The sequence below is a fragment of the Ranitomeya variabilis genome, chromosome 1 (genome assembly GCF_051348905.1).
Source record: "Ranitomeya variabilis isolate aRanVar5 chromosome 1, aRanVar5.hap1, whole genome shotgun sequence".
Classification (NCBI taxonomy): Eukaryota; Metazoa; Chordata; class Amphibia; order Anura; family Dendrobatidae; genus Ranitomeya; species Ranitomeya variabilis.
In genome coordinates, this window is record NC_135232.1 from 953,960,147 (window position 1) to 954,248,504 (window position 288,358).

The 288,358-nt window shown below is 41.2% G+C and overlaps 1 protein-coding gene across 1 annotated transcript; it reads left to right on the forward strand.

Moving 5' to 3' along the window:
* The first annotated feature begins 50,012 nt into the window (after positions 1-50,012).
* HHIP (hedgehog interacting protein) lies at positions 50,013-233,745 on the forward strand. The gene is made up of 13 exons (XM_077279270.1): positions 50,013-50,437; positions 74,116-74,311; positions 86,960-87,116; positions 90,777-90,978; positions 155,034-155,185; positions 159,243-159,416; positions 163,103-163,246; positions 165,282-165,403; positions 169,637-169,760; positions 170,667-170,797; positions 171,623-171,704; positions 221,579-221,727; positions 233,043-233,745. Exons 1-13 carry the CDS (start codon positions 50,180-50,182, stop codon positions 233,234-233,236), a joined length of 2,085 nt encoding a protein of 694 aa, XP_077135385.1. The 5' UTR covers positions 50,013-50,179; the 3' UTR covers positions 233,237-233,745.
* The last annotated feature ends 54,613 nt before the right edge of the window (positions 233,746-288,358 follow it).

Genomic DNA, 288,358 nt, shown 5'->3' on the forward strand with positions numbered 1-288,358 from the left:
CCCCCCCAAAAAAAGGCCCAGTATTACACACTGGTTTTCGGTGGCACACAATGAGAGGCAGATGCCACACACAGCAATGGCACAGAGGCAGACTTGCCAATCTTTATCTCCCACTATTTATTTATTTTTTTACAGGGAGAATTTACCCCCCCCAAAAAAAAGCCCCAGTATTACACACTGGTTTTCGGTGGCACACAATGAGAGACAGATGCCACACACAGCAATGGCACAGAGGCAGACTTGCCAATCTTTATCTCCCACTATTAATTTATTTTTTTACAGTGAGAATTTACCCCCCAAAAAAAGGCCCAGTATTACACACTGGTTTTCGGTGGCACACAATGAGAGACAGATGCCACACACAGCACTGGCACAGAGGCAGACTTGCCAATCTTTATCTCCCACTATTTATTTATTTTTTTACAGGGAGAATTTACCCCCCCCACAAAAAAGGCCCAGTATTAAACACTGGTTTTCGGTGGCACACAATGAGAGACAGATGCCACACACAGCAATGGCACAGAGGCAGACTTGCCAATCTTTATCTCCCACTATTAATTTTTTTTTTTACAGAGAGAATTTACCCCCCCCCCCAAAAAAAGGCCCAGTATTACACACTGGTTTTTGGTGGCACACAATGAGAGACAGATGCCACACACAGCACTGGCACAGAGGCAGACTTGCCAATCTTTATCTCCCACTATTATTTTTTTTTTTTACAGAAAGAATTTACCCCCCCAAAAAAAAGGCCCAGTATTACACACTGGTTTTCGGTGGCACACAATGAGAGACAGATGCCACACACAGCAATGGCACAGAGGCAGACTTGCCAATCTTTATCTCCCACTATTTATTTATTTTTTTACGGGGAGAATTTACCCCCCCCCCAAAAAAAGGCCCAGTATTAAACACTGGTTTTCGGTGGCACACAATGAGAGGCAGATGCCACACACAGCAATGGCACAGAGGCAGACTTGCCAATCTTTATCTCCCACTATTTATTTATTTTTTTACAGGGAGAATTTACCCCCCCCCCCCAAAAAAAAGGCCCAGTATTACACACTGGTTTTCGGTGGCAAACAATGAGAGAAAGATGCCACACACAGCAATGGCACAGAGGCAGACTTGCCAATCTTTATCTCACACTATTAATTTATTTTTTTACAGGGAGAATTTACCCCCCCCAAAAAAATGGCCCAGTATTACACAATGGAATTCGGTGGCACACAATGAGAGACAGATGCCACACACAGCACTGGCACAGAGGCAGACTTGCCAATCTTTATCTCCCACTATTTGTTTTTTTTTTTACAGGGAGAATTTAAAAAAAAAAAATGGCCCAGTATTACACACTGGTTTTCGGTGGCACACAATGAGAGACAGATGCCACACACAGCAATGGCACAGAGGCAGACTTGCCAATCTTTATCTCCCACTATTTATTTATTTTTTTTCAGGGAGAATTAAAAAAAAATAAATTATGGCCCAGTATTACACACTGGTTTTCGGTGGCACACAATGAGAGACAGATGCCACACACAGCAATGGCACAGAGGCAGACTTGCCAATCTTTATCTCCCACTATTTAATTTTTTTTTATAGAGAGAATTTACCCCCCCCAAAAAAAAGGCCCAGTATTACACACTGGTTTTCGGTGGCACACAATGAGAGACAGATGCCACACAGCAATGGCACAGAGGTAGACTTGCCAATCTTTATCTCCCACTATTAATTTTTTTTTACAGAGAGAATTTACCCCCCCAAAAAAAGGCCCAGTATTACACACTGGTTTTCGGTGGCACACAATGAGAGACAGATGCCACACACAGCACTGGCACAGAGGCAGACTTGCCAATCTTTATCTCCCACTATTTATTTATTTTTTTACAGAGAGAATTTACCCCCCCCCAAAAAAAGGCCCAGTATTACACACTGGTTTTCTGTGGCACACAATGAGAGACAGATGCCACACACAGCAATGGCACAGAGGCAGACTTGCCAATCTTTATCTCCCACTATTAATTTTTTTTTTTACAGAGAGAATTTACCCCCCCCCAAAAAAAAGGCCCAGTATTACACACTGGTTTTCGGTGGCACACAATGAGAGACAGATGCCACACACAGCAATGGCACAGAGGCAGACTTGCCAATCTTTATCTCCCACTATTAATTTATTTTTTTACAGTGAGAATTTACCCCCAACAAAAAAATGGCCCAGTATTACACACTGGTTTTCGGTGGCACACAATGAGAGACAGATGCCACACACAGCACTGGCACAGAGGCAGACTTGCCAATCTTTATCTCCCACTATTTATTTATTTTTTTACAGGGAGAATTAAAAAAAAAAAATGGCCCAGTATTACACACTGGTTTCCGGTGGCACACAGTGAGAGACAGATGCCACACACAGCAATGGCACAGAGGCAGACTTGCCAATCTTTATCTCCCACTATTTAGTTATTTTTTTTTAAGGAACAATAAGAAAAAAAAAAAAAATGGCCCAGTATTACACACTGGTTTTCGGTGGCACACAATAAGAGACAGATGCCACACACAGCAATGGCACAGAGGCAGACTTGCCAATCTTTGTCTCCCACTATTAATTTTTTTTTTTACAGAGAGAATTTACCCCCCCAAAAAAAGGCCCAGTATTACACACTGGTTTTCGGTGGCACACAATGAGAGACAGATGCCACACAGCACTGGCACAGAGGCAGACTTGCCAATCTTTATCTCCCACTACTTATTTATTTTTTTACAGAGATAATTTACCCCCCCCAAAAAAGGCCCAGTATTACACACTGGTTTTCTGTGGCACACAATGAGAGACAGATGCCACACACAGCAATGGCACAGAGGCAGACTTGCCAATCTTTATCTCCCACTATTTATTTATTTTTTACAGGGAGAATTTACCCCCCAAAAAAAGGCCCACTATTAAACACTGGTTTTCAGTGGCACACAATGAGAGACAGATGCCACACACAGCAATGGCACAGAGGCAGACTTGCCAATCTTTATCTCCCACCATTAATTTTTTTTTTTACAGAGAGAATTTACCCAAAAAAAAAAAAAAGGCCCAGTATTACACACTGGTTTTTGGTGGCACACAATGAGAGACAGATGCCACACACAGCACTGGCACAGAGGCAGACTTGCCAATCTTTATCTCCCACTATTATTTTATTTTTTTACAGAGAGAATTTACCCCCCCAAAAAAAGGCCCAGTATTACACACTGGTTTTCGGTGGCACACAATGAGAGACAGATGCCACACACAGCAATGGCACAGAGGCAGACTTGCCAATCTTTATCTCCCACTATTAACTTTTTTTTTACAGAGAGAATTTACCCCCAAAAAAAGGCCCAGTATTACACACTGGTTTTCGGTGGCACACAATGAGAGACAGATGCCACACACAGCACTGGCACAGAGGCAGACTTGCCAATCTTTATCTCCCACTATTTAATTTATTTTTTTTCAGGAACAATAAAAAAAAAAAAAAAAAATGGCCCAGTATTACACACTGGTTTTCGGTGGCACACAATAAGAGACAGATGCCACACACAGCAATGGCACAGAGGCAGACTTGCCAATCTTTATCTCCCACTATTATTTTTTTTTTTTACAGAGAGAATTTCCCCCCCCAAAAAAAGGCCCAGTATTACACACTGGTTTTCGGTTGCACACAATGAGAGACAGATGCCACACAGCAATGGCACAGAGGCAGACTTGCCAATCTTTATCTCCCACTATCATTTTTTTTTTTACAGAGAGAATTTTCCCCCCCAAAAAAAGGCCCAGTATTACACACTGGTTTTCGGTGGCACACAATGAGAGACAGATGCCACACACAGCACTGGCACAGAGGCAGACTTGCCAATCTTTATCTCCCACTATTTATTTATTTTTTTACAGAAAGAATTTACCCCCCCCCAAAAAAAGGCCCAGTATTACACACTGGTTTTCGGTGGCACACAATGAGAGGCAGATGCCACACACAGCAATGGCACAGAGGCAGACTTGCCAATCTTTATCTCCCACTATTTATTTATTTTTTTACAGGGAGAATTTACCCCCCCCCAAAAAAAGCCCCAGTATTACACACTGGTTTTCGGTGGCACACAATGAGAAACAGATGCCACACACAGCAATGGCACAGAGGCAGACTTGCCAATCTTTATCTCCCACTAATAATTTATTTTTTTACAGTGAGAATTTACCCCCCAAAAAAAGGCCCAGTATTACACACTGGTTTTCGGTGGCACACAATGAGAGACAGATGCCACACACAGCACTGGCACAGAGGCAGACTTGCCAATCTTTATCTCCCACTATTTATTTATTTTTTTACAGGGAGAATTTACCCCCCCCACAAAAAAGGCCCAGTATTAAACACTGGTTTTTGGTGGCACACAATGAGAGACAGATGCCACACACAGCAATGGCACAGAGGCAGACTTGCCAATCTTTATCTCCCACTATTAATTTTTTTTTTTACAGAGAGAATTTACCCCCCCCAAAAAAAGGCCCAGTATTACACACTGGTTTTTGGTGGCACACAATGAGAGACAGATGCCACACACAGCACTGGCACAGAGGCAGACTTGCCAATCTTTATCTCCCACTATTATTTTTTTTTTTTACAGAAAGAATTTACCCCCCCCCAAAAAAAGGCCCAGTATTACACACTGGTTTTCGGTGGCACACAATGAGAGACAGATGCCACACACAGCAATGGCACAGAGGCAGACTTGCCAATCTTTATCTCCCACTATTTATTTATTTTTTTACAGGGAGAATTTACCCCCCCAAAAAAAAAGGCCCAGTATTACACACTGGTTTTCGGTGGCACACAATGAGAGGCAGATGCCACACACAGCAATGGCACAGAGGCAGACTTGCCAATCTTTATCTCCCACTATTTATTTATTTTTTTACAGGGAGAATTTACCCCCCCCCAAAAAAATGGCCCAGTATTACACAATGGAATTCGGTGGCACACAATGAGAGACAGATGCCACACACAGCACTGGCACAGAGGCAGACTTGCCAATCTTTATCTCCCACTATTTATTTATTTTTTTACAGGGAGAATTTAAAAAAGAAAAAAATGGCCCAGTATTAGTGTTGAGCGATACCGTCCGATACTTGAAAGTATCGGTATCGGAAAGTATCGGCCGATACCGGCAAAATATCGGATCCAATCCGATACCGATACCCGATACCAATACAAGTCAATGGGACTCATGTATCGGACGGTATTCCTGATGGTTCCCAGGGTCTGAAGGAGAGGAAACTCTCCTTCAGGCCCTGGGAACCATATAAATGTGTAAAAGAAAGAATTAAAATAAAAAATATCGCTATACTCACCTGTCCGACGCAGCCGGGACTTCAGCGAGGGAACCGGCAGCGTTGTTTGTTTAAAATTCGCGCTATTACTTGGTTACGTGAATTCCCGGCTTGTGATTGGTCAGGTCGGCCATGTTGCCGGGACGCGGACCAATCACAGCAAGCCGTGACGAAATTACGTCACGGCTTGCTGTGATTGGTCCGCGTCCCGGCAATATGGCCGCCCTGACCAATCACAAGCCGTGACGTCACGGGAGGCTGGACACGCGCTCATTTTAAAATGGGCGCGTGTCCAGCCTCCCGTGACGTCACGGCTTGTGATTGGTTGCGCCGCGGTCAACCAATCACAAGCCGGGAGGCTGGACGCGCTCATTTTAAAATGGGCGCGTGTCCAGCCTCCCGTGACGTCACGGCTTGTGATTGGTTGACCGCGGCGCAACCAATCACAAGCCGGGAGGCTGGACGCGCTCATTTTAAAATGGGCGCGTGTCCAGCCTCCCGTGACGTCACGGCTTGTGATTGGTTGCGCCGCGGTCAACCAATCACAAGCCGGGAGGCTGGACGCGCTCATTTTAAAATGGGCGCGTGTCCAGCCTCCCGTGACGTCACGGCTTGTGATTGGTTGCGCCGCGGTCAACCAATCACAAGCCGGGAGGCTGGACGCGCTCATTTTAAAATGGGCGCGTGTCCAGCCTCCCGTGACGTCACGGCTTGTGATTGGTCAGGGCGGCCATATTGCCGGGACGCGGACCAATCACAGCAAGCCGTGACGTAATTTCGTCACGGCTTGCTGTGATTGGTCCGCGTCCCGGCAACGTGGCCGACCTGACCAATCACAAGCCGGGAATTCACGTAACCAAGTAATAGCGCAAATTTTAAACAAACAACGCTGCCGGTTCCCTCGCTGAAGTCCCGGCTGCGTCGGAGAGGTGAGTATAGCGATATTTTTTATTTTAATTCTCTCTTTTACACATTTTAACATTAATGTTGTTGCGATACCCGATACCCGATACCACAAGAGTATCGGAATCCCGGTATCGGAATTCCGATACAGCAAGTATCGGCCGATACCCGATACTTGCAGCATCGGAATGCTCAACACTACCCAGTATTACACACTGGTTTTCGGTGGCACACAATGAGAGAGAGATGCCACACACAGCAATGGCACAGAGGCAGACTTGCCAATCTTTATCTCCCACTATTTATTTATTTTTTTTCAGGGAGAATTAAAAAAAAAATATTATGGCCCAGTATTACACACTGGTTTTCGGTGGCACACAATGAGAGACAGATGCCACACACAGCAATGGCACAGAGGCAGACTTGCCAATCTTTATCTCCCACTATTTAATTTTTTTTTTTATAGAGAGAATTTACCCCCCCCCAAAAAAAAGGCCCAGTATTAAACACTGGTTTTCGGTGGCACACAATGAGAGACAGATGCCACACAGCAATGGCACAGAGGCAGACTTGCCAATCTTTATCTCCCACTATTAATTTTTTTTTTTACAGAGAGAATTTACCCCCCCCAAAAAAGGCCCAGTATTACACACTGGTTTTCGGTGGCACACAATGAGAGACAGATGCCACACACAGCACTGGCACAGAGGCAGACTTGCCAATCTTTATCTCCCACTATTTATTTATTTTTTTACAGAGAGAATTTACCCCCCCAAAAAAAGGCCCAGTATTACACACTGGTTTTCTGTGGCACACAATGAGAGACAGATGCCACACACAGCAATGGCACAGAGGCAGACTTGCCAATCTTTATCTCCCACTATTAATTTTTTTTTTACAGAGAGAATTTACCCCCCCCCCAAAAAAAAGGCCCAGTATTACACACTGGTTTTCGGTGGCACACAATGAGAGACAGATGCCACACACAGCAATGGCACAGAGGCAGACTTGCCAATCTTTATCTCCCACTATTAATTTTTTTTTTACAGAGAGAATTTACCCAAAAAAAAAAAAAAAAGGCCCAGTATTACACACTGGTTTTCGGTGGCACACAATGAGAGACAGATGCCACACACAGCACTGGCACAGAGGCAGACTTGCCAATCTTTATCTCCCACTATTAATTTTTTTTTACAGAGAGAATTTACCCCCCAAAAAAAGGCCCAGTATTACACACTGGTTTTCGGTGGCACACAATGAGAGACAGAGGCCACACACAGCACTGGCACAGAGGCAGATTTGCCAATCTTTATCTCCCACTATTTATTTTTTTTTTACAGAGAGAATTTACCCCCCCCAAAAAAAGGCCCAGTATTACACACTGGTTTTTGGTGGCACACAATGAGAGACAGATGCCACACACAGCACTGGCACAGAGGCAGACTTGCCAATCTTTATCTCCCACTATTATTTTTTTTTTTAACAGAAAGAATTTACCCCCCCAAAAAAAGGCCCAGTATTACACACTGGTTTTCGGTGGCACACAATGAGAGACAGATGCCACACACAGCACTGGCACAGAGGCAGACTTGCCAATCTTTATCTCCCACTATTTATTTATTTTTTTACAGGGAGAATTTACCCCCCCCCCAAAAAAAAAGGCCTAGTATTACACACTGGTTTTTGATGGCAAACAATGAGAGAAAGATGCCACACACAGCAATGGCACAGAGGCAGACTTGCCAATCTTTATCTCCCACTATTAATTTATTTTTTTACAGGGAGAATTTACCCCCCCCAAAAAAAAATGGCCCAGTATTACACACTGGTTTTCGGTGGCACACAATGGGAGACAGATGCCACACACAGCACTTGCACAGAGGCAGACTTGCCAATCTTTATCTCCCACTATTTATTTTTTTTTTTACAGGGAGAATTTAAAAAAAAAAAAATGGCCCAGTATTACACACTGGTTTTCGGTGGCACACAATGAGAGACAGATGCCACACACAGCAATGGCACAGAGGCAGACTTGCCAATCTTTATCTCCCACTATTTAATTTTTTTTTTTTTTAAGGAACAATAAAAAAAAAAAAAAACGGCCCAGTATTACACACTGGTTTTCGGTGGCACACAATGAGAGACAGATGCCACACACAGCACTGGCACAGAGGCAGACTTGCCAATCTTTATCTCCCTGCAGTAATCTCAGAAAAGTATGGCAGGCAGCTATAAAAAGGACTGCTGCACACAAAAGTGTGGACAAACAAACAAGATAGCTGTGCAGAAAGGAAGGAACAAGAGGATTTGTGCTTTGAAAAAAGCAGTTGGTTTGCACAGCGGCGTACACACACAACAACGCAGCTATCAGGGAGCCTTCTAGGGCAGCCCAATGAGCTACAGCGCTGAGGAAAAAAAAATGTAGCTTCCACTGTCCCTGCAAACAAAAGGTGGTGTTGGACAGTGGAAATCGCTACAGCACAAGCGGTTTGGGGGTGAATGTACCCTGCAAAACACTATCCCTGCTTCTGACGAAGCGGCACCTCTCCCTACGCTCAGATCAGCAGCAGTAAGATGGCGGTCAGCGGGAACGCCCCTTTATAGCTCCTGTGACGCGGCAGAAAGCAAGCCAATCACTGCAATGCCCTTCTCTAAGATGGTGGGGACTGAGATCTATGTCATCACGCTGCCCACACTCTGCGTCCACCTTTATTGGCTGAGAAATGGCGCTTTTAGCGTCATTGAAATGCGACTTTGGCGCGAAAGTCGCGTACCGCATGGCCGACCCCACACAGGGATCAGGTCGGGTTTCATGAGACGCCGACTTTGCCAAAAGTCGGCGACTTATGAAAATGAATGATCCGTTTCGCTCAACCCTATTCAGAAGGTCTCTTTTTTGGGGTTTATTTTTTCTCCTTCGTCTATAGAAATGGATCCTGTTAAGGTCCAAGCCATTCATGACTGGATTCAACCCACATCTGTGAAGAGCCTTCAGAAATTTTTGGGCTTTGCTAATTTTTATCGCCGTTTCATTGCCAACTTCTCTAGTGTGGTTAAACCCCTGACCGATTTGACGAAGAAAGGCGCTGATGTGACTAATTGGACCTCTGAGGCTGTTGAGGCCTTTCAGGAGCTTAAACGCTGATTTACTTCTGCCCCTGTCTTGCGTCAGCCGGATGTTTCTCTTCCTTTTCAGGTTGAGGTTGACGCTTCTGAGATTGGGGCAGGGGCCGTTTTGTCACAGAGGAATTCTGATGGTTCCTTGATGAAGCCATGTGCCTTCTTTTCCCGAAAGTTTTCGCCTGCGGAACGCAATTATGATGTCGGCAATCGGGAGTTGTTGGCTATGAAGTGGGCATTTGAGGAATGGCGACATTGGCTTGAGGGAGCCAAGCACCGCATTGTGGTCTTGACTGATCATAAGAATCTGATTTACCTCGAGTCGGCCAAGCGGTTGAATCCTAGACAGGCTCGGTGGTCCCTGTTTTTCTCCCGTTTTGATTTTGTGGTCTCATATCTTCCAGGATCTAAAGGCCCCGTCTCACATAGCGAGATCGCTAGCGAGATCGCTGCTGACTCACAAGTTTTGTGACGCAACAGCGACCTCAGTAGCGATCTCGCTATGTTTGACACGTACCAGCGACCAGGCCCCTGCTGTGAGATTGCTGGTCGTGTCGGAATGGCCTGGACCTTTTTTTGGTCGTTGAGGTCCCGCTGACATCGCTGAATCGGTGTGTGTGACACGGATTCAGCGATGTCTTCACTGGTAACCAGGGTAAACATCGGGTTAGTAAGCGCAGGGCCGCGCTTAGTAACCCGATGTTTACCCTGGTTACCATCGTAAATGTAAAAAAAAACAAACACTACATACTCACATTCCGGTGTCCGTCAGGTCCCTTGCCGTCTGCTTCCCGCACTGACTGAGATCCGGCCGTATAATGAAAGTACAGCACAGCGGTGACGTCACCGCTCTGCTGTTAGGGCCGGCGCTCAGTCAGTACAGGAAGCGGACGCCGGGGGACGCGAAGGTGAGTATGTACTGTTTGTTATTTTTACTTTTACGCTGGTAACCAGGGTAAACATCGGGTTACTAAGCGCGGCCCTGCGCTTAGCAACCCGATGTTTACCCTGGTTACCCGGGGACCTCGGCATCGTTGGTCGCTGGAGAGCGGTCTGTGTGACAGCTCCACAGCGACCACACAGCGACTAAACAGCGACGCTGCAGCGATCAGCATCGTTGTCTGTATCGCTGCAGCGTCGCTGTGTGTGACGGGGCCTTTAGAATGTTAAGGCGGATGCCCTCTCTAGGAGTTTTTTGCCTGATTCTCCTGGAGTCCTTGAGCCGGTTGGCATTCTTAGGGAAGGGGTGATTCTGTCTGCCATCTCCCCTGATTTGCGGCGGGCGCTTCAGGAATTTCAGGCTGATAAACCTGACCGCTGTCCTGTGGGGAAGCTGTTTGTTCCTGATAGATGGACAAGTAAGGTAATTTCTGAGGTCCATTGTTCTGTGTTGGCCGGTCATCCTGGGATTTTTGGTACCAGAGATTTGGTTGCTAGGTCCTTTTGGTGGCCTTCCTTGTCGCGGGATGTGCGTTCTTTTGTGCAGTCCTGTGGGACTTGTGCCCGGGCTAAGCCTTGCTGTTCCCGCGCTAGTGGGTTGCTTTTGCCTTTGCCTGTCCCGGAGAGGCCTTGGACGCATATTTCCATGGATTTTATTTCAGATCTTCCTGTGTCTTAGAGGATGTCTGTTATCTGGGTGGTTTGTGACCGGTTCTCTAAAATGGTCCATTTGGTACCTTTGCCTAAATTGCCTTCCTCCTCTGATTTGGTTCCATTATTTTTTCAGCATGTGGTTCGTTTGCATGGCGTTCCAGAGAATATTGTGTCTGACAGAGGTTCCCAGTTTGTTTCCAGGTTTTGGCGGGCCTTTTGTGCTAAGATGGGCATTAATTTGTCTTTTTCTTCGGCGTTCCATCCTCAGACAAATGGCCAAACTGAGCGAACTAATCAAACCTTGGAAACCTATTTGAGATGCTTTGTGTCTGCTGATCAGGATGATTGGGTGGCTTTCTTGCCGTTGGCCGAGATTGCCCTTAATAATCGGGCCAGTTCGGCTACTTTGGTTTCGCCTTTCTTTTGTAATTTTGGTTTCCTTCCTCGTTTTTCTTCAGGGCAGGTTGAGCCTTCTGATTGTCCTGGTGTGGATTCTGTGATGGACAGGTTGCAGCAGATTTGGACTCATGTGGTAGACAATTTGACATTGTCCCAGGAAAAGGCTCAGCGTTTTGCTAACCGCCGTCGGTGTGTTGGTCCTCGGCTTCGTGTGGGGGATTTGGTCTGGTTATCCTCTTGTCATGTTCCTATGAAGGTTTCTTCCCCTAAGTTCAAGCCTCGGTTTATTGGTCCTTATAAGATTTCTGAGATTATCAATCCAGTGTCTTTTCGTTTGGCCCTTCCAGCCTCTTTTGCCATCCACAATGTTTTCCATAGATCTTTGTTGCGGAGATATGTGGTACCCGTTGTTCCATCTGTTGATCCTCCTGCCCCGGTGTTGGTTGAGGGGGAGTTGGAATATGTGGTTGAGAAAATTTTGGATTCTCGTTTTTCGAGGCGGAGGCTTCAGTATCTTGTCAAGTGGAAGGGTTATGGCTAGGAGGATAATTCTTGGGTGGTTGCCTCCGATGTCCATGCCGCCGATTTGGTTCGTGCTTTCCATTTGGCTCGTCCTGATCGGCCTGGGGGCTCTGTTGAGGGTTCGGTGACCACTCCTCAAGGGGGGGGTACTGTTGTGAATTCCGCTCTTGGGCTCCCTCCGGTGGTTATAAGTAGCATTTTTGTGAATTCTGCTCTTGGGCTCCCTCCTGTGGTTTTGAGTGGTATGGCTGCTTCTTGGATTTAGCAGCAGCTGTTCTCACTGATCGTCTTTCTGGCTCAGCTATATTAGTCTGGCCTTATCCCTAATTCAATGCCAGTTGTCAATTGTTGAGCTTGGAGTCATGGCTCTCTGAGGATTTCCCTGCCACTCTGACCATTTCAGCAAAGCTAAGTCCTTGCTTGTCTTTTTGCAGTTCACTTGTTGTGGACTTTGTTGTTTGGCATTTTCTATGTTTTGCTCATTTGTCCAGCTTATCAGTATGGATCTATTTAGCTAAGCTGGAAGCTCTAGGCAGCAGAGTTTGCCCTCCACACCTTTAGTCAGGTGTGGAGATTTTTGCATTTCTCTGCGGTGGACTTTTTCTAGTTTTTATTACTGACCGCACAGTTTTCTGTTCTGTACTAATTCTGTCTAGCTAGTAGTGGCCTCCTTTGCTAAATCTTGTTTCATACTACGTATGTCATTTCCTTCTCCTCTCACAGTCATTATTTGTGGGGGGCTGTCCTATCCTTTGGGGATTTTCTCTGAGGCAAGATAGCTTTCCTGTTTCTACCTTTAGGGGTAGCTAGTTCTCCGGCTGTGACGAGGTGTCCAGGGAGTGACAGGAACATCCCACGGCTACTGCTAGTGTCTGTGTTAAGATTAGGAACTGCGGTCAGTATAGTTACCACCTGCTCAGAGCTAGTCGCATGTCGCTCCTTAATCACCAGACCATAACAGATAGATAGGTCAGGCAGGGAAGATTTGTGGGATGGAGGAAAAATGATGAGTTCAGATTTGTCCACATTGAGTTTGAGGAAGCGAGAGGAGAAGAAGGAGGATATGGCTGATAGGCACTCTGGGATTCTGGGCAGCAGAGCAGTGACATCTGTGCCAGAGAGGTAGATCTGAGTGTCATCAGCATAGAGGTGGTACTGGAATCCATGGGACTTTATGAGTTGTCCCAAGCCAAGTGTATAGATTGTGCAGAGTTGGGGTCCTAGAACAGAGCCTTGGGGGACTCCAACAGAGAGAGGGTGGGATGAGGAGGTAGTGTGGGAGTGGGAGACGCTGAATGTGCGGTTGGAAAGCTACGAGGCGATCCAGGACAGGGCGAGGTCTTTGATGCCAAAAGAGGAGAGGATCTGTAGTAGGAGGCAGTGGTCAACTGTGTCGAAAGCAGAGGACAGGTCTAGAAGGAGGAGTACAGAGTATTGTCCAGTAGCTTTGGCGGTAAGTAGGTCGTTAGTGATTTTGGTCAGGGCAGTCTCAGTTGGGTGATGGGGCGGAAACCAGATTGTAGATTGTCGAACAACAAGTTTAGATGAGAAGTGGGAGGAGAGTTCAGCATGGACGTGATGCTCCAGGAGTTTGGAAGCGAATGGGAGCAGCAATATTGGGCGATAGCTGGACATAGCAGTTGGATCGAGGGTTGGCTTTTTAAGGAAAGGCGTGATTGTGGCATGTTTGATCGCAGAGGGGTAGGTGCCAGAAGTAAGTGATAGGTTGAAGAGGGGGGTTTGGGTTGGGATAAGTGTGGTGGTGAGGTTGGGGAGGAGGTGGGATGGGATGCGGTCGAGCGCACAGGTGGTGAGGTGCGATTTGGAGAGGAGACAATTAAGCCCCCCTTCAGTGATGTTGGATAGGGAGGTTATGGGGTTTGGGCATTGGTCTGGTATACAAAGGGGTTGTGGTGGTTGAACAATAAAGACTTGCCTTGTCTGGTCGATCTTATTTTGAAAGTGTGTGGCAAAGTCCTCAGCAGAGATGAGGGAGGTTGGAGGGGGCAGTGGGGGGCGGAGGAGGGAGTTAAAGGTTTTGAATAACTGTTTGGGGTTGTAGGATAGGGAAGATACGAGGGTTGTGAAGTAGGTCTGTTTAGCAGAGGTGAGAGCAGATTTAAAAGCGAGTGTTGCCTGTTTGAATGCAGTGAAATCGTCTTGGAAGTGTGTTTTCTTCCAACGCCGCTCCGCAACCCTGGACACTTGCCGGAGCTTTTTGGTGGTGTTATTGTGGCAAGGTTGTCTATTGATACGTCGCACTCTGCCATGGACGAGAGGGGCAACCGTGTCAATAACTGATGTGAGAGTGGCATTGTAGAAAGCAGTGGCAGTGTCTGTGTCGTGGAGTGAGGATATAGATGCCAGTGGTAGGATGGAGTCAGAGAGTGTGTGGGTGTCTAGGTGTGCAAGGTTTCTGTGTGGGTGCGCATGTTGCTGGACATGGATGACCGGTGAGGAGGACAGGGATGAGAAGGTGAGCAGATGGTGGTTGGATAGAGGGAGAGGGGAGGTGGTGAAGTTAGATAGAGAGCAGAGACGGGTGAATACCAGGTCAAAGGCACTGACCCTGGCCATAACCATATGCTCTAACACCTTGACCACAATACTATCTCCTGTGACCCTAGCATAGATGTACAGCAGTAAGTAATACAGTGCAACAAATGAATTTAGCAAAAATTCAACAGGCACATTAAAGGCAAGGTTGCAGGATGATAGGCAGCAGATAGCAGCAAGCAGTAGAGATGTTTGTACCTGCATATACTATGCTAACCTATCTTAACGCAACTCACCACGATGGGGCAGGCTCTGTGACCGGATGCTGGCGATACGCTCACTGGACCTGTACTGCAGATCCGCCAGCTTCTTCCGGATCTGGGTACTGGAGCGCTGCACCCCAAATCTCTGGGCTAGGCCCCGACTGATCCTCCGCAGCACAGCCTGCTTGTGGAGGACTGGATGTACAGAGTGCTCATGACACCCATAATCCCTTGCATCCACCTCTGCAACTAAGTAGCGCACTTCTGCGTCGCCCCATGGTGTTGCTCGTCTCCTGGCCGCCATTTTGCCGCCTCTTGTAACAAGCTAGGCCGCATCAACGTCATAAACCCCGCCCACGACGCATCAACACCATAAACCACGCCTACGACACATCAACGTCTCCAGCAGGTTTATTACAGGACGCTACTGCATGCGCGAAGGAAGCGGGCTGAATTCTAAACATCTCCAGGTCAGACCGAAGACGCTGCTGCGTTCGAAAAGTGACGCATTATCAATACAGCATCTCCGGTTGCACAGGAAGACTGGAGTGTTGGTGGTTTTATGTATGGATATAGATTTATTTTTAGATAGGTATTTATATTTGTATGTCTGTGAGTATGTATGTGTATATGTAGGTATCTGTATATCTGTGTAGATTTCTATGTATGTGTATATGGATATATCTGTCTACATATGAGTACACGTATGTATATACGGGCCCTTACTACTGAAAGAATGAGAAGCAAAGCTTTTGCAAAGTAAAACACAAAGTTTATTAGACAAATCATTACAATAATTAAAATAGTGTATAAATGTCAGTAGTAGCCCACTATAAGTTCTGATGCTGCCAAGTAACAGCACCAGGACCGTTAAAATATTGGCAGTAGTTGTCTCGGCAGGTCTTCGCATCGTGGGTGTTTCTGCCAGGTCCCAATGGTTGAAGGCCTGCAATTGCGGGATCATTTGCGCGCCATTCACCGAGCTGCACTTCCCCATTTTCTAGGCACACAGAGTCCATGAAGCCAGGTGGACTGTACGCCAATGCATCGCGACGGCGAAGGAAGTTGTGAAGCACGCAACAAGCCAAAACAACGGAGTCTATCGATTCAAGCTTCATGTTAATAGGCGTGTGGAAAACTCTGAAGCGATTGGCCATGATACCGAAGGCATTTTCTACAACCCGACGTGCCCTTGACAAGCGGTAATTGAAAATTCTTCTTTCCTCTGTTAGACTTTTTGGGGGGAACGGTTTGATAAGATTGGGATGAAGCGGGAAGGCCTCATCACCGACAAAAACAAAATTAAGGTTGCCTCTAGTCTCAAAGTTGGGAGGCAAGTGAAGGTCACAGTTGTTCAAACGCTCTCCAAAGAGTGTGTGCTCTAAAACACCACCATCGGAAACCCTTCCGTTCATGCCAACATCTACATTCATAAATACGTAATTCGCGTTAACAAGTGCCATCAGGATGATGCTGAAATAGCCCTTATAATTAAAGAAATAGGATCCGCTGTTCGGTGGTTGAGTGATCCGGACATGTTTCCCGTCCAAAGCCCCACCACAGTTAGGGAACTGCCAAAGCTGCTCAAAATCGGAGGCAATCTTTTTCCATTCCTCCTCCGTGTTGGGAAACTGCATGTAGCTACGTAGACTCAGGAAAATCACATTACATGTCTCTGGAATTAGAACGCTGAGTAGGGGCCTTGAAATGGCTGAAGAAAAATGCAAGTCTTGCAGCGAGCGCCCGGTGGCCAGGAATCGCAGCGTGACTGCCAATCTTTCATCTGCCGGGATGGCAGCACGCATCGCTGTATCCTTCAGTTGAATCAGTGGAGTAATTCTTTCCAGTAAATGTTTGAAGGATTCCTCGGACATCCGCAGATAGTTGTGGAAATCATGAGGATTCTTCTCCTGAAGCTCTCTTACAAGTTGCATGTGGGACAAATCAGACCTCTTCTGCAGCCACTCTCTGGTCCACATGCGATGCTTTCGTTTGGAACGCCTCTCTAGCATCCGTGCCTCATCTTGACGCCGAGCTTCCTCAACCAGCAATGCAGCAAACACAACAGCACACTGCGCATTGTTCATGATGCTGCAAACTGAAACAAATAAAATAAAAAGATGAGAAAGTTATTAAAAAAAAAAATTATAAATAAATGCACTCCATTCCGTTACCGTGCATGACAGAAAATATGCTGTATGGGTGTGCACGCACAAGACCCCCTAAAATGGCAGCCCGTGCAAAAGTATATGTACACAGATAGCAGCCAAGCCCTCCCTCCCTCCAGAGCAATGATAGCAGATAATTAGTAGGTGCCCTATAAATTAAGGAAAAATGATAACGCATTTGAGACCCCAAACGATACCTACCGTGCACAAAATATAGGTGTCAGAAGAACCGTTGAAGAATAGATAAATCGAAGAGGAGTCGCAGGCCGGAGAACTCTACAACGATCTGCAAACCACCACGCGGTCAGGAACAAAGGATGGAAGCGCTACTATGTCGCCTTCTGTTGAAGGCATGATCGCCAATCAGAACGCAGTAGCGACCAACAATCGGAGCGGAGGGGTGCGGAAAAGGCAACGCAAATGCACGCCTATGTGTCGGTGTCTGAGTCGTCAACAAGGTCGTTGGTAAGGTGTCAAACACAGCGATGTGTGCTGCCCAGCGGGACCTCAACGATCAAAAAAAGGTCCAGGCCATTCCGACACGACCAGCGATCTCACAGCAGGGGCCTGGTCGCTGCTACATGTCAAACATAGCGAGATCGCTACTGAGGTCGCTGTTGCGTCACAAAACTTGTGACTCAGCAGTGATCTCGCTAGCGACCTCGCTTAGTGTGACGGGGGCTTTAGTCCTACTGTTAAGCCTAGTCTTTGGCTAGGTTTCATAAGAGAATGTTATTTCCTTTATAGTAGTATTGCAAAATGTACAGTATATTACTGTTATTATATTATATATTTGGTATAAAGAAATGGGGTATGTAAACTTTTGATCAGGGTCATTTGGAGGTTTTGGGATCTCATTATGATTTAAAAAGAGAAAACACAGTAATTTGACAATAAATGGCTTCATACAACCACTATCCATGAGTGGATTAAAAGTTTCGGTGTTATCATTCATATTTTCATATTCTCTGAAACAAGGCCAAGAAAGCAAAAATTCTGGGTATGTAAACTTTTGAGCACAACTATATATCAAGAGGTCAAACTATCGCAGGTTCTGATTGCCTAAGAACACTAAAAGATTAATCAATCTGCATACTAAGCGACGTAAAAAGAAAAATATCGAAAACACCACATGTTTTTTGGTTGCTGCACCTCCCAACCAAAAATGCAATAATGCAAAAATAAAACTTCACACAGCGCTATCAATGGAAGAATAGAAAAGTTATGTGTCTCAGAAAATGGTGACACAAACCAATTTTTTATTTTATTACAAATATCCCAATTTTGTCCCCGAGACATTTTTGTGCAATTGCAATTTTTTCCACCATTTCACCGCACTTGGAATTTTTTTCCCTTTCCTAATATATTTATATGGTAAAATAAATGGTATTATACAAAACTACAACCCTTCCTACAAAAAAATAAGCCCTAATACAGCTATGTGAATGCTAAAATAAAAAAAAATGCAACTCTGGGAGGAAGTGGAGGAAAAAAACGATGTGCAAAAATGAAAATTGGCCACAGTGGGAAGGAATTAAATGGTTAAAGGAATTTATGGACCTTCTCTAAACAGGAAAGTTGTGGATTGTTTAGATTGCAGAGAACCATAATGTTTCTAGATTTCTCAATTATAACAAATTCAAATTTACAGGTAATGTATATTAAATGTAAATTGTGGGCATGCTGTAAAAAACTGGAAGATGAAATATAATTAGTAAAATAAGCAGTAGTTTAGACATTATGTAAACTGTAATATAGTCTCTAGTTGTGTCTGGTATCCATGACTTAATATGATAAATACTATGAGAGCAATCTAAAGAGCAATGTGACAAATGTGCTGACAAGAAAATTACTTCTGCAACATAGGTGGCATGGGTATGATTTTATCATACTTCTGAATCCACTTTAACCACAGTTATACTAAAGGCTGCCAGAAAAAAAACAAAAATGTAGCACACGCTGGTCCTGATGTCATCATAAATTGGGCATGCTGACTTGACTACTTGTCCTTGATCTCAGCTTAAAGTTGTTTTTCATACAATCACGAGTTATCCCCTGCTGTGTAACTTAAAGCAACTCGATCCCATTGCAAAATCTACAACAGAACCTCCATCTCTCAAATGTCTTTAATAGTATTAGTCTTTTCATATGGGCCAGAGGTATCTTTTGAGCCCTCTAGGTTCCATGGCCATGGTACAACTGCAACCTCTGCACTCATTATGCAGTAGTTATGCCTTTGTTAATCCTCTATCCATCGAATAGGGGAGAACTTCCTGATCACTGGGGTCCAACCGCTGGGACCACCTGCGATGCACAGAATGGTTCTCTACAAACCCATATCCGAATAGAGCATAGGTAAATATGCTCTGCCTCCAGTCCATTCACATAATATGTGATTTATGGAGAAAGCAGAGCACAACACTTGGCTGTTTCCTGTAGTCCCAATGACAATGAATGGAGTGGAGGATGAGCATGCTTATCTCTGCTCAAGTCAAGCTGAGCCCTGTTATTGGGATGACTGGGGTCCCAGCTGTGAGACCCTCAGCAATCAGCAACTTACCTTGTATCGTATGGATAGGGCTTGTGATAACTTATGATTTTTGGAAATTGGAAAACATGATGCTGTAAATGCTGATACACAATCACACTGGATTAGCCACAGAAATACAGTATATTTGTATTGTATTTACATAGAGAAGTAACCAAGCCGATATCTATTTATGTATTTGTTGTTTTTTTTTTACTTGTAAAGTAATTGGAGATATTAATATAAATAGAAAGCTTTGATTATTATCCGTTATGATTTTTTTTTGGTATTCTGTAAAAAAAAATTGATTCATTAAGAAAGTAGTGCCATTAGGACACTCTTTGGACATTTGGAAATAAGAGAAGGAACCGTTCTATTAGCCAGAGCCTGACCAGCTATCTGAATGTATTTCCCTTGCAGAGCCAGGAAATGCATTGACCCAAGCTTTTCTATAACACATGATGACCCAAAGGTTTCAGCTGTGGGATTGTAGTGATCAACTACTTCCAGATAGGAGAATTATGTTTAGAACAGAGAGTATACATAGTGAACCTCAATCCTGGCTAATCTCTGTAAGATCAACATTACAGAAAGACAGGAAATGGATTATATAATGAAAGAAAAAAATATCTATACATTTAAGAATATTATTAAAGGCAACCTGACAGCTGATACATGCTGACTGATCTACGGGCAACATGGATCAGGCACTGGCTGTATTATCTGAGCCAATTATTTTTAACTCGGAAACACTGTGGTATTTCAGAAAAAAACACACTTAAAAGGACAGGCATATTCCTGTTGGCTTCACCGGTACCTGTACAAGCATGCAGGCCAGCGGGGAGAAGTCGCTGGGAGCCCATCTGTCTGATTAGTCTCCCATGCAGCATTTGAGAGTCAAACATACCTGGCTGAAATCATGCAGCCAGTGTCTGATACATGCTGCTCGTATCAGAGCAGGACATTAAAGACAGCCTGTCAGCATGATTTATCAAAGTAAAGGCATGGCCATAGCACCTTTCTTTTCAACTTTTAAGCCTTAGGCCTCTTTCACACTTACGTCTTTGAGCTCCCGTCGAAATCCGTTGATTTTTGAAAAAACAGGATCCAGCTAATTTTTCTGCTGGATCCTGTTTTTTCCCATAGACTGGTATTAGCGACGGATTGTGACGGATGGCCACACGTTTCATCTGTCGTGCACTGGATCCGTCGGAAAATTGCTGTCCATTGGGCGGGGACAATGCACAGAGGAACGTTTTTTCTGTACGTCGGAAAATCGCTCAGCGATGGATCCTGCGCTGCCTGTCGTTGGCTATAATGGAAGCCTAGATCCGTCGCTGACTGTCAAAAACAGGAATCCAGCGACGGGTTCCGTCTTTTGAAACTGTGCATGCGTGGAAGAATTTCCAGTCAGGGAAATTCTCCCTCACTCACTCTCTCTCTCTTTTACTATTGATGCTGCCTATGCAGCATCAATAGTAACAAGATATAATGTTAAAAATTTTACAAAAATCGCAATATTCTGATCTTATGGCATCCCGCGCAGCTTTACTGATGCTCGCGATGCTCCCGGCAGCTGGCGTTCCCAGTAATGCATTGCGAAATGACCCTATGAGGTTGCGGTCTCGCGAGACCACTACGTCATCAGAGGTCATTGCACGCAAGGCATAACTGGGAACACCAGCTGCCGGGAGCATCGCGAGCATCGGTAATGCTGCGCGGGACGCCGGAAGGTAAGAATATTTACATTTTTTTTATTTTTATTTTTAACCTGGGTTGTGTTGTGTATGTGTTTTCGCAATGCAAAACCACTGCGAAGACGCATACACAACAGATGCACATAGCCTCGACAAGTCCGTCAGAAAAATGGGCCCAGTGCACCCATTTTTTACAATCTGCATAGGATCCGTCTTTTCAACATTTTGACAGATCCCGTGCACATTGTAAAAACGGAAGTGTGAAATAGGCCTTAGTAATCATGAGGAAGCTGGACATACAGTGGCATGCAAAAGTTTGGGCATACCTGGTCAAAATTACTGTTATTGTGAACAGTTAAGCATATTGAAGATGAAATGATCTCTAAAAGGCCTTAAGTTAAAGATGACACATTTCCTTTGTATTTCAGGCGAACAAAAATATATATAGTCATCTTTTAAATTTTAAAAATTACAAAAACGAAAATAGGCCCATGTAAAAGTTTGGGGCACCTGCATGGTTAGTACCTAATAGTACCTCATTTTGAAAGCATCACAGATAGTGTTGAGCGATACCTTCCGATATTTGAAAGTATCGGTATCGGATTGTATCGGCCGATATCCAAAAAATATCGGATATCGACGATACCGATACCCGATACCAATACAAGTCAATGGGACACAAATATCGGAAGTGATCCTGGATGGTTCCCAGGGTCTGAAGGAGAGGAAACTCTCCTTCAGGCCCTGGGATCCATATTCATGTGTAAAATAAAGAATAAAAATAAAAAATAGGGATATACTCACCCTCGGACGCGCTCTGGTTGTAACCACTGCAACCGGCAGCCTCCGTTGCTAAGAATGCAGTGAGTGAAGGACCTTCGATGACGTCGCGGCTTGTGATTGGTCACGTGACCGCTCATGTGACCGCTCACGCGACCAATCACAAGCCGCGACGTCATCACAGGTCCTTCACTCGCTCATTCTTAGGAACGGAGGCTGCTGGTTGCAGCGGTTACAACCAGGGAGCGTCAGAGGGTGAGTATATCCCTATTTTTTATTTTTATTCTTTATTTTACACATGAATATGGATCCCAGGGCCTGAAGGAGAGTTTCCTCTCCTCCAGACCCTGGGAACCATACACTGGGAACTTCCAATTCCAATTTCCGATATCACAAAAATATCGGAACTCAGTATCAGAATTCCGATACCGCAAGTATCGGCCGATACCCGATACTTGCGGTATCGGAATGCTCAACACTAATCACAGATTGTAAATGCTTTTTGTAGCCAGACAAGAGTCTTTAAATTTTTGTTTGAGGGATTTTCTTCCATTCTTCCTTGGAAAATTCTTCCAGTTCTGTGAGATTTCTGGGTTGTCTTGCATGTACTGCTATTTTGAGGTCTTACCACAGATTTTCAATGATGTTCAGATCAAGGGACTGTGAGGGCCATTGTAAAACCATCACCTTGTGTCTTTTGAGGTAGTCTATTGTGAATTTTGACATGTGTTCAGGATCATTATTCATTTGCAGAAACCATCCTCTTTTCAACTTCAGCTCTTTTACAAATAAAGTTATGTTTGCATCAAGAATTTCTTGACATTTTATTGAGTCCATTCTTCCCTCTAACCGTGAAATGTTCCCCGAGCTATTGGCTGCAACAAAGTTACAAAGCATGATTGATCCACCCCATGCTTAATGTTTGGCAAGATGTTCATTTCCTGAAGTTCTGTGTCTTTTTTCTCCACACATACCTTTATGGCAAAAGAGTTCTATTTTAACTTCAGCACTTAGTTATTTCCAAAACACATCAGGCTTGTTTAGATGTTCTTTTGCATACTTCTGATTCCAAATTTTCTGGTGAGGACACCGGAGAGGTTTTCTTCTGATGACTCTTCTATAAAAGGCCATATTAGTGCAGGTGTCTCTGAATTGTAGAACAATGTACCACAACTCCAGAGTCTGCTAAATCTTTCTGAAGGTCTTTTGCAGGTAAGTGGGGGTCCTGATTTGCCTCATTAGCAACCCTACAAGCAGCTCACACTGAAATTTATATTGGTCTTCCAGACCTTATCTTGACTTCCACTGTTCCTCTTAACTGTCATTTCTTAAGGTACCTTCACACGAAACGACTTTGTAACGATATCGCTAGCGATCCGTGACGTTGCAGCGTCCTCGCTAGCGAAATCGTTTAGTTTGACACGCAGCAGCGATCAGGATCCTGCTGTGATGTCGCTGGTCGCTGAATAAAGTCCAGAACTTTATTTGGTCGTCCGATCGCAGTGTATCGTTGTGTTTGAAAGCAAAAGCAACGATACCAGCGATATTTTACACTGGTAACCAGGGTAAACATCGGGTTGCTAAGCGCAGGGCCGCGCTTAGTAACCCGATGTTTACCCTGGTTACCAGCGTAAAAGTAAAAAAAACAAACAGTACATACTCACCTGCGCGTCCCCCAGCGTCTGCTTCCTGACACTTACTGAGCGCCGGCCCTAAAGTGAAAGTGAAAGCACAGCGGTGACGTCACCGCTCTGCTGTTAGGGCCGGAGCTCAGTCAGTGTCAGGAAGCAGACGCTGGGGGACGCGCAGGTGAGCATGTACTGTTTGTTTTTTTTACTTTTACGCTGGTAACCAGGGTAAACATCAGGTTACTAAGCGCGGCCCTGCGCATCGTTGGTCGCTGGAGAGCGGTCTGTGTGACAGCTCTCCAGCGATCAAACAGCGACGCTGCAGCGATCGGCATCGTTGTCGCTATCGCTGCAGCGTCGCTTCGTGTGAAGGTACCTTTAATTACATTTCGAACTGAGGAAAGGGCGACTTGAAAATGCTTTGCTATCTTCTTATAGCCTTCTCCTGATTTCTGTGCATCCACCATTTTCATTATCAGAGTGCTAGGCAGCTGCTTAGAAGAACCCATGACTGCGGTCTTTTGGTGCAAGGTTAGAGGAGGCTGGAATTTTATAAAGCTGGGAAAATACCATCACCTGGCCTTTCCTAACGATGATAGTGAACAACCTATAACAGGCTAATTAAGGTCTGAACTGAAAAATTAAAAAGACAAAACATACTGTACATAATGTAAAAAGAATGGGAAAAGGGAAAAAAATGGGTGTGGGAAAAATTAAAATAGTGAAACTAGAAGGAGAGAAATGAGTGTTCACTTATTACAGAATATTATAGATGACAATACAATTAATCAGTACCTAGTAAATAACCACCAATATATAAAACTATTAATAAATACATTAGATTAATCAATAAATAAGATATAATAAAGTATGGTACTTGTGCTGGATTTGTAAACGATATGCTACAGTGCAATAAGTAATAGTCAAACCAACCCGAAAAAATATATGTAACACATACAATTCACAAATTACTCAAAAAAGTGCATAATACATAAAGATAATGAATATTGAACAAATTATATACCAATGTATATAACCATAGCCATAGTGTATAAGATAAATATCAGGCATGCATAATCCCAAATAAAGTAACCAGCCTGTGCATGTAAATTAATGCAAGGAGAATGCATGCCTAATGGATCAGGTAATCACTTGTTACATCATCAATTCATGGAAAAATAAATAAAAAATATAAACAAAGAGGTAGTGACTAGTGATGAGCGAATTGCATTGTTGCTCGGGTCTGCCCGAGCACGCTCGGGTGATCTTCGAGTATTTGTTAGTGCTCAAAGGTTTAGATTTTGTCAACGCAGCTGCATGATTTATGGCTGCTAGACAGCTTGAATACATGTGGGGATTCCCTAGCAACCAGGCAACCCCCACATGTACTCAGGCTGGCTAGCAGCCGTAAATCATGCAGCTGCGTGGATAAAAACAAAATCTTTGAGCACTGACAAATACTCGGAGATTACCCGAACGTGCTTGGGAAAACCTGAGCAACGAGTATACTCGCTCATCACTAGTACTGACCATAGGCACAACACAGCCCCCTCCACCTACTCCAAGGCACGTTTCGCTGCTGCTTTGTCCCTGTCATTATAAAAGGAGATGCTACTCAGAATGATCTGTAATAAAAGGAAACAAGGGAGACCAAAGGCCTATTGACTGATTACCATCAAGAATAGCTGGAAATGAGCATCAAGCAATTGAAAGAAGTCATGAAAAATAGGGAATCATGGCAAAAACAGGGCTACATAGTAATGCTGGACACGACGGAATAGATAGAATCAATCAGTTCCCTTACAAGTAATCGAGAAAAAAACGAGGAAGGAAAACAACTGAGAAAATAATTTTAGGGGAATCAGTCACCAAGATTGTGTTACCCCATGTGAGAGCAACAAAATATAGGGACAAAGACCATAAATCCAGTGGTGTGTTACTTGCTATACTGTTTGCTGTAGTTCTGATAAAATCCCCGTTTTATCTGCTGCAGATCTCTGAATGCTGAGCTCTGTATAACCCCGCCCTCACCACTGATTGGCAGCTTTCTGCATACACTGTGCATAGACGGAAAGCTGCCAATCAGTGGTGTGAGCAGAGTTATACACCATTCACAAATATGGAGGACTACTTTGTTGAAGGTATACTAGTACTCTATATCTACATCAAAACTACAGCAAGCAAGCAGCCCAGTAAGTGACACATCACTGGAATAAGGGTCTCTGTTACTTCATTATGCTGGTCTCATATGGAGCAGCAAAAAATGGTGACTGCAGTCTTCTTAATTAGAAAAAAATGAATGAGATCCATAACAGAAAACAAAGTCAATGTGTGGTTGTGGTAGAAGTTAGGGAAACAATTAGTACTTGACATGGAGGACTCCCTGATAGACAGGAATTTTAAATATCCAAACACAAAAGTAAAAAGAACTATGGTTTACAAGCTTGAAGGACCTTTCTTGCCAAAAAAAAAAATCTCACTATTAAAAGCATCTATAAATGTAAATCCTTATCCTTGAATAGTCTATTGTCTGAAGTCTTGTAAACCGAGGAAATAGCTGAACAAAATTTTTAATAACATCCCAAAACCTTTGTGCGATAATCCAATACATTCAACCTATAATTTCTCCACAATATAGAAACAAAAATATCGTCTTGTAGGCTGAATAGGATTAAGTAGACCTGTCATTACTAACTAAGGATGAGGAATATTATACCCCAATCTATACAAAAGTTATTTTCTTTGCGTCACTAATAAGTAACTGACCACAATTAGCTGAATTAACAATTTACTTTAATTTCACCTCATTACAGAAGAGGAAATTCCCTATTTGCAAGAATATTTTAGCAAAACATTATTCTTTTCAGGCCTTCATATGGTAAAGCAGAAGGAAATACCTAATTATGGTTCAGTGGCAAACACTCATGGGTCACTTACAGTCATAATTTTGCCTCCTTAACGTTCACTATGAAAGTAATGTCGTATTGTGAATAATGAAAATAAGAAAGGAACTAAGATGAGGTAGGAAGCAGCGATGGAGGTGAGTCACTGAACCTTAACTAACAGCAACTGTGAACCATTATTAAAACCAATGTTACCCCTTCCTCTTATTATCCCAGGCTTAACTGTTTTCCTTTGCATTAAGGGGAAGGTTAGCATATATGTTCATAGCAATGTGGGATTTCTTAAATTAAAACCGCTAGATTTGGTAAGCGGGGTTTAGGTGCATTGTGATGATATCGTAAAATCAGTGACTCATTTAAAACGTTCTGAAAACTTTTTCATTTGTTTGAGAATGGGAAAAATCAGTGTCAGCAAAAGGCAGTCTGGTGTATAGTCATGGAAAAGATACATTATATGCTATATATTGGAAGAATACCATGCACACATCCACTGTCCTATTACTTCCCAAGAGGTACCTCAATCTTCTCTATGGTCATTGGCCAAATATTGTGAGTGATAAGCAAACGTCACAGTAGATAACATTGAAACTTAGGGTACCGTCTCACAGTGGCACTTTGGTCGCTACGACGGCACGATCCGTGACGTTCCAGCAATATACTTACGATCTCGCTGTGTCTGACACGCTACTGCGATCAGGGACCCCGCTGAGAATCGTACGTCGTAGCAGATCGTTTGAAACTTTCTTTCGTCGCTGGATCACCCGCTGTCATCGCTGGATCGGTGTGTGTGACGCCGATCCAGCGATGTGTTCGCTTGTAACCAGGGTAAACATCGGGTTACTAAGCGCAGGGCCGCGCTTAGTAACCCGATGTTTACCCTGGTTAACATTGTAAATGTAAAAAAAATAAAAACACTACATACTCACATTCCGGTGTCTGTCACGTCCCTCGCCGTCAGCTTCCCGCACTGACTGTGAGCGCCGGCCGTAAAGTAAAAGCAGAGCACAGCGGTGACGTCACCGCTGTGCTGTGCTTTACGGCCGGCACTGACACAGTCAGTGCGGGAAGCTGACAGCGAGGGACGTGACAGACACCGGAATGTGAGTATGCAGTGTTTTTTTTTTTTACATTTACAATGGTAACCAGGGTAAACATTGGGTTACTAAGCGCGGCCCTGCGCTTAGTAACCCGATGTTTACCCTGGTTACCCGGGGATTTCGGCATCGTTGGTCGCTGTAGAGCTGTCTGTGTGACAGTTCTCCAGCGACCACACAACGACTTACCAACGATCACGGCCAGGTCGTATCGCTGGTCGTGATCGTTGGTAAATCGTTTAGTGTAACGGTACCCTAAAGAGAAGCTGTCACCAGCAGCAAAGGTCATGATTGCATTAAGTGATTAGACCTTTAGCCCTCCTATTATGATGATCTTGTAGGGATTAGGATTAAGATTTAGAACTTATTTCATTGTGAAATATGTTTGACCATTTTACTCAAGGTATGACTATCTTCCTTATACCCCCACATGCTCAATAGTACAGTTTAGACTAAAACGTGTAGGGTACCAGTAGTATTGTGTCTCTATGCATGTTTTTTGTGTATTTATACAATTATATTTATTTTATACTACATTTACATTATTTAGTACTACAGTCACAGATAGTTGTATAACCTTAAACACATAAATGGATACCTCCTAACCAGTCTATGGTTCATGGGAATCGACCAGTTAAACACACCATCCAGAGGTTTAAGTCATCCTCAAAAAAATAAGTTTGTGGGAAATTTTGTCAGTGTTTCTGGGTGGGTCATGGGTGAGGCTTAAAATGTCCCATGAATGGACATTAAACTGTTTGTAGGAATGTAGAGGTGGATTTATGCACTGTAAAGCCTCACACACAATGGCTGCAAGCAGTCACATGGACTGTCTTTTAGCATGGCTTATTTTAGTGCTGAATCAAAACCCATATTTTAGAACACTTAAAGGGTTCTCCGGCATCAGATATAAAGAAGCAAGATGTCATTATGAATACATTTTTTGAATACCTTTAACCCCTTTACCCCCAAGGGTGGTTTACACGTTAATGACCGTGCCAATTTTTACAATTCTGACCACTGTCCCTTTATGAGGTTATAACTCTGGAACGCTTCAACGGATCTTGGCGATTCTGACAATGTTTTCTCCTGACATGTTGTACTTCATGATAGTGGTAAAATTTCTTCGATATAACTTGCGTTTATTTATGAAAAAAATGGAAATTTGGCGAAAATGTAGAAAATTTCGCAATTTTCCAAATTTGAATTTTTATGCCCTTAAATCACAGAGATATGTCACGCAAAATACTTAATAAGTAACATTTCCCACATGTCTACTTTATATCAGCACCATTTAGGAACCAAAATTTTTTTTTCTTAGGGAGTTATAAGGGTTAAAAATTGACCAGCAATTTCTCATTTTTACAACACCATTTTTTTTTAGGGACCACATCTCATTTGAAGTCATTTTGAGGAGTCTATATGATATAAAATACCCAAGTGTGACACCATTCTAAAAACTGCACCCCTCAAGGTGCTCAAAACCACATTCAAGAAGTTTATTAACCCTTCAGGTGTTTCACAGGAATTTTTGGAATGTTTAAATAAAAATTAACATTTAACTTTTTTTTACACAAAATTTATTTCAGCTCCAATTTGTTTTATTTTACCAAGGGTAAGAGAAGAAATTGGACCCCAAATGTTGTTGAGCAATTTGCCCTGAGTACGCCAATACCCCATATGTGGGGGTAAAGCACTGTTTGGGCGCATAGCAGAGCTCGGAAGGGAAGGAGCGCCATTTGACTTTTCAATGCAAAATTGACTGGAATTAAGATGGGACGCCATGTTGTGTTTGGAGAGCCCCTGATGTGCCTAAACATTGAAACCCCCCACAAGTGACACCATTTTGGAAAGTAGACCCCTTAAGGAACTTTTCTAGATGTGTGATGAGCACTTTGACCCAACAAGTGCTTCACAGAAGTTTATAATGCAGAGCCATAAAAATAAAAAATCATATTTTTTCACAAAAATGATCTTTTCACCCCCAATTTTTTATTTTCCCAAGGGTAAGAGAAGAAATTGGACCCCAAAAGTTGTTGTCCAATTTGTCCTGAGTATGCTGATACCTCATATGTGGGAGGGAACCACTGTTTGGGCACATGGCAGAGCTCGGAAGGAAAGGAGCGCCATTTGGAATGCAGACTTAGATGGATTGGTCTGCAGGCATCACGTTGCATTTGCAGAGCCCCTGATGTACCTAAACAGTAGAAACCCCCAACAAGTGACCACATATTGGAAACTAGACCTCCCAAGGAACTTATCTAGATGTGTTGTGAGAATTTTGAACCCCCAAGTGTTTCACTACAGTTTATAACGCAGAGCCGTGAAATTAATTTTTTTTTTCCACAAAAATTATTTTTTAGCCCCCAGTTTTGTTTTTTCCTAAGGGTAACAGGAGAAATTGGACCCCAAAAGTTGCTGTCCAATTTGTCCTGAGTATGCTGATACCCCATATGTGGGGGGAACCACTGTTTGGGTGCATGGCAGAGCTCGGAAGGGAAGGAGCGCCATTTGCAATGCAGAAGATGGATTGGTCTGCAGGTGTCACGTTGCATTTGCAGAGCACCTGATGTACCCAAACAGTAGAAACCTCCAAAAGTGACCCCATATTGGAAACTAGACCTCCCAAGGAACTTATCTAGATGTGTTGTGAGAACTTTGAACCCCCAAGTGTTTCGCTACAGTTTACAACGCAGAGCCGTGAAAATAAAAAAATCCTTTTTTTTCCCACAAAAATGATTTTTAGCCCCCCAAATTTATATTTTCCCAAGGGTAACAAGAGAACTTGGACCCCAAACGTTGGTGTCCAATTTGTCCCGAGTACGCTGATGCCCCATATGTTGGGGTAATCCCCTGTTTGGGGGCACAGGAAAGCTTGGAAGGTAAGGAGTACTGTTTTACTTTTTCAATGCAGAATTGGCTGCAATTGAGATCGGACGCCATGTCGTGTTTGGAGAGCCCCTGATGTGCCTAAACAGTGAAACTCCCTAATTCTAACTGAAACCCTAATCCAAACACACCCCTAAACCTAATCCCAACAGTAACCCTAACCACACCCCTAACCCTGACACACCCTTAACTCTAATCCCAGCCCTAATCCCAACCGTAAATGTAATCCAAACCCTAACTTTAGCCCAACCCTAACCCTAACTTTAGCCCCAACCCTAACTTTAGCTCCAACCCTAGCCCCAACCCTAACCTTAACCCTAGCCCTAACCCTAGCCCTAACCCTAACCCTAGCCCTAACCCTAGCCCTAACCCTAACCCTAGCCCTAACCCTAGCCCTAACCCTAGCCCTAACCCTAAACCTAGCCCTAACCCTAGCCCTAACCCTAACCCTAATGGGAAAATGGAAATAAATACATTTTTTTAATTTTATTATTTTTCCCTAACTAAGGGGGTGATGAAGGGGGGTTTGATTTACTTTTATAGCATTTTTTATAGTGGATTTTTATGATTGGTAGCTGTCACACACTATAAGACACTTTTTATAGCAAAAAAGTTTTTGCGTCTCCACATTTTGAGACCTATAATTTTTCCATATTTTGGTCCACAGAGTCATGTGAGGTCTTGTTTTTTGCGGGACGAGTTGACGTTTTTATTGGTAACATTTTTGGACATGTGACAGTTTTTGATCGCTTTTTATTCCGATTTTTGTGAGACAGAATGACAAAAAACAGCTATTCATGAATTTCTTTTGGGGGGGGGTTATACTGTTCCACGTTTGGTAAAATTGATAAAGCATTTTTATTCTTCGGGTCAGTACGATTACAGCGATACCTCATTTATATCATTTTTTATGTTTTGGCGCTTTTATACGATAAAAACTATTTTATAGAATAAATAATTATTTTGGCATCGCTTTATTCTGAGGACTATAACTTTTTTATTTTTTCTTTGATGCTGTATGGCTGCTTGTTTTTGCGGGACAAGATGACGTTTTCAGCGGTACCATGGTTATTTATATCCGTCTTATTGATCGCGTGTTATTCCACTTTTTGTTAGGCGGTATGATAATAAAGCGTTGTTTTTTGCCTCGTGTTTTTTTTTCCTACGGTGTTCACTGAAGGGGTTAACTAGTGGGACAGTTTTATAGGTAGGGTCGTTACGGACGCGGTGATACTAAATATGTGTCCTTTTATTGTTTTTTTATTATTTAGATAAAGAAATGTATTTATGGGAATAATATTTTTTTTTTCTTTATTTAGGATTTTTTTTTTTTTAAACATGTGGAAATTTTTTTTTTTTACATTTTTACTTTGTCCCAGGGGGGGACATCACAGATCGCTGATCTGACAGTTTTCACAGCACTCTGTCAGATCGGCGATCTGATTTACAGTGCTGCAGGCTTACCAAGCGCCTGCTCTGAGCAGGCACTTGGTAAGCCACTCCCTGCAGGACCCGGATGCAGCCCCGCGGCCATTTTGGATCCGGGGACTGCAGGGAGAGGAGGTAAGAGACCCACGGAGCAATGCGATCACATCGCATTGCTCCGAGGGTCTCAGGGAAGCACGCAGGGAGCCCCCTCCCTGCGCGATGCTTCCCTGTACCGCCGGCACACCGCGATCATGTTTGATTGCGGTGTGCCAGGGGTTAATGTGCCGGGGGCGGTCCGTGACTGCTCCTGGCACATAGTGCCAGATGTCAGCTGCGATAGTCAGCTGACACCCGGCCGCGATCGGCCGCGCTCCCCCTGTGAGCGCGGCCGATCGTGCTGGACGTACTATCCCGTCGGTGGTCATACGGGCCCACCCCACCTCGACAGGATAGTACGTCCAATGTCAGAAAGGGGTTAATGAGTAAGGCAAATTAGTTTTATCTAGGTAGGTAATCACTATAGTACAAAATGACTGCCGTCTTGTTACACTGACAGAAACCTGTTCTAGAATGTTAACATGATAGGTGCCTGTGAGCAGAAGAAAGCTCAGCCCTTTACCTTTACGTGTAGGGAGGTGTGCTCCCACTGGATAGTTGGATCTAGTACCATAAATACCAGGGTTTCTGTGTTAGAAAGAAGCTGCTTACATTGCAGTCCACCCTGTCTGTCTGATCTAATGCTGGAGATAACAGGGAGGCCAAAGTAAGCAGAGGCTGCTCACACTGCTGTTCACAGTCTTTATGATCAAATATTGGTAATATCAGGAATTCTTAGGAAAGACGAGGCTGCTCAGACTGCTGTACATCCTTTCTAATACTGAAGGTACTAGGGGTGCTGAGGTGTGAAGAGGCTGCTCACACTGCTGTCCACCCTATGTTTCTGATCAAATACTGGAGATAAGGATGTTGAGGTATGAAGAAGTTGCTCATCTTACTGTCTAGCATGAGACCAAGGATACTGTATACTGTCCATACTGCTGTCCACCACTTTTCTAATCTAATGTTGATGATATTAGGAATTCTGAGGAAAAATGGGCTTCTGACACTTCTGTCCATCCTGTCATTCTGATCTTATACTGGAGATACCAGGGTTGCTGAGGTAGGAAGCGGCTGTTTATACTGCTTGCCACTCTGTTTCCTGATCTCCTGTTGGAGATACCAGGAGTGCTGAGGTAAGTAGAGGCTGCCCACACTACTGTATTTCATGCATTGGGTGCGGAAAGTATTCTGACCCCTTTACATTTTTCATACTTTGTTTCATTGCAGCCATTTAGTAAATTCAAAAAAGTTAATTTTTTTCATATTAGTGTACACTATACACCCCATCTTGACTAAAAAAAAACAAATGTGGAAATTTTTGCAAATTTAATAAAAAAGAAAAACTGAAATATCACATGATCATAAGTATTCAGACCCTTTGCTCAGACACTCATATTTAAGTCACATGCTGTCCATTTCTTTGTGATCCTCCTTGAGATGGTTCTACTCCTTCATTGGAGTCCAGCTGTGTTTAATTAAACTGATAGCACTTGATTTAGAAAGGCACTAACCCGTCTATATAAGACCTCACAGCTCACAGTGCATGTCAGACCAAATGAGAATCATGAGGTCAAAGGAACTGGCCAAGGAGCTCAGAGACAGAATTGTGGCAAGGCACAGATCTGGCCAAGGTTACAACAGAATTTCTGCAGTACTCAAGGTTCCTAGGAGCACAGTGGCGTCCATAATCCTTAAATGGAAGAAGTTTGTGACCACCAGACATTACAGAATAATAATGATCACATAAACAACAGATACCAAGAGGAATGAGGGTCCTGCTTGCAAGCTTACAATCTATAAGGAAATAGGGGAGACACGAAAGGTGGATGTGTTAGAATCTATTTTGTTTCATTTCCATCTTGTTGTGGTTTTCAGGCTGCTGGTCTTTTTCCCCTGGTGCTGGGTTTGTCCTAGGTCAGGTGATTGTATCACTCTTTATTATCCAGCACCTGCCTCCCAGTCCTTGCTGGACAACAGTGTTAATCCACTAGTGTTCTGGCTTGGTGCCTTGTTAGCTTTCTGTGTATTGTATTGTGCAGCTCTGGGATCTCTAGTTCTGCCAGTTTAGTTTTTGTTTTTCCATTCGTTTCTGCAGCTTCCTCTCTTTTCCCACTAGGAGGTTAGCTGTTTTTGTTTCCAGTCCCTAGATCATTCAGGGATACCCTTCCCCCCTACCTGTAGGTCTTCGTTTGAGTTTAGCCTAGCAAACGTCAGTGGGTCTATTCACAAGGAATAGGTCACCCACTCCATAGTAGGGTTTCAGCCTAGTCATAGTTCAGGGTCAGTTTTTCCCCCTTCTACCCTTCCTGAGTTGCAGATCCGTAACAGGATGTCAACAATTGCTTTCATTGCTCTGACCAGCCACAATGTAAGAAATCGATTGTTCATATAATGCTGCATGAACCGGTTGCCAACCAGTATGTGTAAAAGTACAGACCCAGTGGGCTATTAAATGCATAAAGCGTGTTAGAATAAGATACAAGGATCCTGGTTATGAAGAAAATTTTGAATGGGCAACACAGGGATAGTTAGATAAATGTATAGAGGCGGTAGGCAGTTTATATGTTGGAAAGGCTCAGTGAGCAGCAGAGAGCAGTGTCTGAATTCCAGCTTCTGAATGCTTGTCAGAGTAACACTCAGCCCCCTACACATAACAACTGTTGAGTGGGTGTGGATCAATGACATGTCTGAGGTTCTTGAAAACTGTGAGTACTGCACCAAGATGGTGAACGCTGATGACGCTATTGTCAGCGTAACCATCTCGCTGCTATTAAAACGTTTACTGCAGAATCTCAAAGAGGAAAATTTTGAATGATGAGCAGGTGGCTATGGGGAAAGATTTGACAGTGGCTTATACCACACATCCCAGCCTCACACAATATTCTCAAGCTACATTGGATGATGACGAGGAAAAGGAGGAGGATGAGGTGAAACAGGAGTTTTTGGTCTGCGCTACAGAGGGAACTCCCAATCCCAGCTTCATGCTTGTCCAGCATGGATGGCCTGAAGAGAAGGAGGAGGAGGCTATGCGTCGTGAGGAGAAGAGGATGGTTAGTGTTCTTTTTGGTGAGGATACTGAACGTTTGCCTCTTTGTAGTGTGCCACACATGGCAGAGTTCATGTCCAGATGCCTTTCCCAACAAGACCCTTGCGTGAAACTAATTTTGTCCAACATGAAATACTGGCTGTGCACCTTTACTCACGGTACAAGGAGAAATTTGCTTCTCATGTCGGAGGCAGACGTGCCATTTTCAGTGCATGTACACCAGAGTTCCGTTGTGGAAGACTTGCTAAAAGATTACCCTCAGTCAATGCTGCTGGCAGAGGTACCAGCTCTTTTCACCTACAAGGTTTACAGGGGAGGGCCACGCACACCAGGTTCAACTCACGGGAGGGAAATGTCCACCAACTGACACATTTTCAAGAGACCGTCACATCAGCAAGGGCCATCTGTGGGTGTAACTATGATGAGGAGGGAGAAGTTGACCAAGATGATGAAGGACTACTTAAGTGACCATACCAGTGTCCTTCCTTATTCTTCAGTGCCCTTTACTATTGGTTGTTCAAGCTCAACATTTGGCCCGACCTCTCCTTCTGCAACTTTGAGGTGCTGCCATGCCCTGCTGAAAGTGTGTTGTCTAAGCGGGTTTTTAGTTTGGCTGGTACAATCATAACGGATGAGCACATATGCCTGTCAACGGAAAATGCAGACAGGCTGACTCTTCTAAAATTGTATAAGGGCTGGATTTCCGGCGACTTTGCAAGCCCTACGGATGACAGCAACGTAATGTTAAAGCAGCCCAAATGCTTTGTTTGGGAAGTTATCTTAACATCCATCCATTACCATCCAAAGCCATTTTGTTCATGAAATCACCTCCTCCTCCTTCTGCAACAAGTACTTAGTGGTCATGTATGTATACCCCACGTGGCTAATGTTTTGTACTTTGTGAAAACTTGGCACATTGAACAATAGTGAAACTTGTACTCCCTATCGATTCCTTGCTGACACACTCCAAATGCGGAGTAATAAGGATAATTGCCCTTGCTAAATTGTAATGTAAGATTATCTGTACCCGGATTGCGCCAGTCGCACAACTGATAAAGATACGCTATTTTTTAAACCAATAGAAAATTATGATTTTTTTGCAGTCGGCTTGATGACACACTCCAAATGCGGAGTAATGGCAAGCCAGCCCAGCATGTCCATTGACTGCAAATAAAGAGCCAAACATGCTTGAATATGCCGAGGCAAATACCGAATTACTTACCGAGTAACGAATAGCCCGAATACTGTACTATTCATGCGAGTAACAAATAGTGCCGAATGTATTATTTGCTCATCACTATGCATAACCAGCTTTCTCTGTGATCAAGAGAAGTGTCCATATAGCACTCTTCCCGTTTGCTCTTTTTCTCATTCTACAACACACTGATATATCTGATCAGTCCAGGACAGGGGAGGAAGTTGAATCTGTCCAATACTCTTGTCCTAGACAAGAATGTGTTGCTATCAGTCAGGATTTATCTCAAAAGCTGATATTCAGCTGCCAGTGCCAGGGTGAATTACAGAAGTCTTTAAAAATAAGGGTCAACCCTATAAATATTGAGACTTTGCATAAACTTGATGCATTTGTCAATAAAAGTTTAGAATAAGAAATGCTTATAATTGTACTTAACAGTAACCTCAGAAACTCTTCTGAATAAAAGATCTAAAGCACTGAAGCAGCTAACTTTGTTAAAACAGAAAATGTGTCAGTCACAAAACTTTTAGCCACGACTGCATTTTAATTTTCTTATGTTCTAATTTTGAAATCTGTGGTGCATCTTATAGTCTGAAAATGATACTTTTACCAAATAAATTCATGACAATAAAAAATAGGAATACAAAAAAATAACCCAAGCTGGCTCCAGATTACACAGATTTCTCTTTTATAGCCTTTGTTAAGCACTAAACATTTAGTCAGTTAATAATAGCGACAAACTAGACATATGTAGAACGCAGCTAAAACCCTCTCACGTCGCAATAATAAGGCACTTGTAATAAATAGGAGCACTTCAGGTGAATGTATGCAGCTATAGTATAATAGTCATTTTAATGCCGGAAGGATTAGAATACGGCTTCCTTTTACAATTGGCTGGAATTCCATTCATCTAAAGCAAGAAACTGAATGATTGTATTTTCAATAACTGAAAACCATAGTATGAACACCTGAATGGAATGGTGTCTCCAAACTACAGGTTATGTTAGGTCGGATCATTAAAAGGTATGAAAGGAACAATTGCAGACCAGTGTTTATCTCGAGAAGACTTTGGTATGAGTCTCTGTGATGAAGAATAGAATCTGCACATTGTGTAGTTTACATTGGGCTTTTTAGATGTGGTTTACATGCAATGAGAATGAGCATGTTGTTTTTTATTACTTTAGTCTCACATTCCTAAAATGATGTGATTAGTAAAAATAAAAAATACATAAAGGGAAAAAATAACAGGAAGCTATTTTTTAACTGTCCAGGCATTGATAAATCTCTCCCTTATAATGAAAATACAAATTTATTCTTTTTGTTGCCCTCAGTATTCAATTCTTCGTATGTCTCTTACCAAATCAATGGTCATGGTGACATATGTATTTAAGCAGATCTTCTGTAGAAGGACAGAATTGTATCTCATTGCTCTCCAGCAATAAATGGTAAGGTACTTTTTTTCTTCTTTGAATAAGGTGTGTATCTACTGTAAGACCCCTGCCCTTGGAGACACCATTCTGACTGCCTGCACTAGAAGCGCTTACTGCATAGTGTTTATATATAGAGATAGTGACAGTATGCAGTAAGCTCCTAAGCTCCCTCTAGTGTTGGCTGCAGGCCACAGGTTTGTTATCTTTTGCATACTTTGAAATAAAAAAAGACAGAATGGCATAGCAAAAAATTATACTCAGACAACCAATTCCCAATTCCTTGCAACTCTGCTATGTTTTTTAGGGGATTCCTTGCTGGTCTCTAGTTTTTGGCCCCTGTGATACATAATAATAATAATAATAATAATAATTAGTGATGAGCAAATATACTCATTACTCGAGATTTTCCAAGCATGCTCGGGTGGTCTCCAAGTATTTTTTAGTGCTCGGAGATTTAGTTTACTTCGCCGCAGCTGGATGATTTACATCTGTTAGCCAGCTTGATTACATGTGGGGATTCCCTAGCAACCTGGCAACCCCCACATGTACTTATGCTGGCTTACAGATGTAAATCATTCAGCTGCCGCGATGAAAACTAAATCTCCGAGCACTAAAAAATACTCGGAGGACACCCGAGCGTGCTTGGAAAATCTCGAGTAATGAGTATATTTGCTCATCACTAATAATAATCTTTATTTATATAGCGCCAACATATTCTGCAGTGCTTTACAGTTTAACAGTTTCAAACACAAGTCATAAGTAACAACGTTAACAATACAATAATTAAAGCACAATAAGACGACCCTGCTCATGAGAGTTTACAACTAGTGTTGAGCATTCCGATACTACAATTATCGGGTATCGGCCGATATTTGCAGTATCGGAATTCCGATACTGAGTTCCGATATTTTTGCGATATCAGAAATCGGAATCGGAAGTGTGCGGTGCGTATGGTTCCCAGGGTCTGGAGGAGAGGAGACTCTCCTTCAGGCCCTAGGATCCATATTCATGTAAAAAATAAATAATAAAAATAAAAAATATTGATATACTCACCCCTCCGGCGGACCCTGGCTCTTAGCGGTGCCTCCGTTCCTAAGAATGCAGGGAGTGAAGGACCTTCGATGACGTCGCGGCTTTTGATTGGTCGCGTGAGCGGTCACATGAGCGGTCACGCGACCAATCACAAGCCGCGACGTCATCGAAGGTCCTTCACTCTGCATTCTTAGGAACGGAGGCAGACGCTTGGACCGGTGAGAACCGGGGCCGTCGGAGGGGTGAGTATATCAATATTTTTTATTTTTATTCTTTATTTTATACATGAATATGGATCCCAGGGCCTGAAGGAGAGTTTCCTCTCCTTCAGACCCTGGGAACCATTCCGATATTTTGTGTCCCATTGATATGCATTGGTATCGGGTATCGGTATCGGCGATATCCGATATTTTTTGGATATCGGCCGATCCAATCCGATACCGATACCTTTGCATATCGGAAGGTATCGCTCAACACTACTTACAACCTACACTGAGGTGGGGGAAATACAAAGTACAGGAGCTTATTTACAATGATGTATTTACAATGATGGTCCAGCCATTTTGAGGGAGTGGGGGATAGATGGAGATAGTGAGTGGGCTACACACGTGCCCTTACGCATAAAATGACTGATTAGCGAACGTAATAGGCCACTCTGAACAAATATGTTTTGAGGGCATGCCTAAAACTATGCAAGTTGTGGATGGTCCTAATTTCTTGGGGTAGAGCATTCCAGACGATTGGCGCAGCATGGGAGAAGTCTTGGAGATGGGAGTGGGAGGTACGGATTAGTGCAGAGCGCAGCAGTCGGTTAGGCTGATAGACAGAAATAAGGGAGGAGATGTAAGGGGTTGCTGCACTGTGGAGAACTTTGTGGGTGAGAACAAGTACTTTGAATTGGATCCTATAATGAATGGGCAGCTAGTGTAATGACTGGCGAAGAGTGGCTGCATCTGAATAACGATTAGCCAGGTAGATGACCCTGGCTGCTGCATTAAGGATAGACTGGAGAGGGGAAAGTCGAGTGAGGGGGAGGCCAATTAATAGAGCATTGCAGTAGTCCAGGCGGGAGTGGATCAATGCAATAGTGAGTGTTTTTGTTGTTTCCATGGTGAGAAAAGGGTGGATTCTAGAGATGTTCTTTAGGTGTAAGAGGCACGAGCGGGCATATGTGTATATGTGAAGTGAAGGAGAGATTGGTCTCAAATGTAACAACCAGTGTGCCTGAGGGAAATGTCAGATTTAGGGAGGTTAGTAGACGGTGGGAGCAGAAGGAGTTCAGTTTTGGAGAGGTTGAGTTCCAGATGGAGGGCGGATATGATGTCGGAGACTGCGGACAGTCACTGGCGTTCTGTAGTACAACGGAAGTAAGGTCAGGGGATGACATATATAGTTATGTGTCATCAGCATAAAGATGGTACTGAAAGCCAAATCTGCTGATGGTCTGTCCAATTGGGGTCGTGTAGAGAGAGAAGAGAAGAGGGGACGAAGTGGAGCAAACGAACGATACACTGAAGGAACTGTCAGAAAGATAGGATGAGAACCAGGAGGGGGCAGTATCCTTAGTGACTGGAGCCTAGAGTGTAGGAGATGGTAGTCAACAGTGTCAAAAGCTGCAGAGAGGTCGAGAAGAATGAGCAGAGAGTGGTCACCATTACACTTTGCTGTCAGAAGGTCATTGATCACTTTCATGAGTGCAGTTTCTGTCAAATGTAGGGGGCGGAAGCCGGACTGTGAAGGGTCTAGGAGGGAGAGTTAACGGGTAAGGCGGGAGTAGACCAGGTGCTCCAAGAGTTTAGAGATGAAGGGGAGGTTGGAGACCGGTCTGTAGTTATTTGTGCAGGATGGATCGAGAGAGGGTTTCTTTAATAATGGAGTAATGATAGAGTGTTTGAAGGAGGATGGGAAGAGGAGGAGGGAGAGATTAAAGATTGTAGTTAGGTGAGTTGTGATGACTGGAGAGAGTGACTGGAGGACATGTGAGTGAATGGGGTCGGTAGTGCATGTAGTCGGACGAGAAGAAGAGAGGAGCCTGTAGACTTCTTCTTCTGTGATGGGATCAAATGTGGAGAGTGAGCCAGGGGAAATGCAGGGAGGGATGGGAGTCACAGCATAAGAAACAACTCGACATCCAATCACTGGCCATATGGGTGACCCACTTTAGACTGTGATTAGCTGTAGCTTGTCAGATATCCCTGTGTCTGGTTATCATCGCTGTACCAGATGAGACCTGCGAGGAGCCAGGCACCATTGGGACAGCACAATGGAGGATTTATAAGATAAGCATACTATACTATCATACTTAATACAATGATATTTCAAAAATGGTCTATATGGACAACACCTTTAACTTCAGACCTTTGCAGGTAGAAATACAGATTCAGTGCATGTGGTTATGCTAATAATAGTGATTTCAGTTTAATTGAAGGTAAGGCTAGTCGGATAATGAACGTGTACATGAAGGGCATACTTGAAATAGCATTACTTGTAACCATGAATCCTAAGAATAAGGTTGTGACATAAAAGATATCAGAATGGAACAATATGTTGGTCCTAAATTCACTCATTCTGGGTAATGGTTATCTACAACTCATTTATAATACTGAAAAATGACATAATTTCACAGTCTAGCCCAAACTTTGTTGAAATTGCATTTTTCATTACGACCACATGTACATTGATGCAGGAAAATGCATTAAAAAAACTCTAGTAGAGAAATAACACTGATTGTGGTAAGAAAATAACATATATATTTATTCAAACATGTTTAAGACAGGTTGTTGTATTGGGTCTAAAGATTTCTAGAATTTTTGTCACTCCAAATCCTGACAACATATCCAGGTGTGCAGAGGGAACAGGAGCGGGTGTGAATTAGCATCTCCAGCACTGCTCAGTAATGTCAGGGCTAGCCTAACAGCAGTGACTTAAAGGATAGCTACAAAAAAGACCATGTGTAATGAAATCAGTATTAAATGTTGCACTTCAATTGTGAGATCAACAACAAAATATTTAAATTGCACCTTTTCTTTCATTCAAAACCTGTAGTACATGCTCCTGCTTCCCTCAACACACCCAACAATACTTGCTTTTGGTGCACATGACAGTCTACTATGTCTAGGAACTGTCCAGAACATAATGCTATGTAACTTGTCTGTAATAATTATAGGGGATAACTCAGGAGACTCTTTGCATGGAACAAGACAACTACAGGACACAGTTTTATAAGTGGTAAAGTCTATATTATCACACGGTGATTCAAACAGGTGCAGAGAGAAACTCAAGTCCACAACACTTGGTGTAAATATTAAACGCAGCTTAAACAGTCTATAGGGAACTTCAGAGGAAAATGCAATCGCGCAGAAAGTCTATGAAGCACAATTATTCTTGAGGATACTTGACACGAATATGTCCTTGTTTTAGTCCAAACACAGATAGCTATGCTTATAAGGCAGTTCAAATAATATCTTAGCACAACCAGGGAGGCTTGGGTAATAGTCCCAGGTTCTTGCAGAGAGAAACAGCTTACATGTCCAGCAAATGCAGATCGAAGTAAACACGAGCAGCAGATGAAGGAAGATTACTGGAAACTGGTTATGCAGCAGGAACTCAGAGCAGAGTAGCAGGATCACCACACAGGTTCACAGGAGCAGGTATACAGCCAGGGAGTCAACAAGGTCAGGAGCTGGATGCAAGGCAGAATACTCTAGCACAGACTGAAGGCTGGGGTGGAGTCTTATAGCAGGAAGACACAGTGCACATGAGACCAAAGACGCCATCTTGGAAAAGGGCAGTAATGCACAAAAGGTAATAAAAATGTTCAGAGTCCTGACATTGTCATCTGCTGTATTTGAGTGGGTGGTTCCTCTTCATCTGCATTCTATTGGCACTATAGGTGCCTGTCCTGAAGACAAAGTCTACCTTTTAGGTCTACTTACAGTACCACTGGAGCAGAGTCAAAGACCCGCTCCTGTAACCAGTTTTGTAATCTCTGCTGCTAGAGACAGATTATATTTACCGACCAGTAGTTGGACAGCAAATAAAAAAAGAAGGGAGACATCTAGTGGTCACTGTCAGCACTAAATCTTCCCGGTAATAGCACAGTTAATTTGAAATAAAGTGATTAGCAGATTGACTATATAGCAGATTACCTATCAAATGGGATCATGAATTCTGGAAGTACATTGACTATCTGAAGTCTGAGGCTATATTAGAGGCTGTGTTACTGAAATCTACTGATGACACTTCCCATTTTGATTTGTGGAGACATGTGGATTTGAATCCTGAAATACCAGGTCCCCACACAACGATATAGAATAGGATCGCACATTTTTATACTGGTTGTTCTATCTTAAAATCCTCTTGATTTCATTCACAGAAGACTACAGGACCATAAAGAAGCTCTGAAATATTTGTATATCCAGTCTCAAAATATAACAGGATAACTCCGCACAGTATAGATGACAAGTTCATGCTACTGTAGGTTCATTATGCCGGTCATGGGGACGATGTCATATAAACATAAGATAGGATATGGCATTTCAGTTCTCATTCCAGTCTTGAGATAACAGAGATGGAAAATAGCTCACACTTTCTAAAGTATTATGTCAAAATGTTGCCACTATACAATTGGTTTTCACACTTAAGACGCCATTCTGGAATGGAAAGGAGCTGCGGATCCTTGTATCAAGGATCTTAATTTCGGTTAGCGCAGCCCAAACTGTGAATTGTCTTTTCCTTCAAACATCCTAGTGGAGTTTATCCCCCTCCATGGGGCAGCAGCAACCATTATTGAGCTTTCACCAAACTTGTGCCTCAGGTGAGAGCATTATTTGGATCTATTTGATCTTTCTTATAAAGGTATTGGCCTGTGGTCTCTTGTGCTCTGTTTCCCTACAGTTTATCTAAAATATTGACGCTGTCAGTGACATACTGGGACCAGTGACTGAGAGGGGGTACCAAAGAAGGCTTACAGCCATTTCCATGTACATGTCTGTGATGATGGAAACACTTGGATAGAAATTAATCTAAGCTGCTGTAAGCTTCCTTGTCAACGAATTTCATTTTCTAGTGCCGGAAATAATAATATTCATTAAAATGAATGTTCACAAAGGATAACAACCCTGTAATGTGAACTTCTTAGCAGGGCATGTGTACAAAATGGGCCTGATTCATCAAAGCTTTTACGCTGTTATTCTGTCGTAAAAAGCTTTGAAAAGTCAAAAAGTTTTGGTGCAATGTGAGGCTGTGCTTACATTTTTCGAGTTTTTGTAATCCCACGCAATTTTCAGCCAGCTCCGAAAAGTTGGTGAAGCTGCAGCGGGACGAGGCTTGTCAATCCCTCGCTCATCAAATTCATGGTTATCGGCTGAGTTCACTACACCACAAATTTTACACCAGTGAAAACTGCTAGTCTTCATGAATCGGGGACAATGTCTTTGTCAGGTGGATTCTGAAAAAGTGCTAAAAAACACCAAAAAAATAAACATATGCATTGCAATGTAAAAATTACTGTGCATATATTCCACCTTCTCAAACTTCTTCTAACTGCTTCAGACGTCAAAATCCATGAAATGGCTAAAAGAAGTGACCTATTTTTCTGGCAGTTAACTTGGAAGCCGCACCTATGTTATATATAATTAACCCCTTCACTACCGCCAACAGAACGTCAGCGCTTGCTGGGCTTTGCGCAGGCTCAACGTTTCTCTATGGTTTCTCTACAGCGCTCGGGACCCCCCATAATCCTGCAAGTGCTGGGATTCCAATGCAGAGTGATATCTCTGACCTGCGACATCATCGGGACCTGATTGGCTCAGGTCTCAATTATGTTAACCTTGTGTTATCGTCTAGATTCTGCGGTCAATAGCGATCACAGCATTTAGAAGTTTCTGAGAGGGAGTGGGCTCCTTCTCTCACCTCTCCGGCACCCCCATGATGTGATCACGGAGAAGCCGAGGGTTGTCATAGCATTTAGAAATCATATGATGAACTCCGTGTTTGTCAGCTACAGTAGCCTGTTACACTGAGCCAGCAGCAGGGTCTAACAGGCGTTCTGACAGTGTAAAACTGACAGTTCTCATGCATTGCAATACATGTGTATTGCAATGCATGAGGCCTGAGATCAGAGAAATAAAAGTTGAATGCCCATACAGGAACCAAGTAAGGCTACGTTCACATTTGCGTTGTGCGCCACTGCGTCGGCGACGCAACGCACAACGCAAACAAAAACGCAACAAAACACACGCTAAAACGCTGCGTTTTGCGACGCATGCGTCCTTTTTCGCCGAAAGTTGGACGCAAAAAAAATGCAACTTGCTGCGTTCTCTGCGCCCAACGCTTGCGGCCAAAAAAACGCATGCGTCGCAAAACGCAGCACAACGCATGTCCATGCGCCCCCATGTTAAATATAGGGGCGCATGACGCATGCGGCGACACTGCGGCACCCGACGCTGCGGCGCCGAACGCTAATGTCAACGTAGACTAAAACATTTTTTTAAAAGTTACTTTTTAAGTATTTTTTTTTAAAAAATCACAAAATAAATAAAAATTAAAAAAAAAATATTTTAAAATTAAATTAAATACGCATATTTATGTAAAAACAAAAATAAACAAAAAAGTACACACATATGGTATTGATGCAACCAGAAGGACCCCATCTATAAAACAGTCACAATAAAGGGAACACCAAAAAAAAAAAGAAAGACAAAAAAATAATAGCTTTTTCATCATATGCTGAATAAAAAGTAGAATAAAATGCGATCAAAATGACAAATGTAAATAAAAATTATATCACTGACAACGTCATTTTGTCCTGCAAAAAAACAAGCCACAAAACAGCTCTGTCAGTGGAGAAAATACAAGTTATACTTCTCAGAAAATAGCGATGCAAAAACAATTCTTTTTCTATAAAATAGTTTTTATTGTATAAAAGCAGCAAAACTTAAAACAATTATATAAATGTTGTATCGCTGTAATCGTACTGACCTGAAGAATAAAGCTGCCTTATCACTTTTACCACACAATGAACGGCATTAAAAAAAACTCAGAAAACAAACCCTGAATTGGGGGTATTTCTTAATTTTGTTTCTCAAAAATTGGAATAGAATGCAATCAAAAAATATTAAGTGCCTGAAAATGGTAACAATAAAAACGTCAACTCGTCCCGCAAGCCCTCACATGACTATGTCAGCAGAAAAATAGAAAAATTACAGCTCTTAAAATATAGCGATGCAAAACTTTTTGGGAATAAAAAGTGTTTTCAGTTCGTGACAGCAGCCAAACATAAAAACAATACAAATCTAGTATCGCTGTAATTGCACCGACCCAAAGAATAAAGTTGTTTAATCACTTATACTGCACAGTGAATGGTGTACAAAGTAAATAAAACCAATTCTTGACATGCTGTTGATTTTTTTCATTTTCAAAGATCACAGTAAGGTTTGGCTCACATTTATCCTGCGCTCTGCGCTGAGCGTTACACCGGGGTTTCCATGTAAATCTCTGAAATACTTGATTCAGATGGAAACCTCAACAAAAAATTCCCTATAATGAAAAAGATAGGGACACTCTGGATGTCATCTGGCTTATGATCTGGAAGTGTCCGTCTTTTTAGGCATGCATAAAAGCATAGTCGGCCACAGTTTTGTGAACTTCTGAAAAGGACACAGCTGAACAGAGACTAGACAAAGTCCAGGATAACTCTGTTGCCTCATAGTGAATGGATCCCTTAGGGTTTCATGTGAATAATGTAATTTAGAGATTTAGATGGAAACTCATATGTAAGTGCTCAGCTTAGAGCGCAGGATAAATATGATCCAAAATGTTAAGTATAATGTCCCCAATAAAAACCTCAACTCAATCCACCAAAAAAAACATTTAGGTAAGTCATCTGTTAATGGAAATATAGGGAGCTTTCACATTACTGGTAGCACAAAGGCTCTAGAAAGCACAAAAAGAAATCCAGAGAATTCTGAGCTCCCAAATCCAAATACCCTCCTCCCTTCTGGGCCCCACAGTGTGCCTAAACTACATATTAGGCATTTCTGTAGCAATGAGAGCCTGCCTAATTTATGGAGCGCTTGTCTCAAGAAGCAAGAGCTGGACACAATGTATGGGCACTACAATGTACTGGGCTCTATAATGGCAAATGTGCACTTTTTGCTAAGCAACATTTGACACCCAGAGAGGTGAAATTTAAACAAATTGGTCATTTGAGGAAGGTTTCTGCTCTTCTGGCACTTAGGAGCTCTGCATATGAAGTCTACAAACTATTCTACAAAAATGTATTCTTCAGGAGTTAAAGAGCGTTCCTTCCCTCCTGTCTCGCCGTGTGGCTAAGCAGTACCGTACAGCCATATATGATGCTCAGCTGAAATTGTGTGACGTTTTTACCCATTCCCCTTGTGAAAATGTAGAATATGGAGCTTAAAATTTTTTTTGTGGTAAAAATGTAATTATTTTTTCTTCACCACCCAATGGTATAATATTCTGTGACACACCTGTGATGTCAATATGATCACTGCACCCCTAGATTAATTCATTTAGAGGTGTAGTTACTAAAATGGGGTCACTTTTGGGGGGGTGTTCTGCTGGTCTGGGACCTCAGGGGTTCGGCCAATGTGACATGGCACCTGCACATTTCTGCTGTTTTAGCATGTCAGGGCTTTTCAAATATGACATGGCGTCCGCATCCTATTCCAGCCAAAATTATGTCACTTCCCTTTCGAGCCGTGCTATGCACCCAAACAGTAGTTTTCTACCACAAATGGGGTGTCCGCGTACTCAGCGTACTCAGGAGAAATTGCACAACAAGTTGTATGGTCCATTTTCTCATGTTACCCTTGTGAAAATAAAAAATTGAGGCTAAAGCAACACTTTTGTACGAAAAATGTGATTTCTTCATTTTCATGGCTCAACGTTATAAAGTTCTGTGAACCATCTGGGGATTCAAGGTGCTCACCACACATCTAGATAAATTCCTTTAGTAATGTAGTTTACAAAATGGGGTCACTTGTGTGGGGTTCCCACTGAATAGGCACGTTAGGGGCTCTGCAAACATGACATGGCTTCCACTATCTCATCCAGCCAGTTTTACGTTACAAAAGTGATACGGTACTCCTTCCCTCTGAGCCCTGCCCTGCCATGCACCCAAACAGTAATTTTTCTCCACATATGGGGAATATTCAGAAGAAATTGTACAACAAATTTGGGGTCCATTTTGTCCTGTTGCCCTTGTGAAAATGCAAAATTTGGCGCTAAAGTAACATTTTTGTGACAAAAAGTAAAATTTTCATTTGTTCCTTCCATGTTGCTTTAATTCCGCAACTGAAGGGCTAATAAACTTCTCAAATGTGGTTTTGAGCACTTTCAGGGGTGTAGTTTTTAAAATGGTGTCACTTTTGTGTATTTTCTATCAAATAAGACCTTTAAAGTCACTTCAAACGTGATGTGGCCCTTCAAAAATTTCATTTTATCAATTTTGTAGGAAAATTGAGAAATTACTGATCAACTTTTAACCCTTCTAACTTCCTACCCCAAAAGATTGCTTAAAAAATTGTGCTGATGTAAAGTTGACAGGTGGGAAATGTTATTTATTAACTATTTTGTTTGATATATCTGATTTAAAGGCATAAGAAAGTAAAAGTTTGAAAATTGCGAAAATGTCTACATTTTCACCAAAATTCCGATATTTTCACAAATAAATGCAAACAATATTGACTTAGCTTTACTACTAACATGAAATACAATATGTCATGAAAAATCAATTTCAGAATCACTTGAACACATTGAAGCGGTTCAAGAGTAATTACCACATAAAGTGACGTTGGTTAGAATTGAAAGAATTGGCCTGGTTGGCAAGGTGAAAACGGGCTCTGGCGCTAAAGAGTTAAAAAGAGTTGTCAGGAAAGCTACTGCTAAAAAAAAAACCCTTATGTTTTCCAGAAATGTTTTCTCCTTCTAAAACGATGCAGGTACATAGGCATCTGGGTTTTCATTTATTATGGGGTTTATCAAAATCCTAAAATTCGCACTGTTTTAAGCACATTCTCTAGCTTTTTAGCCTTTCTTAAAATAATAAAATATATTGACCCAATCATCTAATTCAAGCAATAAAAAAACCTTGTAAAATAATTTTTAGATTAGTGCCATCGAATGAAAACAGGTTTATCGTTCAGCAGATCTATGGCAGATCAGCATCAGAAATTCGAAGTCTGCTGTGGATTCTCTTGTAAGGGCTCGCTCTCACCACCTTAGATTCCCTCATCTGAGAGAATAAGGTTGATTATGCTAATGACACTAATGAAACTCTGATCAGAGATTGATCCCAGTGTCATCATAGAGTGACCTGATTCTCTCGGATGAAAGAACCGAAGCACACTGTCAGGAAACGGTGGAGAACAAAATGTCTCCATCTCCTCCATTCTGTTAGTCCGAGGAAATCGGACTGCACTCAGATGTCATCCGAGTGCAGTCCGATGAATTCCATGCAACAATAGACTTGAATGAATGAAAGGCTTCTAACTTCCAAGTGAAATTGCTGCATGCTGTAATTTTTTTTCACTGACAGAGTGAAAAAATCAGGCATCAACACTTACCAATTGAATAACAGTGGCCGAGTGCTATCCAATGAAACATCCTATTTCACTCGTCCAATGCATACGCTAGTGTGAGCGAGCCCTGAAAACACACATCATACTTCCTATAGGAAAGATGCGAATGTATCCAAATACGGCCATGTGTATATTTGTGAGTGCAAAATATGCATGGATCCCATAAGAATTTTACCTTATTTTTTGCATTGTTGAGGATTTTGCATATCAGTGGGTGAAAACCTGTCCTGCAAATTCGCAATAACCTTTTTCAAGTGTTGTCAAGCCTATAGAACCTATAATATTTTATTTTCCTCACAAATGATTATATATATATTATATATATATTTTACATGATATAGCCATTCATTATTTTACGTCATTATATCACACTATATATATATATATATATATATATATATATATATATATATATATATATAAATACATTTGACATGACATAGCCATGATTTGACACGTCATTATATCACACTATATGATTATATATAATATATATAAATACATTTGACATGACATAGCCATGATTTGACACGTCATTATATCACACTATATCTGATTTTCTAGCTATCTAGTTATTATAAGCTGACGTGGTGGACTGCTCGGATGCTGCACACAGCTCGGATGCTGCACACAGCTCGGATGCTGCACGTTTTGCAGTGAGGCATCCTCCAGCACTGCTGCACTGGTGCCCACAGGGCAGGGTCCAGCATGCTATGGTGGGCAGCCCACAAATCCCAGCCCCACTCCGGTGCCTGGCGTGTGGACAGGGGGCAGTGACGTCAGGGGGCGCGGGGTGGCAGCACCTCCTTGTGCTCCACTTAAAAAGAAGCAAAAAGAGGAGCGAAACATGAGAGCCCCGAGGAGATGTGAGAGCAGCACAGTCCCAGGCAGCTGTAGCGCAGAGCCATTCCCGCACTGTGCCGCCACACTGCTCGCCACTGCCCGACCTGCCCTCAGGACACCTGGGCTGCTCAGGACTCTCTCTGGACTGTGCCGGGAGGAAGATGCTGATGCTCCAGTGGATGCTGATTTGGGGAACTGCGCTGCTGCTGCTTCTGGAGTGTGAAGCGAAGTATGGGGAGAAGAGTGACTCTGCTGCCAGGAGGAGAAGGTGCCTAAATGGGAACCCCCCAAAACGAGTAAAAAAGAGGCATAGGAAGTTACAGAGCCTGGACATGGGGGGAGCTGGATGCAGAGGACTGTATCCCCGACTCTCCTGCTGCCCCAAACCTGAGAGCACAGGCATGCACATAGACCCCAAGGTAAGCAGCCAGCAACGAGCCTCTGGGGGCACCGAGGTCCTGGTGGGCTGCTGCTTGGCACGGCACAAGCACGTGTTGGTGTCTGCAGGTGTCTGGAAGAGTTTTTTCATTTAGTTCCTACAAGTTGGGTTTTTTTTTTCAGCTGTGCACAAATATCTCTTTTTTATCAGTGATATTGTACAGATACATTCGTGCCTGCCATCTGGTACTAACACCCTACACTTGGTCAGATAAGGTATAGCTATAAGAAGAGCTGATGTTTAGAGTGTCAGATATTAATAATCAAGGTATCTACTATTAAATATTACAGTAGGAGTTCTGCTGAGAGTGATAGTTCCCTGATATGGATGAGCTACCTCTGAGAAGAACTTTATTTTCTATGCTGAATGATGTATCAGATTTTTCCTACATCAAATGGAATATGTAGACAAGATAGTAAAAGTATGCATGAAGCAGCTGGAGCTCTGCTGGGAGTTGTACTTCCAAAGTGTTCAGCACGTTCCACAAGAGATGGGTAAGCCACAGGTTGTAGTGAGGAGAACCTCCATGTAGATTGTGCTGGTAGAACTTCTCCATCTGTGCTAACAACTCTTGACACTAAGAGGCTCCAAAGCATCACATGTGAGGGAAGCAGGCAGGCAGAATGCAGGCAGGCTGGGTGCAGACAGGCAGAGTGCAGGCGGGCAGAGTGCAGGCGGGCAGAGTGCAAGCGGGCAGAGTGCAGACGGGCAGAGTGCAGGCGGGCAGGGTGCAGGCAGGCTGGGTGCAGACGGGCAGAGTGCAGGCGGGCAGAGTGCAGACAGGCAGAGTGCAGGCGGGCAGAGTGCAGGCGGGCTGGGTGCAGACGGGCAGAGTGCAGACAGGCAGAGTGCAGGCAGATTTAGTGCAGGCAGGCTGAGTGCAGGTGGGCTGGGTGCAGACAGGCTGAGTGGAGGCAGGTTTAGTGCAGGCAGGCTGAGTGCAGGCAGGTTGAGTGGAGGCAGCCAGGCTGAGTGGAGGCAGGTAGAGTGCAGGCAGGCTGAGTGCAGGCAGGTAGAGTGCAGGCAGACAGAGTGCAGGCAGGTAGAGTGCAGACAGGTTGAGTGCAGGCAGGCAGAGTGCAGGCAGACAGATTGAGTGCAGGCAGGTTGAGTGCAGGCAGGCTGAGTGCAGGCAGGCTGAGTGCAGGCAGATTGAGTGCAGGCAGAGTGGAGGCAGACAGATTGAGTGCAGGCAGGCAGAGTGCAGGCAGACAGATTGAGTGCAGGCAGGTTGAGTGCAGGCAGGCAGAGTGCAGGCAGACAGATTGAGTGCAGGCAGATTGAGTGCAGGCAGATTGAGTGCAGGCAGGCTGAGTGCAGGCAGGTTGAGTGCAGGCAGGTTGACTGCAGGAAGATTGAGTGCAGGTTGGACTACACACTAAGGCTGCTTTCACACTAGCATCAGTACGGGGCCATCGCGCTGCGTTGGCCCGACGTACCGACGCATACTGTGCAAAAAATGCCTGACGTGGGCAGCGGAAGCAGTCTTGCAACGCTTCCGCTGCCCCATTGTATGGTCCGGGGAGGAGGGGGCGGAGCTTCAGCCGCCCATGCGTGGACGAAAATGGCGGACTCGACGCACAAAAAAACGTTACATGTAACTTTTTGTGGCGGCGGTGCGCCAAAACACGGCACAACCGTCGCCCGATGGTTGCGACATGTCGCAATGCGTCGCTAATAAAAGTCTATGGAGAAAAAACGCATCCTGCGGGCAACTTTGCAGGATGCGTTTTTTATCCACAACGACGCATTGCGACGTGCAGTACACGACGCTAGTGTGAAAGTAGCCTTACATGGTCAAAAGTGCTGGAATCTGAGGCTCATCTGTATTTCCTAAACTTTTATAGGATTAATATCTATCATTAGTACATTCTGTATACATGGAGAACATAGATGTGCAGTGACCTGCCGCCCACCAAACTTCTGCGCTACGATGAAAGCAGGATATGTGATAAAAAGTGGCTTCTGCATCATATCTCACCAGTCATTTGTAGGCGCCGCTTATTGAATGTAAAGATGAGATATGACATTACAAATCTCATTTGATTGTAGGCTTCATGTGCAAAATAGGGGACATGTGATCGTTAGTATATCGGCCATTGAAAAACAGGTGTGGCAACAAAAATGAATCACTATAACATCTGGTGTGGTCTTAAGGTTTTATCATCAGGACCACGTTCACACGTGCAGTATTTGGTCAGTATTTTACCTCAGTATCTGTAACTCAAAACCAGGAGAGGAACAATCAGAGGAAAAGTATAATAGAAACACGTCCCCACTCACATGTTTATCACCGACTCCTGGGTTTGGCTTACAAATGCTGAGGTAAAAACTCACCAAATACTGAACGTGTGAACATGACTGAGTGTAAAAAGTGAAGTTTGATGTCCAATTAATACCCACTGCCCCTAATCTAGGATACATTGCACTAGCCACAGCGGGTTATGAGTGGGCTGAATTTGGCCATTGGGAACATGTCAACCATTCAACCCGCCCTCCGTCTTATCTTTCCTAGCTAATGTCAGCATTGAGATTATTTGTATATAAGGGGTTAACAGCGAGATGGTATGTGTACGTTTGTATACACATGTTGATAGTGTTTGTGTTACCATCTGTGTACCTTTTAATGGTGTTTATAAGCTGGAGGGACAGGATGCGTGCCTGGATGCATTTCTTTACAGTAAATATACCCTGCATGTGTTTAAGTTAATTCTATACTATATACACACCGTGAAGAAAAAGTTGTATTAGTGTTTGTAAGTCGGCTTTATATACATATATAGGTAAGCAGAATCCTGTTTATACACAGAGTGGGTGGGAATTTCCATGTGTCACAATAAATCCGATAAGTGTAGGCACTTGTTTTTAGATTCTTGTATATGTTTGTCTATTTAGCCATAAATAGGAGCGTGAAACGGGGGGCCGCGTCCATCAACCCAATATGTACAGTACATGTGCGAAGAAATGACTTGTGTTTTCACATTCTCAAAACCGGACTTGATAGATTATGTCAGCATAAAGTAAATACTGTCACCGAGACAGAAACGAACGTGCATGGTGGTGTGACCAGGACCAAACGTTGGCTTAGAAATCAGATGGTTGTTTTGCGTTTTCTTGTTGCTATAGTGATTACCTTAGATGCTCAGGCATTGTACCTCCGCTACATCTTACCCATACCATGGACAGAGACATCCTTGCAAACAAGCCTCATGTTACAGACCACACAGAAAAGATCCGCACTTCGAGCCAAATTTTGAAGTAGAAAATAGATGCTGGTGTAGATGTTTATCTTGACACGTTCGTCACTTCCTACACCTTCTGCGAACTTCATAAGATCTTGGCAGTCAAGAGCCTAAAATGCAATGAGTGATCATTAATAGCTGATATTTACTATTGTACATGTCAATCATTATGAGCAAAAGTCTATAACTTCTATTTATTTCTTGTCGAGTCATCTGGGGGCGATGAGGCATCTTACACCGGACAGAAGGCAGGTTGTGTGTGCCAGGACTCCTACAAGCTTGCTCCCTATCCAGGTCATTGTTGTGGTGTGCGCTAACAGCTGAAGAGTCACATGGAGCCTAAACCTGACCCTCGGTCCCTTGGCCAGTGATATCATAGAGATTAATGTCGCTCCTTTATTGGCTTTAGTCCGCTGTGATGAAAAGCTAAGTGCTTGAGCGCTGTGGCATATTGTGCAGAGAAGAACCAAACAGGTCCTATTAAAGAACCATGAAAATATATATAAAAAGTTACATGACAACCCTCCTTGGTTATATGTGAATCAAAACTATTCTAGATGGAGAATGTTAAATGTCAGATGTAATTAAAGCTTTACTTTTACCAGCGTCGTCCTTGATTGACACATAAGTCCTTGACCACCAGGTTGGATATATTGCAATAGCTGCTTTTCACCTGATAGGATATTAAGTGTAAGATACTTCTTGGTCATGCTATAGGTTAACCTCACATGCCCAGTAATCATCCTTTAGAACGGATCCAAGCAGAAATCTGTTGACAAAAAAGTTGTGCAGACACATTGTTTTTGTCCAACTGAAAAAAAAATTATTTCAACTGGATCCATTTTTGTAACAAAAATGAATTTGTTAAATAGTCATTCATTTTTCTCCCATTTGAAAAAGATACTTTTTTTCTTACTGGAGGTGGAAGAATAAATATTTAACATAAGCTGTACTACTGGACATATTTTGTTTCCACATACAGTGAGTAAAAAATGTATCCTTTCCAAATGGAACACAACATATACTACTGGATATGTATAATGGAACAAAGCATATACTACTGGACATGTATAATGGAACACAACATATACTACTGGACATGTATAATGGAACACAACATATACTACTGGACATGTATAATGGAACACAACATATACTACTGGACATGTATAATGGAACAAAGCATATACTACTGGACAGGTATAATGGAACACAGCATATACTACGGAACATGTATAATGGAACACAACGTATACTACTGGACATGTATAATGGAACACAACATATACTACTGGACAGGTATAATGGAACACAGCATATACTACTGGACATGTATAATGGAACAGAGCATATACTACTGGACATGTATAATGGAACAGAGCATATACTACTGGACATGTATAATGGAACACAACATATACTACTGGATATGTATAATGGAACAGAGCATATACTACTGGACATGTATAATGGAACACAACATATACAACTGGACATGTATAATGGAACAGAGCATATACTACTGGACATGTATAATGGAACACAGCATATACTACTGGACATGTATAATGGAACACAACATATACTACTGACATATATAATGGAACACAACATATACTACTGGACATATATAATGGAACACAGCATATACTACTGGACATGTATAATGGAACACAGCATATACTACTGGACATATATAATGGAACACAACATATACTACTGGACATGTATAATGGAACAAAACATATACTACTGACATATATAATGGAACACAACATATACTACTGGACAGGTATAATGGAACACAGCATATACTACTGGACATATATAATGGAACACAGCATATACTACTGGACATGTATAATGGAACACAACATATACTACTGACATATATAATGGAACACAACATATACTACTGGACATATATAATGGAACACAGCATATACTACTGGACATGTATAATGGAACACAGCATATACTACTGGACATATATAATGGAACACAACATATACTACTGGACATGTATAATGGAACACAACATATACTACTGACATATGTAATGGAACACAACATATACTACTGGACATATATAATGGAACACAGCATATACTACTGGACATGTATAATGGAACACAGCATATACTACTGGACATATATAATGGAACACAACATATACTACTGGACATGTATAATGGAACACAACATATACTACTGACATATATAATGGAACACAACATATACTACTGGACATGTATAATGGAACATAGCATATACTACTGGACATATATAATGGAACACAGCATATACTACTGGACATGTATAATGGAACAGAGCATATACTACTGGACATATATAATGGAACACAACATATACTACTGGACATGTATAATGGAACACAACATATACTACTGGACATGTATAATGGAACACAACATATACTGCTGGACATGTATAATGGAACATAGCATATACTACTGGACATGTATAATGGAACACAACATATACTACTGGACATGTATAATGGAACACAACATATACTACTGACATATATAATGGAACACAACATATACTACTGGACATGTATAATGGAACATAGCATATACTACTGGACATATATAATGGAACACAACATATACTACTGGACATGTATAATGGAACACAACATATACTACTGGACATGTATAATGGAACACAACATATACTGCTGGACATGTATAATGGAACATAGCATATACTACTGGACATATATAATGGAACACAACATATACTTCTGGACATGTATAATGGAACACAGCATATACTTCTGGACATGTATTATGGAACACAACATATACTACTGGACATGTATAATGGAACACAACATATACTGCTGGACATGTATAATGGAACACAACATATACTACTGGACAGGTATAATGGAACAAAGCATATACTACTGGACAGGTATAATGGAACACAGCATATACTACTGGATATGTATAATGGAACAAAGCATATACTACTGGACATGTATAATGGAACACAACATATACTACTGGACATGTATAATGGAACACAACATATACTACTGGACATGTATAATGGAACACAACATATACTACTGGACATGTATAATGGAACAAAGCATATACTACTGGACAGGTATAATGGAACACAGCATATACTACGGAACATGTATAATGGAACACAACGTATACTACTGGACATGTATAATGGAACACAACATATACTACTGGACAGGTATAATGGAACACAGCATATACTACTGGACATGTATAATGGAACAGAGCATATACTACTGGACATGTATAATGGAACAGAGCATATACTACTGGACATGTATAATGGAACACAACATATACTACTGGATATGTATAATGGAACAGAGCATATACTACTGGACATGTATAATGGAACACAACATATACAACTGGACATGTATAATGGAACAGAGCATATACTACTGGACATGTATAATGGAACACAGCATATACTACTGGACATGTATAATGGAACACAACATATACTACTGACATATATAATGGAACACAACATATACTACTGGACATATATAATGGAACACAGCATATACTACTGGACATGTATAATGGAACACAGCATATACTACTGGACATATATAATGGAACACAACATATACTACTGGACATGTATAATGGAACAAAACATATACTACTGACATATATAATGGAACACAACATATACTACTGGACAGGTATAATGGAACACAGCATATACTACTGGACATATATAATGGAACACAGCATATACTACTGGACATGTATAATGGAACACAACATATACTACTGACATATATAATGGAACACAACATATACTACTGGACATATATAATGGAACACAGCATATACTACTGGACATGTATAATGGAACACAGCATATACTACTGGACATATATAATGGAACACAACATATACTACTGGACATGTATAATGGAACACAACATATACTACTGACATATGTAATGGAACACAACATATACTACTGGACATATATAATGGAACACAGCATATACTACTGGACATGTATAATGGAACACAGCATATACTACTGGACATATATAATGGAACACAACATATACTACTGGACATGTATAATGGAACACAACATATACTACTGACATATATAATGGAACACAACATATACTACTGGACATGTATAATGGAACATAGCATATACTACTGGACATATATAATGGAACACAGCATATACTACTGGACATGTATAATGGAACAGAGCATATACTACTGGACATATATAATGGAACACAACATATACTACTGGACATGTATAATGGAACACAACATATACTACTGGACATGTATAATGGAACACAACATATACTGCTGGACATGTATAATGGAACATAGCATATACTACTGGACATGTATAATGGAACACAACATATACTACTGGACATGTATAATGGAACACAACATATACTACTGACATATATAATGGAACACAACATATACTACTGGACATGTATAATGGAACATAGCATATACTACTGGACATATATAATGGAACACAACATATACTACTGGACATGTATAATGGAACACAACATATACTACTGGACATGTATAATGGAACACAACATATACTGCTGGACATGTATAATGGAACATAGCATATACTACTGGACATATATAATGGAACACAACATATACTTCTGGACATGTATAATGGAACACAGCATATACTTCTGGACATGTATTATGGAACACAACATATACTACTGGACATGTATAATGGAACACAACATATACTGCTGGACATGTATAATGGAACACAACATATACTACTGGACAGGTATAATGGAACAAAGCATATACTACTGGACAGGTATAATGGAACACAGCATATACTACTGGACATGTATAATGGAACAAAGCATATACTACTGGACAGGTATAATGGAACACAGCATATACTACTGGACATGTATAATGGAACACAGCATATACTACTGGACATGTATAATGGAACACAACATATATTACTGGATATGTATAATGGAACAAAGCATATACTACTGGACATGTATAATGGAACACAACATATACTACTGGACATGTATAATGGAACACAACATATACTACTGACATATATAATGGAACACAACATATACTACTGGACAGGTATAATGGAACACAGCATATACTGCTGGACATATATAATGGAACACAGCATATACTACTGGACATGTATAATGGAACAGAGCATATACTACTGGACATGTATAATGGAACACAACATATACTACTGGACATGTATAATGGAACACAGCATATACTACTGACATATATAATGGAACACAACATATACTACTGGACATGTATAATGGAACACAACATATACTACTGGACATGTATAATGGAACACAACATATACTACTGACATATATAATGGAACACAACATATACTACTGGACATGTATAATGGAACATAGCATATACTACTGGACATATATAATGGAACACAACATATACTTCTGGACATGTATAATGGAACACAGCATATACTACTGGACATGTATAATGGAACACAACATATACTACTGGACATGTATAATGGAACACAACATATACTACTGACATATATAATGGAACACAACATATACTACTGGACATGTATAATGGAACATAGCATATACTACTGGACATATATAATGGAACACAGCATATACTACTGGACATGTATAATGGAACAGAGCATATACTACTGGACATGTATAATGGAACACAACACATACTACTGGACATGTATAATGGAACACAACATATACTACTGGACATGTATAATGGAACATAGCATATACTACTGGACATATATAATGGAACACAACATATACTACTGGACATGTATAATGGAACACAACATATACTACTGGACATGTATAATGGAACACAACATATACTGCTGGACATGTATAATGGAACATAGCATATACTACTGGACATATATAATGGAACACAACATATACTACTGGACATGTATAATGGAACACAACATATACTACTGGACATGTATAATGGAACACAACATATACTGCTGGACATGTATAATGGAACATAGCATATACTACTGGACATATATAATGGAACACAACATATACTTCTGGACATGTATAATGGAACACAGCATATACTTCTGGACATGTATTATGGAACACAACATATACTACTGGACATGTATAATGGAACACAACATATACTGCTGGACATGTATAATGGAACACAACATATACTACTGGACATGTATAATGGAACAAAGCATATACTACTGGACAGGTATAATGGAACACAGCATATACTACTGGACATGTATAATGGAACACAGCATATACTACTGGACATGTATAATGGAACACAACATATACTACTGGATATGTATAATGGAACAAAGCATATACTACTGGACATGTATAATGGAACACAACATATACTACTGGACATGTATAATGGAACACAACATATACTACTGACATATATAATGGAACACAACATATACTACTGGACAGGTATAATGGAACACAGCATATACTGCTGGACATATATAATGGAACACAGCATATACTACTGGACATGTATAATGGAACAGAGCATATACTACTGGACATGTATAATGGAACACAACATATACTACTGGACATGTATAATGGAACACAGCATATACTACTGACATATATAATGGAACACAACATATACTACTGGACATGTATAATGGAACACAACATATACTGCTGGACATGTATAATGGAACATAGCATATACTACTGGACATATATAATGGAACACAACATATACTTCTGGACATGTATAATGGAACACAGCATATACTTCTGGACATGTATTATGGAACACAACATATACTACTGGACATGTATAATGGAACACAACATATACTGCTGGACATGTATAATGGAACACAACATATACTACTGGACATGTATAATGGAACAAAGCATATACTACTGGACAGGTATAATGGAACACAGCATATACTACTGGACATGTATAATGGAACACAGCATATACTACTGGACATGTATAATGGAACACAACATATACTACTGGATATGTATAATGGAACAAAGCATATACTACTGGACATGTATAATGGAACACAACATATACTACTGGACATGTATAATGGAACACAACATATACTACTGACATATATAATGGAACACAACATATACTACTGGACAGGTATAATGGAACACAGCATATACTGCTGGACATATATAATGGAACACAGCATATACTACTGGACATGTATAATGGAACAGAGCATATACTACTGGACATGTATAATGGAACACAACATATACTACTGGACATGTATAATGGAACACAGCATATACTACTGACATATATAATGGAACACAACATATACTACTGGACATGTATAATGGAACACAACATATACTACTGGACATGTATAATGGAACACAACATATACTACTGGACATGTATAATGGAACATAGCATATACTACTGGACATATATAATGGAACACAGCATATACTACTGGACATGTATAATGGAACAGAGCATATACTACTGGACATGTATAATGGAACACAACACATACTACTGGACATGTATAATGGAACACAACATATACTACTGGACATGTATAATGGAACATAGCATATACTACTGGACATATATAATGGAACACAACATATACTACTGGACATGTATAATGGAACACAACATATACTACTGGACATGTATAATGGAACACAACATATACTGCTGGACATGTATAATGGAACATAGCATATACTACTGGACATATATAATGGAACACAACATATACTACTGGACATGTATAATGGAACACAACATATACTACTGGACATGTATAATGGAACACAACATATACTGCTGGACATGTATAATGGAACATAGCATATACTACTGGACATATATAATGGAACACAACATATACTTCTGGACATGTATAATGGAACACAGCATATACTTCTGGACATGTATTATGGAACACAACATATACTACTGGACATGTATAATGGAACACAACATATACTGCTGGACATATATAATGGAACACAGCATATACTACTGGACATGTATAATGGAACAGAGCATATACTACTGGACATGTATAATGGAACACAACATATACTACTGGACATGTATAATGGAACACAGCATATACTACTGACATATATAATGGAACACAACATATACTACTGGACATGTATAATGGAACACAACATATACTACTGGACATGTATAATGGAACACAACATATACTACTGGACATGTATAATGGAACATAGCATATACTACTGGACATATATAATGGAACACAGCATATACTACTGGACATGTATAATGGAACAGAGCATATACTACTGGACATGTATAATGGAACACAACACATACTACTGGACATGTATAATGGAACACAACATATACTACTGGACATGTATAATGGAACATAGCATATACTACTGGACATATATAATGGAACACAACATATACTACTGGACATGTATAATGGAACACAACATATACTACTGGACATGTATAATGGAACACAACATATACTGCTGGACATGTATAATGGAACATAGCATATACTACTGGACATATATAATGGAACACAACATATACTTCTGGACATGTATAATGGAACACAGCATATACTTCTGGACATGTATTATGGAACACAACATATACTACTGGACATGTATAATGGAACACAACATATACTGCTGGACATGTATAATGGAACACAACATATACTACTGGACATGTATAATGGAACAAAGCATATACTACTGGACAGGTATAATGGAACACAGCATATACTACTGGACATGTATAATGGAACACAGCATATACTACTGGACATGTATAATGGAACACAACATATACTACTGGATATGTATAATGGAACACAACATATACTACTGGACATGTATAATGGAACACAACATATACTACTGGACATGTATAATGGAACACAACATATACTGCTGGACATGTATAATGGAACATAGCATATACTACTGGACATGTATAATGGAACAAAGCATATACTACTGGACATGTATAATGGAACACAACATATACTACTGGACAGGTATAATGGAACAAAGCATATACTACTGGACATGTATAATGGAACACAACATATACTACTGGATATGTATAATGGAACAAAGCATATACTACTGGACATGTATAATGGAACACAACATATACTACTGGACATGTATAATGGAACACAACATATACTACTGACATATATAATGGAACACAACATATACTACTGGACAGGTATAATGGAACACAGCATATACTGCTGGACATATATAATGGAACACAGCATATACTACTGGACATGTATAATGGAACAGAGCATATACTACTGGACATGTATAATGGAACACAACATATACTACTGGACATGTATAATGGAACACAGCATATACTACTGACATATATAATGGAACACAACATATACTACTGGACATGTATAATGGAACACAACATATACTACTGGACATGTATAATGGAACACAACATATACTACTGGACATGTATAATGGAACATAGCATATACTACTGGACATATATAATGGAACACAACATATACTTCTGGACATGTATAATGGAACACAGCATATACTACTGGACATGTATAATGGAACACAACATATACTGCTGGACATGTATAATGGAACATAGCATATACTACTGGACATATATAATGGAACACAACATATACTTCTGGACATGTATAATGGAACACAGCATATACTTTTGGACATGTATAATGGAACACAACATATACTACTGGACATGTATAATGGAACACAACATATACTGCTGGACATGTATAATGGAACACAACATATACTACTGGACATGTATAATGGAACAAAGCATATACTATTGGACAGGTATAATGGAACACAGCATATACTACTGGACTTGTATAATGGAACACAGCATATACTACTGGACATGTATAATGGAACACAACATATACTACTGGATATGTATAATGGAACAAAGCATATACTACTGGACATGTATAATGGAACACAACATATACTGCTGGACATGTATAATGGAACACAACATATACTACTGACATATATAATGAAGAACAGCCCAACAACCAGACAATGGATCCCCAGAGAGACACCATACAGGGGATAGATTTTAAAAAATGCCTTTATTGAATTTATATGGCAATATAAGTATATAAAAACAAACAATGGTGCGCATAATAGGACATGGAATCAACCCATATAATAGCTGAAATAACTCATAGTGGCAGACCCTCCCATATATATATCAGGTTTACTTCAGGATATATATAAAAGTGCAATAAAGGAAAGTGCAACAGTGCAAAAATATACTATTATAAAACACACCTAAAATGCACATAATATGTGCTATACATACATGTATATGTAACTGTCAAAAAAGTGCAATGTGCTTATATCACATCAATCCAATGTAACAACAGCCTCCATATGGCAGCATTACCGAGGGTCAAAATTAAGGTGCACAGTGCAAGGGAAAAAAAAAAAAATTATAGCAATGATACTAATCCTGAGTATTACCTTGGAAGAGGGGGAAGGGTCGCCACATCCTATCTGCTGCACCCCTACGCACGTTTTGGACTTTTGTCCTTCATCAGGGGGGATATGTACTGTATATGGATAATGGAACACAGCATATATTACTGGACATGTATAATGGAATACAGCATATACTACTGGACATGTATAATGGAACACAACATTTACTTCTGGACATGTATAATGGAACACAGCATATACTTCTGGACATATATAATGGAACACAACATATACTACTGGACATGTATAATGGAACACAACATATGCTACTGGACATGTATAATGGAACACAACATATACTACTGGACATGTATAATGGAACACAGCATATACCGTACTTCTGGACATGTATAATGGAACAAAGCATATACTACTGGACATGTGATCTTCCAAGTAATCATCTATTTGGAACTAATGCAGTAAGCAAAAAACAGATTTTCAAATGATAAACGGATGGCTAATTAACGTTCCATTTTCCATAGACTTCTATGTGGAAAAAAGAGATCCAGTTGAAATCAGTTTTTTCAGGTGGACAAAAAAGTTGTGTCTACACAACTTTATTGTCAACGGATTCTTCTACTCCACAATGGAAGACAGATTCTTGAATGGTGACTGTGTTAAATATGCCCTTTGTATTGTGCATTTATCTGCATTGGTGTTAACAAATCATTTCATTAAGAATCAGTGCACGTGAAATAAACCATCAGGTGTCCCTTTTTCTCTACCCTGTTTTTAGTTTAATTAAGAATTCCTTAGTGGCAAGTATGTTGTTGTCAAGGCCTGAGAGACTATTGGAAAACTTGTGTTTCAGCCTTTCTGGCCCAAGCACAGTAAAGAAAAATGGCCATTGCTGAATCAAATTTTTATGCTTAGTTCACGGTAGATTTCATTCTATTCTCATGTAAACAACTTCTACGAATCAACATATGTGTCTGGGTGGTATCTTTCACTTTGTTTTGTAACAAAAAGCCATATTGCATCATTTAATTTGCTCAAGTCATGCAAATAGAACAAAATCAATAGGACAAAAAGGGGTCGACTTCTCCTCCTCCTCACTAAACTGCTGCCCACACACAGAGTCTTGTTGCTTATGGCAAAAGAATAACAACGCCATTGTGTTTGTTAGTTGGTTCACTAATGGGTGAAACTGGAGAACATCATTCTCCTTCAGCCCCTGCGCTCTGTCCAAATGTTCTTGCCTTTTCAGGGAAAAATTGGGCCAGGCCCCCTTTCTTATCCCAGATGAGTGAGAACTGTCTTGCTGCAGGTTTTAGTGTCAGTTTGTCCATTATTCTCCAGTGACCAGGAGCAATTTATGATTCCAGGCATGGGTAAAGCTCCATGTTTATAGTGTTCCAGGACCACTGAGGTTAGGCTGTGATTGAAATGTACTGCAAACAGATGGTTTAGAGCATGTGTAGATTCATGCCCTAATCCCTTTCTCTTTTTTGCTACATTGGAGTTTAGAATTCTTTTGTATTTTGTGAATTTCTACAATAATCAATGGGCCTTTAGGATTTATTGTAAGTTAACCAATAAAGTATATAATTGATACACAGTCCCGGAAGGTGATTGGACCCAATTATGCTGTGAACTAGCCATCAGGCACATAGATAATGAAAAGCTGGAAAACAAGTTGTGCTGCTTCACCAATGAAAGGACTAGTACAGCATTGAATAGTACCAAGACATTAGTAGGGTATCCTTTTATTGGCTCTCCATTAGCAGGAATTGATCATAAAGGCCATCATACACTTTAAACTAGGCATTCAGTTGAAACCATCTGTATTGGTGAGTTTAGTCGACATTAATGTGTATGGGAGTCCCTGGCAGATGATGTTGGGGGAGATGAAGATAAAGCATGTCTGATTTCAGACTGGTGATCCTTTTGTTCTCCCTGAGATATGTCACTGCCAGAGATGTCTGGCAGTGGCTCTCTCAGAGGACACATGAGCGCTTGACAAACCAAGCGCTCCTCTCTATAGGAGAGAGGGTGTAAGGTTGCTGCCGACCGAATGATCACGACAGCTATCTAAGGTACACTTGCATATGTGTTTAATCTATTTTGTGTCCAACCAAACCTGCTTGTTGGTTCACTTAGAGCTGAACTAAATGCCTTAATAGCTGCCCCCCTTTTAGTACCACCTCAACACACATGCACGCTCAATAAGACCGATTAGGCATGTGTTCTCAATAGGAAAAGTGGAGGAAGTACCTCCTATTGCCTCCTATTGGGCTTATTTCTCATGGGAACAAGCTTATCTGATCTATCATCTGTGGAGGGGAGAGTCTGGAAGGCTTCAGACACTTTAGATGATTATCTAGTAGTGCTGTAAATAGTTAAGGTACCGTCTGTTGTGAATTCCGTTCTCGGACTCCCTCCTGTGGTCATGAATGGTACTTCGGTGAGTTCTGTCTGTGGACTCCCTCTGGTGGCTGTGAGTGGAGCTGCTGGTTCTGAGATTCCTTCTCCAGCTGCCCTCGTTTGGGGCTAGGCTGATTCTCTATTTAACTCCACTCAGATCGTTACTCCATGCCAGCTGTCAATGTTCTAGTACTGGTTCAGATCTCTCCTGGATCTTTCTGAGGACCTGTCTACTCCAGCACAAGCTAAGTTCCTGCTTGTTCATTTGTTACATATGGTTTTTCTTGCTAAGTTCTAGTCCAGCTTGCTATCATGAAACTACCTGGCTAGCTGGAAGCTCTGGGGGTGCAGAGTGGCACCACCGCATCGTGAGTCGGTGCGGGGGTATTTTTTGCACACTCTGCGTGGTTTTTGTAGCTTTTTGTGTTGACCGCAAAGATCCCTTTTCTATCCTCAATCTGTTTAGTTAGACTGGCCTCTCTTTGCTAAAACCTATTTCATCCTGTGTTTGTGATTTCCTCTTATCTCACAGTCAATACTTGTGGGGGGGCTGCTTTTACCTTTAGGGAAATTTCTCTGAGGCAAGTAAGGCTTTGTTTCCTTTCTTTAGGGGTAGTTAGCTCTTAGGCTGTGAAGAGGCGTCTAGGCAGAGTCAGGCACGCTCCACGGCTGTTTCTAGTTGTGTTGATAGGAGTAGGGTTTGCGGTCAGCAGAGTTCCCATTTCCCCAGAGCTCGTCCTGATTCCGTGTTTAACTATCAGGTCATTCCTGGTGCACCTAACCACCAGGTCCATAACAACCGTCACACTCAGCGACGCTGCAGCGATATAGACAACGAGCCAATCGCTGCAGCGTCGCTGTTTAGGTCGCTGTAGAGATGTCAAACACAGCAGCTCCAGAACGATGCAGGAGCGATCCAGTGACGTAACGGTGACTCACTTATCGTTCTCACAGGTCGTTAGCTCCATGTAAAACATTGCTGGCATCGTTGCTTTCTCTGTCAAACATAACGATACACGCCGACCTGACGACCAAATAAAGTTCTGGACTTCTAGCTCCGAACAGCGATATCACAGCGGGATCCAGATCGCTGCTGCGTGTCAAACACAACGAGATCGCTAACCAGGACGCTGCAACGTCACAGATCGTTGTCATTCTCGTTGTAAAGTTGCTGAGTGTGAAGGTACCTTTAGATTCTGACAACAATAATCTAATATCTTCGGCCACCTCTAGGCCTAGTACTGGCTTCATGGATTCACAGCCAAGGCTGTCAACAGTTGGTGTTTGAGTAAAGCTGAACTAAATGCCTTAATAGCTGCCCCTTCAACCTTCAGTACTAGCCCAATACACATGCACCCTCAAATAGACCGATTAGGCATGTGTTCCCCATAGGAAAAATCGAGGAAGTGCCTATCAGATGCCTCCTATTGGTCTTATTTCTCATGGAAGCAAACTTATCTTATCCATCATTTGTCGAGGGGAGAGTCTGGAGGGCTTCAGACATTTCATATGATTATCTAGTAGTGCCATAAATGGTTAGATTCTGCCAACAATAATCTAATAGGTCTGGCCACCTTTAGGCCAAGTACTGGCTTCATGGATTCACAGGATTCAAGGCTGTCAATAGCTGGTGTTTGAGTATGGCTTTAAGTGTGTTCTTTTACACTCATTTGTTTGCTTTTGCTCTTTAGATACAAAAGCTTTTTGTCAGTCTCATGACTAAACAAACAATGTTTTCTAGACTCCTTTGTTAAAGCCACCAGGGTATTATTATTTATTTACCTACACACTTAAAACTGAATTTGAACCCTTTCATAATACAGTTCAGGTTCAGAGATTCATATATACACAGGAAATTGACATTCTATGGACAAAACAATGGCTTCTATCAACAACTTTCCAATAGAATCTAGAATCTTATTTAATTTTGCTAGTTGATGTGAAATTTGGACAGTAGTCATAAAAGATAGCATGAAGAAAATCCAAACAACTTGTACCTTTCAGTCAACCAACAGGTTTTGTTGCAAGGCTTGTCACAGAATGTACGACAGCATACATAATGTTATAAAAAGTTACATAGAGACAAAAACCACAAGTTTCCACTGGTAACAGTGTACACAATGCAGTATATACAAGTGGGTTGACAGGGATTGAAGGAGGAAATCCCTTATCCAAACAGATCACAGTCCAATTTGGTTTACAGTAAACAAGCAGAGACAATTAGGAGTTATATGCTAAGACGTCTCTAGCATGTATGTCTGCACTGAGAACATACATTTGGTCTCATTGCTTCGTTTTCACTAGAAAGAGAGAAACCTACCTTTGTTAATGCGTTTTAGCACAGATTTGCACTGAAAAGGAATCCATCAGTCAGGAGAGTCTGGAGGCTTCGGACACATCAGATCATCCAGTACTGCCTTACATTAGCCAAAAATAATCTTATATTAATGACCATCTTAAGGAATAATAATGGCTTCATGGATTCACGGCTGTTAATAGTGACTTTTTTAATATGGCTTTAAGTGTGTTCATTTACAGTCAACTTAGTGTTGGTCTGAAGATGAAGACTTGGCCACAACACAATAGACAATATCTTTTCTTTAAAGTGAATCTTTAACCATATCTTTACATATGAAAATAATGACATGGCTACAGTATATAGGAACTAGTCCCCCATTAAAATGATAACTTTTGTGTAGAGATTCCTTTTGCAAGCCTTGAGAAAGGATCCACATGCAAATCAGGCTGTAAAATCACTGGGGGTAGAAGGATTCACAAGTGCATTGACCCACCCCTAGGGCGCTTTCAGCATGATTTGCATATAGGTCTTCAGCTAGATTTCTCATGAGTGGCATATCAATCTCTACATAAAATATATAATATTGGGGGACAGTCATCTTTGTAGGTATATCTCTACTTCTATATGTAAAACTTGCTGACAGGTTCCCTTTATATCTTTATTATTTCAGCTGGGTCATTAGATATTTCCTATGATATTAATGATTTTTCTCATGGTCAATACCATGCACATTCGTTTTTATTGGTAGACTACCAACGAATGAGGAAAAATAGTTGTTCTCATCAAAAGCGCAGCTTTCCATTGTTCGGAATCTATAACTATGACTAACCTAATGAACATATCAACATACATCCAAAAGTATGACAAATAACAGCTCTACAGTAACAAAGGCAATGAGCCTCAGTCTTATAAACACATACATGTGCCCTCTTGGTTTTCATTGACTTGGGTAAGTTCATTGACTTCATAGAAGGTTCTTGATCTTTGAGACTGATGCACTAAGACAAGAAAAAGAATGCAAGGAGGACAGCTCTATGTCCCAAAGGAGTGTTGCATGTCTCACATGCCTATCCAGCAATTCATGTGTTAAATAGGGCCCTAAGGCGTTATAATTGGCTTCACAGAGAGTATTAGTTTATTGAAACCAAACCTGGAATGATGACTCTATCAATCTTCCAGAAAGGTAATTCCACCACAGACCTCACACAGAACAAGATGTTGGGCTCCTGCTGCATTGGAACAGCAAGAGACACACACAAAAAAGTATAGTGTAGTTGAATTTTGACAATTTATGGAACCCTATTCCACATCTCACATTTTAAGGATTTTTTTTTATCTGGCCACAACATTCATTAATAATTTCCTTTGACAGTTCAATAGAAAGAACTTCATTCTGCCAAGAAGTGACTTATCTCTTCCAATTATATTTACTTTTCGATGCCTGAAATTTACTACTTATGCTGCAGTTCAGGCTGCTAAGCTATTTTCTGTTGAATGGGACTCTTTTGTGTTATTCCAAAATGAAAATAAATTCTTTAATATGAAAAGAGTCTTAAGGCCCCAGCATACTGTGACACATCAATGTGGTTTATGTTGGATCCCCAGATTATGTAATCAACCCTTTGGGATTATGTCAGTCCTCATTGGATAATGCCAAAAAATGATAAAATGTCGAAATTATGGTTGTCTACAACTTTTAGAATCTTATTAAATACAGGTCCTTCTCAAAAAATTAGCATATAGTGTTAAATTTCATTATTTACCATAATGTAATGATTACAATTAAACTTTCATATATTATAGATTCATTATCCACCAACTGAAATTTGTCAGGTCTTTTATTGTTTTAATACTGATGATTTTGGCATACAACTCCTGATAACCCAAAAAACCTGTCTCAATAAATTAGCATATCAAGAAAAGGTTCTCTAAATGACCTATTACCCTAATCTTCTGAATCAACTAATTAACTCTAAACACATGCAAAAGATACCTGAGGCTTTTAAAAACTCCCTGCCTGGTTCATTACTCAAAACCCCCATCATGGGTAAGACTAGCAACCTGACAGATGTCAAGAAGGCCATCATTGACACCCTCAAGCAAGAGGGTAAGACCCAGAAAGAAATTTCTCAACAAATAGGCTGTTCCCAGAGTGCTGTATCAAGGCACCTCAATGGTAAGTCTGTTGGAAGGAAACAATGTGGCAGAAAACGCTGTACAACGAGAAGAGGTGACCGGAACCTGAGGAAGCAGTGGACTGAGTCTGGTGTGGAAACATCCAGAGCCACCGTGCACAGGCGTGTGCAGGAAATGGGCTACAGGTGCCGCATTCCCCAGGTAAAGCCACTTTTGAACCATAAACAGCGGCAGAAGCGCCTGACCTGGGCTACAGAGAAGCAGCACTGGACTGTTGCTAAGTGGTCCCAAGTACTTTTTTCTGATGAAAGCAAATTTTGCATGTCATTCGGAAATCAAGGTGCCAGAGTCTGGAGGAAGACTGGGGAGAAGGAAATGCCAAAATGCCTGAAGTCCAGTGTCAAGTACCCACAGTCAGTGATGGTGTGGGGTGCCATGTCAGCTGCTGGTGTTGGTCCACTGTGTTTCATCAAGGGCAGGGTCAATGCAGCTAGCTATCAGGAGATTTTGGAGCACTTCATGCTTCCATCGGCTGAAATGCTTTATGGAGATGAAGATTTCATTTTTCAGCACGACCTGGCACCTGCTCACAGTGCCAAAACCACTGGTAAATGGTTTACTGACCATGGTATTACTGTGCTCAATTGGCCTGCCAACTCTCCTGACCTGAACCCCATAGAGAATCTGTGGGATATTGTGAAGAGAAAGTTGAGAGACGCAAGACCCAACACTCTGGATGAGCTTAAGGCCGCTATTGAAGCATCCTGGGCCTCCATAACATCTCAGCAGTGTCACAGGCTGATTGCCTCCATGCCACGCCGCATTGAAGCAGTCATTTCTGCCAAAGGATTCCCGACAAAGTATTGAGTGCATAACTGAACATTATTATTTTATGGTTTTTTTGTTTGTTATTAAAAAACACTTTTATTTGATTGGACGGGTGAAATATGCTAATTTATTGAGACAGGTTTTTTGGGTTATCAGGAGTTGTAGGCCAAAATCATCAGTATTAAAACAATAAAAGACCTGACAAATTTCAGTTGGTGGATAATGAATCTATAGTATATGAAAGTTTAATTGTAATCATTACATTATGGTAAATAATGAAATTTAACACTATATGCTAATTTTTTGAGAAGGACCTGTATAAACTGAAGACCAAATGAATGTAAATCTCTGAAACATTTTATACCATGAAAGAAATCTGCCAGATTCATATTCCCGATTTACTAAAAGTGGAGCATGATCAAGGTGATCATTAGCATCCAAAGCATGTGTAAGGGCTTTTACACATGACCGTAAAAATCAGACAAGTACTATCCTTCATTTTTAATGGATAGCACTCGTCCCCATGTCATACTATAGGGGTCCGGTCCAAGGAAATAAATCGCAGCATGCATGAGTTATCGGATCACATTCAGCCATTCGTGTCTATGGGTCCATGGAAAATAGACCACACTTTGACCTGATTTTCACAGACAGACTGAATGGAGAAGATGAAAACATTTTTTTTTTTCTTATTCTCCTCATCTGAGAAAATCGAACCATATTATGATCACACTCTGATCTCATTCTGGTCAGAGTGTGATTAGCAGAATTGGACCAATGTTCTTGTATGAGAGAAAAACAGTTGTGTGATCCTAGTCTAAGAAGCAGTCATTAGTGGGAGGAGAAAACAATGTTACAACAAAGTTTTCCAGCAACTGTTCGGCCCATTTCACACATCAGTTTTTTGCCGTCAGTCACAATCCGTTGGCTTGACGGATCCTTCGCAGATTGTGAAAAACTGATGCAACGGATTCGTTTTTTCGACAGATCCGACTAGCGGATCTGGCTAATTGGATCCTAAATAAATCGCAGCATGCTCAGTTTAAAAAAACCGGAATCTGTCGCCGGATTCTGTCTTTTTACGGATCCGGTGCCATAGGCTTCCATTCGAGCCAAGACGGACAACATCGAATCCGTCGCTGTCCGATTTTTTGACGTACACAAAAAACGTTACTTTGTCCATCATCTCCGGCCGCCGGACAAACAATTTTCAGCAGATGAAACGTGAGGCCATCCATCGCAATCCGTCGCTAATACAAGTCTATGAGAAAAAAAACGGATCTGGCGGCATCAGTCGCCGGATTCATTTTCTTCAAAATTCAATGGATTGCAACTGATAGCAAAAAATTGATGTGTGAAAGGGGCCTTCTCCAGTCATGCCCACTGTTAAGTTGACTGACATCTCATTTAGCCTGTGAATGTGCTGAGCTGGACACCAATCAACTGGAAAGTGGGCATGATCAGAGAACAGCAGAGACTACTCTGTAAAGAGCAGGGTGCAATGCAATTAATACACTGATTTCTCCTACCACCTCTGTCAAGCTCCACTTTTATTTATACAGAGAATCTGGACCTGACAGGTTCCCTTTCATTGGTAATTCATATGTATTACATTTGTGCTTCTTGTCTTAAAAAAAAAGCATTACTAGATTCAATCCTATTGTAAAACTATCTACATTTCAAAGTAAAGTCACAAATGAGTTAACAACAATACCTGACCTAGCAGAAAACCAAATAACTTAAAAAATGAACCCCTATGGAGAAAATTCCAAGGTAGGAATTTCAGGAATAGGATCAAACACTCGAAAGCTTGCATATTTAACCCACCTGCATATACCTTTATTGTAATGCATTTTGTCTTTAGAATTGCAGTGCTCTTTATGGGCACCCATACAACCTCACAAAAATACAGCAGTTGACCATAAAATTAATTAAAATTTCTTAAATTCTGTGTATGCATGGTCGTTCTGTAGATAGATTTTGCAAAAAAATATGCCACCAGCATGTTCCCCTGTGTTTCAGTTTATTGTTCTGTAAAGCTGTGCTTTAAATATTTGCCCAAGTGAAATGTACGTCATGTGCTTATTTTTTTTCTGGTTTGTGACTTGCAGATATTTTCAGTTACCAACAACACAGAATGTGCAAAAATCCTGGAGGAAATCAGATGTGCCTACTGTTCGCCACATGCGCAGAATCTCTTCCATCCTCCAGAGAACACCGACACATCTGAAAGGCAGCTAGTGCTCCCGACATTGTGCAAGGACTATTGTAAGGAATTCTACTATACATGCCGAGGTCAGATACCAGGTAATGGAATAAGAAGACATTTGTGAACTTGTGTCATGTGCCTAGGTGCAGAAAATTACCATTTATTTTAAATTAACTTTTTACATTAAATATATTAACTTTTTTTTAATTTTTCATATTACTATCTAGAGCATATTAAAGAGAATCTTTCACTGGGTTTTTGCTACTTCATTTGAGAACACCATGTTTTAGGGGCAGAGACCCCGATTCCGGTGATGTGTCACTTACTGGGTTGCTCAGTGTAGTTTTCTAAAAATCACTGTTTTATCAGGGAGAGATTATCACTAGAGGACTACTTGGTCAGTTGTCAGGCTGTCCAACCACGCCCCCACCACTAATTGGCAGTTTTCTGCAATGCACATAAAACTGCCAATCAGTGGTGTGGGCGGGGTTATACAGATCATTCAGAGAAATGCTAGCTCTGCAGCAGATAAAACAGTTCACATAATTACAATCATCTATGTATAGGTAACGCAGCATCCACCATTAGCAGTAGGTGGTGACTACAGCTCACCTCCTCCCTCTCCCTGCACAATAACTTCCTTTAAGCATTCATAGAAACCTCTCAAAGAAAGAAAGCATATCTCTAGTAGAAGTTTAGAGTAGCAGGCTACCCCTAAAATCAGAAAATAAAAACAGATGAAAAGTTATAAGTATGTTAAATATCTGGTTTGAATTATAAGGGGGTTATCCGGTTTTAACTTTTATTATTCCATTGTTCAATAAAATAACAAACTGAGCTTTTACTTGCCCTCCACTACGTCTCCACCAGTCCTGCAGTGACGTCATATCTGCTACACTCAAAACCGCTGCAGCCAATCACATGGCTCAGCATCTTTAGCCAAAGTTGACAGTACGAGTTGCTGAGTCTAATAAGTGTCTGCGGTGTTGTAGATGTGATGTCACTCCTGCAGCTGATCAACAGAGACAGTGCTGGACCCAGGGAGGATGAGTACAAGCCAGGTTTGTTATTGTATATGTCTTTAAGCCTGTGAAGTAATCAAAGTTAAAAAGTGACAACCCATGAAAAAAACAATACAGGTGATACATTTCCTTTAAAACTTGAAGTGATTAGTGAGATTATGAAGTGTTATTAAAGACGTTATTTCTATACAAAGTATTCCAAATTTTGTTAAACTTCTACATTTTTCCTGTATAATAATAGTCCTAGGCACTGAATCCAATTTTACTGTATGGGACAGTTTAAAAAAAAAAAGAAAGAATATTTAGAGTATATGACATGTGTAAAAAATGTTTTTCTTTCCAGCAGCTTTGTTTTATAGTATTATAAGAACTTCCTGGTATAATATTCTGATACTGCTCCTGTGCTCCAGTGTCCAGGGCTTCATGATGTATGCTTTAGAAAGCAATGCTTGTCATGTGTGGATCCATAGATGACATCACATCTATCTGATGGTATTCATGCTTGGATCTGGTCATTGATATTGAGCAATGATGCTTACACAATTACATTGAGAGGCTGCTTTGAAATACTCATAAGTACCCTAGAAAACTTGAAATTCACGATTGAGGGACACCCCATGTTAAGTTGCAGTTCATTTTACTCTACCACTTAATTTCACGCTGAAACTCTTTTTCGACAAGGGGAAGTCATTTATTTCATTTAGAAAATTGCACGTTTTTCTTCTATTCTCACTAGTAGGCAAGGGTCATCCCGGAAAATGATGCTACTGATCATTGGGCTGGTTCTTTTCTTGATGCTCTGGTTCTTTATTCATACTCCTGTTTGTATGAAAGGGCCCTGATCCAACAGGAGGATGTATACGGACTATAATACCCCGACTGGCTGCGGATCTTATGATCTGAATGTACAGACTTATAGAGACATATGAGACTTTAAGTCCATTTAGGGACATTGAAATACGCCCATCTGAACCCAGCCTTAGAAAATAGACATAACTACCAAATTATAGTTACCGTATGTATTGTAACCCCTGACTTGGTAATATATGGCTTTTTTTTACACTTTTAGGAGAAGATGTATTAGCTTCTCACTTTTCATCGTCACTTTCATTTTGATAGAGCATGCTGGGAAAATGACTGTTCTCTGTCAGTTGCTGTAAAAGAATTTCAATATAATGCAAAAAATAGAAAAATATGTGGCATTCTCCCCATGGCTAAAATAGTCTTTTAGTAATTAATAGCAGAAGATACAGATGGAAAAAGAGATGGTTGTTTCATGTTATTAAGTACTTCACCCAGGCTTGATAGCACGAGGGGTTTAGACACAAGCCCCGACGGGACCACTGAACATGGGCACGAACGCAATGTGAAAGGGGTCTTAGAAAAAAGGAAGCTCAGCAGGGAACTTTAAAAAAACCCTGCTTGGAGCCTACTTACTATACTTATAGAGTGTTTTTAATTATTTAACCTTATTTAACCTTACCAAATGTGGTCTCAGGTTTCTAGAAAACCTTCCATATTGAATAGAAGTATGCTTTCCAATATGACTTAGGCCTCTTTCACACTTCCGTTTTTTACAATCAGTCACAATCCGTCAAAATGTTGAAAAGACGGATCCTGTGCAGATTGTAAAAAACGGGTGCACTGGGTCCGTAATTTTGATGGATTCGTCAAGGCTATGTGCACACGTTGTGTATGCGTCTTCGCCGCGTTTTCCGCTGCGAAAACGCATACACAACACACCCCATGTTAAAAATAATAATTTTTAAAAAAATCGTGATTTTCTTACCTTTCGGCGGCGTCTCCCGCAGTCTTACCGATGTTACCGATGCTCCCGGCAGCTCCCGTTCCCAGTAATACCTTGCGAGACTATGACCTGTGATGACGTAGAGGTCTCGCGAGACCGCTTTGTCATTTCGCAAGGCATCACTTGGAACAGGAGCTGCCGGGAGCATCGCTACCATCGGGAATGCTGCGGGGGGGACGCCGGAAGGTAAGAATATCATGATTTTTTTAAAATTATTTTTAACATTATATCTTTTTACTATTGATGCTGCATAAGCAGCATTAATAGTAAAGAGAGAGATCGAGAGAGAATTTCCCTGCTCAGTTTCAAAAGACGGCATCTGTCGCTGGATTCCTGCTTTTGACAGTCAGCGACAGATCCTGCATCCATGGGCTTCCATTATAGCCAATGACAGGCAGCACAGGATCTGTCGCTGAGCAATTTTCCGAGGTACACAAAAAAACGTTTCTCTATGCGTTGTCTCCGCCCGACGGACAGCAATTTTACGATGGATTCAGGTCACGACGGATGAAACGGAAGGCCATCCATCAAAATCCATCGTTAATAGAAGTCTATGAGAAAAAAACGGATCCAGCAAATGTTTCTTTTTTTCACAAAAAAAAAAAAAGACGGAAATGTGAAAGAGGCCTAAGTGAACGTTATAATTTACATTCTTTTGCTCTGGTATATTTTTCCACCTTTACCATCTGTCACGGGGTTCTTCTCCAGTACCACACAATCAACAGAGCTAGAGTATAGTAAACAATTCCATGTCCTTTATTTAGGCAAAAATACAAAAGGTCCATATACTATCCACCACACAAAGGATAAAATTGTCCAGAACACGAATGCAGTTCAGTAACAGGATAAAAGTCCAACAATCCAACAGACAGAGGATAGCATAGTCCATATACTATTCTTTCTCTCTGACATCCTCTGAACACATCATCATTCCAGACAGGACTGATCTGTGTCTCACCTCCCTGATATTTACAAGTCTCCCTCCTCATTCACAGGTCAGGAGGGGGAAGGTCTCAGAGGCTCATTGTTTCAACAAGATAGGTCAACATGTCATTAGCATACAATACCGTACTGTAGGGGCTGATATCAGATGGCAGCAACAGCCATTCATCAATTAGCAAATAACTCCTTCTACAAGAGAACACCATGAAAATAAGTAAAATAGAAATATACACAAAAATGATACCCACATAGCATATCACACCATTACAACGTCTCCCCCCTCATAATAAGTGAGCACACTATGAGGTCTACACAGACCTCTGGCCTGCTCACTTTAGTCCACATTGCTCAATAGTTTATAGATCCCTGTACAGTGGCAGGGGTTGCAATAATCACGAGCACTTGTCATAAATTCCCGTGTCCTGGCTTTATGGTCATACCAGGCTTTTTGACTGGACTGGGCCGTTCGCTGATGTTCATTAGCCAAGGTAGCTAGCTGGGCGAGACAGTCTCTGAGCTCTAGAACGTAGGGAATAATGGGCGTTCCGGTATCTGCGATATCTCCCTCCAATTGTTCTTTCAGAAGAGAGAGAGGCCCACGGACCTTCTGCTCCCACAAAATGACTTTGTAACTCCCCAATGTCATTTCCAAGGAGGATATCTGCAGGAAGTCCTCCCATAACTCCAATCCAACACAGTTTTTCTCCAAAACCATAGTCCAAAAGTACCAAAGCTCGCTGTATATATTTGCGGACACCCCCCTCCAGGACAATGGGAATTCCTGGGCCCTGGGGAATTGCCTCGGGTCGAACCACATGGGGGTCAGCGATAGTCAGGAATACCCCTGTGTCTCTAAATCCCAAAACTTTGTATCCATCAATTAAGACATCCTGCAGGTGGCAATGCCGTTGTTCTGTATTTCTGATGGACAAAGGCCAGAGTCTGTACACCCCAGAAGGGGTATCTATGGTGCTGTGGTCGGTGGTCCACTCTGGTGGGGGTGATGGTAGCTCTTCCTCGGGTTGGATGTAGTGCACAAGATGTACTGGACGAGGTGGGGCTGCGTGGGGCTCCCTCCGAATCCTTGAGGGACAGCCAGACTGCAAATCTCCAGGTTGCCCACACCCATAACATCTCCTCTCTGTGATACCCCCAGGTCCTGGTCGGAACTGTTGGGGCCCAGGATTGTGAGACGTGATTGTCATCGGCTTGCGACTAGGTGGAAGGGCAGATATAATCGGAGGGGGACGGGGTGCCGGAGAAGGCCGTGGTTCATTGTCCAGAAGCCTCCTCCATTGCGGACAGATAGTAAGAGCTTCATCGGCCAGGGCTGCAGCTCTATCCACAGAGCATGACGTGCGCTCCCGGACCCATTCCCGTACCTCTGTGGGGCACTTGGCAAGAAATTGTTTTATAAGGAACGCCTGTATAATATCTTCCACAGTAAAGGCGTTTTCTGCTTCCAGCCATCTCCGACATGCCTGGGACATCTTATGTGCATACATCCTAAACGATCCCCCGTAGTGCATGAGAGGTCTCGGAACTTGGCCCTATATGAGTCTGGGGTGACAGCATGGTAATCCAGGATAGTCTGCTTTACAATGTTATAATCCCAATTCCGCTGTGAGTCAATGGTTCGGTAAGCCTCCGCCAGGCTACCGTTCAGGAGTCCCACTAACAAACGCATCCAGCCAGAGTGGGGCACCTCCATCACAGCACACTGCTGCTCAAAGTCCTTGAAGAACCCCTCCACATTTCTGGAAGCCTCATCAAATGGCTTAAACTCTGTCCAGGTGATCCGTACAGGCTCCTGGATCGTTGGGTGTACATTCCACATTGTGTTACTTCCTCTTTCAAGCTCCATTGCTTCTTGTCTCCGCTGTGCCCGGCGGGCAGCCTCCTCCTTGTGCTCTTGAGAGATGCCTTTGCCCAGAACTGCCATCTCTTCTTCGTACCACACCACCCACTGGCTTTTTGGGGTGGGGGTCCTCGTCTCCAGTGCTCGTCCTTCAGACATATGGGAGGAGGTGGCCGGGCTGGCAACCACCAGTAGGTCAATTAAGGCCTCTTTAGTCAGTCCCTGGTAGGTCAGACCCAGGTCTCTGGCTCTCTCCTGTAAACTGGATACAGTCCAATTTCTGTGCTCACTCTGTGGGTGGTTCTCCATTAGGTTACACTCTGTTGATCCCTCTGCTTGCCACCAGTTGTTACGGGGTTCTTCTCCGGTACCACACAATCAACAGAGCTAGAGTATAGTAAACAATTCCATGACCTTTATTTAGGCAAAAATACGAAAGGTCCATATACGATCCACCACACAAAGGATAAAATAGTCCAGAACACGAATGCAGTTCAGTAACAGGATAAAAGTCCAACAATCCAGCAGGCAGAAGTTAGCATAGTCCATATACTCTTCTTTCTCTCTGAGATCCTCTGAACACATCATTCCACACAGGACTGATCTGTGTCTCACCTCCCTGATATTTTAAGTGTCCCTCCTCATTCACAGGTCAGGAGGGGGAAGGTCTCAGGGGCTCATTGTTTCAACAAGCTAGGTCAACATGTCATTAGCATACAATACAGTACTGTGGAACTGATATCAGATGGCAGCAACAGCCATTCATCAATTAGCAAATAACTCCTTCTACAAGAGAACACCATGAAAATAAGTAAAATAGAAATATACACAAAAATGATACCCACATAGCATATCACACCATCACACCATCATTACCACAATTGTAAATTAATTTGCACTGAGGAGTTTGAATGACCTAGCAACTATGTCTATGAATGCATATTTGTCTTCTATCCTTCAATTTATACGAATGAGGTAAAATAGAAAAATTAATACTTGATTTTTTTAACCTTTTTTTCTAATAGTATACATTATAGCCACCTCTGTGTAACTGTATATTCTAGAACAAATTCTTCAAGTCATGAAGTTATTTCTATTCTTAATTCACCTATTATCTCCACAGGACACAGTTCTTTGTAAAACAATAGACTTAGAATATTGCTTTCCGAGCAGTTGCATTGCACTTGGTGGTGCATGATATATGTCTCCCGAAAAGTGCTCTTGTTTACTATTTAAAACATAGAATTCACCACTTACGATGACACACACCAGTATTTTTGATGAAGGGGTTAAGGTGACTCGGGAGAGTAAGGCTTGAGAGAATGATGGAGAAACACAGGAGCCAGAGCTGCTGGAACCTCACTCCCCAGATCAACATATGTGGTGACGAATGACAAATTTATTTTTCTACAAAGGCTGTGTATATGTAAAACTGCTGAAGTGCATCAAGATGTCAAGTGCTTTCTGTGACCACCCAGGCTGCTCTGAAGGATAACCAGATGAAAGCATAACTCAAGCACTGGACAGAGCCATGCTGCTCTGTATGGGAAGAGAGAGAAGCGGTCACACACTGCACAATCAAGGAGAGTCAGATGCTAATAATTAGATGAAAAGCCTAGAAAGAGATAATCATGATGGAGATACACGGAGTTGGGAGGTCTTTATTATTATTATTTTCATTATTGCTTTTTTATTATTGCATTATAGTATATTGTGTTTTTACTTTCCATTGTATAAGTAGAAATTCAGCAGGAATACATAACTATAAAATATAGAAATTCCAATAATGATGGTCCTCTACTAAGGGCAGGTGCAGACAAGCATATTTTTAGTCCTACTGCGATCCTTCAAAATGTTCAGACTAATGTTATTCTTTGGGGCTGTGCATATGTTTGATTTTTTCCTCGGACAGAGTTTGTCAGAGAACGAAATGGCTGCATGCCTGAGTTTGATCCAATATTCAAATTGCACTTGGCCAACAAGTCAATGAGTGTTTGCAAATCATCGGATTTCACTCGGATGACATCTTAGTGCAGTCTGATTTCCACAGCCTCACAGAATGTAAAAGATGGAGACGCTTTTCGCTCCATCTTCCACTCATCGGCATCTGCTCATACTATGATGATACTCTGATCATACTCTAATGAGAGTTTGATCACAGTGTGATTAACGTAATCGGCAACATTCTCTACGGCTATCTGCACCTGCCCTAACAGATTCTCTTTCCGATTAGCTTTGATAGGCAAAACATTTTAGGATCAAGACACCTAATCAAGATTGGCAGTAGAGCTGTGATGAAACTGGTGGGTTGAATAGAGAAGTATATACAGAACAGAGCAAAAGTTTGGACACACCTTCTCATTTAATGATTTTTCTGTATTTTCATGACTATGAAAATTGTACATTCACACTGAAGGCATCAAAACTAGGAATTAACACATGTGGAATTATATACTTAACAAAAAAGTGTGAAACAACTGAAAATATGTCTTATATTCTAGGTTCTTCAAAGTACCCACCTTTTGCTTTGATGACTACTTTACCCACTCTTGGCATTCTCTGGATGAGCTTCAAGAGGTAGTCACCGGAAATGGTCTTCCAACAATCTTGAAGGAGTTCCCAGAGATGCTTAGCACTTTTTGGCCCTTTTGCCTTCACTCTGCAGTCCAGCTCACCCCAAACCATATCGATTGGGTTCAGGTCTGGTGACTGTGGAGGCCAGGTCATCTGGCGTAGCACCCCATTACTCTCCTTCTTGGTCAAATAGCCCTAACACAGCCTGGAAGTGTGTTTGGGGTCATTGTCCTGTTGAAAAATAAATGATGGTCCAGCTAAACGCAAACCGGATGGAATAGCATGCTGCTGCAAGATGCTGTGGTAGCCATTCTGGTTCAGTATGCCTTCAATTTTGAATAAATCCCCAACAGTGTCACCAGCAAAGCACCCCCACACCATCACACCTCCTCCGCTATGCTTCACGGTGGGAGCCAGGCATGTGGAGTCCATCCATTCACCTTTTCTGCGTCGCACAAAGACACGGTGGTTGGAACCAAAGATGTCAAATTTGGACTCATCAGCCAAAGCACAGATTTCCACTGGTCTAATGTCCATTCCTTGTGTTCTTTAGCCCAAACAAGTCTCTTCTGCTTGTTGCCTGTCCTTAGCAGTGGTTTCCTAGCATCTATTTTACCATGAAGGCCTGCTGCACAAAGTCTCCTCTTAACAGTTGTAGAGATGTGTCTGCTGCTAGAACTCTGTGGCATTGACCTGGTGACTCTTGGTCTTCCTTTCCTTGGGCGGTCCTCATGTGAGCCAGTTTCTTTGTAGCATTGATGGTTTTTGCAACTGCACTTGGGGACACTTTCAAAGTTTTCCCAATTTTTCAGACTGACTGACCTTCATTTCTTAAAGTAATGATAGCCACTCATTTTTCTGTACTTAGCTGCTTTTTTTCTTGCCATATTACAAATTCTAACAGTCTATTCAGTAGGACTATCAGCTGTTTATCCACCAGACTTATTTATGCACAACACAACTGATGGTCCCAACCCCATTTATAAGGCAATAAATCCCACTTATTAAACCTGACAGGGCACACCTGTGAAGTGAAAACCATTTCTGGTGACTACCTCTTGAAGCTCATCAAGAGAATGCCAAGAGTGTGCAAAGCAGTCATCAAAGCAAAAGGTGGCTACTTTGAAGAACCTAGAATATAAGACATTTTCAGTTGTTTCACACTTTTTTGTTTAAGTATATAATTCCACATGTGTTAATTCATAGTTTTGATGCCTTCAGTGTGAATTTACAATTTTCATAGTCATGAAAATACAGAAAAATCTTTAAATGACAAGGTGTGTCCAAACTTTTGCTCTGTACTGTATAAGAAAATAAATCCAGTTCACCGTGGATGGCATCATGAGGATGTTCAGAGCTTGGACAGGTTGCTTCAAAGCATAGAAAAGCCCAAAAAGTAGAAAGATCCAGCTCAAGAAATTGTGAATACTTTATTTGCATAAATTGGTCAAAGAGGACATACAGAACAAGCAGTGTAAGTTACATGACATGCAACATTGGCGCTTTTCAGGTGACGGCACACCTATAATCTCTTTGATCACTATATGTGAATAATATGCAAATTGACTCTTCAGAGAAAAAGAGGACTTAAGCTCTATAGCGTCAGTGCGAAGCATGAGAACTAATTTGGCTAGATGAGAGGCTCTGGACTGGGGTCTAAGGGGTAACTTTTCTCCTTATGGAGAGTTACATACCAGCTCTGGCTTGTCAAGGTAAGGAGGCTTATTCGCCGTGCATTGCTCCTCTGGTAAATGTAATATGCAAATTGCCTCTTCAGAGAAAAAGAAGACTTAAATTCTATAGCGCCACCTGTTGGAAGTAGCGATCATACAAGTCACAATCAACCCTTTAACGAGTCGTGCAATATGACTTAGGATAAAAGCCAAATCAGTATCTCAATTCGCAGACACTGTGTTTTGGGCTGTTGGCCCTCGTCAGTGCGAAGCATGAGAACTAATTTGAGCTGGATCTTTCTACTTTGTGAGAAGTTTATATACGCTAAGCCCAAACACGTCATTTACCATATGAATTATTAGCTCACTACTACATTGACAAACAATATTATGTGTACTGGATCTGGCATTCCTCTGCCAAAGGCTGGTTTTAGAGGCAACAAAGGTCCAGTACACTGCTGTGCAGTCAAATTATGCCAAATGTGTATTGTCACCTTCTCTAATAAGTAACGAGTTATAAAATGGAATGGAAGCCCGTTAGCCAATACTACAATAGCTGTGTTTCAAAACCTAATGAAAGTTTGAAGCATCATTTCCATGTAACACATTTTCTAAAGGGAATCCAGTCAACATTATTTTCATCATTATTATAAAGTTTGTAATAACAAACCACCACTTTTTCCAGAATAAAACGACTCTATAGATTATCCCCATTTTGTATGACATTGCTCATACATTTTGTTTACTAAATTTGCATAAAATTCTGTGTCCGAATGAGAGAAATCTCAGTTCTAAGTTCTATGACATATTAGAAGATCATAGTCCTGGGTAACTGGTATTATAGTGCATAAATGCATGGTCCTCCATAGCTTGAGAATTGGGTTTGTTGCAAGATGGTTCTTATTCTGACACCAATATCTACGTCTTGTCATTATCACCTCTTACCAAATGCATTGTGTTAAAGGGAACCTGTCACCCCGTTTTTTCAGTATGAGATAAAAATACCATTAAATAGGGCCTGAGCTGTGCTGAACAATAGTGTATTTTGTGTACCCTGATTCCACACCTATAGTGGTTTGCGCATGCCCAACAGCGGAATGCACTGCGCAGCTGAAGAAAAAGCGCGATCAGCGCTATTCACCGCTTTATCGCTGGCGGCGGCCATCTTCCTGAGGCGCAGATGGAGCGCTCTGCTGCCTGGGGCTTCAGGAAAATGGCCGCGGGATGCCGCGCGTGCGCAGATGGAGATCGCGGCGGCCATTTTCCTGAAGCCGATATGCGAACTCGGCTTCAGGAAAATGGCCGCCGCGATCTCCATCTGCGCATGCGCGGCATCCCGCGGCCATTTTCCTGAAGCCCCGGGCAGCAGAGCGCTCCATCTGCGCACGCGCAGCCTCAGGAAGATGGCCGCCGCCAGCGATAAAGCGGTGAATAGCGCAGATCGCGCTCTTTTTCTTCAGCTGCGCAGTGCATTCCGCTGTTGGGCATGCGCAAACCACTACGCCACCAACGGAAAGATAAGCAAGATCTGGGGGAGAAGAAGAGGTTTCACCACGCCCATTTGACCAGACCACCTTGATTGACAGGCGAAAACGGTGACTTTGGTAAGGTATGTCGGCAGCATAGGTGGGGAATCAGGGTACACAAAATACACTATTGTCCAGCACAGCTCAGTCCCTATTTAATGGTATTTTTATCTCATACTGAAAAAACGGGGTGACAGGTTCCCTTTAAGGCAAAATGAGTTGTCATATAACAACAGAAACATCTTTATATCCAGTGAATATGGTGTAAAATTAAATAAGGCTTTTTTCAGAATTTTTTTTTCTATAGGTGTCGAAAATGTTTAAATGGTGTTTCCATCAGTCTCTGAACTCCAATTGCAAATTCTATCCAAAATCTAAGAAGGGTTTCTTCTTCTGCCTCTTTTTTCATTCTGAGGCTACCTTTTTCTCAGAAGGGATAGAAAAGTCTGCAGAACCTCAAAATTGAGCATTTAAAAATGTAAAGGAATTCTTCTCTCCCTTTGTTTCTGGCACACAGTAGTTGAGCCTCATATAAAGTTTTGGTTGTTCTTATATAATCATCAAAATTGAAAGTCTATTTTCCTATTCCATTTTATTTTTAATCCCATTAACCTTTCAGTTTATAACACCATTATTTGTGCCATTTTTTACGAATTCCCAAAGGAGTTTTACAATTCCTCTAATATCTGATATTGATGACTTATCTTTAAAGGGAACCTGTCACTTCATTCATCCTGTTTGCATGATTGCCAGCCAAGCATATTTTTTTTTCGGAAATGCTCTGGCTTTTCAGAAAAAAATATAATTTGAAGGGATGGTCAAGGGCTGTCTTCGCCACGCTCTGCTCCATGTGGTTGACAGGTCTCGCCAAGTTTGTACATTGAGAGACCTGTCAATTAACTGAAGAAAAGCCAGCCAAGGGCAGTCCCAGATTAGTTTTGTCTCTGCTTATGGTCTCATGTGGTTCTTCAAAATATATTTTCTCTGAAAGATCAGAGCTTTTCAGAGAAAAATATTGTATGTAATCGTAGTACCACAGTTCCTTTGATAAGTGCTTGGTAATTGTGCCAGTAGTGGGACCTTTCACCTATTTAATATTTATGCCTATTGTGAGGATAAACCATCAATATTTTTTTGAAAACTCCTTAAATTAAATTTACATTCCAAAATATTCTGCTAGAATATATTCTGATGTTCCAAAATGTTAATAGGACGTCTTGTAAACCTTGTGAACTACAGTATGTATATTACAATAGCCAATACAGTGGACAGATGTACTCATAGAGAAGAATATAGTTTATCTAACGGTATTTATTTGGGGGTTAAATATCAGTCTTTTTTCAGGTTTACTCCAAACAACGGCAGATGAATTTTGCTTCTACCGAGGGATGAGGGACAGCAGTCTGTGTTTTCCAGACTTTCCAAGAAAACAAGTGCGAGGACCAGCATCAAACTACTTGGACCAAATGGAGGAGTATGACAAAGTGGAAGAGATCAGCAGGTTCATATCGATAACATTTCTTTTATCTTGAAAAACACTGACAACTTTGTGGTTTTGACAGCAAATTAACTTAGTCTTGCCTGATTTTCCACAGCTGTGCCCTCCAGATGTTTTGTTCATCTGCTGTTTATGTGATTGCCTGGGAACAAATGCCTTTTTAATATTTTGGATGCTCGTCATGCTTTCTCAGTTGTTAGTAGAGTACTTCCGACCCACAGCACTCTTCCACTAGTATGTTTATAGATTTTCTTTTGTAATTAAATCTCAAATTAATTTAGACTTTTCCCTTAAAAAAAAAAACGAACTGAAAGAAGTAAGCAATGACCTCTGAAACTACTTTAATCAGGATTTGCCATCATGGTTTTACATATTATGTTTGCTGAAGCCATGACCGCTCCAAAGACAGTATTCAGATTCATAGTTACGGTAGTATTTAAATGAATATTTGCTCTTACTGATCATTTTAGAAAATAACTAAGCCCCGATTAATTTCATAGTTTGGCAGTGAGCCGAGTAAACTGTTGCAAATGTTGCAAACATTTTTGCAGCACAAAATGTTTTTCATAATATACAATACAAAATTGGTATCAATTATAGCAGAAATGTAGCCCAGGCAATGACTGGAGTAATTTACTTCTCACTTACTTTAACATTAGCTGTCAATTATTGGAGTACATTTCTTTCTCAGACACACAGCAGCCTAAAGATACACCAATTTATTAATAGGAGCTCAACTTTCATGTATTTTACTCCAGCACATCCTGGATCAAGATCAAAGCCCCTAAATGTTTAATTCATATCAACATATAAAATATAGTTTAAACCAGTTTTTCTCTAAATGTTAGGTGCCCCTAATGGTTGTTGAAGTGCAGCTGAGAAGGCATGTATCATATAAGTGTTCATATGATGAACAGTCGCCTTTACGACTTCAGAAATTTTAGAGTTAAAATTTCTGGTTATCAAAATTGGTTGTACTTCAGTTAGCCTTGGAAAGGTATAAATCACTGATGATTTTCCATTTGTACTATTCTTCTATATGTATTTTTCCTGTGTTATTTACATAATATGACTAAATTTGTACTTATAGTAATGATACAGTGTATTGGTTTCGGGAAAAAAAAAGGAAAATTGAGAGATATTATTAATTTAAGCATGGCTTTCTACTACAGTTTGAGTAGCACAGACAATGTCTTGGTTTGTCTGGTGATGCCTCAATAGAAATACTTTGAGAAGCTCCTGGTCTACTGGTCAGGATTTAAGTTTATTTGAAACCATATGGTATGAACTGTACCTGTGCTCTAGTCACACTTGCGTTCAGAGGTTCGTTAACCTTTTCGCCTGAACAGAGCCCAATTTCACCTTTTTTTAAGTTAGTTGTTGGCCCATTTCTTTACTTGGTTCTACTTGCTTCTGTAAGGATACAGGGTCTATATAACTGCACATTAGAAAATATTTCCCAGTATGCTATTGATATGTAAATACACTGCTCAAAAAATCATGTCAATCACACTTCTGTGAAATCAACCTGTCCAGTTATGAAGCAACACTGATTGATTGTGGATCAGTTTCTCCTGCTGTTGTGCAAATGGAACAGACATCAGGTAGAAATTGAAGGCAATTAGCAAGACAACCCCTATAAAGGAGTAGTTCTGCAGGGGGTGACCACAGACCATTTCTCTGTTCTCATCCTTTTTGGTTGTTATTTTGGTCACTTTTGCATTTTATTATTGCTCTCACCCCTAGAGGTACAGTAGCATGAGGCGGTGTCTACAATACAGCCCACCGAAGTTGCCCAGTTAGTGCAGAACATCCAGGATGGCACATCAATGCAAACTGTAGCAAGAAGGGTAGCTGTATCTGCCAGCATGGAGCAGATACGGTACCAGGAGATAGTCCAGTACACCTGGAGATGTGGAGGGGGCTGTAGGAGAGCAACAACCCAGCATCAGGACCGCTACCTCCTCCTTTGTGCAAGGAGGAACAGTCCCGTAGCCCTGCAAAATGATCTCCAGCAGGCCACTAACATCCATGTGTCTGCTCAAACTGTCAGAAACAGACTCCATGAGGGTGGTATAAGGTCACAACGTCCACAAGTGGGTGTTGTACTTACAGCCCAACACCGTGCAATTGCCAGCGAGCACCAAGATTGGCAGATTTGACATTGGTGTCCTGTGCTCTTCACAGATGAGAGCAGGTTCACTCTGAGCACATGAGCATATGGAGACGCCTTGGAAAACGTTCTGCTGCCTGAAACATTCTACAGAATGACCAGTTTGGCAGTGGGTCAGTAATGTTGTGGGAAGGCCGCACAGCCCTCCATATGGTAGCCAGAGGTACTCTGACTGTCTTTAGGTACCAGGATGAGATCATTAGGCCCATTGTGAGACCATATGCAGGTGCAGTAGGCCCTGGGTTCTTTTTGATGCATGACAATGCTAAGCCGCTTGTGGCTGAAGTGTGTCAGCAGTTCCAGCATGATGAAAGCATTGATAATATGCTTAGTCTTGCCCGTTCCCCTGACCTGAATCCAATCAAGCACATCTGGGATGTCATGTCTCGTTCCATCCACTAATGCTGCCACATTGCACCACAGACTGTCCAGGAGTTGACTGATGCTTTAATCCAGGTCTAGGAAGAGATCCCTCAGGAGAACATCCACTGCCTCATCAGAACATCCACTGCCTCATCAGATGTATAATTGTAAATCCATTCAATAGATCTTTCTGCAATACGTTTAAAAACTGAATTAAGAGGCGACATATCAATTATTGTAGAAGTTTATGCCTGTTAATTGTGATGGGTAGCCAAATGCAGATTAGCCCCTTTGACTTGGACTGCTACACATGTGGACTTGCACCAGTTAAACGTTTTTTAAGTAAAATTCTAAGGCCACGTTCACACATTCAGTATTTGGTCAGTATTTTACATCAGTATTTGTAAGACAAAACCAGGAGTGGGTGAAAAATGCAGAAGTGGTACACATGTTTCTATTATAATTTTCCTCCGATTGTTCCACTCCTGATTTTGGCTGACAAATACTGATGTACAATACTGACCAAATACTGAACGTTTGAACATGCCCTTAAGCTCTGTAATTTTCATGCCATTTTCTACTGCAAATATGCAGTGGATTTTTCCACAGGAAAGATCAGGAATCTCAGACAAGATAGAAATCTTGAAACGGTGAGGAGTTTTAACACAAAGGCCAGCTTCATCAAAACTTTATACCAGAAGACTGGAGTAATTATATTTTAAAAGTCACAATATTATTGCGCAAAGTAGTTCTCTGTAAAAAAAAAAAGTGTGACTTTTGCCATTTTCATCCAGCACTGGCAAAGTGGGGGGAGTTTGGATGTTGCATGGCGACCCACCCATCAAATTCATAATGAGTAGTGGCATACCTCATTCCACAAATATTACTGTACTCCATTCACACTTCTACCCATGCCCATGAAAAAACATTTAAATCGGGGCCATAGAATATTAGAAAGTTACAAAACAAAGGTTGCTTAAAAGTAGATGAAAACTGAAAAATTCTTGACAGTTATTTGTGCATATTCTGGTTGATATTTATTGGTGGAGATAAATTATGTGCTGCTATACAAGAAATCTTTAATTAATTTACTTCTCATGTACTATAACAGTACCTGTTTCTTGCAGAAAACACAAGCACAACTGCTACTGCATTCAAGAGGTTATGAGAGGTCTGAGGCAGCCAGTTGGGGCTATGCATAGCGGAGATGGATCACATCGACTTTTTATCCTTGAAAAGGAAGGTTATGTGAAGATTCTCACCCCGGAAGGAGATTTATTAAAGGAGCCTTTCTTGGACATTCATAAAATCGTCCAAAGTGGAATTAAGGTCAGAGGTGATTTAAATACTTTAATATTTCTTAATACTTATAGGGTATTCTGATAATTGAAAGTAGCTTACTGACCAAGTATGTCTAATGATAGTTCCCCTGGTGATCCTGAGAACTGGGCTTTGCAGAGCCATATCTTGAATGGGACTACCGGATAGACAATGATGTTGAGCATGTGCACCTTTGCCTAATTCAAGATGTCAGACCCCTGCCATCAGTAGCTTATCTACAAACCGATGCATAGGGGATAACATTCAATTGTGGAAATATCTCTTTATAGTTGGCATATATTTCTACATTGTATGCACACTATTGCACAAAGGACTCGTCAGTTTCCAGATTTCACCTCTTATTGTGGAGCATGCCACAATTTTTCTTCTTTTGGGTATAAAAAAACATACAGTATATCTAATTATTTTATTCACTTATATAGCGCCTTTAGTTTCCTCAGCGCTTAACAGACATCATCATATGCCTATGCTTCAAATTGGAGTGAAACAGAAATAAAATATTGTGCAGCCTCATAGTAGTCTATAGGTGCAGAATAATGTATTGGAACAACCAAGAAGCTATGCCAACCCTGACTTTCTATTTCAATGAAATATCAAATCTGGAGCATCTTTTCTTAGAAGTCTGTATTGTGTCAATCCTCTGTTTTATTCCTCTTGGTAATGTATGAATAAACTGACAACAGTGCATTTTTTTGCCCTTTGTCAATGGGGCATGTAACTTTAGGCTTTAACTGGATACCTTTTTACTGAAAGCCTCTGTATACAATATTATTGTCGATTATGTTATGTACTGACCTTTTAGGCCTTTGTTGGCCTATGGATATATTTGACACATATTCCAGTAGCGTGAATGCAAGCTTAGCTGTCAACTTGCAGTCGGCTATTATTCCATGCCAGTTAACACTTTTGTTACATCTAAATCATATACAGTGGGGCAAAAAAGTATTTAGTCAGTCAGCAATAGTGCAAGTTCCACCACTTAAAAAGATGAGAGGCGTCTGTAATTTACATCATAGGTAGACCTCAACTATGGGAGACAAACTGAGAAAAAAAATCCAGAAAATCACATTGTCTGTTTTTTTATCATTTTATTTGCATATTATGGTGGAAAATAAGTATTTGGTCAGAAACAAACAATCAAGATTTCTGGCTATCACAGACCTGTAACTTCTTCTTTAAGAGTCTCCTCTTTCCTCCACTCATTACCTGTAGTAATGGCACCTGTTTAAACTTGTTATCAGTATAAAAAGACACCTGTGCACACCCTCAAACAGTCTGACTCCAAACTCCACTATGGTGAAGACCAAAGAGCTGTCAAAGGACACCAGAAACAAAATTGTAGCCCTGCACCAGGCTGGGAAGACTGAATCTGCAATAGCCAACCAGCTTGGAGTGAAGAAATCAACAGTGGGAGCAATAATTAGAAAATGGAAGACATTCAAGACCACTGATAATCTCCCTCGATCTGGGGCTCCACGCAAAATCCCACCCCGTGGGGTCAGAATGATCACAAGAACGGTGAGCAAAAATCCCAGAACCACGCGGGGGGACCTAGTGAATGAACTGCAGAGAGCTGGGACCAATGTAACAAGGCCTACCATAAGTAACACACTACGCCACCATGGACTCAGATCCTGCAGTGCCAGACGTGTCCCACTGCTTAAGCCAGTACATGTCCGGGCCCGTCTGAAGTTTGCTAGAGAGCATTTGGATGATCCAGAGGAGTTTTGGGAGAATGTCCTATGGTCTGATGAAACCAAACTGGAACTGTTTGGTAGAAACACAACTTGTCGTGTTTGGAGGAAAAAGAATACTGAGTTGCATCCATCAAACACCATACCTACTGTAAAGCATGGTGGTGGAAACATCATGCTTTTGGGCTGTTTCTCTGCAAAGGGGCCAGGACGACTGATCCGGGTACATGAAAGAATGAATGGGGCCATGTATCGTGAGATTTTGAGTGCAAACCTCCTTCCATCAGCAAGGGCATTGAAGATGAAACGTGGCTGGGTCTTTCAACATGACAATGATCCAAAGCACACCGCCAGGGCAACGAAGGAGTGGCTTCGTAAGAAGCATTTCAAGGTCCTGGAGTGGCCTAGCCAGTCTCCAGATCTCAACCCTATAGAAAACCTTTGGAGGGAGTTGAAAGTCCGTGTTGCCAAGCGAAAAGCCAAAAACATCACTGCTCTAGAGGAGATCTGCATGGAGGAATGGGCCAACATACCAACAACAGTGTGTGGCAACCTTGTGAAGACTTACAGAAAACGTTTGACCTCTGTCATTGCCAACAAAGGATATATTACAAAGTATTGAGATGAAATTTTGTTTCTGACCAAATACTTATTTTCCACCATAATATGCAAATAAAATGATAAAAAAACAGACAATGTGATTTTCTGGATTTTTTTTCTCAGTTTGTCTCCCATAGTTGAGGTCTACCTATGATGTAAATTACAGACGCCTCTCATCTTTTTAAGTGGTGTAACTTGCACTATTGCTGACTGACTAAATACTTTTTTGCCCCACTGTATGTGCCCTTACCACAAAAGTGAAGTAGTCACCTCAATGTTTCTACAAGAAAAGCATCACATGATCAATTTTTGGCTAGAAAAAAATCAAAGCTCTGACTTTAATCAGAACCTATATTGATTATGAGTAGTTCACTCATGAAACTCCATCAATGGGTGAGAATTGACAGAATACTGAAGGTGAGCTGAATTTCCTTTATTGGATGTGGAATGATTGAAATAAAATTGGACGGAACTATTGTTGCTGGTAGCGTACCACCAATGGCAGCAGTCCACGCAAATGCTATGGGGCCAGTGAAGTGGTGTCCAGCTATTTCTTCTGACATCCATCATATGTCAGGAGAAATTGGAAAAAGTCACGCACTAGGCCTGCTCCATATCCATTTGGTGCCAGCTGTTACACACATCAAACATTCCCCATTAACTTCCATGATCGCTAGAATCCTATAGTTGTTGAAAGGTGTTTTTTTCCTATTTCTTCCTAATTATGTATGTTATGTAGTGCAAGTGTATAAAATAGTTCTTACCAATTACCACCTTGTTTGGTTTCCGACGTCAGTCCAGTCCTCTTCTTAACCATGTGACTGCTCTTTAGCTCTATCGACTCACACGGTGTGGGTCAATGCTGTTTTCCCACTATAAGTCTATGAGACTTGGAACAAGGCTTACATTAAGAAAGTGATTTCCACCCAATACATAAAATCCTGTGTGAGCCAGTGAGTCTGATTTCATACAAGCCAGAAGAGAACCGCAGTGTCGCTGGTGTGGTGAAGACACCTCTCACCTTTCCATTAAATAGACCTCTATTTATAAAAAGAGCCAAATTATTGTAATATCAGTGATTGAATATACATTGTAGGGTTTAAGACAAACAATTTGCCAGATTGCTGGAAACTGAGAGCCTCAGAGTTTAGTGGCCTATAAACTTTCCCAGGTGCTTTCACAGCAAAATGACTGGACAGTAAACTGTTGCTTCCCATCTGGTCTGGTGATCCGATGTGATGCAATGCCTCTAGACTTTATGCTATAGCTACATGTGCCAGAATGGAGATTTTTTGCTTACACAGTAAAAGACTACGCTCCCGCAATGAGCTTTTGATGAGTTTTTGATGATGAAGATTTCTGCACCTATTAAGTAAATCGAGTCACTTGCATTTTTTCATTGCGTTTTTAGTACATTTTTTTCATGTGTTTTTATCACGATTTTGATGCTGCATTTTTGTCTCTTGTTGGAATGTCATGTTACAAATAAAGGTGCTTTGTTTTTTATACTTTCTGATATTTGTCTTTGAAAAATCTTTATTGATACAGTCGTGTGCGGTTACATTCCTTTTTGATGCGTTTCAGCTGTAGAATTGCACTATAACCACTTTTATTTATTTTTTACCTCTGTTTTTTTTCCACATCTAATGCAAGTCTATGTAAAAATGTTCCATAAAATTCACCCGTACCCGCAAGATAAACTGACATGTTGTAGATGTGAAACACACACCGCAAGACAGTTTATATTGAGTAAAATAAAAGCACAATGGGCAGGAGATTTCTATCAATCACATCCACTTTGCTTGAACTGTAAGATGCTGCATTTTTGAAGTAGCAAAAGTACTCAGGTTCAAGAACGCACCAAAACCTCATCGTGGGAACACAACGTTAGTGCTTGTTCACGCGACCATATAAATCAGACGAGTAAAAAAAGGAATTGCACTCAGACCAATGTTATTCAATCAGGCGATGCAGATCTGCGTATTTTTTCTCACATGTATTTGGCGTGATAAAAAAATCTCATCATGCTGCGATTTCACTCTGAAATTGGTCTTGTGTGAGGAAAAAAATCAGATGTTATATGGACCATCAGTTCGGCATCCGATTTTTACTGATGCATTACAATTCTGTAACATAAGTAACTGGAAATGGTCCTGGAAATGAATAATAATTACTGAGTAATAAAAGAGATTGTATACAGACAGCACACGGATGACATGGGATCACATATGCCCACATGTTATTACTAAAGACTAACAGTTATAATAAAGGACAAAACAACCGGAATATTATTAATAGAAATTATTAAACCACATAATAATTTGTATTCAACCATCAATCTAAATATTATATCAATCCATTAAAAAATTACTGAATATAATCTTAACATTAAGAGCGGGTGGATGGGGAGACGCTTCAGTGTTGGTCTCTTCAGTCTGACAGGACTGGAACCAGTGAAACACAGTTTATATAGAAAAACCATCTTCCCGCCAAAACTGACATCTGCCAATCAACAGACCTGTTGCTCAAAACTGCCTGTACATGTGACCTGACAGCAGATTCTTCTGGAAGGTCTGTACCAAAACTATTTACCTCAACATAAAAAAGGAGGGAACATGCCATTTTAAATAAACCACAATAAGCTGATTAATGAATGAAAAATAGAGGGGGTCAACGTGATCCCAAGCGCCCCTTTCACAGATATATTTTCATGGGCTCGCAAGTGAGAAAAAACTCACTCCACTCCCACTGGATGAAAATCGGACCAATTTTTTTATACGCTCGGTCTACTTCTGGATTCTCAGCAATTGTGGACAATCTGGTTCTCGCATCCTTTCACTATAAGTGCTGTTAGCTGTAAAATAAAACCTATTTCTGTTAAATCAATGATTCCAAAAGGTTAAACTCACTTGCTACCTTTTGGGAGAATCTGGTTACTCTAGACCTCAGTGAGGTGGTATTAGCTTTCTCACAGCCATTGACTTTACTGTGTGCCAAAATATTTCCACTTCACTATCTTATTCAAGGCACTCTATCTTAATGTGTATTTCAAGGATATGATTACTTCGCATAGCTCGATGCTATGTGGCACGTCTCTCTGCCAAGCAGATTGAATACATATGTTTTTCATTATGTGGTTTCAAGAGTACAAGTAGAATAATTATTTCTTTTCCAGCAAGGTGCTATTTAGCAAGTGCTTAAAAATGTTGTAACAATAACAGCAAACCACATTATAGCGAATGGTTCCGAATAATGGAATCATTTCTTGGTTATTTACGTTACATCACAGTCATAACTCTGGACTACGTCAGTGTTAGACCAGGTGATAAACAATGTTAATGCATGAATTGCTATACTTTTTGACTTTATCTGTCATAGTTACCGGCTCAGGCCCTGTTCACATCATAGTTTAGTACATGCAGAAGAAAACTCTAAATGGAAGTATACTTGAAATGGAGGATGTGACAGATGTCTAACAAGGCATCCATCACCCATAAACTATAATGGCATCTGATAAATATATAGGTCATGAGCTTTTCAATAGATTTTCATGATGTATCCGTTAAAATGATGTTTTATAGTCACTGTAAAGCTATGTTCACAAGCAGCGATATTGCAGCATTTTTTTTCTGCAGTCAAAACCTGCTCTATTTGCAGTAAAAATGCTGCATTCAAAATATACAGTTTAGGGCTTTTGTGGATTTTTTTGCAAGTATTTGCCACTTTATTTGAAGCATTTTCTGAGTGCAGTTTTAAGCTAGTTTTGTTCCCCAATAATGTTGCAAACACGCTGCAAAACATTTATTGCATTTTTGCAGCATCTTTTCACTTTATCATTACTTTCTATTGGTGAATAAATAAAAAAAAACTATAGTCCTCAAATTCAGTAAGGAAAAAAAAAAAGCATTTGCATGAGATGGTATGGTAGACAACAGCTTCTTATTTGCATAAAAAAAACCTCAAAAGCGCTGCATGTGTACATAGCCTTAAGCGGTCCTGGCACATGATAAACCTGTTGGATGAATTCTCATTTGGCAGATGGCTGTCTCTCCCAACTCCCCCATACACAGGAGAACTCAGCCAAGTGTTCATGTGTTTTCTCTTCCCCCTGCTTGTCACCAGTGGCAGCAGTATATTTGTCCTGAAAGCTAAAAAGACTGGGCATATATACCAGTGCCAGATCCTCGGCTCCCCAATATCATCTGTCGGTGGTGAGTTGGGGAGCCCCCTCGCACATCAAATGGCTGGCCGATCCCTCTGAAATTGGTAGATTTGTGTGACTTTCACCTAATGTACACAGCAGCAATCCATACTAATAGATTATAATTGTGTCCATTTAATTATATCCATTTAATCGATGCACATGATTAATGCAATACAGCAGCATTCCTCACTTATAGATTCACCATTTAAAAAAAAAAAATTCTACAATTAAGGGTATGTGCACACGTTGCGGATTCTCTGCGGATCCGCAGCGTTTTTTGAGGTGCAGAAACGCTGCAGATCCGCAATTGATTTACAGTACAATGTAAATCAATGAGAAAAAAAAATGCTGTGCACACATTGCGGAAAATCCGCTGCGGAAACGCTGCGGTTTAAAAGAAGTAGCATGTCACTTCTTTTTTGTGAATCTGCAGCGTTTTTGTACCCATTCCATTATAGAAAACCGCAGGGGTAAAAAAACGCAGCAAATCCGCAAAGAAAACCGCAGCAAAAACGCACAAAAAAACGCTGCTGAACCGCACAAAAAACCGCACGTGCGTTTTCTGCCAGTAGAGACAGAATCCGCACCAGAAATTCCTAAGCCTAATCCGCAACGTGTGCACATAGCCTAAATGGCTTGCCTGGTCCTGATTGGTAAGTCTGCAGTCACACTGTGTGGCTGCAAACTTATGAATCAGAAAATTGAAGAGAATGCGGCACGCACCCTTTTGCAGTGGAGTCGTTATCTTTATTGTACCATAAAGGTTTCAACAAATAAAATCCATGGGAGCGGCAGGTGTTCAGAGGGATGCGGGGAGAGGAAGGTGGACGACGGCCGTTTCACGCGGTATGCGCTTCAACGGGTCCAGGATGACCTTATGAATCCCCCCAACACACACACTGTACACTGTGGGGATTTCTTAGCAGGGACCGGGGGGTATGTATGTGTTATGCATTTTCTCAGCTAGAGCCCATCTACTGGACGCGGCTTCACTCCATACACTTGTATTGAGTGAGGCTGTGCCCCGTCTAGTGGGCGTGACTGAACTCAGGGAGCAGCCTCGCTTTATGCACTGGGGGATTCACACAGACTGCGGAAAAATATCGATTTGGAACGGGCAACCCCTTTAAATGCTTTTACCGGACTCCATTGGGATAATAGAATAATGTAGTTTACTATGCCAATTAAGACCTTTTTGGAATTTTACTGATGTATAGCAGCCAAATAGAGGCCAAAAAGATACTCTCTTGGCTTCTGTCTGACCATGGAGGCATATGAGCACATTAGGCGTATACACTAAATGTAAGCAAAAAACGTAATGTGAAGAGGCCTTTAGCTAAAGTGAAACAACTAGTCCTCCCAAAATAAAAACATGACAGTTAGCTAAATTTGTCATATTATAACCAAAGAATATCCTTATGCCTTGTTAGCTAGTAGATAATAGTCAGTAATTAGCCATTAAAGAACAATTCCAGAATTTTTTTATTGCAGCACTGGAGTGGTGCTTCTGATCAGTGTTCCCTGACCCAAGTCATATACTTACCAGCCATCTTCTTCATCTCTTCCCAGAGCCACTCCAGTCTACACCACAATCTTTTAGCTGCAACTTCTGACTGACCAATAGTCAGAGATAACCGTCACAAGCTCTGAATGTAAGTCTGTTAGTGCCTTGTTCTGGCCTCGTTCTGGGCCTGATAGACTTACATTGAGTACTACTGGCATAAGGTCCATCAAGCAAACATTGGAGCAATTCGACAGGTCACAACCTGTAGAAGATGACTGGAGTGGCACCGATAACAGATGAAGACGGCGACTGATAAGAATGATACTAATTGCAGGGAACTTACATTAGTGGCACCTCTCCAGCCAGCTAGATTGATGTTATTGTTACTATTTTCATAAGAAGGTATAGACATTCTCATTGTGTGATTTTAATTGGGTGTTCACTATTATATACTTTGGACAAAGTTCACAGAGAGGGCGCGCTGTCTCATAAAGTAGCACCTTGGTGGTTTTTTATTAGAACACTTTTAAAATCCTATTTGTAATTCCGTAATTATACAGAACAGATCACGTTAGTTTTATAGATGAACACACCCTTGCTCTATCTTAGCTCATCCACACAAGTACAAGTTGGTCATGGATAGCATTTATTTCATCCAGAAAACTCAGACGATTTTTTTTACATTTTCATCTGTAAGCCTTCTGTTTACCTGTTTATTTTTTATACTGTATATCCGTGTGATGTCAGCTTTTATATATCTACACTAAAAAATGTGCATGGATGCTCGAGGAAGCAGTAGGTTCTAATTCGAAATGCGTTGCAATAAATTGGAAGTTTTTTTATACTTATGGTACTACCTGGATTAACCTTTGTCAGCGTCAGCTCCCTGGATCCACCATACTCCTCTCTCCTTTACAGAGAAAATGATGTCCACTTAGAGAACTGTAATAGATCGCTCAGTGCTCGTAGGCTGTCATGGTTCTTGGTTGTGCAAGGCCTGTTTACATAGGGCAATGCACCATTGAGAACGATGATCTGTCGCACTGCACAAAAGGTAGGTTCACCCAATGATTGAGCATTTTCCTAGTTTGTCAGGTTAATGGCAGCCTGTTTAAATTGCAAGATTATCGTAAATCAGGGTTCTTGGGAGCTCTCATTCGTGATAATAAAGCACTGTAAATGTACATTAAGGAACTAGAAAAATGATACATGACACATCATTTATGAGCTTCCAGTTGGACAATCCTGACCTAGTGAAAGCCAAGATTTATTCTGGCTCTCAGTGACAGTTGTCTACTAGGTAATGCCTACATGGTGATGTATTCAATCTGTCAGCGGACTTCACCATCAAGCTTTATGGGTCTTAGTAGACTTCTTTATGATCCCTTGCCAGAATATTTCCATTTGGCTGCAGCTATGGTCATTTCATTCCTCGTGGGCAGCTTTGAACTGTTTGGGCAACTCCCATCTGTGCTGTGAATATATTTTGTGCCAGAGATCATGTAATTTAAAATATTATTTCACATCTCTCTTAAAGAAATCAGTAAGGTTTATTTTTGGACATGTGAAAGGACAACTTGAGTGCTGCTTTGGGATATGCTTCTGCGTAGGAGCAAGCACACCTGCTGCTACAGATGAGTGAGGAGATATGACTAGATAAATAGTTGCATTAGATACAGAAGTAGAAGTGGATTGTGTGATATTGTTCCAAACACAGCACCATCTGTAGAGGAGAAATAGTTTTTTATCATAATAAATGACTTCTTTCTGTAATAATTGAAGTTGAACTGGGAAATTCACTAAAAGAAATGTATGTCCGAGAGGTGGTAGATGGTACTTAAACGGTCGATTCATGGAAACAAAATCTATCAATATGCCCTATTAGAACCTATTAATGTCAAATAGGAATCTGTGTTTTTTACCAGTTCCATTCCCATCGATAGTGTCTGGAATTAAAGCTTATGCCCATCCATGGAGCTGGTTTGCAGACCCAGACTCAGCCTGAGCAACCCCTTTAAGCTTATGTAAGCAATCAGATACCAGTTTACATCTTGTAGCACATTAACATTCTTCTTGTTTTTAATTTTAATTGTATCCACTTTTGCCTAATTTTCAGGAGCTCAAAAAACCATTAACAATTATTTTTATTCTAAATTAGCATGCCAGCATTTTTCTGCATATATAATTTTCTTATATTCTAGCAGTTTAATTTATTTTATTCCAACTCAGTATCCATATATTTTGTATATACTGTATGATGTATGCATACATTTTGGCCCATTCATGATGTACAGCTGTAATCTGTAATTGTAGTCTAGCTATCAATCTTGTACATGCTCCCCTTTGTGAACAGGTCTTTCTTTGAACTGCGGGATGAAATCATCGCCTATTAAATCGCTGGTGGCAGTTCTCAGAATGCCACACTCTCAAACCAGCTCCATTTTAGTTTTTTTTAAATATATTTCTTTACAACTAACAATATAATTTCTGCTTTATGTAAGAACAATGGTATAATAAATGAGTCGAGCTGGGGACTTGTAATATTTTTCAAATTCACATTAGCTATCTATATACCTAGGTGTTCTATGCAGAATAACCAGTATAACCAATTAGATGATGCTTTACCCTGTCTCCCCTTCGTCATGCTTGTAAGAGCTGACATGGAGGAATCTATCACAAGCAGGAGGCAGGAGAAACAGACTGAAGGTGCAACAAATAGAACATACTGAGACTGCAGAGAGACTTAGCAGCATTAGTAGATGCATGATCTATCACTGCTGCCCATAGTATGTGTGATGAGTCTGCCCTAGGAATGATGGGAAATGTGGTTTGCATTAGGTAAACTGTAAAAAGGTATAACACAGTGTACACAAGAGCATCCAAACATGCTTTAATAATATCCTGCTGTATGCTGCAGAACATAGGTAAAAAATGTAAAAAATGATGGAATGCTATTTCACTGCACCAGATGTTGCACTGTTTTCTGTAATCTACTGAAACCATCCACTGTATGGCAGATAGATTGGTTTGTCAGGAGTTGTTCACACTTCATGCATGAGTTCATCTTGTAATTGGATATCCCTCTCAAGTGTTATTTGTGGAAGTCCTAATGAGTATGACAAGAGTAGAGGCACAGAGAGCCTGAAAGGCCAGCATTTTTGTGGGGGAGCAACTTTCACCTTCCCTACTAGCCAAGAATGCTGTTCATTGAGCCTTAGGAAATTCACTCTTTCTTGGTTTTGTTCCTATTATCTAAGATTTCAGAATCTGGGAAGAAAAAGATAATACTTCATTGGTTTACATACACATGTGTACATTTCAATGTTCTCTGTTTCCTTGAGAGGAATCCCAAGGAGCCAATTAACCTAACGTGTTCCCAAACAATTCTCTGTTTGGAAAGAATAATTTTCAGTGTGGGTGTTCCTTGAAATTGTATGCCTCATACCCTGTTATTACTGAAATGTGTGCAGTGCTCTACAGAGTGCCAGCTACATTCTCATGCACTGTATAGATTATGGCAATATCCCACACACAGTGCAAGATAATCCCTGTTTTGATTTTGTTAGGCGTACAAATCCTTTTTGAACGTTTAGTAATTTAAAAAATGTAGAAATCCCATCTGTATCTAGAACAACGACGTGTAAACAGAAATTGCTTCATTTAAATGTTTTAATTAGTGATTTATTTGGTTAAAACAGTAGTTTGACATGTTTAAATAGTTTTTTTTATACGAAGAAATCAATGCTGATTTTCTTCTACGTAACCTCATACTCAAATTGTTTTCTTTACTTGCAAGGCTTGTCCATTTAAACACTATAAATTTAAAGCTGTACTAATTGGCTTTGTGAAAGCATGAGAATATCATTGGGACGATTTGTTGTTTTTGGCATTTGCCAAGAATTTGCAAAGATTGAAGACTACATTGCTATTTAAATGAAGCCTATGATAAAATGATTTCACTGAAAAACAATATTCTCTGTTGGGAGCTACCACAAAGGTTGAGATGCATTTAATAAAGTGAAGACATTCTTATGAACACACCATAAAAATATTTTTTTATGCCTAGTGCAGAAATTGACATTCCAATTACACCAATAATAAAAATCACTCTTCATGTCCTTATGTCTTATTACAGTGGAGGAGAGTTTCTAAAATAAATGGCCCTTTTTTTGCAAAAAACTGCATACAGGTCTTGCACCCCATTTTTATGTGCTTTTGACACCTTTTTTGTGGCACATGCAACAGGTGAGTGTGATTAACCCCTTCATTACCGTGCTATTTTCCCATTTTTGCACGTTAGTTTTTTCCTCCCGTTATTCCAAGAAACATAACTTTTTATTTTTATGTCTCCATAGCCATATGAGGGCTTGTTTTTGGGGGGGACTAGTTGTACTTTTGAAGGACACCATCCACTTTATCATGTGATGCACTGGAAAGTGGGAAAACAATTCAAAGTACGTCAAAATTGTGCAAAAAAGTGCAATTCCCCAAATAGTTTTTTTATTTATTTATTTTTTATCATGTTCACTATATGGTAAAAGTGACCTCGCAATATGATTCTTCAGGTCAGTACAAATATGCAGACATACAAATATGCAGACATACAAATATGCAGACATACAGACCAAACATGTAGAGGGGTTTTTTAAGTACTGAAAAAAATTTCTGAAATTTGAAAGAAAAAAAAATGTTGGTTTTTTTCACCATTTTCTTAGACTCGTAATGTTTTTATTTTTCGTGATCTGGGTGATGGCTTCCTTATGTACCCTGAGATGACATTTTTATTGATACATTTTGGGATAGATACAATGTTTTTATCGCCTCTTATTGTTGCAGCAGCAATCTAGATTATATTTTGATAAATCTGAATTGTATGAATGTAGCAATACCAAATTTGTGTCTATTTTATTTGTGTTTTATTTTTAATGCTTCAGCACTGGTATATGTAGCAGAATTACGATCTCCTATGAATGCCACGAGCCAGCATTCACAGGAGTATCGTAATGACATGCATGGGGGTCTTCAACAGATCCCTGGCTGTTATAATAACTCATTGGTGTCCCGTGATCACATGACAGGTGAGCCAATGGGCAGGATACATGACCAGTGCATGTTAAATCCCGCTGTCAGAGATTGACAGTGGGATTTAATTTGTTAACAGCTGAGGGCAGAGCACATGAGGACTGATTAAATAAACACTGATTATTCAGTGAAGACAGTTTTTTACATCACTGAGATATATTTCACTAGATGGTGGCCCGATTCTAACGCATCGGGTATTCTAGAATATGTATGTAGTATAAATCCCGCACCAATATCGCTGATTGGTCGCGGCCGAGCGTGACCAATCAGCGAAGCGTGGTTAAAATCCCGCGCCAATTCGCGGCCGGACTGCGCCTGTCGCTGATCGGCCAGGCTCGACCAATCACTGAAGGGGTGTTTAAATCCCGTACCAATATCGCTGATTGGTCGTGCCCAACCGGGTGCGACCAATCAGCGAAGCGGGGTTTAAATCCCACGCCAATTCACAGCCTTACTGCACCTGTCATTGATTGGTCACAGGCGGCTGGCGTGACCAATCAGCGATGCGGGATTTCCGTTACAGACAAACAGACAGAATTAGACGATTATACAGTATAGATGGTGGCCCGATTCTAACGCATCAAGTATTCTAGAATATGTATGTATATAGCAGCCACATAGTATATAGCACAGCCCACGTAACACAGACAGCCACGTAGTATATAGCAGCCACACAGTATATAAGACAGCCACGTAGTATATAACACAGCCCACGTAATATATAGCACAGCCTATGCAGTAAATAACACAGCCCATGCAGTATATAACACAGCCCACGTAGTATATAGCACAGCCCACATAGTATATAGCACAGGCCACGCAGTATATAGCAGCCACGCAGTATATAGCACAGGCCACGCAGTATATAACAGGCCACGCAGTATATAACACTGGCCACGTAGTATAACACTGCCCAGATAATATATAGCATAGCCCACGCAGTATATAGCAGCCCACGCAGTATATAACACAGGCCACCCAGTATATAACAGCCCACGCAGTATATAACACTGCCCACGCAATATATAACACAGCCCACGCAGTATATAACACAGCCCATACAGTATATAACAGCCCACGTAATATATAGCACTGCCCACGCAGTATATAACACAGGCCACGCAGTATATAACACAGCCCACGCAGTATATAACACTGCCCACGTAGTATATAGCAGCCATGCAGTATATAACACAGCCCACGCAGTGGTGTGGGCACCATCTCCCTGTTAAAAAAATAATTAAAATAAAAAATATTTATATACTCACCATCCGCTGTCCAGCGAAGCTGTCACGATGCACGCGCTGCTGCCGCCAGCTTCCATTCCCAGAGATGCATTGCAAAATTACCCAGATGACTTAGCGGTCTCACGGAAGGTGAGAATAGCCGATTTTTTTTTTATTATTATTTTTAACATTAGATCTTTTTACTATCGATGCTGCATAGGCAGCATCAATAGTAAAAAGTTGGTCACACAGGGTTAATAGCAGCGTTAACGGAGTGCGTTACACCGTGGCATAACGCGGTCCGTTAACGCTGCCATTAACCCTGTGTGAGCGCTGACTGGAGGGGAGTATGGAGGGGGCACTGACTGCAGGGGAGTAGGGAGCTGCCATTTCGCTGCCGGACTGTGCCCGTCGCTGATTGGTCATGGACGTTTGGCCGCGACCAATCGGCGACTTGGGATTTCCGTGACAGACAGACAGACAAACAGACGGAAGTCACCCTTAGACAATTATATATATAGATTACAGTATATCTTTTTACTATTGATGCTGCATAAGCAGCAATAGTAAATCCCGCGCCAATGTCGCTGATTGGTAGCACCGGCTGGCCGCGACCAATCAGCGAAGGTGATTTAAATCCTGTGGCAATGTCACTGATTGGTCGCTCCGGCTGCCCGCGACCAATCAGCGAAGCGTGATTTAAATCCTGTGGCATTGTCGCTGATTGGTCACTCCGGCTGACCGCGACCAATCAGCGAAGTGGTGTTTAAATCCCGTGCCAATGTCGCTGATTGGTCGTGCCGGCTGGGCGTGACCAATCAGTGAAGGAGTGGGACTGGAGCATCGCGAGCTGCAGGAAAAGCTGCTGCGGAAGTGATGGAAGGTGAGAATATCATGATTTTTTATATTTTTTTATTATTTTTAACATTATATCTTTTTACTATTGATGCTGCATAGGCGGTTTCGCAAGGCCTCGGGCAGCGACCAATCAACGACGTGGGATTTCCGTGACAGACAGACAGACAAACAGACGGAAGTGACCCTTAGACAATTATATAGTAGATTATTGAGATACGAGATGGCAGTTGGTGCTAATAATACTCTGACAGAAAATTATCATACGGAGTGAAGAAGAGAACCATCAGTTAAAAATCAATAATTCTTTATTAAGGAACTTGTTTAAAATAATTTATAAATATGCAGAATGCCCAGTTAAAGGGGGCCACCACAAAAGCAGAAAGTTAAGTTATCAGTCACTGTCTTGATGTAAAAATAAGTTTAAGGATAATAGGCTATTTTAAATTAGAGTCAAGTGACCTCCTATATATACAGTATATATATATATATATATATATATATATATAGTTGGCTGGTATAGTGTAATGGTTAAGTGCACCGCCTATGACATTAATCCCGGCTCTGTCCTGTGGAAAAATAAATTAAATATATATTACATACCAGCTCGGATGTCGCCCGGATTAACAACGTCCGCGTCAGGTGTCGAGGTACTAGGACAGCATGATAAATGGGCTACTGGAACAAACCATACATGGACAAGGCAAGAAAACCTGGATCTGATGAAATGCTACTATAACAGCAGACCAAATGAGAGAGGATATATGAAACATATGAGGAAACACTGGATGGATACAAAACTTGCATGTCCACTAACTGAAAAACAACTAGTTTCAATATCATAAAGAGAAGGCGATTGTCACAACTTGGGATGGATCAACTGCACTGCAGATCCACCCCACATAAAAACCTGGAAGAACAACATGCAGCCCCCTGAGAATCCTGATCTAAAACTGCAACTAGAGAGCACTGCAGCTGATCTGAAACAGAAGATCTTAGATAAACTAACTACCATCAATACCAGATCACTGCCAAGGCTCAGTAAATAAACACCACCAGACGGTATGCTAGAAGATGCCAATAGAGTACTTGCATCAATACCTACCACCACCATAACTCAAACTAATACACTGATCTATGCTACTGCCTCCGCAGTCATGGAAATGCTTGGTTATACAACTAGCAAGAACAACAGAAGTACATGCCCCCTTGGAAAAGAAGACTGGAGACAAAGATCAAGGTGACACCAAGGAAATCAGCAAACTAACAGAAATAGAGAAGGGTGTAAAGATCAAGAATAAAACCATGCTGGACAAGTACAAAGGCCTGACCCCAACTGAAGCCCTTGAGACTGCTAAACAAAGGCTCACAGCTCTCGCTGCAAGACTAGGGAGATACACTAGAGAAGCTGAGGCCAAGAAGATAATTGTCCTGTTCTCCAAAGAACCATCCAAGGTGTACTCCAACTACAGAGTAACATCAAAAAGGCAGCAACTCCCCCAATAGCAGAGACTGAACAACACTGAAGGAACATATGGGAGAAGGAAAAAACACACAACACCAGTGCAACGTGGCTGCAAGATCTGAGAATGAAACACAGAAACCACCTAGAGCAAGAACCAGTCACCATTACAAAAGCAGACATCCAGCAGCGGATCAAGTACATGAAGAGCTGGACAGCACCGGGCCCAGACATGATCCACACCTACTAGCTAAAGAAATTACCAGTGGTACGTGAACGCATGGCAAAACAGATGAATCAACTGCTAGAAGCAGGCCACCACCCAGATTGGCTAACACAAGGAAGAACAGTGCTGACAAAGGAATGGTTCCATCCAACTACCACCCAATATCCTGCCTTACAACAACATGGAAACTCCTGACAGGCATTATATCCACCAAGCTACAGAACCATATGAACCAGTACATGAATCCAGCTAAGAAAGGCACTGGGACTGACACCAGAGACTCTAAGCACCAGCTCCTAGTAGAGCAGTCACTCAAGACGAAAGATCCAGACAGACCAATTTCAGCACAGCCTGGATTGACTACAGGAAAGCCTATGACTCAATGCCACACACATGGATCTGTGAATGCTTGGCTCTCTACAATGTTAACAGGAAATTAAGAACCTTCCTCAGAAACTCAATGGGACTATGGAGAACAACACTGGAAGTCAATTCAAGACAACTAGCACAAGTGACCATCAAATGTGGCATACACCAAGGTGATGCACTGTCCCATTGCTGTTCTGCATAGGCTTGAACTCCCTCAGTCAGATAATTACAGAGTCTGGCTATGGATACAAGTTCAAGAGTGGAAGCACCATCAGCCACGTCCTCTACATGGATGACATCAAGCTGTATGCGAAAAACGAACAAGACATCAATTCACTGATCCACCTGACAAGGATCTACAGTGAAGACGTCGGAATGTCCTTCGGTCTAGAGAAGAGTGGCCGGTTGGTAATAAATAGAGGCAAGGTAGTCAAGACTGATGGAATGGAATTACCAGCAGGGCACATAGCCGATGTGCAGACATGCCACAACTACCTCAGCATCCCACAGGGATATGGTAACCATGATGAGGAGGCAAGGAAAGCAGCAACATCCAAATACCATCAAAGGGTAAGACAGGTCCTGAAGAGCCAGCTCATTGGGAAAAATAAAATCCACACCATCAATACATATGCCCTGCCAGTTATCAGATACCCTGCTGGCATAGTGTGCTGGCCAAAAGAGATGGAAACTGCAGATGTGAAGACAAAAAAGCTCCTCACAATGCATGTTGGTCTCCACCCTAAGTCTAGCACCCAAAGATTGTGTATAAAAAGAAAGGAGGGTGGTTGAGGCTTGATAAGCATCCAAACCACCATCACAGGTGAAACAAGGAGTATCCAGGAATACATCAGAAAAATTGCACCAAAAGATGATCTGCTGAGAGAAAGCCTAAGACAGCAACAACAACAGATCTGGAAGGAAGAACAGGAACATGAAGCGCCATGGCAAGACAAGCCGCTGCATGCGATAATGAAGGTGGCTAACATGAAGAAATCTTACCAATGGCTGGAGAAAGCTGGACTCTGAGACAGCACAGAGGCACTAATCATAGCGGCACAAGAGCAAACACTAAGTATCCATAGAAGCAGGAATCTACCACACAAAACAAGACCCAAGGTGCAGACTATGCAAAGAAACCTCAGAAACAGTCCAACACATAGTGGCAGGATTCAAAATGCAAGCAGAAACAGCATATCCCGAAAGCCACAACCAAGTAGCGGGAATTGTATACAAAAACATCTGCACAGCATGTGGGCTAAGTCCCCCTAAGTTCAGGTGAGAGACACCAGAAAAAGTGGTGGAGAATGAAAGGGCTAAAATCCTGTGGGACTTCAAGATCCAGACGGATAAGCAGGTGATGGCTAAGCAACCAGACATTGTGATAGGAGACAAGGATCAGAAGACAGCAATGATAATAGATGTGGCAGTGCCAAGTGACAACAATATCGGAAAGAAGGAATATGAGAGGCTGGCGAAATACCAGGGCCTCAAAGAAAAACTCCAGAAGATGTGGAAGGTGAAGGCAATAGTGATTCCAGTAGTGATAGGAGCACTTGGAGCAGTGACCCCTAAGTTGGAAGAATGGCTACAGCAGATCCCAGAAGCAACATCTGAGCTCTCTGTCCAGAAATGCACAATGCTGAGAACAACTAAAATCCTGCGCAGAACCCTCAAACTCCTAGGCCTCTGGTAGAGGACCCGAGAATGAGAAAGGACAACAAAGACCTCCCCCATCGGGGGTGAGAAGGAAGTTTTGTTATCCTATACGTAACTAGCCAATGCTTGCTAATTCAATAATTTGGAACAATCTGATCTCAACAGTAAGGAAATAAATAGGATACAAATAGCAGTGTAGACTGACACAAGGACCTGCCAACCAATATAACAAAATAAGGATTGTCATAATGAGTCTAGTGGAGTCAAATGGTTAAATAACCAATATAAGGATGTGAGTACACAGACCCTATAAAGCCCCATTATAGCCTTAGAGAGAATCCCTATTAAACACTTTAACCATTCAAGCAAAGTGCTGATATATAGAGTCACACCAATATAAAATACACTTGTATTGCAGAAATGCCAGCATGTAACAATGTAAATGTTGGTATAACACCTGTAAAGATGAATGGCTGTAGAGCAGGACCGAACCAACTGTGTTGAGTGGCGTCTCCCCCACCACGACGCGCGTTTCACCTCTTACTTTTTCAATGGGGCCTAACTCAGTAATATCAGTCAAGTAAATAAGGCAGCACACTGCAGCACTGAAACATGCAAACATGAAAATTGAACTGCATTACTGCACTAGAAATATGAAAAATTACAGCGTTTAGTGCATAAAAATGGCCAATTTTATGTGTACCTGGTAGCCACTTTAGGGCATCTCTCGTATACCAGGTCCTACGCTTTCCTTTCCTCGCTGAGAATAAACGTCTCCATCTGAATGGGTACCTGTGAAAACCTCTTCTTAGACTAACATTCTCTCTGTGGAGGGGTAAAGGACCTGTTGCGATTAAAACACCTGTGGCTAGGAGGCGGAGTGCTCGGTCAGAAGGCTAAAGAATACATTTGAAAAAACTGACTGTCACATCCAAACATAGACTAAAGGTACCGTCACACTAAACGATAACGATAGCGATCCGTGACGTTGCAGCGTCCTGGATAGCGATATCGTTGTGTTTGACACACAGCAGCGATCAGGATCCTGCTGTGATATCGCTGGTCGTTGATTAAAGTTCAGAACTTTATTTGGTCGTCAGATCGCCGTGTATCGTTGTGTTTGACAGCAAAAGCAACGATACCAGCGATGTTTTACAATGGTAACCAGGGTAAATATCGGGTTACTAAGCGCAGGGCCGCGCTTAGTAACCCGATGTTTACCCTGGTTACCAGTGTAAAATGTAAAAAAACAAACAGTACATACTCACCTTCGCGTCCCCCGCCGTCCGCTTCCTGCACTGACTGAGCGCTGGCCGTAAAGTGAAAGCACAGCACAGCGGTGACGTCACCGCTCTGCTGTTAGGGCCGGCACTCACAGTCAGTGCAGGAAGCGGACGCCGGGGGACACGAATGTGAGTATGTACTGTTTGTTTTTTTACATTTTACACTGGTAACCAGGGTAAACATCGGGTTACTAAGCGCGGCCCTGCGCTTAGCAACCCGATGTTTACCCTGGTTACCCAGGGACCTCGGCATCGTTGGTCGCTGGAGAGCTGTCTGTGTGACAGCTCTCCAGCGACCAAACAGCGATGCTGCAGCGATCAGCATCGTTGTCTGTATCGCTGCAGCGTTGCTTAGTGTGACGGTACCTTAAGTGTGAACAGGTGCTGAACCTAGAGTCACCAACTCATATACAGTCAAGTAAATAAGGCAGCACACTGTTCACACTTAGTCTATGTTTGGATGTGATGGTCAGTTTTTTTAAATAACTCAGTAATATAACCTGTGAGTTGAGAATTTTGAAAATCAATGATCAGTTCTGGCGCAGAAAGAAACAGACTTCACTGATACATTGCAAAGTTTTATTTTATTTTCCTATGTACTATAGAATTAGTAAATAAAAATTACAATGATGGTGACTCTTTAAGCTGTGGTATAGCAGGAAGGATGTGGCTTAAAATGCAGCAGCTGTAAAAAAAAATGTGCGTTAAAATAAGCCAACCAACAGTTGTTCTTCCCTGAAACTATTACTTCTAGTAAAGATTACGTCTGTACATGCAGCACCCATCATAGGCTGTCCAGTAACATAAATTCTGTATTGCCCTGTGTTGGAAAATCATGAGTGAGGAGCTTTAGGATAAGTTCTGGTATGGATGTATAAGACGGTAATGGAGTGGATACAAATTATTTTTTAGGTTATACCACTTCATTTTTAGGGTATAAATTAATGAGCTTTTGTGAAACTCTTCAGTATAGTACTAGGCATGGTAACCATATAAATACTTTACATGCCGGTATTACACATACTCATTGTAACATCATCACCACTGCTCAGCTTCTGATAGAGCCCTCATTACAAACCTAATTCACCCAGAACTAAAGATCTTTCATCTGTACATTCCTGCAATGCTTCTTAATTTAGCTTTCAATGTACTGAGAGGGTAAATATACCTCCCAGACCCAGCAAACTGTTTAAATTACTCCTAGAGAAACGTTTAGTGGATTTTTACATTACGGATCTGCATTCCGAGGGTTTACATCTCAGATGGCACGTCAGTCATTATTTTTGGTTGAATTAATTACCCACCAGTTTAGTGTCCTTTCTCTGTAAATTTCATTATTGTTTTACTTGAATGCCTCAACTGATGGAAGTCAGTGACTTTTTCCCTATATATAATTTGGTATCATAAGCATTGTGCAATTAAAGGGTTATTCCCATGTTTCTATACAGGAAAATTTGCAAACTGCTTGTAAAAACATGCAACTTTGCAATTTACTTGTTATTAAAAATCTTCTCCGTCCTCAAGAGCAGAGTGATTTTTAATTTGATTGTTTATGGCACATTGCCTTGGTTACTGACCAGAACTGCAGTTTGACTGTGGTGGCCGAACATGTGCACTGCTTAAAAGCTCTTTTCTAAGGGTATGTGCGCACGTTGCGGATTTCCTGCAGATCTGCAGCGTTTTTTTCCGCACAGAAACGCTGCAATGTAAATCAATGGAAAAAAAAAAAGCTGTCCTAATGGTGCGGAAAATTCCGCACGGAAAACGCAGCGGATTAAAAAATGACCATGTCAATTCTTTTTGCGGATCTGCTGCGTTTCTGCACCCATTCCATAATAGAAATCCGCAGGGGTAAAAAACGCATGAAATCCGCACAGAATCAGCAGCAAATCCGCAAAAAGAAAAAAATGCACAAAATCCGCACAAAAAAATGTGCAGATTCTGACCTGCAGTTTCTGCCAAGAAATGCAGAATCTGCACAGAAAATTCCACAGCCAAATCCGCAACGTGTGCACATACCCTAATAGAGCTTGTAATCACTACTCTGAAGCTTGTCAGGAACACTGTTAGCTCCTGATCTCTTTCAGCTTCAGTGTTAAATAATGGGCTGTGTTTTGCTGTTTTAATACAATCAGTGTTTTATCAGCAGGAGATTAGCACTACAGGACAACTGGCCTTGTGCATGCTAGTCCAACCCCATCCCCAGTACTGATTAGCAGCTTTCTGTCAATATGAATTGTACACAGAAAGCTGCCAATCAGTGGTGAGTCCCAGGATACACAGGGCTTAACATTTCTAGCTCTGTTAAATCTGCAGCAGAGAAATCTGTGATTCCATGAAAATAGCTGCCACCCAGTAACCTAAGTGATACATCACTGGAATCAGGATCTCTGCCCCTACCTCATGCCGATGTCAGATTACATAGCAATATACATAAATTTTTCATGCATTTTTTTGGAATCAATTAACCATTTTTGTTAGCGGAAGAAAAGCAATTTGCTGTAGGTAAATACAAAGTAGTATGGTATAGTATGTTTAGTATTCTATAAAGTAATATATTCATGTTAAACAAATTTCTAGAGCGGTCACATTTCTCTTAATGAAGCTTGCAGAAATCTATGTGCTTGCCACCAAAACAATTCCATTTACATGTATGGAGCAGATTTTCAGACATTGAACTTTCTGCCGCATGTAATTATACCCTAAACATATACCCTGATTTGCACCACCCTGGGCAAAAACACATTACCCCATTAATTCCATTGAAAAATGAAGGTTTAAATTGCTAAAGAACATTGTTATAACCCAAAACATTCGTTGAAATCCCTAACCAATTAATGACCATGATGACATGTTTACTGTGCACCTCAAATAATTTATACCGTCGCTGGAGGAGACAGGTTCAAGAAACACGTAATAATTGTTACAATTAGCAATGATTTGTTGTTAATACATATTAGCTTCTAGCATACGTAGAATAATACACGTGTATACCGTATATTATATAATATTACAAAATACAGGTTACATAGCTGCTATTCTATCTAATGTGTACATTTATAGATATATATTTGTATATATATTTGTATATATATATATATATATATATATATATATGCATTGTATTGAATAGCAGCTATTTAACCTATATTTTTTAGGAATATCACACCCACTTCTAAAACTTTTACACCTAATGGGTCTAGATAGCACTCAACAGGAACTGTTTTTAGAAACCAAAAATTAAGATTTGGTAGATTTGGTGTTTATGTTGCCCGTTCCTCTTGTATATTATTGTGCAGCGTATCTACCATAATGAACCTATAAAATATTTGCCTCTCATTGACTTGTTTGCTTTTAGTGAATGTGTTCATTTTTTATTTTTTTTCACTACATTTTAATCATCTAGTTGTGCGTCCCCCAATATCTGTAAAGCACAGCTGTGTCAATTCATTTTGTTGGCTCTCCCTAATTAAGTGCAAGGTACCGGTCTCAAAAACTGGCTTTCCACACATCATTACTTAAGTATAGTCATCTGCTTTGCCACATTCCCTGGCCTGTTCCATTTATGAACTTTGACCTGAAAAGGGCAGAAGTCACTAGCCTCCGGAAGGTGAAGCAATATGGCCAGTGGGCTCATCGGAGCTCCAACGCTTTACACAGGGGCTAAATTGTGTTGCAGGAAAACGTGGGTTATTTGACATCTTTAGTGTTCATTGCGCTTTCTCATTTGATTTTTTTTTCTATTAAATTTTCTTTTTTACATCTTAACCTAAATGAGTGACACATTATATAATCATAATTATTTATATTTACTTAAAAAAATATGTTCCACAACTTGCCATATCATTCTTTTTTAGTATTTTGTTTGCATATTATGTATGTAATGTGTTATTATTGTGAAGCCGCGATCACTAACAGGTTGGGGAATACTCGCTTGGCAGCAAGATTTAAGGCACACAGGAACGCTTTCCTCTTTAAACAGTCTATGCGGTTTATTATACAGTCATACACCGTACCACGAACAGTCCATTACACACTGTATTGGACCATGACATTAAGTTGTGGTCACTAAACATGCTGGTCCTCACTTCGTCCAGTTCCCAAGAGTGACCGCACAGTTCATTAACTGACCCTCATCAGTACACACAGTCCTCCAACTCTGGGTTACCTTCCTGGAGCTCCTGCTCCACACGCAGACCTTCTGTCAGTCCTCTCTCTTGGGGAAGCTGCCGAACTGGGATCACCATCCCTGTGACTAGTGCACTCCCAACAGTTCAGATCCTTAGATGGGCGATAGCTTCCCCAAACGCAGTGCCATCGCCGGCTCTGCAAACACGGCCTCTCTGTGTGCTGTTCGGGATGTCCGTTCCCACTTGAAACCATCCAACACACAGGCCACCAGGTCCAAAGCCTCAGGAATTTAGCACCTCCAACACATAGGCCTTCCAGGACCTTACACATGGACCAATCTCTCTCATGTGACCAGTCTTCAATCACATTATATATCTGTAACCACTCCCACAGGTGGGAGGTGTGTGGTTAGTCAGACCTGCCCAGCTCTCTGACTAACCCTGTAAGCCTCCCTATAAAACAACACAAATACTTGTGGGACTACAGGTCCCAGAACACCAACACTGGCTTACAGCGCAGACTCCCTCTGCGACACATACAGGCCATTTACAATCATGCCGGACACCGTTTCACAAACCCGGTTACGCCTCCATGCGTATTCTGACGAGACCATGCAGCGCCCCCTACCTGTAACAGAGGTCACTGCATCACATAATATAAGCAAATGTTTTATATGTAAAGGCGTAATTGCCATAGAGGAGAACCATTTGGTGATTATGGAGGCATGGTTACATTCACATTTACAGAACCTGCACAGAACTCCTCTCTTCCGAGGAAAAGCATTGTCTGCACAAAGATGGTGAAATATGAAAGTCACAAAAACATTGTGGAAATTCCTCTGTTCATGTGAATTTACCTGGGAAATTTGATTCCGAGAGGAGTTGAATTCTACTTGAATTTTATAAAAATCTGCATTTGAGGAAATGTATATTGTTTATAATTCGCTTACTCACAAACTCATTAACCCCTTAGTGAAAGAGCAAATTTTGACCTTTGTGACCAAACCCAGTTGTACAATTCTGACCAGCGTCACTTTATCTGGTAATAACTCTGGAACACTTCAATGTATCCCAGTGATTCTGAGATTATTTTTTTTCATTAAATATTGTACTTTATGATAGTGGAAAAATTTCTTCATTATGGCTTACGTTTATTTGTGATAAAAATAGAAATTTTGCACAAATGTTGAAAAGTTAGCAATTTTCTACATTTTTGTTTTTATGCCCTGAAAATCAGAGAGTTATGTCATTCAAAATAGTTAATAAATAACATTCCCCACATGACTACTTTACATCAGCACAATTTTGGAAACATGAGTTTTTTTTGTTAGGACGTTGAAAGGGTTAAAAGTCGACCAACGATTTCTCATTTTTCCAACGAAATTTACAAAACCTTTTTTTTAGGGACCACATCACATTTGAAATAACTTTGAGGGGCCTATATGACAGAAAATACCCAAAAGTGACACCACTCTAAAAACTGCACCCCTCAAGGTGCTCAGAACCACTTTCAAGAAGTTTATTAACCCTTCAGTTGCTTCACAGGAACTGAATCAATGTGGAAGGAAAAAATTAACATTTAAGTTTTTTCACAAAAAATTTATTTTACACGCAAACTTTTTTATTTTCACAAGAGCAACAAGAGACAATAGATCAGAAAAATGTGTTGATCAATTTCTCGTAAATACGCCGATACCTTATTTGTGGGAGAAATTTACTGTTTGGGTGCATGGCAGAACTTGGAAGAGGAAGAGCTCCCTTTGACTTTTTGAATGTAAAACTTGCTGGAATAATTAGCGACGCCATGTCGCGTTTGGAGAGCCCCTGATGTGCCTAAACAGTCGAAACCCCTTAGAACTGACACCATTTTGGAAACTACACTCTGTTAGGCATTGGGATTCTCCCGCTGAGCGGGATAGATCCCAAGCATTGTCTGGTTCTGCGGTTTCCCCCCTCGGTTGCTGCTCAGCACAGACGTCGGTCCCAGTGTCTTGCTCAGTCTCGTGGTATACATTTGGTTACTTCTGGCTCTTCAGCCAAGTCTATGGTAACCAGTGATACGCAGGTGCAGTCTTGTGCTCTTGAGTCTAAGTACAGAGATCACTTTACTGAGCATGTCCGTGATGTGGCGGCTTCTCATTGGTGGTCAGACTTTAGCTGCTCTGATGGTGGCAGTCCCGGATTGTCCCGCGGGCGATGTCTCTGGGCATGAGTGTTTGGGCTGGAGCTTAGTGTATAAAAGGCTCTCAGCGGCGCACGCAGGCGTGCTAGTGTCATTTTCATTTATGTTTGGTGTGCGTAGGTGACTAATCTACCACTCTGTCTGCATGTTTGCGTGTGTCTTTGCTCTGAGACTGTACACATTGGCAGACAGGTTACACACTTATGCGGTTTCGTTCCCTCGGCTCAATTCCCAAGTCTCTTGTCTGCTACATGCTTAGGGTGCCGGTCAGGCACAGGTTCAGTAGTGTCAGGACTGGGGTAACTAGCCACTTGGCTTAGCATCCATTTCGTTCATGTGCGCGATTGGCACAGTTCAGTTACAGAGCAAGCTCAACCCTTATGCTTCCTCTCAGTGAAGGCGACAGGGTATTGTACCTTCTCTTAGTGCAGTACCTCTCTGTGATGAAACTGAGCTTTGTACTCAGTGTTCTGTTCACACTGTGTTACGCTCACTGTTTTTGTTCCGTCATTGTTCACACTAGCAGCAGGTTAATTTCTGCACGGTGGACCCTGGATTGCGATTTCACTTTATTTTATATTTTATTTAGTGCAATCTGTAAACCCTAACACACCCCTCAAGGATTTTATTCAGGGGTATAGTGAGCATTTTGAACCCACAGATATGACACAGAATTTGATAACATTAGGTTGTCCTATTGAATACACCGTCATTAGTATTGAGCACAAGTGCTCGTTACTCCAGTTTGAATCGGGTGCTCGGGTATGCACCTATTATTGCGGGTGGTCAAGTGACATTCCTAGAAGTAAGGGATCCCACCTTCAACTCCAAAGGGAGTTGGAATTGTGCATTATGATCAGGTATTGGACAGCAAATGGCCCATATAGTGTTCTTCCACAGCAACCCTCTTCAGTCTGCGTTCGCTCCTACATTATCTGGTCATATGTTGAAGGATAACTAAGGGAGGGCATTTTGGGTACGGGAATCAAAGGATCATTATGAAGTGTAAAGATTGTGTTATAATGTGATCTATGCAGGTTATTTGTTTTATGATGTGATATGCAGGATTCTAAATGAACTGTCTATAACTCACAGAAGATGTGGCTGTACATGGCTGACAGTCCTCGGCACGCACAGGCTGTGTTTAGGCATACTGAAACATAGACTAAACCTTGGACACTCAGTTAAAATAAATTATATGAAAATTATAATGCTGCTTCTTCCAGCAAAGCCGACATAATACTCCATTTACCAGTCTGGTCCTAAATAAATGTGTCATAGTCTGGAATGACATGATCTCTGAAGAGATTACACAAAGTGGATGATTCTGGGTTTATAGCATAGGGTGGATATGGAGTATATGCAACATATCCTGTTTGCTTCTTAACGATACTAAATGAGTAGATTATGGGCTCATCCACATGCATTTAGTACTGCGCCATACTGCTCAAAGTTATAACAAGTCTTAAAGGGAATGTGTTATCAGAAAATTATTACCTATTGCTTAAGTCAGTTTTTTGTGTTAAATGTATTCTTTAAAAAAATGTCAGTTTTTTTTTATATCACAATATTTATTAAAAATAAAAATTAAGAGTTCTCGCAATTTTCACTCTGGCCACTGATGATTTTTTAGACTGTTAACTTCCTCATTTTTCAGGAAATCCACATGTTCATTAGGTGCAGTGAACAGACTCTGACTCTATACTTAGTAAATGTGCAAATGTCATTTTGGGGGAGGGGAAACAGGGTCTGCTGTGACATCACCTATTGTGATTGGTGGATCCTGTGTAATCAGCTGTGCATAGAGGTATTAACAGTCATTGTAATCATGCCTCTGATGATAAGGAAGTGCCAAGAAACTCTTCCTGAAAGAACAGGACTAGTGATGAGCGAATATACTCATTACTCGAGATTTCCCGAGCACGCTCGGATGTCCTCCGAGTATTTTTTAGTGCTCGGAAATTTAGTTTTTATTTCCACAGCTGAATGATTTACATCTGTTAGCCAGCATAAGTACATGTGGGGGTTGCTAGGGAATCTCCACATGTACTTATGCTGGCTAACAGATGTAAATCATTCAGCTGCGGCAATAAAAACTAAATTTTCGAGCACTAAAAAATACTCGGAGGACACCCGAGCGTGCTCTGGAAATCTCAAGTAATGAGTATATTCGCTCATCACTAAACAGGACATGTGAGTCAGAAATACTCCCCCAATGGTCAGGATGAAAATTACAACATTATTAGTTTTCTTTTCTAATAAAGATCATGATATGAAAAATAATTAACAAAAATGTTAACCAATACATGTAACACTAAAAACCGGATTTAAACAATAGATTATTTTCTGGTGACACAACCCCTTTAATACATCCCCTATAAGTGTCTATAAGGCCATACTGCACCTCTTTTAGGATTTTCTCTCTGTGAAAACTTTGTCACAATATGTATGAAGCCATCAAAAAAAGTTAAGTTTCAACTATGGTTTATTGAATTCTGTTGTACAGAGAGGTGCTCCTACCTATGAAAATTTCTGTAAGGCTAAGTTGACATTTGCGCATGTGTCCGCAGCGTATCATCTGCATATGCAAACGCATGCAAAAACGCATGCAAACACATGTGTACGCAGCATTTTTTATCCGCATGCTCTTATGTTATGGTTCTCAATGGCAAGAGAACATAGCCCAGCAAACATAAGAACTAGCTCTTGGAAGGATGGAAACTAAACTGACCATGAACTAAACCTGCCGCACAACTAACAGTAGCCGGGTAGCGTAGCCTGCGTTTTATCCCTAGACGCCCAGCGCCGGCCGGAGGACTAACTAATCCTGGCAGAGGAAAATATAGTCCTGGCTCACCTCTAGAGAAATTTCCCCGAAAGGCAGACAGAGGCCCCCACAAATATTGGCGGTGATTTTAGATGAAATGACAAACGTAGTATGAAAATAGGTTTAGCAAAATTGAGGTCCGCTTACTAGATAGCAGGAAGACAGAAAGGGCACTTTCATGGTCAGCTGAAAACCCTATCAAAACACCATCCTGAAATTACTTTAAGACTCTAGTATTAACTCATAACATCAGAGTGGCAATTTCAGATCACAAGAGCTTTCCAGACACAGAAACGAAACTACAGCTGTGAACTGGAACAAAATGCAAAAACAAACAAGGACTAAAGTCCAACTTAGCTGGGAGTTGTCTAGCAGCAGGAACATGCACAGAAAGGCTTCTGATTACAATGTTGACCGGCATGGAAGTGACAGAGGAGCAAGGCTAAATAGCGACTCCCACATCCTGATGGAAACAGGTGAACAGAGAGGATGAAGCACACCAGTTCAATTCCACCAGTGGCCACTGGGGGAGCCCAAAATCCAATTTCACAACAGTACCCCCCCCCTCAAGGAGGGGGCACCGAACCCTCACCAGAACCACCAGGGCGATCAGGATGAGCCCTATGAAAGGCACGGACCAAATCGGAGGCATGAACATCAGAGGCAGTCACCCAAGAATTATCCTCCTGACCGTATCCCTTCCATTTGACCAGATACTGGAGTTTCCGTCTGGAAACACGGGAGTCCAAGATTTTTTCCACAACGTACTCCAACTCGCCCTCAACCAACACCGGAGCAGGAGGCTCAACGGAAGGCACAACCGGTACCTCATACCTGCGCAATAATGACCGATGAAAAACATTATGAATAGAAAAAGATGCAGGGAGGTCCAAACGGAAGGACACAGGGTTAAGAATCTCCAATATCTTGTACGGGCCGATGAACCGAGGCTTAAACTTGGGAGAAGAAACCCTCATAGGGACAAAACGAGAAGACAACCACACCAAGTCCCCAACACAAAGCCGAGGACCAACCCGATGCCGGCGGTTGGCAAAAAGCTGAGTCTTCTCCTGGGACAACTTCAAATTGTCCACTACCTGCCCCCAAATCTGATGCAACCTCTCCACCACAGCATCCACTCCAGGACAATCCGAAGATTCCACCTGACCAGAAGAAAATCGAGGATGAAACCCCGAATTACAGAAAAAGGGAGACACCAAGGTGGCAGAGCTGGCCCGATTATTGAGGGCAAACTCCGCTAAAGGCAAAAAAGCAACCCAATCATCCTGATCCGCAGACACAAAACACCTCAAATATGTCTCCAAGGTCTGATTCGTCCGCTCGGTCTGGCCATTAGTCTGAGGATGGAAAGCAGACGAGAAAGACAAATCTATGCCCATCCTAGCACAGAATGCTCGCCAAAATCTAGACACGAATTGGGTACCTCTGTCAGAAACGATATTCTCCGGAATACCATGCAAACGGACCACATTTTGAAAAAACAGAGGAACCAACTCGGAAGAAGAAGGCAACTTAGGCAGGGGAACCAAATGGACCATCTTAGAGAAACGATCACACACCACCCAGATGACAGACATCTTCTGAGAAACAGGAAGATCCGAAATAAAATCCATCGAGATGTGCGTCCAGGGCCTCTTCGGGATAGGCAAGGGCAACAACAATCCACTAGCCCGAGAACAACAAGGCTTGGCCCGAGCACAAACGTCACAAGACTGCACGAAGCCTCGCACATCTCGAGACAGGGAAGGCCACCAGAAGGACCTTGCCACCAAATCCCTGGTACCAAAGATTCCAGGATGACCTGCCAACGCAGAAGAATGAACCTCAGAAATGACTTTACTGGTCCAATCATCAGGAACAAACAGTCTACCAGGTGGGCAACGATCAGGTCTATCCGCCTGAAACTCCTGCAAGGCCCGCCGCAGGTCTGGAGAAACGGCAGACAATATCACTTCATCCTTAAGGATACCTGTAGGTTCAGAATTACCAGGGGAGTCAGGCTCAAAACTCCTAGAAAGGGCATCCGCCTTAACATTCTTAGAACCCGGCAGGTAGGACACCACAAAATTAAACCGAGAGAAAAACAACGACCAGCGCGCCTGTCTAGGATTCAGGCGTCTGGCGGACTCAAGATAAATTAGATTTTTGTGGTCAGTCAATACCACCACCTGATGTCTAGTCCCCTCAAGCCAATGACGCCACTCCTCAAAAGCCCACTTCATGGCCAAAAGCTCCCGATTCCCAACATCATAATTCCGCTCGGCGGGCGAAAATTTACGCGAGAAAAAAGCACAAGGTCTCATCACGGAGCAATCGGAACTTCTCTGCGACAAAACCGCCCCAGCTCCGATTTCAGAAGCGTCGACCTCAACCTGAAAAGGAAGAGCAACATCAGGCTGACGCAACACAGGGGCGGAAGAAAAGCGGCGCTTAAGCTCCCGAAAGGCCTCCACAGCAGCAGGGGACCAATCAGCAACATCAGCACCCTTCTTAGTCAAATCAGTCAATGGTTTAACAACATCAGAAAAACCAGCAATAAATCGACGATAAAAGTTAGCAAAGCCCAAAAATTTCTGAAGACTCTTAAGAGAAGAGGGTTGCGTCCAATCACAAATAGCCTGAACCTTGACAGGATCCATCTCGATGGAAGAGGGGGAAAAAATATATCCCAAAAAGGAAATCTTTTGAACCCCAAAAACGCACTTAGAACCCTTCACACACAAGGAATTAGACCGCAAAACCTGAAAAACCCTCCTGACCTGCTGGACATGAGAGTCCCAGTCATCCGAAAAAATCAAAATATCATCCAGATACACAATCATAAATTTATCCAAATAATCACGGAAAATGTCATGCATAAAGGACTGAAAGACTGAAGGGGCATTTGAAAGACCAAAAGGCATCACCAAATACTCAAAGTGGCCCTCGGGCGTATTAAATGCGGTTTTCCACTCATCCCCCTGCTTAATTCGCACCAAATTATACGCCCCACGGAGATCTATCTTAGAGAACCACTTGGCCCCCTTTATGCGAGCAAACAAATCAGTCAGCAGTGGCAACGGATATTGATATTTAACCGTGATTTTATTCAAAAGCCGATAATCAATGCACGGCCTCAAAGAGCCATCTTTCTTAGCCACAAAGAAAAAACCGGCTCCTAAGGGAGATGACGAAGGACGAATATGTCCCTTTTCCAAGGACTCCTTTATATATTCTCGCATAGCAGCATGTTCAGGCACAGACAGATTAAATAAACGACCCTTAGGGTATTTACTACCCGGAATCAAATCTATGGCACAATCGCACTCCCGGTGCGGAGGTAATGAACCAAGCTTAGGTTCTTCAAAAACGTCACGATATTCAGTCAAGAATTCAGGAATCTCAGAGGGAATAGATGATGAAATGGAAACCACAGGTACGTCCCCATGCATCCCCTTACATCCCCAGCTTAACACAGACATAGCTTTCCAGTCAAGGACTGGGTTATGAGATTGCAGCCATGGCAATCCAAGCACCAACACATCATGTAGGTTATACAGCACAAGAAAGCGAATAATCTCCTGGTGATCCGGATTAATCCGCATAGTTACTTGTGTCCAGTATTGTGGTTTATTGCTAGCTAATGGGGTGGAGTCAATCCCCTTCAGGGGTATAGGAGTTTCAAGAGGCTCCAAATCATACCCACAGCGTTTGGCAAAGGACCAATCCATAAGACTCAAAGCGGCGCCAGAGTCGACATAGGCATCCGCGGTAATAGATGATAAAGAACAAATCAGGGTCACAGATAGAATAAACTTAGACTGTAAAGTGCCAATTGAAACAGACTTATCAAGCTTCTTAGTACGCTTAGAGCATGCTGATATAACATAAGTTGAATCACCGCAATAGAAGCACAACCCATTTTTTCGTCTAAAATTCTGTCGTTCACTTCTGGACAGAATTCTATCACATTGCATATTCTCTGGCGTCTTCTCAGTAGACACCGCCAAATGGTGCACAGGTTTGCGCTCCCGCAGACGCCTATCGATCTGGATAGCCATTGTCATGGACTCATTCAGACCCGCAGGCACAGGGAACCCCACCATAACATCCTTAATGGCATCAGAGAGACCCTCTCTGAAATTCGCCGCCAGGGCGCACTCATTCCACTGAGTAAGCACAGCCCATTTACGGAATTTCTGGCAGTATATTTCAGCTTCGTCTTGCCCCTGAGATAGGGACATCAAGGCCTTTTCCGCCTGAAGTTCTAACTGAGGTTCCTCATAAAGCAACCCCAAGGCCAGAAAAAACGCATCCACATTGAGCAATGCAGGATCCCCTGGAGCCAATGCAAAAGCCCAATCCTGAGGGTCGCCCCGGAGCAAGGAAATCACAATCCTGACCTGCTGAGCAGGATCTCCAGCAGAGCGAGATTTCAGGGACAAAAACAACTTGCAATTATTTTTGAAATTTTGAAAGCAAGATCTATTCCCCGAGAAAAATTCAGGCAAAGGAATTCTAGGTTCAGATATAGGAACATGAACAACAAAATCTTGTAAATTTTGAACTTTCGTGGTGAGATTATTCAAACCTGCAGCTAAACTCTGAATATCCATTTTAAACAGGTGAACACAGAGCCATTCCAGGATTAGAAGGAGAGAGAGAGAGAAAGGCTGCAATATAGGCAGACTTGCAAGAGATTCAATTACAAGCACACTCAGAACTGAAGGAAAAAAAAAAAAATCTTCAGCAGACTTCTCTTTTCTCTCCTTTCTCTGTCAATTAATTTAACCCTTTTCGGCCGGTCAAACTGTTATGGTTCTCAATGGCAAGAGAACATAGCCCAGCAAACATAAGAACTAGCTCTTGGAAGGATGGAAACTAAACTGACCATGAACTAAACCTGCCGCACAACTAACAGTAGCCGGGTAGCGTAGCCTGCGTTTTATCCCTAGACGCCCAGCGCCGGCCGGAGGACTAACTAATCCTGGCAGAGGAAAATATAGTCCTGGCTCACCTCTAGAGAAATTTCCCCGAAAGGCAGACAGAGGCCCCCACAAATATTGGCGGTGATTTTAGATGAAATGACAAACGTAGTATGAAAATAGGTTTAGCAAAATTGAGGTCCGCTTACTAGATAGCAGGAAGACAGAAAGGGCACTTTCATGGTCAGCTGAAAACCCTATCAAAACACCATCCTGAAATTACTTTAAGACTCTAGTATTAACTCATAACATCAGAGTGGCAATTTCAGATCACAAGAGCTTTCCAGACACAGAAACGAAACTACAGCTGTGAACTGGAACAAAATGCAAAAACAAACAAGGACTAAAGTCCAACTTAGCTGGGAGTTGTCTAGCAGCAGGAACATGCACAGAAAGGCTTCTGATTACAATGTTGACCGGCATGGAAGTGACAGAGGAGCAAGGCTAAATAGCGACTCCCACATCCTGATGGAAACAGGTGAACAGAGAGGATGATGCACACCAGTTCAATTCCACCAGTGGCCACCGGGGGAGCCCAAAATCCAATTTCACAACACTCTTACGCATGACGTAAAAAAATGCTGCGATTGCATGCATTTTTGCATGCGTTTGCATTGTTTATGCGCATGCGTACGGTATTTCCCAATGGGTGTGGCTTATGGGTTTTCTATATATAGAGACACTGCACAGCAGAAATTCACTCCTTTGGATGCTGGATGCTGCTGCAAGATGGAGAGCAAGGAGAGCTTCAATATGAATCTGGATTTATCTTTGAAATTGGCTTTTGCTTTCGCTGTGGCTTGTGAGGAAGAAAGGAGAAGAGAAAGACGGAGAAGACGTCGTTGTCGCTTTTGGCAACACCCCATTGTTGAACTCTGACAGAGCCATGGAGCCTACTACTCATTGTATACAGAGCTATGTGAAAACCCGGCAAAGTTTTTGGACTACACCAGGATGTCACAACACAGTTTCAATCATTTGCTGCAACGTGTCCGAGGATGCATCAGCAGGCAGGATACCCAACTACGTACCGCAATTTCTGCTGAGGAACGTCTGTTGGTTACCATAAGGTAAGTAATTTTGAACAACAAACACCTGTTGTTACTATTGTTAGAAATGCCATGTACTGATTTATTTGTTCCGCAGATTCCTGGCTACCGGAGACAACTTAAGATCTCTACATTTTCAGTTTTGTATTGGACTGTCCTCCCTTCCTGGGATTGTTGGAGACACTTTGTGTGCTTTGAGTGCTTTGTGTGATGTTCTGCGTGCCGACTTCCTCCACCAACCCACAGCTTAACTCTGGATGAAAAATTGCAGCAAAATTCAATGAAGTGTGTAATTTTCCTAACTGTGTGGTGGCTGTGGACTGCAAACATATCCGGATTCTGAAACCTGCAGATGTGGATCTGAGTACTTCAATGATAAAAAATACTTTTCCATTGTTCTGATGGCAATTGCGGATGCTGAATGTCGATTTGTCGCTGTTGACGTTGGCTCTTTTAAAAGAGGAAATGACTCACAGACTTTCAAAAACTCGAACAATGGACAACGATTGTATGGGAATGATTTTAATTTTCCTTCACCACAACCTCTTCCTAATACTGAAGGACCTCCAATGCTGTTTGTTATTGTTGGTGATGAGGCCTTTCAAATGTGTGGCAACCTCCTAAAACCGTACTCAAGTCGGGACTTGAGTCACACAAAAAGGATTTTCAACTACCGACTGACAAGGGCACAAAGAACTGTGGAGTGTGCCTTTGGTTTGCTGGCATCTAAATGGTGAATTTTGGGCACCGCCATAAATCTAAAAATAGAGACAGTTGATGAGGTTGTGAAAGCGTGCGTTGTTCTGCATAACTACATCCTGTCAAAAGAGCAACCTCACTTTGAACTTGAAGAAACTGTTAATACCACATTGCAGGATTACCAACATCACCCTCTGAGGACTACAGTTTAATTTGCCCAAATGAGGAATAGATTTGCAGCCTATTTTGTTTCTGATAGTGGACATGTGTCATGGCAAGATGAAATGGTTTAACCTGTAAATAAAATGTACCTGTAATGTTATGTACTTGTAATGTTATATATCTGTAATGTTTTCTGACTCTAATATTAAGACCTTGAATTTAACTTGTATACTAAACACCTTAACTGTTACACCCGTTCATACTTCTCTCAACAATACACACATGGTTAAATAAAGAGATAAAGAAAACACAATGAGACCGGTATTGTAAATCAAAACAATTTTTACTAACAGAAATAAAAAATGTACAATTTTTTTAAAAAAGGAAAAATGATTAATTACTGTAGGATTGGGTCAGACACATTGGGGGAAGATGCATTGGGGGAAGAGGACACATTAGGAGTGGAAAACAAGTTGGAAGGGATTGACACATTGGAAGGGAAAGAATGAAGCGAAGGTGTGGACAGACTGGAAAACACATACACCATAGGAGCTGAGGGTTGAGGGGGTGCATGTAAGATTTTTTTCCCGGTTTTTCTCCTCCATGACTTGCTTTTTTTCCCTGGTGCTGCGTTGTTGTAGGAGGTGTGGGCTGCTGCATCCAGCTTGATGGTGGAAAAGGATGGCTGGGCTGCTGCACTAGGCTGCGTGGTGGTGGATGTGGATGGCTGGTCTTCTGCATTCGGCTGCATGGTGAAGCTTGGGATTCTTGGAAGTGTAATGTCCAGCGGTGGTGGTTGTGGTAGATAAGTCCCTTGGCGAGTCAGTGCAGGTGGATTCTGCCACAGCTGCTGTCCTGGAGCTTGTTGCCCTATAGTGAAAGAACTTTGTGCCTGCTGCTGATATCAGGACTGCTGCATGGCCTCGGTATAAGCGTCCTGACAGGCCTTCATCACAAACAGCTGGAGATCAGGACTGAGGTTTTCCATTACACCCCGTTCTATAGTGGAAAAATAATGTTGCACCGGTCTATTAACGTCACCTTCCAGCTGGTCAAGGCGTTGTGGACTTCCTGGAACAGTGTGTTCACATGAGTGAACCCACTCTCTATCCTATTCACAACCGCCTTCATCCCAGCCTGAAAGACCAAGCTTAAGTGAATAAACTCGGGCACGACTGACCTCTCCCAAGCTCTCTGCCACTGCCGAGCAGATCCAAGTAAAGTAGTGGCAGAGGGCTGGGAGAGGGGAAAACCAGAAGGACCAGCTTCCTGTTCCCCAGCCTGTGTAGCCTGCCTGGCTTCTGCATCGCTGGTGGATGATTGGGATGGTGCCGGGTCATTGGCTGGTCGATGAGGGGCCACTCCAACAGAGGAAGATCCAGGTTCTACAGTGCTGCTCCAGGTTCTGTGTGGAAATGAAATAAAAAAAAAATTATTACAAAAAAGAAAAAATTAAATAATAGTGAAAGATTACACAAAAGAAAGCTCTTTATGATACGTGTATTTTCTGATTTCTCCCGCTGCACTACTTCAAACCTGAATCTCCTCTCTCACATCGTTATTGAAGCGATCCTTCATCGAACGCCAATGAACTTTGACTCTCTTCTCTGTGAAGGGGGAAGAAAAATAAAATTGTTAAAATTACCAAAATTTGCATAAAAGCAGAGGCGGCCAAAATAGCAATACTTACCAAAATCCTTTCTGATTTTTGGCGTTGCATAGTCCCAATCATTCATCAGTGATCTGGCCACTTCTTCCAAGAGGGCTTGGATCAAGTCCGAGTCAGAATGATTCCGATCACGGGGGTCCCACAATGCTGCTCGCTCTTAAACAGCTTGAATCAGTAGGTCATTATGTCAGGTTGTGGAACCTATAGATGAAATACAAAAAAATAATTTGTTAGTAAAAATGACAACAAATTCAGTAACAACTCTGATAAAGAAAGGATACTTACACCCTCTCTTTCCTCCTCAGCAACTTGAGACCGACGACCCTGGAAAGAATCATTTCCACTTGACTGCTCCTGCTCTTCTGCAGTGTCAGGTGCCTGTAAAGAAAATACATGATTTAACACAGGTCTAGTATTGACAGTCAATACATACCAATCAGTAAATCAAATGTGATTACATAATCAGCATCATGGCCATTTTCCTTAGTGGAGGACATGTTGAGCAGGCAGCAGTCAAGTGAAACACTAGAGAGAAAAAAAAAGACAAAGTAACTTGGTAAAAGCAAAACACAATTTAGCAAAAAAATAAATAAAATGGACACCAATGCTTACATTACAGGCAGTAGTCCAAGCACACAGCAGGCAGGCACCACACAAGAGGAAACGCAGCACACTACCAGGACAGACTGAAGAACAGCACCAGGACAGCAACACCGGGACCAAGACAGCAGCACTGGGACCAAGAGAGCAGCACCAACACCAAGACAGCAGCATCTAATCTACAAGGAATGGAAAAAAAATTTGTACAGAGTGCAAAAGACAGGAAGACATTTTCAAGGCTTCTATATTTACATAGATGGCAGCACCAGAACCAAGACAGCAGCACCAGGAACAGGACGGCAGCATCGGCACCAGGAAGGCAACACTGGGGCCAAGACAGCGGTACTAGGACCAAGACAGCAGCACCTAATCTACAAGGAATGGAAAAAAAATATGTACGGAGTACAGAGTGCAAAGACAGAAAGACATTTTCACATCTTCTATACTTACATATAGACGGCAGCACTGGGACAAAGGCGGCGGTACTGGGACCAAGACGGAGGCACTGGAACCAAGACGGCAGTACTGGGACCAAGACAGAGGCACTGGGACCAAGACAGCATCACCTGATCTACAAGGAATGGAAAAAAAATCTGTATGGAGTGCAAAGACAGAAAGACATTTTCACATTTTCTATACTTACATATAGACGGTAGCACAAGAACCAAGACGGCGGCACTGGGACAAGACAGCGGCATCGGGACCAAGACAGCGGCACCGGGATGGCAGCAACAAACAGTCTAGAAGCAACAGAAAAAAACATAAGTACAGAGTACAGAATGCAGTGAGAGACAGACAGACCTTTTCAAAGCTTCTATTCCTACATTCAGAGTCTTCTGTCTTCATCCAATGTCCTGTGCCCGTATCCAGAGTCTTCTGCCTTCTTCCAATGTCAAGTGTCCGCATCCAGAGTCTTGAGAGTAAAGGACTTCCTGTCTCCAGGCCCCCTTTTATACAGCTGGCAATTTTCAGGCGGTTACATAATTTCCAAGGCAAAATTAGTATCGAACGCAAGCGTACGCATGTCCTTGCGTAACAATACGTTCCCATAGACAGTAATGCAGGTTTTTTTACGCAATCATCCGCAATCGTATGCATGCGGACGATTAAGTAATATTTGCCGCCTCAAAAAATGCAACATGTTGCGTTCGCCGGACCCCGTCGAACACCTCCAAACGACGCATGCGTACGCATCCGCAAGCGAATGCATGCAAAAACATGTCACTGCATACACAATCTTAAAGATATGTATGTGTGACGCATGCGGATTGTACACTGTGCACACAGACGCAAATGTGAACCAGGCCTAACACTTTAACATATGGAACTATTAAAGCGTGGCACTGGGTGCACATGTCTTAGGGAATCTGTATACTGTAAGTTGTAAAGTGTGGCCTTAATAGATGAGACATTTTTACCAGCTCATCCCACAGATACTTAGTTGGATAAAGATTTGGGAAATTTAGAGGCAAAGTCAACACCGCATTCCACAAACAATTTCTGGACAATTTTTGCAATGTGTCTGGGAGCATTATTCTGCTGAAAGGAGTCATTGACATTAAATACTATGTTTGCCATTAGTGCTGTACATTAGAGATGATCGCATTAGGCAAATGTTTGCATGGATTTTCCCGGGAAATTTAATTCTCAGAGAAGTTATCCTCTCAAAATTCAATGTCCTTTATTAAGCTCTTTGGTCTGGAGAGTAAAATATTAAAATATGTGGGAGCCAGAGAGATTAGCGGTAAAGTAAATATAATCTTTTTTATTTTTTAATATTTTAATAGGCCTTCACATTTCAGAAGAATGACGTCCAGCAGCCGCCAATTTCTTGAATCTGCATGAAAGCAAATTACAAAAAGTCCATATTCTGGCAAACGCTAATTTTTAGTAAAATTCAATTCTACTAAAATGTATTTGCTCATCTCTAGTGTATAGATAATGTAGGCTGAGATTGTGCACGACACATAGTGGTCACTTTAACAGGCATGTAGACCCTGTCACATTGATCAGAAGCCCAATAATTCTTAAATGTGACAGCACTTGGGCCGTGCCTCGCTGTGCAAGCCCTTGATCATCCCCCCATATCATCCCGTTAGTCAGATTTAATGTTTTTAGTTTATAATTTTTTTATTTCTTTCATTATTTGCTAGGCTTATGGTTAGGCTTTAGCTTTGGCTTAAGGTTAGGGATTTTTCAAAAGTTACAACGATATGATGACACATTCAATATGACAACCTAATGTTATCAAATTCTGTGGGTTTGAAATGCTCACTATACCCCAGAAAAATTCCTTGAGGGGGGTGTTAGGCATCAGGATTCTCCTACTGTACTGGAAGAATCCCAAGCCTTTTCTGCCTCTCCGGTCTCCCATTCAGGTCTGGCCGCTCACAGTGCTGCTCAGCATAGACATCGTTCCTAGTGTCTTGCTCAGGCTCCTGGCATTTGCTTTGTTACTGCTGGCTCTCCAGCCAAACTTATAGTAATCAGTGATGCGCAGGTGCAGTCTTGTGCTCTGTAGCCTAAGTCTGAGCATGTCTTTGATGTGGCAGCTCCAGATTGGCCTGCGGGCAATGTTATGGCCGGCTGGGCGTGAGTGTTTGGGGTGGAGCTTAATTTTTAAAAGGCTCTCAGAGGCGCACACTGGTGTGCTAGTGTCATTTATATGTGGTTGTTGCCAGTGGATACTCTACCACTCTGTCTGCATGTGTGGTGTGTCAGTCTAGCCTTGAGACTGTACACGTAGGCAGGCAGCTGGCGTCAGTGGGGGCAATTAGCTGTTGGCTTAGCATCTAGTTCCTACATGTGCATGGTTAGCACAGTAGAGTTCCATAGCAAGCATGACCCTAGTCAGGGTATTATGCTGAGTATCTGTTCTGTTTCTGTGTGTGAGTGACACAGCTCAGTTGCAGAGAATCTGTTCCGTTTCTGTGTGCGAGTGACACAGCTCAGCTGCAGAGCATCTCTTGTTTTAGTGTGCGAGTGACACAGCTCAGTTGCAGAGCTTCTCTTTCTTTCCTGTGTGTGAGTGACACAGCCCAGTTTCAGAGCTTTTGCTTCATATCAGTCAATCTGACTGACCGATCGCAGCATGCGATCGCTGGGAAGTGCTAAAATATCAGGACTTCCCTGCATGATCATCTCCAGGAGCTCAGTGCAGCTGACAGCTGACCACCTGTGGTAATAGTCAGTGGTGTTGGTGCCTGCACTGCCTTTGACTGATTTACACTACATATTCTGCGATCAATAGCAGTTGCATCATTTAGAGGGTTGTGATAAGGAGTGGGTTCCTCCTCTCACCCCTATCCGCACCCCAACGCTAAAAAATCGCGGGGAGCCGTTTGTTGTCATGGCACCCGGAGGTCAAACAATGACCTTGTAGTGTGCCAGATATGGTGGCCTGTGAGACCCAGCCACAGGTAAGGTCTAACAGGCTATCTGCCTTTGCAATAACACAGGTCTCATGCACTGCAGTGCTGGTGTATTGCAGTGAATGAGACCACTGTTCAGACTAATAAAAGTTAAAGTTCCATACAGGGACTAAGTAAAAAAAGTTACACCAATAAATGTACATATTTATGTGAAAGCCGACCTGATCTTTAAAACTGTCACACTACTTAAACCCTTCAGTACACACCGTAAAAAAATGTTAAAAAAAAGTAATTTTTTTATCGAATTGCTGGAACAAAAAGTGGTATAAAAGACAATCAAAAAGTCGAATATAAATAAAAAATTATTTTGCTGAAAGCTTTATCTTGTCCCTCAAAAAACAATGGAAAAATAGAAAAGTTATAGCTCTCAGAATATAGTAATGCAAAAACAATATTTACTCTATAAAATTGTTTTTATTGTGTAGAAGTGAGAAAACATAAAAAGATGATATAAATGAAGTATTGCTGTCCCAAAGAATAAAGCTGCCTTATCAAATTTACCACATGGCAACCAACATAAAAAAAAATCAGAATAGAAAATGATCAAAATATGTTATGTGCCCAACAATGGTACCAATAAAAACGTCAACTCCACATGACTCTGTCAGCAGAAATATAGAAAAATTATAGCTCTCAAAATATGGCGATGCAAAAACTTGTTTTGGTCAAAAAGGGTTTTTACTGTGTGATAGCAGTCAAACATAAAAATCTGATATAAATCTGGTATTGCTGTAATAGCACCGAAGAATATAGTCATCTAATCGCTTATAGGAATGGTGTAAAAAATGAATAGAAGCAATTCTTTACCTGCTGTTGATTAGTTGATTTGGCTCACCTCACATTTATCCTGCACTCTTCGCTGAACGCTTACACTGGAGTTTCTGTCTAGATCTCTGAAAAAACGTGGTTCAGAAGTAACCCCTGGTGGAAATTTCTCTATAAGGAGGCTGATGGAGACACTGTGGATGATGTCTGGCCTATGATCCGGCAGTGTACGTCCTTTTAGGCATGCATAAGAGCACGTCAGGCCACCATTTTGTACACCTCTTAAAAGCTGTATACCTATAAACAGGAGCCACACAGAGTTGTCCGCTGCCTCATTAGTGAATGGATTTCCCCAGGGGTTTAATCTGTTTCGTGATTTTTAGATTTAGATCAAACCCCAATGTAAGTGCTCAGTGCAAAACACAGGATAAATGTGAACTAATTCAAAATGTTCTGTACTCCAAAATGCCACCAATAAAAGCTTCTACTCAACTTAAAAAAAACAAGTCCAAACTCAGGTTTGTCATGAAAAGAGGGTGCATATCTAAAGAAGAATATAATGCTGTCTGCAGGGAATGCAGGGCAAGCGTTAGAAGAGATAAAGCCAGTAATAAAGTGAGCTTTGCAAGGGAGACCAAAAGCAATTAAAAAGGATTTGGGGCATATGACAAATACAAAAGAAAAGTTAAGTCATTCCTGACTGATCTAATTTCCTTCTATTATGGAATCACTGACTGGGTGGATCAGGGAAATGCGGTAGAAATAGTATATCTTGACTTCAACAAAGCATTTGCCAAAGTATTACAATCCTTATTGAAAAATGACCAAGTTTGGGATTGACAAGGCTACAGTTAGGTGGATTCATAACTGGCTCAGTGATCGTACTCAAAGAGTGGTAATAAATGGTTGCACATACAATTAGAAGAGTGTTTCTAGTAGGGTACCACAAGGCTCTGTCCAGGCCCCAGTGTTATTCAACATTTTTATAAATGATCTAGATAAGGGAACTGAAGGTGTTGTGAAATTGGATTTTGGGCTCCCCCGGTGGCCACTGGTGGAATTGAACTGGTGTGCATCATCCTCTCTGTTCACCTGTTTCCATCAGGATGTGGGAGTCGCTATTTAGCCTTGCTCCTCTGTCACTTCCATGCCGGTCAACATTGTAATCAGAAGCCTTTCTGTGCATGTTCCTGCTGCTAGACAACTCCCAGCTAAGTTGGACTTGTCCTTGTTTGTTTTTGCATTTTGTTCCAGTTCACAGCTGTAGTTTCGTTTCTGTGTCTGGAAAGCTCTTGTGATCTGAAATTGCCACTCTGATGTTATGAGTTAATACTAGAGTCTTAAAGTAATTTCAGGATGGTATTTTGATAGGGTTTTCAGCTGACCATGAAAGTGCCCTTTCTGTCTTCCTGCTATCTTGTAAGCGGACCTCAATTTTGCTAAACCTATTTTCATACTACGTTTGTCATTTCATCTAAAATCACCGCCAATATTTGTGGGGGCCTCTGTCTGCCTTTCGGGGAAATTTCTCTAGAGGTGAGCCAGGACTATATTTTCCTCTGCCAGGATTAGTTAGTCCTCCGGCCGGCGCTGGGCGTCTAGGGATAAAACGCAGGCTACGCTACCCGGCTACTGTTAGTTGTGCGGCAGGTTTAGTTCATGGTCAGTTTAGTTTCCATCCTTCCAAGAGCTAGTTCTTATGTTTGCTGGGCTATGTTCTCTTGCCATTGAGAACCATAACAGTTTGACCGGCCCAAAAGGGTTAAATTAATTGACAGAGAAAGGAGAGAAAAGAGAAGTCTGCTGAAGATTTTTTTTTTTTTTTCTCAGTTCTGAGTGTGCTTGTAATTGAATCTCTTGCAAGTCTGCCTATATTGCAGCCTTTCTCTCTCTCTCTCCTTCTAATCCTGGAATGGCTCTGTGTTCACCTGTTTAAAATGGCCTTGGGGTTGCTTTATGAGGAACCTCAGTTAGAACTTCAGGCGGAAAAGGCCTTGATGTCCCTATCTCAGGGGCAAGACGAAGCTGAAATATACTGCCAGAAATTCCGTAAATGGGCTGTGCTTACTCAGTGGAATGAGTGCGCCCTGGCGGCGAATTTCAGAGAGGGTCTCTCTGATGCCATTAAGGATGTTATGGTGGGGTTCCCTGTGCCTGCGGGTCTGAATGAGTCCATGACAATGGCTATCCAGATCGATAGGCGTCTGCGGGAGCGCAAACCTGTGCACCATTTGGCGGTGTCTACTGAGAAGACGCCAGAGAATATGCAATGTGATAGAATTCTGTCCAGAAGTGAACGGCAGAATTTTAGACGAAAAAATGGGTTGTGCTTCTATTGCGGTGATTCAACTCATGTTATATCAGCATGCTCTAAGCGTACTAAGAAGCTTGATAAGTCTGTTTCAATTGGCACTTTACAGTCTAAGTTTATTCTATCTGTGACCCTGATTTGTTCTTTATCATCTATTACCGCGGATGCCTATGTCGACTCTGGCGCCGCTTTGAGTCTTATGGATTGGTCCTTTGCCAAACGCTGTGGGTATGATTTGGAGCCTCTTGAAACTCCTATACCCCTGAAGGGGATTGACTCCACCCCATTGGCTAGCAATAAACCACAATACTGGACACAAGTAACTATGCGGATTAATCCGGATCACCAGGAGATTATTCGCTTTCTTGTGCTGTATAACCTACATGATGTGTTGGTGCTTGGATTGCCATGGCTGCAATCTGATAACCCAGTCCTTGACTGGAAAGCTATGTCTGTGTTAAGCTGGGGATGTAAGGGGACGCATGGGGATGTACCTGTGGTTTCCATTTCATCATCTATTTCCTCTGAGATTCCTGAATTCTTGACTGAATATCGTGACGTTTTTGAAGAACCTAAGCTTGGTTCATTACCTCCGCACCGGGAGTGCGATTGTGCCATAGATTTGACTTCGGGTAGTAAATACCCTAAGGGTCGTTTATTTAATCTGTCTGTGCCTGAACATGCTGCTATGCGAGAATATATAAAGGAGTCCTTGGAAAAGGGACATATTCGTCCTTCGTCATCTCCCTTAGGAGCCGGTTTTTTCTTTGTGGCTAAGAAAGATGGCTCTTTGAGGCCGTGCATTGATTATCGGCTTTTTAATAAAATCACGGTTAAATATCAATATCCGTTGCCACTGCTGACTGATTTGTTTGCTCGCATAAAGGGGGCCAAGTGGTTCTCTAAGATAGATCTTCGTGGGGCGTATAATTTGGTGCGAATTAAGCAGGGGGATGAGTGGAAAACCGCATTTAATACGCCCGAGGGCCACTTTGAGTATTTGGTGATGCCTTTTGGTCTTTCAAATGCCCCTTCAGTCTTTCAGTCCTTTATGCATGACATTTTCCGTGATTATTTGGATAAATTTATGATTGTGTATCTGGATGATATTTTGATTTTTTCGGATGACTGGGACTCTCATGTCCAGCAGGTCAGGAGGGTTTTTCAGGTTTTGCGGTCTAATTCCTTGTGTGTGAAGGGTTCTAAGTGCGTTTTTGGGGTTCAAAAGATTTCCTTTTTGGGATATATTTTTTCCCCCTCTTCCATCGAGATGGATCCTGTCAAGGTTCAGGCTATTTGTGATTGGACGCAACCCTCTTCTCTTAAGAGTCTTCAGAAATTTTTGGGCTTTGCTAACTTTTATCGTCGATTTATTGCTGGTTTTTCTGATGTTGTTAAACCATTGACTGATTTGACTAAGAAGGGTGCTGATGTTGCTGATTGGTCCCCTGCTGCTGTGGAGGCCTTTCGGGAGCTTAAGCGCCGCTTTTCTTCCGCCCCTGTGTTGCGTCAGCCTGATGTTGCTCTTCCTTTTCAGGTTGAGGTCGACGCTTCTGAAATCGGAGCTGGGGCGGTTTTGTCACAGAGAAGTTCCGATTGCTCCGTGATGAGACCTTGTGCTTTTTTCTCGCGTAAATTTTCGCCCGCCGAGCGGAATTATGATGTTGGGAATCGGGAGCTTTTGGCCATGAAGTGGGCTTTTGAGGAGTGGCGTCATTGGCTTGAGGGGGCTAGACATCAGGTGGTGGTATTGACTGACCACAAAAATCTAATTTATCTTGAGTCCGCCAGACGCCTGAATCCTAGACAGGCGCGCTGGTCGTTGTTTTTCTCTCGGTTTAATTTTGTGGTGTCCTACCTGCCGGGTTCTAAGAATGTTAAGGCGGATGCCCTTTCTAGGAGTTTTGAGCCTGACTCCCCTGGTAATTCTGAACCTACAGGTATCCTTAAGGATGGAGTGATATTGTCTGCCGTTTCTCCAGACCTGCGGCGGGCCTTGCAGGAGTTTCAGGCGGATAGACCTGATCGTTGCCCACCTGGTAGACTGTTTGTTCCTGATGATTGGACCAGTAAAGTCATTTCTGAGGTTCATTCTTCTGCGTTGGCAGGTCATCCTGGAATCTTTGGTACCAGGGATTTGGTGGCAAGGTCCTTCTGGTGGCCTTCCCTGTCTCGAGATGTGCGAGGCTTCGTGCAGTCTTGTGACGTTTGTGCTCGGGCCAAGCCTTGTTGTTCTCGGGCTAGTGGATTGTTGTTGCCCTTGCCTATCCCGAAGAGGCCCTGGACGCACATCTCGATGGATTTTATTTCGGATCTTCCTGTTTCTCAGAAGATGTCTGTCATCTGGGTGGTGTGTGATCGTTTCTCTAAGATGGTCCATTTGGTTCCCCTGCCTAAGTTGCCTTCTTCTTCCGAGTTGGTTCCTCTGTTTTTTCAAAATGTGGTCCGTTTGCATGGTATTCCGGAGAATATCGTTTCTGACAGAGGTACCCAATTCGTGTCTAGATTTTGGCGAGCATTCTGTGCTAGGATGGGCATAGATTTGTCTTTCTCGTCTGCTTTCCATCCTCAGACTAATGGCCAGACCGAGCGGACTAATCAGACCTTGGAGACATATTTGAGGTGTTTTGTGTCTGCAGATCAGGATGATTGGGTTGCTTTTTTGCCTTTAGCGGAGTTTGCCCTCAATAATCGGGCCAGTTCTGCCACCTTGGTGTCTCCCTTTTTCTGTAATTCGGGGTTTCATCCTCGATTTTCTTCTGGTCAGGTGGAATCTTCGGATTGTCCTGGAGTGGATGCTGTGGTGGAGAGGTTGCATCAGATTTGGGGGCAGGTAGTGGACAATTTGAAGTTGTCCCAGGAGAAGACTCAGCTTTTTGCCAACCGCCGGCGTCGGGTTGGTCCTCGGCTTTGTGTTGGGGACTTGGTGTGGTTGTCTTCTCGTTTTGTCCCTATGAGGGTTTCTTCTCCCAAGTTTAAGCCTCGGTTCATCGGCCCGTACAAGATATTGGAGATTCTTAACCCTGTGTCCTTCCGTTTGGACCTCCCTGCATCTTTTTCTATTCATAATGTTTTTCATCGGTCATTATTGCGCAGGTATGAGGTACCGGTTGTGCCTTCCGTTGAGCCTCCTGCTCCGGTGTTGGTTGAGGGCGAGTTGGAGTACGTTGTGGAAAAAATCTTGGACTCCCGTGTTTCCAGACGGAAACTCCAGTATCTGGTCAAATGGAAGGGATACGGTCAGGAGGATAATTCTTGGGTGACTGCCTCTGATGTTCATGCCTCCGATTTGGTCCGTGCCTTTCATAGGGCTCATCCTGATCGCCCTGGTGGTTCTGGTGAGGGTTCGGTGCCCCCTCCTTGAGGGGGGGGTACTGTTGTGAAATTGGATTTTGGGCTCCCCCGGTGGCCACTGGTGGAATTGAACTGGTGTGCATCATCCTCTCTGTTCACCTGTTTCCATCAGGATGTGGGAGTCGCTATTTAGCCTTGCTCCTCTGTCACTTCCATGCCGGTCAACATTGTAATCAGAAGCCTTTCTGTGCATGTTCCTGCTGCTAGACAACTCCCAGCTAAGTTGGACTTGTCCTTGTTTGTTTTTGCATTTTGTTCCAGTTCACAGCTGTAGTTTCGTTTCTGTGTCTGGAAAGCTCTTGTGATCTGAAATTGCCACTCTGATGTTATGAGTTAATACTAGAGTCTTAAAGTAATTTCAGGATGGTATTTTGATAGGGTTTTCAGCTGACCATGAAAGTGCCCTTTCTGTCTTCCTGCTATCTAGTAAGCGGACCTCAATTTTGCTAAACCTATTTTCATACTACGTTTGTCATTTCATCTAAAATCACCGCCAATATTTGTGGGGGCCTCTGTCTGCCTTTCGGGGAAATTTCTCTAGAGGTGAGCCAGGACTATATTTTCCTCTGCCAGGATTAGTTAGTCCTCCGGCCGGCGCTGGGCGTCTAGGGATAAAACGCAGGCTACGCTACCCGGCTACTGTTAGTTGTGCGGCAGGTTTAGTTCATGGTCAGTTTAGTTTCCATCCTTCCAAAAGCTAGTTCTTATGTTTGCTGGGCTATGTTCTCTTGCCATTGAGAACCATAACATGAAGGTAAACTAATCAAATTTGCAGACGATACAAAGGTACGAGGAATAACTAACACTAAAGACGACAGAGAAAGGATTCAGAAGGATCTAGATAAGCTTGAACAATGAGCAGCGACTAATATAATTGTATTTAATGCGAATCTGTCATCAGGATTTTGCTAAGTAAACTACAGACATAAAATGGCAATTTTTGGGTTTCCTAAAGTATAAACTGTGTGCCGAATTATTAGGCAAGTTGTATTTTGATCACATGATACGTTTTATACATGTTGTCCTACTCCAAGCTTTTCAGGATTGAAAGCCAACTACCAATTAAGTAAATCAGGTGATGTGCATCTCTGTGATGAGGAGGGGTGTTGTCTAATGACATCAAAACCCTATATAAGGTGTGCTTAATTATTAGGCAACTTCCTTTCCTTTGGCAAAATGGGCCAGAAGAGAGATTTGACTCTGAAAAGTCCCAAATTGTGAGAGGTCTTGCAGAGGGATGCAGCAGTCTTGAAATTGCCAAACTTTTGAAGCATGATCACCGAACAATCAAGCGTTTCATGGCAAATAGCCAACAGGGTTGCAAGAAGCGTGTTGGGCAAAAAAGGTGCAAAATAACTGTCCATGAATTGAGGAAAATCAAGCGTGAAGCTTCCAATATTCCATTTGCCACTAGTTTTGCCATGCTTCAGAGCTGCAACGTTACTGGAGTAACAAAAAGCACAAGGTGTGCGATACTCGGGGACATGGCCAAGGTAAGGAAGGTTCAAAAACGACCCCCTTTGAACAAGAAACATAAGATAAAACATCAAGACTGGGCCAAAAAATATCTTAAGACTGACTTTTCAAAGGTTTTATGGACTGATGAAATGAGAATGATTCTTGATGGGCCAGATGGATGGGCCAGAGGCTGAATCAGTAAAGGGCAGAGAGCTCCACTCCAACTCAGACACCAGCAAGGTGGAGGTGGGGTACTGGTATGGGCTGGTATCATCAAAGATGAACTTGTGGGACCTTTTCGGGTTGAGGATGGAGTGAAGCTCAACTCCCAGACTTACTGCCAGTTTCTGGAAGACAACTTCAAGCAGTGGTACAGCAAGAAATCGGTATCGTTCAAGAAAAACATGATTTTCATGCAGGACAATACTCCATCTCATGCCTCCAACTACTCCACAGCATGGCTGGCCAGTAAAGGTCTCAAAGAAGAAAAAATAATGACATGGCCCACTTGTTCACCTGATCTGAACCCCATAGAGAACCTGTGATCCCTCATAAAATGTGAGATCTACAGGGAAGGAAAACAGTACACCTCTCAGAACAGTGTCTGGGAGGCTTTGGTGGCTGCTGCACGCAATGCTGTTCGTAAACAGATCAAGCAACTGACAGAATCTATGGATGGAAGGCTGTTGAGTGTCATCATAAAGAAAGGTAGCTATATCGGTCACTAATTTTTGGGGATTTTGTTTTTGCATGTCAGAAATGTTTATTTCTAAATTTTGTGCGGTAATATTGGTTTACCTGGTGAAAATAAACAAGTGAGATGGGAATATATTTGGTTTTTATTAAGTTGCCTAATAATTCTGCACAGTAATAGTTACCTGCACAGATATCCTCCTAAGATAGCCAAATCTAAAAAAAAACCTCTCCAACTTCCAAAAATATTAAGCTTTGATATTTATGAGTCTTTTGGGTTGATTGAGACCATAGTTGTTGATCAATAATAAAAATAATCCTCTAAAATACAACTTGCCTAATAATTCTGCACACAGTGTACCTCACGCGAGAGCAAAAAAAAGCTCACAATTACAAGTTGACAGTGTTAAGACATTTTTTTTTTTAAATAAATTTCTCTTTTACTCCCCATACATTGCTACATGGTAGGGAAGGATCAAGTGCAGATACTTTCTGTTAGGTCAGAGTCACACTACTGTATAACATGGCCGAGTGCTATGCGATACAACCTTGCATAGCACTCTGCTCAGTGTTTATACTATGGGGCAGATCACATCTGTGATTATTTTCTCATGACGGTTTGGCATGAGAGGACAATTGCAGCATTCTGCGAATGGCAACGAGACTCCGCTCACTCGCACCCATACATGTCTATTGGTGCAAGTGAAACATCGGACTGCACTCCGATGTCACCCCAGTGCAGTCCAATATATGGCGAGTCAGGCCACGAAGGAGATGTAGAAATTACTTTCTCCATCTTCGCTGCACCTGTGCTGTGATCCTCCCCATGCAAGAGAATCGCAGCACAGTAGCATGACACTCGCCTCCCGCTCGCAGCTGAGCTGAAGCTGAGGGTCATTAGTATATCACATCCGATGCTCTTGCCATACGCTGATGTGATTCCAGCCTTAGATAAACAACATGAAAATCAGTTAGCAGCGGTTAGACGGCTTGATGACAGTCTTAAAAAAAAATCTCATTTGTCACTTTATCAAAACATCACTGCAACATACATTTCATTAATTTATAAGCCAAAATACATACATTGAAGAACATGGAATGACACCAAAGTATTTAAAGAGTTATTAGCAGAATAGATAACTGTGCAACAACCTTGGGATATAGATATAATTGTTGGTGACCTGACAACTGGAATGCTAAGGAATCCCAGGATAAGAACAAGGTTCTGAATCCCAAGAATGAAGCTCTGAACAGCCCTGTCGTTAATGGAGCGGAAGTAGGCATGCCCATAGGACTACCAGAGACAGCTGAATCCAGCATTCCACTAATTCCAGTAGTCCCTGGAGTGGAAGTAGGCATACCTATCTGACTTCCTGAGAAAGTTGATCCAGCATTCTGCTATTTCCAGTAGTCCCTGGAGCTGAAGTAATGCCTATGGGACTGCAAGAAAAAGCTGAATCCATTGTTACGCTATTTCCAGTAGTCCCTGGAGCGGAAGTAATGCCTATGGGACTGCCAGAAAAAGCTGAATCCATTGTTACGCTATTTCCAGTAGTCCCTGGAGCAGAAATAGGCATACTTATAGGACTGCAGGAGAAAGCTGAATCCAGCATTGCGCTATTTCCAGTAGTGCCAGGAGCGGAAGTAGGCATACCTATGGGACTGCCGGAGAAAGATGCATCCAGCGTTCCACTATTTCCAGTAGTCCCTGGAGCGGAAGTAATGCCTATGGGACTGACAGAGAAAGCTGAATCCATTGTTACGCTATTTCCAGTAGTCCCTGGAGCGGAAGTAATGCCTATGGGACTGCCAGAAAAAGCTGAATCCATTGTTACGCTATTTCCAGTAGTCCCTGGAGCAGAAATAGGCATACTTATAGGACTGCAGGAGAAAGCTGAATCCAGCATTGCGCTATTTCCAGTAGTGCCAGGAGCGGAAGTAGGCATACCTATGGGACTGCCGGAGAAAGGTGCATCCAGCATTCCACTATTTCCAGTAGTCCCTGGAGTAGAAGTAGGTATACCTATGGGACTTCCTGAGAAAGCTGATCCAGCATTCCACTATTTCCAGTAGTAGTAGTGGAATTAGGCATGCCGATAGGACTGCCGGAGAAAGGTGCAACCATTGTTACGCTGTTTCCAGTAGTCCCTGGAGCAAAACTAGGCATACCTATGGGACTGCCAGAAAAAGCTGAATCCAGCATTACGCTATTTCCTGTAGTCCCTGGAGCGGAAGTAGGCATGTCCATAGGACTGCCGGGGAAAGCTGAATCCAGTGTTATGCTGTTTCCAGTAGTCCCTTAGATAATAAATTGAGTGGATATCAAGCATTCGCACCTCTTCTCCACTCAAGATGATGATCTGCCGAGCTTAGTTCATGGCTTCCAGAACCCAACATATAGAGAAGAAGTTTAATTTATATGAATAACCCTTTAATGCTAGGATATGTACTTTTCATTAATCATTCATTGTGGACATTCACTATGTAATATTTAGTTGCACATTATCAGTAGCTGTACTACTACTGTACCAGGTTACTGAATATAGTAATTGCTTATAGGACCCTATTAATCCATCATATGATACTGGCTTCATATAGTCTGAACTGAGGTTACCCACCAAAAGTTAGGTTTAATCATTTTAACCAGACTTATGTGGCCAGTATTACTGACATGATAAGTGAAGGTTTTCTCTCTAATTAGCCATAAAACATAAGATCTGACTTTACAGTCAGCATTCACACAAATGTGTATAATCTGCAAGGGAAATTTATACATTGTAGACGCCATTAGCAAAGACCGGACATATAAATATAGCACTTGCTGCCTACAACCTGTGAGGTATTAAACTTTTCCTAATATGCAGAGACATGTTTGACATCTCATGTTATAAGGCGCTCACATTGTTATTACTGGAATTTTCTTGTGGAAATAACATTGCTGGTTGTTTTACATCCATTCATGTGCACTGCGTTTTAATATCAAAATATTTCCCTGAGAGTGGGTAGTGAGTTCTGTTTTATTAGACAGCACGTTAGCAGCAGTGATGCCTCCCTTTAATGGTAGCTGCATGACAAGATGAGAAGAGCTACATTTAGCAAAAATGGAAGAAAGTACGAACATTCCCATGACGAGTTAGTTTGTTCACGCAACCGTATTTTCGGTCCAAATGCTGTTTTGCATATTTTGTTTTACACATTGATAGGACATTTTTGATGATCACTGATTCACTCTTATATAATATATTGATATGCATTTTATTATCACATAAATTCTTTTAAGAAGATAAACTTCTGTGACGAGTTATCAAGATGGTGCATTATTTGTCAAATTAAACTGTCAAGTTAAACATCGGTATGAATGGCTCTGTAATTTGCTTCCAGGAGTCAGAGGTCCAATTGTGCAATGTGCAAATATCTGAGGGTATGTGCACATGATCCGGACGTGGCAGCACTTTGTATGCAGCTCATGTTCGCTGTGTCCAAAGTGCTGCCGTCTATGGAACGCAGGTGAATCCGCATGTGTCCACTGAACCGTGTAGATTTGCCGCATCCAATATATTGTATGTTTGACATTTCTCTGGCAGAGACTGGTGTCTCTGCAAGAAAAATTGATATGCTGCAGTCTGGAGAGATACGCCACATGTCTGTTTCCACGGGTAAGCCGCGGGCGTCTCTGGACACATAGTGGGCATGGGATTTCTTGAAATCCCATCCATTATGCTGTAACAGCTGGACCCTGCACAAGTATCTAGATTTTTCAACATATAGGATAAAATTCAAATCCCCAACTCCTTTGACTGAAATGCAGTTATACCATCATGCTTCACTGTTGCTTGCAGACACTCATTATTGTACAGCCATCCAGGCTTCAGTGAACAAACTGCCTTCTGTTTCATATTTTGACTCAACAGACCTAGAACCTGATGCCATGTTTCAGCACCCCAATTCTTATGTTTTCATGCGTTTTCCCTTGTTTACATGTAGAAGTTATGGATTTTTGGCAGCAATTCTTGCATGAAGAACACTTCCAGTCAGCCTTCTTCGAACAGTAGATGAGTGTAGCCAAGTCCCACAAGTTCCTGCCAGTTCTAATATGATGACACTGCCAGAAATATTCCAATTTCCAAGCATGATGTCTACGGTCCTCAGTGTTGCACTTGGTGCTTCTTCTGGGAGAGATCTGGCTGATACAGTGTACTCTCGTTATGTCATATTGCTGCACTCAGTCTTGCCATGGTGTGTGACCTGTGACATGAAACTGTATTCTACAACCTCACCTGTGTTGAAGAGTTTGGCTGTTCCTCATGCAGTTTTAAGCCTCTTATCTGTTTTTGTTTCATATGAAAATGATGATCATTATCACCTTGATATAGTTACTCATACACCTGACTATGATTCTACAAAATAGCCGGAAGTATTCCTAGAATAATTGATGTTGATTTGAAGGAAAAGGGTGGTCGCAATAAATTTTGATTTTGTTAATTGATAAAAATAAACTATTTACACTTCTATTTTATAAACCTTTTTTTGTTTGAAACCCTTTTTTTAAAACCTGATGAAGGCTTTTGTACAGTACTATATACTGTATTTTGCAGATAATAAGACACCCAGGATTATAAGATGCACCCCAAATTTTGACGAGAAAAATAGGAAAAAAACTTTTTTTTAATAAAATGGTGGTGCTTCTTGTAATCCATGCATCTTATTGCATACCGGGGTGGTGGCTTCGGTGAAGCGGGGTCCCAGGGTCGCTGCTGGAGGAGGCAAGAGTGGAGCGTTGCTGCAGGTCGCAGGCTGGGATGAGGGGGTGTTAGGATGAGCGGTGCGCCGCTGCCGGTGTTCGGTGCTGTGGGGGCTCTGCTGACATTTTGTGAAAGCCTAGAGCCCCCGCACTTACATGGTTTCCTATGCTGTGGACTCTGGGAAAATGGCTGCCGGGGGCGGCGCATGCGCAGATGGAGATCTCTGCACCAAGATCTCGGGAGATGAGATCTCAGCACTAGAGGGGAAAAAAATGTGTCTTATAATCCAAAAAATACGGTATATTAATAATATATACACCTAATGGATAGGTACTTGCAACTTATTGAAAACCCCTGATGGTGGCTTTATGAATGAATACAAAGCGCCTGCAACAGAATGTCTGTATACTGTATATATTCTGGGCAGTGGGTATTAGCGCTTATCTTACCAAATTAATGTGCTGCCATATAGTGACACAGAAGAGAAATTCTGTTATTTTTGATTGGTTGAATCTGTCGGCTTCATGGAAATTCCTCTCACATGTAGCAATTTACTATTTGAAGCGGATCTGTCAGCAGGTTCTTACTATGTAATATGAGGACACCACGAGGTAAGGGTTAAAACACAGATTTCAGAAAGTGTGACTTACCAGGCTGTGTGCTGTTGTTTACTTACAATGAAAGTTTTATCTCCTGGCGATTATCATTGTCTGGATTACATGGCATGTACTTGCTAGGCTGACACCTCCCACTCGTGATTAGCAGCTCACTCTCAATTGATAGTGTACATAAAGAACCTGGCGTGGGTTGGTTAGCTTTGTCAGCTCTGGTACATGATACATCCAAGAACTCTGTGTCAGCAGAACCACTACACTCAGTAAACTAAGTGATCATTACTGGAATCGGGATCGCTTTGCCTGTACCATGCTGTTCTCAAATGAGTTACCAAATCCCTACTGACAGATTCCTTTTAATTGAGTATTTAAGGTGAATCAAAATGAGTTGTTTCTAATTAAGAAATAATTGTTTAAATTATAAAAACACAATAACTGACAGTCTCCATTTAAAACAAATCATTATCTACCATCATGTTACTTGACCATAGTAAGTCAGCATTCTCCGAACATCATCCCCTATCAAGAGTGTAGTCTTAATACTTAGCTATTTTTACTAACCCTGATACGGGCTCACTATAAAGTAGCAGTATCCCATAATTATTGACCCCCATCACCATTGTCACTCTCCCACCAGTCATTATTTACTGCAGGGCATGAGGGTGATAAGGGTACTAGTAGGTGGTGGCTTCAGGTAGTAGGAGCCCATGGACCATTGACTTTTCTGCTCTCTGTATAATCCAGCCCTGAGTAAATGGCTGTCAAAAATATAAGCAGGTGTTGCATTTTTGAGAGTAAAATTTTCATGAGTATTTCTTGATGGATAGTTAGTAGTGATAAACGAGCAGTAAACTGCTTGGCTGCTCGGTACTCGAATCGAGCACTTTGAAATGCTTGGGTGCTCGATTCAAGTAACAAGTGTAATGTACATCAACAACGCAGTCAAGTGTTTTTCCACCAGACTTTTACTCAATGGAGAGAGAGAGGAGAGATGACACACTTCTGGTCCGACGGCCGCAGACGAGCCTGATTTAGGTCTGGAGCACCCCTATCCTAGCAAGAGGGCGAATTCCTGGCTTCAGTGCTGTGCGGCTCAGGGACCTGAGCACTCGAGCATCATGCAATACTCGGCACTGCTCGGTACATGGTCGAGCACCCAAATGTTCGATCAAGTATCAATCAGTGGCCAGCACGCTCGCCCATCACTAATCTTTAGTCATTGAAGTTAATAGTAAAATGGGTAACAGCACAATGAACACATGAATTATTCTTCATACTTATTTATTTAATGCCACCGTTTTCTATGTTTCTGTAATATCGCCATTTTTCTGAGCTGTCTTACTCCCTAGATTTGAAGTCTGTGTATAATAAAACCTGTTGGCCACCAGAAATAAAAAGGTGTGACTCAGCCATGATTTAATTGACAAAATTATTGCAGTGCTATGTAATGCTTCTCTGAAGATTACCTATTTTTGTAGCTGGTTTTTATTAGTTGCAGGAGGCGGCATGTGACTTTTGCGATTGTGTGCGTTGATGTCTATATAAGGAGGAGGGATCAAGGAAAGGTTGATTATGTAATCCAAGTGCCACCGAGAGAATGAACAGGGGATCTACAGGAGCAACTGAAAAGTGCCTTTGTGTTGTTTCATTCTGCTTGGCACCATGGGAATTTTCATTATCCCATGAAAAATTGTTTCATTGATGTACGAAATGGCTAAACTTTGCTGACATCGTACTAAAGACATTTTTTTCCAAGCAAGAAGGTGTTCATTTAACAAACAGGAAACACCATGAAATATTATCCAAGATTGAGAAATGGAAAGCTGCATGGATGAAGTCGCACATTACAAATATTATTTGTACTTTTAGGCTTTTTTTAAGACATTATGAGAATGACATCATATATATGACTAGTTTTTAATAGCTTTTTTTTCAAAGCCCTAGACTGGAACTGTTAAAGCCAGTGTTCCAAGATATGCAAACTCTGTCCATGTTCAGCCTACTCTTTAGGGCAATTTTCTTAATAAAAATGTGAGTATAAACCTATACAGTAATTTAACAAATGCTCTTAATTTGCTTAGAATGTAAAGCTCTGGGTTAGAAGATGATACTTTTATTTTATGCTTGTAAAAAGAAGGAAATGAGCACATTTTATTTGATTTCTTCAGCTTTATGCTGCTTGGATTGGCTGATAGACCTTTTACATTTATTTGGTTTGGGAAAAGATTGTACATGTATCATATGAAAAGATTTGTTTACGATCACACCCTTCCCCAAAGAAAGTTCTACTATTATCTGTAGAAATGCTCATAATTCATGTTTATTTAGTCAAATCCTTAGAGAACTTGTCCTATTGAAAATGATATCTGATCTGCAGACAGGATGTTATAGAAGCGGAAGAGCTAATCAGATAGCTGTTCATTTTTATAGGAAAAGTCTAAGGAAACCGTGCATTATACTCATTGAAAGTCCTGGTCTTAGTATGCATATGAGTCCAGTGGGCGGTCCTACTCAGTGACTGACAGCTATCTCTGCATGCCGAATCACTGTGTAGCACCTGCATCGATCCACTGTAAAGCCGGCTGTCAGTCAGTGCCGGAGCGTTGTTTCAGTTGCCGCTCACTATATACTGAGTAGTGACTGAAGCCTTGACGACCGCGCCTCTATGTCTAAAAGCCAGTGGCTGCAGGGAGGAATAAAGTTAATTTTCCTCCAGTAGTCAAGCTTTTTCTGCGGTGGCTATGTAAGCAGGTGCTGAGATGCAGTACACAGGGATTGCAGAGCAGTTCAGTATAACAATACTATTTATTCTTTTAACAGTAAAAGGTAAAGTAGTCTCCTCGCAGGGAGTTAATAGACAGTAGCAAAGAGCAATTGGAACAACAAGGGTGAAATGAGATAAACAAGACAAGTGCGACAGTCTAAGTTATCATAGCTCCTAGTGGGGTCCTTAGTCCACAGTCCGATGGGGGTATCCGAGCACATTCGCTCACCACTAGTTGTCATGAGTATGCTAGTTGGTCTGTAGCAATGCAAGCCCATACACCGCATACAACGAATCACATTGACCCCGATTCAATAAGACTGGCATTTTCTATGTCAGTGTTAATGAGAGGCATCTATAATAAGATACAAATTTATTAAGAGATGCACGTCACTTAGTGAGTTTGATGCATCTTATTGAAATGCACCTCTGTGCACCTCACCAAATATGTTACTCCATTAAGAGACTGGAGTAATATTTCTGGTGTTAGTAGCTCTGCCACGTTCCATGAATTTGTCAGACGGAATAGCCATGACCCATCCCTCCCTGATAACTCCCTAGCTCTACCCAGTTTGGTGGAGCTGCTTGAAACTACCAATAAAACAAAAGAAATTGAAACGATTTTGCACCCCTCTGCATTGTGTTCTGACATGTTTCTATCATATCTAGCATTTTCTTTTTCGGTAATTTTTCAGTAATTTGTGCTATGGTCGCTCTTCTATGTGATTGGACACATTCTATTGGTAGATATAGGTATATCGGGATAACAGGTAAGACCTGCCGTTTTTGCGATATTGTGTACCAGTCAGCTAACTAGCACTAGCCTTTATCAACTTGTCACTCAGGTCCATAAAATTCCTCATTTTTCTTGCATCAAACATATCAACTTCGAAAAGAAATTGATCATTGGTGCCTAATATGACACATGTCAACAGTTTTAATGGTTTGGCTGATAGTTGTATATACAGTCGTAACTTTTGTACAATAAAATTATTCTAATATGTAGATTCATCTTCCCAAGATATTTCGGGTGGTATGTTCTTGTTCTTTTTTTGCTTGCATAAGAGACATGTTCACATGTATTATATTCATATTTATCTTTCTGGCAAATGACACATCTTAATTGTTGTCATCAATGTTTTAAAAACAGAGTATCTTGTATTATAGAAGTATGCAGTCCATTTTTTTAACCTGACCTTGGAGTCAAAACAATCTGTTGCAAAACTCCGCAGGGGCAGAAACGTGATAGAAACCTCATATTTCTTAAAATTTATGACTGTTTCTTGGTGGTCCACAAGCCATTCAGGAAAAGGAGTACTTAGTCTTCTAAATTGTTTAATGTTTGTTCTTAAGGAAGGTCAGTGCAAGTTCTTATTTAGATTTATGGTTGCAAATATAGAATGTCAGTAGCAAATCCAAAGACTAGCAAGTTACAAGTTGGGGTTACTGGATTTATGTTTCATTATAATGATGTGAGGATAATTCTTTTAGCTGCATGACCATTTCATTAGTCACAGTTTGTAGAAACAAATCTTTATACAAATAAAGGTTTGAATTAAAACCAAAACAAATGAAGTCACGTTTATCCCGGTCTTCCGCCTAGCAAGAGCAATGAGATTGTTCATCCAGTTAAAATAGCAGGGAATTCAATATTTCCAGAGTATTCATTGCTACAGTTGGGGGTACCTCGCCACTTTTGTCGGAAATTGGGAGAGGACTCGGATTAGTAGAATGATATGGATCTCATTAAACCATTGCTTAAATATTTCATTTCAATCATTTTCATTTTACTCTTAATTCAATCCTGTCGTTCTAAAATGAATTATATTTTTGTATGTAATTCAGAAAGAGGCCTCAATGCAATGCTATGTGCAGAGAGGCTGTAAGGAGACACTTGGAAGAGGGTCCAAATACACTCACTGTGCCTCCATGTGACACCATTTTTGGCTATACTCTACAATAGATGTACATTTTCCAGGAGCACTTACTTCCATGAAATAACATGGAACATATTAAAAGGGTATAAAGGCCATAACAAATATCACCATGGAGTTCAAAGGCCAATATTAAAGGAAACCAGATACTGGCTATCAGTATGTTTCTAAACTGCAGATTTAAGATGAAGAACCTAGAAGAAAATATTCTAGTCTATACAAATTCCTAGGAAATTTTGCCATGAACAGATTTGAAACTTAGTTAAAATTCAGGAAAGTAAATAAATCTGAAGCCCTTGTAAAAAGCAAGAATGTTACAACCTTAAAGAATTACTTAAACACGCATGTTGTTATCTAGGACAAGACCATAACTTAGAACCACAAATAATTGTTGGTAAGGAATCACAGTTTCTTTCTGTGGCACGTGTCCGATAGCTGAAAACTATACCCGTAATTTCTTGGAACATATTAGAACAATTTCATTCATTCAGGAAGATGTGTAAAAAATGTTTCACTCTTGGTGAAAATCTCTGGATTTTTCAGATGTTTCCCTTTCCATTCATTAGCTGGAACGTGGCATTCTAATCTACACTGTGACTCGGGGCCAGATTCTTATCAAAGAACGAGTGGCACTAATATTTGTAAGGCAGAATTTTTTTCTTGACTAACAAGGGATTGAGTGTCATACATTCTGGAAATGCTTTCGAGGCATGCTTAGCTAGAAAAGAAATGTTTTCACTCGCAGGGGTCATTAGGGGGACCGTATTACAGGAGTCAGAATCCAGAGTCTGTAAGTAAGTTGTGTCTATTTATTAAATCTTCTCAGCTAAAAACAGCTTGGAAAAGTCAAGATTCACATAGGAGTGAGGGGTTTACTAAACAAGACTGTGAGAAGAATTCATTTTCTGTTATTCCACTTTACATTCTGGTGATTTCTTTTTGTGATATGTAGTACTTTACACCACAATACAAAAAACAATAATTAATAAAGAAAACTAAATCATCTAATTAGTTCTCTTTTGTGCAATCTTACATACTGTAGCTGTAAAATAGATTCATTATAGTGACCGTGTTATGGGCATAACATTCAAATCCCTACCAATTCTACTAACCAACTAGGGTTCCATAATAGGTTCAGTTCAACACATTTTTGGGGAGCTCAGGTCTTTTAGCCATAACATGTATATGTATAACCCTTACCCTGAGTGAATATGTACGAGGTAGTCATGAGCAAATATACTCGTTACTCGAGATTTCCCGAGCACGCTCGGGGGTCCTCCGAGTATTTTTTAGTGCTCGGAGATTTAGTTTTCCTCACCTCAGCTGAATGATTTACATCTGTTAGCCAGCATAAGTACATGGGGTTGCCTGGTTGCTAGGGAATCCCCACATGTACTTATGCTGGCTAACAGATGTAAATCATTCAGCTGCGGCGCTGAAAACTAAATCTCTGAGTACTTACAAATACTCGGAGGACACCCGAGCGTGCTCAGGAAATCTCGAGTAATGAGTATATTCGCTCATCACTAGTACCAGGATATAAATGTGTTTTCAATGGATCCCCAGAAGATGACACAAGTTATATTAGGCATCAAATATGTAGAAATTTCAATTTTATTAGACCTTTGGTAGTCACCATATGTCATACAACTTAGCAACCAAACAATATATAACTTTATATGGTTGGTGCCAGTTATGGAGTTATATATCATCAGTAATTTTTTGATGAATTGGTAAAGGCCATACAGTTTTAAGAGGTTGTCCACTACTCGGACAACCCCTTCTGAATACTTATTTTTCACCCCAGTAAAATAATAACCGTTCTTGTGGTGTTGGCACTGGCTCTCCCCGGGTTTGCCTGACATTGTTATGTCACGGGATCCCTGCTGCCAACCAGCTGTGGCTTCACTCTACTCTCCTACAGACGTCACTGAGATATGGGGAAAGTGAGAGAGCAGCAGCAGCTCTCAATTTGTCCAGACTTGTCCTAAGGAGAGGAGAATGTTAATTGGCAGCAGGGGTCACGTGATATAACAACGTCAGGCAAACTCAGGAAGCTCCAGTTCTGACACCACTGGAACGGCACCAGAGAAATATGGGGATTCAGGAGGTGTTGTTCAAGTAGTGGACAATCCTATTAATAAACAAATAAAATGTTGTTATCTGTATGTACTTGGGCTTTTTAATGAACAAAGAGATATTTTCTCCATGTTTTGACTCCTTGGATCTATTTTACCTTTTTCACTTTTTACTAGCTACACAGTCTTGAATGTGTTAGACAGTGCAAAGAAGCTGCCCTGACATTTACATCCATAAATGATAGGATTCTCCATAAAATAACAATTCTGAAGCATTTTTTCTTGTGTTGTGTCCATCCTGTTACTCATCTGGAAAATGTATAAATAAATATTACTGTTACCATGCTTAGTACTGTATTATTGGACAGTATTAGAATATGTAAAGGTACATATTTGACAGGGGAAATGGTAACATCAAGGTGACATTTTACTCTTACAGTTTCAGGAGCATTGAAACAATGCAGAATTCCAAGAAATTATATTATAAAAATGTTATTACATTAGGCAACGTACCATATGTTGTTTAAGAGTAAATAATGGCCAACCTCTCTCATCTATGAACTTTATTAATCCCAATCCATTTGCCCATTAGATTTATTACAGATGCCTAAAGGGACAAATTTGGTCTCATTAGTACTTTCTATTCAAGTCTTCATCTCTATAATTTTCGAATAGGTTACTGTCAATATATAATGTACCATTTAGGAAAAGCAAAATCGATTCTCATTTCACTGTTGAAAAATCTGAAATTAAATTACTTCCAAAGTCATTTCTGCATGCAGCTATGTAAAGAGAGTGTCTCCTAACACTGACCACATTCTTAGCTATGAATTCCATGCAGGAATCAGAGATAGTGGGTTAGTACCTACAGGGAGCTATGATGTGAGGACCACCAGAGTTGTGACAAGTGATGTAGCTGCCTCCAGGGTAAAACAAAGGTTTACATATTACACTAGCAATTTGAATGTTTTCAAAACATATAGCCAAGACTTGGCAGCCGTGGCTGTGTTTTTTTCCTCGTCTTCTTCATACGTTGTGCATACTTGAATTAAATGTTATTAACCTTTTTCTCTTCATTTGCCTTCAAGAAACTACAAGCAGCCTAGTAACCCAGTTAAGAATTCTTTACAGCACTTAAACTTGTCTTCATGGCTACCAAAAGATTACACACACAAATCACTTCACAAAAGTAGTGTAAGAGCCTGGAGCATAGATAACCATGCAGGACAATTGTCTTTTCCAAACTTTTAAATAGTCTCCCAAAGTGAAATGTTTTATAATCGTTTTTTGTGCGGTAGTCATAGAAGAAAGAAAGAAGTTTGGGCACAGATTATCCTTTCGAAAGAAAGGATTTTTTTTCTTGGTTCCAACTGAAACACAATAAAGCACATAATTAACTTCACAATTCTTTGTATTTCTCGTTTGACTGCAGGGAGGAGATGAAAGAGGACTGCTAGGCCTTGCATTCCATCCCAATTATAAGAAAAATGGAAAGCTGTATGTGTCATACACCACCAACCAAGAGCGTTGGGCCAGCGGACCTCACGACCACATTCTTCGCGTTGTAGAGTACACAGTATCTAGGTACTGCATCTAAAAATCAGCATGGTGCTGTCCATTATAATAGTAATAGTTAGAACATCTAGTTCATTCATAAAAGTATGCATGTGTACTATTGAGGTACAACCCACTGATGTTACTGTTTGTCTAGAATTGACACTGACAATTAGCACAGAGTAATATAAGCGTGCAAAATGTGTGTGTATGTAGAAATAGAGAAATAGGTTGACTTATATTATATATATATATATATATATATATATATATATATACTGTATATATATATATAGTACTTGACATTAAATTTGCAACACCAAGAAGGGAAGTGTCAAGCAACTATAAAAAAAAATCACAGGATTGGTAGACATGTTAATGATATGCAAATGGTGAAAAATGCAAATAACATTTTCAAAGCATCATGATTTATTCAGAGTTTAGTTTGAGCCATGTGCAAAAATACACTTACATGCCTTGGCATGCTATCACTGAAGTTTTTAATGGTTGTCTGATGAATATTCTGCCTTCTTGAATGCACTTGGGTACACAAATCATCAAGATCTGCTTCTGGCAGCTGTCTGTAATTGCCAAAAATGGCAATAGTGGGCAGCTTGCATGGCCTAAACGTGTTACCGTAGCCCACAGCGTCTCCAAACTTGTCTCTCATCTAACACATCTCAGACGATTGGTTGGCATTTTTAAATGGAGCAGCCAGCAACAGATTTTTGTAGAAAAAGCGCATTCAGTGTGGCATAACATTACCCAGACCACCATTAATATCCTCATTGATAATATGTCAAGGAGCGCAAGTGCGTGTATTTGTACTCATGGAGCTCATACTCAATAGTAAACAAATCAATATGTTTCGAAAATTTTGTTTCCATTTCTTCATCATATGCATATCATTAACATGTCGATCCTGTGATGTCTACAATTCCTCAACTTTTCTTTTAAGGTGTTGCAATTGTAACATTGATGAGTATGTATGTATATACATTTGTGCTCAAAAGTTTACATACACCGACAGAATTTTTTCAAAACTTTTTCTCCACTCATGGTTAGTGGTTGGGTGAAGCCATTTATTGTCAAACTAAAGTGTTTTCTCTTTTTAAATCATAATGACAACCCAACACATCCAAATGACCTTGATCAAAAGTTCACATACCCTGGTGATTTGGGCCTGATACAATGCACAGAAGTTGACACAGATGTGTTTGATTGGCTATTAAAGGTAACATACTCACCTATGACCTGTTTGCTTGTAATTAGTGTGGGTGCATAAAAGCTGAGTGAGTTTCTGGGATCCAGACAGACTCTTGCATCTTTCATCGAGCCACTGACGTTTCTTGATTGTGAGTCATGGTGAAAGCAAAAGAATTGTCAACGGATCTACGGGAAAAGGTAGTTGAACTGTATAAAACAGGAAAGTGATACAAAAATATATCCAAGGAATTGATAATGCCAGTCAGCAGCATTCAAATTGTGATTAACAAATGGAAAATCAGGGGCTCTGTAAAAACAAAACAACGGTCAGGTAGACCAACAAAAATGTCATCCACAACTGCCAGGAAAATTGTTTGGGATTCAAAGATAAACCCACAAATAACATCAGCTGAAATACAGGACTCTCGAAACAGCCACAGCGCTAGTTTTCAAAGATGCATAAAAAGGAGGCACTTGAAAAAAATTGAGCTGCGTGGTTGAGTCGCCAGAAGAAAGCCATTACTGCGCAAATGCCACAAAGTATCTCACCTACAATACACAAACCAGCACAGAGACAAGCCTCAAAATTCTGGAACAAGGTAATTTGGAGTAATGAGACCAAAATTGAACCATAAATGTTACATTTGGAGAGAGGTCAACAAGGCCTATGATGAAAGGACCACCATTCCTACTGTAAAACACGGAGGTGTTTCGCTGATGTTTTGGGAATGTGTGAGCTACAAAGGCAACGGAAACTTGGTCAAAGTTGAAGGAAAGATGAATGCAGCATGTTATCAGCATATACTGGAGGCAAATTTGCACTCATCAGCCCGGATGCTGGGCATGGGACGGACTTGGATGTTCCAACATGACAACGATGAAAAACACAAGGCCAAGTCGACCTGTCATTGGCTACAGCAGAAAAAAGTGAAGGTTCTGGAGTAGCCATCTCAGTCTCTTGACCTTAATATCATTGAGCCACTCTGGGGAGATCTCAAACGCGCAGTTCATGCTAGACAGCCCAAGAATTTATAGGAACTGAAGGCTTTTTGCCAAGAAGAGTGGGCAGTTTTACTATCTGAGAAAATAAAGAACCCCATCCACAACTACCACAAAAGACTTCAAGCTGTCATTGACGTTAGAGGGGGCAATACACGGTATTGGGGTATGGGGTTTCTGAACTTTTGATCAGGGTCATTTGGATGTTTTGAGTTGTCATTATGATTTTAAAAGAGAAAACACTGTAGTTTGACAATAAATTGCTTCATCCAACCACAAACCACGAGTGGAGATTTTTTTTTGTTATCATTCATATTCTCTGAAAAAAGGCCAAGAAAGCAAAAATATACATATATTATAGCCCAGTTCAAAAGTTTTGACACATTTGTTCATGCAATGATTTTCCTTATTCATGTGCACATTGCAGATTCAAACTGAAAGCAGCAAAAGCATGGAGGATCATGTATGGAAACAATGAGTCAAAAACACATGTATAACACCAGAATATGTATTAAACCTTAGATTCCACAAAGTATCCTCCGTTTACTCTGATGAAAACTTTACACTTCCTTGGCACCATCATGTTTCACTATGGGCACAATGCATTTAGAAAAATGAATTTAGGAAAATGAATGATGCCTACAGTGAAACATGGTGGTGGCAGTGTCCTTATGTGGGGCTGCATAAATGCTGCTGGTGTCGGAGAGCTACATTTCATTGATGGTATCATGAATTCACAGATGTACTGCTCTATATTGAAAGTAAAGCTGCTACCATCACTCCATGCCCTTGGTAGATGCGCACTTTTCCAACATGACAATGATCAAAAACACACATCTAAGACCACTGTTGGTCTCCTGAAGAAGAACAGGGTGAAAGTGATTCATTGGTCCAGTATGTCTCCTGATCTAGACCCATTCTAACACCTATGTGGAATTCTGAAGAAACAAATTGAGCATCACTCTCCATCCAGCATCCAGGCTCTAATGTTGTAATATGTAGCTAGCTTCTTCATTCAATGCTAAGAAGATTTGGTGTTGTCCTTAAAGGTCATGGATGTCATACAAAATACTAGATGCTAGATATAGTTGTTTTTGATGTGTGGTATATTCATTTTTGCATCAATTAATTTGAATAAAACTGAAGATGTTGAAATGAAAGTTACTTAACCTTACTTTCATGTTATGAGTTAAAAATGTTCTATTAAACTCAGTCTTGTCAAAAATTTGGAGATTGTTCTAGTTTTCAGTGAGATATTGATTGATTAAAATTTCACTTTTCAAAGAGGGTGTACACATTTATGCTGAGAACTATATACCGTATTTTCCGGCGTGTAAGACGACTTTTTAACCCCTTAAAATCATCTCAAAAGTCGAGGGTCGTCTTATACGCCGGGTATGGCATGTGCAGGGAGCGGTCCTGGATGGTTCCCGGGGTCTGGAGGGTCTCCTCGCCTCCAGACCCTGGGAAACATCCAGACCGCACACGCCGTATAAGATGACTGGGCGTATGAGTTGACTCCCGTCTTATACAGCGAGTATATCCCAAACTCCATATTTTATATGGAAAAGTTGGGGGTTGTCTTATACGCCCAGTCGTACACCAGAAAATCCGGTATATAATTTGTATATATATATATATAATATATATATATATATATATATATATATATATATATATATATATATATATATATATACTGTAAATATGTGCGGATAGATAAAATAAATGTATACACATACATATATATCATTAGAAATAAGAAAAGATAAATAGAAATAGTAAAGAGATAGATAATTCGTTTTAATAAGTTACATTTAAATAATGTTGGCAAACTTTACTTTGGTAAAATATATAGTTTAAATTATTCATTTTAAAACAGGAAGAATCCCAGTCAAGTGGATGTGAGAACCGAGAGGATGTTTCTTGAAGTAGCAGAACTGCATAGAAAACACCTGGGAGGACAGCTTTTGTTTGGTCCAGATGGCTTCTTGTATATTTTTCTAGGAGACGGAATGATAACTATTGATGATATGGAAGAAATGGATGGTTTAAGGTAAAACTACAAAAATCTGAAACAATCAACTTTTCATTTGATGTCAGATGAAATGGCGTAGTGTGGTTAAGCAACATGATCCATAATTCCCTGATTTTAGTTAATTTAGTCAGAACATTCTACATTCTATCATTCTACATTCTATCCTTGGGTCAGTTAAAACTGCACTGTATCATTATATACATATATAATGTTTATATGTAATATAATAATTATTATATACATATATACATTATATACATATATAATGTATATATGTATATAATATATATATATATATATACGTAGTGGGGAAAGTATTTGATACACTGCCAATTTTGACATTTTCACTTCAACTGTGAGAGGCAGGATCTAAAAATAAAAATCAGGAAATCACATTGTATGATTTTTAAATAATTATATGGCATTTTATTGCATGAAATAAGTATTTCATCACCTACCAACCAGCAAGAATTCTAGTTCTCACAGACCTGTTAGTTTTTCTTTAAGAAGCCCTCCTACTCTGCACTCATTACCTGTATTAATTGCACCCGTTTGAACTCGTTACCTGTATAAAAGACACCTGTCCACACACTCAATCAATCACACTCCAACCTCTCTAACATGGCCACGACCAAAGAGCTGTCCAAGAACGCCGGAGACAAAATTGTAGACCTGCACAAGGCTGGGATGGTTACAGGATAATAGGCCAGCAGCTTGGTGAGAAGGCAAAAACTCTTCACACAATTATTAGAAAATGGAAGAAACACAAGATGACTGTCAATCTTCCTTGGTCAGAGGCTCCCACCAAGATCTCACCTTGTGGGATTAGGATGATCCTAAGAAAGGTCAGGAATCAGCCCAGAACTTCATGGGAAGGCCTGGTCAATGACCTGAAGCGAAGCTGGGACCACAGTTTCAAACAACACCATTAGTAACACACTACGCTGTCAAGGATTAAAATCCTGCAGGGCACGCAAGTTTCCCCTGCTCATGCCAGCACATGTCCGGCCCGTTTGAAGTTCACCAATGACCATCTGGATGATCACGTAGGTCAGGTGAGAATAAAATAGAACTTTTTGGTATGAACTCCACTTGCCGTACTATAGGAAGAAGAATGAGTACAACCTCAAGACCACCATCCCAACCGAGAAGCATAGTGGGGAAACATCATACTTTGGGGGGTGCTTTTTTGCAAAGGGGACAGACCGACTGCACCATATTGAAGGGAGAATGGTTGGGGTCATGTATCAGAAGATTTTGGCCAACAACCACCTTCCCTCAGAAAGAGCATTGAAGATGGGTCATGACTGGGTCTTTCAGCCTGACAATGACCCAAAACACACAGCCAGGGCAACTAAGGAGTGGCTCCATAGAAGATTTTTAAGGTCCTGGAGTGGCCTAGCCAATCTCCAGACCTGAACCCAATAGAAAATCTTTAGAAGAAGCTGAAACTCAATGTTGCGCAGCGACAGCCCCGAAACCTGAAAGATCTGGAGAAGATCTATATGGAGGAGTGGGCCAAAATCCCTGCTGCAGTGTGTGCAAACTCCATCAAGAACTACAGGAAACATCTGACCTATATAATTGCAAACAAAGGTTTCTGTACCAAATATTAAGTTTTGTTTTTCTATTGTATCAAATACTTATTTTATGCAATAAAATACAAATTAATTATGTAAAAATCATACAATGTGATTTTCTGGCTTTTTCTTAAAGATTCTGTCTCTCATACCTGAAGTGTACCTATGATAAAAATTGCAGACCTTTCCATTCTTTATAGATGGGAGAACGTGCAAAATCGTCAGTATATCAAATACTTATTTCCCCCACTCCATATACAGTTCTGGCAAAAATTAAGAGACCACTGCAAAATTTTCAGTTTGTCTGATTTTTCTCTTATTAGGTATATTTTTGAGTAAAATGTAAATTGTTCTTTTATTGTATAAACTACTGACAACATGTCTCTGAAATTCCAAGCAATACATTTTGTATTTATTTTTTGAAGATGAGAAATGGTCAAAATAACAAAAAAATACATTGTTTACAGACCTGAAATAATGAAAAAAAAAACAAGTTCATAATCATTTAGAAACAACTATACTAATGTTTTAACTCAGGAAGAGTTCAGAAATCAATATTTTGTGGAATAACCATGATTTTTAATCACAGCTTTCATGCGTGTTGGCATGCTTTCCACCAGTCTTTGACACTGCTTTTGGGTGACCTTATGCCACTCCTGGTACAAAAATTTAAGCAGTTCTTTGTTTGATGGCTTGTGACTATCCATATTCATCTTGATTACATTCCAGAGCTTTTCAATGGGGTTCAGGTCTGGAGATTGGGCTGGCCATGACAGGGATTTGATGTGGTGGTCCTTCATTTACACCTTGATTGACCTAGCTGTGTGGCGTGGCGCATTGTCCTTCTGGAAAACCAGTCAAGAGTTGGGGAACATTGAGCAGAAGTAATCAACTGTTTTCCCAGGATGTATGCGGTTTGATTCGTACGTCCTTTACAAATATTAACCTGCCCAATTCCAGCCTTGCTGAAGCATCCCCAAATCATCACTGATCTTCCACCTTGGCTTGTACGCCTCTCCAGGTCTCCGTCTAACCATTAGATGACCAGGTGTTGGGTAAAGCTGAAAATTAGACTCATCAGAGAAGATTACCTTACTCCAGTCCACTGTGGTCTAAGCCTTATGGTCTCTGGCTCTCATTCGCTTCTCATTGATGAAAGGCTTTTTTCTAGCTTTACATGATTTGAGTCTTGCCTCTAGGAGCCTGTTGCGAACTGTTCTTGCCGTGCACTTCACCCTAGCTGCTATTTGCTATTCCTTTTGTAGGTCACTTGATGTCATCCTGCGGTTGCTGAGTGACATTCGAATAAGATGATGGTCATCCCGGTCAGTGGAGAGTCGTTTTCACCCTCTGCCGGTCTGTAGCTTTGTTGTCCTCAATGTCTGCTGCTTGACCTTGTTGTAAAGGACCGTCTTAGAAATTTTAAGGATGGAGGCAACATGACGCTCACTGTGTCCCTCTGCTAGTAAAGCCAGAATTGAGCCCTTCTTTTCCTCACTCAAGACTTTTCTTTTCAACTCCTTTGGCATGGTTAAAAGTTATTTTTTCATTCCTATTACTTTTGGATATTACTAGCACTTGTTTTGCCATCCAGCTTGTCCTATTGCAAGAGAATTGTGAACACAACAGCAGGGTTTTTTATACTTTTCTTCATTAAATAAGATTTGGTTCAGGTGATCACCTAATCAGAAGCACATTAAGTAGAATGAAGTGTACTCTGGTTGGTATTCAACTGATACTGGAATGGAATGGCTGTCAGACATGTAGAGAATTTGATTTTTATAAATCTGTGCAGTGGTTTCTTAATTTATGCCAGAGCTGTGTATAATATTTATTTTCTGCTTTGGTTAATGTATTCATAGCGTTTTAAATTATACTGTTAGAATCAGCAGATTTTTTGCTAGACCTTCTAAGGTACACTCTATAGAATGAAAGTTGATTCATATCTTTGGTTCATTTAGAACCGCAGAATTTTATTTTCAGCAATGTGTTATATATAGTTATATTCATATAATGTAAGTTTGGGTTGTTTTATTTTGTGCTACTACTCACAAATTATTTTTGTAAAACCAATTGAAGATTTTATCATTTGATACATTTTTTATCACATTGGGTTTTTTTTAGTGATTTTACAGGGTCAGTACTAAGATTAGATGTTGACATTGATGGATGCAATGCTCTCTACTCCATACCAAGAAGCAATCCTCATTTTAACAGTACAAACCAGCCACCTGAGATCTTTGCACATGGACTTCATAACCCAGGCAGGTAAGCCACGCGTTATTGTTGTAAGCACTTAAAACACAGAGGAAACAAAGAAGATATAAGTTTAAATGGGCAGAGGATAAGGGTGTGTTTACATCAGCCAATTTTGTGGCATTAAATGACCATGGTTCTTTAGATATTTACTGATTGGCGGTTATTTAAAAGCCTGCATGATCAATAGCAGATGGTTCTGGGCACATAGGCTGTTCTTGACAGCGCAGATCCTATTTAAAGAGAATATTATGCTGCAGAAAATGATCATCTTTTGAACAAGCCAAAAGATCATTTCATCCGACTAGCATTTTGCTCATTTATCTGGTGATTGGTAGTTTGTTTAGACTACACGATTTTTCGGGAAGCAAGGGTTCATAGGATCACTCATTTACAGTTATTTACAAGGATTGCTTCACAATGAACATTTATCTCCTACCCAGAGGATCACTGAGGGCCTAGTACTGGAACACCATCCAGCAAACAATATGACAGGGAACCCAAGACATCTGTTTCTAATCACTATATGACTACTGTTTCTAATCACTATATGACTACAGTAAGTGTTTAAATAGGTTGAACATGCCCTATTCTCTGTTTATAGGGCTGAATGAAACAGCAGAATGCTGTACTTGGCTATCTCCATCAGCCCCATAGATCTTCAATCAAGCATGCTAGACCAATGCTCCATTTATACACCTTTGAACTGTATGGCCTCAGAGAACTCATGGCTTGGGGACCAATATCCAAATGATAAGTTGTTATCTCAGTAGTGGAGCCCACTATCCTCTGGATAAAAGATAAATGTCCATTGTGAGACAACTCTTTACAAACTGAAGGAACAAAGGGGCCCATTCACCTTTAATGAGCGACACATAAGCTCCCAACTATTCTATTTAACATGTGAAGAAAACCTGTAAGGAATATTGCTATGATGGTATAGTTGGTAGAACAACAATAAAAAATTATACCTGTCTTGTAGTAATCTGATAGATCATTTCTATGATTTGGAACTTTGAAGCCCAATGCAAATTAATTGCAAATTAGGATAATTTGCATGTTACTATAATCCATCACTTTTCAGTGATTGCTCATTGGATTATCACAAAACAGGTTTGATTTTTAGAATTCTGTGAAATATACAGCCATAGCAACCCTAGAATAAGTCATCAATATCTGGTTGATGGGGGTGTGACACCCATCACCCCATCAGCTAGCACAACCCTGTCCATGGCCGAGTACTGCACATCCGCCCTCAGTTCAAATTAATAGGGGAAGTTGTGCAGTACCTCGCACAGTTTATGCAGCTATGTAGTTCCGCTACTCAACTGAGCACATCCAACTGCCACCGAAGTCGAGAACAGCTGATCGATGGGGGTGCCATGTGTTGTATCCTCATCGATCGGATATTGTTGTCATATCGTAAGGTTAGGACATCAGTATAAAAGTCCTCGACAATCCCTTTAAGCTATTGAATGAAATAACTCTTGTAGTAGCTATGAGACATGTAGAAACGGATTCTTTAAATGAATTGATTCCATCATAGTTATTGTGAAACTCTGCAGTGCTTCACTCATCAGACATTACAACATTGGAGTGGGGGAGTTATTATCTAGAATTAGAAATGGAGAAATATAGACTTTTACTATGAGATCTCTCACCACTATATTTGTCTCTCACCTCTATGCCCAGAATTATCAGATAGATTATGAAATATATTTAGGAAATCTTTTTGTAACTGTTCATGTGGCAATAAAGAATGATCACCTTTTTAGTTAACATGTTTCCTTAATAGGAGAAAACTGCAATTTATTCATTTAAATTGATGCTCTTCTTATGTTTATTAGTCCAGTGGCTGTTCCTAATAGATAGGTATCAATCAGTGAAATTATTGAAATTTTATTTTATAAAACTATTTATAAATGTGCTCAGATCATACTGCTTTATGACATGCTCCTGGAAGTTAGGACACTACTTTCTTGTGAAAAAAATACTATAAAAAGCAGAATCTAAAATATTATACTCACTTCTTTTTTTCTCGTTTTAGGTGTGCTGTCGATCGTCATTCCAAAGATATTAGTATGAATTTAACAATTCTTTGTTCAGATTCCAATGCTAAGAACAGGTCAAATTTGCGAATACTACAGATCATTAAAGGAAAGGATTATGGTAGGCTACATTGTAATTTTCCACGTCTGAGAAGAAAAAAGTTATTTAAAATATAACAATGGTAAATGGTGCCGCAAAATACATACATCCAAACTGCAGTATAAGGCATATGGCAAAAGGAAAACTATTTTCTCAGCACATTTATTGATAAAAATTGTAGAGAATATACAGCAGTATTAAATCACCCGAAAAAACGGTCCTATTATTTTATTGTGTTAAACTACACTTAGAATCCAAAAATGAATCAAAATTGCCTGGACGCAACAAGACTCAGAACACAATTTCCACTAATTAAATATTGTGATGTTTATTCATAATTATACCATATATTAAATCATAATTAAACAGTAAAGATCTCCAATGTAGAAAAGGAACGGATACATACACATAACGTCAATTAAGAATCCTATATGTGAGCAAAAATTCCAATATAAACACATGTAAATCACCCCTGCCTTTGAGAGACAACAACAGTCTCACAATAAATAGCAGCCTATTACTGATACGCCCATAAATCTTTATATATATTACACACAGAATGCATCTGAAAACAAAACAGAACAGAAACCGAGACTTGAACTTATTCTACTGCCATCCAGCATGTATGTCAAAAGTACTCGGTACTTCCTTATTATTTAACCAATGCACTGTGAATAAAATAATCGGGCAATCAAAAGAAAAGGGTCATTACTCACATAGGGTATGAAGTCCGTGTCACCGTTCCTAAACCCCGACGCGCGTTTCGTAACACTTCCTCAGGGGGCCCACATATGCTCACATATAGGATTCTTAATTGACGTTATGTGTATGTATCCGTTCCTTTTCTACATTGGAGATCTTTACTGTTTAATTATGATTTAATATATGGTATAATTATGAATAAACATCACAATATTTAATTAGTGGAAATTGTGTTCTGAGTCTTGTTGCGTCCAGGCAATTTTGATTCATTTTTGGATTCTAAATATACAGCAGTGCATAAATGTTTTTGAAGACTTCCAAAGTTTGAATATTTCTGCAAAAATCTGACCTTAAACTACATCAGATTTCAACATAAGTCCTATAAATTAACAAAGAGAGCAAAATCGAACAAATGAGTACACTAGGTTCTGTAATGTTTTTATTGGTGAAAATGATCCAGTATCACATATATGTGAGTGGCAAAACAATGTGAACCTTTAGTATTAGCAGATAAGTTGAAGGTGAAATTTTGGTGTTTTCAATCAGTGGGATGACAATTAGATGTGAGTGTGCAAGGCGTTTTATTTAAAGAAAAGGGATCTATCAAAGTCTGATCTTCATGTTTGCGGGAGTATATCAAGATGCGAACATAGACATTTTTGAAAATCTCAAAAGAAGAGATGTTGATGTTCATGAGGCTGGAAAATGATCTGTCTGACTGTAGATTAGTGAATTCCAAACTCTTTAGAGATGATTTTCTCTAAAGAGTTTGGACTTCACTATGGTAATGTACAGTCAGACAGAATGTTTACAAATGTAGAAAATTCAAGACCATAATTACCCTCCCCAGGTGTGAATGATCAACAAGGATCACTCCAAGAGCAAGCAGTATTATAGTCCATGAGGATACAAAGGAACCAAAGGTGACCTCTAATCATCTAAAGGCATTAACTAATGTTAAGTTTAATAACTACGCTGTTAGAAGTACACTGTACAACAATGGTTTGCTTGGCAGGATTTCAATGGGAGAGCCACTGCTCTTCAAAAACCACATTGCTGCACCACAGTTTGGTAAAGATCACCCGGACAAGCCAGAAGGCTACTGAAACAGTGTTCTTTGGACAAATGAGGTCAATGTAGAGCTTTTTAGTTTAAATGAGAAAAGTTATGTTTGACAAAAGAAAAATATTGCATAAAACAGCAAAAAAACCTTGTGTCATCTGTAAAGTACAATGATGGTGATAGTATCATGGTTTGGCCTATTTGGCTGCATCAGGGCCAGGACAGCTTGCTGTCATTAATGGAATAATGGATTCTTGGATTCTACATTTTATCAGCAAATTCAAAAGGAAAACGTGAGGACACTGTCCATGAGCTGAATCTCAAGAAAATGTTGGTCATGCAGCAAGGCAATGACCCAAAGTACACAAGTCATTTTTATAAAAGAATGGTTAAAGAAGAATAAAGTTAATGTTTTGCAATGGCCAAAACAAAGTCCTGATCTTAATCCTTTAGAAATTTGGTGGAAAGACCAGAAGCCAGCAGTTCCAAGAAGAAAACCCATCCACGTCCAGAGTTAAACCTGTTTTGTTATTAGAAATGGGCTCAAATTGATGTGCAGGACTAATCAACAATTACCAGAAATCTTTAGATGCAGTTATTACTGCACAAGCCACACTAGATACTGAAAGCAAACATGCTCATATATCTGCCATCTTATATATGGGATATTGTAACATTTTGCTAAAAAATAAATCTTTGTTTTTAGTTTTCTTTGTCAATTTTAAGTCCAGTTTTAAAATCTAATGTAGTTTTACTTTAAAATTGCTTGCTTACAAACATGGAAATTCTGAAGAGTTCACAAATTTTCAAGCACCACTGTACATAGGAAAGTCCGCTGTTGTCCATTATGGTAAATAACCAGATGAGTTAATAACTGAATAGCCTAAATTTTTGTGCCATTTAATGAATTTAATATTACAATCACCCCCATGTTATGCTAACAGGGATCCAACTAAGATTTCGGCAGTTGCTTAACTAGCAACTTACACGGCAAACTTGGTCATCACTAATCAACTTATTTCCCTATCAAAGTACTCCAGAATTATACAAAAAAACAAAAAATCATCTTTTTTAATTAAAGGGAACCTGTCTAAAAAAACCCCGCTATTAACCTCCAGATATGGGGTTAGTCTGCTTGTTAATAGCGTTATTAACTTGCCCGGCACTCTCACTTAGCTGAACGTTGTGGGGAGAAATTGAACTTCATTCCTCACCACAGCAATCCGGTTTCAGTCACAGGGGCAGCACCAGCATTGGTTCAGTCACCGCTTTCAGTATACAGAGCAGCTTCTGTAGCTGCATCCCTGGCCGTGACCGACAGCCGGTCCCAATGCAGAGCCAATGTCAGTCAGGGCTGGGGCTGTGGTTACAGCCGCAGTGGCACTGCCCACATGACTGAAACCTGAACACTGCCTGGAGGAATGAAGCTTATTTTCTCCTCGCATTGCTCAGCTACATGCGACCCCAGGGCAGGTTAATAACGCTATTAACCTTCAAATTAACCCCACATCTCCAAGTTAATAGCAATTTTTCTGGTGACAGGTTCCCTTTAAGCACATTGACTATCACTCTGCAGACCATACATGGATTGCACTCTTTGGATGTCACTATGCAACCTTAGCAGCATGGAAACTTCTAAAATTGAAGTTATTTTTGATATTCCCTCCCCTACAACCCACAGAGGAGACAAGACATCAGCGCAGTATAAGGACCCTCAGAAACGTGTAAAAGCTGCCAAATTTTAGATGTTTGCAAATATGAATATTACTACTATTATGTAATGTGGAACAAGGTTGGGTAAAAATAATTAGTTGAACAGCTCGTAATCATGCTTTAAATAAGAAATTCTACAATTTTACACTTCAATTCATCAATTATTCCCACAGCTTTCAGGAGTGTTTTTTTTTCTTCTTACTTTACTTATTTTTTAAAATCATAAGGTACAATAGGTATGGGCCTTTTTATTTAGTGTTAATATTTATGGTCTTTGTCACAGGAGTATGGCTCAAATGGTAACATGGTAATTATGTAGAGCAGCCTAAAAACTTGCCCCAGACAAAATAATATGACCTACGCCCTACTGGTAAAGATCATAAAATTTAGTACAAAACAATACGGCCCATAACATTGAAACTGTATAGCGGATTTATAAAAAAAACAAAAGCAGGAATACCCAAGAGAACAGCAGAAACAAACTAACAACAAAAACAGAACACTGTTGACCTGTTGGCAAGTCCTCTTTATGCCATAAAAATGTAAATCGGCATAATTTTCCAGGGTATAAGTAGGTTTGTACACAAATACTGATACATTGATAAGTTTAAGATTAGGGACACTTCAGGAACAGAAAAGTGAGAGATGTTTAACTATAAAATCTTTAGGACTCTGCTTACTTTTCCTTTTTTTATTTTAAACACATAATTCATATTCGTTTTAGACACCTTTGTATTGTTTTGTCCTAATGCTACAACAGTTCCTTTTCTTTTTCAGAAAATGAGCCTCCACTCTTAGAATTTAAGCCACTAAGCAATGGACAAACAGTTGGTGGTTTTATATACAGAGGTTGTCAGTCGGAACGGCTTTATGGAAGCTATGTATTTGGAGACCGTTATGGGTATGTTAGAAGTTAGTTATTTAATAGCATAAAGGTGTTTTTCAGTTTTATTTTGTGAACACCAAGGAGCATGTATATAACTATTGAGTGAACATCTTCAAGACAAGTTTAATAGAAGGTCTATAGAGTCTGTCTTCAGTGTTGATGGACAGCAGAGTTCAGCTTAGTGCTTCCAACTTTTTAGTTTAGCAATTAGTGCGAACTCAACGATCAAAACTTCTGAGTAGAGTTTTACACTAACAGCTATATACATTTTTTCACATACATAGGTAGATTCTGTTTGCAATTTGTTTTTTTTTCTCCAGTGTTTGACCTCGTTATAACAATGTTCCCTCAAATTTGACCACCCGCACATGTAACACAAGCCGTCATGAACAAATCATTTGTTACCATTGTTTGGTTTATGATCTAAACATTTACTTTGCATTGTATAGCTCAGTGTGGTAGGCATGTTTTTTGATGCTTATTCGTATCCTAAGAATAATTAGGGCTTTTGTCAAATATTTGCCATATATTAAGTTATCATAATTATATATTATAATTGCGATACCTTATGTGGCAGATTCTCAATGCCAAGCTACATTTCTAAGACTGCATATTAGCTTTACACAGGCCATATTGGCACAGTTGTACAATCGGAACTATTTAGTTATTCTGAAGTTAGAGTGATATCCAGAGTATAGCTATTAGGTTTGTCACTTAAAAAAATATTACCCTTCATTAATTCATTTTTTTGGTAGTCAATTTTACAAAAGTAAATGTCCAGCCGTGCTAGTTGTCACCATTAAATCAGATGAGGTCATAAAATTTAAAAATTAAAAAAAAGTCTGTAAATATTTTCTCTTACAAATTGCAAATTTTTTAATTCTTTGAAGACAAGACCAAGTAACTCTTGTGTACTTTCAGAAACTTTGTGACGCTCCACCAGAATTCCGTCACTAAACAATGGCAGGAGAAACCATTCTGTATTGGCAGCGGAGGTTCTTGCAGAGGACCGTTCACAGGACACATTCTGGGTTTTGGGGAAGATGAACTAGGTACAATACATATAATCTGTAAATGTGTTTTTTGTGGGGTTCTTGAGAATAAAATGTATCTATATGCTGCCATGTGTGAATTATGAAGTCTATGAACAGAGAGGCTGCAGCTACGGTAAATCCCCTGATAAGTGTTTTCATTTTGTATTGACTTTATTCTGTATGGTTTTTTATTAAGAGTAATGGCGTGTTGAATAATCATTGGAAGCAAATACTCTTGTGCAAACTTGGACTATTGAAATGCTTCAGCAATACTAGGAAATTGTAAAACAATAATTTAAGATGCCCACCCATGAAGTTTTCTTTTCTTTAAATGTGTGTGTATATGTGCATGTACAGTAGTGTATTGTGGGTTAATATACTCACCTACCACCTCCTTCTCCAGGATCCAGAGCCATATGCTATTCTTCTGAGTGACGTCACCACTCGTCACACTCTCTCTGGGTAACGCTGCGCTCTGTGTGACCCACAAGTAGCTTTTACAATGTATGTCTATGGAGTGTAAAAGCGAGGCTCCATAGGCTTACATTTTAAAGAGATTTTTTTGGCTCACATATAGAATGATCCGGATAGTCTGAAGAGCAGTGACGTTATTGAGAAGAGGAACCAAACGGCGCTGGATCCTGGAGAAGGTGGCAGTAGGTGAGTAATTTAATACATACACACTACATTACATGCACACTTACAAAGAATTAATTAAAAAAAAGCTACACGGGGGGCTTCTTTAAGCCATCCAAACCATCTAGATAAGAAATCTGACAAATGCTTCTGGCATGCAATGAAATAATATGTGTAACCTCGATGTTATATTGGCATTTTTAACAGGTGAAGTCTACATACTGTCAAGCAGTAAAAGTATGACTCAGGCACACAGTGGAAAACTTTACAAGATCATTGACCCTAAAAGGTAAGGTTTTTTACCGTAAGTACGGAAGTTAGATATTATAACATTTTACTTCAAGTCTAACTAATAGTATACAATGCTGCCCATATAAAATAATGAATAAAGTGAATATTACAGATAGACATTGCAATGTATTACATTTTCAGATTATTAGCTTGTGAACCCTTTGATAAAAAGTAGATTAAAATTCCTTTTACAATTCTGATAGGATGGGAACATCAGGAGTTTTTTGATTAGTGATCAGCCATTTAATGTTATGAATTTTATACATATTAGTGCAGTTTAAATGTTGGAACATTGTTCTTCATTACATAGTGATCCCCCTTATCCACTGAAAGAAAAGTCATCTTACTTTAGGAAGCTATTAACATTCACTGAATATATGTAATTGTTCCCATTCCTGCTTCAGATGTTTCACATGTTCTTAACATTTGCTGTGTAAAAAGTCTAATCTTACAGCACAGTATGTAATCAGCTATTTTAGGTTTGGGTGAGGTCAACAATGTTCAGTAAGAGGGTATTTATTGTCCCATATATTTACAATTTGATTAAATATACAGCATGTCCCGTCGAATGCTTCCAAGAATTCTTCTATTTCAAGTTAACTTGTCCTTTAACATATTTTTACCACCAGCAATGCTTAGTATAAGAACTATGGTCTCCTTCCACTTTAAAACTTGTTTAATAGCATCCTATAATTGTAATTTATAACTCCGTCAACAGAGAGAGGGTGGCAGGGGAAATTTTAAAGTCTTTTGTCATCATTCAGATTCTGAAGTTACAATTTTTAAAGGGGTTATATGGACTTTAATAACCTTTAGATAACAAAAAATGACAGAGCTCATTCTCAGCAATGCCACTGTAATAAGGGGTCACTTTACCATAAGCCCGCTATGTTCTCCCTTCGTCTGTGACATTCCATATTTTGATCCCATGATCCATTCCTCTATCTAAACCCACCAAATGCAAAACATCATAAATCATGTGACAATTGGACCCTGGAATCCAAAGGAAACCACATTATAGTTTATCCAGGTTCCATTCTAGCCAAGTTGGACTATCTTCATTTCTGAAGTGGTGCTTTAGATTTCTGAAGGACACAGAAGGCATGAATCAGTAAGTTCTGCATCTTTTAAGGTCGGATAACCCCTTTAGGGAATTTCTGCGACAGCAATTACCTTATAAATTGTAAGTTTAAGACTTGGGCTACATGGGAAAAATGTGTCACCCAACGCTGAAATTGTAGCGTTGTATTGTGATATTACATCGAATGATTTCCTATGGTGTCACATTGCAAGCCTGCAACCTCCTGCAACTGCAACACAGAGTGGCAAATATTTCCAAATGTGTTGGATATTTGGTCTCTGATAGCTTTTCTGTTGCTGGTTGGAAGTTGCACGTGACTCACTTGCCACAGACCTTGATGCAAGTCACTTGCAACTGTTACTTGCGTGTAACTTGCCTGCAACTTCGTCATTTTTTTTGCAGCATAATCACAGTTTAAAATATTCACAAGACAACAACTGGCACAGATATTTTTGTTCACTCAAGTTGTTATCATGAAACACATCGTCATCTAGCCCCAGCCTAAACTTGTAGATATCATACTCGCAATGTAATCTTTTAGATAAATGGATTATTTTTTTAAAGAAATTAAAACTTCTGTGTTTGAATTAGATCTCCAATTTATTGATTTATAAAGAATTAAATACAGTGGGTACAGAAAGTATTCAGACCCCTATAAATTGTTCGCTCTTTGTTTTATTGCAGCCATTTGGTAAATTCAAAAAAGTTCATTTTTTTTTCACCTTAACCCCTTTCTAACCTCGGACGGGATAGTACGTCAGAGGTCAGAAGCCCCGCTTTGATGCGGGCTCCGGCGGTGAGCCCGCATCAAAGCCGGGACATGTCAGCTGTTTTGAACAGCTGACATGTGCCCGTAATAGGTGCGGGCAGAATTGCGATCTGCCCGCGCCTATTAACTAGTTAAATTCCGCTGTCAAACGCAGACAGCGGCATTTAACTACCGCATCCGGAAATGATGGCAACGCCGACCCCCGTCACATGATCGGAGGTCGGCGATGCTGCAGAATAGTAACCATAGAGGTCCTTGAGACCTCTATGGTTACTGATCCCCGGGAGCTGTGAGCGCCACCCTGTGGTCGGCGCTCACAGCACACCTGATTTTCTGCTACATAGCAGCAAACAGCAGCCTCCCCATGGAGGCTATTGAAGCATGGCAAAAGTAAAAAAAAAAGTAAAAAAAAAGTGAAAAAAATAAAAAAAATATAAAATTTTAAATCACCCCCCTTTCGCCCCATTCAAAATAAATCGATAAAAAAAAATCAAACCTACACATATTTGGTATCGCCGAGTTCAGAATCGCCCGATCAATAAAAAAAAAAGCATTAACCTGATCGCTAAATGGCGTAGCAAGAAAAAAATTCGAAACACCAGAATTATGTTTTTTTGGTCGCCGTGACATTGCTTTAAAATGCAATAACGGGCGATCAAAAGAACGTATCTGCACCAAATTGGAATCATTAAAAACTCCAGCTCGGCACGCAAAAAATAAGCCCTCAACCGACCCCAGATCATGAAAAATGGAGACGCTACGAGTATCGGAAAATGGCACAATTTTTTTTTTTTTTTGTTAACAAAGTTTGGAATTTTTTTTCACCACTTAGGTAAAAAATAACCTAGTCATGTTAGGTGTCTATGAACTCGTACTGACCTGGAGAATCATAATGTCAGGTCAGTTTAAGCATTTAGTGAACCTAGCAAAAAAGCCAAACAAAAAACAAGTGTGGGACTGCACTTTTTTTTGCAATTTCACCGCACTTGGAATTTTTTTCCCGTTTTCTAGGAGACGACATGCTAAAACCAATGATGTCGTTCAAAAGTACAACTCGTCCCGCAAAAAATAAGCCCTCACATGGTCAAATTGACGGAAAAACAAAAAAGTTATGGCTCTGGGAAGGAGGGGAGTGAAAAACGAACACGGAAAAATGGAAAATCCCAAGGTTATGAAGGGGTTAATGTACACTCTGCATCCCATGTTGACTAAAAAAAAAACAGAAATGTAGAAATTTTTGCACATTTAATAAAAAAGAAAAACTGAAATATCACATGGTCATAAGTATTCAGACCCTTTGCTCAGACACTCATATTTAAGTCACATGCTGTCTATTTCCTTGTGATCCTCATTGAGATGGTTCTACTCCTTCATTGGAGGCCAGCTGTGTATAATTAAACTGGTAGGACTTGATTTGGAAAGGCACACACCTGTCTGTATAAGACCTCACAGCTCACAGTGCATGTCAGACCAAATGAGAATCATGAGGTCAAAGGAACTGGCCAAGAAGCTAAGAGGCAGAATTGTGGCAAGGCACAGATCTGGCCAAGGTTACAACAGAATTTCTGCAGTACTCAAGGTTCCTAAGAGCACAGTGGCGTCCATAATCCTTAAATGGAAGAAGTTTGAGACCACCAGAAGTCTTCCTAGACCTGGCCGTCCAACCAAACTGAGTAATTGTGGGAGAAGAGCCTTGGTGAGAGAGGTAAAGAAGAACCCCAAGATCACTGTGGCTGAGCTCCAGAGATGCAGTAGTGAGATGGGAGAAATTTCCACAAAGTCAACTGTCACTGCAGCCCTTCATCAGTCAGGCCTTTATAGCAGACTGGCCTGACGGAAGCTTCTCCTCAGTGCAAGACATATGAAAGCCCTCATATAGTTTGCTAAAACACACATGAAGGACTCCCAGACTATGAGAAATATGATTCTCTGATCCGATGAGATGAAGATAGACCTTTTTGGTGATATTTCTAAGTGGTATGTGTGGAGAAAAACAGGCAATGCTAATCAAATGCCCAATACAATCCCAAAAGTGAAACATGGTGACAGCACCATGCTATGGGGGTTGTTTTTCAGCTGCAGGGACCGGACGACTGGTTGTCATTGAAGGAAACATGAATGCGGCCAAGTACAGAGATATCCTGGATGAAAACCTCTTCCAGAGTGCTCTAGATCTCAGACTTGGCCGAAGGTTCACCTTCCAACTACACCAGTGTTCCCCAACTCTGGTCCTCAAGAGCCACTAACAGGTCATGTTTTCAGGATTTCCTTAGTATTGCACAGGTGACTGAATGCTTGCCTGTCCAGGTGGTGCAATTATCACCTGTGCACTACTAAGGAAATCCTGAAAACAAGACCTGTTGGTGGCTCTTGAGGACCGGAGTTGGGGAACACTGAACTAGACAATGACCCTAAGCACACAACTAAAATAACAAAGGAGAGGCTTCAGAACAACTCTGTGAGCATTCTTGACTGGCCCAGCCAGAGCCCTGACCCAAACCCAATTGATCATCTCTGGAGAGACCTGAAAATGGCTGTCCACCAACATTCACCATCCAACCTGACAGAACTGGAGAGGATCTGCAAGGAAGAGTGGCAGAGGATCCCCAAATCAGGTGTGATAAACTTGTTGCATCATTCCCAAGAAGACTCATGGCTGTACTAGCTCAAAAGGGTGCTTCTACTCTATAGTGAGTAAAGGGTCTGAATACTTATGACCATGTGATATTTCAGTTTTTCTTTTTAATAAATTTGCAAAAATTACAACATTTCTGTTTTTTTCAGTCAAGATTGAGTACAGAGTGTACATTAATGAGAAAAATAAATAACTTTTTTGAATTCACTAAATGGCTGCAATGAAACAAAGAGGGAAAAATTTAAAGGGGTCTGAATACTTTCCGTACACACTGTGTATTCTTTGGTAAAAATGGACTCTTAACAAGACAGAGTTATTTTTTGTTTGAGAATGTTATAGGGTCATTTTACAAGAATTTAAACTCTAAAACAAAGTTTTTGAACTTGTTGAGGACTTTTGAATGCAGACATATCAATCATAGTTTGTTGGCAGTTGGCTGCATATCGTCTCATGTAAACAGAGGATGTACTGCCGACAATAGTGTCATCTGCATGAGAAGAACGGGGAAAACAAATAACTGTCTGAATGATAGTGATGAGCGAATCTGCCTAAATTCAAATTCACCAGTTTGTTCAAATTTGTCCTAGGAATTCAATTCGCATTGAGATTATTTGATGCATATTGAACGTTTCTTATCATGTTCTGGGGTTCCTCTTGACCTCAAAGCATAGTAAATGTAGAGTAAAATAATAGTATCCTTCAAAAATTACAAGAAGAGAAGACAAGTAAGTAGTTCTCAATACTGTTGCATTATTTTATGCTTTTTTATTCAAAGGTCACATGGGAATTCTGGGCCAAAGAAGCGTAATTAGATGCAAAACAGCTGTAGCCCAGTCTGTGTTTTTTCAATCTGTATTTCCCTATGACTTTGAAATAAATAAAGCACAAAATTATGCACACGTAGTGAGTGCCACTTATTGTTCTTTTCTTCCCGTAATTTTGAAGATTTTATTGGTGCATAGTTGGGCACTACCACATCTGACATTCTCCTTTAACCAGCATTGCATACTCAGTGATATATACTTGTGGCAGTACTGGTCTACTGATCTTTTGAAATAAATGAAAAAATAATATCCACCTTACATGGTCCACAACCACAGTTCCCCATCTGGTTGTCTGTGCAGCCCCTCCCGGCCTCTTTTTACATCAGCACAACACTTGACATCCTCTTCTTGCATTTTCATTCTATGCCGTTGTGGCATCAGAGGTCTTCTCATTGTTGGAAGCCCTAGCACCGCGTGAAGATGCAGGAAGAGGATGCCGCACAAGGTGTAGAAGGAAAAAGATACAGGAGGGAGCTGCTTGAAGGACCAGCTGGGGATAGCGGCAGCAGGAAAGATGAGCAGCGAGGTCAGTATTTTATTTTTTTTAATCTCTTTCCAGGCCTTAAAAAAATCAGCAAAATGGAGGCATTTGCTTAATTTGTGCAAAGCAAATCGCCAAAATAGAATTCAGATTCAGGTGAATGTGAATCTTTGTAAGATTCAAGACAAATTCAATTCACCTCAAACTAATTTGCTCATGTATCATGATCTTTAGTCATTACTGGCAGTTTTTCTTCCCCTCTAAAAGTACCCTTCTTCTCAGACCCCTCATTAGATACCATTGATGGAATGCATATTTAACCAGCTTAAAATATAAGTTCATTAAAAATATATATATGTTTAATATGTTTTATTATTTTGCTGTCATCTCTTAGCAAAACAAATTGTAATGCATTTATAATGACATAGTGGATGTAGCAAAAAGATTTAAAAAAAGTCCCTCTATTTGAATTTGAGGAATTTTGTAATTTACATAGAACAGTTAAACACCTTGTGTGTGTATAAATGGAGCTGAGCTCTAACTGATTGTAATGGCCAAAAGACAAGCAGATCCCAAAATGGCTGTGTTTACAGACAGAATAAACGTTTAGAAATAGATGGACAGCGCAGCATTCTTCTAGAAAAGAACGTAAACAGAAAGAAACGGCTCCAAATTCATTTAGAAAGCAGGGCCAGACGCACACAGTTTTGTTACCCTGTGAAATGATTGAAAATAAATGACATTTACCCCACACAGAGGATACTAACTAAGCCACCCTGACATGGACCTGACCTTTTCCTAAAAAATTATGGAAATGTCAAGCTGATTCAAGCTGTTGCCTGCTTGTAATACTGCTAATACTCCTCCCAGAAAGTTACTGTCGCTTTAAGCAAATTCCGTCAACTGTTTTGATCTGATTACAAAAGAAAAAAGCAATTTAATTGACCTTGACTGGACTCTTAGGGTGGTCCCAGAATGTCATACCTGAAAAGCCAGACCTCACAGTGCAGTGCTGTGTGTGGGTGGAAAGGACGTTCTGTATTGAATATCGGATGGGATATGTAGGAGGCAGACTCCAAGTATGCTAAAGCCATTGACCCCCAAAGGGTTGATGGAGACACTGGAAGTTATTTGCAATCTGTCACAGTAATGTGATTTTCATACACGACTTGGGAAATGAGTGTTTTTCTTGTCAGGTAAAGCAAGTTTTACCCTGATATACTTTTCCTATTATTCTCAGTGGATGATTTGACTAGAATCCTTATTATTGTATTTCTATTTGAATGATTAAGTCCATCTTGGTTCTCCTATGAAGCCCAGCCTATGGCAAAATTAAATCTGATAGTTGCAAAATAAAGGAAGTGTGACTGACATGAATTTAAAAATAATTTTATAACATGACAGTTCTTTCCCCAAACCAAAATAGCACCTTCATTTGGAATTTATAAATCATTGAAATAATCTACACAAACATAAGCAATTGCTAGGGTGTTAGGGTTGGCGGAACGCACCGAGTATAAATTTATGTAATAATAGGTGCGTTCGCAACCTAGGGTCCACCATGCAGGAGAGGAACCTGCTGCTAGCAATTGGTGGCGCTATATGGTGGTATTAGCGAACTCTGTTACTTCACAGAATTGCTAGGATAGGGAAACGCTGTGCCCTGTTAACCTCACAGAGGAACACTGCTACCAAACAGCAAAACTGTGGTCATGCAGTCAGCATAGCACACACACAATCTCCTCACCGGAGGTGCCGGTATTCTTGGGGCTTATTTTAGCCAAGACCTGAATCCAAACACACAAAACTCCTCACCGGAGGTGCCGGTATTCTAGTGGCTTATTTCAGCCAACCCTGACCACATGCAAACATGACCACACAGTAGCAAGGCTCAAAACATAGGTTGATACTAGCGCATGGCCATGCAGCCATGCAAACCTTTTATAGCTGTAGCAGACAAGGACCTTCCTGGTGGTCCAATAGGAGCTGCTACAGAACCTGAGCATGTGACACCAGACCTCCAATGGGAGGTCGTCCCGTGGGCATGCTCAGTATGGGAAAAGCAGAACTTAGTCCCAGAAAGACCTGCTCACTGCTGAACATTGCTGGCTACAATGACAGAGCCTGGAAGGGCAGTAGTAACCAGTCGTCCAGTATCAGCCTGAGCCAGACGCTGGGACCGACGTCTCCACTGAGCAGGCTCCACTGCAGCTGGAGGAGAAAGGGAGACCGCAGCAGACATGGTTTGAGATTCCCCCTGTGCAGCGGTGGGAACTCGACACCTAACATAGGGTGTGATAATAGTAATCTAAAACCTTTATTTGGCGTTCTTTAAAATAAACTAGGAAATATAGTAAAAAACATTCTAATGTATATGTATGTAATTTATGTATTTTACTGAAAGTGCCGAACATGTACGGCACTCATGTGGGTAGTTGGACTGGCTCAGGAGTTGAGCCTGCACCATTCCTGGCAGATGATGGTTGTGTTATTCAGCCATCATCTGCTTCTAATAGCTACTGGTGGATCCAATCTCCACTTGCTGCAGTTAACTGGTTAAATTTTGTTGTCAGTCTCTAAAGGTACCAGTTGCAGCACATGAACTGGGGGTGTGCCTTTCTAAGCAACCATTACTGCAGCAATGTGATCTTAAGGTGCCAATGAGTTGACATGACAGCTAGATGCCCGTTGAAGATCTCTATGCCTACCCGGCCATGACAGTGCTCCTATGAAAGCCAACCTGTGATTCATACTATATACTGGCTGCAATACTGTGGTACTATTCTGTATATAGTACAAGCGAGCAGACAATCACAGGTTCAAATTGCTTAAGAGGTCTAAAAAAATAAAGTAAAAAAAGTTTTACAAATATTAAAGGAAATTAAAAAAAAAAACTTTTCCCCCATTAAAAATTAAGATGCTAAAAAATTAAAAAAGACCTATTTGGTTTTGCCGTGTCTTTAAGAGTTCTATTTAAAATAATTAACCTGATCAGTTAGTGTAAAGAAAAAAAATCAAACTGACAGAATTATGTTTTTTTTTGGGTAGTTTCAACTTGTCAAAGCTGTGATCAAACTGTCGTATCTAAAATGGAATCATTAAAAATGTCAACTTGCCACTGAAAAATTGCCGGTCATCATGAATAAGGATCATACTGTTCATTTTGAGTTTAAAAGGAACCTGACAGGTCCCCCATGCCCTCCAAACCATCAACATATCTCTATTCATTTAAAAACACTCTGCCTAACAGTCTCTTTATAGTGTTTGACATATTAACAGATTTTAAAAAAAAGTATTTCTAATGTCCATTTTTAATATGCATATTATCCTTTTGATTAGTCAATGGAGCGTTTGTTTCCTTCAGAATAGTCATCCCACTCATCATGTTATCATGCCCCTGTGTGCGTGATAGCATGATTGGCAAAAGCCGGCTTCATCACCAGCTCTCTGCAAATCTTGGAAATGCATGTGATTTTCTTTCCCACAGCTTATTGCGCCTCTGTATGCTTCCCTGCTTCAGAGGCACATTGTGCATGTCCTGAAGCAAATAGAAACTTGATCATTTGCTCCTCAGTTGACGTATACTTGGCTTGAAATTGATTTCCAGAGCTAGGATTACTTTTTTTTCAGAACCTAGATAGATCTTGGTAGTGGAAAGTCATTAATTAATTGCACAATTTTTATCAACTAATGGGGAAATATGAAATTGAATTATTTACCTTAATAGGTAAGTAATACATTAAATTATTTTCCAGAATTAACGTATAGAGCTTCAATTAGGGAGATTATAAAAATACATAAACAACAGCGTAGTAATAAATCACATATTAAAAAAGGTGATTATCTCCTCCTAATTGTCAGTCAGTCTTGCTGATTGATCAACCACCAGTGATTTTTTTTATTTAAAGAGGTTGTCCACTACTTTTTTCAGGTCATTAATGTCTGATCTGTCGGGGTCCAACACCCCCGCTGATAAGCTGTTCTCCGTGGTCGCAGCCACCATCCGGAACTGTTCAGTTCCAGAGCTGCTCAGTCTTCTGGTAGTGGAAGCGGCAGGTTATTAAACATCTGCAAAACATTGATTTAAATAGGAGGCAGATGTGTAGTACCCTGCCGCGGCCACTACCACAAAACCCTGCAGCTCCACAATTGAGTGGCTCCGGCTGGCGGCTGCTGCTATTGGCACAGGTAGAAGCTGATCTGCAGGGGTGCCATATGTCGGACCCCAACCGATCAGACAAGGATGACCTATCCAAAGGATAGGTCATCAGTGAAAAAGTAGTGGACAACCTCTTTAACCCCTTTCTGTCATTGGACGTACTATTCCGTCCATGTGGGGTGGGCCCTACTTCCCAAGGACGGAATAGTACGTCCAGCGCGATCGGCCGCACTCACGGGGGGAGCGCGGCCGATCGCGGCCGGGTGTCAGCTGCCTATCGCAGCTGACATCCGGCGCTATGTGCCAGGAGCGGTCACGGACCGCACATTAATTATCGCGGTGTGCCGGCGGTACAGGGAAGCATCGCGCAGGGAGGGGGCTCCCTGCGTGCTTCCCTGAGACCCCCGCAGCAACGCGATGTGATCGCGTTGCTCCGAGGGTCTCCTACCTCCTTCCTCGCTGCAGGTCCTGGATCCAAGATGGCCGCGACATCCGGGTCCTGCAGGGAGGGAGGTGGCTTAATGAGTGCCTGCTCAGAGCAGGCGCTTGGTAAGCCTGCAGTGCTCTAAGTCAGATCGGTGATCTGACAGAGTGCTGTGCAAACTGTCAGATCACCGATCTGTGATGTCCCCCCCGGGACAAAGTTAAAAAGTTTTTAAAAAAAAATTCCACATGTGTAAAAATAAAAATAAAAAAAAATTCCTAAATAAAGAAAAAAAAAAAAGTTATTCCCATAAATACATTTCTTTACCTAAATAAAAAAACAAACAATAAAAGTACACATATTTAGTATCGCCGCGTCCGTAACGACCCCACTTATAAAACTGTCCCACTAGTTAACCGCTTCAGTAAACACCGTAAGAAAAAAAAGAACCCGAGGCAAAAAACAATGCTTTATTATCATACCGCCGAATAAAAAGTGGAATAAAACGCGATCAAAAAGACAGATGTAAATAACCATCATTTTGTCCTGCAAAAAAAGAGCCGCCATACAGCATCATCAGCAAAAAAATAAAAAAGTTATAGTCCTCAGAATAAAGCGATGCCAAAATAATGATTTTTTCTATAAAATAGTTTTTATCGTATAAAAGCGCCAAAACATTGAAAAATGATATAAATGAGATATCGCTGTAATCGTACTGACCCGAAGAGTAAAACTGCTTTATCAATTTTACCTAACGCGGAACGGTATAGACGCCTCCCCCAAAAGAAATTCATGAATAGCTGGTTTTTGGTCATTCTGCCTCACAAAAATCGGAATAAAAAGCGATAAAAAAATGTCACATGCCCGAAAATGTTACCAATAAAAACGTCAACTCGTCCCGCAAAAACAAGACCTCACATGACTCTGTGGTCTCAAATATGGAAAAATTATAGCTCTCAAAATGTGGTAACGCAAAAAATATTTTTTGCAATAAAAAGCGTCTTTCAGTGTGTGACGGCTGCCAATCATAAAAATCCGCTAAAAAACCCGCTATAAAAGTAAATCAAACCACCCTTCATCACCCCCTTAGTTAGGGAAAAATTAAAAAAATTAAAAAAACGTATTTATTTCCATTTTCCCATTAGGGCTAGGGTTAGGGTTAGGGTTAGGGCTAGGGTTAGGGCTAGGGTTAGGGCTAGGGTTAGGGTTGGGGCTAGGGTTAGGATTATGGTTAGGGCTAGGGTTAGGGTTGGGGCTAGGGTTGGGGCTAGGGTTAAGGCTACATTTAGGGTTGGGGCTAAAGTTAGGGTTGGGGCTAAAGTTAGGGTTAGGGTTTGGATTACATTTACGGTTGGGAATAGGGTTGGGATTAGGGTTAGGGGTGTGTCTGGGTTAGAGGTGTGGTTAGGGTTACCATTGGGATTAGGGTTAGGGGTGTGTTTGCATTAGGGTTTCAGTTATAATTGGGGGGTTTCCACTGTTTAGGCACATCAGGGGCTCTCCAAACGCGACATGGCGTCCGATCTCAATTCCAGCCAATTCTGCGTTGAAAAAGTAAAACAGTGCTCCTTCCCTTCCAAGCTCTCCCGTGTGCCCACACAGAGGTTTACCCCAACATATGGGGTATCAGTATACTCAGGACAAATTGGACAACAACTTTTGGGGTCCAATTTCTCCTGTTACCCTTGTAAAAATACAAAACTGGGGGCTAAAAAATAATTTTTGTGGGAAAAAAAAAGATTTTTTATTTTCATGGCTCTGCGTTATAAACTGTAGTGAAACACTTGGGGGCTCAAAGTTCTCACAACACATCTAGATAAGTTCCTTGGGGGGTCTAGTTTCCAATATGGGGTCACTTGTGGGGGGTTTCTACTGTTTAGGTACATTAGGGGCTCTGCAAACGCAATGTGACGCTTGCAGACCAATCCATTTAAGTCTGCATTCCAAATGATGCTCCTTCCCTTCCGAGCTCTGCCATGCGCTCAAACAGTGGTTCCCTCCAACATATCAGGTATCAGCGTACTCAGGACAAATTGGACAACAATATTTAGGGTCCAATTTCTCCTGTTACCCTTGGAAAAATACAAAACTGGGGGCTAAAAAATAATGTTTGTGGAAAAAATTTTTTTTTTATTTGCACGGCTCTGAGTTATAAACTGTAGTGAAACACTTGGGGGTTCAAAGCTCTCACAACACATCTAGATGAGTTCCTTAGGGGGTGTACTTTCAAAAATGGTGTCACTTGTGGGGAGTTTCTACTGTTTAGGTACATTAGGGGCTCTGCAAACGCAATGTGATGCCTGCAGACCATTCCATGTGTCTGCATTCCAAATGGCGCTCCTTCCCTTCCGAGCCCTCCCATGCGCCCAAACGGTGGTTCCCCCCCACATATGGGGTATCAGCGCACTCAGGACAAATTGGACAACGATTTTCGGGGTCCAATTTCTCCTGTTACCCTCGGAAAAATACAAAACTGGGGGCTAAAAAATAATTTTTGTGGGAAAAAATTTTTGTTTTATTTTTACGGCTCTGCATTATAAGCTTCTGTGAAGCCCTTGGTGGGTCAAAGTGCTCACCACACATCTTCATAAGTTCCTTAGGGGGTCTACTTTCCAAAATGGTGTCACTTGTAGGGGGTTTCAATGTTTAGGCACATCAGTGGCTCTCCAAACGCAACATGGCGTCCCATCTCAATTCCTGTCAATTTTGCATTGAAAAGTCAAACGTTTCTCCTTCCCTTCCGAGCTCTGCCATGCGCCCAAACAGTGGTTTACCCCCACATATGGGGTATCGGCGTACTCAAGACAAATTGTACAACAACATTTGTGGTCCATTTTCTCCTGTTACCCTTGGTAAAATAAAACAAATTGGAGCTGAAGTAAAGTTTTTGTGAAAAAATTTTGAGTAAAATTCCTGTGAAACACCTGAAGGGTTAATAAACTTCTTGAATGTGGTTTTGAGCACCTTGAGGGGTGCAGTTTTTAGAATGTTGTCACACTTGTGTATTTTCTATCATATAGACCCCTCAAAATGACTTCAAATGAGATGTGGTCCCCAAAAAAAAAAAATGGTGTTGTAAAAATGAGAAATTGCTGGTCAAATTTTAACCCTTATAACTCCCTAACAAAAAAACATTTTGGTTCCAAAATTGAGCTGATGTAAAGTAGACATCTGGGAAATGTTACTTATTAAGTATTTTGTGTGACATATCTCTGTGATTTAATTGCATAAAAATTCAAAGTTGGAAAATTGCGAAATTTTCAACATTTTCGCCAAATTTCCGTTTTTTTCACAAATAAATGCAGGTAATATCAAAGAAATTTTACCAATATCATGAAGTACAATATGTCATGAGAAAACAATGTCAGAATCACCGGGATCCGTTGAAGCGTTCCAGAGTTATAACCTCATAAAGGGACAGTGGTCAGAATTGTAAAAATTGGCCCGGTCCATAACGTGCAAACCACCCTTGGGGGTAAAGGGGTCAATGAACATTTCTAAAACGTTTCATGTTTACAAGATTGTATGGCTTTTTGATAGAACACCTGCTGAAAGCATACATGCCTAATAAGTTGGACATTTCCATTAAAACATGTAAGAAGCCTGTTGTGTTTTTAATTTTATTTAACTTGGTTTTTAACATGCAATGTCCTCTAAATAGTTGATGAGGGATGTGTAGCCTGAAAAACACATTTCAGACATCCACAATGTAAAGGTTTTATGAAGTGATTATGTATAAGCTCCAGGAGTGTATGAAGATTGGAGTAAGAAGTGATTTTTTTTTTTATATTTTATGTAATGTACAACTCAATAACTACCCCTTCAAAAATGCATTAAAATGCCGTATTGCTATTTATTCCAGGATAATGGTGAAAGTTGCCAGGAGGCAAAAATATTCCAGATCCTATCCTTATTTCCAGATTTATTCATATGATCCCAGACTATATCCAGATGTTCCTTTATATTCATTCCTTAGCACATCAGATACTTTGCAAAAATTATCTTTATTGTTTGTGAAATGTTATTGATCTAGGTTTCTAACTTATTTGCTCTACAGGAAAAGTTTAATACAAGTGGCCCCTTTAGTTGATAAACTCCTAAAGGGCCTGTTGACCCAGCTGCTAAGTGCTTAGGCAGCAGGTGTTGTTTTTGCGACCACCCTGATAGTAGTGCAAACTGTTTAGCAGTTGCACTAAACTCATGAGCTTTTAATCCCTTTTCTGGGCAAGGTGGCAGTGTACAAGTTAACGTTCATTGTAGCTATACAAAGACCTACAAACCACATATAACATTGTAGGAAGACAGATCAAAATCAAAATCTGCAAATTAGAAAGGTAGTTCTACAGATGCAACAAATACAATACAAGTAGAGTAATATTACATTAAATAAGTTAACTGTTCTGTCATTCACACTAAACACAGTAAAGTCATACCCCAAATGTGATTTAGGTGCAGCAATATAAAAAAAAAATAGAAGTGACCCTGCTGTTCTGTGGTTAATTGAGTTTTACAAGAAAGGAACATCTCTTAAATTATCTTTGATGGGACATATCGTACTATCATAGATTAAAATTACCTGCTAACTATTTATGTTTTACATATTTATTACATTAAAATATGTTATTAAACTTAATAATGTCTCGTGGACTACTTTTATGTGTGCACATGAAGCTGATTTGGCAATCTGTAGATCCTATTCTGACTCCAAAAACCCTCTGCACTCAGCTGACATTGCCAAAAAGGCAAAATTTAGATTTATAAGATATTCAAGTGAATGACCAGTCATGTAATACGATTTAATGGAATACAATACTATTAAACTGCCTGCTCTAATTAATGAAGGGTGTTCAAAACACACGGCCTTCACTCTGTCACGTCCATATGCCCTAGTACCACTAATTAATGTAAGGGCCAGCTGCATTTCACTATAAATTTTAGGGTACAAGATTACTGAAGTAAGGAAACCAAAAATCAGGACCTTCTGAAATAAAAATGGATCTTCTATACTTTTTCAAGTTAGTATTGCTTATTATTTTCCTATATTACCAGCAGTAAAAAAAAAAATCCTAGCTCTTTCTAAATCCTACCACATTGGTTAATGTTCCTTTTGGCTACTAATAGGAGGGAAAAGTACATCCTCAATGTTAGGACTGGCGGAATGCAACAAAAAATAATAGGAGATGATATAAGGTGCGTTCGCAGTCCGGGGTCCACCGTGCAGCTAAGACACCTGCTGCTTGGTAATGACGGACTATATGGCGGTATAATGTGAGTACACACACAGGTTAGCTTCACCCAATATGAAGGAAGCGAACCCTGTTGCGCCACAGGGCCGCAATACCGCACAAAGAGCGCAAGCAAGGCGACACAGAACTCTGCCCCAAGACTCAGGGTAAGAGTCCCTCTAGATCTCTTGCGCTCGACACCGCTACTGCGGTGCCAGGGAAACTAAAGTAAATATTTTCCGCACAGGAGTGCGTGCAGCGTCACTCTGGCGGACGCCACTAAACACCCTGAGTAGGGCTAGGAAAGCACACTATCTGCACACGGTGCCGCTCTGGTGGTCGCTGCTAACTGGATTAGCAACTTGTGCAATTGTGCAGGATAGCACTCTCAGGCGCTAGGTAGCTATATCATTCGCGAGCAGGCAACAACACTAGGGATGGGAATGATTCGGAGCTTTCATCCATCGACAGGCATTCATCCACACACACAAGTTAATAAGTTTACACTAGTGCATGGCCGAGCGGCCATGCAAACCTTTTATAGCAGTAGTGCTCCGGGACCTTCCTGATGGTCCAATAGGAGCCGCAACAGGACCTGAGCATCTGACCCCCGGCCTCCAATGGGAGGTCATCCCGTGGGCATGCTCAGTGTGGGAAAAGCAGGACTTAGTCCCTGAAATGCCTGCTCGCTGCTGAACAGTGTTGGCTACATAGGCAGAGCCTGGAAAAGCAGCAGCAGCACCCAAGCGCACAGTATCAGCTTAAGCCAGACGCTGGGATCGATGTCTCTGCTGAGCAGGTTCCACTGCGGCTGGAGGAGAATGGGAGACCGCAGTGGACATGGTTCGAGATTCCCCCTGTGCAGTGGCAGGAACTCGACACCTAACACTCAATTCCAAAAAAGTTGGGATGTTATATAAAATGTAAGAAATTTGAATATGTCTTGTAGCCATAATTTTTTCACAACAGAACATAAAACATAGATCAGAATGTGAAAGACATTTTTCCATTTCATTTGAAAAAATGTAAATAGAAATTGAAGGCAGCAACACAACTCCAAAAAGTTTGGATGGGTTTAATAAAAGACTGGAAAAGTAAATGATATTAATGAAAAACAGTTGGAGGGTCAATTTTCAACTAAGTAAAATGAATGTGTGTAAAAAGAGGATGTTAGAGAAGCAGAGCCTCTCACAACCAGAGATGGTCAGAGGTTCCACAATCTGTGAATTACATTAAAAAATTGCAGAACAATTTCAGAAAAATGTTCCTCGACATAAAATTGCAAAGACTTTGAATATTTCACCATCTACAGTACATGATATCCTCAAGAGTTTTAAGAGATTCAGGAAAAATCCATGTGCTCAAGGTGCATAAAGACTGATGTTCGATATTGGGTCCTCATGATCTATGGGCCCTCAAGTGACACTGCATTAAAACAAACTTCTGGAATTCTGCACAGGCTCTAGACTACTTCCAGAATTCACTGTCTGAAACCAATCTAAAAATGCAAGTTCAATCTCTATCTTTCAAAGAAGAAGCCATATATGAACAGAATCCAGAAACACTGCTGTCTTCTCTGGGCCAAAGCTAATTTAAAATGGACTGAGGCAAGATGGAAAACTGTTCTGAAATTCTTTTTGGAAACTGGGGACCATCCAGCATGTTACCAGCACACAGTTCAAAAGCCTGCATCTCTGACAGTATAGGGCTGCTTTAGAGCCTATTGCATGGTCAGCTTACGTATCTTGAAAGGCTCTATCAATGCTGAGCATTGTATAGAAGTTTTAGACCAACGTGCTTCCAGCCAGACAATGAATATTTCAGGAAAGGCATTGCATATTTCAGCAAGACCATGATAAACCACTGCATCAATCACAACAACATGGATTCACAGAAGAAGAGTTCAGGTGACAAACTGCCGCCTGTTGTCCAGACCTTTCACCCCCAAAATATAGGACTGTTGAGTAGCTAGAATTCTACATCAAACAATAATGGAACAACATTCTTTTCCCAAAACCCAAACAATGGGGAAGAAGGGATGCTACACAATAGTAAACATGGCCCTACCCCAACTTTTTTGAGATATGTTGCTTTCATCAGTTTTTAAATTAATGTTTTCAAATGAAATGGAAAAATGGATGTTAACCTCTGATGTGTGTTATGTGTTCTGTTGTGAATAACATATGCATATAAGAGATTTTCAAATCATTGCATACTTGTTTTCTTTACATTTTACACTGCATCTGAACCTTTTAGGAACTTTTGTACATAAAATCAACATTGTATCTTTAAAATAGATAGATAGATAGATAGATAGATAGATAGATAGATAGATAGATAGATAGATAGATAGATAGGGAACCTGTCAGGTCCTCTATGCCCCCAGAACCACCAGCAGTTGCATTTGTATCTATAAATACAATGCCTAACAGTCCCTGTATTACATTACACACCTAAACAGATCTTTAGAAAAATTATTTCTAAAGTCCTTTATGATATGTAAAAATGAGGCCTTTGACTGGTCGAGGGGGCGTAAGTGTCCCCAGTCTAGTCGGCCCACTTAGTATATGGTCACGTCCCTGTGGTGTGATAACATGTCTTACAAACTTTGGCATCATCGCATGCGCAATACATACCTCGCACGTGCGCATGAATTGTTTCCCTCACCGAATTGATACTCTGAAGCCAGATGTACCCTTGTCATCTTCAGAGAGGAAGTGAGGATGCCCATATCAACACAATTGTTGATAGGTTTGCATGGCATATTTTTGGGCCCTAATTAAAATTCTGCATGGTCCCCAGCGATTACGGGTCTTTAAAGGGAACCTGCCACCCCCAAAATCGATGGTGAGCTAAGCCCACCAGCATCAGGGGCTTATCTACAGCATTCTGGAATGCTGTAGATAAGCCCTCGATGTATCCTGAAAGATGAGAAAAAGAGGTTCGATTATACTCACCCTGGGGCGGTCCCGGAACGATGGGCGTCGCGGTCCGGTCCGGGGGCTCCCATCTTCTTACGATGACGTCCTCTTCTTGTATTCATGCTCCAGCGCAGGTGTACTTTGTCTGCCCTGTTGAGGGCAGAGCAAAGTACTGCAGTGCACAGGCGCCGGACCTGTCTGACCTTTCCCGGCGCCTGCGCAATGCAGTACTTTGCTGTGCCCTCAACAGGGCAGACAAAGTACACCTGTGCCGGAGCCGCAGCATGAAGACAAGAAGAGGACATCATCGTAAGAAGATGGAAGGCCCTGGATCGGACCGTGACGACCGGACCGCAGCGGGAACTGTTGTGGATTCTGTTTGTGGGCTCCCTCTGGTGGTTACTGCTGGTACTGGGTGACTTTGGTGGGTTGCGGCCTTTGGTTTCCACCTGTCCATCAGAAGCTGGGTGTTTCCTATTTTACCTGGCCTTTCTGTCATTTCCCTTGCCGGCTATCAATGTGTTCAGATGTGCTCTGTTTGGTTCCTGCCTACCTGCTCCCAGATCTTTCAGGATAAGCTAAGTGCTGATTTTCAGTTGTTTGGTTTTTTGGTCCAGCTTGCTTAGAATGTCTCTATGCTAGCTGGTTGCTCTAGTGGACTGAGGTTCTCCCCGTGTGCCATGAGTTGGCACATGGGTTCTTGTAATCTCAGGATGGTTTTTTTCGATTAGGGTTTTTTGCTGACCGCTCAGTCCCCTTTTGTATCACTCTGCTTTCTAGTTTTCAGCGGGCCTCAATTTGCTAAAGCTATATACATCATCTCTATGTGTGTGCCTTCCTCTCATTTCACCGTCAATACATGTGGGGGGCAACTATACCTTTTGGGGTTAATTCCTCTGGAGGCAAGTGAGGTCTTTGTTTTCTCTGCAGAACGTTAGCTCTTAGGCTGGTGCATGGCGTCTAGAACCAACGTAGGCACGCTCCCTGGCTATCTCTAGTTGCGTTTGTCAGGCGTAGGGCAGCGGTCAGCCCAGTTTCCATCACCCTAGAGCTCGTCCGATATTTGTTATACTTTGCTTGTCCTGTGCTATCCCTAGCCATTGGGGATTCATGACAGTATAGCCGGCCCACAAAGTGTTAATTGTTTGGGCTGAAGCAGGAGAAAAAGAAGTGTTCAAGGGAATTTTTTTTTTTTTTCCTTCAGAGTTTTGCTGCCTAGCCCTTAATTGCTGTCTGGCTGCTTCTTACCTCCTCTTAACCCTTGAATGGCTCTGATCTTAGCTGTTTATCATGGATGTCCAGAGTTTGGCTTCCAGCCTGAGTAATCTCGCGGCGAAGGTTCAAAACATACAGGATTTCGTTGTTCACACTCCCATGTCTGAACCTAGAATTCCTATTCCAGAGTTTTTTTTCTGGAGATAGATCTACCTTCCTGAATTTCAGGAACAATTGTAAATTGTTTCTCTCTTTGAAATCTCGCTCCTCTGGAGACCCTGCTCAACAGGTCAAGATTGTTATATCGTTCCTACGGGGCGACCCTCAGAATTGGGCATTTGCATTGGCACCAGGGAATCCTGCATTGCTCAGTGTGGATGCGTTTTTTCTGGCATTGGGATTGCTCTATGAGGAACCTAACCTAGAGATTCAGGCTGAAAAGGCTTTATTAGCCCTCTCTCAGGGGCATGATGAAGCGGAAATATATTGTCAGAAATTTCGGAAATGGTCGGTGCTTACTCAGTGGAATGAGTGCGCCCTGGCTGCAAACTTCAGAAATGGCCTTTCTGAGGCCATTAAGGATATTATGGTGGGGTTCCCTGCGCCTACAGGTCTGAATGAGTCTATGGCTATGGCCATTCAGATTGATCGGCGTTTACGGGAGCGCAAACCCGTGCACCAGTTGGCGGTGTCTTCTGAACAGGCACCTGAGACTATGCAATGTGATAGAATTCAGTCCAGAAGTGAACGGCAAAATTATAGGCGGAAAAATGGTTTGTGTTTTTATTGTGGTGATTCAGCTCATGTTATATCAGCATGCTCTAAACGCACAAAAAGGGTTGATAAATCTTTTGCCATTGATACTCTGCAGTCTAGGTTCATTTTGTCTGTGACTCTGATTTTTTCACTGTCTTCCATTTCCGTCGATGCCTATGTGGATTCAGGCGCTGCCCTGAGTCTTATGGATTGGTCATTTGCTAAACGCTGCGGTTTTAGTCTAGAGCCTCTGAAAGTTCCTATTCCTCTGAAGGGAATTGATTCTACACCATTGGCTATGAATAAACCGCAGTATTGGACACAAGTGACCATGCGCATGACTCCCGTTCATCAGGAGGTGATTCGCTTTCTTGTACTGTATAATTTACATGATGTACTAGTGCTTGGTCTGCCATGGTTACAAACTCATAATCCTGTCCTGGACTGGAAAACAATGTCTGTGCTAAGCTGGGGATGTCAGGGGGTTCATGATGATGCACCTCCGATTTCTATTGCTTCATCTACTCCTTCGGAGATCCCTGCATTTTTGTCGGATTATAGAGATGTTTTTGAGGAGTCTAAGCTCAATTCGCTCCCTCCTCATAGAGAGTGTGACTGTGCTATAGAATTGATTCCTGGCAGTAAGTTCCCTAAGGGTCGTTTATTTAATCTGTCACTGCCAGAGCATACTGCTATGCGGAATTATATTAAGGAGTCCTTGGAAAAGGGACATATTCGTCCATCTTCGTCCCCTCTGGGAGCAGGTTTTTTTTTCGTGGCAAAAAAAGATGGTTCCCTGAGGCCTTGTATAGATTATCGCCTTCTGAATAAGATTACAGTCAAATACCAGTATCCATTGCCATTATTTACTGATTTGTTTGCTCGCATTAAGGGGGCTAGGTGGTTCACTAAAATAGATCTTCGTGGTGCGTATAATCTGGTGCGGATAAAACAGGGTGATGAGTGGAAAACCGCATTTAATACGCCTGAGGGCCATTTTGAGTATTTGGTGATGCCTTTTGGACTCTCCAATGCTCCGTCAGTCTTTCAGTCCTTTATGCACAATATTTTCCGTGAATATCTGGATAAGTTTATGATTGTGTATTTGGATGATATTTTGGTGTTTTCTGATGACTGGGAGTCTCATGTTCTACAGGTCAGGAAGGTGTTTCAGGTTTTGCGGGCCAATTCTCTGTTTGTGAAGGGCTCAAAGTGTCTCTTCGGAGTCCAGAAGATTTCTTTTTTGGGGTACATTTTTTCTCCTTCTACTATTGAGATGGATCCCGTTAAGGTTCAGGCTATTTGTGACTGGACACAACCTACATCTGTTAAGAGCCTTCAGAAGTTCTTGGGGTTTGCTAATTTTTATCGTCGGTTCATTGCTAATTTTTCCAGTATTGTTAAACCTTTGACTGATTTGACTAAAAAGGGTGCTGATGTTGCTGATTGGTCTCCTGCGGCCGTGGAGGCCTTTCGGGAACTTAAGCGCCGGTTTTCTTCTGCTCCTGTGTTGTGTCAACCAGATGTTTCACTTCCTTTTCAGGTGGAGGTTGATGCTTCCGAGATTGGAGCGGGGGCGGTTTTGTCACAGAGAAGTTCTAATGGCTCGGTGATGAAGCCATGTGCTTTCTTCTCTAGAAAATTCTCGCCCGCCGAGCGCAATTATGATGTGGGTAATCGGGAGCTTTTGGCCATGAAGTGGGCATTTGAGGAGTGGCGTCATTGGCTTGAGGGTGCTAAACATCGCGTGGTGGTCTTGACTGATCACAAGAATCTCATTTACCTTGAGTCTGCCAGGCGTTTGAATCCTAGACAGGCTCGTTGGTCGTTATTTTTTTCTCGTTTCAATTTCGTGGTTTCATACCTGCCAGGTTCAAAGAATGTGAAGGCGGATGCTCTTTCCAGGAGTTTTGTGCCTGACTCTCCTGGAGACACTGGGCCTGCTGGTATCCTTAGGGATGGGGTAATATTGTCCGCCGTATCCCCAGACTTGCGACGCGCATTGCAGGAGTTTCAGGTGGATAAACCGGATCGATGTCCACCAGAAAGACTGTTTGTTCCGGATGATTGGACCAGTAGAGTCATCTCCGAGGTCCATTCTTCTGTGTTGGCTGGTCATCCTGGAATATTTGGTACAAGAGACTTGGTGGCCAGGTCTTTTTGGTGGCCTTCCTTGTCTAGGGATGTGCGTGCCTTTGTGCAGTCTTGTGAAGTGTGTGCTCGAGCTAAGCCTTGCTGTTCACGGGCTAGTGGGTTGTTGTTATCATTGCCCATCCCGAAGAGGCCTTGGACGCACATTTCCATGGATTTTATTTCTGATCTCCCGGTTTCACAGAAAATGTCCGTTATCTGGGTTGTGTGTGACCGCTTTTCTAAGATGGTTCATTTGGTGCCCTTGCCTAAGTTACCCTCCTCCTCTGAGTTGGTTCCTTTGTTTTTTCAGAACATGGTTCGTTTGCATGGGATTCCGGAGAATATCGTTTCTGACAGGGGATCCCAGTTTGTGTCTAGATTTTGGCGGACGTTTTGTGCCAAGATGGGCATTGAGTTGTCTTTCTCGTCTGCATTCCATCCTCAGACGAATGGCCAGATGGAGCGAACTAATCAGACCTTGGAAACTTATTTGAGGTGTTTTGTTTCTGCTGATCAGGATGACTGGGTTGCTTTTTTGCCACTGGCCGAATTTGCTCTTAATAATCGGGCTAGTTCTGCCACGTTGGTCTCTCCTTTTTTTTGTAATTCGGGGTTTCATCCTCGTTTTTCCTCTGGTCAGGGGGAATCTTCGGATTGTCCTGGAGTGGACGTGGTGGTGGACAGGCTACATCAGATTTGGAATCAGGTGGTGGACAATTTGAAGTTATCTCAGGAGAAGACTCAGCAGTTTGCTAATCGCCGTCGCCGCGTGGGTCCCCGACTTCTTGTTGGGGACTTGGTGTGGTTGTCTTCTCGTTTTGTCCCTATGAAGGTCTCTTCTCCTAAGTTCAAGCCTCGGTTCATCGGTCCTTATAGGATCTCGGAGATTCTTAATCCTGTATCTTTTCGTTTGGATCTCCCAGCATCGTTTGCTATTCATAATGTGTTCCATCGGTCGTTGTTGCGGAGGTATGAGGTGCCCGTTGTTCCTTCGGTCGAGCCTCCTGCTCCGGTGCTGGTGGAGGGAGAATTGGAGTATGTTGTTGAAAAGATCTTGGATTCTCGTGTTTCCAGACGCAAACTCCAGTATTTGGTTAAGTGGAAGGGTTATGGTCAGGAGGATAATTCCTGGGTGGTCGCCTCCGATGTTCATGCGACTGATTTGGTCCGCGCCTTCCATAGAGCTCACCCTGATCGCCCTGGGGGTTCTCGTGAGGGTTCGGTGACCCCTCCTCAAGGGGGGGGTACTGTTGTGGATTCTGTTTGTGGGCTCCCTCTGGTGGTTACTGCTGGTACTGGGTGACTTTGGTGGGTTGCGGCCTTTGGTTTCCACCTGTCCATCAGAAGCTGGGTGTTTCCTATTTTACCTGGCCTTTCTGTCATTTCCCTTGCCGGCTATCAATGTGTTCAGATGTGCTCTGTTTGGTTCCTGCCTACCTGCTCCCAGATCTTTCAGGATAAGCTAAGTGCTGATTTTCAGTTGTTTGGTTTTTTGGTCCAGCTTGCTTAGAATGTCTCTATGCTAGCTGGTTGCTCTAGTGGACTGAGGTTCTCCCCGTGTGCCATGAGTTGGCACATGGGTTCTTGTAATCTCAGGATGGTTTTTTTCGATTAGGGTTTTTTGCTGACCGCTCAGTCCCCTTTTGTATCACTCTGCTTTCTAGTTTTCAGCGGGCCTCAATTTGCTAAAGCTATATACATCATCTCTATGTGTGTGCCTTCCTCTCATTTCACCGTCAATACATGTGGGGGGCAACTATACCTTTTGGGGTTAATTCCTCTGGAGGCAAGTGAGGTCTTTGTTTTCTCTGCAGAACTAGTTAGCTCTTAGGCTGGTGCGTGGCGTCTAGAACCAACGTAGGCACGCTCCCTGGCTATCTCTAGTTGCGTTTGTCAGGCGTAGGGCAGCGGTCAGCCCAGTTTCCATCACCCTAGAGCTCGTCCGATATTTGTTATACTTTGCTTGTCCTGTGCTATCCCTAGCCATTGGGGATTCATGACAGGGAACGCCCCTCGGTGAGTATAATCTAACCTCTTTTTCTCATCTTTCAGGATACATCGGGGGGCTTATCTACAGCATTCCAGAATGCTATAGATAAGCCCCTTATTCTGGTGGGCTTAGCTCACCTTTGATTTTGGGAGTGACAGGTTCCCTTTAATGCTATCAGTATTCTCAAAGGTACCCTTTGGACACCCTCGGCTCGAGTGTTTGTTTTTGACCCGCTACCTCTGCTCCCAGTACAGTTACGCCCCTATTTACATGTTTCTGCATATTATTCTAGCACTGTTTTGTTATGACGAAACACATCATCCATTGATAATAAAGCTCATGCATATATACTAGCAGGATCTAGTTGGTATTAGATATAGAAACATGTATTTGATGGAGTATTGGTGGTTTCTTTTGCAGTTTTATGATGTGATACAATTTTCTCAGCATATACAAAATCTGGTAATTGTAAAAGCATTAGGGGAGTCATGTTTATGGAAAAGCTATAGCTATATATTTAATTTCTAACTGATCTGGATCACAGGTGCAATTATTTATAGGCCCTATTAAAATATGTGAATGCATGCAAGGCAACATATATATTGAAATAGCTATAAAACATGCACGCTTATAAAGTAAGCTTCAACTTCAATATGCCCCTTCTATAACAGCGTGTTTATTTTGGCTGAATTAGTTTCAGGTTCTAGAAATGTTTTCTTTAGGCTGCTTTGCTCCCTCTAGAAGACATTTGGTTAAACATAAAATATATGTGCAGCTTTATACATTGAATAGAGATGTGTGAGTAGTAATTAAACAAGCTAATACCCTTTACAAATGTGGCGAATTGTAATGTATTTGTGGGAGCAATGTAATACTAGAGAGCACTAAGCATAATTCACAGTCTTGATGTATAAATGACTTATATTAGATATTCAGATGATTTGTGATTGTGGGCCAATAACGTTGGAAAGCTCATTCATGTTTTTACTCACTTTTCAACAGAAAAGCTTGGTAAACCAACAGTTTTCCTGCTATATTGCATGCACATTACCTGTGTTTAAGCTATACAAATATATCAAACAGTCGCTTGTTTATTGGTTGCATAACTTTTCGTCATATAATAAAGCTTTGTTCACTTAAAACTGGAAAACTCATTGAAATATGTACAGATCATGCCACAACATATTAATATTCACTATCCTCGAAGAGAGACTGACACACTGTTCATAAACTAGTGATAATACTTTGCCCCCACTTTATGAAAATCTGGGGCAAGAGAACAATAAATGATAGTGTAAACAGCAAGTTTGTAAAAACAAAAAGTCGCCATAACTCCCATAACATTTTCATTTTTTGTGATCTGGGGCTGGGTGAGGGCTTATTTTTTGAGTGCCAAGCTGACATTTCTACTGATACAATTTTATGGAGGTACAATCTTTATATCGCCCATTATTACATTTTATTTCAAAAGAAAACATAATTCTGCCGTTTTTAATTTTTTTCACCATTATGCCGTTCACCGATCGGATAATTTTTTTTCTATACTGATAGATCAGGCATTTCTGAACGTGGCGATACCAAATATGGGTATTTTTTATTGCTTTATTTTGAATGGGCGGAATGGGAGGTGATTTAAACTTTTATATATTTTTTTATTTTTTTTAATGTTTTTAAAGCTATCCGGCAATGACAGCCACAAAAGTCTCCTGCAGAGCCTGGGTTGTCATATCAACCCATCTGCAGTCATCGGCGCTGATGGCTGAGGTTTGGGACACGTTTCCGGCAAGGGCATGTTAAATACCACTGTCAGAAATTGCTAGCGAAATTGAACATATTAATAGTCATGGGCGGATCGCGATTCCACTTGCTGCTGTCAGGGGCACATTTCAGCTGATAAAATCAGCTGACATGTTCCAGAAAAGTTGCGGGCTCATCGCCAGAGCCCGCAGCAAACAGGGGAGGCGAACTTGGATGTACCTATACGGGTCTCGGTCCATACGTCATGCTACTCTCAGGTTGGGTAGCAAAAACCCAATGAAAGATTTTCTTTTAAAGGATTTATCTTCCTACCTGACATCTGAATGCTTAGATTCCATATTAAATAACAAACTAGAGCACTTCTTCCTGCCATTCCTCTGTGGATTCTTACATGTATTACTATGTATTGTAATAATTTGTAAGAAGGATAGAATAAACCTGGTGGGCACAACTCGAAATAATATTATCCAAATGTGTCTCATACTTTATCTTTGACATATGTAGGCCAGTATGGGGGCTCAGTGGTTAGCACTGCAGCGCTGGAGTCCTGGGTTCAAATCCCACCAAGGACAACATCTGCAAGGAGTGTTTGCGTGGGTATCCTCCGGGCACTACGGTTTCCTCCCACATTCCAAAGACATGCTGTTAAGTAATTTAGATTGTGAGCCCCATAAGGGACAGTGATGATAATGTGTGCAAACTGTAAAGCACTGCGGAATATGTTAGCGCTATATAAAAATGTAAAAAAAAATAAAGATTATTATTATTATATGTCATGGTGAAGGATGGTAACTAACTCAGTACCGTATGTAAAGCAAGAAGATGGGACATCTGGGAAAAACTGGTGAACTCTAGTAGGGACCATATGCAGTGGGTACGGAAAGTATTCATACCCCTTTACATTTTTCACTCTTTGTTTCATTGCAGCCATTTGGTAAATTCAAAAAAGTTAATTTTTTTTTCTCTTTAATGTACACTCTGCACCCCATCTTGACTGAAAAAAACCTTCCAACAAGACTATGACCCTAAGCACACAGCTAAAATAACAAAGGAGTGGCTTCAGAACAACTGTGTGACCATTCTTCACTGGCCCAGCCAGAGCCGTGACCTAAACCCAATTGAGCATCTCTGGAGAGGCCCGAAAATGGCTGTCCACCAATGTTCACCATCCAACCTGACAAAACTGATCTGCAAGGAAGAATGGCAGAGGATCCCCAAATCCAGGTGTGAAAAACTTGTTGCATCTTTCCCAAGAAGACTCGTGCCTGTACTAGCTCAAACGGGTGCTTCTACTCAATGCTGAGCAAAGGGTCTGAGTACTTATGACCATGTGATATTTCAGTTTTTCTTTTTTTATAAATTTGCAAAAATTACTACATTTCTGTTTTTTTTTCAGTCAAGATGGACTGCAGAGTGTACATTAATGAGAAAAAAAGGAACTTTTTTGAATTTACTGATTTACGTTCCATACCCACTGTAAGTCTTAGGGTATGTTTACACTGCATTTTTTTTGCTGCTTTTTATGCTAATTTTCAGCTGCTTTTTACAGTACCAACAAAGCCTATGAGATTTCAGAAATCTCATGCACACACATTTGTTTTTTGTCATCAGGATTTTGTTCTTTACAGTGTTTTTTTGACATAGAGTATGTCACTTCTTTCAGCATTTTTTCAGCGATTTTCACCCATTGACTTGAATGAATGGTGAAAAAATGCTGCAAATACACAGGTTGACTTTTTGCAGCATATTTGCTGCAGAAAAGTCAAGGACAGCAGGATGTAACCTCACACTCTGCTCTGCTACCTCTAGATGGCAGGCTGCATGATGCATCCATACAGCCTGTCATCCAGCAGACACACTGAGCAGCAGACTCGAACACCATTCACTTGTTTGCGGGGCCCAACAATACAGTGTTACACTGTAATGTAAAAGCCAGAGCAGCAAACACCGCTTCTGATCGGCTGTGAAACTATCCTGCCAGTCAGACATCCGTGATTCCCACATTGTCAGAAGACAGCGTGAGCGCTCAGCTGTGATCGGAGGTATAGGCTATGTGCACACGTTGCGGATTAGGCTTAGGAATTTCTGGTGCGGATTCTGCCTCTCCGGGCAGAAAACGCACCTGCGGATTTGTCGCATTTTTTGTGCGGTTCCGCAACATTTTTTTTGCGGTTTTCTTGCGGATTTGCTGCGTTTTTTTACCCCTGCGGTTTTCTATAATGGAATGGGTACAAAAACGCTGCAGATTCACAAAAAAGAAGTGACATGCTACTTCTTTTAAACCGCAGCGTTTCCGCAGCGGATTTTCCGCAAAGTGTGCACAGCACTTTTTTTTTCTCATTGATTTACATTGTATTGTAAATCAATTGCGGATCTGCTGCATTTCTGCACCTCAAAAAACGCTGCGGATCCGCAGAGAATCCGCAACGTGTGCACATACCCATAAAGTTCACCTTCAGTCACTGGTGTCAGCTGATGGGACTACCACTCCCATCATCCGACACCTGCTGCTGCTAATAACAGTGAGAGCAGAAGCTGCCGATGTGAGTATTCATCAGCCACTCCTGCGCTGTAAATAAATCATTAAAAAAAAAACCTGCGTAGGTCCCCCTGTATTTTTGATCATCAGCCAGGCAAAACTCACAGCTGGGGCTGCAACCCTCAGCTGTCAGCATTAGCAAGGCTGGATATCAAGATAGGTCCCCACACTGTTTTTTTAATTATTTAAAAAAAAAACAAATAAATTAAGATTTATTAAAGGAGTCTGTGTCTTTCTTTCAATTAAAGGACTTTATTCTTAATGTGTGTGTTTTTATACACTATGACTATGGGGTTAGTAATGGAGGGGTCGTATTGATGCCTCTCCATTACTGACCTCTGGGTTTGATGTCACCACCAGACAATACAAGTTGACATGAACCCCCCAACTACTACCCCACTTGCCACCGCTATAGATGCACCTTTTCTAGGGTGGCTGAGAGCTGATGTTTTTAGTCTGTGGGGGAAGTATCCATGGCCCTTTCCTAGACTATTAATATCAGCCCACAGCTGTCTACATAGCCTTTGTTGGTTATTAATTACAGTATAGGGGGACCTATGTCTTTTTTTAGTGTCCCCCATTTTAATAGCCAGTAAAGGCTAAGTATACAGCTGTGAGTTGATATTAGTAGCCTGGGAAGCTCCATGAGTACTACCCCCTTCACAGGCTATAAACAACTGCCCCAGCCATTGGCTTTCCCTCTGCTGGTTAAGAAAATTATGTGGGAGCATACGTCATTTTTTTCAGAAAAATAATCTTTTAACAACTAAATACATATACAGTAAGCTGCACATACACTGTTCAAATTGTATATGTCACTGACATCTATATATCTATCTATTCCATATGTATTTACTGTATGTAATCCATCTATTCTATGCTGTCGGCTCCTGCTGCAATTTCACTGTACACGGCTGCTGAATTGCCGGCTTTTCTTCTATTTATCTATCTATGTAATATATATATACATATCTATGTATTATATATACAGTCATATGAAAAAGTTTGGGCACCCCTATTAATCTTAAGCTTAATGTTTTATAAAAATTGTTTTTTTTTTGCAACAGCTATTTCAGTTTCATATATCTAATAACTGTTGGACACAGTAATGTTTCTGCCTTGAAATGAGGTTTATTGTACTAACAGAAAATGTGCAATCTGCATTCAAACAAAAGTTGACAGGTGCATAAGTATGGGCACCCTTATAATTTTCTTGTTTTAAATACTCCTACCTACTTTTTACTGACTTACTAAAGCACTTTTTTTGGTTTTGTAACCTCATTGAGCTTTGAACTTCATAGCTAGGTGTATGCAATCATGAGAAAAGCTACTTAAAGTGGCCACTTGCAAGTTGTTCTCCTGGTTGAATCTCCTCCGAAGAGTGGCATCATGGGCTCCTCAAAACAACTGTCAAATGATCTGAAAACAAAGATTATTCAACATAGTTGTTCAGGGGAAGGATACAAAAAGCTGTCTCAGAGGCTTAACCTGTCAATTTCCACTGTGAGGAACATAGTAAGGAAATGGAAGAACACAGGTACAGTTCTTGTTAAGGCCAGAAGTGGCAGGCCAAGAAAAACATCAGAAAGGCAGAGAAGAAGAATGGTGAGATCAGTCAAGGACAATCCTCAGACCACCTCCAGAGAGCTGCAGCATCAACTTGCTGCAGATGGTGTCACTGTGCATCGGTCAACTACGCACCTGTCAACTTTTGTTTGAATGCAGATTGCACATTTTCTGTTAGTACCATAAACCTCATTTCAAGGCAGAAACATTACTGTGTCCAACAGTTATTAGATATATGAAACTGAAATAGCTGTTGCAAAAAACACAATTTTTATAAAACATTAAGCTTAAGATTAATAGGGGTGCCCAAACTTTTTAATATGACTGTATGTATGTATATATATATATATATATATATATATATATATATATATATATATATATATATATATATATATATATATATATATATATACAGCTCTGGCAAAAATTAAGAGACCACTGCAAAATGTTCAGTTTGTCTGATTTTTCTCTTTATAGGTATATTTTTGAGTTAAATGTAAAGTGGTCTTTCCTTCTATAAACTTATGACAACTTGTCTCTGAATTTCCAAGCAATAAATTTTGTATTTTTTTTTCTGAAAAGGAGAAATGGTCAAAAATTTAAAAAAAAAAACAGTGCAGTGCAGTTCATAATCATTTAGAAACAACAATACTAATGTTTTAACTCAGGAAGAGTTCAGAAATCAATATTTTGTTGAATAACCATGATTTTTACACTGTGTTCCAAATTATTTTGCAAATAATATTTCCTCATATTTTCTCTAAATTACCTATCTGAATTGCAGTCATTGCTATTTTCCTATCATCTACTATTCTCGTATAATTGCAATGTTTTGGAACAAACTGCCTATGAAAACAGTATCTTTTTTTAAAAAAATAAAGACTTAAAATGCATGTTCCAAATTATTATGCACAGCAGAGTTTTCAACCTTTTTTTTTTTTATTTTGAACCAAAAAATGGTCAATTGTGAAGTTATAAGCATTATCAGCTTATTACAAAATTACAAAATGAAATCAAACAGTTTTCAAGTGAAAACTTTATTCTAGGTGATGTTACATTTGCACATAGGACCCCTTGTTCGAAAGAAGCTTCTGAACTCTCTCGTCCATTGAATTTGTCAGTTTTTGGATGGTTTCTGCTTCAATTGTTTTGCATGTGGACAGAATACCCTCCCAGAGCTGTTGCTTAGATGTGAACTGCCTCCCGCCATCATAGACACTCCTTTTGATGATGCTCCAGAGGTTCTCAATGGGGTTGAGGTCAGGGGAAGATGGTGGCCACACCATAAGTTTGTCCTCTTTTATGCCCATAGCAGCCAGAGAAACAGATGTGTTTTTTGCAGCATGAGACGGTGCATTATCATAGTAACATAATAACATAGTTAGTAAGGCCAAAAAAAGACATTTGTCCATCCAGTTCAGCCTATATTCCATCATAATAAATCTCCAGATCTACGTCCTTCTACAGAACCTAATAATTGTATGATACAATATTGTTCTGCTCCAGGAAGACATCCAGGCCTCTCTTGAACCTCTCGACTGAGTTCGCCATTATCATGCATGAAAATGATCTTGCTGCGGAAAGCACGGTTCTTCCTCCTGAACCATGGCAGGAAGTGTTGTTTTAGAAACTCCACATAGATTATGGAGTTCATCTTTACCCCTTCAGGGATCATAAAGGGGCCAACAATCTCTCTCCCCAAGATTCCAGCCCAAAGCATTACTCCACCTCCTCGTTGGTGCCTTAGCCGTGTTTTCATGGGGTGTCCATCAACCAGAAATCCTCCACTCCATCCATCTGGACCATCGAGCATTGCACGGCACTCATCGGTGAACAAAACAGTTTGGAAGTCAGTCTTCCTTGTATCGTTTGGCCCACTGGAGCCGTTTCTGCTTGTGTGCAGTGGATAGAGGTGGTCGACAGGATGGCTTACGCACAGCTGCAAACCTCTGAAGGACCTGCATCTTGTTGTTCTGGGGACGTTGGAGGCACCAGCAGCTTCAAAAACTTGTCTGCTACTATGACAAGGCATTTTTGCAGCTGCTCTTTTAACCTTACGCAATTGCCTGTTGGAAAGAGTCCTCAATTTTTCCTTATCAGCACGCACACGTGTGTGCTGGGAATCAGCTACATACTTCTTGATTGTGCGATGATCATGATGAAGTGTCTTGGCAATGTTGATTGTAGTCATGCCTTGACCTAAATACTCCACAATTTGTTGCTTCTCAGCAGCCGACACATCCTTTTTCTTTCCCATTTTGGCAAAAAATGTAGGCTGCTTAATAATGTGGAACAGCCTTCTTAAGTAGTCTTGCCTTTATTTGGACACACCTGCCAAACTAATTTGCACAGGTATCTGCAATTGCTTCCAGTGATATAAAGAGCCCTGACACACATCACCATCAATGAGTTTAAATGACAAACAAAAAAATTCTAACCTTAACACTCCTAAACTCTTTGTGCATAATAATTTGGAACACAGTGTAATCACAGCTTTCATGCGTCTTGGCTTGCTTTCCACCAGTCTTTCACACTGCTTCTGGTTCAAACATTTAAGAAGTTCTTCTTTGTTTGATGGCTTGTGACTATCCATCATCCATCAGAGCTGTATACAGTATATGTACTATATATATATATATATATATATATATATATATATATATATATATATATATATATATATATACAGTGTGTCCATAAAGTCATGGTGCACTTTTGACCAGTCACAGAATCTAGTTATAGTTTATATTTTGGCGCCCTTTCTCTGGCCCAATCATATCAGACCTGTTCATGAGGAGAGATAACAAGAACCAATCAAACAACACAAACTCATTTAAGCTGTTGTTGAGCCCCCAGTCAGATTAACCCCTGATAAACTGAACTCTGATTAATACACTGCCAGCCAGGTCTGTGATTTCATGCATCCACAAGCTTATGCCAGCTGTGTGGTTTTCCATAACAGTCAACATGTGGACGGTACAGAGGAAAGTTCAGTGTGTTCTGTGGCTCGCTAAATTCAAATCCGTGACCAAAGTTATACGTGAGTATCGGCGCATTTATAACGAAGCGCCACCACATAGGAAAAACATTACTTGGTGGGATAAGCAGTTGAAGGAATCCGGCAGTTTGATGGAGAAACCCCGTTCTGGTAGGCCACCAGTAAAGTCTGTAGAGGCTATACGGGATAGCTACCTAAGGAGCCCTAAAAAATCTGTGCTTGTGTGTGCTTGACAATTACACATAAGCAAGACTACAGTTCATCAGGTGTTAAAGAGACATATCTGTTTTACTTGGTACAAATTGCGGCTGTTGCATGCTATCAAACCGGCGGATAGACCCAAACGATACGCGTTTGCTGCAGATATGCTTCATGAGATCGACAATGATGCAAGATTTTTGCTGAAGATTGTGTTTAGCGGTGAGGCGACCTTCCATATCTGTGGACATGTTCATCGCCATAATGTCTGAATATGGGCTGCTGAACATCCTCATGCCTACGTTGAGTACGAACATAACACCCCTAAAGTGAACATGTGGTGTGGCCTGATGCATAAGGTGACAGGCCCATTTTTTTCACGGAGCGGTTTGTGAAGACAAACGCACATGTTGGAATTGTATTCAGTGCCACAATTTCTAGAAGGTGTCATCTTTCAACAGGACGGTGCTCCTCCACACTAAGCTGCCATTGTTCATGAGTTTCTGGATAGAACATTCCCCAGCGGTGGATAGGCAGGGGTTTTGTCAAGTCATGGCCACCACGATCCCCGGATCTGACGCCCTTAGACTTTTACTTTTGGGGTTATGTGAAGCAACATGTGTACATTAAACCTATCAACGACATTAATCACTTAAAACAGAGAATCACAGACGTTATTCACTCTGTTATACCAGATGCTCTTACCCGTGTGTGCCAAAAACTTCACTATCGTTTGGATGTGTGTAGAGCAACAAATGGAGCTCACATCGAACTGCACTGAATATGTATGAAACTGGGAGAGTTTTGCCTTTATTTGGAGCAGATTTCGCATTTCTATCATTTTTTGTTGCTTTCCAGTGACTGGTCAAAAGTGCACCATGACTTTACGGACACAATATATATATATATATATATATATATATATATATATATATATATATATATATATATATATACTGTATATACACTGCTCAAAAAAATAAAGGGAACACTTAATCAACAGAATATAGCACCAAGTAAATCAAACTTATGTGAAATCAAACTGTCCACTTAGGAAGCAACACTGTTTGACTATCAATTTCACATGCTGTTGTGCAAATGGAATAGACAACAGATGGAAATTATTGGCAATTATCAAGACACACTCAAAAAAGAAGTGGTTCTGCAGGTGGGCACCACAGAACACATCTCAGTACCAATGCTTTCTGGCTGATGTTTTGGTCAGTTTTGAATGTTGGTTGTGCTTTCACACTCGTGGTAGCATGAGATGGACTCTACAACCCACAAAAGTGGCTCAGGTAGTGCAGCTCATCCAGGATGACACATCAATGTGAGCTTTGGCAAGAAGGTTTGCTGTGTCTGTCAGCGTAGTGTCCAGAGGCTAGAGGCGCTACCAGGAGACAGGCCAGTACACCAGGAAGTGTAGAAGGGGCCATAGGAGGGCAACAACCCAGCAGCAAGTCCGCTAACTCAGCCTTTGTGCAGCCCAACACCATTAAGGATGCTTAGCATTTGCCACAGAACATCAGGATTGGCAAATTCGCCACTGGCACCCTGTGCTCTTCACAGATGAAAGCAGATTCACATTGAGCACATGTGACTGACGTGACAGAGTCTGGAGACATCGTGGAGAGTGATCTGCCTGCAACATCCTTCAGCATGACTGGTTTGGCAGTGGGTCAGTAATGGTGTGGGGTGGCATTTCTTTGGAGTGCTGCACATCCCTCCATGTGCTCACCAGAGGTAGCCTGACTGCCATTAGGTACCGAGAAGAGATCCTCAGACCCGTTGTGAGATCACATTCTGTTGCGGTTGGCCCTGGGTTCCTCCTAATGCAGGACAGTGCCAGATCTCATGTGGCTGGAGTGTGTCAGCAGTTCCTGCAAGATGAAGGCATTGAAGCTATGGACTGGCCCACCCATTCCCCAGACCTGAATCTGATTGAACACATCTGGATCATCATGTCTCGCAACATCCACCAACGTCACATTGCACCACAGACTGTCCAGGAGTTGGCGGATGCTTTAGTCCAGGTCTGGGAGGAGATCCCTCAGGAGACCATCTGCCGCCTCATCAGGAGCATGCCCAGGCATTGTAGGGAGGTCATACAGGCACATGGAGGCTACACACACTACTGGGCATTATTTCCTTGTCTTGAGGCATTTCCACTGAAGTTGGATCAGCCTGCAACTTCATTTTCCACTTTGATTTTGAGCATCATTCCAACTCCAGACCTCAGTGGGATATTAGTTGTTATTTACGTTGATAATTTTTAGGTTTTATTGTTCTCAGCACATTCCGCTATGTAATGAATAAAGATTTACAACTGGAATATTTCATTCAGTGATATCTAGGATGTGGGATTTTATTGTTCCCTTTATTTTTTTGAGCAGTGTATATAATATATACAGTACAGACCAAAAGTTTGGACACACCTTGTCATTTAAAGATTTTTCTGTATTTTCATGACTATGAAAATTGTACATTCACACTGAAGGCATCAAAACTATGAATTAACACATGTGAAATTATATACTTAACAAAAAAGTGTGAAACAACTGAAATTATGTCTTATATTCTAGGTTCTTCAAAGTAGCCACCTTTTGCTTTAATGACTGCTTTGCACACTCTTGGCACTCTCTTGATGAGCTTCAAGAGGTAGTCACCGGGAATGGTTTTCAATTCACAGGTGTGCCCTGTCAGGTTTAATAAGTGGGATTTCTTGGGGTTGGGACCATCAGTTGTGTTGTGCAGACGACTGGTGGATACACGGCTGATTGTCCTACTAAATAGACTGATATAATTTGTATTATGGCAAGAAAAAAGCAGCTAAGTAAAGAAAAACGAGTGGCCATCATTACTTTAAGAAATTAAGGTCAGTTACTCCAAAAATTGGAAAACTATGAAAGTGTCCTCAAGTGCAGTGTCAAAAACCATCAGGCGCTACAAAGAAACTGGCTCACATAAGGACCGCCCCAGGAAAGGAAGACCAAGAGTCACCTCTGCTTATAAGGATAAGTTTATCTGAGTCACCGGCCTCAGAAATTGCAGGTTAACAGCAGCTCAGATTAGAGACCAGGTCAATGCCACAGAGAGTTCTAGCAGCAGACACATCTCTACAACAACTGTTAAGAGGAGACTTTGTGCAGCAGGCCTTCATGGTAAATTAGCTGCTAGGAGACCACTGCTAAGGACAGGCAACAAGTAGAATAGACTTGTTTGGGCTAAAGAACACAAGGAATGGACATTAGACCAGTGGAAATCTGTGCTTTGGTCTGATGAGTCCAAATTTGAGATCTTTGGTTCCAACCACCGTGTCTTTGTGCGACGCAGAAAAGGTGAACAGATGGACTCTACATGCCTGGTTCCCACCATGAAGCATGGAGGAGGAGGTGTGATGGTGTGGGGTGCTTTGCTGGTGACACTGTTGGGGATTTATTCAAAATTGAAGGCATACTGAACCAGCATGGCTACCACAGCATCTTGCAGCGGCATGCTTTTCCATCCAGTTTGCGTTTAGCTGAACCATCATTTATTTATTTCATTTATTCAACAAGACAATGACCCCAAACACACCTCCAGGCTGTGTAAGGGCTAGTTGACCAAGAAGGAGAGTGATGGGGTGCTACACCAGATGACCTGGCCTCCACTGTCACCAGACCTGAACCCAATCGAGATGGTTTGGGGTGAGCTGGACTGCAGAGTGAAGGCAAAAGGGCCAACAAGTGCTAAGCATCTCTGGGAACTCTTTCAAGATTGTTGAAAGACCATTCCCGGTGGCTACCTCTTGAAGCTCATCAAGAGAATGCCAAGAGTGTGGAAAGCAGTCATCAAAGCAAAAGGTGGCTACTTTGAAGAACCTAGAATATAAGACATAATTTCAGTTGTTTCACACTTTTTTTAATATAAGTATATAATTCCACATGTGTTAATTCATAGTTTTGATGCCTTCAGTGTGAATGTACAATTTTCATAGTCATGAAAATACAGAAAAATCTTTAAATGAGAAGGTGTGTCCAAACTTTTGGTCTGCACTGTATGTGTGTGTGTCACTGACATATATATATATAATATATATATATATATATATATATATATATATATATGTGTGTATTCTATGTGTATATATCTATTCTATCTTTTATTCTAACCTGTAAGGCTACTTTCACACTAGCGTTAACTGCAATACGTCGCAAATGCGTCGTTTTGCCGAAAATACGCATCCAGCAAAATTTCTTGCTGGATACGATTTTTCGTCATAGACTAACATTAGCGACGCATTTGCGACGCATTGCCAAACGTTGCGTCCGTTTTGCGACGCTTGGGCGTGTGGTAGCGGACCGTCGGGAAAAAAAAACCTTACATGTAACGTTTTTTGCTCCCGACGGTCCGCTTTTTCCGACCGCGCATGCACGGCCGGAACTCCGCCCCCACCTCCCCGCACTTCCCCGCACCTCACAATGGGGCAGCGGATGCGTGGGAAAAATGCATCCGCTGCCCCCGTTGTGCGGCGGAGACCACGCTAGCGTCGGGAGCGGCGGCCCGACGCACAGCGACGGGTTGTTCCCGACGCTAGTGTGAAAGTAGCCTTAGTGTGATTTTACTGTACGCTGCACACGAATTGCTGGATTTTCAAAGGATCTAGAGGTATAGTTCTACAGGAGGTTTTATTTTCTCTGGGGGCACTCAACTTTATTTGCATGAACAAAGAGATACAAGCTAGCCCCCAAAATGCATGAAAAAAAATGCACCAAAACATACGGTTTCGCCGCCCCTTCTTTTCTGCCAAGAAATCAAGTTTTGCTGCAGAAAAAAAATGCTGCAAAAACACCCAGTGTGAAAATACCCTTATGCAGTTCCATAAAGGCTAGGTGTACATCTCAGCCATACATAAAGTACTGGCATGTAGTTAATCACATATGTGATGAGACCTTGCACTGGTTCTGAACTAAAGTCTGTATTACAGTCCATAGCTAAACTCCTAATTCTGCCAGTAGCTACTGGAAACAGTCAGCTCGTAGCATAAAGTATGAGAGCAATGGAGATACTTGGTTATAAACAGGTTGTGTGGTGCTAGTGAGAACAGTCTTAGAAATAATCATTGCGGATTATTGATCATGAGCATGTTAAGGCTCATGCACAGGACCATAATAATCGGAAAAGTGCTATCTATATATGTATTTGCGAAATCAAGAAAAGTGTGTATATACTGGGGAACTGGTTTCATGTGTTACACAATGTGGGGAGATTACACCTCTGAAGTCTCTAGGAATTTGAATGTTTCACTTTATAACAGGGTGTAACATGAGATCAGTGCAAGATGAGCATTTGATGTACTGTCTGCTGTATAATAAACTAGAATTCTGCAAAATTACATTAACATGTCTACTGTAACAATAAATAATTTCACTGTGCTACAATTTGCAAATAAGCATATATTATAGTCTTACTACTATATTTTTTTATTTTTAAAATAGTATGAACAGTTCTTTTTAATAATAAAAATAGCTTAACGTGAAATACACCTGTGTGTGCTATGCCTTCCTCCGTTTCAGTAGAATATAGCATACAACTGTGTACTGGCATTTACAGTGCCCATTTATTGGCTCTTTTCAGTACATTGCTGTCACTGGATTTATTATGCGTTTTAACTGCTTGCACCTGGAACCCAAAATATTTTGTCCAACTAGTTAGCATGTAGTAACGAGCAAATGGTTATGACTATGAGCTGAAGAAGTACGCTATAATTCTAGGTGGAAAAAATACCTTGCAATTATATGTAGTGACCTATTTAACCACAAACCTATCATAGTAAAAGTTTCAGCATTATTGAAATAAAGTGGAACTTTTTAAGTTTGTGAATCCTTCAGAATCTTCTGTATTTCTGGATAAATTTGTCCTAAAATTATAACAATATAACAGATTTTTAGTCCTAAAAGTAGCTAAAGAAACCCAAATAAAATAAATGACAACATTTTAAACCTTTTCATTTGTTTATTGAGGAAAATGATCCAAAGTTACAAAATGATGGGAACCTTTAACCCCTTCACGACCTTGGATTTGGGCTTGCATCTTTTACCACACATGATAGCTGATTTAATCAGCCATCATGTGCCTTTACCAGCCACGTAATTTAACACACACAGAAAGGGGGGACGCTGTTCTATGTCCTCATCATCGCACCCATGACGTGATCGTGGGGCACCAATGGGTTGTCATAACAGCCAAGATCTGCTGATGACCTCCATGCCTATCATTATGATCCTCATGTGAAAGTCAGCCCTTGGCCGCCATTCATAGGAGATCTTGATTTAGCTATATATAGCAGTGCTGATGCACTGCTATGTATAGCACAAGAAGCTTCAAATCCCTTAGGGACTATTCAATAGAGTAAAAAGAGAAAAAAAAGTTTTTAATAATATGAAAAAAATAAAATCACTCCCCATTTTCCCCATTAAAATAAAACAATTAATAAAAAACACATAGTTGGTATTGCTGTGTTCCTGAAAGTCTGATCAATCAATATTTAAAGTAAATTGATCCGTTCTGTAAACGGCATAACGAAAAGAAAAATTAAAAATGCCAGAATTGCGACTTTTGGTGTCCGCAAAATTGCAACAAAATGGCAATAACAAAACATTGTATCCCAAAATTATATCAGCAACAACATCAGCTCAGGATGCAAAAAAGTAGCTATCACATAGCACCATATCCCATAAAATTAAAACATTATAGGTCTCGGAAAATAGCGATAAAATATTACTTTTTTTTCTTACACATTTCCTTTTTTTCACCACTTGCATATCTGCGTACTCGCACTGACCTAGAGAATCATATTGCTAGGTTAGCTTTAGCATATAGTGAACATGTTAAATAAAAAACCCGAAAGACAATTGTAGAATTGCACTCTTTCGCAATTTCAATGCATTGAAATTTTTTCTTGTTTTCCACTGCATCACATACAGTAATAAAATGAATGATCTTATTCAAAAGTATGACTTGTCCCGCAAAGAACAAAATGGTCAACCAACAAAAATTGTTCCAAGAGCAAAAGATGTAGTAGTCTGTGCATGTGTGCGCGTGTGTTCATGTATTTGTGGCTCTTATTCTGGACACTACATAGTAGCTCTTCTCTTCTCTGCTAGGAATAATTTTTACTTGGATGTAATTATTAGTATCTGCTCTTAGTGTGTGTGTGCCCTGTATGCTGGGTATAGTTATCAATATCTGCTCTTATTGCATATATTTGGACCCTACTCAGAACCACTTCTCCATTCCTGTACGCGGATTGTATTGCTCAGTATCTGCTCTTATTTCATATATTTGCACTGTGAAGGGTACCACTTCTCCTGTTCTGTATGTTAGGTGTAATTTTCCTTATCTGCTCTTACTAGCTGTTTCCAGCCAGCTAACGCTCGGCATGCTCATTGCTATCTAATTAATGCTGCTAGTGATTGAACTAAAGTAAATAATGACAACATTCAATAGCGCTTACGCAGGTGGTAAATTAACTTAAAATGAAGTTAATAATAATAATTAAAAATCAGAAAAATACTGATACATTTTATTCACAGTGTAAAATCAAAAGCAAACTGGATTCGTGTGGTAATGTGTGGGGACAGAGCCTCATGTGGTAATGTGTGGGGACGCAGCCTCGTGTGGTAATGTGTGAGGACAGAGCCTCATGTGGTAATGTGTGGGGACGGAGCCTCGTGTGGTAATGTGGAGGGACGGAGCCTCGTATGGTAATGTGTGAGGATGGAGCCTCGTGTGGTAATGTGTGGGTACCGAGCCTCGTGTGGTAATGTGTGGGTACCGAGCCTCGTGTGGTAATGTGGGGGGACGGAGCCTCGTGTGGTAATGTGTGGGGATGGAGCTTCGTGTGGTAATGTGTGGGGACGGAGCCTCGTGTGGTAATGTGGGGGGGCGGGATTATGTGTGGTAATGTGGTGGGGGGGCGGGATTGTGTGTGGTAATGTGGGTATAGAGAGAAAGAAAAGCGGGCACCACTCCAATACAAAAATTAGGTATCAACCATTGCATATAAATAATTACTGAACAGAGAGAGAAGATATGCAAACCAATGGGATCAACCTTAAATAATCAATTTTATTGTACAAAAGTCAAAATGGATTATGACTTTTGTACAATAAAATTGATTATTTAAGGTTGATCCCATTGGCTTGCATATCTTCTCCGTTTGGTAATGTGGTGGGGGCGGGATTATGTGTGGTAATGTGGTGGGGGGTGGGATTATGTGTGGTAATGTGGTGAGGGGGCAGGATTATGTGTGGTAATGTGGGGGGCGGGATTATGTGTGGTAATGTGGTGGGGCGGCAGGATTATGTGTGGTAATGTGGTGAGGGGGCAGGATTATGTGTGGTAATGTGGTGGGGGCGGGATTGTGTGTGGTAATGTGTTGGGGGGGCGGGATTGTGTGTGGTGATGTGGTGGGGGGCGGGATTGTGTGTGGTGATGTGGTGGGGGCAGGATTATGTGTGGTAATGTGGGGGGTGGGATTATGTGTGGTAATGTGGGGGGGCGGGATTATGTGTGGTAATTTGGTGGGGGGCGGGATTATGTGTGGTAATGTGGTGGGGGGCGGGATTATGTGTGGTAATGTGGTGGGGGCGGGATTATGTGTGGTAATGTGGTGGGGGGCGGGAATATGTGGTAATATGGTGGGAGGTGGGATTATGTGTTGTAATGTGGTGGGGGGGCAGGATTATGTGTGGTAATGTGATGGGGGGCAGGATTATGTGTGGTAATGTGGGGGTGCGGTATTATGTGTGGTAATGTGGTGGGGGGCGGGATTGTGTGTTAGGGCTAGCGGAACGCACCGAGTAAATAGAGATGTTTTTATTGATATTGGTGCGTTCACAGCCCGGGGTCCACCGTGCAGGAGTACCTGCTGCTAGCAAACGGCGGCACTATATGGCAGTATGGACTAACTCAGTTAACTCACTGAGTAGCCGTGAAAGCAAATCACTGTGCCCTGTTAGACTTCACAGAGGCACAGGCTAACTGCCCAGAGAGCAGTCAGTGGTCACGCATGCACACAAAACTCCTCGCCGGAGGTGACAGCATTCTAGGGGCTTATTTCAGCCAGGTCACTGAATACATACAAACACAAACTCCTCGCCGGAGGTGCCAGCATTCTAGGGGCTTATTTCAGCCGGGTCCCTGAACACACTCTCACGTGACCACACTGGCGCAAAGCACATAACAAAGAACAATACTAGCGCATGGCCGTGCGGCCATGTGAGCCTTAAATAGTTGCAGCACGTACAGGACCTTCCTAGAAGGACCAATGAGAGGCTGCCACAGAGCGTGAGTACCTACAGGACCTTCCTGAAGGACCAATGGCCTTAGCTGCAGTATCTGATCATGTGACCCTCGATCTCCACTGAGAGATCTTATTCTGGGCATGCTCAGAACGAGAAAAGCAGGACTTAGTCCCAGAAGCGTCTGCTCGCCGCTGCCCAGCACTGACTTCAATGGCAGAAGCAGGAAATGCAGCAGTAACTCTTTGTACAGAGTCAGACTGAGCGAGACGCTGGGACCGACATCTCCACTGAGCAGGCTCCACTGCGGCAGGAGAAGAATGGGAGACCGCAGCGGAGATGGCCCGAGATTCCCCCTGTGCAGAGGCGGGAACTCGACCCCTAACATTTTGTGTGGTAATGTGGGGGGGCGGGATTGTGTGTGGTAATGTGGGGGTGGGATCATGTGTAATACTGGGATGGGGGGCGGGACTATGTGTGGTGCAGGGGGCAGGATTAGCAAGTAATCACGATGCCTCTTATATATATAGATTCTGTATATAGATTGGATAGCATCACTAATCTTGTCCTATATATATCAGTATCTGCTCTTATTCTGCATGCATGAATACTGCACTACTGGGTGTCCAACCATCTCTAACATAACAGTAATTCCAGCGTCACACTGGAGAGTTTTATGGACGTATGAGAGGCGCAAAAACAATGCATTACACACGGACCAATCTTTCTCTATGGGGCAGCTCCTATCTGCCGTATATTTCGCAGCCGTATTTTACGGGCTGAGAAAATCGCAGCATGCTGCGTTTGTCAGCGTATTGCGCAAAAAATCCGCCAATGAAAGTCTATGGGGGTGAGAAAAATACTGATTACACACAGAACATCAGTGTGACTTGCGAGAAATACACACTGGTGTCCTATCGAAAAACCGTTAATTCAGCGCGGTGTACAGTAACATCACACTGACAGGTTAGAATAGAATAGATGGAATAAATGTCTACACATAGTATAGGTATATACAGTACAGACCAAAAGTTTGGACACACCTTCTCATTTAAAGATTTTTCTGTATTTTCATGACTATGAAAATTGTACATTCACACTGAAGGCATCAAAACTATGAATTAACACATGTGGAATTATATACTTAACAAAAAAGTGTGCAACAACTGAAATTATGTCTTATATTATATGTTCTTCAAAGTAGCCACCTTTTGCTTTGATGCTTTGCACACTCTTAGCATTCTCTTGATGAGCTTCAAGAGGTAGTCACCGGGAATGGTTTTCACTTCACAGGTGTGCCCTGTCAGGTTTAATAAGTGGGATTTCTTGTCTTATAAATGGGGTTGGGACCATCAGTTGTGTTGTGCAGAAGTCTGGTGGATACACAGCTGATAGTCCTACTGAATAGATGGATAGAATTTGTATTATGGCAAGAAAAAAGCAGGTAAGTAAAGAAAAACGAGTGGCCATCATTACTTTAGGAAATGAAGGTCAGTCAGTCCGAAAAATTGGGAAAACTTTGAAAGTGTCCCACCAAGTGCAGTGGCAAAAACCATCAAGCACTACAAAGAAACTGGCTCACATGAGGACCGCCCCAGGAAAGGAAGACCAAGAGTCACCTCTGCTTCTGAGGATAAGTTTATCCGAGTCACCAGCCTCAGAAATCGCAGGTTAACAGCAGCTCAGATTAGAGACCAGGTCAATGCCACACAGAGTTCTAGCAGCAGACATCTCTACAAAAACTGTTAAGAGGAGACTTTGTGCAGCAGGCCTTCATGGTAAAATAGCTGCTAGGAAATCACTACTAAGGACAGGCAACAAGCAGAAGAGACTTGTTTGGGCTAAAGAACACAAGCAATGGACATTAGACCAGTGGAAATCTGTGCTTTGGTCCGATGAGTCTAAATTTGAGATCTTTGGTTCCAACCACCGTGTCTTTGTGCGACGCAGAAAAGGTGAACGGATGGACTCTACCTTCCTGGTTCACACCGTGAAGCATGGAGGAGGAGGTGTGATGGTGTGCGGGTGCTTTGCTGGTGACACTGTTGGGGATTTATTCTAAATTGAAGGCATACTGAACCAGCATGGTTACCACAGCATCTTGCAGCGGCATGCTATTCCATCCAGTTTGCGTTTAGTTGGACCATCATTTATTTTTCAACAGGACAATGACCCCAAACACACCTCCAGGCTGTGAAAGGGCATTTTGACCAAGAACTAGAGTGATGGGGTGCTACGCCAGATGACCTGGCCTCCACAGTCACCAGACCTGAACCCAATCGAGATGGTTTGGGGTGAGCTGGACCGCAGAGTGAAGGCAAAAGGGCCAACAAGTGCTAAGCATCTCTGGGAACTCCTTCAAGATTGTTGGAAGACCATTTCCGGTGACTACCTCTTGAAGCTCATCAAGGGAATGTCAAGAGAGTGCAAAGCAGTCTTCAAAGCAAAAGGTGGCTACTTTGAAGAACCTAGAATATAAGACATAATTTCAGTTGTTTCACACTTTTTTGTTAAGTATATAATTCCACATGTGTTAATTCATAGTTTTGATGCCTTCAGTGTGAATGTACAATTTTCATAGACATGAAAATACAGAAAAATCTTTAAATGAGAAGGTGTGTCCAAACTTTTGGTCTGTACTGTACTACATATATATATATATATATATATATATATATATATATATATATATATATATATGTATATAAATAATATATATGTATATATACATCAGTGAGACACATATATATTTAGATTTAATACAGAGCTAGATAGCTTAAAAGCCAGTAATTCAATTGCCGGCTTTTGCTATCTCCTTATCAAACCCAACAGGATATGGGACACGGTTTACATACAGTCTCTACTAATGTTAGAAGTGTCTGTGTGCAAAATTTGGGGGCTCTAGGTATTAAAATAAAGGGTTAAATCACAGAAAAAACTGTTGTGGGCTCTCGTGCAATTTTGTCCGCTAGAGTGGGAAAGCCAGTGACGGAGGGCAGATATTAATAGCCTAGAGTAGGACCATGGTTATTGCCCCCCCCCCCCCCGGCTAAAAACATCTGCCCCCAGCCACCCCAGAAAAGTCACATCTGTAAGATGCGCCTATTCTGGCACTTGGCCACTCTCTACCCACTCCCGAATAGCGGTGAGATATGGGGTATTAAGGGGTTAATGTCACCTTGCTAATGTAAGGTGACCTTAAGCCTGATTAATAATGGAGAGATGTCAATAAGACACCTATCCATTATCAATCCAATAGTAGTAAAGCGTTAATAATATACACATTAGAAAAAATGTTTAATCCACCTGAAAAAAATAAAATAAAAAACCAACAATATCCCATATCTGTCTGCTAATGCAGCTGTTGCTCCTGGTTGTAAAAACTGGGGAATTAATGGAATGCAGAGTAACATAGCTTCGCAGACTTGCGGTGATGCGCCCCCTGGTGGCATAAACTCATATGAACTGTAGCATGGGAATTTTTCTGAATATTTTCCCACGCTACAGTTCATATGAGTTGATGCCACCAGGGGGCACATCACCACAAGTCTACGAAGCTACGTTCCCCATGCATTCCATTCCTTCCCCAGTTTTTACAGCCAGGAGCAACAGCTGCATTAGCAGGCTCCTGGTTGTAAAATTATTTAACCCCTTCAAATGGATTTACAGCGTGGGACATGACTGTACGAAGGAAAGGTATGGGAAATTGTTGGGTTTTTTTTTTTTTTTTTTTTTTTTACAGATGTGCCTTTTCTGGGGTGGCTGGAGGCAGATGTTTTAGCCAGGGGGGGGGGGGGCAATAACCATGGTCCCTCTCTAGGCTATTAATATTTGCCCTCAATCACTGGCTTTCCCACCCTGGCAGAGAAAATTGAGCCCACGCCATTTTTTCCCGTGATTTAACCCTTTATTTTAACACCTAGAGCTCCCAAATTTTGCACACAGACACTTCTAACATTAGTAGTGAGGAATATGTAAAAAATAAGGGATATGACATGGTTTACTGTATGTAAACCATGTCTCATATCCTGTTGGGTTTGATAAGGAGATAGCAAAAGCCGGCAATTGAATTACCAGCTTTTAAGCTATCTAGTGCTGTATTAAATCTAAATCTAAATATATAGATATATATATATATATATATATATATATATATATATGTATATGTGTCTCACTGACATATATATATATATATATATATATATATATATATACTGTATATATGTTTTCACGAATATTTCAGCCCATGGATCCATTCTATGTCCATTTAGCAAGCCGGCGAGTAAATCTCGCTGTACGGATACCATACGGATTACATACGGAGGTTTACATGTGCAAAATACGCAACCACACCTTGCCTACGGATGACATACGGATCACTGTTCAGGGAACATTTCCTCGTATTTGGTCTGTAAAAAACGGACCGTATTTTTATACGTTGTGTGTGACTTCAGCCTAATAGTTTTTTTTTTTTTAAATGCCTAACTATTGGATTAGCCTGAATAACCTTTTTCATTTTGGGGCCATTTTGAGGGCTTGGTCTATTATTAAAATCCATAAAAATGTTGGATCGGTCATGAATTTTGGTCCAGCTGTCTAGAAAGTATTGAAATTAGGTTGGCAGCCCTGCTTAACAGTTTTACTAAAATTATAGTTTTCCACGAGCTACATATTTGCTTGTAATTTATATGCATTTTGTAATATGAATATATTTGAAATCACATGTGAAAATCCATAGCCAGATATTACAATTCATTCAGTAGCTAAGGATCTGATGAGAGCAGTAGTTTCTACCAATGCAAAAACTACTCTCTTAAATAATTTCTCCTAAGTAAATATAAATATGGCTAAAACAACAAATAGTAGATGTTCATTCATTGTACAACCCCTGTGAAAATTGGTTCCATGATGTCCAATCCAGTCTATGTCATGAGAAAATTGCTTATTTATAGCTGTCTTAAATGTAGACATCATTAATGCCCCACCCCATGCAACTTTTGAATTTAAAGTTTTGGAACTGAATTTTACGTGAGGTCACATTTGTTTTTGACCCATATTTCAAGACCATTCTACATTAATTTTCACTGTTAAGAGATATTTGGAGAAAATAGTGGGGCATTATGATACACTGGGGCATATTACCCATAGTGGCAGATCCCATGGACATTATGGGACCTATGAGTCAAGGGGTGCGGTGCCAAACAGCAACAGCACCCACCACCTATTGTCACAATTTCAATAGTATCTACATCCCCAAAATGAAGATGCCGCTGAATTTCAGCTTCCTGTTCCACCATTGAACCTGATTATCTGAGTCTCAGCCCAGGAGGCATAATGGCATCACAAGCTGTGCAGATCCTCACTCGACATGCTGCAAAGAGGAACGGTGCTAGGTGAGTCATTTTATTTTTTACTGTGAGTATTTGTGTGCAAATGTGAGAGCCCTGATACTGTGCGTGGTGGTTGTGGGGGCCATCATACTGTGTGTGATGGGCTGTGGGACCATCATACTGTGAGGGGGCATCATGCTGAATATGGGCCATGATACTGTTTTTGGGTGGATGTGGAGGCCATTATACTGGGTGTGAGTGTGTAAGGTCCATGATACTGTATATGGGGAACATCATACTGTATGGAGGGCACTTTAGGGCATCACGCTGTGGGAGGCATCATACTGTGTTGAGTTTTACTGTTGGGACGTAATACTTTGCTGAGAGAACTGTGAGAGCATTATGCCTATTTGTTATAGAGGGTTATTGTGGGAGCAGATTAGTTTGTGGAATTTTTTGGGGGGATATCATATTGTGTGTGGGGAATTTTTGTGACATCATACCCTATAGAGGCCTTGAAAGGGGTATTGTAGTGGGTGATAACAAATAAGAGGCTTCAGTAAGGGCATAATTACCGTGTATGTGCTGCAATACATGTTCCTATCCCTGTATTTAAAAGATAGAAGTAAGCCCGCCTACTCCTCCAAATATTTTTGGGGGTGTGGTGACGCTAGTGCCCAATTAGAACTTTTGCTATGGGATCTGTGATTTCTATGTACGCCCCTGATGAGACATCTCCCATCTGTTACTTAAAGTAGATCTGACACTAGATTTCATAATGCAAACTATGTTCATTGTCAAATATATATAGAAAACATGAAAAAATGGCTATATCATCCTGATAATAAAATTAGCAATTTATGAGTCCAACTAGAGAGTGAGAGAGCTCAAATGAGAGACCAGATCTATCTAATCTCCATCGAATTTAGTCTTACTGACCATTGCAGCTTGTACTAAGTAGCGAGAGATCTCATCAGTAGAGAGGAGAGGCACTAAATCAATCAGGCTAGGTGGGTGGAGATTGGGTTCAAACTTTCAAAAATGTTTATACAGAAAATCTGACATACACATTAAGTACACCATACTCATCAGCCCCAAGACACCTATTATTAATTAATGCAGATTACCTTGTAAAATATAGGGATAGATCAGCTTTAGGAAGAAGCCAGATAGTTCTTAAATGCTAAAAGTTTGTCTGAAAAAAATCCAAATTGTGCAAAACTATGCCAAACCTTCATGGATAAAACTGTATATGCATTCTATTAACCTGCCTTAAATTTATTAAAAATACACCTAAACTGAGATAGAAACTGGCGCATTAAAGTATACAGATGCTGGATGCTAGAACAGCAAAAAAATGGAAAAAGATCAGTAAAAATTCTTCAGATTACTGCATGTACTTTAGATGGCAAAAAACAGACATCACATACTTTAAAATAGCAAAAGCCACAACACTAATGCTTACATATCTTAGGAGTTAATTAAGATCTTTGCACAAATTACGGTAAATAATAATACTCTTTTGGAAGTACTTTTTTTTACTTTTACTTTTCATTTTATTGAACTGTTTTTATTTGGTGCAGACCATCATTGCCTGAAGATTGTAGAAGGACAGCGATGCCACCACAGCCTTTGTCATCCGAGTGTTCCCGACACTGTAAAAATGGCCACTGCACTCCCACAGGAAAATGCTGTTGCAATCAAGGATGGGAAGGAGAATTCTGTCGAATTGGTTAGTAATCTTTTTATTACATATGCCATGATTTTTTGTGCTTTCCATTAATTTGTCATCATTAACACAAAACAATAACTATACTCAGGTTGAAGTAACTGGAGAGAGAAGGATTAGTGTGATTTAGTAACATAACTGAGTAATCCAACCTAAATCCTCTATATGTTCTCAGGGCGCCTCCAAATATATAATTTAGGGCCTTGTAATTTTATTGTGGTTGATCTATGCTGAAAGGCACAGTGTCTCCATATAATGACAGTTTCAGCCTTAAATGATATGTGAGCCTCATTGCTGTGTCTGCTCCATGATGGGAATACTCTTGATTTTCCATAATTTGCTCTTATTTAAAATAAGAGTTATATTTCACGTCAGATTTTCATTTGCTGTGTTTATATTTATATTAAGAGCCCTTAAGTGCAGTTGCATAATGTAATTAGGGACTATTGTAAATTGCACACTGACGCGTATTACAAATCTGTATGAAAACCTAAAGTTACCCGTGGACGTCAAGTAAAAAGCTCATACATTTTATCTATATACAGCTTGAAATATTTGATAAACTTGATAATGCAGATATCTGTAATAATGTGTCAATATTCATTAAGGATTATATCCTGATGTGCTCTTAAAAAGGTCATTCTATTAACAACTTTTATCCTCCATCCATGGGGTAAGTAATAAAGGTATGATCGCTGGGGGCTCAAACTCTGGGATCCCCACAGGGTTCTCAAAATACCATGTGTGAATAAAGTGACAGTGTGCATGTTTACCCACCTTTCTATTCATTTTCTATGGGAGTATTGATCATACAAGTGCACTGCCACTCCCGTACACCCATAGAAGTGAATGAAGCGAAGGTCAGGCAAGCACAGTGTCACAACAATTACACAAAGGACTTCGGGACCTCCACACTCATGATCAGGTGGAGAAGTCCCAACAGTCAGATCTGCAATCATCAATTCTTTTAAATTGAAAGTATATTTCAATTCCTTTTTTTTTTTTGCTTTTGGTGCTATTCTCTTATTTTTTCATTGCTTTTTGCCAATGAGATCAGCCACCACTGCTGTCTCGCCACAATGGCCAAGCATGTGTAGTGCTTACAAGCTCTTTTCTATCTTGTACACACTGCCAGGATTAAAGAGTGTACTGTGTGAAGAAAAAGACAATTCACAGTTTTGGACTGCTCTATCCGAAATGAAGATCCTTGATCCAATTATAAAAAGAAGCGGTTTTTATTCCACAACACCAGACAGGTGTCTTACTCAAGTGTAAAAACCAACTGTGAAAAAAATAACACTTGTTAATAGTTTTGATTAAGGATCTCCATTTTCGAGACTTGTCTTTTCCTTAAAAGCATCCTGGTGGAGCTCATCCCCAAGCCACGTGGCAACAGCAACTGTTATTGAGCTTTCACAGTAGTTGTGCCCACACAACTCGCTTAGGTGAACAGATGAACAGATTACCTGAATCTATTTTATTTTTTCATTAAGGTATCACCCTATGGTCTGGTGCACTATGTTTCCCCACAATGTTTATCTAAGAGTGCACTGTTAACATTAATTCTTGGACAATTGGAGCCTTACTCTATTAGTAGTACCAGGGCACATACAGTTCAAGTCAGCAGCGTTGCAATGCTGATTGAACTATTAATTGATTGTGAATACCCTCCCCACAGCAATCAGGGTGTCGCGAGGCTGGGGAGTGCTGTACTCCTGAATCAAGATGTTAAAATAATCCATTAGAAGTGATTTTCCTTATTTAGCAGCTCCCGTATAATATTTCCCAGACTACAATTAGTGCTATTCTCTTAATACAGTCAGATTCAATTGTTAGTGGAAACATCTACTTGGCATCCTCTGTATTGACAAGTGTTCTAAAACTGAGAAGGTATCTATTCCTGGAATTAATTCTTCCCTCTACCCGTAAAATGTTCCCCGTGCCATTGGCTGCAACACAACCCCAAAGCAAGATTTATCCACCCCCATGCTTAATGGTTGGTGAGGTGTTCTTTTCCTGAAATTCTTTGCCATGTTTTCTCCACACATATCTTTGATCATTGTGGCCAAAGAGTTCTATTTTAACTTCATCAATTCACAGGACTTGTTTTCAAAATATATCAGGCTTGTTTTGTTTTTTGCACACTTCTGCACTGAATTTTATGGTGAGGACGCAGGCAAGGGTTCCTTCGCATGACTCTTCCATGAAGGCCATATTTGTGCAGATGTCTCGGAAGAGTAGAACAATGTACCACAACTTCAGAGTCTTCTAAATCTGTCTGAAAGTTTTTTGCAGTCAAACGGGGGTTCTGATTTGCCTCACTAGCACTCCTATGAGCAGCTCTCACTGAAATTTTGCTTGGTCTTCCAGACCTTATGTTGACCTCCACTGCTCCTTTTAACTGCTATTTCTTAATTACATTTTGAACTGAAGAAAGGGCAACTTGAAAACACTTTTCTATCTTCTTATGACCTTCTCCTGCTTTGTGGGCCTCCACCATTTTCATTTTCAAAGTGCTTAGAAGAACCCATGGCTGCTGTTTTTTGGCACAAGGTTAGAGGAGGCTGGGTTTTTATAAAGCTGGGAAATTAACATCACCTGGCCTTTCCTAATAATAATAGTGAACAAGCCATAACCCTTACAGGCTAATTAACCCCTTAATCCCGTATGACGTACTATCCCGTCAAGGTGACCTGGGACTTAATTCCGGGTGACGGGATAGTACGTCATACGCGATCGGCCGCGCTCACGGGGGGAGCGCGGCCGATCGCGGCCGGGTGTCGGCTGCATATCGCAGCTGACATCCGGCACTATGTGCCAGGAGCGGTCACGGACCGCCCCCGGCACATTAACCCCCGGCACACCGCGATCAAACATGATCGCGGTGTACCGGCGGTACAGGGAAGCATCGCGCAGGGAGGGGGCTCCCTGCGGGCTTCCCTGAGACGATCGGTACAAGGTGATGTACTCACCTCATACCGAACGTCTTCTCCCTGCAGGCCCCGGATCCAAAATGGCCGAGGGGCTGTATCCGGGTCCTGCAGGGAGCACTTCCGGGTCGGAGCAGGCTGCAGATGAAAGCTGCAGCCTGCTCCGATGAAAGGATGATCGCAGATCTAATAGAGTGCTGTGCACACTATCAGATCTGCGATCTGTGATGTCCCCCCCTGGGACAAAGTAAAAAAGTAAAAAAAAAAATTTCCACATGTGTAAAAAAAAAAAAAAAAAATTCCTAAATAAATAATAATAAAAAAAAAAATATTATTCCCATAAATACATTTCTTTATCTAAAAAAAACAAACAAAAACAATAAAAGTACACATATTTAGTATCGCCGCGTCCGTAACGACCCAACCTATAAAACTGGCCCACTAGTTAACCCCTTCAGTAAACACCGTAAGAAAAAAAAAAAAAAAACGAGGCAAAAAACAACGCTTTATTACCATACCGCCGGACAAAAAGTGGAATAACACGCGATCAAAAAGACGGATATAAATAACCATGTTACCGCTGAAAACGTCATCTTGTCCCGCAAAAAACGAGCCGCCATACAGCATCATCAGCAAAAAAATAAAAAAGTTATAGTCCTCAGAATAAAGCGATGCCAAAATAATTATTTTTTCTATAAAATAGTTTTTATCGTATAAAAGTGTCAAAACATAAAAAAATGATATAAATGAGGTATCGCTGTAATCGTACTGACCCGACGAATAAAACTGCTTTATCAATTTTACCAAGCGCAGAACGGTATAAACACCTCCCCCAAAAGAAATTCATGAATAGCTGGTTTTTGGTTATTCTGCCTCACAAAAATCGGAATAAAAAGTGATAAAAAATGGTCACGTGTCCGAAAATGTTACCAATAAAAACGTCAACTCGTCCCGCAAAAAACAAGACCTCACATGACTCTGTGGACCAAAATGTGGAAAAATTATAGGTCTCAAAATGTGGAGACGCAAAAACTTTTTTGCTATAAAAAGCGTCTTTTAGTCTGGTTTCACACTTGCGTTTTTATCTGCATGCGTTTTTTAAAAAAACCGCATGTGTGAAAAAATGCATGTAAACGCGGTAAAACGCATGCGTTTTTATAGAAAAACACAAGAAAACAAGAAAAAAACAAAAAACCCTAACCCTACCCCTAACCCTACCCCTAACCTGAAATACGTGGCACTGAAATACGTGGCACTGAAATATACATTTATATACGTATATAAGTGCCACGATATTTCAGTGGCCACGTATATAAGTGCCACGTATATAAGTGCCACGTATTTAAGTGCCACGTATTTAAGTGCCACGTATTTAAGTGCCACGTATTTAAGTGCCACGTATTTAAGTGCCACGTATTTAAGTGCCACGTATTTAAGTGCCACGTATTTAAGTGCCACGTATTTACGTGCCACGTATTTACGTGCCACGTATTTTTCAGTGCCTGAAATACGTGGCACTGAAATACGTGGCACTGAAATATCGTGGCACTGAAATATCGTGGCACTGAAATACGTGGCACTTAAATACGTGGCACTTAAATACGTGGCTCTTAAATACGTGGCACTTATATACGTGGCACTTATATATGTGGCACTTATATACGTGGCACTTATATACGTGGCACTTATATACGTGGCACTTATGACTGTCAGAAAATGTTCAGTAAACGGTTAGGGGTAGGGTTTCAGGTAGAATTGGGGAGTTTCCACTGTTCAGGCACATCAGGGGCTCTCCAAACGCGACATGGCGTCCAATCTCAATTCCAGCCAATTCTGCGTTGAAAAAGTAAAACAGTCTTCCTTCCCTTCCGAGCTCTCCCGTGCGTCCAAAAAGGGGTTTACCCCAACATATGGGGTATCAGCGTACTAGGGACAAATTGAACAACAACTTCTGGGGTCCAAGTTCTCTTGTTATCCTTGGGAAAATAAAAATTTGGGGGGCTAAAAATCATTTTTGTGGGAAAAAAAATATGTTTTATTTTCACGGCTCTGCGTTGTAAACTGTAGTGAAACACTTGGGGGTTCAAAGTTCTCACAACACATCTAGATAAGTTCCTTGGGAGGTCTAGTTTCCAATATGGGGTCACTTGTGGGGGGTTTGTACTATTTGGGTACATCAGGGGCTCTGCAAATGCAACGTGACGCCTGCAGACCAATCCATTTAAGTCTGCAGTCCAAATGGCGCTCCTTCCCTTCCGAGCTCTGTCATGCGCCCAAACAGTGGTTCCCCCCCACATAGGGGGTATCAGCGTACTCAGGACAAATTGGACAACAACTTTTAGGGTCCAATTTATCCTGATACCCTTGTGAAAATACAAAACTGGGGGCTAAATTTCATTTTTGTGAAAAAAAAAAAAAAATTATTTTCACGGCTCTGCGTTATAAACTGTAGTGAAACACTTGGGGGTTCAAAGTTCTCACAACACATCTAGATAAGTTCCTTGGGGGGTCTAGTTTCCAATATGGGGTCACTTGTGGGGGGTTTGTACTGTTTGGGTACATCAGGGGCTCTGCAAATGCAACGTGACGCCTGCAGACCAATCCATTTAAGTCTGCATTCCAAATGGCGCTCCTTCCCTTCCGAGCTCTGTCATGCGCCCAAACAGTGGTCCCTCCCCACAAATGGGGTATCAGCGTACTCCAGACAAATTGGACAACAACTTTTGGGGTCCAATTTATCCTGATACCCTTGTGAAAATACAAAACTGGGGGCTAAAAAATAATTTTTGTGAAAAAAAAAATAATTTTTATTTTCACGGCTCTGCGTTATAAACTGTAGTGAAACACTTGGGGGTTCAAAGCTCTCAAAACACATCTAGATAAGTTCCTTAGGGGGTCTACTTTCCAAAATGGTGTCACTTGTGGGGTTTTTTAATGTTTAGGCACATCAGGGGCTCTCCAAATGCAACATGGCATCCCATCTTAATTCCAGTCAATTTTGCATTGAAAAGTCAAATAGCGCTCCTTCCCTTCCGAGCTCTGCTATGCACCCAAACAGTGGTTTACCCCCACATATGGGGTATCGTCGTACTCAGGACAAATTGCACAACAACTTTTGTGGTCTAATTTCTTCTCTTACCCTTGGGGAAATAAAAAAATGGGGGTGAAAAGATCATTTTTGTGAAAAAATATGATTTTTTATTTTTACGGCTCTGCATTATAAACTTCTGTGAAGCACTTGTTGGGTCAAAGTGCTCAACACACATCTAGATAAGTTCCTTAAGGGGTCTACTTTCCAAAATGGTGTCACTCGTGGGGGGTTTCAATGTTTAGGCACATTAGGGGCTCTCCAAACACAACATGGCGTCCCATCTCAATTCCAGTCAATTTTGCATTGAAAAGTCAAATGGCGCTCCTTCCCTTCTGAGCTCTGCCCTGCGCCCAAACAATGGTTTACACCCACATATGGGGTATCAGTGTACTCAGGACAAACTGCACAACAATTTTTGGGGTCCAATTTCTTCTCTTACCCTTGGGAAAATAAAAAATTGGGGGTGAAAAGATCATTTTTGTGAAAAAATATGATTTTTTATTTTTACGGCTCTGCATTATAAACTTCTGTGAAGCACTTGTTGGGTCAAAGTGCTCAACACACATCTAGATAAGTTCCTTAAGGGGTCTACTTTCCAAAATGGTGTCACTCGTGGGGGGTTTCAATGTTTAGGCACATCAAGGGCTCTCTAAATGCAACATGGCGTCCCATCTCAATTCCAGTCAATTTTGCATTGAAAAGTCAAATGGCGCTCCTTCCCTTCCGAGCTCTGCCCTGCGCCCAAACAATGGTTTACACCCACATATGGGGTATCAGCGTACTCAGGACAAATTGCACAACAATTTTTGGGGTCCAATTTCTTCTCTCACCCTTGGGAAAATAAAAAATTGGGGGTGAAAAGATAATTTTTGTGAAAAAATATGATTTTTTATTTTTACGGCTCTGCATTATAAACTTCTGTAAAGCACTTGTTGGGTCAAAGTGCTCACCACACATCTAGATAAGTTCCTTAGGGGGTCTACTTTCCAAAATGGTGTCACTTGTTAGGGGTTTCAATGTTTAGGCATATCAGGGGCTCTCCAAATGCAACATGGCGTCCCATCTCAATTCCAGTCAATTTTGCATTGAAAAGTCAAATGGCGCTCCTTTGCTTCCAAGCTCTGCCATGCGCCCAAACTGTGGTTTACCCCCACATATGGGGTATCAGCGTACTCAGGACAAATTGTACAACAACTTTTGGGGTCTATTTTCTCCTGTTACCCTTGGTAAAATAAAACAAATTGGAGCTGAAATAAATTTTGTGTGAAAAAAAGTTAAATGTTCATTTTTATTTAAACATTCCAAAAATTCCTGTGAAACACCTGAAGGGTTAATAAACTTCTTGAAAGTGGTTTTGAGTACCTTGAGGGGTGCAGTTTTTAGAATGGTGTCACACTTGGGTATTTTCTATCATATAGACCCGTCAAAATGACTTCAAATGAGATGTGGTCCCTAAAAAAAAATGGTGTTGTAAAAATGAGAAATTGCTGGTCAACTTTTAACCCTTATAACTCCGTCACAAAAAAAAATTTTGGTTCCAAAATTGTGCTGATGTAAAGTAGACATGTGGGAAATGTTATTTATTAAGCATTTTGTGTGACATATGTCTGTGATTTAAGGGCATAAAAATTCAAAGTTGGAAAATTGCGAAATTTTCAAAATTTTCGCCAAATATTCGTTTTTTTCACAAATAAACACAAGTTATATCGAAGAAATTTTACCACTAACATGAAGTACAATATGTCACAAGAAAACAATGTCAGAATCGCCAAGATCCGTTGAAGCGTTCCAGAGTTATAACCTCATAAAGGGACAGTGGTCAGAATTGTAAAAATTGGCCCGGTCATTAACGTGCAAACCACCCTCGGGGCTTAAGGGGTTAACTCATTTACCACCTTGGGTTTTTCCTTTTGTTATGTTTTTGTTTTTTGCTCACCTTCTTCCCAGAGCCATAACATTTTTATTTTTCAGTCAATGTGGCCATGTGAAGGCTTGCTTTTTGCAGTAAGAATTGTACATTTGAATGACAACATTGAATTTACCATATAGTGTACTGGAAAATGGTAAAAAAAAAATTCCAAGTGTGGTGAAATTGCAAAAAAATGCAATGCCATAATTGTTTTTTTTTTTTACCATTTTCACAAAATGCTAAAACTAACCTGCCATTAGGATTCTCCAGGTCATTATGAGTTCACAGATAGAAAACATGCATAGGTTCCAAAGTTTGTAAAACTGCATTTTCTGATCAGTTAATTCCTTTTATATTTTGATAGATCGGGCATTTTTAAATGCGGCGATACCATATATGTGTATTTTTTATTTATTTTTTATTTTAACTGGGGCAAAAGGATGATGATTTTAACTTTTATAGTTTTTTTTATTTTGAAATACTTTTTTTTTTACTTTTCACATGTTTCAATAGTTTCTTCTATGCTACACATAGGGCTGTGACAGTGTTTTTTTTACCTAAAATACAAAGGAAATGTGTCATCTTTATCTTTAGGCCTTTTATAAAGGAAAGATACAGTACAGACCAAACGTTTGGACACACCTTCTCATTTAAAGATTTTTCTGTATTTTTATGACTATGAAAATTGTACATTCACACTGAAGGCATCAAAACTATGAATTAACACATGTGGAACTATATACTTAACAAAAAAGTGTGAAACAACTGAAGTTATGTCTTATATTCTAGGTTCTTCAAAGTAGCCACCTTTTGCTTTGATGACTGCTTTGCACATTCTTGGCATTCTCTTGATGAGCTTCAAGAGGTAGTCACCGGGAATGGTTTTCACTTCACAGGTGTGCCATGTCAGGTTTAATAAGTGGGATTTCTTGCCTTATAAATGGGGTTGGGACCATCAGTTGTGTTGAGCAGAAGTCTGGTGGATACACAGCTGATAGTCCTACTGAATAGACTGTTAGAATTTGTATTATGGCAAGAAAAAAGCAGCTAAGTAAAGAAAAACGAGTGGCCATCATTACTTTAAGAAATGAAGGTTAGTCAATCCAAAAAATTGGGAAAACTTTGAAAGTGTCCCCAAGTGCAGTGGCAAAACCATGAAGCGCTACAAAGAAACTGGCTCACATGAGGACCGCCCCAGGAAAGGAAGACCAAGAGTCACCTCTGCTTCTGAGGATAAGTTTATCTGAGTCACCAGCCTCAGAAATCACAGGTTAACAGCAGCTCAGATTAGAGACCAGGTCAATGCCACACAGAGTTCTAGCAGCAGACACATCTCTACAAAAACTGTTAAGAGGAGACTTTGTGCCTTCATAGTAAAAAAGCTGCTAGAAACCCACTGCTAAATACAGGCAACAAGCAGAAGAGACTTGTTTGGACTACAGAACACAAGGAATGGACATTAGACCAGTGGAAATCTGTGCTTTGGTCTGATTAGTCCAAATTTGAGATCTTTGATTTCAACCACCGTGTCTTTGTGCGGCACAGAAAAGGTGAACGGATGGACTCTACTTGCCTGGTTCCCACCGTGAAGCATGGAGGAGGAGATGTGATGTTGTGGGGGTGCTTTGCTGGTGACACTGTTAGGGATTTATTCAAAATTGAAGGCATACTGAACCAGTATGGCTACCACAGCATCTTGCAGCAGCATGCTATTCCATCCGGTTTGCATTTAGTTGGACCATCATTTATTTTTCAACAGGACAATGACCCCAAACACACCTCCAGGCTGTGTAAGGGCTATATGACCAAAAAGGAGAGTGATGGGGTGCTACACCAGATGACCTGGCCTCCACAGTCACCAGACCTGAACCCAATCGAGATGCTTTGGGGTGAGCTGGCAGCAGAGTGAAGGCAAAAGGGCCAATAAGTGCTAAGCATCTCTGGGAACTCCTTCAAGATTGTTGGAAGACCATTCCCGGTGACTACCTCTTGAAGCTCATCAAGAGAATGCCAAGAGTGTGCAAAGCAGTCATTAAAGCAAAAGGTGGCTACCTTGGAGAACCTAGAATATAAGACATATTTTCAGTTGTTTCACACTTTTTTGTTAAGTATATAATTCCACATGTGTTAATTCATAGTTTTGATGCCTTCAGTGTGAATGTACAATTTTCATAGTGATGAAAATACAGAAAAATCTTTAAAGGAGAAGGTGTGTCCAAACTTTTGGTCTGTACTGTACATATCTTGGTACCGTGTTAGCCAGTGGATAGAAAAATATTTAGAATTGAGCGTCCTCAGTGGTTGATACCTTTTAATGGCTAACTGAAATGATGGTAGCAAATTGCAAGCTTTGAAGACTATTCAGGTCTCTTTTCTATTAGTCTATGCCTGATGAAGAGACCTGAGTAGTCTCGAAAGCTTGCAATTTGTTACCATCTTTTCAGTTAGCCATTAAAAGGTATCAACCACTGAGGACTCTCAACTCTAAATATTGGGTCTTTTATAGAACATTTAATCTTCAACTTGCTTAAAAGTTCACAATAAAAAACTTTTATATGACATTGTAAGACGGTATCCCCACACAAGCTGGATCTCCACAAAGTGAAACAATACATTCTATCAGCAGTTTCATAGGCATCCCACCCAACCAAGTATCACCCTAATCTTTACTGAAACAAAACTCTGAAACAGCTGAATACAGATGGCTATACCTGGTTTGGTTGGTAGCCATAGTCATGCCACAAGACTATATAATGGGTCGGAAATAGACAGCTACCTATAAATAGCACTGGAGTGGCAGTTTTTTCTTTCTGAATGAGAGCTATCTAGCATTGCTCATAAGTCTCATTACACCAGCGAAACCTGCATAAGGTGATATAGACATCCAAAAAGCTTTGATTTTTAGAAATACAGCAAATGGAAGTCTACCTATGTGTGTTTGTCTTTTACCGATTTCCAACATGTGTACTTATTTGTACATAACGTGTTATGTTAATGAGTTATGTTTCTATACATCTTTGTGCTATGACAAGTATACATATCATGCAGCAGTTGGCATGGAATTTTGGAAGTTCAAGTGATGAGGAATTTAAGTCATGCAAATCATTTCCTCTAAATACGAGCTTCTTCTATGACTGTTGGTGCTACTTGCCCCCTGTAAAAGACTTAACATGATTATTCCTTCATGTTTTAATCAATTTTCCAATTATTAGATTGTCCCAGGATATTTTGGGCCTCATAAAACTTTTTTTGTGGGCGTTAGTGGAGGGTGCGTTCAATATAAGGGCTATGTTTGCTACATAAGAAGTAATGGAATGCATCATTTATTTTTTTGCAATGTTTTGGACCATTCTTATAAGTCTTATTTCAATTATTTTATTCCTTACAGCAAAATGTGAGCCAGCGTGTCGACATGGAGGTGTTTGCGTGAGGCCAAACAAGTGTTTATGTAAAAAAGGTTACCTGGGCCCACAGTGCGAGCAAGTGGATAGAAACATTCGGAGAGTGGCCAGGGCAGGTATTCTAGACCAGATCATTGATGTGACATCCTATTTGCTGGATCTTACCAGCTACATTGTATAGTTATCATGGACTGCTTGAATTTGTTCTAAACGGGCATTTATTTTTAAACCATGTAAATTAAACAAGCAAAAAGGACTTTGTAATTCTGCTCTAAATCCCTGTGTTTTAAAATATTTTTATTAATTTAAATATATTGTCCATAAAAGTGAGTTTGTGTGTGTAATTTATGAATATTTGAGTGTATATGTATGTGTGAAGATATAGACAATATTCATTTATTAAACATCCTGGTATTGTTAACACTGGCTGCGACAAGGTCATGTGAGCAAAATCATACCTTTGGTTGTCTCTAAAATAACATTAAAATAGTTATTTAGATTAAAATGTTTCATGTGTACAGTATTTCATTTGTATCTACCATGGGAGGGACAATTTTTCCTAAATCACTTTTGCTTTTTTATATTATTATCTCAGGTAATTGCATTTTTTTTTAGCTTTCACGGGTCATTTTACTATATTATAATAGTAATGCAAAAAGTATTCTTTGCAATAAACCTGTAACTGATATTATTACTTTTTTGATTGCTTGTTTATTTTCATTGTCAGATAATACTATGTGTTTTCTATACTACCAATGCGGGATAAATGTTAGTACACAGAGGGTGTGTTCACCCTCTGCAGTTGCTGAAAGTGGAGAAAATGCAAGAGCCCCTGCAAAGATTACAGAACAATTGCAATTTAATGGAAATCTGTAAGTAGGATCAGCAGTCCTAACCATATGGGCATGTAGGTCATAGGAAGCTGAATAAAATGATACCTGGATATCTTTGATCCAATGTTTTACTCCAGAGAAATCCAAGTTTTTATTAATATGTAAGTGAGCTGTTAAGATCTATAGGCCGACACTGATCTCCCGGAGAATCTGCCTTCGGAGCTTATGTTACGTGAAATGAGACGTTACCAGTGTAAGACATGTAATGACCAATAGCCTGCTTTCCTGATATACAAGTCTCAGTGGTAACAACCCTTTCATCTAATTAAAATAATAATAATAATATCTGAAGGCAGATTTTCAGGTCAGGGAGCTCTATGTCTGACCCAAAGATCTTAACAGATCATTTACATTTTTAGAAAAACGTGGATTTCGCTGTAATGAAAGATCAGATAGCAGATATCAAGGTATTATTTTATTCAATGTTCTATGACCTAGATGCCCCTATAGACTGCTTGGGAAACTCTGCCTTATTGACAGATCCCCTTAAAACACCCTTAGAGAAAAACTTACATCATTGCTCATAACAAAAAATATTGATCAACTTTTTTCTCTAAGCTTCATTAGACATGTTAAATACTGAGTTGTAGCAATTTTTTGCAAAATACCCAGAAAATAAACAGTAAAAATTCACATTACTGACTTAATCTGTAGTGAAAAATCCCTTTTAATATCATTAAAGCAGTATTCCGCCCCCTTTGCTATAATAAACGTATGGCTCAAGTATCTCCCATATATCCACTGTCACTCTTCCATCTCACTGGCCAGGTGTTCGGCTTCTCTCTTTTCCTTCTCTTCTGGCCTTCTCTCATATATTAATCATCTTATGTTCATGATTTATTATATACAGTCTATTCCACATATTATGCAGTGCTCTACAGCAGACACTGGTATCAGCCCCTACTGTCAATGGTCTAGTGCCGGTGGGACTCAAAATGTAAATTCTGTATGTAAAGCACTAACAAACTTTTTTATGCACTAACACATTAGTGAAACGTAATTGTAATCATACATTTAGTGACTATTTATAGTGTATTTTCTGAAAAATAAATAATGGACTGAATTTTAAGAGTGGTGAAATCATTCAATATAATTTACTAGATCTCATTTCACAATATGCAGAGTGTAAGAAAAGTCACAGTATTTGAATTCTAGTTTCTGACAGTAGGTTCAGTAAGTCCCCAACCCATCAGAATCACAGATATCACTTTTGCACACCAATGAATTAAAAATAACTTTTTACTGATTCGAGATACATTTCTTTTTAAAAGGCAAACTATTGGCAAAACGAAGGTCTGATGAAGGTCTGCCGACTGAAAATGTTCGTAATAGTTTGATTTCCCTGTGAAAAAATCTTTACTACTTTAGCATCCATTGAAAAGTGATTAAACTAGTCACATCTGCAACCAGTCTTTGTATCTTCAAATGGTATTTTGGGAATTCAAATTTTTTTGACTAGCAACTCCACATAAGATGTTTGTAAAATGAGGTGTCTCAAACCAATAGTAAAGAAAAACACCTGAAGGCTTACTGTGCGCCTACACTGGCCGGTGGTGGCTGTTAAACGATGTTTAGGAACTAGAAGTCGATCAGGGATCATTTAAAGTGAATCTATTAGTAAGATAAACCACCTGAACTGCATATATGGACATGCAGGTCTTTGAAATGTAAGACCTTAGACACCTTTATATTTCCTACTTGTTGCTGCATTCCTAACAAATTAGCGTTTTCATTTGTATGCAGATGAGGAGTTAAGTGTACTGGGCGTAACAGAGAACTTAACAAGCCTCATCCTTAGGTTGTTTCCTGCCCAACAATTGCCTCCTTATCTTGATTTAGTTCACTGTCTTATTTTGTTGTCTAGCACTTGATATCACAGACAGTGAGCTATCACAAAGCTCAAAGGGTATATCCGGGATTTTATTAAACAAAAACAAAAAACGTACCTAAGCACTAGCAGGGAGGTAATTGCAATGTACCTGCCTGTTGTGCATGGCGCCGTTCTACCCCGGCACAGAGCATTCACATACCACCGCTGCCTGGGAATTAACTGCCTCTGCTAGGGTTTCTGAAGGATGTTATTCTGGATTATCTCAATGAGAATAACTGTTTAACTCCATATCAGCATGGGTTTATGAGAAATCGCTCCTGTCAAACCAATCTAATCAGTTTTTATGAAGAGGTAAGCTATAGGCTGGACCACGGTGAGTCATTGGACGTGGTATATCTCGATTTTTCCAAAGCATTTGATACCATGCCGCACAAGAGGTTGGTACACAAAATGAGAATGCTTGGTCTGGGGGAAAATGTGTGTAAATGGGTTAGTAACTGGCTTAGTGATAGAAAGCAGAGGGTGGTTATAAATGGTATAGTCTCTAACTGGGTCGCTGTGACCAGTGGGTACCGCAGGGGTCGGTATTGGGACCTGTTCTCTTCAACATATTCATTAATGATCTGGTACAAGGTTTACACAGTAAAATATTGATATTTGCAGATGATACAAAACTATGTAAAGCAGTTAATACAAGAGAAGATAGTATTCTGCTACAGATGGATCTGGATATGTTGGAAACTTGGGCTGAAAGGTGGCAGATGAGGTTTAACAATGATAAATGTAAGGTTATACACATGGGAAGAAGGAATCAATATCACCATTACACACTGAACGGGAAACCACTGGGTAAATCTGACAGGGAGAAGGACTTGGGGATCCTAGTTAATGATAAACTTACCTGGAGCAGCCAGAGCCAGGCATCAGCTGCCAAGGCAAACAGGATCATGGGGTGCATTAAAAGAGGTCTCGATACACATGATGAGAGCATTATACTGCCTCTGTACAAATCCCTCGTTAGACCGCACATGGAGTACTGTGTCCAGTTTTGGGCACCGGTGCTCAGGAAGGATATAATGGAACTAGAGAGAGTACAAAGGAGGGCAACAAAATTAATAAAGGGGATGGGAGAACTACAATACCCAGATAGATTAGCGAAATTAGGATTATTTAGTCTAGAAAAAAGACGACTGAGGGGCGATCTAATAACTATGTATAAGTATATAAGGGGACAATACAAATATCTCGCTGAGGATCTGTTTATACCAAGGAAGGTGACAGGCACAAGGGGACATTCTTTGCGTCTGGAGGAGAGAAGGTTTTTCCACCAACATAGAAGAGGATTCTTTACTGTTAGGGCAGTGAGAATCTGGAATTGCTTGCCTGAGGAGGTGGTGATGGCGAACTCAGTCGAGGGGTTCAAGAGAGGCCTGGATGTCTTCCTGGAGCAGAACAATATTGTATCATACAATTATTAGGTTCTGTAGAAGGATGTAGATCTGGGGATTTATTATGATGGAATATAGGCTGAACTGGATGGACAAATGTCTTTTTTCGGCCTTACTAACTATGTTACTATGTTACTATGACATGACGGGCAATGAATTCTGATGTCTTTCTGATTGACAGCCAGCTCCCCTAAATAGGCAGTGGGGATCCGGCTGTCAATCAGAATGACATTGGAAGTCCCACCCCGTCGACAGAACGGAGCGGAAAAGAAGGCTTCGCTCTGTAGACGTGATGTCAGCAGAAGCTTCTGAATGCCAGGTAGGAGCGGTCTGTGTCTGTTCCGTGTCGGGGAAGAACGGAGCCAGACACAACAGGCAGATAAGTTGCAATTACCTGCCTGTTAGTGCTTAGGTATATATATATATTTTTTTTATAAAGTCAAGGATACCCCCTTTAAGAGGTTGGTGCTGGGAGGGGAAACAATCTAGGGAGGCAGATACTTGCTTGTGGTCTATCAGGCCCAGTGCACTTAACACCTCATTTGAATATGAATAGAACTGCTATTTCCTCAGGAATGCATACAACAGATACAACATCTAAAGGTGTCATTGGACTTGCATTTCAAAGAGCTGCATTCCCATATATGTGAGTAGGGGGATGGGCCTCCTAACAGATTCCCTTTCATCGCTGGCTTAAACTGTCAGATTGTACTTCTTATATGCATAGAACAATTGATAATAGAATCATTCTGTGCACATAGACTATCATTGTTCTCGCCAGTACATGACCCTGTTTACACAGGCGATGTGCTGCCAAGAGCAATGATTTTTAAGCAAGCTTATAAATAATTTTACCCAACAAACAGGTGTTTTGCTCAGTTGTCGGTGATTGGCAGCCTTTTTAGAAAGATCAATTATCAAGAATGCTCATTCCCGATAATCGGAAAGTCTAAATGCACCCTTAGTGTATTGTAAATTAAGTTCAGCTCAAATCACATCCACATCGGATTTTGAATCCGATCAAGGTCTTATTCATAGTGTGTATGTTTTATCAGTGTTTGCATGAGATTCCTCCAGGTAAACTGATTTCCTCCCTCACTCCAAAGACATAATGATAAGTCATCCCAAAATGAAGAAAAATAGCAGCAACACTCCAAATGTTGGTGAAAAAAATCCTTAGTCCTTTCTTTTACAAAGAATTGCATGGACAAGGTTATGTGGGCAAGGACAAGTGCAGATTATGCAGAAAAGAGAAACAGGACAACGGCCGTTTCGCGTTATTCACACTTCCACAGGTCCAGATACAATGAATAGTATGTAATTTCCTTTATGTAATCACATGTGACGATATTAGCATATCATTAAACAACACATGGGATAATTTGCATAACATGAATGATTAAGGTGCAATAACGATTTAAAAACTACTCCTGTTAAGAGTTGTTAACACGAAGTGACACAATATTAAAACATTATGCAAAAAACTTTTTATACAAAAAATCTTTTTCAAAAATTTTTTTAAAAAAAATTCTTTTTTTTTTTTTTCGCTGACAGAACTTATTTAGCACCAATAGGAACCATTTATAAAAAACAAGAATAATCCAACCTTTCATTTAGTCCCAGCGGACCTTGTGCATTTGCTCTAATAATCCATTGGGCCTCACATCTTAACAGAATTTTGTGATGATCCCCCCCACATGGTGGTAATTTAACTATGTCCAAGCCTGCAAACTGCAAGCAGCGAGGATTGGAGGCATATTTATCCTGAATGTGTTTAATAAATCTGGGAGAGCCCTTACCAGTTGTGACGGAGTTAAAATGTTCTCGGAATCTAACATAGAGCGATCTTATGGTCTTACCTATATAGAAAAAAGAGCACGGACAGAAAATAATATACACAACATATTTCGTTTTGCATGTAATAAAATCGCGTACTCTGTGGTGTATGGGGCCAACCTGTAGCGAGTTCCCCGTTAGATGGGACTGACAAAAACTACATGCCCCACATTTGAAATTTCCTTTGGGGATATTGGCAGACAACCAATTGGTATTAGAAGAAGAAACACAATGTTTTACCAACAAGTCCGTTAAATTATTTGACCTTCTATACGAAAATCTGGGAAGCAGTTCACCGCATTTTTTTAACGTGTGGTCTGAAGCTAGGACATGCCAATGCTTGCGGATCGACGCATGAATTGCCTGATCAAGAGGTGTATGTCTAAAACAGAAGTTAAAGAATTTTTTCTTCTGATCAGAGGGAGCAGAACATGTATTGAGACGCGTTTTTTTCTTTAAAAGATCAGATTGCGTTTGCATTTGAATGCGTTGTTCAGACTCATTAAGAAGACTTGGGGGTAACCCCTTGCTTCAAAACGTGTCTTTAAATCATCTATTTGCTGTTGGAAACATGTATTGTCACTATTAATTTTTCTTATGCGCAGCATCTGACTATAGGGCAAACCTTTTTTAGAAAAATAAGAATAGGCGGAATAATAATGTAGTAAAGAATTAGAGGCAGTGGATTTTCTATAGACGTTTGTCATAATCATTCCATTTTTAATTTCGATATCTACATCTAAAAAATGCAATTTATCGCCTCAATAACATGAGGTAAACCACATATTTTCATCATTAACCCCATTTAGGTGGACTACAAATTCTTCAAATTCAGATTGAGTCCCATCCCAAATAATAAAAATGTCATCCACATAACGCATATAGGATTTTACACGTTTCAAAAAAGGGTTGTCAATACTTGTAATAAATTTTTCCTCAAACACAGCCAAAAATAAATTGGCGAAAACGGAAGCCACGGGCGTACCCATAGCGGTACCGACAACTTGCAGATACCATTGATCAAGAAATTTGAACACGTTATGGGTCAAAACAAAATCAAGACCTTCAGCTATGAAGGAAATAAAAGAAGGGGATTTATTTGTATTGTGCAGAATTTTTTCCACTGCCGCAATCCCCTGCCTGTGTGGGATTCAGGTGTAAGGCTCTCTATATCAATCGAGGTTAAGGCAAAATTAGGCTGCCATACAAAAGATTTTAAAACTCTGAGAAAATCACCTGAATCCCCCACAAACGAAGGGATTTGTGGCAGCAGAGGTTTCAAACACCAATCAAGGTATTGCGAAAGAGGTTCAGTGATAGAGTTCAAACCAGACACAATAGGTCGTCCCGGAGTTTGGGAGATGGACTTATGAATCTTTGGTATTGTATACCAATGTGGAATACAAGGGAACATGGGAAACAATTTCTCACCTTCTTTTGTTGTCAATACACCATTTTCAACATTTTTACGCAGAAATTACCTTAATAAATCTTTATATTTGGGAATGGGATTATGTTGTAAACATACATAAGTATCCGTACAATCCAGTTGGGACAGTGCCTCCTGTATATAGTAATCTTTTTCAAGTATGACTATATTACCACCTTTATCCGCATTGTGGAAAACTACATTATCCCAAGATTGAATATCCCGTAATGCAGCGCATTGCTGTTGTGTAAGGTTTTTTGCTGGGCTACGATATGTTAAAGCTTCTATATCCTTCAAGACAAGCTCATGAAACGTGTCTATAATATTGCCTGGTGTAATAGGCGGAACAAAATTTGATTTAACGCCCCCAGAAAACGGAGGGGCCGGAGCAGTGCCATGCCGTATTGGTGTTATATTACAACCTGGATTAGAGATCTCCAACAATGTTTGCTGTTGTGATCGCTTTTTGGGCTCCCCTAGTGGTGGCTGGTGGTACTGGAGACTTGTGTGTTCTTTTCTGCCTCGCTCACCTGCTTCCATCAGTTTTGGGAGTTCCCTATTTAGCCTTGCTCTCCAGTCACTTCCTTGCCGGTCATCATTGTAACCTGAGTCATTCAGTTGCATGTTCCTGCTACTAGTCTGCTGATCAGCTAAGTGGACTCTTGTCCTTATTGTTTTGTATTTTTGTCCAGTTTACAGTTTTGGCATTTCCTGTTACTGGAAGCTCTTGTGGACTGAAATTGCCACTCCTGTGTGATGAGTTGACACAGGAGTTTTAAAGTAATTTCAGGATGGGTTTTTGATAGGGTTTTTCAGCTGACCGTGAAGTCCTCTTTTGTATCCTTCCTCTATCTAGTAAGTGGACCTCGCTTTGCTAAATCTACCTTCATACTGTGTATGTCTTTTCCTCTGAACTCACCGTTAATATATGTGGGGGCTACTATCATCTTTGGGGAATTTCACTAGAGGTAAGCCAGGTCTGTTCCTTCCTCTTCCAGGCGTAGTTAGTTCTCCGGCTGGCGCGTGGCATTTAGGCAGCCGTAGGAATGCTCCCTGGCTACTGTTAGTTGTGTGGTAGATTTAGGTCACGATCAGCTTGAGTTTCCATCACCCGAGAGCTAGTCTGTAATTTTTGTGTTTCTGATGTTCCCATGCCATTGGGGAATCATGACAGTATGACCGGCCTACTGTTAAAGTAATTGGCAGAAGAAAGGAGAGTAAAAGAAGTCTGTAGATTTTTTTTTTTTTTTCTCTTGTTTGCTACTTAGTTGGCTCAGTTGTATTTCTGCTCTATTTACAGCCTTGCCTTTCTCTCCTTCTAATCCTTGAATGGCTCTGATCTCTCCGGTTTAAGGATGGACTCTCAGAGTTTGGCTGCAGGTTTAAATAATCTTGCTACGAAGGTTCAGAATTTACAAGATTATGTTATACGTACTCCTATTTCTGAACCTAAGATTCCTACACCAGAGGTATTTTCCGGAGATAGATCTCGGTTTCTGAATTTCAAATGTAATTGTAAATTATTCCTTTCTCTCAGACCTCACTCCTCTGGAGATCCTGTTCAGCAGGTTAAGATTGTGATTTCTTTGCTGCGAGGTGACCCTCAAAATTGGGCATTTTCATTGACACCAGGGGATCCTGCGTTGCTCAATGTGGATGCGTTTTTTCTGGCTTTAGGGTTGCTGTATGAGGAACCTAATTTGGAGATTCAAGCTGAAAAAGCTTTAATAGCCCTGTCTCAAGGGCAAGATGAAGCCGAGATATACTGCCAAAAATTTCGTAAATGGTCTGTGCTTACTCAGTGGAATGAGTGTGCCCTAGCGGCAATTTTCAGAGAGGGCCTTTCTGATGCCGTTAAGGATGTCATGGTGTGGTTTCCTACGCCCACAGGTCTGAATGAGTCCATGACAATGGCGATTCAGATTGATCGGCGTTTGCGGGAGCGCAAACCCGTGCACCATTTGGCGGTATCTTCTGAAGGGACGCCAGAGAAAATGCAATGTGACAGAATTCTGTCAAGAAGCGAGCGGCAGAATTATAGGCGCAAAAATGGCCTGTGCTTCTACTGTGGTGATTCCGCGCATGTTATATCAGCATGCTCTAAACGTACTAGGAAGGTTGACAAGTCTGTTTCTATTGGCACTTTACAGTCTAAATTTCTTCTGTCTGTAACTCTGATTTGTTCATTATCAGTTATTACCGTGGATGCCTATGTGGACTCTGGCGCCGCTCTGAGTCTCATGGATTGGTCCTTCGCCAGGCGCTGTGGGTTTGATTTGGAGCCTCTGGAAGTTCCTATACCTCTGAAGGGTATTGATTCTACACCTCTGGCTTGTAATAGACCACAGTTCTGGACGCAAGTGACTATGCGTATGACTCCAGACCATCAGGAGATGATTCGCTTCCTCGTGTTGCATAATTTACATGATGTGTTAGTGCTTGGATTACCATGGTTACAATCTCATAACCCAGTACTGGACTGGAAAACTATGTCTGTGTTAAGCTGGGGATGTCGGGGGGCTCGTGGGGACATACCTTTGGGTTCTATCTCGTCATCTATTCCCTCTGAGATTCCGGCATTTTTGTCGGATTTTGGGAATATTTTTGAAGAGCCTAAAATTGGTTCTCTCCCTCCCCACAGAGAGTGTGATTGTGCCATAGATCTGATTCCAGGCTGTAAATTTCCAAAGGGTCGTTTGTTTAACCTATCTGTACCTGAGCATGCTGCCATGCGAGAGTATGTTAAGGAGTCCCTGGAAAAGGGACATATTCGTCCTTCTTCATCACCTTTAGGAGCTGGGTTTTTCTTTGTCTCTAAAAAGGATGGCTCGCTGAGGCCTTGTATTGATTATCGACTCCTGAATAAAATTACTGTCAAATATCAGTATCCGTTGCCGCTGCTTACTGATTTGTTTGCTCGCATAAGGGGGGCTAAGTGGTTCTCCAAGATTGATCTCCGTGGGGCGTATAATTTGGTGCGAATTAAGCAAGGGGATGAGTGGAAAACCGCATTTAATACGCCTGAGGGCCACTTTGAGTATTTGGTAATGCCTTTCGGCCTTTCTAATGCACCTTCAGTTTTTCAGTCCTTTATGCATGATATTTTCCGTGAATATCTGGATAAATTTATGATTGTGTATTTGGACGATATTTTGATTTTTTCTGAGGACTGGGAGTCTCATGTTCAGCAGGTCAGGAGGGTTTTTCAGGTCTTGCGGGAGAATTCTCTGTGAGTAAAGGGTTCTAAGTGTGTTTTTGGGGTTCAAAAGATTTCCTTTTTGGGGTACATTTTTTCCCCTTCTTCTGTTGAGATGGACCCTGTCAAGGTTCGTGCTATTTGTGACTGGACGCAGCCTACTTCTCTAAAGGGTCTTCAGAAGTTCTTGGGCTTTGCTAATTTTTATCGTCGATTTATAACTGGTTTTTCTGGTGTTGCTAAGCCTCTTACGGATTTGACTAAGAAGGGTGCTGATGTGGCCAATTGGTCCTCTGCCGCTGTGGAGGCCTTTCAGGAACTTAAGCGCCGCTTTTCGTCTGCCCCTGTGTTGCGCCAGCCCGATGTCTCTCTCCCCTTTCAGGTTGAGGTCGATGCTTCCGAGATCGGAGCGGGGGCGGTTTGTCGCAGAAAAGTTCCGATTGCTCAGTGATGAGACCTTGTGCGTTCTTTTCTCGAAAATTTTCTGCCGCCGAAAGAAATTATGATGTCGGTAATCGGGAGCTTTTGGCCATGAAGTGGGCATTTGAGGAGTGGCGTCATTGGCTTGAGGGTGCTAGACATCAGGTGGTGGTTTTGACTGATCACAAGAATCTGATTTATCTTGAGTCTGCCAGGCGCCTGAATCCTAGACAGGCGCGCTGGTCGTTGTTTTTCTCTCGGTTTAATTTTGTGGTCTCATATCTACCAGGTTCTAAGAATGTGAAGGCGGATGCCCTTTCTAGGAGTTTTGAGCCTGATTCCCCTGGTGATTCGGAACCTACAGGTATCCTTAAGGATGGGGTGATATTATCCGCTATTTCCCCAGATCTGCGACGTGCTTTGCAAGAGTTTCAGGCGGATAGACCTGATCGCTGTCCACCTGGTAGACTGTTTGTTCCTGATGATTGGACCAGTAGAGTCATCTCGGAGGTTCATTCTTCTACGCTGGCGGGTCATCCTGGAATTTTTGGTACCAGGGATTTGGTGGCTAGATCCTTCTGGTGGCCATCTCTGTCTCGAGATGTGCGTGTTTTTGTGCAGTCTTGTGATGTGTGTGCTCGGGCCAAGCCTTGTTGTTCTAGGGCTAGCGGGTTGTTGTTGCCCTTGCCTATTCCAAAGAGGCCTTGGACGCACATCTCGATGGACTTTATTTCTGATCTTCCTGTCTCTCAGAGGATGTCTGTTATCTGGGTGGTGTGTGACCGTTTTTCTAAGATGGTTCATTTGGTGCCATTGCCGAAGTTGCCTTCCTCGTCTGAGTTGGTTCCTTTGTTTTTTCAAAATGTGGTTCGCTTGCATGGTATTCCTGAAAATATCGTTTCTGATAGGGGTACCCAGTTCGTTTCTAGATTTTGGCGGGCATTCTGTGCCAGGTTGGGCATTGATTTGTCTTTTTCGTCTGCCTTCCATCCTCAGACTAATGGCCAGACGGAGCGAACTAATCAGACTTTGGAGACGTATTTGAGGTGTTTTGTGTCTGCGGATCAGGATGATTGGGTTGCCTTTTTGCCGTTGGCGGAGTTTGCTCTTAATAATCGGGCTAGTTCGGCCACTTTGGTTTCCCCTTTCTTTTGCAATTCGGGGTTTCATCCCCGTTTTTCTTCTGGTCAGGTGGAGTCTTCGGATTGTCCTGGAGTGGATGCTGTGGTGGATCGGTTGTATCGGATTTGGGAACAAGTGGTGGACAATTTGAATTTGTCCCAGGAGAGGACTCAGCGGTTTGCTAACCGCCAGCGTCGGGTTGGTCCTCGCCTTCGTGTTTGGGACTTGGTGTGGTTGTCTTCCCGTTTTGTCCCAATGAGGGTTTCTTCTCCTAAATTTAAGCCTCGGTTTATCGGTCCCTATAGGATTTTGGAGATTATTAACCCTGTTTCCTTTCGTTTGGACCTCCCGGCATCTTTCGCTATCCATAATGTGTTCCATCGGTCGTTGTTGCGGAGATACGAGGTGCCGGTGGTTCCTTCTGCTGAGCCTCCTGCTCCTGTGCTGGTTGAGGGTGAATTGGAGTACGTTATAGAGAAAATCTTGGACTCCCGTATTTCCAGGCGGAGACTCCAGTATCTGGTTAAATGGAAGGGCTATGGTCAGGAAGATAATTCTTGGGTAACTGCCTCTGATGTTCATGCCTCGGATTTGGTTCGTGCCTTTCATAGGGCTCATCCAGGTCGCCCTGGCGGTTCTTGTGAGGGTTCGGTGCCCCCTCCTTAAGGGGGGGGTACTGTTGTGATCGCTTTTTGGGCTCCCCTAGTGGTGGCTGGTGGTACTGGAGACTTGTGTGTTCTTTTCTGCCTCGCTCACCTGCTTCCATCAGTTTTGGGAGTTCCCTATTTAGCCTTGCTCTCCAGTCACTTCCTTGCCGGTCATCATTGTAACCTGAGTCATTCAGTTGCATCTTCCTGCTACTAGTCTGCTGATCAGCTAAGTGGACTCTTGTCCTTATTGTTTTGTATTTTTGTCCAGTTTACAGTTTTGGCATTTCCTGTTACTGGAAGCTCTTGTGGACTGAAATTGCCACTCCTGTGTGATGAGTTGACACAGGAGTTTTAAAGTAATTTCAGGATGGGTTTTTGATAGGGTTTTTCAGCTGACCGTGAAGTCCTCTTTTGTATCCTTCCTCTATCTAGTAAGTGGACCTCGCTTTGCTAAATCTACCTTCATACTGTGTATGTCTTTTCCTCTGAACTCACCGTTAATATATGTGGGGGCTACTATCATCTTTGGGGAATTTCACTAGAGGTAAGCCAGGTCTGTTCCTTCCTCTTCCAGGCGTAGTTAGTTCTCCGGCTGGCGCGTGGCATTTAGGCAGCCGTAGGAATGCTCCCTGGCTACTGTTAGTTGTGTGGTAGATTTAGGTCACGATCAGCTTGAGCTTCCATCACCCGAGAGCTAGTCTGTAATTTTTGTGTTTCTGATGTTCCCATGCCATTGGGGAATCATGACAGTTTGCGCGTCATCATACGTAGAAGAATTTTCCGGGGGATATGCCATAAAGCCTAGTGTCCCTATGGAGACCAAATTCCTTGTCTCCGCATGGGAAGGCTTAGCATCATTATTGGCGAACATTTTATGTAAATGCAATTTCCTCACGCATTTAAACATGTCAATTTTAAACTCAGTTAAATCAAATGGTGACGGGTAGGGTTGAGCGAAATGGGTCGGCCATTTTCAGAAGTCGCCGACTTTTGGCAAAGTCGGGTTTCATGAAACCCGACCCGACCCCTGTGTGGGGTCAGCCATGAGGTCGGCGATCTTCTGAATCTGGTATCGGAATTCCGATACCGAGTTCCGATATGTTTGCGATATCGGGAATCGGTATCGGAATCCATATTTAAGTGTTAAATAAAGAATCAAAATAAAAAATATTGATATACTCACCCTCAGACGCGCCCTGGTACTAACCGGCAGGCTTCCTTCCTAAGAATGAGCGCGTGAATGACCTGCGGTGACGTCGCGGCTTGTGATTGGTCGCGAGCGGTCACATGGACAAGCCGCGACGTCATCTAAGGTCCTTCACGCGCTCATTCTTAGGAAGGAAGGCTGCCGGAAAGAAGCAGGGTGCGTCCGAGGGTGAGTATGAATATAAAATAAAAGTCACTCAACCCTAGTGACGGGATACAAAAATTTAAATCCTTGGAATGTAAAGAAATATGATCTGCTGTTAGAACTTTACGTGACAGATTGACAATTTGTGATTCATTAAGATCGCTTATTTTCTCCAAGACACATGTTTGCGTTTCCTTTCTGGATTTAAAGCGTTTTCCTCCACGTCTTGTCTTTTTACACCTAAAGGGACTACTGGAACGCTGGAGGTGGAGGGATCTGATTCAGCTAATTCCTCAGCTGCGCTTGAGTCAGAGTCTGTAAACCACCCATCATTAGTTGGTTTCTTTTTAAAAGTCCTTTGATTCCAATTCTTGTTCCTATTAAAGGTGCGTTTTTTATTAGTATACTGCTTCCAAGAAAAAGTCCCGATCAGAGTTACCTTGACGAGGTGGGATGGCTTTTGTGCTATTTTTTGATCAAAAAACAGTATTACTAAAAACTGTGTTATTTAAATGCACTTTTGCTTTTTTACTTAGTTATATCAGGGTTTTTGCTTACTTTTTTTCTCTTGTAGGTTTTAATTTAACGGACTTGTTGGTAAAACATCGTGTTTCTTCTTCTAAGGCCAGCGTCACACTAGCGTATTGCATCCGATGCGAGATCATCGGATGCGATATGCTAATGACACTCGGCTCCTGCTTGCAGCAGAGCAGGAGCCGAGTGTCATGCGTCTGTGCTCCGTTTCTCTCGCACAGAGCGGATCGGAGCACAGCTGTAGAGGAGGTGGAGAAATGAATTTCTCCATCTCCTCCATTGCTGGGGTCCGCTTATAACGCACATCACTCGGATGATATCCGAGTGGTGTGCGCTGTCTCACTCGCACCCATAGGCTTATATGGGTGCGAGTGAGCCGAGAGTTTTCCTCGGTCCGAGACAATCGCAGCATGCTGCGATTGTCTCGGACCAAGGAAAATGGCCGACAAAAAGTCGGCTGGTGGGAGCTGCCCCATAGCTTAACATTGGTCCGAGCGCAATGCGATTTTTTATCGCATTGCAATCGGCCATTTAAAACGCCAGTGTGACGCCGGCCTAATACCAATTGGTTGTCTGCCAATATCCCCAAAGGAAGTTTCAAATGTGGGGCATGTAGTTTTTGTCAGTCCCATCTAACGGGGAACTCGCTACAGGTTGGCCCCATACACCACAGAGTATGCGATTTTATTACATGCAAAACAAAATATGTTGTGTATATTATTTTCTGTCCGTGCTCTTTTTTCTATATAGGTAAGACCATAAGATCGCTCTATGTTAGATTCCGAGAACATTTTAACTCCGTCACAACTGGTAAGGGCTCTCCCAGATTTATTAAACACATTCAGGATAAACATGCCTCCAATCCTCGCTGCTTGCAGTTTGCAGGCTTGGACGTAGTTAAATTACCACCATGTGGGGGGGATCATAACAAAATTCTGTTAAGACGTGAGGCCCAATGGATTATTAGAGCGAATGCACAAGGTCCGCTGGGATTAAATGAAAGGTTGGATTATTCTTGTTTTTTTATAAATGGTTCCTATTGGTGCTAAATAAGTTCTTCTGTCAGCGAAAAAAAAAAAATAATAATTTTTAGAAACAAATTTTTTTTGAAAAAAAAATTTTTTTGAAAAAGTTTTTGGGATAAAAAGTTTTTTGTATAATGTTTTAATATTGTGTCACTTCATGTTAACAACTCTAACAGGAGTAGTTTTCAAATCGTTATTGCACCTTAAATTATTCATGTTATGCAAATTATCCCATGTGTTGTTTAATGATATGCTAACATCGTCACGTGATTACTTAAAGGAAATGACATACTATTCATTGTATCTGGACCCGTGGAAGCGTGAATAACGCGAAACAGCCGTCGTCCTGTTTCTCTTTTCTGCATAATCTGCACTTGCCCTTGCCCGCATAACCTTGTCCATGCAATTCTTTGTAAAATAAAGGACTAAGGATTTTTTCACCAACATTTGGAGTGTTGCTGCTATTTTTCTTCATTTTGGGATTTCTTCATGTGGCTTTCCAGCAAGCACCTTCAACAGTGTGATTCAACCACTGTATTGTGTCCGTGATTCCGCGTCTACTCTGCGATAATAGTAAGTAAAGTGTGCTACTTAGTGCCATTCGCTTTTTTCTTGCTTTTGGATACTGATAAGTCAGTTGGCTTTCTTTGACACTGGCTCTAGTGTGTATATACGCGAACTAAGAAAATTAGATTGTTAGTCCCTTTGGGGACAAGGACTGATAAGTGTTGGTAATCTCTCTCTAAAGAACTGAAAGTATGTTGAGTCATATTAATCATTGGAAGTAAAAAAGAATAAGAATGGATGGCTCTATAGTATATAAATGAAAAGAAACCACAAATGCAGTTAGACCCAGAAATATTTGAACAGTGACACAGGTTTTATCTTTTTAGCTGTTTGTCAAAACATATTCAAGATATAGCTATATAATCAATATGGTTTTAAAGTGCAGGCTCTCGGCTTTAATTTGAGTATATTTACATCCTAATTTGAATAAGGGTTTAGGAATTACAGCTCCTTAATAAGTAGCTGCCTCTTTTTTTACAGGACCAAATGTAATTGGACAATTATCTCAAAAGCTATTTAATGGTCTGTACTTTCTGCTATTGATTGGATGGTGCTGTACAGTACAGATGGACAATGACCCAAAACATACTGGGGAAGCAACCCAGGAGTTTTTTAAGGCAAAGAAGTGGAATATTCTGCAATGGCTGAGTCAATCACTAGATCTCAACCCCATCAAGCATGCATTTCACATGTTTAAGACAAAGGTCAACATTTTGTTTATGATAAAGTTAATTTGTTCAGTTACTTTTGAGCCCCAGAAATGAAGAGGCTTTATAGAAAAATTGTTGCAATTCCTAAACATTTCACAGGATATTTTTTGTTTAACCCCTTTAATGAAACCTGAAAGTCTGTACTTCAATTGTTTCTGTTGTTTAATTTTAAATCCAAATTTGGGGCATGCAGAGCACAAATCACAAAGATTCGATCACTGTCCAAATATTTATGGAGCTAATTGTGTGTGCATATATATGTGTGTGTATATATCAGGGCCGCCATCAGGGCACTACAGCCGCTACTGCTGTATGGGGCCCGGTCAGCAGCAGTACACAGAGGGGCCCGCAGATTCAGGGCCCCACTGTTGTGCTCTACTGACCGGGCCCCATCATGCACTAAAATACTGTGCACTGCGGCACACACATCTGCGCTGGGGCCCGGGAGCTGTTTTGGAGCTGTGCACGGCCGTCTTACCTAGTCGGCTGCGCAGCTCCTGCTCAGCTGTAACTAGAATGTATGGGCTCCCTGCAGGTCCTGACTACAGCCCGTACATTCTAGCAATCTCAGTAGTGAATGTGCTAGAATGTATGGGATCCTGTCAGGTCCTCTCAGCAGCCCATACATTCTAGCTGCTGCTTCACTGCTGGAAACACTAGACGCCCCAGAACGACTGAGGTAAGTATAAAAAACATTTTTATTTTTGTTTTTTTAAATGGGTGAGGTCGGGGGGAGTGAGACTGCAGATGATGAAGTGTGTTTGAGGGGGCACTGCGCATGATGAAATGATAGGGGGCTGCAAATGATGAAGTGTGTTTGAGGGGGCACTGCGCATGATGAAATTATAGGCGGCTGCAGATGATGAAGTGTGTTTGAGGGGGCACTGCGCATGATGAAATGATAGGCGGCTGCAGATGATGAAGTGTGTTTGAGGGGGCACTGCGCATGATGAAATGATAGGGGACTGCAGATGATGAAGTGTGTTTAAGAGGGCACTGCGCATGATGAAATGATAGGGGGCTGCAGATGATGAAGTGTGTTTGAGGGGGCACTGCGCATGATGAAATGATAGGGGGCTGCAGATGAAGTGTGTTTGAGGGGGCACTGCGCAGGATGAAATGATAGGGGGCTGCAGATGATGAAGTGTGTTTAAGGGGGCACTGCGCAGGATGAAATGATAGGGGGCTGCAGATGATGAAGTGTGTTTGAGGGGGCACTGCTCATGATGAAATGATAGGGGGCTGCAGATGATTAAGTGTGTTTGAGGGGGCACTGCGCATGATGAAATGATAGGGGGCTGCAGATGATGAAGTGTGTTTGAGGGGGCACTGCGCATGGTGAAATGATAGGGGGCTGCAAATGATGAAGTGTGTTTGAGGGGGCACTGCGCATGATGAAATGATAGGGGGCTGCAAATGAAGTGTGTTTGAGGGGGTACTGCACATGATAAAATGATAGGGGACTGCAAATGATGAAGTGGGGGTGATGGGGACTGCAAATGATGAAGTGGTGGTGATGGGGACTGCAATTGATGATGTGGGGGTGATGTGGACTGCAAATGATGATGCAGGGGTGATGGCGACTGCAAATGATGATGTGGGGGTGATGTGGACTGCAAATGATGATGTGGGGGTAATGGGGACTGCAAATGATGATGGGGACTGCAAATGATGATGTGGGGGTGATGTGGACTGCAAATGATGATGTGGGAGTGATGGAGACTGCTGATGATGAATTGTGTTTCAGGGTGTACTGCACATGATGAAATGATAGGGGGCTGCATATGATAATGTAAGGGGGACTGCAGATGAAGTGAAGGGGTGATAGGGGACTAAATGATGAAGTAAGGTGGACTGCAAATGATGAAGTGGGGGTGATGGGGACTGCACATCAAGTGAGTGTGAGGGACGGTGGACAGTAATTGAATTGAAGGTGGGGGTGGGGAGAGCCAATGGTGTATTGAAGGTAGGGAGAGCAAATAATGAATTTTGAGGGTGGGGAAGAGCAGTTGATAATGAATAGAGGGTGGGAGAGAGAGAAGACATGACAATGAATTGAGGCAGAAGGGGCATGTAACTATAATGAATCGGAGTTAGAGTTAGGGTACCGTCTCACATTGGCACTTTTGTCGCTACGACGGTACGATCCGTGACGTTCCAGCGATATCCATATGATATCGCTGTGCCTGACACGCAGCAGCGATCAGGGACCCTGCTGAGAATCGTACGTCATAGCAGATCGTTTGGAACTTTCTTTCGTCGCTGGATCTCCCGCTGTCATCGCTGGATCGTTGTGTATGACAGCGATCCAGCGATGCGTTCGCTTGTAACCAGGGTAAACATCGGGTTACTAAGCGCAGGGCCGCGCTTAGTAACCCGATGTTTACCGTGGTTACCAGCGTAAAAGTTAAAAAAAACAAACAATACATACTCACATTCCGGTGTCTGTCCCCCGGCGTTCTGCTTCTCTGCACTGTGAGCGCCGGCTGGCCGGAAAGCGAGCACAGCGGTGACGTCACCGCTGTGCTTTCCGGCTGGCACAGACACAGTGGAGAGAAACAGAACGCCGGGGGACAGACACCGGAATGTGAGTATGTACTGTTTTTTTTTTTTTACTTTTACGCTGGTAACTACGGTAAACATCGGGTTACTAAGCGCGGCCCTGCGCTTAGTAACCCAATGTTTACCCTGGTTACCCGGGGACTTCGGCATCGTTGGTCGCTGGAGAGCTGACTGTGTGACAGCTCCCCAGCGACCACACAACCACTTACCAACGATCACGGCCAGGTCGTATCGCTGGTCGTGATCGTTGGTAAATTGTTATGTGAGACGGTACCCTTAGAGCGGGAGGTACATAGTGGGATCGTTGAGGATAAAGTGACTGGAAATAAATTGGGGGAAAGACTACAGGTGCTAATTAATTTATATATTAAATGGGGAAAGTGGCTATGTATAGGTAGAAGGGGCTCAGTGGTGTGTTATAATTTATATTTGGAATGGTGGGTTGCATAATAACCAATTACAGTATATATTAATGGTGGGTGAATATCTGTATTCAGATGTGTAGTGTAGAAGAAAGGGAAAAAGTGGGGAATGTGCTCTGGAGGCGGTGCTCTAGATAACTGTGTTATTTTATGCAGAGACGAGTCCTGGCTGAAAGAAGTGATGGCGGTCTGTGCTGGATTAAAAAGAAACGCAAAGATGGACTTCAGCTAGAGACGTCACTGGTGAGTCAGTATGTTACCTGTACACTGACACCATACACTGTATACTGTATACAGAGCTCCTGTGTATAATGTCACTGGTGATCACTATATTATCTGTACACTATACACTATATACAGAGCTCCTGTGTATAATGTCACTGGTGATCACTGTATTACCTGTAAACTGACACTATACACAGAGCTCCTGTGTATAATGTCACTAGTGATCACTGTATTACCTGTACACTGACACTATATATAGAGCTCCTGTGTATAATGGCACTGGTGACCACTGTATTACCTGTACACAGACACTGCATACTAAGTACAGATCTCCTATGTATAATGGCACTTATGGTGATAGTATTTTTTTTTAATTAATGATCAGTATTGTACTATTCAGTCACAATGTGGTGGTAATATGTTGTCCGGCCATGGTGTGGCGGTATTTGTTCCTTGTACGTGCTATTATTCGGTCACCGTGTGGTGGTAATATGTGGTCTGGTCATGTTGTGTTGGTATCTGTTCCTTGTATGTAGTTGGTCACCATGTGGTGGTAATATGTGGTCTGTACATGCTGCGGTGGTATTTGTCCCTTGTATGTGATATTGTTCGGTCACTGTGGTGGTAATATGTGGTCTGCACATGGTGTGGCAGTATTTATTCCTTGTAGATAGTATTATAGGTCACTATGTGGTGATAATGTGGTGTCTGGTCATGGTGTTGTGGTATTTGTCCTTTGTATGTGGTATTATTGGCCATTTGAAAAATTGAAAAATAAATAAAAATATACCTAAATTGTATTGCATATCTTAACAAATGTTTAAGAAGTTAGAGTAGAGTAGGGCCCGGCCAAAAGAGTCTACCTTGTCATCGTGGCAGATTAAAAAAACCTTTTGGCCAAAACAAAATCTGCTGGCTATGTGTGTGATCTGGTGATGGGAACTGTTAATGTGTGATTGGTGAGAAGTGGAGTTTTTCCAAGAGACAGCGGTGGTGCTGTGGACAGTTCGAGGGTTGGAGGAGGGGCTGGGGTGGAGCCTGGGCGGAGTCTTAAGGGGGCCCCGAAGATTTTGCCAGTATGGGGCCCCGAAATTTCTAGTGGCAGCCCTGAGATATATATATATATATATATATATATATATATATATATATATATATATATATATATATATATATATATTCAGCCAGGAGTGCCTAATTGCTAATCCAAATAGTTTGGCGTAAAACTGTGTTGCAGTGAGGAACAAGGAGTTGAAACCAGAAATTTACATACACTATGTAAAAAGACACATATGCATGTTTTTCTCAATATCTGACATGAGATCGGAATAAACTTTTCCCATTTTAGGTCAATTAGGATTACCATAATTATTAATATTTGCCAAATTCCAGAATAATGAGAGAGAGAATATTTTAAGGCATTTTTATTACTTACTGCAAAGTCAAAAACTAACATACATTTCATTAGTGTTTGGTACCATTGCCCTTAAACTGAGTGACTTGGGTCAAACATTTGGGATATCCTTCCACAAGCTTCTCACAATAGTTGGTTGGAATTTGGGCGCATTCCTCTGACAAAACTGGTGTAACTGATCCAGGTTTTTAGGTCACCTTGCTCGCACCTGCGTTTTCAGCTTTGCCCATAAATTTTCAATAGGATTGAGATCAGGGCTTGGTGATGGCAACTCCAAAACATTAACTTTGTCATCCTTAAGTCACTTTGTTAACATTTTGGCAGTATGCTTCGGGTCACTGTCCATTTGAAAGACCCATTTCCGCCCAAGCTTTAACTTCCTGGCTGATGTCTTGAGATGTTGCTTCAGTTTTGCTACATAATCTTCTTTTCTCATGATGCCATCTATTTTGTGAAGTTCACCAGTCCCTCCTGCAGTAAAACACCCCACAACATGATGTTGCCACCCTCGTGGGATGGTGTTCTTAGGTTTCCAAGCTTCTCCCTTTTTCCCCCAAACGATGGTCATTATGCCCAAAAACTTCATCAGTTTTTGTCTAAGGCTGCGGCCACACTATCAGTATTTGGTCAGTATTTTACATCAGTATGTGTAAGCCAAAATCAGGAGAGGAACAATCAGAGGAAAAGTCTAATAGAAACACGTCACCACTTCTGTATTTATCACCCACTCCTGGTTTTGGCTTACAAATACTGATGTGAAATACTGACCAAATACTGATAGTGTGTCCGTAGCCTAATAGTATTTCTTGCTGTCAGTCACCGGCTTTCTCAGCTAAGCTCCATGCACTTTTCAAAATTGAGTAGTGCTGACCAAAACTGGTATATAAAAAAAAAAAAATAGCAAAATTTTGCAACGACAATAATTTGTGACATTTCAAACTGTTTTATGCCCAAATTTTGACAAAAACTAATGAATCATGTATTGCCTATTGCCATAATTATACTGTCCTGAAAATCATGTTGCCAGGTCATGTTTACTGCACAATGAGCAAAACCCCAAAAAACAATGGAATTTTTTTCCCATTTTCAAAACACTATATGGTAAAATGAATGGGCTCAATCAAAACTACAACTTTTCCCGCAAAATACAAGCCCCCATAAGGCTATATTGATGATAAAATAAAAAGGGATAGGCTTTGGAAAAATGGGAGGAAAAAAACAAAAGCGTAAAAGTGAAAAATCGTCTGGCTCTAAAAGGGTTATAAGACTGTTCCAGTTGTCGACTAAAACCAACAAGTCCTGTGCCCCAATCTTGAACTGTAACTGCCAAGCTCTGCATTATCCTTTCTATAAAACTGCCAAGCATTGTGCCACTAAGCAATGTGTAGCCATTGTAACCTCTCTGAGAGACCTTTATAGCTATGTTTTATTGCCTGAAGTCAATAAAAAGGCTGCTGTGTCTGTGTCTTGCACCTTCATCAAGTTCAGAGGCATGTTTTGGATCAAAGATTGTGCTAGTTAGTATAAAATTCAAAACAAAATATCACCTAACATTCAATGCTGATTTTAAATGTATTTCTGTGACGACACTTCTTTGTCCCCCCACCGGTCTCCATTGTGCCTGCTCCCTCAATGCTGGGGTGACAGAGCTTGTGACTGCACTAGCCAATCATTGGATGTAGCAGTGACATGTTAACACCTCCAAGGTCAGCACTGTCTCAAGTGATTGGCTGAAATGATCATACATCATATTGACATGTTACCACTGGAGCAGGAACAACAGATACTGACTACGGACAAGGGAAGCATTGGTTCAGGAGTGGTGTTGTTTGGTAAGTTGAGCATTACTACTGTTATTTGGTGGGGATTGGTAAGTTAAGTATTAACGCCTTAATGACCGCCGATACGCATTAAAACAGCGACTGCTAATAGGCCTTATTCCCTCATTGCCATTTTAAAACAGTGATTGGGAAAAAGACTGTAGCGCCCCCAGAGTCAGAAAATCTCTGGTGTCTTGGCTACCGGAAGTAGCTGAAACCACGGAGAACATGATCATGACCGAATTTTCCGGTCCCCGATCATGAAGAATAAATTTGGTTCATACCCGAGCACCCAATGCAAACTGGAGTATTGAGCACTCGTGCTCAACAATAATGATGACATATACAATATGACAACCTAATGTTATCCAATTCTGTGTCATATCTGCAGGTTCAAAATGCTCACTATACCCCTGGATAAAATCCTTGAGGGGTGTGCTTGCCAAAGTGGCATCACTTGTGTGGGGTTTCCACTATTTAGGCACATCAGGGGCTTTCCAAACATGACATGGCGTCTGCTAATTATTCCAGCAAATTTTACATTAAAAAAGTCAAATGGCGCTCCTTCCCTTTCGAGCCCTGCCGTGCACCCAAACAGTAGATTTCTCCCACAAATGGGGTATCAGCCTACTCAGAAGAAATTGCACAACACATTTTGGGGTCCATTTTCTACTGTTACACTTGTGAAAATTAAAAAGCTTGGGTCAAAATACATTTTTTTATGAAAAAAAATATTCATTTTTTCCTTCCACATTGCTTCAGTTCCTGTGAAGCAACTGAAGGGTTCATACAGCTCTTGAATGTGGTTTTGAGTATTTTGAGGGGTGCAGTTTTTAGAATAGTGTCACTTTTGGGAACTTTCTGTCTTGTAGTCCCCTCAAAGTCACTTCAAATGTAACTTCAAATGGTCCCTAAAAAAGTATTTTGTAAATTTTGTTGGAAAAATTAGAAATCACTGGTCCCCTTTTAACCTGTCTAACTTCATAACAAAAGAAATGTTTCCAAAATTGTGCTTTTGTAAAGTAGACACGTGGGTAATGTTATTTATTAACTATTTGTGTGGCATAACTCTTTGATTTAAGGGCATAAAAATGAAAAGTTTGAAAATTGCTAAATTTTTGCCAAATTTTATTTTTTTTCATAAATAAATGCAAGTCATATGGAAAAAATGTTACACTGTCATGAAGTACAATATGTCACAAAAAAAAACAGTTTCAGAATCAGTGGGATCCGTTGAAGCATTCCAGAGTTATAACCATATAAAGTGACACTGGTCAGAATTGTAAAATTTGGCTTGGTCATTAAGGTCAAAATTGGCTTGGTCACTATGATGTTAAAGAGGTTGTCCACTACTATATCATTGATGACCTATTCTTAGGACGGGTCATCAATGTCTGATGGGTCGGGGGCTCGGGGCCCAATACAGGGCACCCACACCCACCAGCTGTTCTTGAGGGCGACCGCTGTCCAGAACTGCTGAACTACAGAGCTGCTCTGTCTTCTGATAGTGGCCATGGCTGGGTACTGCACATCCGCCTCCTATTCAAATCAATAGGAAGTGGATGTACAGTTCCCTGCCACTGCCACTATCAGAAGATGAAGCAGCTCCATAATTGAGCATTTACGGCAGCCACCACTGCCGACACAAAGAACAGCTGATGAGCTGGGGTGCCCGGCTGTCGGACCCTGACTGATCAGACATTGATGACCTATCCTATGGATAGGTCATCAATGATAAAGTAGTGGACAACCTCTATAATTCTATTATTTTATAACATTCTACTTGTTTTTATAAAAATGTACAAACACTTTAAAACACCACTCCAGCGTTATTTTTATTGCAGCTCTGGACTTGTGCTACTATTCTAAGTTCTCTGCCCATGGTCTTACACTTATGAGCCACCATCTTCATCTGTTTCCAGTGCTGCTCCGATCAATCTTCATCAGTGTGTGACCTGACAAATTGTTCCAGTGTTTGCTAGAGCAATTCGGAAGTCACAACTCAATGTAAGTGTATGAGAGCCAGAGTGCAGCTCTCATAGACTTGCACTGAGAGCTTGTGACTGTTACCTATGACTTGTGGTCAGTCGGATGCTGCAGTCACAAGATGGCGGCGTGGGGCCAGAGCGACACCAGCAACAGCTGAACATGGCGGGTGGTAAGTATCAGACTAGAGTCAGGGAACTTAGATTAGCAGCACCACTCCAGTGCTGAAATAATAAAAAAAAACATTGGAGTGATGCTTTACAGTAATGAAGATATCCTCTTAATAGACAAATAAGCCATTTTGTGTCTAAAACAAATATAATAGACTGGGCATCAGTTTATGCAATGTAACAGTGATATCTAAAGTGTATCTAAAGGTCAAAATAAACTGCATAAAAAAGATCTTCACTATCGAATGCCTTAATGTGTCTCAGAGCTATAGCCTATGTGTTATAGCTGTGGCACACTTTAATCTTTACCCACAGTTAAATTTTTCTTCACAAACACCATGACAACCACTTTGTTCACAAAAATTAAATCGGTACCTCAAGGATATATTCACTCAATATAAATTGCATGTGATAGATAACTAGAATAAAATATTACGGACTTCCTCCACTTAGATCTTCTATTCTGATGGATCCATTGTCAAGGGACCTTGAACACAGAGCATTATAGAAATGTGTTCATTGGAATTATCTTATAATTAGGCATATATTGTTACATGTCAGGTCTTACAAAAGATTATGTTACCAAAAAGATCCCCAGGCACTCAATGGCTAAGCACAAAAACCTTCAAACATGATAATTAAAAGCAGGGATCGTATACTGCCGGTATAATGCTATAGATCTATATCTAACATGATAATTAAAAGCAGACAACTAAGTACAAGTGTGGAAAGTAAAGTATTGGCCAACCAACCATGTCAAAGCAAAGATTGGTCTTGGCTCCATGGTTGTTAGCATGGTGATTTTAGCGTATACATTCCAAAATTTAAAGCAACATTCAAAATTAAATTCATCTGGGAGGCCAATGATCATACAAGGGTAGCCCTGGCTATTCAAGAGAAGCGAAGTACTTTTTTCAGCATTTTTTTCTTGAAGAAAATCGCAGAGTATTAGCAGCAAAAATACTGCGTACATTACTTATGTTTTTGATGAATTTTTTCATGTATTTTTTATGCTTTGTAATGCATATTTATTAGTGATGAGCGATTATACTCGTTACTCAAGATTTCCCGAGCACGCGCGGGTGTCCGCCAAGTACTTTTTAGTGCTCGGAGATTTAGTTTTCATCACCTCAGCTGAATGATTTACAGCTTTTAGCCAGCATAAGTACATGTGGGAGTTGCCTGGTTGCTACGGAATCCCCACATGTTATCAAGCTGGCTAGTAGCTGTAAATCATCCAGCTGCGACGAAAAAAACTAAATCTCCGAGCACTAAAAAATACTCGGAGGACCCCCGAGCGTGCTCGGGAAATCTCGAGTAACGAGTATATTCGCTCATCACTAATAAATATGCAACAGAGATGCTGAAAGAATTGACATGCTACAGTTTCTAAAAAAAAATCATGGTAGCACGAAAAACGCAAGGAAAAATAAAACACTTTATGAATGAGATTTTAGAAATCTAATTTCTTTTGCTGCTATTGTAAAACGCTGCTTTTTATCCATGCGAAAAAATGCACAGAAAAAAAACCCAGCAAAGAAGGCTAAGTGTGAACAAACCTTAGATATGTATTTGAGTGCAATATTTTATTTAACTCCTTCACAACTTCATCTGTAAATATACAGTGGGTATGGAAAGTATTCATGCTCCTTTAAATTTTTCGCTCTTTGTTTTATTGCAAACGTTTGGTAAATTCAAAAAAGTTCATTTTTTCTCATTAATGTACAATTTGCACCCCATCTTGACTGAAAAAAAACAGAAATGTAGTAATTTTAGCAAATTTATTAAAAAATAAAATCTGAAATATCACATGGTCATAAGTATTCAGACCCTTTGCTCAGTATTGAGTAGAAGCAACCTTTTTGAGCTAGTACAGCCATGAGTCTTCTTGGGAATGATGCAACAAGTTTATCACACCTGGATTTGGGGATCCTCTGCCATTCTTCCTTGCAGATCCTCTCCAGTTCCGTCAGGTTGGAAGGTGAACGTTGGTGGACAGCCATTTTCAAGTCTCTCCAGAGATGCTCAATTGGGTTTAGGTCAGGGCTCTTGCTGGGCCTGTCAAGAATGGTCACAGAGTTGTTCTGAAGCCACTCCTTTGTTATTTTAGCTGTGTGCTTAGGGTCATTGTCTTGTTGGACGGTGAACCTTCGGCCAAGTCTGAGGTCCAGAGCACTCTGGAAGTGGTTTTCCTCCAGGATATCTCTGTACTTGGCCGCATTCATGTTTCCTTCAATGACAACCAGTCATCCAGTCCCTGCAGTTGAAAAACAACCCCATACCATGATGCTGCCCCCACCATATTTCACTGTTGGGATTTTATTGGGCAGATGATGAAAACCTGGTTTTCTCCACACATACCGCTTAGAATTATCACCAAAAAGGTCTATCTTCATCTCATTGGACCAGAGAATGTTATTTCTCATAGTCTGGGAGGTTTTTTTTTTAGCAAACTCTATGCAGGCTTTCATATGCCTTGCACTAAGGAGAGGCTTCCATTGGGCCACTCTGCCATAAAGGGCCGACTGGTGGAGGGCTGTACTGATAGTTGACTTTGTGGAATTGTCTCCCATCTCCCTACTTCAGCTCAGCCACAGTGATCTTGGGGTTCTTCTTACCTCTCTCTCCAAGGCTCTTCTCCCACAATTGCTTAGTTTGGCTCGACGTCCAGGTCTAGGAAGACTTCTGGTGGCCCCAAAGTTCCTCCATTTAAGGATTATGGAGGCCACTGTTCTCTTAGGAACCTTGAGTACTCCAGAAATTCTGTTGTAACCTTGGACAGATCTGTGCCTTGCCACAATTCTGTCTCTGAGCTCTGTGGCCAGTTCCTTTGACCTCAAGATTCTCATTTGGTCTGACATGCACTGTGAGCTGTGAGGTCTTACATAGACAGGTGTGTGCCTTTCTAAATCAAGTCCTATCAGTTTAATTAAACACAACTGGACTCCAATGAAGGAGTTGAACCATCTCAAGGAGGATTGCAAGAAAATGGACAGCATGTGACTTAAATGTGAGTGTCTGAGCAAAGGAGCAAAGGGTCTGAATACTTTTGACCATGTGATATTTCAGTTTTTCTTTTTTATAAAATTTGCAAAAATTTCTACATTTCTGGGTTTTATTTCAGTAAAGATGTGATGCAGAGTGTACATTAATATGAAAAAAATAACTTTTTTGAATTAGCCAAATGGTTGCAATGAAACAAAGAGTGAAAAATGTAAAGGGGTCTGAATACTTTCCGTACCCACGGTATGGTGCTAGTTAGAAGCGGATGTATGGCGCGGGCTCATAAGGTGAACTGTTCACTTACTTTGCAGGTGATGACTGTGTTACAGCCAGGACCTGCCTCTGACAAGCATGGGTAGCGCCAAGCACTGCTCTCAATTGTTAACCTGTTAAATAGCGCTGTCAAACTCTGACAGCGGCACATGGTGGAGCGCCATTCTAAGCACCCATTAGTGTGCCAGTGACGTGTTCACAAGTCACTGATGGGTTGCTATGACAGCAGAGGGTCTGTTGAAGACCTCCGTGCTTGTCAATATGGCTGTTCGTTGTGTTCTTAATCTTTCTACATTATATAAATGCCTTGGTCCCATAACATTTAGGTGTAGACTGAACCTGAACTAAGTTTTTGCTTTTAAGTTGGGTATGTGCAGTTCCCATAGGTAAAAGGTGCTTTGATTACTTTTCATGCTTGTGTATATTATCTGGTGACTTTTATTGATTAAGTATAAAATTGAAGTGATTGCACGTAATCGGCGTGAATTGCCCACTGGTAGCCGTCAATTACTAGGTTAATTTAATCTTCTATAAATGAATATTTGTGTTTTTTTTTAAATTTCACACAACTAAAGATGAATGCATCTCCAGTTACTTAATATGTCATGTGAAAATGGAGATTAGCAGTGACATCTGTATTGAGCTCTTGATGAACAATGCTTGCCATAAAAGAGTGCATTCATAATGCTTCACAATGTGGACCCCATAGACAGCCTATTTAAAATGGAACACAAAATAAAAGAGCATGAAGGCCAATCTTCCCTCCTTGCTCAGAAATGTGTTCCTATTTAACCACGGGAGCAATTCACTAAGCAGTGTGACCAATTTCCAGTGATCCAGCCTGCATTTGACAGTTAATGCAATCTTTTGTCCTTAGTTTGGTCACTTGGAGAAGTTTTGAATGGTGATCCCCATTTTATGTTCATATCTGCTTGTAAAGGAACACATGATGTGTGTGTAATTTATGTGAGATTATGTTGTGTTACATCTATCGTTTCTAGATCTTTCTAGCTATAATGATGTTTAAAATAGTGCTCTATATTTTTATCAACTGTGAATGACTTCTGATTTGCTTCACAGATAAGGAAACATTACAGATTCCTTCATAGATCCCAGAAAATCGATGGCCCCCATTATAGATAAAGGCGCTTTTGGTGTTCATCATGTGATGGATCTACCCCTGGCTTTAATTCTATTTTCCTGTTCTTATGATGGAGCAAAAAAAAGGAATGATGTCAACATAGCCTAAATTCTAGAGAAGGTTTAAAGGGGTTTTTACAAGTTCTGTCTTAAGAAGTTTACCATTCCCCAGTCTCCAAGCTCCCTGCTTACCAAGGGGCAGTGTGCTTCTGATGATTGAAAGTATGGACTATGCGCATGGTCGCACCATTGGCTCGAACTGTGTGCTCTCCAATAATATAAGCAGAAGCATAAAAGCAGATACTTATCCATCGTGCAATGCCATCAATCATCTGTCTGTTTCCAAATTTGTTCTGCAGAATATGACTTCCAACTACCAGCCAAAGTATAAAGTAACTTAAGAATAAAGAAGAATAAGGAGAACTGGAAGTGATGCTATGACTCCCACGTAGCTCTGATCTTAACAGTGTTAAATATATGTGGGATTACATGAAGAGACAGAAGAATTTGTGCAAGCTTACATTGACAGAAGATCTGTGGTTAGTTCTCCAAGATGTTTACACCAATGTCCCTGCCACATTTTTTCAAAAACTCTGTGCAAGCACCTAGAAGAATTGATGCTGTGTTGAAGGCAAAGGATGGTCACACCAAGTATTGGATTGTTAGACTTGTCTTTTGTTCATTCACATTGCGCTTTGTGAAGTGACTAAGTCACTTTTGAAGTAAGCATTCTTACTTTGTTGCATTTTTTCCCACCTGTCTAAAACTTTTGCTCAGTATTGTGTAAATTATTTTGTATCTGTTTTTATTTTTAGAGTGCATAAATTATTTTATCTTCTGCAAATGTTTAGGGGGATGATATCTGATAAAAGCATTGAGACTAGAGATATACTTTACCGTAGCCGCATGAACCATAGCAAGTAGTGGACAGTATGTGACTCATTGATTTCTTGATATGCTGTGATATAGACAAAGGTTATTGCACACTAAACAGGAGGAGGTGAGCTGTGATGTCACCTATTGGGAATAGTGTGACCCTCTGTTTTCTACTGTATATAGAGGTGACATGTGTCCTTATTCTGCCATCATTGGTAATGAATTAAATACTAAAAAGTGACCTGTACAGAACATGCAAATTGCCTCTTCTGAGAAAAAGAGGACTTAACTCTATAGCGCCACCTGTTGGAAGTAGCGATCCTACAAGTCACAATCAACCCTTTAACGAGTCGTGCAATATGACTTAGGATAAAAGCCAAATCAGTATCTCAATTCGCAGACACGGTGTTTCGGGCTGTTGACCCTCGTCAGTGCGAAGCATGAGAACTGATTTGGCTAGGTTCTCATGCTTCGCACTGATGAGGGCCAACAGCCCGAAACACCGTGTCTGCGAATTGAGATACTGATTTGGCTTTTATCCTAAGTCATATTGCACGACTCATTAAAGGGTTGATTGTGACTTGTAGGATCGCTACTTCCAACAGGTGGCGCTATAGAGTTTAAGTCCTCTTTTTCTCAGAAGAGGCAATTTGCATATTTAATTTCCCAGAGGAGCATTGCACGGCGAATAAGCCTCCTTACCTTGACAAGCCAGATGGTATGTCACTCTCCATAAGGAGAAACCCTATACAGAACAGAAAGTATGAGCTTAAAATTAGGCTTACTGACCAGCGTAAACAATGCAATATGTCTTGATTTTTTTATAATGTAAACAAAAATTGGTAAGGAAAAAGTTTGAAAATGTTGAAAAAAATACTTGAACTACAAAAATTTGATTTATAATTTAACTGTCATGATGCAAATTTTGTATATATACTGTAAATAGTTGCCAATCGGTGGGTGTCAGGATCAGAATGCTCTATATCAGGGCAATATTGACTTACTATTGTGCCTGTCTACTGCTCTGTGTGCATGCTGCATTAAAGAGCTGTGTACGTCAGAGTCGTGTTTGATGCAGTCAGTGGAGGTCTCAAGATGTGGACGCCCACTGATCAGCAGCTATTTGCAGTGTCTCTGATTAGGGTTGATCGAATAGCTTCAGATAACTCCTTATCCGAATAGCTATAGTGCTTACCAAATAGTTGCATCGGGAACCCGGATATGTGGATCGCACCCGATAATCAGCTGTTTGGCTCCGCAGCTGCTTGTGTCACAGCTATGTGACAGTCACTACACACAGGCTCTCCATGCATGTATAGTGACTGTCTCACAGCCACGACACATGCAGCTGTGGCGCCGAGCAGCTGATTATCGGGTGCGATCCACGTATCCGGGTTCCCGATGCAGTAATTCGGTAAGCGCTATAGCTATTCGAATAAGCAGTTATCCGAAGCTATTTGCTCATCCCCATCTCTGATATACTGTATATAAAAGAAAAAAAATTGTATGATAGTTACACTGTATTATGATACATTCCTGTAAAACATAAAAAATATCATACTAGTGCATCGAACCCACTTTAATTTAATTATGCGATTGAGCCCAGTGTAATTACTGCTAAATACAAGTGCTTTTCACTAAATTAGAATATCATCAAAAAGTTTATTTCATTTCTTCAATACAAAAAGTGAAACTCATATATTATATACAGTCATTACAAACAGAGTGATCTATTTCAAGTGTTTATTTCTGTTAATGCTGATGATTATGGCTTACAGCCAATGAAAGCCCAAAAGTCATTATCTTAGTAAATTAGAATAATTAACAAAAAACACCTGCAAAGGCATCCTAAGCATTTAAAAGGTCCCTTAGTCTGTTTCAGTAGGCTCCAAAATCATGGGGAAGACTGCTGACTTGACAAATGTCCAGAAGGCAGTCATTGATACACTTCACAAGGAGGGGAAGCCACAAAAGGGCATTGCTAAAGAAGCTGGCTGTTCACAGAGTGCTGTAACAAGCATAATAAGGGAAAGTTGAGTGGAAGGAACACGTGATAGAAAAAGGTGCCCAAGCAACCAGGATAACCGAAGCCTTGAAAGGATTGTTAAGATAAGGCCATTCAAAAATTTGGGGGAGATTCACAAGGAGTAGACTGCTGCTGGAGTCATTGCTTCAAGAGCCACCACACACAGACGTATCCAGGACATGGGCTACAAGTGTCTCATTCCTTGTGTCAAGCCACTCATGATGACCAGTAGACAACGCCAGAAGCATCTTACCTGGGCCAGTGAGAAAAATAACTGGACGGTTGCTCAGAGGTCTAAGGTGTTGTTTTCAGATGTCATCTGCTGGGGTTGGTCCACTGTGTTTTATCAAGACCAAAGTCAGCGCAGCCGTCTACCAGGAAGTTTTAGAGCACTTCATGTTTCCTCTGCTGACAAGCTTGTTGGAGATGGAAATGTAATTCTCCAGCAGGACTTGACACCTGTCCACTCTGCCAAAAGTACCAATACCTGGTTTAAAAACAACAGTATCACTGTGCTTGATTGGCCAGCAAGAGGGTATGGGGTATTGTCAAGAGGAAGATGGGAGACACCAGACCCAACAATGCAGAAGAACTGAAGGCTGCTGTCATAGCAACCTGGGATTCCATAACACCTCAGCAGTGCCACAGGCGGACCACCTCCATGCCGCGCCGCATTGATGCAGTAATTGATGCAAAAGGAGCCCTGACCAAGTATTGAGTGCATTTAGTGAACATACATTTCAGTAGGCCAACATTACAGATTTTAAAATCATTATTCATGCTGGTGTTATAAAGTATTCTAATGTACTGATATAGCTACTTTTGGGTTTTGATTGGCTGTAAGCCATAATCATCAACATTAACAGAAATAAACAATTAAAATAGATCACTCATTGTAATAACTCAATATAGTCCAGTGAAGGAAATAATTGTTTGATAACTTGCTGATTTTGTACGTTTGCCCACTGACAAAGACATGAACAGTCTATAATTGTAGGGTAGGTTAATTTTAACATTGATAGAATATCAAAAATAAAATCCAGAAAATCACATTGCATAAATTTTATAAATGTATTTGCATTTTGCAGTGAGAAATAAGTATTTGATCCCGTACCAACCATTAAGAGTTCTGGCTCCGACAGACCAGTTAGATGCTCCTAATCATCTCATTACCTGCAATAAAGACAGCTATCTTACATAGTCACCTTTTTAAAAGACTCCTGTCCACAGACTCAATTAATCAGTCTCTAACCTCTACAACATGGGCAAGACCAAAGAGCTTTCTAAAGATATCAGGGACAAGATCATAGACTTGCACAAAGCTGGAATGGGCTACAAAACCATAATTAAGACGCTCATATCCTTGATCATGAGGAAGGTGAGAGATCAGCCTAAAACCACAGAAGAGGGAACTTGTTAATGATCTCAAGGCAGCTGGGACCACAGTCACCAAGAAAACCATTGGTAACATATTACATAGCAAAGGATTAAAATCCTGAAGTGCCCACAAGATCCCCCTGCTCAAGAAGGCACATGTGCAGGCCCATCTGAAGTTTGCCAGTGAACACCCGGATGATTCTGTGAGTGACTGGGAGAAGGTGTTGCAGTCAGATGAGACAAAAATTGAGGTCTTTGGCTATAATTCAACTTGCCGTGTTTGGAGGAAGAGAAATGCTGCCTATGACCCAAAGAACACTGTCCCTACTGTCAAGCATGGAGGAGGAAACATTATGTTCTGGGGTGTTTCTCTGCTAAGGGCACAGGACTACTTCACCGCATCAATGGGAGAATGGATGGAGCCATGTACAGTAAAATCACTAGTTACAACCTCCTTCCTTCCACCAGGACATTAAAAATGGGTCGTGGCTGGGTCTTCCAGCAAGACAATGACCCAAAACATTAGCGAAGGCAACAAAGGAGTGGTTCAAAAAGAAGCACATTGAGGTCATGGAGTGGCCTAGCCAGTCTCCATACCTTAATCCCATAGAAATCTTATGGAAGGAGTTGAAGCTTACAAGTTGCCAAGCGACAGCCTTAAAATCTTAATGATTTAGAGATGATCTGCAAAGAGTAGTGGACCAAAATTCCTCCTAATATGTGCGCAAACCTCATCATCAACTACAAAAAACTTCTGACTGCTGTGCTTGCCAACAAGGGTTTTGCCTCCAAGTATTAAGTATTTTTTGCCAGAGGAACCAAATACTTATTTCTCACTGCAAAATGCAAATAAATTTATATAATTTATCCAATGTGATTTTCTGGATTTTATTTTTGATGTTCTATCTCTCAATGTTAATTAACCTACCCTTAAAATTATTGACTCTTCATGTCTTTGTCAGTGGGCAAACTTACAAAATCAGCAAGGAATCATATAATTATTTCCTTCACTGTATATGAGTTTCACTTTTTGTATTGAAGAGCTGAAATAAATTAACTTTTTGATGATATTCTAATTTAGTGAGAAGCACTTGTATTTGTCCTATCATTATAGAATTGTTTTATATTTAACTAATAATAATAATAATACAATATTAAATATAAAGGAATTGAAAAACTGAGTCAGTTTTAATGGTATTGTTATGTTAATTACTGCATTACAATATATATGTCTTAGGCTAAGTTTCATTCCAGACAAGTCAAATATGCTAATCACACTTTGATCAGAGGTTCATCACTTTGAGCATAGTGTGATCTGATTGTCTCTCATCAGAGGATGGAGAAAAAAGTGTTGCCATCTTCTCCATTGAAATTGGACTGCACTCACATGTCGTCCGAGTACAGTACGGTGGTTTCCACGGACACACTGACTTGCATGGGCGAGTGCAATCCAAATATCAGATCAATTCTGGGCATGCATTGATTTTTTTCTTCGATCAGTTCCGTCCAAGAAAAAAAATCAGATATGTGGACGGCCCCATAGCATAACATTGGTCTGATTTAGCATTACTTACCTGCATTGCAGCATTTTAAACAAATACTATAAAGAAAAGAACACTCTTAAGAATTATAAATAATAAAGAGGAAGTTTCCAGTGAAATATATTTACCTTTTAGGGAGGATTCACACATGCTGTATTTTTACAGATTTGTTTGCAACAAATTTGAACACATTTTTGGTGGACTTGCTATGAACTTCATTATTTGCACAGCAAGAAGTGAAATTCACAAAATTTTTGTGGCACTTCTATGTCAAAATCTACATGTAGCACACGTACATTTTGCAGTTGGTTTGATTTGGCCATTCACTGCATATAAATTCACTATAAGTAGATGCACCGCGAAAATAAAAAAAAAATATATGTTTAACCTAGAAGTCTGCACATTATTAGCATAAAATTACACATGCAGTAAATTACAAAGTGGTATATAAATTTTAGAATTGTAAGTTTAAGACACTATGGAAAAAAAGAAGTGTGTATGGTTGTACGAAGATGATAAGGAAAAGTATAGAATAACTGACGGGATGGAAAAAAGTGGGCTGCAATGAATGCTATAGTCAATCTTGTCAAAATATAAAGCTTTTATTATGATAAATTTACCACTGACACACATAATGTAGCAATTTATCTTTGGAAATGGATATATGGGTTGTCAAGATCAACCTTACATTTTACAGACACAATACATCGCCCTACATTCACAGACCCTATGACATCATTCCTAAGACAGACTTTTTCATTATCAAGACCATTTCCAACACTGAGACTCTGAAAGGCCCAGACACTCTGGAGGGTTTGTCTATGACCACACAGAATATTAAACAATTTGTGTCTGTCTACATTTTTAGGTATACGGAAGAAATGTACTTCTGAAAAAAATAAATATATATTGGACTGTAAATTAGTGAAAAATGTACAAGTATTCACAAATATAGAAAAACAACATTATCAATTATACAATGTGCAGTGTCAAATTGATGTTGCTTAGTTCAGTGTTGTTACTAACCTTCCAAGTGCCCTGGAGCAAACTTTTGGCCCGCTTTTTTTAGAAACTATATAAAGTATGAACAGCACAGAACACCTTCGATTGACAATTTTGCTCAATATTATTATCATCATCTCTGAAAATTTAATATCAATGTTAAATATTTCCTGAGATAGACTTCTTAGTAAAACAGCTTTTATCGAGATATATATGAAATAAGTATTGCAATAAGTATTGGGATAAATATTGAATACGTCTCCAATTTTCTAATTAAATATATTTCTAAAAGTTCTATTGACATGAGATTCTCAACAAATGTCGGTAATACCCCATCCAATCCACACTGGCAATCAAACCATAGATGTCCATAAATTAAGTTCTGTGTAATAATGAGAAATGACACTGGAAAAAAGTATTGAACACATGAAGAAAGAGAGGTGCAAAAAAATATGGAAAGTCATGACACCAGCTGAAATCTATCAGTAATTAGAAATCAATCCTGCTACTTAGTGAAAAATAATATCAGCTGGTTCAACTCATAGTAACATAGTTATTAAGGTTGAAGGAAGACTTTAAGTCCATCTAGTTCAACCCATAGCCTAACCTAACATACCCTAACATGTTGATCCAGAGGAAGGCAAAGAAAACCCATGTGGCAAAGAGTAAGCTCCACATTGGGGAAAAAAATTCCTTCCTGACTCCACATACGGCAATCAGACTGGTTCCCTGGATCAACGCCCTATCAAGGAATCTAGTATATATAACCTGTAATATTATACTTTTCAAGAAAGGCATCCAGTCATGGCCTATAAAAAGGTGTCTCACTACCAAGCTGCCACACAAGAAACATCACCTGATGGGTAAAGCCAGTGAGCTTTGTCAAGACTTTCACAACCTTATTGATGCAAAAATACTAATGGCATTGGTTACAGAAGAATTTCTAAACTTTCTAAACTACTAAAGGTTCCAGTGAGCACTGTTGGGGCCATAATCTAGAAGTGGAAAGAACATAATTTCACCATAAACCATCCACAACCATGTACTCCCCACAAGATTTCAGACAAGAGGAGTGAAAAGAATCATCAGAAGAGTTGTCCTAGAGCCAAGGACCTCCAGTGGAGACAGACCTGGAATCAGCATCTACAATTGTTTAAAAGAAAACTATAAGTAATGCACTCAACCTCCATGGCCTGTATGCACGCTCACCACGCAAGACTCTATTGTTAAGCATAAAGCTTGTTCAAAAAGCATGTTCAAGTGCCTTTAAAGTTTGCTTAACAACATTTCGACAAGCCTGAGAAATACTGGGAGAATATAATCTGGTCAGATGAGACTAGAATTGTACTATTTGGACTCCATAATACATGCCATGTGTGAGGCCAAAGGGCACTGCGTATCATCCCAAAAACACCACACCACACCAATAATGAAGTTTGGAGGTGAGAATAACATGGTTTGAGGCTGTTTTTCAGCATAGGGCACTGGCAAACTTCATATAATTGAAGGGAGGATGAATGGACAAATATACAGAGACATTCTGGATAAAAACCTGCTGCCATTACCAGGATGATAAAGTTGAAACAAGAGTGGACATTCAGCAAAACAATGATCCTAAACACACAGTAAAGAAAACTCTCAATTTGCTTCAGATAAAGAATATAAAGCTGCTCGAGTGGCCCAACCAATCACCTGACCTGAATTCAATAGAAAATTTATGGAAGGAATTCATAGAAGAGTTCATAGAAGAAGCCCATAGGACCTCCAGGATTTCAAGAGTGTTTATGTGGAAGAATAGGCCAAAATCACACCTGAGCAATGCATGTGACTAGTTTTTTCATATTGGAGGTGTCTTAACCCCTTCACCCCGAAGCCTGTTTTCAACTTCCTGACCAGGCCATTTTTTTTCAATTCTGACCACTGTCAATTTATGAGGTCATAACTCTGAAACGCTTCAACGGATCCTGGTGATTCTGAGAATGTTTTCTCGTGACATATTGTACATTATGATAGTGGTAACATTTCTTTGATATGGCTTGTGTTTATTTGTGGAAAAAAACAGAAATTTGGCGAAAATTTTGAACATTTTGCAATTTTTAAACTTTTAGTTTTTATGCCCTTAAATTAGAGTCATATCATACAAAATAGTTAATAAATAACATTACCCACATGTCTGCTTTACATCAGCACAATTTTGGAAAAATAATTTTTTTGTTAGGAGGTTATAAGGGTTAAAAGTTGACCAGCGATTTCTCATTTTTACAACAAAATTTGCAAAACCATTTTTTTTGGACCACCTCACACTTGAAGTGACTTTGAAAGGCATATATGACAGAAAATGCCCAAAAGTGACACCATTCTAAAAACTGCACCCCTCAAGGTACTCAAAACCACACTCAAGAAGTTTATTAACCCTTCAGGTGCTTCACAGGAATTTTTGGAATGTTTAAAAAAATTGAACATTTAACTTTTTTTTCACAAAATTTTTACTTCATATCCAAATTGTTTTATTTTACGAAGGGTAACAGGAGAAATTGGACCACAAAAGTCGTTGTTCAATTTGTCCTGAGTACGCCGATACCCCATATGTGGGGGGAACCACTGTTTGGGCGCATGGCAGGGCACAGAAGGGAAGGAGCACCATTTGACTTTTCAATGCAAAATTTGCTGGAATTGAGATTGGACACCATTTCACATTTGGAGAGCCTCTGATATGCCTAAACAGTGGAAACCCCACTGTTACCAAATTGGTAACGTGTTCAATACTTATTTCATCCTCTGTATATAACCTGGAGTAAATTGTCTAATGTGTTTAATGAATCTGCTTGTATATGGATAGATATATCATCTGTATTTGAAACAGAAAGGCACAAGACAAAATAGTAACCAAATAAAAATGGCAGAACCTGAAAAAAAATGTAATGCATTAGCCAATGAATGCAGACTTTGATGCTTAAAAAACAAGTTTTATCCCTTATTTCTTATTCACAATGGCAAAGAGTTGTCTGAGCAAGCCGGAAAAGCTATTATCACCAAGTACAATCAGCCTGAAGTACAAGATTATCTCTGAAAACCTTTACATCCCAGCTTCAACAATTCAATTCAACATGTTAGCAAGAGGTTTGCTACTCATTGTACTTTTAAGAACCATTCAGGACATGGTTGAAATAGGAAAATTGATGAGATAATTCTATTAAAGTTAATTAAAAATGTGACAAAGAAAAAATGTACAACATCCAAAGAATTTCAAACTGGGCTGGAGACATATGAAGTGATGGTTCCAACCTATAACATGTGCTGCACACAGAACTAGACAGGGTTCCACAGGTGAAGGCCAAGGAAAACCCTCACTGCTTGAAGAAAGGCATAAAATGCAATTTAACTTTGCAAAAATGTATCTAGACAAACCATGATCATTCAGTAAAAATGTTGTAAGGACAGCTGAAACCAAACTAGAGGTTTTTGGAAATGCGTGCCAGGCTATGTTTGCAGTAAACTAAATAACCTCTATATTGAAAAGTGCACCCTACCTATAGTGATATGTGCTGGAGAATCCATAATTATGTGAGGCAAATACTATGTTTCTTCTTATAATATCTGCTATCGAATATTCTAATGATTCAGAGGTGGTACATAACTACTTATTTCTAAACATAATGGCTTTTTTATAAAAAATAAAAAACAAACAAGGGTGTTAGTAATGTTGATGGCAATTTTATTGGGGGAGCTTATTTTATTATTGAAAACCATAAGTGGTCCAAGATCTCTCCTCAACTGACTACCTTCACTCTCAGCACGTTGACTTTCCCCTTCCCCATCTAAGTAAACCAAGCTTACCTTATCTTCTTTCATTCTCTCCAACCAGAACTAAGAATTATGTTTTAGCTGTTCTCACATAACCTATTGACCAAACAAAAGAAAGAGGATTGGGGGACATGACAAGATAGAAAAGCACAGGAGGTATTTACATGGCCACTACCATTCAAGGGAGGCAAGTGTTGCTGCTACCTGCTTGATGGAGACATAGTGACGCAGGTCCCCCTACACCATGGGTCAGGTCACTAACGTATCCCCTTGAGACTGTGATCGACACTCCCTGCCTTGGGACCAAATATCCCACATATAACTTGTGCTTGCCCTTTTTATTGGCATCCTAAACCTAGTAATCATTGTACACACAAGACTTGTCACTGATAAGTTATAATAGATTATTTGTGCATCGACCATTATTAAAGCAGTGGTAAGTAATTGGCTCCTAAGTCAGCTGTTGTTTTCTACTGGTCTTTGGGTACCTATAATTGTGCGTGGGTCCATCAGAGGATTCTCTGATATTGTGGAAAGACAGCCTGATCCTTAGAGTATGGGTCATGCATAAAAACTATTGTCATGGAATAGCATAGATTGCAAGCCAATATGAAATTGAGACATCTTTTGAGGAAATTAACATCTTTCATTGTTCATAGATGTAAAGATAGAAGACATCTCCTCCTGATATGCAGCAGCAACTATTTTTAATTGTAAAGAAACTCAAAAGGGGTGATTCATTAAGATGTTTATAATTTACTCAAGAAATCTATTCCAGTGCTCATCTGGCATACATTTGTGGTGGTGGGTAACAGTTGGGACTAATTCATTAAGCATGACATGCGGCTTAATGAGTCAGTTGACTGTTCACTAGCCAGCGCTTCAATAACAGTGTTGTGAATTGCCCTCAAAGTGTTCAATTCCTAGTATATACATGAAAACTAATTTGATTTTCCTTTCTTGATGTCAATAATATATATTTTTACAATCTTGCGGCCAATAAGCATCATGGTGGGTGGAAATTCAATAGTTAAAGTAGCCATACAAAGCAAAAAAAAATGTTTAATTATCCAGAATTTTTTAACCATTTCAATAGAAAAAAATTGATGCATGTTTGGTATCAGGATAATAGGACGGACCTGGACAATCATGTTTTCAGTTCAATTTTACTGCACAATGAGCACTGTTACTGCACGTTGTAGGCATGTTGGAAGAGGTGGGTCTTCAGGTTCTTTTTGAAGGTTTCCATGGTATATTGACTCTGGGGACCCACTCTTCAATACATGCAAATATTACATTACCCTCATTTACAAATTTACCTCTGCTTTTATATAATAATTAATTGAGTAGTTGGTAAAGTTATAAATTGCATGCTTTCACTGTCTGTACATAGTAAATCAAGTGTATTGTGCCAATTACTGCCCACATAGAGGGGTTAGAGGTCACGCCTGCATAAGGGCCTACCTGGGAATTTACCTGTTCCCCAGTGGGCCAGTCCAAGTCTGAATCCAATGGTAATGATACGTCATAGAATATGCAGTGAACGTATAGTGAACAGCGCTCAATCCAGGTGTAAAAATCTTCAAGATGAACTTTATTTAAGCCATGGTTCAATGCGACGTTTCGACCACAACATGGTCTTTATCAAGCGCTGTTGACTATACATTTCTTGGTCTGCTGAAATCCAGGACGGTTCTCTAGATGTGGAACGAGCGCTCTATTGAACAATGAGTGCTGTCAGCCTGTTTTGCTTTTTTATAGAATATGCAGTGAGTCTGAGATATAAAGGCAAACTATGTATGGTTGTATGTGTGGTGTGTATGTTCTATGCATGGACATATATCATATTTTATGAACTCATTGTACCCTTTTCTTTATGTCATTGTTGCTGTTTTTTATGGAATGATTTCATGGCACACTTAAATATCAATGTTACCCAAGAGTATTATGCTAGGATTATGCTGTTAGAGAAGGACACTTATTAGCCAGTGATAGAACTCTAGTCATATAATTGATTAAATTATATATTATTGTGTGAATTGGTGTGCTTTTTTGGTGCCTTGTCATAGATACAATTTTGCAGATATAACATGCTTTATAAACCTGCTAAAAATGTAAATATAGTTTATACTATTTGTTTTCCTTTTAGGATGACATCACAGCATTCCCATTATTTGACCCACTATAAAGGATTTACGCTACTTTTCAAGACATGTTCATAAGTCTCCAGCTAGTCAGCTATTACAACAACCTGAAAGCCATCACTCAAACACGTTGTCACATCCCCTGACAGATCTCTACAGTTGACAATTATCATTATTTGTTATACTCTCCTCGGAGGTAAACTGATTGGACATTTGTCAGATTTTCACATGTGCTACACAGTATCATAGCTGATAAAGCCAAATTTTTTTTCTAGTAAGGTGAATCAGACTGCAATAAAACATGGAGAGGATATGGACTCTTGACTAGGGTTGAGCGACTTTCATTTTTTTAAGATCGAGTAGGGTTTTGGGAAACCCGATTTTGTCCAGAGTCGAGTCGAGTGCAGTCGGCCGATTATCGCTAAAAGTCGGGGATCGACCGAAACACGAAACCCAATGCAAGTCAATGGGGAAGCATAGTCGGCAGTGAGTGGAGGCCAGGAAAACACCTACAGTGCCCATTTTAATGCCAAAAACATCCATTCTTGTTTCTGAAGCTTGCCAATCTTAATTAACTGTATAATAATAGTTAGGCATAGGGAATTGGGGGAAAGTTGTGGGGGGAGTAGGGCTGGCTCAAGTTTTTCGTGGGCCCAGGAAATGCGGACTACGTCACGGCGGTGTTGCAGGGAAAGGTAAGTATTTAAAAGTTGCAAGTGCTGTGATCCTGAGCAAGCAGGGGGGGGCCCACTCGTTCGCATTGCCACTGGCACAGGGCCCCTCAAAGTACGGCGGTGTGTTTGCATGGCGGGGGCGCCTCCCACCAGCAGCGACACTTTTGCGTACTCTGAGGGGCCCTGTGCCAGTGACGTCGCCAACGAGTATGCCCCCCCACCTGATGAAGGAACCTGCACTTTCATCTGCACCTTCCTCTTTGTCCCTGTGTAAGGTGGTATAACATGCGGGAAGGGGAACCTTACTTTCAGCAGGGTCAGATTCTGGCTGTGTAGAGTACAAGGGGAATGTAGTGGTCTAGGTCAATGTACCAGCAGACTCATTTAGCAGTGGCTGGGCAATGGGCAGGATGAGGAGGAAACAGATATAGGGCCAAAGAATAAAGTAGGCTACATGCAGTTCAAAATTGGTAACAGGACTAAACAGGCGGCATTGCTTTGTTCAGTGGAGTAGCAAACCCAAGAGCAGCAGACACTGTTTCAAGGGCCTAACCACACTAGTAGGCCAAATGCAGTTTAATATCTGATAGTATAGGGCGAAAGCCAGAATGTGGAAGCTCAGCTTTGTTCAGTTGAGGACAACACCAGGGAGGGGCAGACACCTTTAGTAGGCCGGAAAAGCCTATTGCATTTTTTAAAATGGTAATTTGGAGCAGAAGGTTGAAGCTCAGCTTTATTTAGTTGAGGGCAACACCAGGGAGGGGCAGAAGCCGTTAGTAGGCCCTAACCACCATTTTTTTTTTTTAAAACCACTTAATGAGAGCCGGAAGGTTGAAGCTCAGCTTTATTTAGTTGAGGACAACACCAGGCAGGGGCACACAGACAGACACCTTTAGTATGCCGGAAAAGCCTATTGCATTTTTTAAAATGGTAATTTGGAGCAGAAGGTTGAAGCTCAGCTTTATTTAGTTTAGGGCAACACCAGGCAGGGGCACACAGACAGACACCTTTAGTAGGCCGGAAAAGCCTATTGCATTTTTTAAAATGGTAATTTGGAGCAGAAGGTTGAAGCTCAGCTTTATTTAGTTGAGGGCAACACCAGGGAGGGGCAGAAGCCGTTAGTAGGCCCTAACCACCATTTTTTTTTTTTAAAACCACTTAATGAGAGCCGGAAGGTTGAAGCTCAGCTTTATTTAGTTGAGGACAACACCAGGCAGGGGCACACAGACAGACACCTTTAGTAGGCCGGAAAAGCCTATTGCATTTTTTAAAATGGTAATTTGGAGCAGAAGGTTGAAGCTCAGCTTTATTTAGTTGAGGGCAACACCAGGGAGGGGCAGAAGCTGTTAGTAGGCCCTAACCACCATTTTTTTTTTAAAACCACTTAATGAGAGCCGGAAGGTTGAAGCTCAGCTTTATTTAGTTGAGGACAACACCAGGCAGGGGCACACAGACAGACACCTTTAGTAGGCCGGAAAAGCCTATTGCATTTTTTAAAATGGTAATTTGGAGCAGAAGGTTGAAGCTCAGCTTTATTTAGTTGAGGACAACACCAGGCAGGGGCACACAGACAGACACCTTTAGTAGGCCGGAAAAGCCTATTGCATTTTTTAAAATGGTAATTTGGAGCAGAAGGTTGAAGCTCAGCTTTATTTAGTTGAGGGCAACACCAGGGAGGGGCAGAAGCCGTTAGTAGGCCCTAACCACCATTTTTTTTTTTTAAAACCACTTAATGAGAGCCGGAAGGTTGAAGCTCAGCTTTATTTAGTTGAGGACAACACCAGGCAGGGGCACACAGACAGACACCTTTAGTAGGCCGGAAAAGCCTATTGCATTTTTTAAAATGGTAATTTGGAGCAGAAGGTTGAAGCTCAGCTTTATTTAGTTGAGGGCAACACCAGGGAGGGGCAGAAGCCGTTAGTAGGCCCTAACCACCATTTTTTTTTTTTAAAACCACTTAATGAGAGCCGGAAGGTTGAAGCTCAGCTTTATTTAGTTGAGGACAACACCAGGCAGGGGCACACAGACAGACACCTTTAGTAGGCCGGAAAAGCCTATTGCATTTTTTAAAATGGTAATTTGGAGCAGAAGGTTGAAGCTCAGCTTTATTTAGTTGAGGGCAACACCAGGGAGGGGCAGAAGCCGTTAGTAGGCCCTAACCAAAGTTGAAGGCCAAATGCAGTTTAATTTCTGATACTATAGGCCGAAAGCCAGAAGGTGGAAGCTCCGATTTAGACAGTGGAGGACAATTTGAATTAGGGACTGCAGACAGACTTAGTAGGCTGTCCCCTGTGGACCATGCATCCACCACATTAACCCATTGCGCCGTAATGGACACGTAATCTTCCGTGGCCATGCCTACAGGTCCATGCGTCTGTTGTCAGGTGCACCTTTGTACTCACAGATTGCCAGAGTGCATGGACAATGCGGTCTTCTACATGCTGGTGGAGGGTTGGGATGGCTTTTCTCGCAAAAGAAGTGTCGACTGGTTAGCTTGTAGCGTGGTACAGCGTAGTCCATCATGGCCTTATTAATATAAATAAAATATATAACTAGGCTCTATGAACTTTTAAATAGGTTCCAGGGGTACACGGGCAGCATTGGTGTGGTCAGTGGAGGAGTATTGCAAGTAGGGGCTGCAGACAGGCTATCAAAGGCCTAAAATAACAAACAGTAGGCAGTCATGGCAGTTTTACATCGGTTACATGGATACACAGGCAGGCACTCCAGGCAGCATTGTGGTCAGTGGAGGAGTATTGCAAGTAGGGGCCGCAGACAGGCTATCAAAGGCCTAAAATAACAAACAATAGGCTCATTGCAGTTTTACAGCGGTTACATGGATAGACGGGCAGGCAGCTTGGTGGTGAGTGGAGGAGTATTTAAAGTAGGGACCGCAGACAGGCTTCAAAGGCCTAACATAAGAAAATGGGCTGGCTGTAGGCACTTTATAATTGGTTCCAGGGGTACACGGGCAGCAGTGGTCTGGCCAGTGGAGGACTAGTGGAAGGAGGGACCGCAGACAGGCTTCAAAGGCCTAACATAAAAAAATGGGCTGGCTGTAGGCACTTTATAATTGGTTCCAGGGGTACACGGGCAGCAGTGGTCTGGTCAGTGGAGGACTAGTGGAAGGAGGGACCGCAGACAGGCTTCAAAGGCCTAAAATAACAAACAATAGGCTCATGGCAGTTTTACAGCGGTTACATGGATACACGGGCAGGCAGCTTGGTGGTCAGTGGAGGAGTATTTAAAGTAGGGACCGCAGACAGGCTTCAAAGGCCTAACATAAGAAAATGGGCTGGCTGTAGGCACTTTATAATTGGTTCCAGGGGTACACGGGCAGCAGTGGTCTGGCCAGTGGAGGACTAGTGGAAGGAGGGACCGCAGACAGGCTTCAAAGGCCTAACATAAAAAAATGGGCTGGCTGTAGGCACTTTATAATTGGTTCCAGGGGTACACGGGCAGCAGTGGTCTGGTCAGTGGAGGACTAGTGGAAGGAGGGACCGCAGACAGGCTTCAAAGGCCTAAAATAACAAACAATAGGCTCATGGCAGTTTTACAGCGGTTACATGGATACACGGGCAGGCAGCTTGGTGGTCAGTGGAGGAGTATTTAAAGTAGGGACCGCAGACAGGCTTCAAAGGCCTAACATAAGAAAATGGGCTGGCTGTAGGCACTTTATAATTGGTTCCAGGGGTACACGGGCAGCAGTGGTCTGGTCAGTGGAGGACTAGTGGAAGGAGGGACCGCAGACAGGCTTCAAAGGCCTAAAATAACAAACAATAGGCTCATGGCAGTTTTACAGCGGTTACATGGATACACGGGCAGGCAGCTTGGTGGTCAGTGGAAGAGTATTTAAAGTAGGGACCGCAGACAGGCTTCAAAGGCCTAACATAAGAAAATGGGCTGGCTGTAGGCACTTTATAATTGGTTCCAGGGGTACACGGGCAGCAGTGGTCTGGCCAGTGGAGGACTAGTGGAAGGAGGGACCGCAGACAGGCTTCAAAGGCCTAACATAAAAAAATGGGCTGGCTGTAGGCACTTTATAATTGGTTCCAGGGGTACACGGGCAGCAGTGGTCTGGTCAGTGGAGGACTAGTGGAAGGAGGGACCGCAGACAGGCTTCAAAGGCCTAAAATAACAAACAATAGGCTCATGGCAGTTTTACAGCGGTTACATGGATACACGGGCAGGCAGCTTGGTGGTCAGTGGAGGAGTATTTAAAGTAGGGACCGCAGACAGGCTTCAAAGGCCTAACATAAGAAAATGGGCTGGCTGTAGGCACTTTATAATTGGTTCCAGGGGTACACGGGCAGCAGTGGTCTGGTCAGTGGAGGACTAGTGGAAGGAGGGACCGCAGACAGGCTTCAAAGGCCTAAAATAACAAACAATAGGCTCATGGCAGTTTTACAGCGGTTACATGGATACACGGGCAGGCAGCTTGGTGGTCAGTGGAGGAGTATTTAAAGTAGGGACCGCAGACAGGCTTCAAAGGCCTAACATAAGAAAATGGGCTGGCTGTAGGCACTTTATAATTGGTTCCAGGGGTACACGGGCAGCAGTGGTCTGGCCAGTGGAGGACTAGTGGAAGGAGGGACCGCAGACAGGCTTCAAAGGCCTAACATAAAAAATGGGCTGGCTGTAGGCACTTTATAATTGGTTCCAGGGGTACACGGGCAGCAGTGGTCTGGTCAGTGGAGGACTAGTGGAAGGAGGGACCGCAGACAGGCTTCAAAGGCCTAAAATAACAAACAATAGGCTCATGGCAGTTTTACAGCGGTTACATGGATACACGGGCAGGCAGCTTGGTGGTCAGTGGAGGAGTATTTAAAGTAGGGACCGCAGACAGGCTTCAAAGGCCTAACATAAGAAAATGGGCTGGCTGTAGGCACTTTATAATTGGTTCCAGGGGTACACGGGCAGCAGTGGTCTGGCCAGTGGAGGACTAGTGGAAGGAGGGACCGCAGACAGGCTTCAAAGGCCTAACATAAAAAAATGGGCTGGCTGTAGGCACTTTATAATTGGTTCCAGGGGTACACGGGCAGCAGTGGTCTGGTCAGTGGAGGACTAGTGGAAGGAGGGACCGCAGACAGGCTTCAAAGGCCTAAAATAACAAACAATAGGCTCATGGCAGTTTTACAGCGGTTACATGGATACACGGGCAGGCAGCTTGGTGGTCAGTGGAGGAGTATTTAAAGTAGGGACCGCAGACAGGCTTCAAAGGCCTAACATAAGAAAATGGGCTGGCTGTAGGCACTTTATAATTGGTTCCAGGGGTACACGGGCAGCAGTGGTCTGGCCAGTGGAGGACTAGTGGAAGGAGGGACCGCAGACAGGCTTCAAAGGCCTAACATAAAAAAATGGGCTGGCTGTAGGCACTTTATAATTGGTTCCAGGGGTACACGGGCAGCAGTGGTCTGGTCAGTGGAGGACTAGTGGAAGGAGGGACCGCAGACAGGCTTCAAAGGCCTAAAATAACAAACAATAGGCTCATGGCAGTTTTACAGCGGTTACATGGATACACGGGCAGGCAGCTTGGTGGTCAGTGGAGGAGTATTTAAAGTAGGGACCGCAGACAGGCTTCAAAGGCCTAACATAAGAAAATGGGCTGGCTGTAGGCACTTTATAATTGGTTCCAGGGGTACACGGGCAGCAGTGGTCTGGCCAGTGGAGGACTAGTGGAAGGAGGGACCGCAGACAGGCTTCAAAGGCCTAACATAAAAAAATGGGCTGGCTGTAGGCACTTTATAATTGGTTCCAGGGGTACACGGGCAGCAGTGGTCTGGTCAGTGGAGGACTAGTGGAAGGAGGGACCGCAGACAGGCTTCAAAGGCCTAAAATAACAAACAATAGGCTCATGGCAGTTTTACAGCGGTTACATGGATACACGGGCAGGCAGCTTGGTGGTCAGTGGAGGAGTATTTAAAGTAGGGACCGCAGACAGGCTTCAAAGGCCTAACATAAGAAAATGGGCTGGCTGTAGGCACTTTATAATTGGTTCCAGGGGTACACGGGCAGCAGTGGTCTGGTCAGTGGAGGACTAGTGGAAGGAGGGACCGCAGACAGGCTTCAAAGGCCTAAAATAACAAACAATAGGCTCATGGCAGTTTTACAGCGGTTACATGGATACACGGGCATCTTGGTGGTGAGTGGAGGAGTAGTGCAAGGAGTGTCTGTCCCAGTACTCCCAAAATATAAATAGATGTTAATGTCTCGCAAAACAACCAAAACAAAAAAAAAGGTGGCATACTTAGGTACAGGGGTGGGCTCATCTGCTGAGTTTCTGACATAGTAATTTGGCAGTAACTATTTAATGGTGCCAATATAGGACACAGACACAGACTACTTTAAGTTGCATCGTAGATGTCTACAAATTTGTATTGTCAGTGCCAGACATTGAATGATGTCAGCGAATAGACTAAAGATTGGTGGAGCTGTGCGACATAATTTTGCATGTGGTAGAGCACATTTTGAGCTGGGGTAGGGGGGAACTCTCTAGAGGCCGGCGGGACCGCCCCAGGGCCCCTCATGTTACAACGGTGTGTCTGACGTTGGGTGTGCACCACCACCGCCAGAGACACTACATTGTACTATGAGGGACCCAGTAGCAATGCCGTCAACCAAAAGCGAGCACACCCACCTCTTCAGACAAACAGCAGTCTCACGGGTGCTTGCGCCAAGTCGCGATACCACGGCCCCGTGTGGGGAGTTTGGCCATTTAGGGAGGTGTAAACATGTCGTATGCTGTACAATCAGCTGCAGCAAATTAGACATTAGAAAAGTAATTCACAGGCAAGAGCCTTTCATAGGAAAGCTAGGTGTCGGCCGGGCAAGGTGGGGCAAAAGATTTCGAAATCCAGTTGTGGTTCATTTTAATGAATGTTAGATCGTCAACATTTTGGGTAGCCAGACGAGTCCTTTTTTCGGTTAATATTGAACCTGCAGCACTGAATACTCTTTCTGATAGGACACTTGCTGCCGGGCAAGCAAGCTCCTGCAATGCATATTCTGCCAATTCTGGCCAGGTGTCTAATTTGGAGGCCCAGTAATCAAATGGGAATGACGGTTGAGGGAGAACATCGATAAGGGATGAAAAATAGTTAGTAACCATACTGGACAAATGTTGTCTCCTGTCACTTTCAATTGATGCAGCAGTACCTGTCCTGTCTGCGGTCATAGCAAAATCACTCCACAACCTGGTCAGAAAACCCCTCTGTCCAACGCCACTTCTGATGTGTGCACCCCTAACACTCCTAGTCTGCTGCCCCCTGGAGCTCGTGTGAGAACGATCACGTGCGCTGTGTGCTGGGAATGCCTGAAGCAAACGGTCAACAAGAGTTGATTGTTTGGTTGCTAATATTAGTTCCAAGTTCTCATGTGGCATAATATTTTGCAATTTGCCTTTATAGCGTGGATCAAGGAGGCAGGCCAACCAGTAATCGTCATCGTTCATCATTTTCGTAATGCGTGTGTCCCTTTTTAGGATACGTAAGGCATAATCCGCCATGTGGGCCAAAGTTCCAGTTGTCAAATCTCCGGTTGTGATTGGTTGAGGGGCAGTTGCAGGCAAATCTACGTCACTTGTGTCCCTCAAAAAACCAGAACCCGGCCGTGACACGCAACCAATTTCCTGTGCCCCCGGGAAAGGTTCGGCATTAAAAATATACTCATCCCCATCATCCTCCTCGTCCTCCACCTCCTCTTCGCCCGCTACCTCGTCCTGTACACTGCCCTGACCAGACAATGGCTGACTGTCATCAAGGCTTTCCTCTTCCTCTGGTGCAGACGCCTGCTCCTTTATGTGCGTCAAACTTTGCATCAGCAGACGCATTAGGGGGATGCTCATGCTTATTACGGCGTTGTCTGCACTAACCAGCCGTGTGCATTCCTCAAAACACTGAAGGACTTGACACATGTCTTGTATCTTAGACCACTGCACACCTGACAACTCCATGTCTGCCATCCTACTGCCTGCCCGTGTATCCTCCCACAAATAAATAACAGCACGCCTCTGTTCGCACAGTCTCTGAAGCATGTGCAGTGTTGAGTTCCACCTTGTTGCAACGTCTATGATTAGGCGATGCTGGGGAAGGTTCAAAGACCGCTGATAGGTCTGCATACGGCTGGCGTGTACAGGCGAACGTCGGATATGTGAGCAAAGTGCACGCACTTTGAGGAGCAGGTCGGAGAACCCAGGATAAGTTTTCAATAAGCACTGCACCACCAGGTTTAAGGTGTGAGCCAGGCAAGGAATGTGTTTCAGTTGGGAAAGGGAGATGGCAGCCATGAAATTCCTTCCGTTATCACTCACTACCTTGCCTGCCTCAAGATCTACTGTGCCCAGCCACGACTGTGTTTCTTGTTGCAAGAACTCGGACAGAACTTCCGCGGTGTGTCTGTTGTCGCTCAAGCACTTCATAGCCAATACAGCCTGCTGACGCTTGGCAGTAGCTGGCCCATAATGGGACAACTGGTGTGCAACAGTGTCATCTGCCGATGGAGTGGTTGGCAGACTGCGTTCTGTGGAAGAGCTGTAGCTTCTGCAGGAGGAGGAGGAGGAGGAGGGGGTGCGAACGCCTACAGCCAACTGTTTCCTAGACCGTGGGCTAGGCACAACTGTCCCTAAATTGATGTCGCCTGTGGACCCTGCATCCACCACATTCACCCAGTGTGCCGTGATGGACACATAACGTCCCTGGCCATGCCTACTGGTCCATGCATCTGTAGTCAGGTGCACCTTTGTACTCACAGATTGCCTGAGTGCATGGACGATGCGCTGTTTAACATGCTGGTGCAGGGCTGGGATGGCTTTTCTGGAAAAAAAGTGTCGACTGGGTAGCTCGTATCGTGGTTCAGCGTACTCCATCAGGGCTTTGAAAGCTTCGCTTTCAACTAACCGGTAGGGCATCATCTCTAACGAGATTAGTCTAGCTATGTGGGCGTTAAAACACTGTGTACGCGGATGCGAGGATAAGTACTTCCTTTTTCTAACCAGAGTCTCATGTAGGGTGAGCTGGACTGGAGAGCTGGAGATCGTGGAACTTTCGGGTGTGCCGGTGTACATGGCAGACTGAGAGACGGTTGGAGACGGTATTGTTTCCGCCGGTGCCCTAGATGCAATATTTCCTCCTACAAAACTGGTGATTCCCTGACCCTGACTGCTTTTGGCTGGCAAAGAAACCTGCACAGATACTGCCGGTGGTGCGGAAAATGGTGGCCTTACAGTGACGGAAGGGATGTTGCGTTGCTGACTAGCTTCATTGGCCGAGGGTGCTACAACCTTGAGGGACGTTTGGTAGTTAGTCCAGGCTTGAAAATGCATGGTGGTTAAGTGTCTATGCATGCAACTAGTATTTAGACTTTTCAGATTCTGACCTCTGCTTAAGCTAGTTGAACATTTTTGACAGATGACTTTGCGCTGATCAGTTGGATGTTGTTTAAAAAAATGCCAGACTGCACTCTTCCTAGACTCGGATCCCTTTTCAGGGATTGCAGACTGAGCTTTAACCGGATGGCAACGCTGTGCTCCAACAGGTTTTGGCTTTGACACGCGTTTTGGGCCAGATACGGGCCCGGCAGATGGAACCTGTTGCGATGTTGATGCCTGCTGCGGCCCCTCCTCCACCTCCGCTTCTGAACTACTGCCGCCTGCACCCTGTTCCCCCAATGGCTGCCAATCGGGGTCAATAACTGGGTCATCTATTACCTCCTCTTCGAGCTCGTGTGCAACTTCGTCTGTGTCACTGTGTCGGTCGGTGGTATAGCGTTCGTGGCGGGGCAACATAGTCTCATCAGGGTCTGATTGTGGATCTGTACCCTGAGAGGGCAATGTGGTGGTCTGAGTCAAAGGAGCAGCATAGTACTCTGGCTGTGGCTGTGCATCAGTGCACTCCATGTCAGAATATACTTGTAATGGGCATGGCCTGTTAAATGTTTCACTTTCTAAGCCAGGGACGGTATGTGTAAAGAGCTCCATGGAGTGACCCGTTGTGTCGCCTGCTGCATCCTTCTCTCTTGTTGTAGTTTTTGCTGAGGAGGACAAGGAAGCGACTTGTCCCTGACCGTGAACATCCACAAGCGACGCGCTGCTTTTACATTTACCAGTTTCGGAAGAGGAGGCAAAAGAGCTAGAGGCTGAGTCTGCAATGTAAGCCAAAACTTGCTGTTGCTGCTCCGCCTTTAAAAGCGGTTTTCCTACTCCCAGAAAAGAGAGCGTTCGAGGCCTTGTGTAGCCTGACGACGAAACTGGCTCCACAGCTCCAGACTTAGGTGGAATATTTTTATCCCCACGACCACCTGATGCTCCACTACCACTACCATCATTACCAGCTGACAATGAACGCCCACGACGACCTCTTGCACCAGACTTCCTCATTGTTTTAAAATCTTAACCAAAGTAACTTTATTTGTTGCTGTCAAACAACTTACACGGTGAGCTATAACTTCAGTATGATTTCAATATCCCTTAACAGGTTGGTGAGACCACAAGGAAAATCAGGCACAATGTTACACACTCTGTTTTCTGTGGCACAAAATCACAGAGATGACACACACGCAGAACTGTCACTCAAGCACTAATGTCAATATTAATCTCCCACCTAATTTATTTTTTTTTTTTCTCAGGGAGACTTTAGAAACCAAATAATATTAAAAAAAAAAAAAAAAAAAAAGGCTTTCTATGGCCCACAATTAGAGAGAGAGAGGTGGCACACCCAGGAGTCAAGACTGGCGCACAAGCTGAAAGGGCAATATTACTCTCCCACTGTTTTTTTAAGTTTTTTTTTTATTTCAGGGAGACTTTAGAAACCAAATAATATTAAAAAAACCAAAAAAAAAAATAGCCTTTCTATGGCCCACTGAATGAGAGAGAGAGGTGGCACACCCAGGAGTCAAGACTGGCACACAAGCTGAAAGGGCAATATTACTCTCCCACTGTTTTTTTATGTATTTTTTGTTTTTTAAGGGAGACTTTAGAAACCCAATAATATTTAAAAAAATAAATAAATAGGCTTTCTATGGCCCACTGAATGAAAGGGAGAGAGGTGGCACACCCAGGAGTCAAGACTGGCACACAAGCTGAAAGGGCAATATTACTCTCCCACTGTTTTTTTATGTATTTTTTGTTTTTTAAGGGAGACTTTAGAAACCCAATAATATTTAAAAAAAAAAATAAATAGGCTTTTTATGGCCCACTGAATGAAAGGGAGAGAGGTGGCACACCCAGGAGTCAAGACTGGCGCACAAGCTGAAAGGGCAATATTACTCTCCCACTGTTTTTTTATGTTTTTTTTTTTTTTTTCAGGGAGACTTTAGAAACCAAATAATATTAAAAAAACCAAAAAAAAAAATAGCCTTTCTATGGCCCACTGAATGAGAGAGAGAGGTGGCACACCCAGGAGTCAAGCCTGGCACACAAGCTGAAAGGGCAATATTACTCTCCCACTGTTTTTTTATGTATTTTTTGTTTTTTAAGGGAGACTTTAGAAACCCAATAATATTTAAAAAAATAAATAAATAGGCTTTCTATGGCCCACTGAATGAGAGGGAGAGAGGTGGCACACCCAGGAGTCAAGCCTGGCACACAAGCTGAAAGGGCAATATTACTCTCCCACTGTTTTTTTATGTATTTTTTGTTTTTTAAGGGAGACTTTAGAAACCCAATAATATTTAAAAAAAAAAATAAATAGGCTTTTTATGGCCCACTGAATGAAAGGGAGAGAGGTGGCACACCCAGGAGTCAAGACTGGCACACAAGCTGAAAGGGCAATATTACTCTCCCACTGTTTCTTTATGTTTTTTTTTTTTTTTTCAGGGAGACTTTAGAAACCAAATAAT

Coding starts and splice junctions, on each gene's coding strand:
- HHIP (XM_077279270.1), top strand. CDS start 50,180: ATGCTGATGCTCCAGTGGATGCTGATTTGGGGAACTGCGCTGCTGCTG. Junction 50,438..74,115: donor GCATGCACATAGACCCCAAG/GTAAGCAGCCAG, acceptor TGTGACTTGCAG/ATATTTTCAGTTACCAACAA. Junction 170,798..171,622: donor TTTTGGGGAAGATGAACTAG/GTACAATACATA, acceptor CATTTTTAACAG/GTGAAGTCTACATACTGTCA.